Source organism: Hypanus sabinus, chromosome 14, assembly GCF_030144855.1.
Source record: "Hypanus sabinus isolate sHypSab1 chromosome 14, sHypSab1.hap1, whole genome shotgun sequence".
Lineage (NCBI taxonomy): Eukaryota > Metazoa > Chordata > Chondrichthyes > Myliobatiformes > Dasyatidae > Hypanus > Hypanus sabinus.
Genome location: NC_082719.1, coordinates 16,235,774 through 16,492,449, shown reverse-complemented (window position 1 = coordinate 16,492,449; position 256,676 = coordinate 16,235,774). Strand labels below are relative to the sequence as shown.

The window sequence follows — 256,676 nt, the reverse complement described above, 5'->3', positions numbered from 1 at the left end:
TGAAGTGTCTACTCTTTTCCATCGATGCTGCCTGCCCTGCTGAGTTCCTCCAGCATTCTGTGTGTGTTGCTTGCATGTACTCTATCTATACCCCTCAGAATTTTATCTGCATCAAATTTCCCCTTAATCTTCCATGATCTAAGGAATAAAATCATAACCAATTCAATATTTCCTTATAACTCAGGTCCTCCAATCATGGCAACATCCTTGTAAATTTTCTCTGTAAGCTTTCAACCTTATTTACCTTTTTCTAGGTAGGTGATCAAAACAGCACACAATACTCCAAATTAGGCCTCACCAACATCTGATGTAATCTTAATATCCCATCTCCTGTACTCAATACTTTGATTTATAAAGGCCAATGTGCCACAGGCGTTTTTGTGACCCTGTTTACCTCTGTTGCCACTTTCAATGAATTATGAACCTGTATTTCCAGATCCTTGTTCTACCACACTCTTCAAATCATTGGGTAAGAGCTACCCTATTTTGTTCTACTGAAGTGCAATACTTCACACTTGTCTGCATTAAATTCCATCTGCCATTTTTCTTGATAGTACATATCCCTTTGCAAGCTTTGATAGTCTTCCTTGCTGTCCACTACACCTCCAATCTTCGTGTCATTGATAAATTTGCTGATCCAGTTAACCACAGTATCATCTAGATCATTGAGGTAGATGACAAACAACAACAGACCCAGCACCAATCCCTGAGGTACTCCACTATTCACAGTCCTCCAGTCAGAGAGGCAATCATTTACTACCATTCTTTTGTTCATACTACAAAGCTAATATCTAATCCAATTTACTACTTCATCTTGAATGCCAAGGGAAAGAACTTTCTTGACCAACCTCCCATGTGGGACTTTGTCATGAGACTTGCTAAAGTCCATGAGACAACATTCTTTGTCACCTTTGTCAACTTTCCTGGGTACTTCCTTGACAAGCTCTATAAGATCCATTAGACATGACTTATGCACAAAGCCATGCTGACTATCCCTAATCAGTCTATGTCAATCTAAATACTAATTTTTTTGTCCTTTAGAATACCTTCCAGTAACTTTCCCACTCATGTCAGGCTCAGTGGCCTATAATTTCCAGGTTTACTTTAAGAGCCTTTCTTAAATACTGGAACAACATTGGCTATCCTCCAATCCTCCAGTACTTCATTTGTCACTAAGGATGATCTAAATACGTATCTCTGCTTGGGTCCCTGCACTTCCTGCACTTCCCTCCCACAGTCCAAGGGAACACCTTGTCAGGCCTTTATCCACCCTAATTTGCCTCAAGACAGCAAACACTCCCTCCTCTATAATTTGTATAGAATCCATGAAGTCAATTTTGCTTTGCCTCACTTCTATAGACTCTGTGTCCATTTCCTGAATAAATACAGATGCAAAAAAATCCATTTAAGATCTCTTTCATCTCTTTTGGCACTCTGATCTTCCAGGGGACCAATTTTGTCCCTTGCAATCCTTTTGCTTTTAACATATCTGTAGAAACCCTTAGGATTCTCCTTCACCTTATCTGCTGGGTCAAACTCATTTAGCACTCTTAACTTCTCTCTTCAGTGTTCTTTCCTGTAATTCCATTGTATTTTATCTTGTTAAGCAGCCTCATGAGAGGCACCTTATCAAATGCGCTTCTAAAAATCTAAGTAAATGACATCCACTGTCTCTGCTTTGTCCACTCTGCTTTGTCTTCCTCGAAGAATTATAACAGATTTGTCAGGCAAAATTTCCCTTCACTGAAACCATGCTAACTTTCACTTACTTTATCATTAGTCTCCAAGTACCTCGAAACCTCATCCTTAATAATAGACTTCAACACTTTCCCAACAGCTGAGGCAAGGCTAACTGGCCTATAATTTCCTCTCCTTTGTCTTCCAACCATCTTAAAGAATGAGTGACATTTGCAATCTTTCAGTACTCTGGGACCATGCCAGAATCAAATGATTCTTGAAATGCCAGTTATGCTTCTCCCTCTCAAGTTGCAGTTTGAATTCACTCATATTATGATTACTGTCTCCGAAGGATTCCTCTAGGTTAAGCTCCCTAATAAGATCTGGGTTATTACACAACACCCAATAGCCTCTAAAAAGCCATCTTGTAGGCATTCAACAAGTTCTCTCTCTTGCAATCCAAAACTAACCTGATTTTCCCAATCCCCTTGCGTATTGAAGTCCCTTATTACAATTGTGACATTACCCTTATTAAATGCCTTTTCCAGCACCCTTTGCAATATCAACCCCACATCTTGGCTACTATTTGGAGGCCTATATATGAATCCCATAATTTTTTTTAACCTTGCAGTTTCTAAACTTCACCTTCAAAGATTCAACATTCTCTAATCCTATGTCACCTCTTTCTAAAGATGTAATTCTATGTCTAACTAAAAGAACCATACCTTCACCTATGCCTTCCTACCTGTCCTTTTGACACAGTCTTTTCAGCCATGACTCAGTGATGCTGACATCATACCGACCAATCTCTAAGTGCACCACCAGTTTGTCTACCTTATTCTGAATGCTACGTGCATTTAAATACAGCACCTTCAGTCCTGCATTCTTCGCCCATGAATTTTGCCTCTGTGGTACAATTTAATTCTTTGCTTTTGTACCCAATCATTGGTTTGTCCTTCCTTTGTTACATCAAAGTGTTTGTTACATCAAACACTTGTAAACTCTAACATATTGGTTTCCATCCCCCTGTCAGACTAGTTTAAACTACTCCCAACAGAAGTGATGGGAAGTGTATTTGTCAGGTAGTTTGATAGATGGAATTAAAGCATAGACTGCTTTCTAAACAGAAAGAAAATTTTAAAATCTGAGGTGCAAAGAGACTTGGGAGTCCTTGTGCAGGATTCCTTATAGCTTAACTTGCATGTTCAATTAGTAGTGAGGAAGGCAAATGTAATGTTAGCATTCATTTTGAGAGGACAAGAATATATAAACAAGGATGTAATGTTAAGTCTTCATAAGGCATTTGTGAGCCCTCACTTGGAGTATTGTGAGCAATTTTGGGCTCCTTATCCAAGAACAGATGTGCTGACATTGAAGAGCATTGAAAGGAGGTTCATGAAAATTATTCTGGGAATGAAAGTCTTATCAAGTGAATTGATTCAATTCAATTCTAGTTTAATTGTTACTTCACCTTACCTGAATACTCATGAATACAGCCAAATGAGGTAGTGTTACTCCAGGGCAAAGATGCAAAACATAGTACGAACAGTTATAGTATAAATAGTAAGACTCTTGGCAGTGTGGCGGATCAGAGGGATCTTGGGGTCTGAGTCCATAGGGCACTCTAAGCTGCAGTGCAGGTTAACTCTGTGATTAAGAAAGCATACAGTGTATCGGCCTTCATCAATTGTGGGATTGAGTTTAAGAGCCGAGAGATAATGTTAAAGCTATATAAGGCCCTGGTCAGACCCCATTTGGAGTACTCTCAGTTCTGGACACCTCACTACCGGAAGGATATGCAAACCATAGAAAGAGGAGATTTACAAAGATGTTGCCTCGATTGGGGAGCATGTCTTATGAGAATAGTTTGAGTGAACTCTGCCTTTTTACCTTGGCGCAATGGAAGATGAGAGGTGACCTGATCGAGGTGTATAAGATGATGAGAGGCATTGATCATGTGGATAGGCAGAGGCTTTTTCCCAGGGCTGAAATGGCTAGCACTAGAGGGCACAGTTTTAAGGTCCTTGGATGTATTTACAGAGGAGATGTCAGGGGTAAGTTTTTTTTACTCAGAGAGTGGTGAGTATGTGGAATGAGCTGTCGGCGACAGTGGTGGAGGTGGATACGATAGGGTCTTTTAAGAGACTCCTGGATAGGTACATGCTGGCTGCTGTAAATAGGCAACACCATGGTTTGAGGCCTCAATCTCGCAGATATAAAATAACAAGCAGATATAGAATATCAATAAAATACAACCACACAGTATACACAGAATAAAAAGCTTTCACATCCCCTGAAAGTATTCACATCTCTCAGAAGTTTTCATGTTTCATTGTTTTACAACATTGAATCAATGGATTTAATTTGGCTTTTGTGACATTGATCAACAGAAAAGATTCTTTTGTCTAAGTGAAAATGAATTTCTATAAATTGATCTAAATTTCTTACTGATGCACCATCAATAACTCTCAGAGACATGAGTTAAGGTAGGCTTTTATTGACTGGAAGAAAGCACAAGCAGCAAGCAACCACCACACAACATCCTGGAGACTGAGGAAGGGGCAGTGCCTCCAATCGCCTTTATACCGGGGTCTGTGGGAGGAGCCACAGGAGCAGTCAGTGGGGGGGGGGCGTATCCAGACAGGTATATGTAGTTCACCACATTCACCCCCCCCCCTTTGTTTTAAAAGAGAATCCCCAAGGGGTGAAGTTTCTTACAAGTATATTTACAGGTTAAGTCTATCAGGTAGCACCGGCTGTGATTGCACAGGTGCCGGTGGTGATTGCACCGGAGACAGTGGTTGTGCTGGTTCCGGCCTGACTGGAGGTGTCAGCCCATTAGGCGTCAGTGATCCCTCATGCGTGTGCAAGGCGCCCGGTATGGGAGTGTCGTGAAGAGTCTGTGTAGGGCTTGGTGTGCGCGGTGTCAGTTGGGTATACACCTCGGTGGGTACAGGGTTCATAATTACCGTGGAGTGTTCGGGGTAGTGGTCTGCTGCTCCTGCAGGCGCCAGGTTGCGGACGGAGACCATGTCCTCCCTCCTATCAGGTTCGCATGTTGTAGGTGAATCCTCTCGACCAGCGGGGAGTATTTATTGCTCCTCGCATGTTTCTGGAGTAGCACTGGCCCTGGGGATGTCAGCCAAGCTGGTAGGGTGGTCCTAGTGGCAGACTTCCTGGGAAAAGAAAAGAGGTGCTCATGAGGGGTGGCATTGGTGGATGTACATAACAGAGAGCGGATGGAGTGGAGTGCCTCGGGGAGGACCTCCTGCCATCGAGTGGCCTTCCACACTGTGGCATTCTCCCTCTCCACTTGTCCATTTCCCCGGGGATTATTGCTCGTGGTCCTACTAGTAGCAATGCCCCTAGCCAGCAGGTACTGGCGCAGCTCGTCACTCATAAAGGAGGACCCTCAATCACTGTGGATATAGCAGGGATATCCGAAAAGAGTGAAGAGCTAGCGCAGGGCTTTTATGATGGATGTGGCAGTGGTGTCGGGGCATGGGATGGCAAAGGGGAACTGCGAGTACTCGTTGATAATGTTGAGTAAGTAGGCATTGCAGTTGGTGGAGGGAAGGGGGTCCTTAAAATCAACACTCAGTCGCTCAAAGGGGCGGGTGGCCTTGATAAGTTGCGCCTTTTCAGGATGGTAGAAGTGCGGTTTGCATTCAGCGCAGACTTGGTAGTCCCTGGTCATGGTCCTGATGTCCTCAAGGGACTAAGGCAGGTTCCGGGCTTTCACGAAATGGTAAAATCGGGTGATAGTGCCTCCAGTGCCTAATATGGCCTGGGCTTCTTTCTGCACCGTGGTGTGCCGAATTTCAGGGCCTTGAAGGGTACGAGAGAAGAATGCTACTGGTCTGCCTGCCTGATTGAGGGTGCGAAGTCCTGCCAGTGCGAAGTCGGAGGCGTCACTCACTACTTGGAAGGGAATGGTCTCATCTACCACATGCATCATTGCTTTGGCAATGTCCCCTTTAATGCAGCTGAAGGCCATGCAGGCCTCGGCAGAAAGGGGAAATGTGGTGGACTTGACCAGGTGGCGGGCCTTGTCTGCATAATGAGGGACCCATTGGGCGTAATAGGAAAAGAAGCCCAGGCACCGTCTGAGGTCTCTGAGGGTGGTGGGAAGAGGGAGTTCTAACAGGGGGTGCATACGGTCGGGATCAGGGCCAATGACCCCGTTCTCCATGACATACCCAAGGATAGCGAGTCAGGTGGTTCTGAACACACACTTGTCCCTGTTACAAGTAAGGTTCAGGGCTTTGGCCACTTGGAAAAATCGTTGGAGTTTGGTGTTGTGATCTGGCCAGTCATGACCACAGATGGTGATGTTATCCAGATAGGGAAATGTGGCCTTCATTTGGCACTGGTCCACCATCCGGTCCATTTCCCTCTGGAAGAGAGAGACACCATTCGCGACACTGAAGGGGATGTGCAGGAAGTGATAGAGCCTGCCACACACCTCGAAGGTGGTGTAGGGGCGGTCCTCCGGGCGGATGGGGAGCTGGTGGTAAACGGATTTCAGACCTATGGTCGAGTACACCTTGCACTGAGCTATCTGGTTGACCATATCTGCGATGCAGGGTAGGGGGTACGTGTCAAGCTGCGTGAACCTATTGATGGTCTGGCTATAGTCCACGACCATCCTATTTTCCTGCCCGGTCCAAACAACAACCACCTGGGCCCTCCAAGGACTTGTGCTTGGCTCAATGATCCCCTCCCTGAGCAGCCGCTGTACCTCCAACTGAATGAAGGCCCTGTCCCCTGCGCTGTACCTGCTTCTTTTAGTTGCCACAGGTTTACAGTCAGGGGTCAGGTTGGTGAACAGTGGTGGGGGAGGGATCTTGAGGGTGGAGAGGCTGCAAGTGGGGTCAGTAGCGCAGCTGTCAGCATGGTGCTGGGTGTGTGTGTGTGGGCAGTAGCGGGGTATATGACGAAGTCCCACAAAACTGAGGATTCCTGACAGTGCGTGGTGGGAGGGGCCCATCATATGCCATAGTCACACTTTTTAGGTGGCTCAGGAAGTCCAGCCCCAATAGCACAGGCACGCACAATTGAGGCATGACCAGTAGCGCAAAGTTCCGATATTCTGTGCCCTGCACCACCAATGTCGCTACACATCCCCCCCGGATGTCTGTGGAATGCGACCCAGAAAGTCATGGTGACCCTCTGGCTTACCGGCCGTGTCACAAGTCCGCAGCATTGCACCGTGTCTGGGTGAATAAAACTCTCAGTGCTGCCCGTGTCAAACAGGCAGCTAGTCCTGTGCCCCTCCACCAGGATGTCCATCATTGACCTTGCAAGCTGGTGTGGGGCACTTTGATTGAGGGTTACGGAGGCCAGATTTGAATCGCCGTCTTGGTGCCTGGTAAGCACCCATGGGTCAGAGGCGGGGCAAGGCGGCGCTGACAAAAATGGCCGCCCCCAGGTCTCGCACGAGGCAGGCAGGCAAGATGGTGGTGACCGAGATGGCGACCCCCATGCCTCGCACGCAGCGCTGCTCGACCCTGCTCGTGGTTTAGATTTACAGACCTTGGCGAAATGGCCCTTCTTTCCGCAGCTGGAGCAGGTAGCTTCTCAGGCCAGGCAGTGTTTTCGGGGGTTCTTTTCGAGTCTTCAGAAGTAACACTGCGTGGACTTGCGACTGGCAGCAGCTGTGGTCAGTTTTGGGGAGTTTGTGGACTCACGAGTGGCAGCAGCGGTGGTTGATTCGCTCGCAGGTGGCGCGGTCTGCAGCGTCCATGGAACTGGCAGGGGATCGCACGGCTGGACAGTGTCAGCGTTGTGCAGAGCAGCCTCCAGTGTGTCGTCCATCTCGATCGCCAAGCGTAAGGTAAGATCGGCGTTTTCCAGCAGCCGCTGGTGCACATACACTGACATGATCCCCGTACCAGGAGCTCCACATGCTGTTCCGCTGTCAGTCCCTTTCAGTCACAGGCCCGCATGAGTGTCTGTAGGGCCCAGACAAACTCCGCGCACGACTCTCCGGTCCACTGCCGCCACATCGCTAAGCAATGTCTTGTGTAGACGGTGTTCACCGGCCGCAGGTACTGTCTTTTGAAGGCGTCCAGTCGGCAGGTCCCTGATAAGGGAGTATACTTTCAGGCTGACCCTGGAAAAGAGGATTTTGTGCATGATAGCAGGCTCAGTCACACAAATTTCTTCCAAGTATGATTTGAAGCATGCAAGCCAGAGTTCAAAGGCAAGAGCTGCTTCTGAGTCTTGAGGAACAATGTCCAATTTTTCCAGACGTAAAATACTTTCCACACAGGAGCAGTCAGCAGGGGGTGGGGGGGCGTGTCCAGACAGGTATATGTAGTTCACCACACTTACAATTATTAAACACAGGTTAATTGATTGCACTTCCTTCAAGTCAGCATTCAGTAGATGCACCTTTGGCAGCTTGAGTCTGTGTGGATAGATCTCCAACAACTTTGCACATCAGGACACAGCAATTTTTCCCCATTCTTCTTTATAAAGCTGCTCAAGCTTTGTCAGATTGCAAGGGGATTGTGAGTGAACAGTCCTTTTCAAGTCCAGCCACAAATCCTCAATTGGAAACAAATGTTCTCCTGAGACACAATTTTATTGCAGACTGCATCTGGTTTTCCTCCAGTATTTCCCTGTATTTTGCTGCATTTATTTTACTCTCAAGCTTCACGAGCCTTCCAGGGCCTGCTGCAGTGAAGCATCCCCAGAGCATGATGTATACAAAGGGTGATTGATAAGTTCATGGCCTAAGGTAGAAGGAGTCAATTTTAGAAAAATTTATTTTTCAACATAGTCCCCTCCTACATTTAGACACAATCCAGCAGTTGTGGAGCATATGGATCCCTTCTTTGTAGAAGTCAGCGTCTTGGACCTTCAGAAGTGGCTGAAGAAGTCTTCAGTGTCCTTCCTCAATGACTACTGTCCCATTGCACTCACATCCATCATCATGAAGTGTTTCGAGAGGCTTGTCATGAGGCGCATAAAGACCCTGCTGAACCCCTCACTGGACTCCCTGCAGTTCGCGTATCGTCCCAACCTCTCAACAGATGATGCCATCGCCACCACCCTCCATCTGGCCCTCAACCACCTGGACAAAAAAGACACATATTTTCAAATGCTGTTCATAATCTTCAGTTCAGCATTCAACACAATCATTCCTCAGCACCTGATTGGAAAGCTGAAACTGCGGGGCCTGAACATCTCCCTCTGCAACTGGATCCTAGACTTCCTGACTGGGAGACCTCAGTCAGTCCGGATCGGGAGCAGCATCTCCAACACCATCACACTGAGCACGGGGCCCACCCTCCCACTCCCCCTCCCCCCAGGCTGTGTGCTCAGGCAACTGCTGTTCACTCTGCTGACCCACAACTGTGCAGCAATACACAGCTCAAATCACATCATCAAGTTTGCCGATGACAGGACCACGGTGGGTCTCATCAGCAAGAACGATGAGTCAGCATACAGAGAGGAGGTGCAGCGGCTAACGGACTAGTGCAGAGACACCAACCTGTCTCTGAATGTGAACAAAACAAAAGAGATGTTTGTTGACTTCAAGAGAGCACTGACGGCACATCCATTGAGATCATTGGGCACCAAATTTCACATAGAACATTGAACAATACAGCATAGTACAGGCTCTTCGGCCCAAAATGTTGTGCTGACCCTTAAACCCTGCCTCCCATATAAACCCCCCACCTTAAATTCCTCCATATATCTGTTCAGTAGTCTCTTAAATTTCACTGGCATATCTGCCTCCACCACTGACTCAGGCAGTGCATTCCATGAACCAACCACTCTCTGAGTGAAAAACCTTCCTCTAATATTCCCCTTGAACTTCCCTCCCCTTACCTTAAAGCCATGCCCTCTTGCATTGAGAAGTGGTGCCCTGGGGAAGAGGCGCTGGCTGTCCACTCTGTCTATTCCTCTTAATATCTTGTATACCTTTATCATGTCTCCTCTCATCCTCCTTCTCTCCAGAGAGTAAAGTCCTAGCTCCCTTAATCTCTGATCATAATCCATACTCTCTAAACCAGGCAGCATCCTGGTAAATCTCCTCTGTACCCTTTCCAATGCTTCCACATCCTTCCTATAGTGAGGCGACCAGAACTGGACACAGTACTCCAAGTGTGGCCTAACCAGAGTTTTATAGAGCTGCATCATTTACATCGTGACTCTTAAACTCTATCCCTTGACTTATGAAAGCTAACACTCCATAAGCTTTCTTAACTACCCTATCTACCTGTGAGGCAACTTTCAGGGATCTGTGGACATGTACCCCCAGATCCCTCTGCTCCTCCAAAGCATCCTGCCATTTACTTTGTACTCTGCCTTGGAGTTTGTCCTTCTAAAGTGTACCACCTCACACTTATCTGGGTTGAACGCCATCTGCCACTTCTCAGCCCACTTCTGCATCCTATCAATGTCTCTCTGCAACCTTCGACAATCTTCTACACTATCAACAACACCACCAACCTTTGTATCGTCTGCAAACTTGCCAACCCATCCTTCTACCCCACATCCAGGTTTTTAATAAAAATCACGAAAAGTAGAGGTCCCAGAACCGATCCTTGTGGGACACCACTAGTCACAACCCTCCAATCCGAATGTACTCCCTCCACCACGATCCTCTGCTTTCTGCAGGGAAGCCAATTCTGAATCCACCTGGCCAAACTTCCCTGGATCCCATGCCTTCTAACTTTCTGCATAAGCCTACTGTGTGGTACCTTGTCAAGTGCTTTACTAAAATCCATGTAGATCACGTACACTGCTACCCTCATCTATATGCCTGGTCATCTCCTCAAAGAACTCTATCAGGCTTGTTAGACACGATCTGCCCTTCACAAAGCCATGCTGACTGTCCCTGATCAGACCATGATTCTCTAAAAACCCATAGATTCTATCTCTAAGAATATTTTCCAACAGCTTTCCATCCAAAGATGTAAGGTTCACTGGTCTATGATTACCCGGACTATCCCTACTACCTTTTTTGAACAAGGGAACAACATTCGCCTCCCTCCGATCCTCTGGTACCATTCCCGTGGACAACAAGGACATAAAGATCCTTGCCAGAGGCTCAGCAATCTCTTCCCTTGCCTTGTGGAACAGACTAGGGAATTTCCCGTCAGGCCCCAGGGACTTATCTGTCCTAATATATTTTAACAACTCCAATACCTCTTCTCCCTTAATATCAGCCTCACTCATATTGTCCTCAACATCTTCAAGTTCCCTCTCATTGTTGAATACCAAGGAAAAGTATTCATTGAGGACCTCACTCAGTTCTACAGCTCCAGGCACAGCTTCCCACCTTTATCTCTAATCAGTCCTACCTTCACTCCTGTCAACCTTTCATTCTTTACATAATTGAAGAACGCCTTGGGGTTCTCCTTTACCCTACTCATCAAGGCCTTCTCATGCCCCCTTCTTGCTCTTCTCAACCCCTTAAGCTCCTTTCTTGCTACCCTATATTCCTCAATATACTCATCTGATCCTTGCTTCCTAAACTTCATGTATGCTGCCTTCTTCCACCTGACTAGATTTTCCACCTTACTTGCCACCCATGGTTCCTTCACTCTACCATTCTTTATCTTCCTCACCGGGAAGTTCTAGCCTTATAGCCTCAAAATTTGCCTCTCCCCAATTAAAAATTTTCCTGTCCTCTCTGATTCTGTCATTTTCCATGATAATGTTAAAGGCCAGGGAGCGGTGGTCACTGTCCCCCAGATGCTCACCCACTGAGATCTGTGACCTGACCCGGTTCGTTACCTCATACTAGATCTAGTATGGCATTCCCCCTAGTCAGCCTGTCAACATACTGTGACAGGAATCTGTCCTGGACATACTTAACAAACTCTGCCCTGTCTCAGCCATTGGAAATAATCAGGTGTCAATCAATTTTAGGGAAGTTAAAGTCACCCATGATAACAACCCCGTTATTTTTGCGCCTTTCAAAATCTGCCTCCCAATCTGTTCCTTGGTATCTCTGCTGCTACCAGGGGGCCAATAGAATACTCCCAGTAGAGTAACTGCTCCATTCCTGTTCCTGACTTCTACCCATACTGACTCAAAAGAGGATCTTGCTACATTACCCACCCTTTCTGTAGCTGTAATCATATCCCTGACCAGTAATGCCACCCCTCCTCCCCTTTCCCTCCCCTTTATCCCTTTTAAAGCATTGAAATCCAGGAATATTGAACATCCATTTCTGCCCTGTTGCCAGCCAAGTCTTTGTAATGGCCACTACATCATAATTCCATGTATGTATCCAAGCTCTCAGTTCATCACCTTTGTTCCTGATGCTTCTTGCATTGAAATACACACACTTTAGCCCTTCTACCTTACTACCTTTACACCCTTTATTCTGCTTCTCTTTCCTTTTCGCCTCTTTATATGTTAGATCTGGCTTTACTCCATGCACAATACTGGCAGTTCTCACATGACCTTTGTCCTCCTACACCTCACTGCCTGCTCTAATACTCTGTTTCCCCTCCCCCTACAAATCTAGTTTAAACTCCCCGGAGCAGCACTAGCAAACCTTCCCGTAAGGATGTTAGTGCCACTGCAGTTCAGGTGCAACCCTTCCCTGGAACAAGGCCCAATTGTCCAGAAACATGAACCCATCCTCCTGCACCAACTCCTTAGCCACATATTTAGCTGCATTATCTTCCTATTTCTAGCCTCACTAGCACGTGACACGGGTAGCAATCCTGAGATTGCAACCCCGGAGGTCCTGTCCTTCAACTTTGCACCTAACTCCCTAAACTTTTTTTGCTGGACCTCTTCCTTCTTCCTATCTACGTCATTGGTCCCAATATGGACCATGACATCTGGCTGCTCAACCTCCCTCTTAAGAATACTGAGAACTCGATCCGAGATATCGCAGACCCTGGCACCAGGGAGGCAACAGACTATCCGGGATTCTTGATCTCTCCCACAGAACCTCTTATCTGTCCCCCTAACTATCGAATCCCCTATCACTACTGCTCTCCTCTTTTCCCTCCTTCCCTTCAGAGCTGAAGGTCCAGTATCAGTGCCAGAGACAAGACCAGTGCAACTTCTCCCCGGTTGGTCGTCCCGACTAACAGTATCCAAAACAGTATACTTATTATTGATGGGAACGGCCATAGGGATGCTCTGCTCATTCTGTCTATTCCCCTTCCCTCATCTGACAGTCACCCAGCTACCTGCCTCCTGACTTTTAGGGGTGACTATCTCCCTGTGACTCCTGTTTATTTCTGCCTCTGCTTCACGAATGATCCGACGTTCATCCAGCTCCAGTTCCCTAACTCATTTTGTGAGAAGCTGCAGCTGGATGCACCTTTTACAGGTGTAGTCATCAGGGATAATTGTGCTCGCCTTGACTTCCCACATACTGCAAACGGAGCACTCGACTGCTCTAACTGCTGCCTCCATTACCTAATTCTAAGCTAATTAGATTAATTAAAGGAGTTTACCTGGCCTTAACTCACTAGGAGCAAGCTCGTCCTCAGCCTCTGGTTGCCGAAGCCTTCCTACTCTGTCTCCCACTACTCCGACACCCACTTTCTTGGTGTTCACCTGGCGGAGAATCTCACCTGGTCCTTCAACACCAGCTCCATAGTCAAGAAAGCCCAGCAGCATCTCTACTTTCTGTGAAGGCTGAGAAAAGTCTAACTCCCACCCCCCCCATCTTCACCACATTCTACAGAGGATGTATCGAGAGCATCCTGAGCAGCTGCATCACTGCCTGATTCGGGAATTGCACTGTCTCAGATCACAAGACCCTGCAGCTAATAGTGAGGTCAGCTGAGAAGATCATTGGGGTTTCTCTTCCTACTAATACAGACATTTACACTACATGCTGCACCCGCAAAGCTAACAGCATTGTGAAGGACCCCACGCACCCCTCACACAAACTCTTCTCCCTCCTGCCATCTGGCAAAAGGTACTAAAGCATTCGGGCTCTCACGACCAGACTGTGCAACAGTTTCTTCCCCCAAGCCATCAGACTCCTCAATACTCAAAGTCCAGACTGACATTGTAATTGCCTATTGTCTTGTTTATTAATTATTGTACTGCCCTGCACTGTTTTGTGCACTTTATGCAGTCCTGTACAGGTCTGTAGTCTATGTTGTTTTATGTTATTTTACGTAGTCTAGTGTAGCCTTGTGCTGTCTCACTTATAGTCTAGTGTAGTTTTGTGTTGTTTCACATAGCATCATGGTCCTGGAGGAACATTGTTTCATTTTTACTGTGTACCAGCAATCTATGGTCAAAATGACAATAAGAGCAACTTGACTTGAGCAGGGGTGATTGATAAGTTCGTGGCCTACGGTAGAAGGAGATAAGTTATTAACTTAAAACTTTCTGCATAATCACTCAAAGAGTTGAACTACATGTGCATGTAACGAGAGCTGTATAACTCATCTCCTTCATGCTTCATGGTAGGGATGGTGTGCTTTTGATGATGTGCGTTGTTTGGCTGATGGGCAAAAAGTTCAATTTTGTTTTCATCAGACCATAGAACCTTCTTCTAGCTAACTTCAGAGTCTCCCACATGCCCCCTGGCAAACTCTTGCCAAGATTTCATGTGAGTTTTTTTTTACAACAGTGGCTTTCTCCTGGCCACTCTCCCATAACACTGTGACCAGTGAAGCACCCGGACAACAGTGGTTGTATGTGCAGTTTCTTCCATCTCAGCTACTGTAACTTGTAACTCCTCCAGAGTTGTCACAGGTTTCTTGGTGGCCTCCCACATTTGTTTCTTTCTTGCGTGGTCGCTCAGTTTTTGAGGATGGCCTGCTCTAGATAGATTTACAGCTGTGCCATCTTTCCATTTCTTGATAATTGACCTGTCTCTATTCTGAGGGATATCCAGTGAATTGGAATTTTGTTGTATCCATCTCCCAACTTGTCCTTTTCAATAACCTTTTCGTGGAGTTGCTTAGAGTACTCTTCTGTCTTCAGAGTGTACCTTTTGCCAGGATACTGACTCACCAGCAGCTGGACCCACCAGATACAGGTGTATTTTTACAACAGTCAATTAAAACTCCTCAACTATACACAGATAATCTCCATTTAACTAATTATGTGACTACTAAAAGCAATTGGCAGTGATGAGTTGGTTGGTGATGTTAAAAGGTGTGAATATTTACGCAATCAATTATTTTGTGTTTTACTATATGTAATTAATTTAGATCACTTTGTAGAGAACTGTTTTCATTTTCATATGATCTGGGTCAAAAAACCCAAATTAAATCCACTGTGATTCAATGTGGTAAAACAATAAAACATGAAAACTTCCAAGGTGGGTGAGTATATTTTATAGGCACAATACCTTTAGTTCATACCTTTTAGGTATAGTATTAGGTATAGTCCATACCTTAGTTCATTCAATGCCCAGAAATCTGCAGTTGACCATAACAGAGCTTGTCTTCTGCCAAGCAAACGGGGGGGGGGGGGGGGGTACAGTACGAACTCCATCCTAGATGCCATGCTTCTCCACTCCCAGTGAAGCCTTTGTCCTGAGGCTGCAAGCTCTGTTGCTTGAGGCCTAGTGAATGTGAATGTTGAAAGACCTAGTCCGCACAGCTCTTCCACTTTCTGCCAACAAGTCAGTGAATCAAATTTGTGGCTATCCACATTAACAATATCCAAAGGGATCTTGTTATCACAAGAAAAGTGACCAAATGGTCACTTGCTGTTAGACTGCATTCAGGCAGCAACGAGATGCTCCTTCATTTCCTCCACCAATGAGCAAATTGCTGAGGATGTAGACCTGCAGTACTTTTATTTCTTAATATATAATGACCTTGTGATCATTAAAAATTGGTGTAAATAGGACCTTCTGTTGACCCTGCAGAAGCCACCAAGCATACTGCCTTTTTACTGAAGATGAATAACTGAATTCCCTCCTGCACTGATGAGTATTTGATGACGTTGGGTCTCTACTTGCTGCAATTTAGAAACCCATTGAATGTTGAAACTACTTTCAACATTCTACCGTGGAAGTGAAGAGAATGTTTTCTAGTGAGGGTGTCTATGACCAGTGGGCACAACCAAGTAATAGAGGGATATCTATTTAGAATAGAGATTAGAAATTTCTTTCACCATGAGGTGGTGGATTCTTCAGTACTATCTTGCTGACTATGCCAAGTTTTTGGATCTGGAGATGTATTGTCCAGAAGGTTGTGCAGAAGTAAAAAATGTGGTGTTTACAGCCATTTGATTAGGAGTTCATAGCAAGATAAAGCAGCAAACCAACTCACTCTACTATAAATAAGAAAGAATAAAGAAAGAACTGAAGAAAGATAAAAGTGGTATAGTGGCATCCACACCAGATTCGAGGCAATATCTCCTGGGTTCGAATCTGACCAGCTCCTTGCATGCTCCTTGCGTGCTGTGTTGAGCATTGAGCGTTGACCTGTAACCTGGCCTGGTAAAAAACAGACAAATGCTAAAGAGATGGCAAGGCTATTACCCAATGCACGGAAAGAACAATAAAGAGAGACAATGAAGAAAGACGATCAGATAGTCTTTATACTGGAAACTAGTTCAAGCTGAACAGAAAAGAAAACAAAATGGGTACAGAACATATGAAACTAAAGAACCTGAGGAAAAGACAAGGACAAATGGTGATTTTCACAGACACTGACAGTTTTATACTGAAATTAGCAAACAGCCATAGGCATAGCATGTTTAACTACTCTCAAGTAAAAATCCTAGAAACTCTAGACTGGCAAGTCTCGTGTCAGTTGTAGGGAAATTGCTGGAGAAAATTCCTTGGGATAGGACATATTTGCATTTAGAAACCCATTGCCTAATTAGGAAGATCCAGCATGGCTTTGTGTGGGGCAAATTGTGCCTTACCTACTTGATTCAGGTTTTTGATGAGGGGACAGGAGAGATTGATTAAGGTGGATGTTTTTTACATGGATTTAAGTAAGGTGTTTACTCATGGGAGGGCAGTTCATAAGATTAGGATGCATGGGGTCCATGGTGAACTGGCTGTCTGGATTCAAAAGTGGCTTGTGTATAGAAGATAAGTGTAATGGTCAAGCTATTTTAAACTGGAGGCCTGTAATTAGTGATCTGTGCTGGAACCTTTGATGTTTGTGCCGTATATAAGTTATTTTGATGAAAATGTAGATGGGTGGTCTAGCAAGTTTGAGAATGATATCAAGATTGATGGAGTTGTGGATAGTGCAGAAGACTGGCAAAGAATACAGCACAATATAAATCAGTTGTGGATATGGGCAGAGAAATGGCAGATGCAGTTTAACTCAGAAAGTGTGAAGTGTTGCACCTTGGTAGGGCAAATGCAAGAAGACAAGACACTGTTAAGGGCAAACCCCTCAAAGGTATTGCTGAGCAGAGAGACCTTAGGGTCCAAATTCATAGCTCCTTGTAAGTGGTTACACTAGGGTTTTATTAGTTAAGGCATTGAGTCAGGAGGTTAGGTTGCAACTTTATAAAACTCTGGTTAGGTCACATTATAGGAAGGATGTTGAGGCTTTGAAGAGGGTGTAGAAGAGGTTTACCAGAAAGCTGCCTGGTTTAGAGGACATGTGCTATGGCGAGAGGCTGGGGAAAATTAGGTTTTTTTCTCTGGAGTGGGAGAGGCTGAGGGGAGATCTGATAGATATTAATAAGAATATGAGAGATATAGATAGAGTGGACATGGAGCATCTTTTTCCCAGGGTAGAAATGTCTAATACTGTACCAGAGTGCATGCATTGAAGATGGTGGGGGGGGGGGGGCAGTGTAGGTTCAAGGGAGATGCAATGAGCAAGTTTTTTCATAGAAGCAGAATAACACAGCATAGAAACAGACCTTTCGCAACAACTCATCCAGTGCTGACTGTGTTGTCCAGTAAGCTAGTCCCATCTGCCAGAATAAATGAACAATAATACATAGGAGCAGAATTAGGCTATCTACTCCATTGAGGCTTTCCACCATTCCTTCACGGTTGATTTATTATCCATCTCAAACCCATTCTCCTGCCTTCTCCCTGTAACCTCTCATGCCCTAACTACTCAAGAACCTATCAACATCAGCTTTACATATTCCCAATGACTTGGTTACCATAGCAGTCTGTGGCAATGAATTCCAGATTTACTACCCTCTGGATAAAAAATTCCTCTTATCTCCATTCTAAATGGACATCCCTCTTTGAGCCTGTGCCCTTCTGTCCTAGACACCATAGGAAACATCCTCACCGCATCCACTCTATCTAGGCCTTCTAATGTTTGATAGGCTTCAATGAGATCCCCCTCATTCTTCTAACTCCAGCAAGTACAGACCAGAGCAAACAAACTCTCCTCATGTTAACCCTTACATTGTTGGAATAATTCTCATGAAACTCCGCTGCTTCCTCGCCAATACTAGCACACCTTTTCTTGGAGTATTGGGACCAGTCGTGGTCATTAGACCAATTTTATACCAATATTGTGACCAGTCATTATACCAATCTGTCTAAGTTGTTCTGCTTCCTCAACACTACCTGCACCACCACCTACGTTCATATTGTCTGCAAATTTGACCACAAAGCCATCAACTCTGTTAACTAAATCATTTACATATAACATGAAAAGTGGTCCCAACTCCAACCCCTGTGGAGCACCACTAGTCACAGGTCCCCTTTATTTCCATTCTTTCCCTCCTGTCAGTCAGAAAATCTTCTGTCCATGCTAGTATATTTCTTATAATACAATGTTCTCTTACCTTGTTAAGTCTCATGTGCAACACCTTGTCAAATCCAAATAAACAGCAACCACTTTGTCTATTCTGTCTTATTTCCCCCAAGATTTCCAACTGATTTGCCAGGCAAGATTTCCTCTTAAGGAAACCATGCTTATGAAACACCCTGGTTTCCTTGGCTGTGTAAGTCTAAGGAAGACAACCTTCAGCCCTTCTAAGCTTGTGAGATTGAGGTGCACTTGATCCCACCCCAGTTTGTGTGGATACTGTGTAATTTGCTACCCTGTTACAAAGCAATGTCACAAAATAACGGACAGTACACTCCATGCAATTAAAGGAATAATATTTATGAATCTTAACTAAAGGTTTAGTAAAGAATAACAAAAAGAAAAGGGCCCATTCTAATTAGAGTCAAATAAGCACATCTTGAACTTCTGTCACTCACACGCTGGGCCCTTGGTCAACATGAAAGCACACACCACCTTCTGAACGTCACTTGCAATCCATCTCGAACAAATGGGTCTCCCACCAGAATATAAGCTATAACCGGTTCTCCCCAGCATCTTCTCTTGAACAAAAGCCCCAAACCCAACCTTAAGGGTTCCTCACCAGAGAAACCTCCCCTTAATCCAACCATCCTAATTGGATGGTACACATTTCTCCTCAACTCTTATCTTCAACAGTAACCCAAACAAGCATGAAAACAGACTGCTCTTACAGAACTGCCAAAGTGAAATACTTACAGCTTGATGGAAAAACATGAACCAGGGCATTACACTTATTTTATCATGTGCTTCAAGTACCCCAAAACTTCATCCTTACTAATGGACTCCAGCATCTTACCAATCACTCTAGTCAGGCTAACTGGCCAACAATTTACTTTCTTCTGCCTTCCTCTCTTAGAGTGGAGTGACATTTGCAATTTTCCTGTCCTCCAGAACCATTCCAGATTCCAGTGATCTTGAAAGATCATTACCAATATCTCTGCAGTCTCTTCAGCTATCTTTTTTAGAACCTTGGGGCATAGTCCATCTGGTCCAGACGTATCTACCTTCAGACCTTTCAGCTTCCCAAGCACCCCCTTAGTAATGAAAGCTACACTCACTTCTGCCTCTGACAGTCCTGAATTTCTGGCATACTGCTAGTGTCTTCCATTGAGAAGACTGACACAAAATTTGAGGGAATCACAAAAGTGCTTGATGAGAGTTGAGGTAATTGCTAAACTTTGGTTCCATTATTGTTTGCTGATTTAGAAGATAAAGATACATGACAACCAGGACAAATTGCAAATTTGTATTTGAAACTGGCTTACCCATAGAAGGCAAGGAAGGGGGTGGAACAATTGTATTCTGGCTGGAGGCCCATGACCAGTCGTATTCCACAGGGATCAGTACTGTGACTGCCATTGATGATACACATCAATAACCTGAAGAAAAATGTAGTTGGATGGATTGGCAGGTTTACAGATGACACCAAGATTGGTTGAATTCTGAGCAGTGTAAAGGATGATCAAAGAATACAGCAAGATATAGGTCAGTTACAAATGGGGCAGAGAAGCCCTACAGTCTGTGGTCTGAGGTCAGTGATTAATGGTGTCTGGCAAAGCTCTATAGTCAATGATTAATGGTCTCCTGCAGAGCTCTACGGTGTATTCTCTACAGTCTGTAGACTGTGATCTCCGGCCAAGCTCTGTGGTATGTGCTGAATGGTCTGTGATGTACCGTCCCTGGCCTACACTCTATAAGTCAATGCTCTATAGTCTGTAGTCTGTGGTCTCCAGTAAAGCTCTCCCATCTGTGGACTATGGTCTACAGACAGGTGCTGAATGGTCTGTGGTCCATGGTCTCTGGCCTAAGCTGCATGGTCTATCCTTTATGGTCTGTAGTCTATGGTCACTGGCCTAAGCTCTACAGTATGTGCTTGCTGATCTCTTGCCTAACCTCTACGGTCTGTGGTCAATGGTCTCTGGCCTAAGCTCTATAGTTGGTGGTCTATGGTCTCTGGCCTCAGATCAACAGTAAGTGCTCTGCAGTCTGTGGTCCATTATCTCTGGCCTATGCTCTGTGGAATGTGGTCCATGATCTCTAGCTTAAGCTCTACAGTCTCTGCTCTATGGTCGGTGCCCTAAGCTCTACAGTCTTTGGTCTATGCTCTGTGGCCGAGGCTCTACGGTTTGTGCTAAATGCTCTGTGTTCAATGGTCTCTGGCCTAAGCAGTACGGTCTGTGGCTTCTGGACTAAGCTCTATGGCATGTACTCTGCGGTTTGTAGTATGGTCTCTGGCCTAAGCTCTACGGAATGTAGTCTACATTAGCAAAATAGAGTGCTATGGGTAACCCTAGGTAATTTCTAGGGTGTGTTTGGTGCAGCTTTGTGGGCCGAAGGGTCTGTATTGTGCTGTAGGCTTTCTATGTTTCTACAAATGGCTGATGAAGCTTAATCCGGGCAAGTATGAGTATTCTACTTTATGCGGTCAAATGGAAGGAGAAAGTAGAAAGATAATAGTTGCCTGCTTAATAGTATTAAAGTACGGAGGCATTTTGGGGTCCAGGTCCATACTTCGGTGAAGGTCACTATGCTAGTGGATATGGCTGTTAAAAAAGGCTTATGGCATACTTGCCTTCATTAGTAGGGGTGTTGAATTTAGGAGAAAGCAAGTCATACTGCAGCCATATAAAACCTTAATCAGACCAGTTTGGAGCAGTTTAAGAGGCTTTTTAATTGGTACATGAATATAAAGGAATACAGTACTACCTATGCCACACGCTAATGAGGCCAGAACTAATTAAACTGTATAATTTTCTACATGGCTGAGGAGTTGGTGTAAGAGGGAGGGCATAAAATTTTTGGATCATTTGGCTCTCTTCCAAGGAAGGTGGGACCTGTACAGAAAAGATGGTTTGCACTTGAACTGGAGGGGAACTTGCAATGCAAGAAGTATCATAGGAAAGGCGGATAATAGTATTGAAGATGAGGTAGCTTGTTTACAAACAGAGGCAATGTGTGGTGAGAAGAGGCTGTTGATATGTCAAAACTGCAGTCAATTGCAACACAAAAAGTGGACAAAATCAAAAAGGGTGAATATAGGACCGAAAGTGTTATTTTTGAATGCACACAGTGTCTGGAGTAAGATAGATGAACTTACAGTACAGTTGCAGATTGGCAGGTATGATGTTGTATCATCACTGAATCATGGCTGAAAAAAGATTATTGCTGGGAGCTTAGTGTTCAAGGATACACATTGTATCAAAAGGACAGGCAGGGTGGCAGAGGGGTTGGTGTTGCTTTGTTGGTAAAAATGATATTAAATCGTTAGAAAGAGGTGACATAGGGTCAAAAGGTGCTGAACTGTTGTGGATAGAGCTAAGGAACTACAAGGATAAAAAGACCCTGATAGAAGTTATATATAGAAGCCCAAACAGTAGTAAGAGGTGGCCTACAAATTACAACAGGAGAAAGAAAATGCATGCCAAAAGGGTAATGTTACAATAGTCCTGGGGGAATTCAATATGCAGGTAGATTGGGAAAATGAGGTTGGTGCTGGATTCCAGAAGAGGGAATTTCCAAAGTGCCTACAAGATGGCTTTCTAGAACAGCTAGAAAGCCCCCATTAGGGCTCGTTCTGGTTTGGGTATTGTACAATGAACCAGAATTGATTAGTAAGCTTAAGGTAAAAAGAACCTTTGGGGGAAAGTGATCATAATATGATCAAATTCATCCTGAAATTTGAGAAGGAGAAGCTAAAATTAAATGTATCAGTTATACAGTGGAATAAAGGGAATTACAAAGGCACGATAGAGGAGTTGGCCAGAATTAATTGGAAAATAACACTGGCAGAGATGATGGTAGAGAAGCAATGGCTGGAATTTCTGGAAGCAATTTGGAAAGGCACAGGATATGTAAATTCCAAAGGACGAGTATTCCAAAGTAAAGATGACACAACAGAATTCCTCTGCTGGGTTCCTCCAGCTTGTTGTACATGTTGCTTTGACCCCAGCATCTGCAGTGTACTTTGTGTTAAAGATGACACAACCACGGCTAACGAGAGAAGTCAAGGCCAACATAAAAGCCAAAGAGAGGGCATATAATAGAGCAAAAATTAGTTGGAATTTAGAGGATTGGAAGCTCTGAAAAAAAACTAACAGTGGGCAACTAAAGAAGTCATTAAGAATGTAAAGATGGAATACAAAAGTAAGCTAGCCAATAATATTAAGGAGGATACCAAAAGTTTCTTCAGATACATTAAGTGTAAAAGAGGGGTGAGAGTGGGTATCAGACAACTGGTAAACAATGCTGGAGAGGTAGTAATGGGGGACAACAAGATGGCGTGTAAACACAATATATTTTACAACAGGCTTCGCTGTGGAAGACACTAGCAATATGGTGGGAATTCCAGGTGTCAGGGGTCATGACATGTGTGAAGTTACTGTTCTTGGGAAACTGAAAGGACTGAGGATAGATGAGTCACCTGGGCCAGATGGTGTACACCCTAGGTTCTGAAAGAGGTGGCTGAAGAGATCATAGAGGCATTAGTAATGATCTTTCAAGAATCACTAGTTTCTGGAATGGTTCGGGAAGGCTGGAAAATTGCAAATGTCATTTCACTTTTCAAGAAGGGAGGGAGGCAGAAGAAAGGAAATTATAGGCCGGTTAGACTGACTTCAGTGGTTGGGAAGATGTTAGAGCTCATTAATAAGGATGAGGTCTCAAGGTACTAGGAGGTACATGATAAACTATACCATAGTCAGCAAGGTTTCCTCAAGGGAAAATATTGCTTTACAAACCTAATCTTTGAAGAAACAACAAGCAGGATAATCATTTTATATTGTGCACTTGTATTTTCAGAAGTCTTTGACAATGTGCCACACATGAGGCTACCTAACAAGCTACAGGAAAGATTCGTGCATGGATAAAGCAGTGGCTGATTGGCAGGAGGCAAAGAGTGGGAATAAAGGGAGCTTTAGCTGGTTGACTGCTGCTGTCTAGTGATGTTCTAAAAGGGTCTGTGTTGGGGCCAATTCTTTTTATTATGGTAATGATTTGGATGATGGAATTGATGGCTTTGTTGCAAAATTTACAGACATTATGAAAACAGGTGGTGGGGCAGGTAGTTTGAGCAAGTAGAAAGGTTACAGAATGACTTGAGACAGATTAGGAGAATGGGCAAAGAAATGGTAGAAGTAGAAATGGGAAATGTACTGTCATGCACTTTAGCAGAAGAAATAAAGTGGTTGACTATTTTCTAAATGGAGAGAGTTTTGTGAGCAGTTTTTGGCCCCTTCTCTTAGAAAGGATGTGCTGAAACTGGAGAGGGTTCAAAAGGGGTTCACAAAAATGATTCCAGGATTGAATGGCTTATCACATGAAGCGTGTTTAATGGCTCTGGGCCTGATCAAACTTTTTGGACCACTCTACCATGCAGTATATTGCCAAATACCTTGCTAGTTCATGTAAATAATGTAAAACATCCTTCACTCATCTCTCTTCTCAGTCACATATTCAAAAGCCTTAATGTGATTTGTGCGACACCTTTTCCCACCCACAAAAGCCCTGTTAATTATCCCTAATAAGTCATATACAAATGCATGACGATCCTGTCTTTCAGAATCTCCTCCAATAATTTACCTATCACTGACAGTAGGCTTACTGTTAAATACTTAGAGACTATTGGAGACTGTGACATGCAGTTTGGAGTTTGATCGAGTGATCTGGTGCTCTGCTGTCCCTGGAGAGGATCATGAGCATGGACTACCTCATGCAGAAGACAAGAAATGGGGTGCAGAGCCATGATCGACTCCATTTCAAAGCGTCAAGATTGAAGCATCAAAGCAAATGCAGAGGAGGTCAGCAGTCGCTCTCCATGGAGGCCATGGGTTGACGGCGGATGGTGACTGGTGATGGTGATGGTGGCGTGGCATTTGCTCTTCATGGAAGGACTGAGTTTGAGTGTATGTTCTCTTCAGTTCTAGGTGGAGGTTTTAGAAATTCTGAGATTGTTGTAATTATTGGACTGTGGTTTGCATTGCTCTCCTTCAGTTTTCTGTGTTTTCTTTCTTGTTTGGCGGGTTGTGGTTCCAGGCAGGCAATCTTTTGTTTTTTGTGTGAAGGAGGGGTTGAGGGGAGTTGGAATTTGAGAGTTTTGTTTCTTTTCCCATTTCGTGTGGGCAGGGGGTGATGTCTTTTATTCCAACGAATAAAAAAACATGGTTTTTCTGATTTTCATGGCTATCTGGAGAAGATGACTATGTGTTGTATTGTACCTGCATACTTTGACGATAAAATTAACCTATGAAATATTTGCTTAGGACCTAATCTATCCATTAACATATATAAAACTATGAGGGACTTAGATGGAGGAGACTTGCCCCCCCATATCAGAAGTAGCTAAAACTAGAGGACATTGACTTAGTTTGTAAGAAATTTAGTGGGAATCTGAGAGGCCATTTTTCCAAAGTACTGCTTCAGAGTGTATTTGAAGTAGAGTCACTGACAGAAATTAAAGTGGAGAGCGGCCAGTGAATGAGTGGGCCAGTGAAGGAATAGAGCTTTGAGGCTTTGGCTCAAGAGATTTTGGCAGTTTTGATAGTTGGATTGTGCAATCAAATCAATCAAGATTTGAATAGCTCAGACTCAGCAGCAAGCAGCTGATTGGAAATTGAAAATTGAAAAGCTCAAACAAATAAAAAAGGGGTAGCTCAAGCACAGTGGCCAGTGGAGAACAGCCAGTGAGTGAGTGGGCCAGTGAAGAAGTGGAGTTTTGAGGCTTTGCCTCGAGAGGTTTTGGCAAGAAATGGCAGAGGACAAGCTTGGTCCCAGTGAGGTAAGGCCGGGTAAGTTTCTTTAATTAACTTAGGAGTTGGTAATGAAGGCAGTAGATACGGGAGTATGATGCTCCAATTGTAGAATGTGGGAAGTCAGGAACAGCACAATTGTCCCTGATGACTACACCTGCAAAAGGTGCATCCAGCTGCAGCTCCTGTCAAAACGAGTTAGGGAACTGGAGCTGGAGCTGGATGAACTTCGGATGATTCTGAAGTCAGAGGCAGTAATAGATCAGAGTTTCAGGGAGACCGTCATCCCTAAAAGTCAGGAGACAGGTAACTGAGTGACTGTCAGGAGAGAGAATGGGAATAGACAGAAAGAGCAGAGCACCCCTGTGGCCATTCTGTTTTGGATACTATTGGTGGGGACAGCCTACCAGGGACAAGTTGTAGTGGCTGCGTCTCTGGCACCAAGACTGGACCCTCAGCTCAGAAAGGAAGGAGGGAAAAGAGGAGAGCAGTAGTGATAGGGGATTCGATAGTTAGGGGGACGGATAGAGATTCTGTGAGAGAGATCGAGAATCCCGGATGGTCTGTTGCCTCCCTGGAATCAGGGTCCGCGATAACTTGGATTGAGTTCTCGGTATTCTCAGGAGGGAAGGTGAGCAGCCAAATGTCCTGGTCCACATGGGGACCAATGACATAGGATTAGGGATGAGGTCCTGAAGAAGGAATATAGGGAGTTAGGAAAGAAGTTAAAAAGCAGGACCTCAAGGGTAGTAATCTCGGTGGCTGCCTGTGCCACGAGACAGAGAGGGTAGGAAAAGGAAGTAATGGCAGATGAATGCATGGCTGAAGAGTTGGTGCAAGGGGCAGGGGTTCAGATTTCTGGATCATTGGGGAAGGTCTGACCTGTACAAAAAGAACAGGCTGCACCTCAACTGGAAAGGGACCAATATCCTGCTGGGCAGGTTTTCTAGAGCTGTTGGGGAGGGTTTGGCAGGGGGATGGGAATCAGAATGTGAGTGCAGAGATGCTATATGTTCTGAGTTGGCAAAGAAAGACAGGCAGGGGACAAAACATGAAAGAAGCCAGTTAGAGGGGTTGAAATGTGTCTATTTCATTAGGAATAAAGGGGATGAGTATGTGGAACTACGATATTGTTTGTGGCTGAAACTGAAACTTGGCTGGAGGAAGGGCTAGATTGGCTGATGCAGGAACTGGGGTTTAGGTGTTTTAAAAGGAATAGGATGGGAGGTAGAAAAATGGGGGGGGTGGGTTTGGAATGGCATTACTGGTCAGGGATAGTATCACGGCTATAGAAAGGGAGGATGCTGCAGAGGGAGTGTCCACGGAGTCGGTGAGAGAGGAAGTCAGAAATAGGAAGGGATCAATCACTGTGCTGGGAGTAGTCTATAGGCCCCCAAATAGCCCTCGGGACACCGAGGAGCAGGTAAGCAGGCAGATTTTAGAATGATGCAGGAAATACAGTGTTGTAGTTATGGATGATTTCAACTTCCCTCATATTAACTGGCATCTCCTGACTGCAAGGGGGATAGATGGGGCTGAATTTGTCAGGTGTGTTTAAGAAGGATTCCTGACACAGTATGTCGACTGGCCGATGAGAGGAGAGGCCATTCTGGATCTAGTTCTGGGTAATGAACCTGGTCAGGTGACAGACCTATTGGTGGGGGAGCATTTTGGTGAGAGTGACCACAACTCACTTAGCTTCAGCATAGCTATGAAAAAGGATAAAAACAGACAAAATGGGAAGGTGCTTAACTGGGGAAGGGCTAACTATGAAGGGATGAGGCAGGAAATAGCGAGAGTAAATTGGAAACAGATGTTCAAGGGTGAAAGCACAGAAGTAATGTGGGAGAAGTTTAGGGATCACTTGTGCTGGGTTCAGGATGGGTTTGTCCCACTGAGACAAGGAAAAAATGGTAGGAAAAGGGAACCCTGGCTGATGAAACACATGAGGCAACTCGTCAAGAGGAAGAAGGGAGCATATGTTAGATATAAGAAGCAGGAGGGGCTCATGAGAAATATAGGGTAGCCAGGAAGGAGCTTACGAAAGGACTTAGGAGAGCTCAAAGGGGCATGAGAAGGCATTGGCGTGTAGGATTAAGGAGAACCCCAAGGCGTTCTATGTGTATGTGAAGAACAGAAGGATGACAAGCATAAAGGATAAAGAGGGCAACATGTGCCTAGAGGCAGAGGAAGTTGGGGAGGTCCTAAATGAATATTTTGTTTCAGTATTCACAAGTGAAAAGGACCTTGATCAGGGTGAGGTTGAAATAGAACAGGCCTGTGTGCTGGACAATGTGGAGATTAAGAAAGAAGAAGTGTTGGATCTTCTTAAAAACATCAAGATTGATAAGTCACCAGGGCTGGACCTGATATACCCCAAGTTGCTGTAGGATGTGACAGAAGAGATTGCTGGAGCAGTAGCTATGATCTTTGAATCTTCTTTGGCTGCAGGGCAGGTGCCGGAGGATTGGAAAATGGCAAATGTAGTTCCCTTGTTTAAAAAAGGTAATAGGGAGAATCCTGGGAACTATAGACCGGCAAGTCTTAGGTTGGTGGACTGCAAATTATTGTAAAGGATTCTTAAGGATAGGATCTATGTGCATTTGGAGAAGTACAGTCTACTCAAGGATAGTCAACATGGCTTTGTGTCTCATGACCCTAATTGAGTTTTTTGAAGAGGTAACACAAGAAATTGATGAGAGTAGGGTGGTAGATGTGGTCTACATGGATTTTAGCAAGGCATTTGACAAGCTCCCCCACGAGAGACTCATCCAGAAAGTCATGAGGCATGGGATCAGTGGAACCTTGGCTGTTTGGATCAAAAATTGGCTTACAGGAAGAAAGCAGAGGGTAGTAGTGGAAGGAAAGTATTCTGCCTGGAGGTCGATGACTAGTGGTGTGCCGCAAGGATCTGTCCTGGGACCCCTGCTCTTTGTGATTTTTATAAATGACCTGGATGAAGAGGCAGAAGGATGGGTGAGTAAGTTTGCAGATGACACTAAGATTGGAGGAGTTGTGGATGGAGTTGTAGGTTGTCGAAGGTTACAAGGGGATATAGACAGGATGCAGAGTTGAGCAGAAAAGTGGCAGATGGAGTTCAATCTGGATAAGTGCAAGGTAATGCATTTTGGAAGGACAAACCAGCAGGCTGAATACAGGGTTAGTAGTTGGTTACTGAAGAGTGTGGATGAACAGAGGGACCTTGGGGTTCAAATCCATACATCCCTTAAGGTCGCTGCACAGGTTGATAGGATAGTTAAGAAGGCCTATGGGATGCTAGATTTCATTAATAGGGGGATTGAGTTCAAGTGTAGAGAGGTCATGTTGCAACTCTACGAATCTCTGGTGAGACCACACAAGAGTATTGTGTTCAGTTTTGGTCACCTCATTATATGAAGGATGTGGGTGCAGAGGAGATTTACCAGGATGTTGCCTGGATTGGAAAACAATTTTTATGAGGCACGGTTAGCAAAGCTGGGACTTTTCTCTTTGAAGCGTAGAAGGATGACAGAGGACTTGACAGGGGTCTACAAGATAATGAGAGGCATAGATAGGGTGGACAGCCAGTACCTGTTCCCCAGGGCACGAATAGCAACACCAAAGGGCATATGTACAAAGTTAAGGGAGGGAAGTTTAGGGGAGACATCAGGGCTAAGTTTTTTATACAGAGGGTTGTGGGTGTCTGGAATGACCTGCCAGGGAGGCTAAAACATTAGGGGAATTTAAGAGCCTCTTGGACAGGCACATGGATGAAAGAAAAATAGAGGGTTACGAGGTAGTGTGGGTTTCGTACTTTTTTTAAAGGAATATATGGGTCAGCGCAACATCGAGGGCAGAAGGGCCTGTGGTATTTCCTGCTACATAATATTTTTGTTTGAATAATGTTGAAACTGCCCCGTTCTTTTTTTCAAACCATGTTTTTATAAAACATTGTTATATTGTAATAATTTATATTATTCTGAAATTCAAACTGCAAATCAAAATTTAATGCAAATCAAAATTTATTCAGAATTCAATTAAAAAGTACAGGCATGTTAGTTTTACACTGTGTTAAAGTGCTCATTTTCCAAATGGTATTGTTTTATTTGGTGGGCTCCAGGGAGGTAATGGGTCCCTGCACAAGACACTCTTCATTTGCTTTTGCTTCTTTTCATTCTTTCCTTTCTCTGCCTGTAAATAACATCATAATGAGAAATATATTTAATATAATTAAAATGAGATACATTAGAACATTCACTTGCAATGTTGAAAGGCTAAACTTTGCTTGGCTTCATGGAACATAGGGATTACAATTTGGGAAACAATTGCTATGAGCACATCATTAGTTTTTATTGTTATTTCTAAAATTGATTAATTTCCAAAATTCAGATGAATCACAGTCTGACAATCATATATTATAAGCAGACTTGTCAAAATTGAATTGCTGTATATACAATTCCAACCTGAACACTTAACAGACACCAGCATCTACAAAGAAACCGCAGGTATGCAATTATGTCAATATTTAGAATGTCAGGTGGTAAATTGGATTAGTAAGTATGCAGATGATACTGAGGTAGGTGGCGTGGTGGATTTTCAAAGCTTGCAGAGAGATTTAGGCCAGTTAGAAGAGTGGGCTGAACGATGGCAGATGGAGTTTAATGCTGATAAGTGTGAGGTGCTACATTTTGGTAGGAATAATCAAAATAGGACATACATGGTAAATGGTAAGGCATTGAAGAATGCAGCAGAACAGAGTGATCTAGAAATAATGGCGCATAGTTTCCTGAAGGTGGAATCTCATGTGGATAGGGTGGTAAAGAAAGTTTTTGGTATGCTGGCTTTTATAAATCAGAGCATTGAGTATAGGAGTTGGGATGTAATGTTAAAATTGTACAAGGCATTGGTAAGGCTGAATTCGGAGTATTGTGTACAGTTCTGGTCACCGAATTACAGGAAAGATGTCAACAAATTAGAGAGAGTACAGAGAAGATTTACTAGAATGTTACCTGTGTTTCAGCACCTGTTACAGGGAAAGATTGAACAAGTTATGTCTTTATTCTTTGGAGTATAGGAGGTTGAGGGGGGACTTGATACAGGTATTTAAAATTATGAGTTGGATAGATAGAGTGGATGTGGATAGGCTTTTTCCATTGACAGCAGGGGAGATTCAAACAAGAGGACATGAGTTGAGAGTTAGGGGGCAAAAGTTTAAGGGTAACACGAGGGGGAATTTCTTTACTCAGAGAGTGGTAGCTGTGTGGCACGGGCTTCAAGGAGAAGTGGTAGAGGCAGGTTCGGTATTGTGATTTAAAGTAAAATTTGATAGGTATAAGGACAGGAAAGGAATGGAGGGTTATGGGCTGAGTGCGGGCCAGTGGGACTAGGTGAGAGTAAGCGTTCGGCACGGACTAGAAGGACCGAGATGGCCTGTTTCCATTCTGTAATTGTTATATGGTTATATGGTCATAAAAAGTACAGCATAGAAACAGTCCCTACTGCCCATCTAATCCACCTACCTATTGCCATCAACCTGCACCCGGACCATAGCCCTCCATACCCTCCTTACTCCTACCATCCATGTACCAATCAAACATCTTTTAAACATTGAAATCCAGCCTGTGTACACAAATTGCACTGGCAGCTTGTTCTACATTCACAGCCCCTTGAGTGAAAAAGTTTTCCCTCATTCCCTTAAATATTTCACCTTTCACTTTTAACCAATGACCTCTAGTTGTAGTCTCAGCTAAGCTCTATGGGAAAAGCCTGCATGCATTTAGATACCCTATCAATACCCCCCATAATTTTGTATACCTCTATCAAATCTCATCATAGTCTTCTATGTTTCAGGGAATAAAGTCTTAACCTATTCAATCTTTCTTTCTAACTCAGGTCCTCCAGTACTGGCAACAAACTTGGTAGTTTTGTCTGTAATTTTTAAACCTTATTTATATCCTTGTAGGCAAGTGCCAAAACAGAATACTCCAGATTCTGCCTTATACAACGTCTTATACAACTTAAATATAACATCTCATCTCCTGTACTCAATACTTTGATTCATGAAGCCAGTGTGCCAAGTGTACTTTACCATCCTATCTTCAATGAATTATGGACTTGTGTTGCCGGATCCCTTTGTTCTAACAGACCCCTCAGTGCCCTGCAGTACACAGGGCAAGACCTACCCTGGTTGGTTCTACCAAAGTACAACACTTCTCAGTTGTCTGCATTAAATTCCATCTCCTTTTCTCAGCCCAATTTTTTTTCCAGCTGGTCCAGATTACCCTTTAAGCCCTGATAGTCTTTCTTGCTGTCCACTACATCCCCAATCTTGGTGACATCTGCAAATTTGCTAATCCAGTTAACCGCATTATCATCCAGATTATTGATATAGATGACAAACAACAACTGACCCAGCACTGACCCCTGCGGCACTCCACTAGTTACAGGCCTGCAGTCAGAGGTAACCATCTACTACCACTCTCTGGCTTCTACACAAACCCAATATGTATTCCAATTTGCAACTTCATCTTGTCTGCAGAGCGACTGAACCTTCTTGACCAACTTTCCACGTCGGACCTTGTCAAATATTCATGCAGACAAAATCCACTGCCTTGCCTTCATCAACTTTCCTGGTAACTTCCTTGAAAAACGAAGATCGATTAGACGGGACCTACCACACATAAAACCATGCTGAATATCCCTAATCAGATCATGTCTATCCAAATACTTATACAGCCAGTCTCCCAGACTACCTTCTAATAACTTTTCTACTGCTAGCGTCAAGCACACTGGCCTATTTTTACAGCCTATCATTAACAGTGGAACAACATTGGCCATCTTCTAATTGTCTCGAGCCTGTTGCTAAGGATCATTTAAAAATCCCACTCCAAGACCACCATAAGACCATAAGACAAAGGAGCAGAAGTCGGCCATTCGGCCCATTGAGTCTGCCCCGGCATTTCATCATGAGCTGATCCAATCTCCCCTTTAGTCCCATTCCCATTTAGCCTTCTCACCATAACCTTTGATGCCCTGACTACTCAGATACCCATCAATCTCTGCCTTAAATACACCCAATGATTTGGCCTCCATTGCCACCCGTGGCAACAAATTCCATAGATTCACCACCCTCTGGCTGAAAAAATGTTTTTGCATCTCTGTTCTAAAAGGGCGCCCTGCAATCCTCAAATCATGTCCTCTCGTACTAGACTCCCCCACGATGGGAAACAACTTTGCCACATCCACTCTGTCCATGCCTTTCAACATTCGAAATGCTTCTATGAGGTCCCCCCTCATTCTTCTAAACTCCAAGGAGTACAGTCCAAGAGCAGTCAAACAGTCCTCATATGTTAACCCTCTATTTCCCAGAATCATTCTAGTGAATCTTCTCTGAACCCTCTCCAATGTCAGTAAATAAGGAGCCCAAAACTGCACACAGTATTCCAAATAAGGTCTTACCAATGCCTTATAGAGCCTCAACATCACATCCCTGCTCCTATACTCTATTCCTCTAGAAATGAATGCCAACATTGCATTTGCCTTCTTCACCACCGACTCAACCTGGAGGTTAACCTTAAGGGTTCTGAAATCCCGTTGCATTTCAGAACTTTGAATTCTCTCCCCACTTCAATAATAGTCTGCATGTTTATTTCTTCTAACAAAGTGCATGACTGTACACTTTACGACATTGTAATTCATTTGTCATTTCTTTGACCATTTCCCCAATCTATCCAAGTCTCTCTGCAGACTCCCTGTTTCTTCAGCATTACTGGCCCCTCCACCTATCTTTGTATCATCAGCAAACTTAGCCACAAAGCCATCTATTCCATAATCCAAATCGTTGATATACAACGTAAAAGGAAGCGGCCCCAACACAGACCCCTGTGAAACATCACTGGTAACTGGCAGCCAACCAGTATGGGATCCCTTTATTCCCACTCTCTGTTTCCTGCCAATCAACCAATGCTCTATCCACGTATGCAACTTTCCTGTAATTCCATGGGCTCTTATCTTGTTTAGCAGCCTCATGTGTGGCACCTTGTCAAAGGCCTTCTGAAAATCCAAATACACAACATCCACTGCATCTCCCTTGTCTAGCCTACTTGTAATTTCCTCAAAAAATTGCACTAGGTTTGTCAGACAGGACTTTCCTTTAAGGAAACCATGCTGAGTTCTGCTTATCTTGTCATATGCGTCCAGGTACTCCATAACCTCATCCTTGACAATCTACTCCAACAACTTCCCAACCACCGATGTCAAGCTAACCGATCTATAATTTCCTTTTTGCTTCCTTGACCCTTCTTAAATAGCAGAATGACATTTGCAATCTTCCAGTCCTCCGGAACCAGGCCAGAATCTATCGACTTTTGAAAGATCATTGCTATTGCCTCCGCAATCTCCACTGCTACTTCCTTCAGAACACGAGGGTGTATTCCATCTGGTCCAGGAGATTTATCTTCCCTTAGACTATTCAGCTTCCTGAGTACTTTCTCTGTCGTAATTGTGACTGCGCATATATCTCTTGAATGTCCGGTACATTGCTGATGTCTTCCTCAGTGAGTGCTGATGCAAAATACTCATTCAGTTCCTCCGCCATCTCCTTATCTCCCATTACAATTTCTCCAGCATCATTTTCTATCAGTCCTATATCTACTCTCACCTGCCTTTTACTCTTTATACACTTGAAAAAGCTTTTAGTATCCTCTTTGATATTATTTGCTAGCTTCCTTTCATAGTTCATCTTTTCCCTCTTAATGACCTTTTTATTTTCCTTTTGTAAGCTTTTAAAATCTTCCCAATCCTCTGTCTTCTCACTAATTTTTGCTTCCTTGTATGTCTTCTGCTTTGCTTTTACTTTGGCTTTGACTTCTCTTGTCAGCCACAGTTGCATCCTTTTCCATTCGAAAATTTCTTCTTCTTTGGAATATATCTGTCTTGCACCTTCCTCACTTCTCGCATAAACTCCAGCCACTGCTGCTCTGCCGTCCTTCCCGCTAGTGTCCCTTTCCAGTCAACCTTGGCCAGTTCCTCTCTCATGCCACTGTAATTTCCTTTACTCCACTGAAATACCGACACGTCGGATTTCGGCTTCTCTTTCGTACATTTCACAGTGAACTCATTCATGTTGTGATCACTGCCTCCTAAGGGTTCCTTCAGTTCCATCTCTCTAATTACCTCTGGTTCATTACACAATACCCAATCCAGTACAGCCGATCCCCTAGTGGGCTCAACAACTAGTTGTTCTAAAAAGCCATCTTGTAGACATTCTACAAGTTCTCTCTCTTGAGATCCAGTGCCAACCTGATTTTCCCAATCCACTCACATGTTAAAATCCCCTACAATTATCGTAACACTACCCTTCTGGCAAGCCTTTTCTATTTCCTGTTGTAATTTGTTCCTTCCGATACACCATGTATCCTTGGACGTTCAGCTCCCAGAGACATGCATCCTTTAGTCATGTCTCAGTAATGGCCACAATATCATACCTGATAATCTGTAACTGTACAACAAGATCATCCACCTTACTCCTTATGCTGCGTGCATTTAAATATAACACCTTAAGTCCAGTATTTGGTACTTTTTGCATTGATTGCATTGCAACTTTATTGCACTTCAACTCATCCCAATGGCTGCAAGTTTGCTCCATCACCTGCCTGTCCTTCCTGACATCCTTACTGCTCACTACCTTAGATCTATTTCTGTTTTCCCTCTCCTCCGCTCTATCATTCCGGATCCCATCTCCCTGTCAAATTAGCTTAAACCCTCCATAACGGCTCTATTAAACCTTCCCACCAGGGTATTGGTACCCCTGAGTTTCGAGTGTAATCCGTCCTTTTTGTACAGGTTACACCTGCCCCAAAAGAGGTCCCAATGATCCAGAAGGGTCCCTGCAATTTCTACACTTGCCTTCACAAGGCCCAGTGGTACACGTTGTCAGGCCCTGGAGATTTGTTCACCCTAATTTGCCTCAAAACAGTAAACACCTCTTCCCCTGCACATAGTATAGGGTCCATAACCTCACTGTTGCTTTGTCTCACTCCTAAAGTGTCCTTCTCCCGAATAAATATAGATGCAAAGCTATATACAGCTATACAGCTTTAAGATTTCCTCTGTCTCATTTGGCTCCACGCATAGATTACCAAACTTCTGAGGATCAATTTTGTCCCTTGCAACTATTTTTTTCTTAATATATACAAGACCATAAGACATTGGTGCAGAATTAGGCCATTCAGTCCATTGCATCTGCTCCACCATTCCATCATGGCTGATCTTGGATCCCACTGAACCCCATGCACCTGCCTTCTTGCCATATCCTTTGATGTCTTGACCGATCAGGAAACAATCAACTTCAGCAATAAATATACCCATGGACTTGGCTTCCACTGCAGTCAGTAGCAGAACATTCTACAGATTCACTACTCTCTGGCTACAAAAATTCATCCTTACCTTTGTTCTAAAAGGTCGCTCCTCAAGTGTGCCTTTTAGTTCTGGATACGTCCACCATAGGAAATATCCTCTTCACATCCACCCTGTCTAGTCCTTTCAACATTCAGTAGGTTTCAATGAGATCCCCCCGCATTTTTCTAAATTCCTGTGAGTACAGGCCCAACGCTGCCAAACGCACCTCATATGTTAATCCCTTCATTCCTGGAATCACCCTTATGAACTTCCTCTGGACTCTCTCCAATGACAACACATCCTTTCTGAGATATGGGGCCCAAAACTGTTGACAATACTGTACCGAAAGTGTGGCCTGACTAGTCTGTAAATTAACCTTCTGGGAATCTTGCACAAGGATTCCCAAGTTTCTCTGCACCTCTGGTGTTTGAACCTTCTCCCCTTCTAGATAATAGTCTGCACTATTGTTCCTTTTACCAAAATGCATTATCATGCAATTCCCAACACAACACTCTATTCCATCTGCTACTTTTTTACCCATTCTTCTAGCTTGTCCAAGTCCTGCTGCAATCACATTGCTTCCCCAGCACTACCCACCCATCCACCTAACTTTGTATCATATACAAACTTTGCCACAAAGCCATCAATTCCATTATCCAAATCAACTTGTCTGCTAGGGCAACCTCATGCCTCCTTTGAGCCCTCCTGATTTCTTTCTCCAGTGTTTCCTTGCTTTTCTTATAATCCATAAGTACCTCATTTATTGTTGCCTGCCTATACCAGTGAAGCTCCTTAAACTCCTCAATAGCTCTTGAAAATCAAGGTTCTCTGAACCTGTTGTCTTTACCTTTTCTCTAATACCAGCTTTATTCTTTCAAAATTTCACTTTTGGAGGCCTCCTACATATGAAATCTTGCCAGATCATTTCTGATACCATCAAAATTTACATTCTCAACCCACAGTCCAGACCTATCTTTTTTCCATATTTACTTTGAAACTAAACTTTGATACTCAAAGCTGCTATGCAGGTTGATTGTGTTTTTAAGGCAGCATCAACCGTGGGATCCGTGGGATTGAGTTTAGAGGTAATGTTGCAGCTATATAGGACCCTGGTCAGACCCCACCTGGAGTACTGTGCTCAGTTCTGGTCGCCTAACTACAGGAAGGACGTGGAAACCATAGAGAGGGTGCAGAGGAGATATTCAAGGATGTTGCCTGGAATGGGGAGCATGCCTTATGAGAATAGGTTGAGTGAACTTGGCCTTTTCTCCTTGCAGCAGCAGAGGATGAGACGTAACCTGTTAGAGCTGTACAAGATGATGACAGGCATTGATTGTGTAGATAGTCAGAGGCATTTTCCCCAGGACTGAAATGGCTAGGACAAGGGGGCACAATTTTAAGGTGCTTAGAAGTAGGTACAGTGGAGATGTCAGGGGTAAGTGTTTTTTTTTAATATAAGCACAGAGTGGTGAGTGCATGGAATAGGATGCCAGTAAAGGTGGTGGAGGCGGATACAATAGGATCTTTTAAGAGACTCCCAGATAGGTACATGGAGCTTAGAAAAATAGAGGGCTATGGGTAACCCTGGGTAATTTCTAAACTACGTACATGTTCAGCACAGCATTGTGGGCTGAAGGGCCTGTATTGTGCTGCAGGCTTCCTATGTTTCTAATGGCCTTATGATCACTAGATACAAAGTGTTCCCCTACTCAAACTTTTGTTACTTGCCCGGTCTCATTCCCTAATAGGTGATCACATAAGACCGTAAGATATAGGAGCAGGAGTAGGCCATTCTGCACATTGAGTCTTCTCTGTCATTAAATCATGGGCTGATCCAATTCTTCCAGTCATCCCCACTCCCTGCTTTTACCCCATACCCTTTGAAGCCCTGGCTAATCAAGAACCTATCTCCGCCTTAAATACACCCAATGACTTGGCCTCTACGGCCGCTTATGGCAACAAATTCCACAGGTTTACCACCCTCTGACCAAGTAATTTCTCCGCAGCTCTGTTCTAAATGGACGTCCTTCAATCCTGAAGTCATGCCCTCTTGTCCTAGAATCCCCTACCATGGGAAATAACATAGCCATATCTAATCTGTTCAGGCCAGGGGTAGGCAACCTATGGCTTGCGAAGGTATTTTGACTGGCCTGTGAGCAAATATTGGGATACTATGCTTATCCCGCCCATGAGCAATTTTTCCCCATTCTGAGTGTTTCACACGACCACACTGATGGACATGCATGGTGTCTTGTTACACTGGCCCCAGGTTCCATTTTGTTACAAACCAAACACTGGTATATTCGAATGATAGGAAGGCAGTCTACCTTATTAATGTATTAGATACTCTCCATGCACGCACAGGTGTTCAGATGGGATCATTCAAATTTGTAAACAGAAACAGAGTCACTGTGTTTTAACAAGAAATCCATGCTAAATATCCTTTTTTTTTAATAATTTTTTATTGCATTTTTAAATGATTACAAAGTATGAAAAAACAATGTATATAACCCATACCCCCTCCCCTTAACCCCTCCCCCCTAACTGCCCTATAGAAAAAAAAAGAAAGAAAGAAAGAAAGAAAGAATGCCTGGTGGTTGGAAGATCTCCACATGCTCCATGGAATTCGTAATAATTTTAATATGTATATTTATTTCTTTCCCCTAATAACCAATTGTTTCATCTTCAAAGCATCTATATATTTAATCCTGTCTTTTGTAAATAAGGGCTCCAAATTTTCAAAAATGTTTCATATTTATCTCTTAAATTATAAGTAATTTTTTCTAATGGAATACAACCATAGATTTCTTTCTTCCAAGAATCTATACTTAAATGTGTATCCGATTTCCAAGTAACTGCAATAGCTTTTTTGGCTACTGCCAGTGCAATTTTTATAAATTCTTTCTGATACTTATTTAGTTTGAGTTTCGGTTTTATCCCTTCAATATCACCTAGTAAAAATAATATTGGATTATGAGGAAATTGTGTTCCTGTAATTTGTTCCAGTAAAAGTCTTAAATTTGTCCAAAAAGGTTGAATTTTAGAGCAAGACCATGTTGAATGTAAAAAAGTACCAGTTTCCTGGTTACATCGGAAACACTGATCCGATAAATTTGGATTAAATTTTTTTTATTTTTTGTGGTGTAATATATAATTGATGTAGAAAATTATACTGCACTAACCTTAACCGAACATTGACATTGAAAATTGACATGGAAATTTGATCTAGGAGGATTACAACTTCCAAATTTTAAGAATTATTATTAAATCAACTTAGATTTATTGCATCTTTTTTCGAGAAAGATAAACCGGCATGGATTAGAATAGAATTAGATAAAATAGGAGAAAATGTACCAGAAGATTTTATATACAAATGGGAATCTAAATGGATACGGGAAAAGAAAGAATCTCCTATATTAAAACATTTGATTGATTTATGGAATAAGATAAATGTTGATGATGAGATAAAAAATCTTTATTAGCAAAGAGATCTTTAATTCAAAATAGACTTATTCCTTTCACAATGGACAACCAACTTTTATATAATTGGATTCAAAATGGGATTAGATATATAGGGAATTGTTTTGAAGGAGCTAAATATCCTTATATTTAGATGTGCTACGATACTTGTTGAATAACTCGTGTTTCAAAATAAAATCGAAGAAAAAAATTCCAATAGCATTTAATGCAAAACGCAGGAAGATCGACACTGAGTGCCGAAATTTTCAAGACACTTGGACACTAGATTACTTCTTTATAGAGCAAGCTGGGAAACCAGTTTGTCTCATTTACCTAGAAAATGTTGCTGTATAGAAGGTGGCAAATATCAGGCGACATTTCGAGACCTGCCATAGAGGAAATATGGTCCAAGATTTGAGAAAAGAGTTTTCATCTTGTTTTGCTGATTTTCGCTTGCAAGCAAATGAGTTCAAGCTTTTTGCTACTCAACTGCATCAGAAATTTTTCAAATGGAATTGATTGAGATGCAGTGTGATGACATATTGAGATTGAAATTTCATTCTGAAGATGCGTCAGTTCTTGACTTCTATAGAAAATATATTGATTCAAGTGGGAAGTATCCTAACTTAGTGAACCATGCAAAAAAGATGGCATCAGCTCTTATCTGTGGGAGCAATTATTTTCAAAAATGAAGCACACCAAAAACCATTTGAGAACACGATTGACTGATGCCCATCTGGATAATGTCTTGCTCTTGGCATCAACAAGTCTGACACCCAATAGTGAGAAGCTTTCAAGCAACAAACAGCATCAAGTTTCACATTGATTTATTGAATGTTTGCATTAACATTTTCTTTTTTATTATACTTAATTTACCATTATTCAATGCATCATGTTCATGTTTAAAGATTCTTTGGATCCTTCTAATAGATTCAAAAGATGGCTTGGTTGAAATAAATTGTAACTAAACTGAGTTCTTTGATTACCAATTGGCATTCTTGGTTAAGCACAAATGATTTTCTAGCATGCTTTATTCATTAATTTGAGGCAAAACATAACTAGATGTATTTAAATGGATAATTCCCATATTTCAAGTTTATTATGGCATTTATTTGGCCCTCTGTCTGCTCATTAATACGCAATCTGGCCCATAGAAGCAAAAAGGTTGCCAACCCCTGGTTCAGACCTTTTAACATTTGGAATGTTTCTATGAGATCCCCCCTCATTCTCCTGAACTCCATAGAATACAGCCCAAGAGTTGCCAGACATTCCTCATATGGTAACCCTTTCATTCCTGGAATCATCCTTTTGAATTTTCTCTGAACCCTCTCCAATGTCAGTATATCCTTTCTAAAATAAGGAGCCCAAAACTGCACACAATACTCCAAGTGTGGTCTCACAAGTGCCTTACAGAGCCTCAACATCACAACCCTGCTCTGATATTCTACACCTTTAGGAATGAATGCCAACATTGTATTTGCCCTCTTCACAACCAGGTTAACCTGCAGGTTAACCTTTAGACACTAGACAACTACAGCATAGTACAGGCCCTTCAGCCCTCGATGTTGTGCCAACCCATATATTCCTTAAAAAAGTACTAAACCCACACTACCCCGTAATCCTCTATTTTTCTTTCATCCATGTGCCTGTCTAAGAGGCTCTTAAATACCCCTAATGTTTTAGCCTCCACCACCATCCCTGGCAAGTCATTCGAGGCACCCACACCCCACTGTGTAAAAAAACTTACCCCGATGTCTCCCCTAAACTTCTCTCCCTTAACTTTGTACATATGCCCTTCGTGCCCTTGGAAACAGATACTGGTTATCCACCCTATCTATGCCTCTCATAATCTTGTAGACCTCTATCAAGTCCCCTCTCAACCTTCTACGCTCCAAAGAGAAAAGTCCCAGCTCTGCAAACCTTGCCTCATAAGACTTGTTTTCCAATCCAGGCAACATCCTGGTAAATCTCCTCTGCACCCTGTCCATATCCGTCCACATCCATGAGGTGACCAAAACTGATCACAATACTCTTGTGTGGTCTCACCAGAGATTCGTAGAGTTGCAACATGACCTCTCTACTCTTGAACTCAATCCCCCTATTAATGAAGTCTAGCATCCCATAGGCCTTCTTAACTATCCTATCAACCTGTGCAGCAACCTTGAGGGATGTATGGATATGAACCCCAAGGTCCCTCTGTTCATCCACACTCTTAAATGACCAACCATTAACCCTGTACTCAGCCTTTTGGTTTCTCCTTCCAAAATGCATCACCTCACACTTGACTGAACTCCATCTGCCATTATTCTGCCCAACTCTGCATCCTGTCTATATCCCCTTGTAACCTTTGACAACCTACAGCTCCATCCACAACTCCTTCAATCTTCGTGTCATCCGCAAATTTACTCACCCATCCTTCCGCCACTTCATCCAGGTCATTTATAAAAATCACAAAGAGCAGGGGTCCCAGGACAGATCCTTGCGGCACTCCACTAGTCATCGACCTCCAGGCAGAATACTTTCCTCCCACTACTACCTTCTGCTTTCTTCCTGTAAGCCAATTTTTGATCCAAACAGACAAGGTTCCACTGATCCCATGCCTCATGACTTTCTGGATGAGTCTCTCGTGGGGGAGCTTGTCAAATGCCTTGCTAAGATCCATGTAGACCACATCTACCACCCTATCCTCATCAATTTCTTTTGTTACCTTTTCAAAAAACTCAATTAGGGTCATGAGACACGACCTTCCCTTCACAAAGCCATGTTGACTATCCTTGAGTAGACTGTACTTCTCCAAATGCTCATAGATCCTATCCTTAAGAATCCTTTACAATAGTTTGCAGACCACTGACGTAAGGCTCACTGGTCTATAGTCCCCAGGATTCTCCCTATTATCGTTTTTAAACAAGGGAACTACATTTGCCATTCTCCAATCCTCCGGCACCTCCCCTGCAGCCAAAGAGGATTCAAAGAGCATAGCTACTGCTCCAGCAATCTCTTCTCTCACTACCCACAGCAACCTGGGGTATATCAGGTCCAGTCCCTGGGGACTTATCAATCCTGATGTCTTTAAGAGGATCCAACACTTCCTCTTTAATCTCCCCATTGTCCAGCACACCTGCTTGTTCTATGTCGACCTCACCCTGATCAAGGTCCTTTTCACTTGTGAATACTGAAGCAAAGTATTCAGTTAGGACGTCCCGAACTTACTCCGCCTCCAGGCACATGTTGCCTTCTTTATCCTTTAGTGGCCCCAACCTTCATTCTTGTCATCCTTCTGTTCTTCACATACGTATAGAATGCCTTGGGGTTCTCCTTAATCCTACATGCCAAGGCCTTCTCATGCCCCCTTTGAGCTCTCCTAAGTCCTTTCTTAAGCTCCTTCCTGGCTAGCCTATATTTCTCATGAGCCCCTCTTGCTTCCTGTTTCTTATATTTAATATATAAGAAGCAGGAAGCAGGAGTCTTTAGTGAATCTTGCACAAGGACTCCCAAGTCCCTTTGCATCTCTGCATTTTGAATTCTCTCCCTGTCTAAATAATGGTCTGCCCATTTATTTCTTCCACCAAACTGCATGACCATACACTTTCCATCATTGTATTTCATTTGCCACTTCCTTGCCCATTCCCCTAAACTGTCTTAAGTCTCTCTGCAGGCTCTGTTTCCTCAACATACCCGCTCCTCCACTTATCTTTGTATCATCGGCAAATTTAGCCACAAATCCATTAATCCCATTGTCCAAATCATTGACATACATTGTAAAAAGCAGCAGTCCCAACACCAATCCCTGTAGAGCTTCACCGGTAACCTGCAGCCAGGCAGAATAGGATCCCCTTATTCCCATTCTCTGCTTTCTGCCGACCAACCAATGCCTCACCCATGCTAGTAACTTCCCTGTAATTATATGGGCTCTTATCTTGCTCAGCAGCCTCATGCACGGCACCTTGTCAAAAGCCTTCTGAAAATCCAAGTATACCATGTCTACTGCACCTCCTTTGTCTACCCTGCTTGTAATTTCCTTAAAAAACTGCAGTAGGTTTGTCAGGCAGGATTTTCCTTTCAGGAAACCATGCTGGCTTTGGTCTATCTTGTCAGGTGCTTTCAGGTTAATCCGTAATCTTATCCCTAACAATTGATTCCAACAACTTCTCAACTACTGTCAGGCTAACATGTTTATAGTTTCCTTTCTGCTGCCTCCCACCCTTCTTAAACACAGGAGTAACATTTGCAATTTTCCAGTCATCCGGTACAATGCCAGAATCTATCGGTTCTTGAAATATCGTCGTTCATGGCTCCGCAATCTCTCCAGCTACTTCCTTCAGAACCCAAGTGTGCATTTCTTCAGGTCCAGGAGATTTATCCACCCTCAGACCATTAAGCTTCCTGAACATTTTCTCAATCGTAATTTTCACTGCACAAACTTCACTTCCCTGACACTCTTGAATGTCTGGTATACTGCAGATGTCTTCCACTGATGCAAAATACGCATTCACTTCCTCTGCTATCTCTGCATCCCACATCACAATTTATTGAATGCCTATGAGATGTTATTTTACAGCAGCTTGAGCTTGAGCCTACTCGGGGAAAGGCCATCTTGGATTGGGTGTTGTGTAATAACCCAGATCTTATTAAGGAGCTTAACACATAGGAACCCTTCGGAGGCCGTGATCATAATATGATTGAATTCATACTGCAGTTTAGTGGGAGAAGCATAATTCACATGTATCAGTTTCGCAATGGAATAAAGGGAATTACAGAGGCTCGAGAGAGGAGCTTGTTCAGGTGGATTGGAGGAGGATACTGGTGGGGATGATGGCAGAGCAAAGATGGTTGAAGTTTCTGGGAATAGTTCACAAGGTGAAGGATAAATATGGCCCACAAGGAAGAAGTTCTCAAAAGGCAAGGGTAGGCAACCATGGCTGACAGAGGAAACCAAGGACTGCATAAAAGCCAAGGAAAGGGCATACAAGGTAACAAAAATGAGTGGGAAGTTGGATGACTGAGAAGCTTTTAAAATCCAATAAAAGGAAGCTAATTAAGCTATAAGAAGGGAGAAGATGAAATAAGGGCAGATATTGGCCACTGGAAAATAATGCTGGTGAGTTAGTAAAGGAAGACTTTACTAAGACAAAGAAATGACAGATGAACTTCACCCTACCCTCAAATTTCCCTGGTCCATTTCCGACACCTCCCACCCCTTTCTTGATTTTTCTGTCTCCATCTCTGGAGATGGCTTATCTACTGATATCTACTATAAGCCTACAGACTCTCACAGCTACCTGGACTATACCTCTTCCCACCCTGTCTCTTCTCACAATTCCTCCATCTCCGCCGCATCTACTCCCAGGATGAGGCTTTTCATTTCAGGACGAAGGAGATGTCTTCCTTTTTTAAACAAAGGGGCTTCCCTTCGTTCACCATCAACTCTGCTCTCAAACGCATCTCTCCCATTTCCTGCACATCTGCCCTCACCCCATCCACCCACCACCCCACTCGGGATAGGGTTCCCCTTGTCCTTACTTACCACCCCACCAGCCTCTAGGTCCAACATATAATTCTCCATAACTTCCGCCACCTCCAACGGGATCCCACTACCAAACACATTTTTCCCTCCCCCCCCTTTCTGCTTTTCGCAGGGATCGCTCCCTACGCGACTCCCTTGTCCACTCGTCCCCCCCATCCCTTCCCACCGATCTCCCTCCTGGGCACTTATCCTTGTAAACGGAACAAGTGCTACACCTGCCCTTACACTTCCTCCCTCACCACCATTCAGGGCCCCAGAATGTCCTTCCAGGTGAGGCGACACTTCACCTGTGAGTCGGCTGGTGTGGTATACTGCATCCGGAGCTCCCGATGTAGCCTTTCATATGGTGAGACCTGACGCAGACTGGGAGACCGTTTCGCTGAACACCTACACTTGGTCCGCCAGAAAAAGCAGTATCTCCCAGTGGCCACACATTTTAATTCCACGTCCCATTCCCATTCTGATATGTCTATCCATGGCCTCCTCTATTGCCAAAATGAATCCAAACTCAGGTTGGAGGAACAACACCTTATATACTGGCTGGGTAGCCTCCAACCTGATGGCATGAACATTGACTTCTCTAACTTCTGTTAATGCCCCTCCTCCCCTTCTTACGCCATCCCTGACATATTTAGTTGTTTGCCTGTTCTCCATCTCCCTCTGGTGCTCCCCCCCTTTCTTTCTTCTGAGGCTTCCTGTCCCATGATCCTTTCCCTTCTCCAGCTCTGTATCACTTTCACCAATCACCTTTCCAGCTCTTAGCTTCATCCCACCCCCTCCGGTCTTCTATCATTTCTCATTTCCCCTTCCCCCCACTACTTTCAAATCTCTTACTATCTTTCCTTTCGGTTAGTCCTGATGAAGGGTCTTGGCCCGAAACGTCAACAGCACTTCTCCCTACAGATGCTGTCTGGCCTGGTGTGCTCCACCAACATTTTGTGTGTGTCGTTTGAATTTCCAGCATCTGCAGATTTCCTCGTGTTGACAGATGAACTTGATGGGTACTTTGCAACTGTCTTCACTGTGGAAGACACTCACAGTGTGCCAGAGGTCCACGAGTGTCAGGGAGCAGGAGTGAATGCCATTGCTATTACAAAGGAAAACATGAAAGGCAAACTCAAAGGTCTAAGGTGGATATGTCACCTGGGACAGAAGGACTACATCCCAGAGTCCTGAGAGAGGTTGCTGAGGAGATAATGGATGCATTGGCCATGATCTTTCAAGAATCACTCGATTCTGGCATGGTCCCGGAGGATTGGAAGATTGCAAATGTAATTCCACTCTTTAAGAAGGGATGAAGGCTAAAGAAAGGAAATTATCCGGCAGTTAGACTACCTATAGGGTTGGAGTCTGTTATTAAGGATGAGGTGTCGAGGTACTTGGACACTAATGAAAAAGTATGTCAAAGTCAGCATGGTTTCTGTAAAGAAAATCTTGCCTGATAAATCTGTTAGAATTTTTCAAGGAAGTACAAGCAGGGTAGACAAAGGAGAGGCAGTGGACATCATTTACTTGGATTTTCAGAACGCATTTGATAAGGTGCTGCTTAGTCAGATGAAATCCTATGGTGTTACAGGAAGGTACTGGCATGGATAGAGGAACGGTTGACAGGCAGGAGGCAGTGAGTGGGAATAAAAGGGCCTTTTCTAGTTGGCTGCTGGTGTTCCTCAGGGGTCAGTATTGGGACCACTACTTTTCACATTGTTTGTCAGTGATTTGGATAATGCAATTGATGGCTTAGTAGCAAAGTTTGCAGATGATATGAAGATAGGTGGAGGGATACATAATGTTGAGGAAGTAATGCGATTGCAGCAGGACTTAGACAAAATGGAAGAATGGGCAAAACAGTGGCAGATGGAATACAGTGTTGGGAAATGTATGATAATGCATTTTGGTAAAAGGGGCAAAAGTGCGGACCTTTATCTAAATGGGCAGAAGGTTCAAATATCAGAAGTGTTGAGGGACTTAAGGGTCCTTGTGCAAGACTTCCAGTAGGTTAACTTACAGATCGAGTCTGTGTAAAAGAAGGCAAATGCAATGATGGCATTTATTTCAAGGGGAAGAGAATATAATAACAAGTAGATAATGCTGAGCCTTTATAAGACATTAATCAGGCTTGGAGTATTGTCAACAGTTTTGCACCCCATATCTCATAAAGGATGTTTTGTCATTGGAGACAATTCAGAGGAGGCGAATGATGGGGTTAACATATGAGGAGCATTTGGCAGCTTTGGGCTTGTACTACCTGGAATTCAGAAGAATGTGTGGGGATATCATTGAAACCTACCAAATGCTGAAAGGACTGCATAGGGTGGATGTGAGAGGATGTGGTGGGGGTATCCACAACTAGAGGGCACAGCCTGAAAGTTGAGAGGTGACCCTTTATGACAGAGGTAAGGAGGAATTTTTTTTAATCCAGAGAGTAGTAAATCTGCAGAATGCTCTGCTACAGACTGCAGTGGAGGCCGTTCACGCGGGTATTTAAGGTGGAAGTTGATCGTTTCCTGATTGATCAGGGCATTGATAAGGCAGAGTATTTGATTGAGTGGGATCTGCCATGATATACTCAATGGGCTGATTGCCCTAATTCTGCACCTATGTCTTATGGTCTCACTAATGCCTCCAGAATCTCTACCGCTACTTCTTTCAGAACCCTTGGATGCAGTTCATTTGGTCCAGGTGACTTTATACCCTTAGGTCTTTCAGTTATGATAAATACACAGCCAATATAAAGTAGAAATAATGTATGTACAGTGTAGGCAACACGAGTGAATCTGCAGATGCTGGAAATAAATAAAAACACAAAATGCTGGCAGAACTCAGCAGGCCAGACAGCATGTATGGGAGGAGGTAGTGATGATGTACAGTGTAGTTTCACTTATCAGAATCAGGAAGGTTTAGCCAAAACTGATACGTAGAAAAAAATCGGCATGTACACGCAAGCGCATACACCTATCTGCGCAAGGCTTCACGGTCATAGTAGTCTTTCTCAGGGTTAAACAAGGTTAAAGTGGGCACCTTTTTTCATAAAAGCGAAAATCCTCTTCGGATTTCTTTCATTTAGCGAAAACAGGTACTAATGTAGGTCTTTCGTAAAAGCGAAGTGGCATAAAGCGAACTTTCAAAAAGTGGGGGACACCTGTACTTGAAAAAGGTTTTACTATCCACTTTGATATTGTTTGCTTTCATATTTCATCTTTTCCTTCTTAATGATTCTTTTAGTTGTTCTTTGTACGGTTTTAAAAACTTCCTAATCCTCTGCCTTTCCATATTTTTACTTTGTTGTATGCCCCCTCTTTTGCTTTTACATTAGGTTTGACTTCCGTGTCAGCCACAGTTGTACTATTCTGCCATTTGAGTATTACTTTGTTTTTGGAATACCTCTATCCTGCATCTTCCTCATTTTTCCCAGAAACTCACACTGTTGCTGCTCTGCTGTCATCCCTGCCAGCATCTACCTTCCAATTCTTCTCTGAGACCACTGTAAATTACTTTAATCCATTGAAATATTGCTTTCTCCCCATCAAATTTCAGGTTGAACTCAATCGTATTGTGATCACTGCCTCCTAACTGTTCTTTTACCTTAAGCTCCCTAATTGCCTCCAGTTCATTACATAACATCCAATCCAGTAGCCTATTAGTGGATCCCCTAGTAGGCTCAATGACAAACTGTTCTGAAAAGCCATCTCATAGGCATTCAACAAACTCACTCTCTTGAGATCCATTTCCAACCTGATTTTCCCCAATCAACCTGCATGTTGAAATCTCCCATGACTATCATAATATTGCCCTTTTGACACGTCTTTTCTATTTACTGTTGTAATCTGCGGTCCACATCCCAACTGCTGTTGGGAGGCCTGTATATGACTGCCATCCTTGCAGTTTCTTAACTCAACCCACACGGATTCAACAGCTTCCAATCCCATGTCATATCTTTCTACTGATCTGATGCCATTCTTTACCAGCAGAGCCCCTCTACCTACCTTCCTATCCCTCTGATATAATGTGTAATCTCGGACATTCACGTTGCTTGAAGTGTTCTTTTGTCCTCATGTTGTAGTTTTTGCCAGGATACTGATTCACCAGCGGTTGGACCTTCCAGATATAGGTGCAATTTTACCACAATCAATTGAATCGCCCTGACTGCACACAGGTCTCCAAAAACAGATCTCCATTTAACTAATTATGTGACTTCAGGGGAGTTGGAAAATCTATTGCTGTGGGCCCAAAGAACCGAGATCTCTGTGATCTTCGGGCACAGAGCTCAGAAAAAGGGATGTAACGGACTTTTAACATTGTAAACCAACGAGTTGTTGTTACGTCTCCCCGCTCGCTGGGAAAATGGAGACACTTCCTTCTTTCTTAATAGGGAAAGAGAGAACCTGTGGTATGTCGAATGCCAGAGGAAACATGAAGTCTTTGTGGTAACTGCAAATCTGAGGCTTTGCTATTGTTTTGCTCATGCTTGAGTGCTCGGTGGCAGTAGCAATGCTTGCTTTTTTTTGGCCAGTGGGAGTGGGGGGGGGGAGGAGATTGTTGCTCACTGCCACTTACGTGCAGGAGTAGAGAGTTGGGGGGACTTTGGGGTTCTCACATTTTACTGTCGTTCATTCTTTGGGGCTCTTCTGTTTTCGTGGATGTTTGCGAAGAAAAAGCATTTCAGGATGTATACATTTCACTGACATTAAACTGAACCTTTGAACTTCTAAAAGCAATTGGCTGCACCAGTGATGATTTGGTATGTCATGAATACTCATGCAATCAATGTATCTTATCGCCAATATTAATCAACTTGGCTGCATTGACATTAGGCAAAAACTCACTGCAGCAAAGCACATAATTCACTGACAGGTGCTTGAGATGTTAAAGAGATCATGAAGGCAATATCAGTGGAAATGTTTCTTTACAATGTTCCTTGGCATTTTTTGCTGAATATTAGGATCATGATATTTGCCATGAATCAGCATTATAACATACACTGACAGCAATGTGGGTATTGATTATTAATAACAGATTTGAATTGATTCAGATCCACAAGCTTAATCTTAGTTTTCAATTATTTAAACAAATACACTGAATAGAAGTTTTAAAATATTAAAATTTTCCTCTAAGTTCTTTCTAAGTATACTCCAAAATCTTACCAGCCATTTCTTATACACAAGTGCTGCCATCTCTTCTCTCTCACATTTTGAATATTCTTCTTCCCTTTTCTTTTTCTGCTGAACCTTTGTAATTTCTATCATCCTTTGCTTCATTATCATTTCTTTCTCTTCATTCCTACATAAATATTAAAACAGTCATATTTGTCAGTAGCAAGTTATGCAAATATAAAAATCATATTTAAGTCATGTTAGATGTGCTAGAAAATCTGTGAACCCTGCAGAATTTTCTTTATTTCTGCATAAGTGACCTAAAATGTAATCAGATCTTCACACAAGTCCTAAAACTAGATAAAGAGAACCCAATTAAATAAATAACACAAATAATTATACTTGTTCACTTGTTTATTGAGAAAAATGATCCAATATGACATGTATTTGTTGGAAAAAGTATGTAAACCTTTGCTTTCAGTAACTGGTATGACCACCCTTGTACAGTAATAAATTTAACAAAATGTTTCTGGTAACTGTTGACCCAGAAGGATGAGAACTGCAGATATCTGGGACCACCACCATTTGGACATTTCCCTCCAAGTCAATCGCCATCCTGACTTGGAAACACACTTTTTGGAAAAAAATTGAGAACACAAAATTCCTTCATTGTCACTGGGTCAAAATCATGTAATTCCCTCCGAAACAGCACTTTGCTGCAGCAGTTCAAGAAGGAAGCCCATCACCCGCTTCTCAAGGGCAAGTAGGGTTGACCAATTAGCTAGCAATGCCCACATCCCGTAAATAAATACATTTTTAAAAAGTCCTGTACATCAGCTTGGAGAAATTTTAGATCACAAGACCATCAGATATGGAAGAAATGTTAGGCCATTTATACTCAAGGTGAGGCCTCATCAGTGCCTTATAAAGCCTCAGCATCACATCCCTGCTCTTGTATTCTACACCTTTTGAAATGAATGCTAACATGGCATTTGCCTTCCTGACCACTGACTCTACCTGCAAGTTAACCTTTAGGCTGTTCTGCACAAGGACTCCGAAGTGCCTTTGCATCTCAAATTTTTGATTCCCCCCCTCCTCCGTTTAGAAAATAGTCTGCATATTTAATTCTACTAACAAAGTGCAGGAACATGCATTTTCCAACATTGTATTTCATTGGCCACTCTCTTGCCCATTCTCCTAATCTGTCCAAGTCCTTCTGCAGCCTGTTTCCTCAACGTTACCTTGAGTTTTTAACTTCAAACTTTATGCATAATCAATCAAAGAGTTGAACTGCTTGTGCATGTAACAAGAGCTGTATAACTCATCTTCTTCTACCTTAAGCCACGAACTTATCAATCACCCCTGCGGTCACTTTCTGGAGGTCCAAGATCCGTACGCTCTACAACCGCTGGACTAAGTGTATAAGTGTAGGAGGGGACTATGTTGAAAAATACATGCGCTAGGTTTTCTCCTTCTACCTTAGGCCATGAACTTATCAATCACCCCTCTTATTATTTCTCCTGCCTCATTTTCTAGTGGTCCTATATCCACTCTCATCTCTTTTTTTTAATTTATGTACTTGAAAAAGCATTTACTATCCACTTTGATATTGTTTGCTGGCTTGCTTTCATATTTCATCTTTTCCTTCCTATTGATTCTTTTAGTTGCTCTTCCCTTGCCTTCCCACTAATTTTTGCTTTGTTGTATGTCCCCTTTTACTTTTACATTAGCTATGACTCCCCTTGGCAGCCACGGTTGCCAATTGATTATTTCTTCATTTTTGGAATACATGTCTTGCACCTTCCTCATTTTTCCCAGAAACACGCTATTGCTGCTCTGCTGTCATCCCTGCCAGCATCTCCTTCCAATTTACTTTCGTCAATTCCCTTCTCATACCACAGTAATTTCCTTTATTCTATTCCTTTGTGCCATTCTTCCCAACAAAACTGCTTCAACTCTTGGATGTTGGTGGGCTTCCTCGCATGAACTGCTTGCTTCAGGTCCTTCCACAACATTTCTATAGATTTAAGGTGAGGACTTTGACTCAGCCATATCAAAACATCATTTCTCTTCTTTTTACTCTTGTCTTTCAGATCAGTGTCTTGTTGCATCATCCAACTTCTATTAAGCTTCAGGTGACAGACTACCAACGGAGATTCTCCGTATAATGTCAATACAATTTTGAATTCATTGCTCCTCAACAATTGTAAGCTGTCCAGGCCCTGAGGCAGCAAAGCAGCCCAAATCATGAAGTTCCTTCCACCATGCTTCACAGTTGGGAAGAGGTTTGTGTTGTTATACACTGCCCTTTTTCCTCAAAACATAGCAATGTGCATTTCTGCCAAAAAGTTCAACTTTTGTCTCATCTGTCCACAGAAAATTGTCCCAGAAACATTGTAGAACATTCAAGTGGTCTTTGCAAACTTGAGACATGTAGCAATGTTTTTTTTTTGGAGAGCAGTAGTTTCCTCTGCGCTGTCCTTCCACGAACACCATTCTTTTTCAATATTTTTCTTATAGTGGACACATGAACAGAGACTTTAGCAAGTTCTGGAGATCTCTGCAGGTCTTTTGCTGTCATCCTTGGGTGATTTTTCACCTCCAGCATTGCACATTGTGTTCCTGGTGTGATCTTTGCATGATATCCACTCCTAGGGAGAGTAGCAACAGTACTGAGTTTCCTGTATTTGTAGACAATTTCTCTTACTATGGACTGATGAGCACTCAAGTCTATAGAGATGCTTTTGTAGCCTTTTCCAGCTTCATACATCTCTACAATTCTTCTTCTAAGGTCAAAAGTTGTTTTGGTGCACATAAACAAATCTTTCTTAAGAGCAGGCTTTGTCAGTAATCTCACTTCGTGTCTTTCATTGATCGGAACACTTGACTATAAATAACTTTTGTAGAAGGCATTATCCAAAAGGTTTACATGCTTTTTCCAACAAATACATGTAATATTGGATCATTTTTTCTCAATAAATAAATGAAAAAGTATAAAGTTCATAAACTTTCTAGCACCACTGTAGAACTGGCAGAGATATGATGGCACCAGATGGCACTTTGATCTCATCTGAAGAAACAGCTTAATTTATACCTCTCATATTTTCTTTCCTTTTTAAAGGTGGATGGGGTTAGATCCGTGCCCTTGACCTGAAGCTACACTCAAACCATCGCTCTTTATGGCAATGGTTCCCAATCCTGAGGTTTACTGACCACCCATTTTTTGATATCCCAACATGCCTCCGGGATGCTAAAACTTTGCGGTTTTGGATAGGCCAGATTTTGGCTGGTGTCACTAACTGAAGCATATGGGAGAAAATAGAATATCTTAAACAGTTTGTCAGAGGTCTTTGTACTCAGTGAATTGCTCTTTCTCTAGATGGTGGGAGAGGATTGAGTCAGAGTACTTGGAAAAAAAAGCGACATTGCAATCAGAGAGTTGTTTTTGTTCTGTTTGTCTCACCTTTCACTATGTTACACCTCCCTGCCCCTTTATTAGGGAGAGAGAAAGCCTGTGGCATGTCAAGTTGTCAGGTGAATGATTAGATCTTGACATACTGCAGTTTATGTTCTCTCTTAGGGTTTTTGCTATTGCTTGCTTGGTGGGTGGTGGTTGCTAATGATTTTTCTTGTAGTAAGTGGGGGAGAGGGAGAGGGATGGTTGATGCTGCTGATTGTGCGTGGGGCGGGTAGAGAGAGTTTTGGGCTTCTAACGTTTTTTTACTGTCACTCATTCTTTGGCGTACCCTTCTGTTTCCGTGGATATGTATGGAGTAAGAGTTTCAGTTTGTATATTGTATACATTCTTTGATATTAAATAGAAATATTGAACTATACAGAGCAAGATTGAGACTACATGAATACCTACCAAGGTTATAAACTGGAAAAAACCTTCAGAATATGTTTCAGTGACCATCCTGCATTTGATGCAGAAAATAGGAAAGGAAAAGACCTTCAAGAGAATAATCTGATTCTAACTGAATTTTACTACTACATTAGTTCATTTGGTTTTATTCTAGAAGAGATGTTCTAGTTTTATATATTCTTCCTACATCTTTTCTGCTATTGTAAAGAAACACATGTACTCTTTCCCAGTTCTGATAAAGGTAAAACATTAACTGTTTCTCTTTTCACACAAGTTCCTACAGTGTTTCTAGCATTTTCTGTTTTTGTGTAGAATTTCGAACATCTACAATTTACACTCTCTCCCAAGAATCCTTTCATGCATTTAGATGTATAGTTTGAATTGAGACTTAATTTACCTGCTGAAAAGCATGACTGAAGATACCATGTGTTGCACACTTGGACACAAAAGGGACTTCCAGGCGTGCAGAAGTTTAAAATAATGTCTTTATTTGCCTTTCAGGAAATACTGGAACACAAGCGCATCGGCTTACCATGCATGCTGTGGGACTGTTCCCGACTACTCCAACACATGCACACTGCCATCCCCCAGGACCCCTCAGCTGCCCCCAAGTGCCTGAATAAGCTTTGCTCCTCATAACCATCAATTAACCTACTAAAATATTACCGTTGCTAGTGCAACTGAACATTAATCAAATTGTGGATAAACAAAATAACAAACCAAAGCAATAAAAATAATATGACCATCATATAAGAAAATTAGTGGGGTATCCAGTGTCCATTAATATGCTCCACATTACTATAGGTCCCACACTGTCCCCTTCAAAATGAATGTTGTCCCGACATGATAGATTTCCCAGGGTACTCATGTCTTCAACTGGTGAGTTATAGTGGTAGGTTATAAAGGAATCAGTCTTTTGAGATACTCTCTGTACAGCAACAGTCTTTGACATGATATGCATCTCCCTCTTTATGTCACGTATCAGCAACCGATATCTCAAGTGCTACTCTGCTACTTGTGCGGGCTATGTATCTCGGACTGAAGGTTTTGGCCCTATTTCTACCCCATAACCCATTACACAGACCCACATGTGCTACTGTATGCCTCACACCTGTTCCAGTGTCCTTCTATATATCAGTGGTCTGTGTTCGACTGATGGTTGGCCTAACGTGTTATATGTGAGTATCTTGGGTGGGTTTCTTTGTTGGAAAGGATACTTTCTTTGACCGCTGCTCAAAATCCATCTCGTCTGCTTCATCAAATGATGCCTCTCGCTCAGCCCCTACAGTTTCTCCACTCTCCATCTCTAGTTCCATCCTACCTTCCTCACCCTCATCTGGACACTCATCTTCCTCGCCGCCTCGCTCCAGTTCCTTGTCAGCTGCTTGTGGTTGGAGCTCCTCTTTTTCCACTCTCAGCTGGCTTCTGAGTGGGTCAAATAACTCTGCTGGTTGTGTGGTGAGGAATCTCCAGTTACTCTCATCCTCTGAACTACTGTCCGGGTCTCTCTCCTGCTTTTCCTGCCTTTCACTCGTCTTATCTGTATTTGGCTTTTTCTTTCGCATTTTCTTTTTCCCCTGCTCATCTTCTTCCATGGGCAGAAAATCACAGGGCATCAGCAGGTTCCTGTGTAGGACTCTAGTCTTTCCTGCATGGGCAGAAAATCACAGGGCATCAGCAGGTTCCTGTGTAGGACTCTAGTCTTTCCTACACGGGCAGAAGGTCACAGGGCATCAGCAGGTTCCTGTGTAGGACTCTAGTCTTTCCTACACGGGCAGAAAGTCACAGGGCAGCAGCAGGTTCCTGTGTAGGACTCTAGTCTTTCCTGCACGGGCAGAAAGTCACAGGGTAGCAGCAGATTCCTGTGTAGGACTCTATTCTTTCCTGCACGGGCAGAAAGTCACAGGGCAGCAGCAGGTTCCTGTGTAGGACTCTATTCTTTCCTACACATGCAGAAAGTCACAGGGCAGCAGCAGGTTCCTGTGTAGGACTCTTAGTCTTTCCTGCATGGGCAGAAAGTCACAGGGCAGCAGCAGGTTCCTGTGTAGGACTCTAGTCTTTCCTGCACGGGCAGAAAGTCACAGGGCAGCAGCAGGTTCCTGTGTAGGACTCTTAGTCTTTCCTGCATGGGCAGAAAGTCACAGGGCAGCAGCAGGTTCCTGTGTAGGACTCTAGTCTTTCCTGCACAGGCAGAAAGTCACAAGGCAGCAGCAGGTTCCTGTGTAGGGCTCTAGTCTTTCCTACACAGGCAGAAAGTCACAGGGCAGCAGCAGGTTCCTGTGTAGGACTCTAGTCTTTCCTGGGCCTCTCTCAGGTCGTACGAAGTAGACTGGATTGTCCTTGTGCTTCCTCTCGGTTACAATGTAGACTTGCTCCTCCCAATAAGACCTGAGCTTCCCGGGTCCTCCTCTGTCCCTGAAGTTCCGCAATAATACTCTACACCCTGGCTGTAGTTCCACTCCATAAGTCTTCCAGTCATACTGCTTCTTTGCTCTATTTTGCTCCCTCTGAGCTGTCTGTGATGCCAGCCTGTATGCCTCGTGCATCCGCCTTCTCCATTTACTGGCATATTCGCTGTGAGAGGTGCTCTGGTCACTTGGTGTCAGGCCAGACATAATGTCCACAGGTAGCCAGGGGCTTCTACCATAGAGGAGGTAGTATGGGGCATATCCCGTTGCTTCACTGGGCGTACAGTTAAATGCATGTATGACCTTGGCTCTTCCAATCTGGCTTGGCTTCCTCTGTCAAGTTTCTCAGCATGGAAAGGAGTGTTCGATTAAATCTCTCAACTTGACAGTCCCCAGTCGGATGGTAAGGCGTTGTGCATGAGCCTTGGATGCCACAGTATTTTTCCAGCTTGGAAAACAGCTTATTCTCAAATTCCTTGCCCTGATCATGATGCAACTTGGCCAGAAATCCAAATTTGAGCCCAATGTCTCCAAAGATCTTTTCAGCGGCAGTTTTTGCTGACTTGTTGGTACATGCGTATGCCTGGGCAAAGCGCGTAAAGTGATCAATGACAACCGGGATATACTCATAACCTCCTTTACAGCTTTCCAGATGCAGGTAATCTATTGAAACCATCTCAAAAGGATATGTGGTTACTACATTAACCAGTGGTGCTCTAGTTGGCTTGTTCGGACTCTTCCACTTCAGGCAGCTACACACCTTGGTCACATAATGGTCCACATTTCTTTGCACATGAGGCCAATAGAATCGATCATGGATCAGGCTGCGTGTCTGCTCCACTCCGAGCGGTCCCATCTCCTCATGCAGCTCCTTGTATATCAGCTGATGGAATGTTTTAGGTAACACTAGTTGATCTTGAGCCACTAACTTTCTGTACAGAATGCCGTCTTTATTGAGATACAACTTGTTTCTCACCCTTACCAGAACAGAGGTGAGGCCACTGTCCTGTCATGACATACTCTCGCACCTTGCCAATGACTGGATCATCCTTTTGTGCTTTCTTTAGGTCCTCGGTGGAGATTTCTGACACTGTGGAAGTTAGTCTTTCATGCTCTACATCAGTGCATGCTGCAGTGATGGTGGCTGGACACAACCAGGGCTCATGTTCATGTGATTTGAGTTGGAGTGCCTGTGTGACAGTTGTTATTGTCTCTGGCTCCATTTCCTGTGAGCATGTGCGGATGTATTGCTCCATGTCAAGTGGCATCTGTGACAAGCCATCTGCATCTCCATTAACTCTCCCAGGCCGATACTTGATTGAGAAATTAAGGTCCGCTAACTCCGCAATCCACTGGTGTGTTGTGGCATTCAGCTTCGCTGTGGTCAACACATAGGTTAAGGGATTATTATCAGTGTAGACAGTGAATGAGGGCGCATAATATAGATACTCATGAAATCTTCCACAAATAGCCCACTTCATTGCTAAAAACTCTAACTTTCCCGAATGGAGGTGGTAATTCCTTTCTGGTGCAATTAGTGTTCTTGACCCATAACCTATGATGACCAGCTTGCCTTGTTGTCTCTGGTACCGTACTGCACCCAGCCCCTCCTAAGAGGCAACACAATGCAACACAAATGGCTTCTTGAAGTCGGGATAGCCTAGCCTAGTGGACACAGCAAGTACTCTAACAGCTGGCAGAGCACTTCCTGGTGTTTTTCGGTCCAAGTGATTGGTTGGCTTGAGGGTAGCTGGTCTGACTCCTTGTGTTTCCCCCTACTCTTACTTACACTTGATCCTTGGACCTTACTTCCTGGAGTCTTCTCGGTGGATAACAGACTGTACAGTGGCTTGGCAATGCGTGAAAAGTTTGGGATATATGGGCGGTAGTACGAAAGGAACCCCAGCATTTTCCTCAGGTCTCCCACAGGTTCAGGTTTGCAGTCTTTGAGTGCCTGTACTGGTGCTATCTCAGCAGGATCCATGCAATAGCCATCTTTGGATACAATCTTCCTCAGGAATTTCACTTTGTCTTTAACCCTTCACACCTTATAGCTGTCAGTTTTACCCCAAGTGCTTGATAGCGACGTAACACCTCTCTCATATCCCGCAGATGGTCTTCAACAGACTGGCTGTGGACCAGATTGTTATCCAAATACAGCTGACATGTTTCATCCCTCAAACCCACGAGGCACTCCTTCATACAGCACTGGAACTCTGCTGGGGCCGAGGACAGGCCGAAGGGGATCCTTACCCACTCGCATAAGCTCCAAGGTGTTATAAAGGCTGTAAGTGGTCTACTACTCTCCTCAAGGAAACCCTGATGGTACACCTTGCCCTGATCCAGTACCGAGAACCAGACATCCCCACTCAGGCTGTTCAACATATCTTGCATTCGAGGGATGGGGTGACGGTCAGGGATGGATTTTCGGTTCAGCTCATGGTAATCCACACATAGACGTAAACTCCCATCCTTCTTACGAACGCAGACTATTGGTGTTGAGTTTGGGGACCGGGATTTTTGAATCCATCCTCTGTTCAGTAGGTCCTCCACATACTCCTTCACCTCCTTGTGGAGTGGTTTGGGTACAGAAGTGTAGGTGCGCCTTACAGGAGTTGTGTCGCTCAGTCTGATTTTTAACTGCAGAGATGGAATGCATCCCACATCACTCTCATCTTTTGAAAATGCAGCACACTCTTCTCGCAACATCTGTCTCACCTGTTCCTGCTGGTCTGGAGTCAGGTGATCAACAGACACTGGAGGGTCCCATGTCTCATGTTTGCATGTGTCCAGCTGTCTGTGTTTCTCTTTGTGATTCTTAGGAGTGCTGACTGTGCTGGCTGTTTTTGCTGTGTTTACACTGGCATTGACTGGCCTTACATCTACTGGGTAAATAGCCTTAATTTGTTGTAGCTGTCCTAACACTATGTGAGGGGTAAAAGTAATGTCGTGGTTGCTGTCATTAGTGACAGGGATAGCCACCCTAGACCAATTTCCCCTCTGCAGACAGATAACAGTGCCAGTAATGTTCAATCCCTCTGGCCACTTTGGGATCTCATTCATTCACCATATCTGTTCTTATAACTTTTAATTCATTGATTATAAATATCAGGATATCTTTTATGTCTCTTCCAATCTCTTCCTTCTTTTCTTCTTTTTCTTCTGGTTTTCCCAAAGAGTCTGTTTCAACTTCTGACTCACTTTCAATTTCACTTCCAACCATAGTTAAAGCTTGTATTTTTGTTAACATCTGTTCATGTTCGTGCATGTGTTGTTCTTGCCGTTTCTTCTTAGAGACCGCCGACATTGCTGCAACTTCTTTTCCCGCAACATCAGAAGTGCCTTGCATTTTGTCGGGAGAAGATCCAACTTGAGTCCGAGGCTTCGCCAAGACGGCTAGGCCTTTTTCCCAGCCGATTTGCGCAGTCTTTGAAGTAGTAGCTTTCTTCTGTTTCAGTTTAGGAGCCATATCAAAAGATAATCCTGAGTTGCTTATAAGTAGTTTCTAATAGATATTTGTTAATTCTTCTCCATTTAAACCTTATTTCATTACTTTTTGCGAGGGAGCTGGAATCCCAACGTCTCGACCCTACGTCATCACGTGACGTCCCCGGGAAGTGGAATTAAAATGGGTGACCACCAGGAGATCCTGCTTGTTTCGGCGGACAGAGCGCAAATGCTCAGTGAAGCAGTCTCTCAATCTACGTCGGGTCTCACTGATATACAGGAGGCCACACTGGGAGCACCAAACACAGTATATGACCTCAACAGACTCACAGGTGAAGTGTCACGTCACTTGGAAGGACTATTTGGGACACTGAATGGTAGTGAGGGCAGGTGTAGCACTTATCCTTGCAAGCGGAACAAGTGCCAGGAGTGAGACCAGTGGTGGGGGGTGCCAAATAGACAAGGGAGTCACGTAGGGAGCGATTCCTGTGGAAAGCAAAAAGTGGGGGGGGGGGGAAGGGAAAGATGTGCTTGGTGGTGGGATCCAGTTGGAGGTGGCAGAAATTTGGGAGAATTATGTGCTGGATGCAGAGGATGGTGGGATGGTAAGTGAGGTCAAGAGGAACCCTATCCAGTAGTGGGGAGGATGGGGTTCAAATCTACTTCTCAGCTTCAGCTCCTCGGCCCGAAATGTTGACTGTATTCCATAGTTGCTGCCTGGCCTGCTGAGTTCCTCCAGCATTTTGTGTGTTTTGCTCAGTATCTCTTGCTCCACACTTGGGTCATATCCAAACGTAATGACAGACAGTCTTGACCACACAAAGATGGACACAACAGGGAGAGAGAGCAGTTGACTTTGGCCCTGAGATTCACTGGACAGGTAGGCGACAGGCAATGTAATCTATTCTCAGTGAATTTAAGGAAGCAATGAGGCAGATAATCTCATGCCAATAAGCCCAGTCTCATCTGGAAGAACAGGTATCATCCCTAGCTGCAACAGTTAAATAGCTCACCGCAAGCAATCTGAGTCAGATGTCTGTGATTTCCGCTCTCACGGCCGCCATCCACGAACTTACTGTAGACAGCCAGTGTCAGCTGACAGCCGTTAACATTCTTGCTAATGCAATTCAGCAGCCTCTGGCCGCCTCAGTCCCAATCCCTGCATCTCGCAGGTCCTCCTTTTCTGCTGCTGCGACAAACTCTGTGACTAACGCTCCCGCTCCTGCGCCCGGACCAGAACTGACTCCCGCCCTCAGACACCCACATCCTTACAGGAACTGAGTATTCCACCACCAGGCAGATATTCTGGTGATCCCGATGGCTGCAGGAATTTTATTATCCAATGCAAGCTGACATTCCAAGCCCAGCCTGGTCATTCTGGTAATACAACATAGAAAACAGAACTCTACAGCACGTAACAGGCCCTTTGGCCCAAAATGTTGTACCGACCATGTAACCTACTCTAGAAACTGCATAGAATTTCCCTACTGCATAGCCCTCTATTTTTCTAAGCTTCATATACCGATCTAAGAGGCTCTTAAAAGATCCTATTGTATCCACTTCCACCACCACTGCCAGCAATGCATTCCATGCACCCACCACTCTCTGTGTAAAAAATTACCCCTGACATTCCCTCGATACCTACTTCCAAGCACCTTAAAACTATGTCACCTTGTGTTAGCCATTTCAGCTCTGACAAAAGCTTTTGGCTATCCACACGATCAATGCCCCTCATCATCTTATACACCTCTATCCAGGTCACCTCTCATCCTCCGTCACTGCAAAGGGAAAAGGGCAAGTTCATCAAACCTATTCTCGTAAGACATGCCCTCTAAGCCAGGCAACATCCTTATAAATCTCCTCTGCACTCTCTCTATAGTGACTATTGTTACATACCCTGTGGGTATCTTGTGACTGTCTTATGACCATGATGTAATTGAGTATCTGGTGAACATGATGTAATGGCCTTGTGATGGTGGGGTGATGTAATTTCGTGCCAGAGTGAGGTCACATGATGTAATTTTCCCAACAGTGAGAGGTCATGTGATGGCCTCTTCCAACAGGTATAAAAGGGGGAAGCCTTGCTGTGACGCAGGTCAAGTTCATTGTTTAATTCAGCAGTGACTCCATTATGCTTCATATTTATCTCATGGTGCAGTTTTGTTTTAAGTGAAGTTTTAATTTCTATCTTAAGTCTCAAAGGTTATTGGCGGCAGCTTCACCTCGCCACGACACTGCCAGTTTAGTCCAGTCGGAGAATGAAGAATTTATTGAAATACAGGAACCCGAAGGATCGAGTACAGTTGGTGTTGTTGGCAGTAATACAGGATCGACCTTATTTAATCTTTGTTCAAGGAGGTAGTAACCTGCATCCGAGATAGCCCCTGCATTGTAAAAGCAGAAAGGGCTGGGCACAGTGTTATTCGCCAAGGAAGGTCAGTTCCTTTAAGCTATTTTTATTTCCTCCGTTATAAATCCTTCGGGCAAGGCATATTTTGGCTGGGTTCAGCAGTAATGTCATGTCGTTGAGGAATTCATTAATTCAGGAAAGTCTCTCCTAATTGACTATGTAAATCATTTGGACTTTTGCATTTACCACTTTTAAGAACTGTGTTTGCATTTATCGTTTTAAGAACTGTTCGAGTTGCTGTACAGCCATTAACTTCCGGTTAAGTTAGTCATTCATTTGCTTTTCATTTGTTGTTGAGCTGAGTTTAAATAAATGCTTTATTTGTTTATAAATTCATTGTTGCCGTATTGTAACACTATATAGTGATAATGTGCAAACACTGGTGTAAGTTGTCAATTTTCAAGATGGGCCTCCACTCAGCCTGTTCAACACTTTACAGGAGCAAGGATACCCCACAGCCTAGTCGTTCTGACATTTTGTGGTGGAGTTAAGGAGGGTTTTTGACCCTCCAGTACAGGGTCAAGAGGCCTCCCAACAACTCTTGGATCTGCACCAAGGCAGAAGAACGGCGAATTTATTAATTTATTGTCACGAATTCTGTGACAAGTTGAAAAGTACCAGCAGAAATGAAACACACCTGGAGTCTGGTTTACTATAAATTAAGACCATATTTATTACTATTACAAATTAATATCATTAAAACCGGATAATATGATACAAGTTATATATATATATACATATCTTCGTAAATGTGTGTGTGGATACAAAGATAATAGTCCCGGAGGTAGATATCAATCTTACAGTGTCAGGTAGTTTAAGCAGTTCAGTTCACTTTGTGTTGCGTAGAGTTGAATTGATGGAGAGAGAGAGAGTTAATTGAGTTGATGTATACATTGGCAGCTTTAGTTGTTCTTGCTTCTGAAGTCTTTAGAGTCACTTCGTGTGAACCCCCACACAGATACAAATGAGCAGAGCCCTTTCTAGGGAATGTTCTACTAACCAACGGCATGGGCTTACCACCAGCAGACCCCCACAGGCAAGCTCTTACCCACACTAGTAATCACGGGCTGAAATTAATCAGTCCGTGGCCTCCAACCTCATGGTGGTCTTAAACTCTACCAGTGGTTTCTCGGGTAGCTTCCGCAATTCTCCTGTGTCGTGTCTCCTCTGCCCTTATCAGACCAAAAGCCTCAACTTTTTATAATCCATTCGTAATTCCAGCCGTCCGTTAGCTCAACCGCTCTGAGCTGTTACCATGGTGATTTCCCAGCTCGTGTCTCAGCTGGCGCCGTACTCTCTCTCTCAAGGTCACAATTAAAAGTGTTATCAAAACCAAGTCAGAGTCCTCTCTCTCTTTTAATTGCCTCCTTGTTCACTAGACTGCTGAATTTTCTAGCAGTTTCTCACCTGCGTGACACTATGCAGTCAAATTCCACACACTAGCAGTAGAGGTGGGTTGGAATGAGAGATCTCTCATCACTGACTTTCAGTGTGGATTGAACATAGGGGTCCACATGAGGTCGCTGTGCGGGATGAGCAGGGTAGTCTGATTGACCTGATTAATCTGGCTATTTGAGTTGATGGCTGGTTAACTGAATGGCACAGGGAAAGAATGTTTTAAGCTACCTACCATCTTTCCTCGGCCTCTCTCCCTCTGTCACCACCCAGCACCCAGTGCACGGAGGAGCCTATGCAAGTCGGGTATATGCACCTGTCTCAGGAGGAATGACAGCAATGCAAAACAGGTTCCTTTCTCTATTGTGGCGATTCAGGACATTTCCAGGTGGCATGTTCCAAGTGTCCAGTAAAAGAGGATACCCATCAACAGGGAGGGGAGTCCTGACAGGTCAGTTTTCTCTTCAGTCAGCTTCCACTAATTGTGTAATGCTCTCAGCTTCCTTGTCACAAAAGTCTCAGACCCATGAACTTAAGGCATTTATTGACTCCGGTGCAGCTGGGAATCTCATGGACATCTCTCTGCTCAAAGATGGGGAGTTCTGATTCAAGAATTAAGAGAACAGATCAATGTCAAGGCACTGGACAGGTGACCTCTGGGCACCAGCCATATTCACCTTTCCACCTAACCCCTCCAATGTGCTTGAAGGCAACCATCATGAAGAACTCTCTTTCTGTCTGGTTGATTCGCCTGAACTGCCATTGGTACTTGGTGTCCCATGGTTATCCCGACATAACCCACAGTATCGATTGTTCTCTGAGAGTACTCCAAGAGTGGAGACTGACATGCCCGTCTACCTGTCTTGGTCCAGCTCAAGCCCTGTTCAATGAATCCCCTCCCGTATCAGCTAAGGATGTGAACATGTCTGGGATTCCAATTGAGTATGTGGATCTCCTTGAGGTCTTCAGTAGAAGAAAGGCCACCACTCTGCCCCACACCGGCCATACGACTGTGCCAAAGACCTCTTAGCTAACACTATCCTCCCCGGGGTCGGCTCTTTTCCCTTTCTCGTCCTGAAATGGTGGCCATGGAAGAATACATCAAGGAGGCATTAAGCATGGGGTTTATCCATCCAACAACCTCGCCGGCAGGAGCGGGCTTCTCTTCTGTGAGCAAGAAAGATGGCAAACACTGTCCCTGCATCGATTATCGGCCCCTGAACAACATCACTGTGAAGAACCGCTACCCTCTCCCCCGCTGGTGTCTGTGTTTGAACTTCTCCAGGGAGCAACAATATTTTCCAAAATTGATCTGTGTAATGCTTAAAATATGGTTCACGTACGAGAAGGGGATGAGTGGAAGACAGCTTTCAATACCTCTAACGGCCACTATGAGTACCTTTTGGTCTGGCCAACTGTATTCCAGGCCTTGTTTAACAATGTGCTCAGGGACATGTTGAATCAGTTTGTGTTTGTGTATTTAGATGACATCCTTATCTATTCCTGCTCTCATCAGGAGCACGTCCAGCATGTCCAGAGAGTTCTCAGAAGGCTTCTTAAAAATAACCTGTACACCAAGCCTGAAAAATGTGAATTCCATAAATACCAGGTGTTGTTTTTGGGTATATACTTGCCACATCTAGTGTTCAAATAGACCCTAGCAAAGTTCAGGCAGTTTCAGAGTGGCCCTAACCATCAACAGTCAAACAGGTGCAGCACTTCAATGGGTGTGCGAACTTTTATTACCACTTCATCTGGAATTTCAGCTCTACTGCGGCTCCGAAAAAAACACTCACCAAGAAGACCTCAGCAGGATTCCATTGGACAGATGATGCTGAGCAAGCATTTCGAAGCTAAAGCCACATTTCACCACTGTCCCAGTGCTGCAACAGCCTGACCCATTACAGCCATTCAGTGTTGAGGTGGATGTATCTGATGTAGGCATTGAAGCTGTCCTCTCTCAGCACTCATCTGCAGATAGCCAGCTGCACCCTTGTGCTTTTCTTTCCCACTGCTTGACTCCAGCCAAGAAGAATCACAATGTTGGGAACTGGGAACTTCTGGCTATAAAGGAGGCCGTGGAGGAATGGCGACACTGGTTGAAGGGGGCAGAGCATCCATTCTTGGCCTGAACAGATCAAAAGTATCCTACATTCAGGATGCAAAGAGTCTCAACTCTCATCAAGCTCGTTGGGCTCTCTTCTTCACACAGTTCAATTTCATCCTCACTCCTATCATTCCGGCAGCAAGAATACTAAGGCTGAAGCTTTTGTGGCAGTTTGACAGATCTGAGAACAATGCCGATCCACAGCCCATTCTTCCTCACTTATGTATTGCTGCTGCAGTGATCTGGGGAATTGAGGCAGAGGTGAGGGCCGCCAAACAGTCGGACCCAGGCCCAGATGGGGGACCTTCCAACTGGTTGTTTGTCCCTGCTGCGGTGCACTCCAAAGTGTTGGAATGGGGTCACTCCTCCTGTCTGGCTGGACATTCGGAAATTCAACGGACCCAGGAGTTTATAAAAAGACAATTTTGGTGGCCATCTATGTCCTAGGATGTCCCACCTGCGCTCAGAACAAGACATCACGCCAGCAACCTGCGGGGCTGTGCCCTCCACTACCTGTGCCCCACCACCCATGGTCTCACCTCTCAGTAGATTTCATCACTGGGCTGAGAAATTGGACTGTTGAGTCAACGGACTCTGAAGACCAGTGGTATTTGTTTTATATTTAGTCATTCCTTTCAGCTGCAGTGTTGGCTTTGTTTTCCATTTGAGAGTTTTAGCTAATGGCCCTGTTTCAGATTCAGATTCAGTTTGTTGTCATTTAGAAACCACAAATGCAATGCAGTTAAAAAATGAGACAACGTTCCCCTAGAATGATATCAGAAAAGCATATGACAAAACAGACTACTCCAGAAAATCCACGTAACGTTTGGCAATCCCCAGTCCAGAGTCCGGAGAGGCTGCTGCGTATTAATATCATGCTACCGTCTAGCGCATTCCCCGGAAAGGAGCTCCAAATCCACCAGACAAAAATAAGACCAAAAACTAAAGCTACAATACCTGCACAAAATAGTTACAACAGTGCAAACAACAGCATAATTGATTAAAAAAAACAGACTATGGGCACAGTAAAAATAGTCCAAGATGTTAAAGGACTGTAAGTTCAAAAGAAATCACCACAGTTTCCACAAGTCCTCAGGGTCCCGACAGACTCGCCATCCCACGCTGGCAGCAGAAGGGAGTACCCCCACTATGGACTTCCAACCTTGCAGGCGCAGCACACACCCAAAGTGACCTGAGTAGGTCGAAATGACTCCGAGTCCGTCGAACCTCCGAGCCGACGACCATCCCCTCCAGCACAGCTTCTCCGAGCACCATCCTCTGCCGAACGTATTAAGACGGCCTCGCCAACGGCCATCGACATCGCAACCCCGAGGACTGGGGCCCTGTTCTTCCCAGCAGAGTCCCGGACCTCACAGCAGAAGAAGGTCTAGCATTTATTGCTTTATTTTCCCTCTAACTCTGTTTGCATTAAAGTCTGTGAACTATCGACCAGTGTGTCTCGCTCCACACTTGGGCCATATCTGAATGTAGCGACACAAAATCCTAGGAGTGCACATCTCACACAATCTCTCATAGTCCCAGATCACATGCTACATAATCAGGAAAGCTCAGCAACACCTCTATTTTCTGAGGAGGCTGAAGAGAGCTGGACTATACACATCTATACTCATGACTTTTTCCAGATGTGTCACAGAGAGCATCCTAACAAGTTGCATCATTGCATGATATGTAAACTGTACTGAGGTGGACACAAAGGCTCTACAACAGGTAGTCAAAACTGCTCAATACATCATTGGCCTACCCGCCATCAAGGACATAGATACAGAAAAGTGCCAGTAACATCATGAAGGATCCCACCCACCCTGCCGCCGCATGAACTGTTTCTCCATTACCATCAGAGAGGAAGTTACATAGGATGCACACCAGGGCCACCAGATTCTAAACTGTTACTTTCCCATGCAGTAAGGCTGATCAACATCTCCACCCACTATCCCACCCCTCCACACCACCAACCAGCACTACTTTATCATTTCTTCTCAGTCACCATATGTACTTTTGCATTCAGTTTGGGTGAATCTAGGACTAGAGGGCCTGGATTGAGGGAAAAGATAATATGTTCAAGGAGCTGAGGAGGTATGTATTCTCTCAAAGGGTGGTGAGAGTCTGGAATGAGCTGTTAGCAGAATGATTTAACATTTAAATTCAAACTTAAAAGTAAATTAATTACTATATACTACCCTGAGATTCATTTTCTTGCAGCATTCACATTAGAACAAAGAAATACAACAGAATTGATAAAAAAAAACTACACACAAATAATGACAAATATTCAATATGCAAAGAAGACAAACAGTGGAAATACAGTACATTAAGAAAGAGTACATTCTGGAAAGCATCAAATTGGATAAGTATTCAGAACTGGACGAGATGCACCCCAGGCTACTGTGGGAGGCGAGGGAGGAGATTGCTGAGACTCTGGTGATGATCTTTGCATCATCATTGGGGAGAGGTTCCGACGGATTAGAGGGTTGCAGATGTTGTTCCCTTAGGAACAAGGGAGTAGGGGTAGCCCAGGAAATTATAGACCAGTGAGTCTTACTTCAGTGGTTGGTAAATTGATGGAAAAGATCCTGAGAGGCAGGATTTATGAATGACCTGGATGAGGAAGTGGAGGATGGGTTAGTAAATTTGCTGCTGACACAAAGATTGGGGGTGTTGTGGATAGTGTGGAGGGCTGTTAGAGGTTACAGCGGGACATCAATAGGATGCAAAACTGGGCTGAGAAGCGGCAGATGGAGTTCAACCCAGATAAGTGTGAGGTGGTTCATTTTGGTAGGTCAAATATGATGGCAAAATATAATATTAATGGTAAGACTCTTGGCAGTGTGGAGGATCAGAGGGATCTTGAGGTCCAAGTCCATAGGACACTTGAAACTGCTGCGCAGGTTTACTGTTTGGTTAAGAAGACATACGGTGCATTTACCTTCATCAATCGTGGGATTCAGTTTAAGAGCCGAGAGGTAATGTTGCAGCTATACAGGACCTTGGTCAGACCCCACTTGGAATACTGCGCTCATTTCTGGTCACCTCACTACAGGAAGGGTGTGGAAGCCATAGAAAGGGTGCAGAGGAGATTTGCAAGGATGCTACCTGGATTGGGGAGCATGACTTATGAGAATAGGTTGAGTGAACTCAGCCTTTTTACTTGGAGCGACGGAGTATGAGAGGTGACCTGACAGAGGCCTATAAGGTGATGAGAGGCATTGATCATGTGAATAGTCAGAGGCTTTTTCCCAGGGCTGAAATGGCTAGCAGAACAGGGCACAGTTTAAAGGTGCTTGGGAGTAGGTACAGAGGAGATGTCAGGGGTAAGTTTTTTACAGAGAATGGTGAGTGTGTGGAATGGGCTGTCAGCAACGGTGGTGGGGGCGGATACGATAGGTCTTTTAAGAGATTCCTGGATGGGTTCATGGAGCTTAGACAAACAGAGGGCTATGGGTAACCCTAGGTAATTTCTAAAGTACATGTTCGGCATAGCATTGTGGGCCGAAGGGCTTGAATTGTGCTGTAGGCTTTCTATGTTTCAAATAATAAATAAACAAGCAAAAAAATTAACAAATAAATAAGTAAATACATGCATATATACTACTGAGAAAATAAGTTCAAAACAAGTACATAGATTGTGCAATAAGTTCGGTGATGAGGTGAATTAAGTAATGCATGCTGGTTCAGAAGCCTGATGGTTGATGGGTACTAACTCTTCCTGAACCTGGTGCTGGACCTATGAATGCAAAAAGGAGGGAATCTGCAGATGCTAGAAATCCGAGCAATGCACACAAAATGCTAGTGGAACGCAGCAGGCCAGGCAGCATCTATAGGAAGAAGTACAGTCAACGTTTCGGGCTGAGACCCTTCATCAGGACTGAGACCTGAGATGTGGACCTCAGACTCCAGTATCTCCTTCCCAATGGCAGCAGAAAGAAGAAAGCACGACCTGTATGTGGTTGAGGGGTGAGGGGTGGGAGATGGTCTTGATAATGGATGCTGCTTTCTTGTGGCAGTATTCTTAGAAGATTGTTGGGAAGGCTTTCCTGTAAGGGATTGGGCTGTATCCATTACTTTTGTAGCACTGCTTTTTGAGCCTTTTCCAAGATTGGACATTCCAGGCCATGATGCTCTCCAGTGTAGATGTAGGAGTTCGTGAAGGTACCTCCATGTTCTATTGGTCGAAGCAAGCATAAGTAAATGGGTAGGAGGGATATGAAGAGCTATGGTCTAGGTGCAGGTTAATTGGACTAGGCAGAATAATAGTTGGCGTTGGCTAGGCCTGTTTCTAAACCGCAGTACTCTATGACCCTAATATTAATATCTAATATTTTTGTCTGATTATAGTATACAGAAGTACAAAGTTGATATTACAATTGGTCTTCAACCACCTGGCTTATCAAAACGTAAGCTATCTTTGCTTTAAGGATATTCGAAGGTTATTTCTCTATTACTCTCTGAGGAACTGAGTTGCAAAGACTCATAACTCGCCGAGAGAGAATAAAAACTCATGGCTGTCTTAAATAAGCATTCATTTATTTTTAAACAACAATTCTTTGTTTGAGGTTCTTCCACACAGGAAATATTCATTCCACATCACTCTGTAAAGACCTCTCAGGATATTTTACTTATCAGTCAAATCCTCATTCTTTAAAACTGTATCATATACTGTACCAGCTTGGTCTGTCTAACTTTTTAAGACAACGAATGATCTCTGGCATAGTTCAAATAAAGTTACTTCGGACTATTTCCAGTAAATAAATAAAATAATATAAAATAAATAAAATATAAGTGAATATCCTTCCTTAAAAAATGAGACTAAAATTGTGCACATCACTTCACATGTGCTCTCTATAACCACGCCATGTTTTTAATCAATTCCCTTGGTAAGTCTAATGATGAATCTTTTAACTTCCATACTAATTTTGGGTGCCTTCATGCAAGCTGTAGGTTTGAAAGCATACCTTAATTCTTTATCCAGATAGAGAGGGAAACAAACCAAGTTCCAGATTGTAGCTAGGTTTCGGTTAGCACATCCTGTGCTACAGTAAACTCTTTATAGTGTGGCGAGCATTTGGTCCATAATGACAGATAAGGAAGCTCATTGAACTCAACAACCGTTTCACTGTGATAAACACAAAACAGATGGGCACCATGACCCGGAGAGTGAACCCCACCAGTCTCATACAGACAGGGGAGGTGACCATCACACACCCCGGTTACAGTCAGGGTGACCCACAAATACACATGAGAATAATTGTATAACCCAAGCTAAATTGTAACAATAAATAAAATAAAACTTCCCACCATAATCCTACAAAAGCAGTTTTGCGCAAGTCATTAGAAATGTGAGGGTGGGCTATCGACCACACCTTCCCCAGCATGTCACACTGCCCCCCACCCGAGGGGTCAGCCATCTCGCCAACCTCAGAGTCCATATCAAAGTCCAAAAGTCCCGGTGAATGTCGACACAGCAAGAGGCAAGAGTCAGGGCATCCGGAGTGTCACTTCCTGTCTTCAGCCTCGCTGGGTCAGTGGTGGCGAAGGGCTGACACAGTGCCAGCCGGTCTGGTGCAGCACCACTACCTTCCACCGCTCAGGCAACCGCACCTGATATACCACATCGGAGATGCGGTTGAGCACATCTCTCGGCCCCTTCCAGTGGCTTCCCAGTCTGGGAGTAGTCTCTTCTTCCAGGAGGGGCAGTAGACCCACACTGGGGGCCCCACCACGTACTGTGGCATTGGCACCCCAGACTGGGAGCCCAGCCCCTTTCGGGACGTGCAGGTGTCCCAGCAGTGCACAAACAGCTTCATGTCCTGCCTGTACCCAAGCCAGTAGAAGTGTTTACGCAGCCTGCCCAACATCTTTGCAACTCCAAAATGGCCGGCCCCCACTAACCCATGCACCGACTGAAATGAAATGAAATATCTTTATTGTCATTGCATAGTACAATTTGTCATGCACTAATACAGCAAAAATGAGTTTGCAACTCTCGTACTCAATGCTATAAAACAATAAATAAATAAACAATAAATAAAATCAAGTAACCAGCCGGTACAGGCAACGTCCAGCAGTACAAAAGCGCAACTCAGATGCATGACAGCCATAAAACCAGTATTAAAAGTAACAATATAACAAATTTATGGATGATGCTTGATCGATTGGTAGTTCTGGGGAAAAATGCTATTTTTCAGTCTCGAAGTGCGGGCATGGAAACTCTTATAATGTCTGCCCGATGGAAGAATTTCAAACAGATGATTGCATGGGTGTGTACTGTCCTTACAGAAGCTTGTAGCTTTCCTTAGGCAGCATAAGCTGTAGGTGTCCTCCAGGGCTGGGAGCTGTGACCCGATGATCTTGTGTGTGCTAGAGACGACCCGCTGAAGTGCTTTCCTATCAGCTGCTGTACAACTGAGATACCACACAGAGATGCAGTATGTTACGATGCTCTCTAGGGTGCAGCGGTAAAAGGTCACCAGCATCTGTTCAGGTAGACCAGCTTTCTTCAGTGTCCTGAGGAAAAACAAGCGTTGCTGTGTTTTCTTAACTATTGTTGTGGTGTTAGAAGACCATGTAAGGTTTTCTGAGATGTGTATTCCCAGACACTCTCTCCTCTATGTCTCCGTTAATGTAGACTGGAGCGTACTCGTCAACCCGTGACTTTCCAAAGTTGATAATTAGCTCCTTAGTCTTTGATGAATTAAGAGACAGGTTGTTCTCTGAGCACCAACACACTAAGTTCTGTACCTCTGCTCTGTACGCTGATTCGTCTCTGTTGGAGATCAACCCGATCACTGTTGTGTCGTCTGCAAATTTGACGATGGTACTGGTGTCAAATGCAGGTACACAGTCGTAAGTGAAGAGTAAGTAGAGTACGGGACTCAATACACAACCTTGTGGTGTACCAGTGTTCAGGATAGTAGTGGAGGACAGGTGAGGGCCCAGTCACACTGCCTGTGAATGCTCTGACAAGAAATTCAGGATCCAGTTGCAGAGTGGTGAGCTGAGGCCTAGCTGATGGAGTTTGGAGATGAGCTTGCTGGGAATGACAGTATTAAAAGCAGAGCTATAATCAACAAATAACATCCTCACGTATGTGCCCTTTCCCTCCAGATGTGTCAGGACAGTTAAGAACTAATGAGATGGCATCCTCCACGGACCTGTTAGCTTTATAGGCAAACTTGTGTGAGTCCAGTGTAGCAGGGATAGTGGGAGAGGACCAATCTCTCATAGCACTTCATTATTGTTGGTGTGAAGGCAACCGAACACCAATAATAACGATCATTCAAATCGTTTAAGTTTGTTTTCTTCGGGACAGGCACTATGATGGCTGACTTCAGGCACTTGGGGACTGTTGCCTGAGATAGAGACCGACTGAAAATTTGTGTAAATATATCAGACAGTTGTTCAGCACAGTCTTTAAGTACCTGTCCTGGGATTCCATCCGGGCCTGCAGCTTTTCATGGATTGACCCTCTACAGTGTGCGCTGTACATCGTGTGTGCTCAGTGTAAGGGACTGTTCATCCTCTATGGCTGGGTTTCTTGCACTCCTCACATTGTTGTTAATTTCAAACCGGCCAAAGATGGTGTTGAGTTCATTGGCCAGTATGACATCACTGTGGGGGCAGACAGGGTTAGGATGTCAGTAATAGCCCTGATGCCTTGCCACATGGTCCGATTGTTAGCACTGTTGAAGTGGTCCTCTACCCGTTGCCTGTGGATGTCTTTGGCCTTTTTTATGCCTTTTTTCGGGTTTGACCTGGCAACACTGTATGCTGAGGCATCACCAGATTTAAAAGCATTATTGCGTGCTTTTAAAAGGGTAGCACCATAGTGGAGCCCCTGAAGGACTACCAGCCACAAGAGATGTCTGTCACCATTGGACAACTGCCACTGCCAAAATAGTAACCCGTCGCTCACCTCTAGCATTCCCCACTGCAAGTATAGGGCTTTGGTCTCTGGGTCCAGGTCACAGACCCTGCCCAATCCAGCTGTCATCCCACACTCAGCCATCCCCTTACCCTTCCCAGCATGGGATCATTTACCTGCTTGCTGCTCAGCTGCTGGTCCATGGTGGGGAGGTTGCCACTGGCTGTCATCTGAAGGGCCCTCACCGTAGCTTGCTCCCGGTTCAGCTGTGTCGCGTTGAGCCTCTGCCGGGGGCTGCTGTGAAACCAGCGGTGGTTGCTGCCCCCGCTGGGACTGCTTCCTGGAGCTGCCCGGCCAGAGAGCCACGGCTTCGGCACCGAGGTAGAGTGTTGCCCCCGACACATCCACATGGCCTCCCAACAGGACAGCAGGTCCAGGCCAAGGATGCAGGACTCACGGATGTTGGCGAGCCTCACCTCATGTTCCACTGTTTCCCCACTGCGATGCGCAGCCTCCTTTTCCCTCGCATCACCGCACAGTCACTAGTGACTGTTGCCAGCTGGACTGCGGTCATTGTCCACCCAAGTGGGGATGGGTGGTCCGTGTTGAGGAGAACACCAGGATGGAAGATAGTGATGGGTGCCCCTGTGTCCACCAACGCCCGGCATCTGATGCCCCCCACCACAAAGTCCACATATAAGCCCTGCTCTTCACCCAAACGGCCCACCTGGAGAGGCGACAATAGAGGGATTCTGCTGGGGTATTCAGGCAGCTCTGCCCACTTGGCGTTTCTCAATGGCTGCACTGAGCTGTGGTGTGGTGCCAGTGCGGGGAAGTACCGGGCCAACTGACCTGCCTCACCGCACTGGTAGCAGTTTCCTCCTCCGCCTTGGTTGTGTTCACTGCGTGTGTGGTGATGCTGGAACACTGAGGGCTAAAATTACTTCTGCCCTCTCAGCCTCGGCCAGCGCCTCATGCAGCGATGATGGTGATGTCAGCCGAACTTGCTGCTAAAGGCACTGTTGCATCAGCACGTTTACAAAGCCATGGAGGGCAAGCTCTTCTTGGGCCGTGGGAGGGAACTGGCTGCAGCTATGCCAAGCACAGTGGTGGAGACCTAACACCAGCGGAGCAGTGTGATTACGGGGCCATCATAGTGGCGCTGGAGCAGCATTTTGAGCAGAGGCATTGAGGGAACAACTGTGCAGCAGATGGCACCTTATGGGAGTGACCATAACCAGCTGGACCGCTGTTGTTGTCCACCCAGGCGGGGATGTCTGATCCATATTGGGGAGAACACCTGGACGGATGATAGTGATGGTTGACCCTGTGTCCACCAACGCACAGTAACTGATGCCCTCCACCTGTAAGCCTTGCTCTTCACCCAAGTGGTCTTCCCTGTTGTAAAGCTAAGGTTCTGTGCAATTGTAATTTTTCTTCAGGGAACCACTGAACCCAATGATGTTGACAGATGACCTTCACGACAATTCAGACTTTGGCCACAGGTGAGTCAAAGTCTGAGACTTCCTGTGGGTTGAATAGCTAATGGACAGTTTACTACCTGGTATGAACTAGCCCAATGTATACACCTTAGAATACTGGTAACTATAGGGAATAAAAATTGCTACTTGCTGTCACTTACACATGGGAGGGAGGGGAGCTGGGGGGGGGGGGGCTTTGGGGTTCTAACATTTAACTGTCGTTCATTCTTTGGGGGCACTCCTCTGTTTTCATGGATGGTTGCGAAGAAAAAGCATTTCAGGATGTATATAATATACATTTCTCTGATATTAAATTGGACTTTTGAACCTTTGAGATTTGCTTACCATTTCATAAATGCAGAAGCATTTCCTTCCTTCCGTTCATTGACTTGCTCCTTTTCCTTTTCCCTGTTCTCTTTTTTAATCTGTTTTTGCTTTTGTAAGTTTTCTTGTAAATATCTGTCTTTGCCTTCTTTCCATTTTTCAAATACCTATCAAAGAGAAGAAGTATTATTCCACTACTATTTCAGAATGAATGTATTAAATTATGTATATCTCTAGACTAGATAAATATGGTTTAGGAGAAAAGATGAACAACCCTATCATATTGCATATTTCTGATCAAAAAAGTTCAGGCAGTCTCTTACAAACCATGAACAATATTAATTCTATTGCATGCAGCAATCACAACATTTGAATTTAAATAAAAGCCATAAGAAATATGTGCTTCTGTGCCATTCAACAAGGTCATAGCTAATCTGATCTCCTCTACTTTCCAGTTTGGTTCACCTACATGACCGATTTTGATAACATTCTAGTGCGGACAATTATGGTGAGTCCTCTGAGAGATAAAATTCCTAAGTTCCTGAATGTTTCAGTGTAAAATAGCTGATACCTTATCCTCAAATTCTGTCATTAATTAGACCCAATCACCAGAGTACACAGATTCACCATGTAAGTATACCTTTCAAATTCCCTTCCAACCACATTCTACTTAATTGGACATATGTGTTCTATTTTCTGATAAGAAATCAATGAAATGAAACATTGTTACACTATCTTTAATGAAAGTAAATTATTTCTTTCACAGGCTAAAATGAGCATGAGAAGTCATTTGTTAGTGGCACAACATGACATTTAAAAAGAGCTCAGGTGTTTTCAGCTTTCTTTGGGCGAGCTGAAATCAGTGCAGTCACAACAAAAAAGGTGTTACTGTTGTCGGAGTATAACAGCGTTAGAGTGGTCTGGCTTTGGCTCAACAGGTTAGGCAACAATAGGCTTTGCAAGCATTGGCAGAGGTTTTCAGTAAGTAAGAAAGAAAGTTTAGAACGTAGTAGATTGGGAGGAGATTTTATAAAGCTATACAAAATTATGAGGGAAATAGATAGGGTAAATGCAAGCAGGCCTTTTCCACTGAGGTTGGGTGGGAGGACAACCAGAGGTCATGGGTTAAGGGTGAAAGGTGAGAAGTTTAGGAAAACATGAGAAGAAACTTCTTCACTCATAGAGGGTTGTGATAGTGTGGAATGAGCTGCCAGCACAAGTGATGCATGCAACATCAATTTTAATGTTTAAGAAAAGTTTGGATAGGTACATGGATAACAGGGGTATAGAGGACTAAAGTCCTGGTGCAGGTCAATGGGAGTAGGCAATTTTCAACAGGAACTAAATGGGCCAAAGTGCCTGTTTCAGTGCTTCTCTACGACTCTATTACTGTGGAGTAAAGGGAATTACAGAGGCCTGAGAGAGGAGCCAGCCAAAGTTGATTGGAAGGGGACACTAGCAGGGATGATGGCAAAACAGCAATGGCTAGAGTTTACTGGGGAAATTTGAAAGGCGCAGGATAGATTCATCCCAAAGCTGAAGAAGTAGCCTAAAGGGAGGATGAGGTAAATGTGTCTGACAATGGAAGTCAAAGACAACATAAAAGCATAACAAGGCATATAAAATAGCAAAATTTAATGGGAAGATAGAGGTTTTAAAAACCAACAGAAGAAAACAAAAAAAAAAGCCATGAAGAGAGAAAAGATGAAATATGGTGTTAACCTAGCCAATAATATAAAGGAGGATACAAAAAGTTTTTGTCAGATATATACAGAGAGACAGGACTGGAGACCAGACCACTGAAAAATAACTCTGGAGAGAAAGTAATAAGGGATAAATAAAAGGCAGAGGAAGTTAAAAAGTATTTTGCATCAGTCTTCACTGTGGAAGACTCTAGCAGAATGCCAGGAATACGAATGTTGGGGGCAGAAAAGTGTTGTTGCGATTATTAAGGAAGAAGTGCTTGGGAAGCTGAAAAGCCTGAAGTTAGATAAGATACCTGGACCAGAGGGACTACAACCCAGGGTTCTGAAGGAAGTAGCTACAGAGATTCTGAAGGCATTAGTAATGATCTTTCAAGTATCACTGGATTCTGAAATGGTTCCAGAGGACTGGAAAATTGGAAATGTCACTTACCTCTTTAAGGAGGCAGGGATGCAGGAGAAAGGAAAACATTGGCCAGTTAGCATGGAACCAAGTCAGCATGGTGTCCTTAACGGAAAACTGTGTGACAAATCTGTTGGAATTATTTGAGGAAATAACAGGCAGAATAGACAAAGGAGAATCAGTCGATGCTGTTTATTTGGATTTTCCAAAGGTCCTTTTCAAGGTATCACACATGAGGTTGTTTAACAAGGTAAGAGCTCTTGATATTACAGGAAAGGTAGTAGCGTGGACAGAAGATTGTCAGGAGTCAAAGCATGGGGAAAAACGGGCCTTTTCTGATTGGCTGTGACTCACTAGAGGTGAGTTGGTGCAGGAGTTGGTGTTGGGACTCCTTTGTTTCACGTTGTATGTGAATGACTTGGATGAAGGAACTGATAGCTTTGTGGCCAAGTTTTTTGTACTAGCGGTAGACCAATCGATTCGAAGCGAGAAAGAGCTTCGCACACGTCCGGGGAAGAGTTTCAAAAAGGACTGATTTTAAGGGATCCGCACATTAGCAGTGGAACAATCAATTCGTGATTCATTAGCAGGGCAAATAAAAATAAAGCAGGGTCAAAGCAGAGTGGCCATTGTGTGAGCGGACCAGTGTAGGAGTGGGAACTTGAGGCTTTGGCAAGGAAGTATAGGTAAGTAGCAAGTAAGGCTTTTGTGGTGGTTGAATAAAATGTCACTAAATTACGTCATCATTTGGTCGCACCTGGAATTTCCAGTTGGCAGATGATTTTCCTCCACATTACTCTGTCCCAACACTTGTTGTTAACGTTGTTTTGATCCTTTATTGAGAGTGACATATTAGAAAATCGTGTACTTGGCAGTTTACAGCAGTGATTTGCCTTCTTCCAGGTGAGTTTAAAGATAAACTACAGCTAATTAAATAAAGGGATAAAGCTGGATCAGGTGATGTTCTGCAGCTGCATGAGCTGGTAGACCCCAATGTGGTTCCTGGTGACCACATCTGCAATGGGGAGGGGGGGAGCTACTGCACAGGACAGAAAGAAGCTCCAGAGGGTTGTAAATCTAGTCAGCTCCATATTGGGTTCCAGCCTACAAAGTACCCAGGACATCTTCAGGGAGTGGTGTCTCAGAAAGGTAGCATCCATTATTAAGGACCTCTAGCTGTTACCATCAAGTAGGAGGTACAGAAGCCTGAAGGCACACACTCAATGTTTCAGGAACAGCTTCTTCCCTTCTGCCATCCGATTCCTAAATGGACATTGAATTCTTGGACACTATCTCACTTTTTTAAATATACACTATTTCCTTGCTTGTAACTTTTTTAATCTAGTCATATACGTATACTGAAATTGAGTTACTTGTTTATTTATTATTTTTTTAAATTTTATTAATTTTTTTTTCTCTTCTAGATTATGTATTTCATTGAACTGCTGCTGCTAAGTTAGCAAATTTTATCATGCCGGTGATAATAAACCTGATTCTGAAGTGTTGGCTGCTCGAGGAATTCAGGCTCAAACCTGGAATCTGAGCTTCAAACACTATGGCTCATCAGGTAGGGAGAGAGTTACCGGGATTCTCTATTTCAGGAGGTAGTCTCACCCATTAGATTAGCTGCCTCAAATTCGGTCTGTGGTCAGTTTCAAGAGGGTGTGACTGTGAGTGAGGTGGGTAGCGGGAGCCAAGAGACAGTGCTGGAGGAGCCTCAGCCAGGGAGCTTGTCCAATAGATCTGAAATTTTTGCTCCCTGTGTAGATAACAGTGGGGGCTGTAAAAAAGATGAGCAACCTAACTGTGACACTGTAGTTCAGGGAGCTATTCAAGAAGGGGGAAAGAAGATAAATATAATGGTAATTGGGGATAGTATAGTTAGGGGGAAAGACAGAATTCTCTGTCACAAGGATAGTGTCCTGAAGGCTGTGTTGCCTGCCTGGTGCCCAGGTTTGGGACATCTTATCTGACCTGCAGAGGAATTTGCAGTGGAAGGGGAAAGATCCAGTTGTTGTGGTCCATGTGGGTACCAACGACATAAGTAGAATGAGGAAAGAGGTTCTACTGAGGGAATTTGAGCAGCCAAGGACAAAATTAAAGAGCAGAACCAAAAAGGTGAGGTAGTAACCTCTGGATTACTACCTGAGCCACGTACAAATTGACAGATTTGATATTAGAAGAGTTAAGAAGATTAGAGAGTTAAATGTGTAGCTCAGGGATTGGTGTGGGAGAAGTGGTTTGAATTCATGGGAAATTAGCACCAGTATTGGGGAAGGAGAGAGCTGTACCATTGGGATGGGCTCCAACTGAAATGTGATGGGACCTAGATCCTAATGAACCGCATAACTAGGGCTGTGGATAGGGCTTTAAGCTAAGTATGTTCAACAGACTGCAGAAATATGGATAAAGTGAAAAAGGAAAGTGTGGATAAAGATAAAGAAAATGTAAAAGTTAAAAAAGAAAAAGTAAGAGTGGAGTGAAGAAAAGTCAAGTGCAAGAGTAAGAGATTACAAGATTTTAAAAGCACAATGAGTATAAGGGCACTTTTTTGAATGCCCGTACGATTCAAAACAAGGTCAGTGAACTTGTGGCTCAAATAGCAAGGTGGCGAGGAATGGAATTTAAATATCCAAGGACATCGGGTAATACGGAAAGTTAGGCAGGAAGATAAGGGAGGTGGAGTAGTGCTCTTACTTAAAGAGGATGATCTAAGGAGCAGTATGTTGAATCCATCTGGGTAGAGATTAGGAATAGTAAAGGGAAAAAAAAATCACTGGTAGTTGTCTATCAACCACCAAATAATAACATCACAGTGGTACAGGCAATAAACAGAGAAATATCTGAAGCATGTAAGAATGGAGCAGCAGTTATCATGGGGGACTTTAACTTGCACATAGATTGGGTGAATCAAGTTGGTCAAAGCGGTCTTGAGGAGGACTTCATAGAATGCATCCACGATGGATTTCTTGTACAGCATGTTACTGAACCTACAAGGGAATGTGCTATCTTAGATCTGGTCCTGTGCAATGAGACAGGTAAAATTAGTTATCTTGTGTTAGGGATCCTCTTGGTCACAGTATGATAGAATTTCTCATACAAATGAAAGCTGCAATAGTTCGATCTAAAACCATTGTATTATGCCTAAACAATGGAAATGAGGGAGGATTTGGCTAATGTAGACTGGAAACAGAGGCCATATGGTGGGGCAGTTGAGGAACAAAGGAAGAGATTTTTCACAGTGCTTAACAAAATTATATTCCATTTAAAAGCAAGGACGGTAAGGGTGGGTAGAGCCAGCTTTGGATAACTAAGGAAGTAAAAAAAAGGCATCAAACTAAATGGTCTTATAATAATAAGTATACTGCTTTGGATACTGTTGAAGGCATACGACCGAACAGTGGAAAACAGCAGCAATCGGTTCTCTGGCACTGAATCTCGTGCTGTGGTTCATAAGGGAAGGTGGGGGGGGGGGGGATAGATAAGAACTGCAGTAGTGGTGCAGGATTCCATAGTTAGAGGAGTAGTCACCAGACATAAAAGAAACACTCTGGATGGTATGCTGCCTCCCAGATGCCACGGTCTCTGATCCACAGGTTAGGGTGAGCAGCCAGAGGTCTTGGTACCTATTGTCACCAATGACATAGGTAGGAAGAGGGAGGAGGCCTGAAAGAGAGAATTTAGAGATCTGGTAGAAAGATTAAATGCAGAACAGCCAGAGTTGTCATCTCTGGATTGCTGCATGTGACATGTGCTACTGAGGTTAAGAATAGGATGATCAGGCAAATGAATGTGTGGCTGGGGAACTGGTGCAGGGGACAGGGGTTCAGATTTCTGGATTTTGGGATCACTTCTGGGGAACGTGTAATCTTCACAAAGGGTGGGTACGCCTGAATCCAAGAGGCACCAATATCATAGCAGGTAGGTTTTCTATAACTGTTGGGAGAGTTTGAACTTATTTGGCAGGGGGATGGAAAACTGAATGATAAGGCTGAGGATGGAGCAGTAAGCATACAAGCAGAGGCAGTGTGTAATGAGACTGTCATAAAGGACAAGTTGATGATAGGGCAAAATTGCAATCAGTGGAATAAGTTGCAGTGTAATGAGAATAAATTCTATAAGAGTGACAAATACAAGACTAAAGTTATTATATTTGAATGCATACAGTATACGAAATAATGTAGATAGTCTTGTACCACAATTTGAGATTGGCAGGTATGAGGTTGTGGGCATCACTGATTCGTGGCTGAACAAAGATTATTGTTGTAAGTTTAATATACAAGGATACACTTTGTATTGAAAGGGCAGGCAGGTAGGCAGAGGGAATGGCATGGATCTGTTGGTAAAAATTAAATCAAATTCTTAGAAAGTGGTGACATAGAATCAGAAGATGCAGAATCATTGTTGTTTGTGTTAAGGAACTGCAAGGGTAAAAGGACCCTGGGATGTCTTTTTAGAGCAGCTTGTGGTTGAGCCCACTAGGGGATCAGCTATTCCGGATCGGGTGTTGTGTAATGAACCGGATTTGAATAGGCAGCTTGAGGTAAAGGAGTCCTGAGAAAGAAGTGATAGAATATGATAGAATTCACCCTGCGATCTGAGAAGGAGAAGCTAAAGTCAGATGTGTCAGTATTACAGTGGAGTAAAACGAATTTCAGAGGCATGAGGGAGGAGCTAGCCAAGTTGATTAGCAGGAAGGACAGTAGAGCAGCAATGGCTGGAGTTTCTGGGAGTAATTTGCAAGGCACAGGATAGCTATCCCCCCTCCCCAAAGAGGTATTCTGAAGGCAGGATCACACATGTGTGCTGACAAGGGAAGTCAAAGCCAACATAAAAGCAAAAGAAAGGGCATATAATAGAGCAAAAATTATCGGGAAGTTAGAGGATTGAGAAGTTTTTAAAAACCAACAAAATACTAAAAAAGCTATAAGGAGTAAAATAAAGGTAAGCTAGCCAATAATATCAAAGAGGGTACCAATATATATATATATAAATAAAGAATAAAAGAGAGGCAACAGTAGATATTAGACCACTGGAAAAATGTTGCTGGAGTAGTAATGGGGGTGCAGGGAACAAGGAAATGGTGGATGAAAGAATAAGTCCTTTGCAACAGTCTTCACCGTGGAAGACACTAGCATTCTGCCGGAAATTCAAGAGTATCAGGGGGACAGAAGTGAGTGCAGTTGCGATTACAGAGGAAAAGGTGCTTGAGAAACTAAAAGGTCTGAGGTTTGCTAAGTCACCTGAACCAGATAGATTATACCTGAGGGTTCTGAAAGAGGTAGCTGAAGAAATTGTAGAGGCATTTGTAATGATCTTATTTGATTCTGGCATGGTTCTGTGGACTAGAAAATTCAAATATCACTCCACGCTTCAAGAAGAGAGGGAGGCATAAGAAAATAAATTATAGGCCAGTTAGCCTGATCTCACTGATTGGGAAAATGTTGGAGTTGATTGTTAAGAAGGAAGTTTTGGGGTACTTGGAGGCACATGATAAAATGGAAAATCTTGTCTGACAAATCTGTTGGAATTTTTTGAGGCAATAACTGAATCAGAAAATTTGTGGCTGACACCAATATGGGGAATGTAGTGGACAATGAGGAAGACTGCCATGGCTTGCAGCAGGATCTGGACCAGCTGGAAAAATAGGCTGAAAAATGGCAGATGAAGTTCAATGCAGACATATGCAAGGTCTTACACTTTGGAAGGACTAACATGGGTAGCTCTTACACAGTGAATGATAGGATACTGAGGAATGTGGGAGAACAAAGGGATCTGGAAAAATAGGTCTATAGTTCACTGGAAGTGGTCACAGATAGGGTCATAAAGAAAGCTTTTGGCACATTGGTCTTCATAAATCAATGCATTGAGTACAGGAAATGGGATGTTATGTTGAAGTATAAGACCTTGGTGAAGCCTATTTTGAAGTATTGTGAGTCACCAACCTACTGTTGGCCAGAAGAAACTTCAGTCTGATCAAGGATAGAGGAAGCAGACAAGCCAGTAGTCTTTGTTCACCCCCCCACCCCCATTTTGTGGACTCTGAAGTTTCTTGCTCTTGGATAATCTAATCAGAGCAACTGAATGTGGACCACTGGAGGCTTCAGGTAATGATCTGCTAAACCTGAGACCATTCTCAGAGGAGTAGCTATTTGTTATGTAAAATGCCAGTCCTACAATTGGTAATCTCATTAGACTCTGCCTGGGTTGCCTCATTTAACTGGTTTGGACCAGTCAGAGTGTAAAGACACAAATACACAAGGCTGGGGTGGGTAGAGCCATGAAACAATGTTGGCTGTAGCCCTGTACAATGACCAGTAAGAAGGTGTCCCAGGTAGGTCAGGGATGGAGATCCAATGGTTCAATTGATGAGGAACAGTATAAGACTCAGGAGCTCCAAATACGCAGGGGCGATAACTCTCCAGCAGCCAGAGACCAACCATCGCAGAAAAGGAGGATCCCACGGACACATGGAGATCAGGACCATGAGGAACGCCTGGCCAATGTAGATTCTTTTCCTGGGTAATATCTTTTCTCTTCATCAACTGTTCATGGAGGGTCAGGGAACTCTGGTAGGGTACACACCAGAGACAGTTTGTGAATCCACATGCTTTTAGTTGAAACAATAGAAGTTACTTGTCGGTAACTACAGATTCTCTGTGCCTCACTGATCATTATTACAAGAGGTGATTCTTCTAACTCTACAGAAAAGATGTAAATAAGGTTGAAAGAATATAGAGAAAATTTACAAGGATGTTGCTGGGTCTGGAGAACTCGAGCTATGTAGGTTAGGACTTTATTCCTTGGAACATAGAAGATTGAGAAGAGTTTTGATGGGTATACAAAATTATCTGAGAGAAGATCTGGTAATTGAGAGGGTCTAAAGGATTTTCTCAAGAATGTTAGGGTTAACATATGAGCTCTGGATCTCTACTTGCTAGAGTTTGGACGAATACAACAGGAATTTCATTGCAACCTATCTAGCAACTATTGCAAGTTCTGGATAAAGTGCATGTGGAGAGAATGTTTCCTACAGAATCTAGCACCAGCGACCCAGAATTGAGGGATGTTCATTTCAAACAGAGATGAGGAAAAAAATTCTTTAACCATAGCCACTGACAGCTGTGCAGGACAAGTCTATTTTTAAGGCAGGAGTCAATAAATTCTTGATTAATCGAGGAGTCAAAGGTTACAGGAAGAAGGTAGGAGAGTGGGAATAATAAAAATAAACATGAGGGAATGGCAGAGGATACTCGATGGGTGGAATTGCCTCATTCTGCTCCTATTTCTTTTGATCTTTTGATCTAAACCCTTTGGTAAAATAGACCTTTCAACCTTTTAGACCTTTTAATTTAATCAAAAAGCTGTGATTGCCTTTTTTGCTTCTTCCTTCCTCACTTCTTTCTCTGCCTCTGCTTGTTGCTTTATTTTCTCCTCTTCTTTCTTCTTCTGATAGGTTTCTTGAAATGCATTCTTCTTTCTTGTCTTCCAGGCCTCAAATGATGCCTTTGCTTCTTTTTTGTTTGCAATATTATTCTTTAATAGAAACAGAGCAATTAGCTAAAACATTCATATTCATTGTTGCAATAACTTCAGAAAGAAATAATAAAATCAAAGAATCAAATCAAGCTATTTGATATATAATGGATTCCAGTTAATTGAGCATATTGGGACCAATACATTATGACCCAATTAAGTGTCAGCCCCAATTAGCAGAAGTTACGGATTTCATTGAACAAGTTACAACTACTGCTAGTTGAAAGTAGTTCATCCTCATCCTCAATGTTGAAAGAAATTCATACACATCTAATGCCCTCAAATCTTTTTGCTCCCTGGATCTGGAGTACCTTGTAGACTGTTCTGGCTGCCTAGGGAGTACATGGCTATTATTATCACAGCCGTGTATATTCCGCCCCAGGCTGATATTGACCTGGCTCTCAAGGAACTGTACGAGATCTTCAGCACCCAGAGGCTGTACACCCGGAGGCTGCTTTCATCATTGTCAGAGACTTTAATTGAGCATCACTGACTTCAGTCAGAGAAGCTCGATTAAAATCTCTCCAAAGTTCTGTCAACACATCCAGGTGAGCACACAGGGAGATAACAGACTCGACCACTGCTACTCACCCCTCCACAATGCTTACAAAGCACTCCTCCATCCACCATTTCTCTCCTTAGTGCATTTTAGTTGACTTACTTTGTTTTTAAAAGCTCCCCGTCCTTTAATTTCCTACTAATTCCTACTCTATTATACACCCTCCCTTTTTAAGTTTTATGCTACATTTCACTTTCCTTGTCAACCACAGTTGCCTGTAGAATACCGCTTCTTCTTTGAAACGTTTCAGTCCTGCACCTTCCAAAATGCTCCCAGAATCTTCAGTCATTGCTACTCTGCCATCATCCCTACTAGTTTCCCCTTCTAATCAACTTTGACCAGCTCCTCTCCCATATTTTTGTAATTCCTTTTATTCCACTGTGATACTGATAAATCTCACATTACCTTCTCCCTCTCAATCACTACCTCCTAAGGGTTTATTTCCCTTCAGCTCGCTAATCAAATCTGGCTCAATACACATCCCCCAATCTAGAATTGCCTTTCTTCTAACCACAAGCTGCTCTAAAAACCCAACTTGGAGGCATTCTGCAAATTCCTTCTCTTGGGATACAACACCAGCCTAGTTTTCAATTTACCTGCATTTTGAAATCCCTCATGATGACCATAACAAGTGTCTTTTTAAATGCCTTTCCTATCTCTTGTATCCCATGTCTTTTTTACACTAACAGTTTCTTAACTCTAAACACAAGAATTCTACATCTTCTGATCCTTTGGCACCTCTTTCTTAGGATTTTATTTATTTTTTAACCAACAAAGCCAACTCCACCCCTCTTCCTGTCCTTTCTAATACAATGTGCATCCCTGGATAATATATATTCATTTGCGATGTTCTTTCAGCCATGACATCATACCAATCAATCTCTAACTGATCATCTTCCTTGTTCCATAAACTGCGATCATTTACATATATTATTTTTGTTCAGAGATACAATGCAATATCAATCTGCACTGCCCAGCAACCCCTGACAATCCCAATTTAACCATAACCTAATCACAGGACAATTTAGAATGACTAATTAACCTCTTTGATATGTCTTTGGACTGTGGGAGGAAACTGCAGCAAATGGAAAAAATCCACAGATTCCACGACGAAGATATACAGAGATTCCTTAGAGGCCACCAAAGCTGAAAGCTGAGTGTCAAGCTGTAATAGCTGTGCTAACTGTCATGCCTCAGAATCTAATAAGTATTACACCTGTATTCATCAGTCTTTTCAGTTTTGCCCCATGATACCAGAAGTAAAATTTCTAAACACTTTGTCTTTTCATTTATTCTGGAGACTTCATTAAGCTCTCTCACATTCTCTTTCCTTTTTACTTTATCCTCACTTTTCCAAACTGTTGAAACTACTATTTAGTTTAAAGATATTTTTCAATCCATTCCACTGACTACGATTTTGCCCTATCATCTGGCTACCCTTCCATACATTACACACTGCATCTAATTGTATACCAACTGCCCTATTACTCCAGTTCCCATCCCCATGTCAAATTAGTTTAAACCCTCCTGATTAGATCAAGCAAGCCTGTTCACAAGGATACTGGTCCACCTTGAGTTCATGTGCTAACAATTTATCTTCTATATTTGAAACAGAAATTGCTCATAAGAGGGGCATACCTTTAAGGTGTTGGGAGGAAAGTATAAGGGTAAGTATGCTGGGAGCATTTAAGAGGTTCTTAGCTAGGTAAATTAATGTGCTGAGGATATGGATATCGGTCAATCCTTGCTGACTTGATTTGACATAAACAATGCATTTCATTGTATTTTTACTGTACACGTGACAAATAAAGTCAATCTAATCCATGATATGAAAGACAAGCTGAGGGGTAAGATAGATCGATGATGGAAAGGGCCAATAAATGGTATGAAGGACAATGAATCAGCCATGAAGGAACAGACTCAATGGGCGAAATAGCATAATTATGCTTCCATGTTTTAATGTCTTATGATGTAAGAAGCTGGGAGGTGAGAGGCTGAAGAGGGAAAGTGCTGAAGAAGAAGGAATCTGATAGTCTTCTCAAAAGTTGCTCATGGAATAAAGGAAAAGAGGTAGGTAACCAGAGGGACGTGGTGGGCAGGTGAGGAGTTGAGAGGGTGATTAGAATAGGGGGAAACATCAAAGGAGGAGGGGTGGGAAGCAAAGCAGAGTGGTTTCCTGGAAGTTAGATAAATCAATGTTCATGCCATCAGGTTGGAGTCCAGATGGAATATGAGGTGCTGTTCCTCCAACTTGGATTTGGCTCCAGTAGAGGAGGTCACAAACAGACATGTCAGTGTGAGAATGGGAAGCTGAATTGAAATGGGTGCCCTTCCGGAGATCCTGCTTGTTGTAGTGGACCTACAGGTGCTCAATGAAGCAGTTCACCAATCTGCATCAGGTCTCACCACAGTTGAGGATGCAAGATACAATAAATGACCCCGAAAGATCTATAGGTGAAGTGTCACTTCACTTGGAAGGACTCTGCTGTCCATCTGTCCCAACCCACAGACCTTTATCCTAGCATTCATCCCTGCAACTGTGACAAGTGGTATACCTGTCTACACCTCCTCCCTAACAACAGTTATAACACTTTCCACTGTCCAACTCTTTTAGCTTCAGCTCTTCACCTCTCACCTTCAAGCTTCACACATCATTCATCCACCTTTCCTTTAACCTGATCTCACTTACCTCCTGTCACCATGTGTCTTTCCCCATCTGCTTATTCCAGCATCTGTCCTCTTCTCTTCCAGTCCTTTTGAAGGGCCTCAGCCTGAAACATCAACTGGTACTTCCCTGCATAGAACACCTGCAGTATTTTTTGTGTTACCTGCATGGATTCTATTTTGTGTTTTCTGTCAGTTTTGTCTCCATTTTCTCTATTTTCTCTTTAACTTCCCTTCTGAACTTAGAGAACTCAACTAGGTCCTCACTTTGTGAAGCAGAAGTAGAAGTGATATTTTCTATTTGACTATTTATAGCATGTGATTTTAATGCATATATTAAGGATCAGTGTAGGGAGAACTTTTGAGGTGCATCTACGAAAACATTTTGACATGATATGTAGGCATATTAACCAAAGCAAGAACTTTGCTTGGAGAAACACACACAAAATGCTGGCGGAACACAGCAGGCCAGGCAGCATCTATAAGGAGAAGAACTGTCAATGTTTCGGTCCGAGACCCTTCGTCAGGACTAACTGAAAGGAAAGATAGTAAGAGATTTGAAAGTAGAAGGGGGAGGGGAAAATGCAAAATGATAGGAGAAGACTGGAGGGGGTGGGATGAGGCTGAGAGCCGGAAAGGTGATTGGCAAAAGTTATACAGAGCTGGAGAAGGGAAAGGATCAAGAGACAGGAAGCCGAGGGAGAAAGAAAGGGGGAGGGGAGCACCAGAGGGAGATGGAAAACAGGCAGAGTGATGTGCAGAAACAGAGAGGAAACAAAAGGAGGGGGGGAAACTAAATATATCAGGGATGGGGTAAGAAGGGGAGGAGGGGCATTAACGGAAGTTAGAGAAGTCAATGTTCATGCCATCAGGTTGGAGGCTACCCAACTGGTATATAAGGTGTTGTTCCTCCAACCTGAGTGTGGCTTCATCTTGACAGTAGTGGAGGTCATGGATAGACATATCAGAATGGGAATGGGACATGGAATTAAAATGTGTGGCCACTGGGAGATCCTGCTCATATCAGAATGAGAATGGGACGAGGAATTAACATTGACTTCTCTAACTTCTAGCTTCACACCAACCCCTCCGGTCTTCTCCTATCATTTTGCACTTCCCCCTCCCCCTCCTACTTTCAAATCTCTTACTATCTTTCCTTTCAGTTAGTCCTGACGAAGGGTCTCGGCCCAAAACGTCAACAGTGTTTCTCCTTATAGATGCTGCTTGGCCTGCTGCGTTCCACCAGCATTTTGTGTGTGTTGCTTGAATTTCCAGCATCTGCAGATTTCCTCATGTTGAATTTGACAATAGACAATAGGTGCAGAAGTAGACCATTCGGCCCCTCGAGTCTGCACCGCCATTCTGAGATCATGGCTGATCATTCACTATCAATACCCAGTCCCTGCCTTGTCCCCATATCCCTTGATTCCCCTATCCATCAGATATCTATCTAGCTCCTTCTTGAAAGCATCCAGAGAATTGGCCTCCACCGTCTTTCAAGGCAGTGCATTCCACACCTCCACAACTCTCTGGGAGAAGAAGTTTTTCCTCAACTCTGTTTTAAATAACTGACCTCTTATTCTCAATCCATGCCCTCTGGTACTGGACTCTCCCAACATCTGGAACATATTTCCTGCCTCAATCCTATCAAATCCTTTAGTTATCTTAAACGTTTCAATCAGATCCCCTCTCAATCTCCTCAGTTCCAGTGTGTACAAGCCCATTCTCTCCAATCTCTCTGCGTAAGACAGCCCTGCCATCCCAGGAATCAACCTAGTGAATCTACGCTGCACTTCCTCAATGCCAGAATGTCCTTCCTTAAACCTGGAGACCAAAACTGTACACAATATTCCAGGTGTGGTCTCACCAGGGCCCTGTACAAATGCAAAAGGACATCCTTGCTCTTGTACTCAATTCCCCTTGTAATAAAGGCCAACATTCCATTTGCCCTCTTCACTGCCTGTTGCACTTGCTCATTCACCTTCATTGACTGATGAACTAGGACTCCTAGGTCTCTTTGCATTTCTCCCTTACCTAACTCTACACCGTTCAGACAATACTCTGCCCTCTTGTTCCTGCTTCCAAAGTGGATAACTTCACATTTATTCACATTGAATGACATCTGCCAAGTATCTGCCCACTCACCCAGCTTATCCAAGTCTCCCTGTATTCTCCTAACGTCCTCTTCGCATGTCACACTGCCACCCAGTTTAGTATCGTCAGCAAACTTGCTGATATAGTTTTCAATGCCCTCATCTAATTCGTTGACATAAATCGTAAAGAGCTGTGGTCCCAATACAGAGCCCTGTGGTACCCCACTAGTCACCTCCAGCCAGTCTGAGAAACACCCATTCACTGCTACCCTTTGCTTTCTATCTGCCAACCAGCTTTCTATCCATGTTGAAACCCTGCCCCCAATGCCATGAGCTCTGATTTTACTCACCAATCTCCTATGTGGCACATTATGGAATACCTTCTGAAAATCTAGGTACACAACAAATCTGGCTTACCCTCATCTAACATCCTTGTTACACCCTCAAAAAACTCCAACAGATTAGTCAAGCATGATTTGCCCTTGGTAAATCCATGCTGGCTCGGCCTAATCCTATTACTGCCATCAAGATATGCCATTATTTCGTCCTTAATAATGGACTCAAGCATCTTCCCCACGACTGACGTTAGGCTAACAGGGTGATAGTTCTCCGTTTTCTCCTTCCCTCCCTTCTTGAAAAGTGGGATAATATTAGCCACTCTCCAATCTTCAGGAACTGATCCTGAATCTAAGGAACATTGGAAAATGATTACCAATGCATCCGCATTGCTTGGAGATGTAGTATTTTTTCCAGTGTTAGGCATTTCTATCCTGGAGCCATGATCGCCTATGCCATATGACACAGCAGATACAGTAATAATGATGATCGTGATCACCCTGCGGAAATGATGTTGCCTTTGTGGCCTAGGTTTTCCTCTCATTAGTAAATAAACCTCCATCATATATCCCCTCAGACTCTGACACTCTAGGGAAAACATTCCAAGTTTGTCTAACCTTTCTTTATCATTCATACGTTCTAGGAAGTTTTCCACATTTGGCAGAAGGAGCATTCCATCGCCGTAACTACAATTCCACTACACAAATCAGAAAAATAATAAAAACAGCTGCTTAGCCTCCTCACTTATAGTGAAACATGGCACTTACAGCTTAAACACAGCCACTCCTAAAAATAGCCACTGCACTCCGTTCTGTCTTCCAAGTTATAGGCTGATGTACCTCAAATGAGCCAGTCTTGCTGCAATACACTGCTCTGTTTCCCAGCTTGGAAATGTTTATTTGTTTTGGTCCATATCCTTCTCTAACTTTCCTATCCATGTACATGTCCTAATGTTCTTTATATGGTTGGCATGGACATGGTGGGCAAAATGTCTATATTTAAATATTTTTTGGAAATATAGAGTAAAATATTGCAATGAATTTTTTGTATATTTCTTAAAATTGAACAATCCCTTTACTTTCCTGATAAATTTCAAAATTAATGTTTTAATGTTGAAAGTAGCAGTTTTATGTAATAGAACATTGAACCATTGGGAATAAATCAATAAACCTGTTCTCTCTTCACATTTTCCTGTTGTACTTTCAGCTTTCGATGTCTCTTATTTTCAGAAAGAACTTGTCTTTTCCTTTCCAGCCACTCCTGTATGATATTAATAAATACATGTAAATTATTGGGAGCTAAGCACAGATAAAATATTCCCAAGGTTTACTGAATTAAAGTCATTATAAAAATCTTAGCATTAATAAAAAGATAAAAAAGAAAATGCATTATAAACTAGATTATCATGCAGATCATTGACAGCACTGTTTCCTGTGGCACACTATTAGCACAGGCCTCCAGTGAGAGAGGCAACAATCTACTTCCACTCTCCAAAGTCAATGCTGAATCCATTTTGCTACTTCATCCTGAATGCCAAGCAATGAAGCCTTTTTGACCAGCCACTCCTGTGGGAGGCTGTCAACACCTTGCTAAAGTTCACATGGACAATGACATCTCTTTCGCTCCAGACCTGCTGAAGGGTCTTGGCCCAAAACATTGACTGTACTTTTTCCCACAGATGCTGCCTGGACTGTTCTTCCAGCAATCTGTCTGTATTGCCTGGATTTCCAGCATCTGCAAATTTTCTCTTGTTTGTGACAATGTCCATGCCTTTCTTCGTCAGGTTACCTGGTAATCTGCTTGAAAAACTATATATTTGCTTAGACAAGACCTATCATGCATAAAGCCACGTTGATTATCCCTAACTAGACCCTGTATATCCAAATACTTAAATATCTCTTAAAATGCCTTTCAAGAATTTACGCATTACTGATGTCCAACTCACCAGCTTAAAATTTCCCAGCATATTCTTAGGTACTCTGTTGTACAACAGAACAACATTAGCTATCCACCAGTATTCCGGCATCTCACTTGTGGCTAACTTTGTGAAAGTCCCATGCAATTTCTGCACTAGCTTCCCACAAGGTGCTGGGAACACCTAGCAGGCCAAACAGCATCTATGGAGCAAGTTTCATAGAGTCAATGTTTTGGACCGAGTCCCTTCATCAGTTGATTGGACTTCTAGGATCTGCAAATTTTCTCGTGTCAGGGAACACCTTGTTAGGTCCTGAGATCTTAACCACCCTAATTTCGCTCAAGGCAGCTAGCACTTCCTCTTCTATAATCTGTATATGGTCCATAAACTCACTGCTGATTTGACTCATTTTTATATGGAGCTGGCTGAGTTGACACTGCTCTGCAGATTTTTCCAGTCCTGTGCAATGGGCCCTCAATACCTGACTAAAGTCTCCCATGACAGCATCAGGGTACACCATATCGTGCTTTTAATCATGGTGCACTTTGTACAAGGTATGACTATAACCACTGGAATTTTTCCCCTCAATGCTCATTGGCTTCCATTTTACTGGGGCTCCTTGATCTATGCTCAGCCAAGTGGTCCTTGAGGTCAAAGCTAATCACAATTACAGTATCTAATTCCAGAATTAAGATCTTTGGTACATGTTTGGACCAAAGATGAATTTGACTGGTCCTGGTGAAATGAAACCTGAGCATGTGTAAATAAGTTACTGTGTTTTATTAGCTTTGTTTATGAAAGGTAGAGCATTAAGCTGATATTGTGAAGAAGCCAGATGAAGTGGATTTGTCCTGCTTTCTGTGCACAGGAATGTGGCAGTCTCAGAATGTGAGTGTAACTCTCACTTCAGCTAGCGGCTTAATAAAGGGGGTGATAACCCCTGGCCCAGCCAAATTTAAGAAATCTCATTTGGGTGGATGCTGCATGATATGTCTCAAACATAACACAATATACAATTAAACGATTGAGCTTTATAATTCTTACCTTGACTATAAGTAAAGTAAACAAAAAAAAGAAAAAAAAAGTTTCTCATGAAACTGTCTATTGTGCAATGTCGGAGCTCACTGATAAGCCGGTTGTCCACCTTCAACTATCGCTGACCTTCAGACCCTCGCTCCAAGTCCACTCCATACGGCAGTCTACCAACTCTCCCCATTCACGTCTTCTCCCCTCATCTCTCCCTGGCAAAAGACCGCAAAAATCTCTCTTCCAGATTCACAAGAAACAACAACATTTCCCCGCATTCTAAAACCCCGTTATCTCTAGTCATAACCCAAACATTGCTGCTACAGAAGAACCATTACCTCAGTAGTGAAGCCTTACAGCGTGTTACACTCTCCCCCCACCAAATTTAGTCATGTCCTCATGACGTTGAGATAATTCACCAACCCGTCCTGCAAAACACAAAGCCTAATCCAGATGTAAAAGGCAGTGACATAGCTCCCCAGCACAGCAGGGGTCACACCCTGTTGCCCTGGTGTTATATAAGCCAACCTATCTGGTGCTCTCCTAATTCTGTGAGACCCATCATCTACCTCTTCTGGTTCCGACACTACTGGGGATACCTACGGTCTACCTGGTGAGGCCTCTCCCGATCTATCACTCGTGCCCACCTGTAACTCGGAGCCCTCTGTCCCGTGGCCAAACCCCACTTCCTCCCCTGCAGAGTCCTGTTGTAATCTAGGCTGCCCACAGATAGCCCCCCCCCCACATCACCTGTCTCAATAGGAGAAGGGCTGGAGTCTCTTCCTCAATCAATGGGGAGTTAGCAAAAGGCAGCATATAACACACATCCAAGACCTCATCCTCCAAATCAGTATCCCTCTCAGAGGTGGGGGCCGGCCTAACCTCCATGGTCCACAGTCCTCTCCCACTGGATTCCTCCTTCTTCATCCCATTACTTTTCCATCCATCACCTCCCAACTTGTCACTTCACTCTCTCCCCCACTTTTCCCATCAAATGCTTCACCTATCACCTTCAAGGTTGTACTCCTCCCCCACCTTCTTTATCTAGCTTCTTCCCCCTTGCTTTTGTGTCCTTATGAAGTGTCTTGGCCCAAAACTTCAACAGTTTATTCTTTTCCATTGATGCTGCCTGACTTGCTGTGTTCCTGTAGCACTTTGTGAGTGTTAATCTGGATTACCAGCATATGCAAAATCTCTTTTCTTCCCATTTACTAGCAGCAGGACAATACTTTTTTATATCTTGGTGATATAAATCCTCATCCAGGTTAAGTATATCTGGCTCTGCCACCTTCTCAGGCACTGCATATCAAATTGCAAGCATCTTCTGGGTGAAAATAAGATCCTCAAATCCCCTCTAAACCTCTTACTCTCCACCTTAAATCTATGCCACCTGGGCTTCGACACCTCTACGTGGGGAAAAGGCTTGTTACTATCAATCCTATCTTTTCCCTATCATAATTTTGTATACTGCTATCATCACTTTGGCCCCATCAGCTCAAAAGCAAACAAACCAAGCCAATCCAGTCTCTTGTAACTTAAACAATCCTTTCTCTGAAACATACTGATGAAACTCCCTGCACTACGTCTAGTGCATTCATGTCTTTCCCCATTACAACAATAATATATAAAATTGTATCTGTGCTCTAACCAATGAGTTTTAAGATTGCAACACGATATTGGTTTGAATCCTATCAAAAATGTCCAGGGGCATATTGAACATAGAACATTACAGCATACTGAACACAGCGCATTACAGGCCCTTTGGCCCACAATGTTGAGCCAAGCAAAACTTTGCTTGAGAAATTTGATCCAATTTGGCATCCACAAAGACCAGCATAGACAATACTGTATATTTGAATTTTAGGGTAGTCCCATTGTTGAAAAAGCTATACAGAATATACAAAGAAATTATAATGGTAAAATCTACTCTTACATGTTTAGTTGTAATGCTGTAGTGTCTCCCCATCTATAGATCATATCAGTAAAAATAGACCTATGAATTGCAAACACACAAAAACATTCGTAATTCCAAATTCATCACCTGATAAATAGATGCTCTGATTGTATCTGTAGCTTCAAGGTTAGAAGTTTCATTTGCCTTTCTGTCCAAGATTTTTAAAGTTCCCAAATACCGAGGCTCAGTTGTTTTTGATTGTGGGCTTTTTCCAATTGAAGAACATTCCAGACTCTCCACTGATGAATTCAGAGACCTGTGAAAATTGCAAACTTTTTCTTGATTTCTTGATCCCAATGTTAAACAAATGAAGATGTGAAAATGGCAAGGTGAAGTCAAATATGATAGGAAAATCAATGTCACACACAAACATGACTCTGTGGACATAAACAACCCTCAAGTATGTTCCTTCCCTGATGCTAAGGTTAACAATGTTACCAATGATTCAGAATATTCTCAAGTACAAGACATGTACACGATAGTATAAATGTGATGTGATAGGTTGAGTAAGGGAAGAGTGAAGGTAGGGAGATTAAAAAAGTAAGACTCAAGGACTATAAACCACATGTTACTGAAGGTAGGAACAGCAAAGAAATACATGACTGAAAAGCTAGTGCAGGAGGGAGAGATCAAGTTCTTGGGCAAATGGGATCTCTTCGGACTGCAGATGGCTGTACAAAAGGGATGGATTACACTTGAACTGGAGATGAACCAAGCAAAACACACAAAATGCTGGAGGAACTCAGAGGACCAGACAGCAGCTATGGAGAAGAGTAAACAGTCAAAACCCTTCATCATGACTTCATGTCACTTCTTCGGCAGTTTGAACGGGGCAAAACTGCGCAAGCATGTGAAGGTCAGCCTGTGAGACAGCAGGAGAGTTTAAAAAGTGAGATTAACAGAGTGAGCGACGGAGTAGTGGCAGAGTAGGAAGGCTTTGGCTCGAGAGGCTTCGGCGAGCAGAGGCTGAGGACGAGCTTCCTTCCAGTGAGGTAAGGCCAGGTAAAATCCTTTAACTGAACTAATTAACTTAGAAGTTGGTAATGGAGGCAGCAGTTAGGGCAGTTGAGTGCTCCGTTTGCAGGATATGGGAAGTCAGGGGGAGCACAATTGTCCCTGATGACTACACCTGCAAAAGGAGCATCCAGCTGCAGCTCTTCACAAAACGAGTTAGGGAACTGGAGCTGGAGCTGGATGAACTTCGGATCATTCGTGAGGCAGAGGCAGAAATAGACAGGAGTTTCAGGGAGGTAGTCACCCCTAAAATTCAGGAGACAGGTAGCTGGTAAGTATACCATTTTGGATACTGTTGGTGGGGACGACCTACCAGGGACAAGTTGCACTGGTCTTGTCTCTGGCACCGAGACTGCACCCTCAGCTCAGAAGGGCAGGAGGGAAAAGAGACCAGTAGTAATTGGGGATTCGATAGTTAGGGGGACAGATAAGAGGTTCTGTGGGAGAAATCAAGAATCCCGGAAGATCTGTTGCCTCCCTGGTGCCAGGATCCGCGATATCTTATATCTTATATTGAGTTCTCAGTATTCTCAAGAGGAAGGGTGAGCAGCCAGATGTTGTCGTCCTTGTAGGGACCAATGACCTGGTTAGGAAGAAGGGGGAGGTCCTGCAAAGAGAGTTTAGGGAGTTAGGTGCAAAGTTGAAGGACAGGACCTCCGGGGTTGCAATCTCAGGATTGCTACCCATGCCACGTGCTAGTGAGGTTAGAAATAGGAAGATAATGCAGCTAAATAAGGAGTTGGTGCAGGACAGAGGGCTTCCTGTTTCTGGACAATTGGGCCTTGTTCCAGGGAAGGTGGGACCTGTTCTGACAGGAGGCGTTGCATCTGAACTGGAGGGGGACTAACGTCCTTGTGGGAAGGTTTGCTAGTGCTGCTCCGGGGGGGGTTAAACTAGATTTGCAGGGATAGGGGAGCCAGAGTGTTAGAGCAGACAGTGAGGTGGAGCAGGATAAAGGTCATGCGAGAACTGCAAATATAGTGCATGGAGTAAAGCCAGATCTAACATATAAAGAGGCTTTGAGGAAAGAGAAGCAGAATAAAGGCTGTAAAGGTAGTAAGGTGGAAGGGCCAAGGTATGTGTACCAGGGCAGGAATGGATGCTCAATATTCCTGGATTTCACTGGTTTAAAAGGGATAGAGAGGGCGGAAAAAGAGGAGGAGGGGTGGCGTTACTGGTCAGGGATACTATTACAGCTACAGAAAGGGTGGGTAATGTAGCAGGATCCTCTTTTGAGTCAGTATGGGTGGAAGTCAGGATCAGGAAGGGAGCAGTTACTCTACTGGGAGTATTCTATAGGCCCCCTGGTAGCAGAGATATCAAAGAGCAGATTGGGAAGCAAATTTTGGAAAGGTGTAAAAATAACAGGGTAGTTATCATGGGTGATTTTAACTTCCCTAATATTGATTAGCACCTGATTAGTTCCAATGGTTTAGATGGGACAGAGTTTGTTAAATATGTCCACGATGGATTCCTGTCACAGTATGTTGACAGGCTGACTAGGGGAATGGCATACTAGATCTAGTATTAGGTAACAAACCTGGTCACGTCACAGATCTCTCAGTGAGTGAGCATCTGGGGGACAGTGACCACCGCTCCCTGGCCTTTAGCATTATCACAGAAAAGTACAGAATCAGAGAGGACAGGAAAATTTTTAATTGGGGAAGGGCAAATTATGAGGCTATAAGGCTAGAACTTGCAGGTGTGAATTGGGATGATGTTTTTGCAGGGAAATGTACTATGGACATGTGGTCGATGTTTAAGGATCTCTTGCAGGATGTTAGGGATAAATTTGTCCCGGTGAGGAAGATAAAGAATGGTAGGGTGAAGGAACCATGGGTGACAAGTGAGGTGGAAAATCTAGTCATGTGGAAGAAGGCAGCATACATGAGGTTTAGGAAGCAAGGATCAGGTGGGTCTATTGAGGAATATAGAGTAGCAAGAAAAGAGCTTAAGAACGGGCTGAGTAGAGCAAGAAGGGGGCATGAGAAGGGTAAAGTAGGGTAAAGGAAAACCCCAAGGCATTCTTAAATTATGTGAAGAACAAAAGGATAGCAGGAGTGAAGGTAGGACCAATTAGAGATCAAGGTGGGAAGATGTGCCTGGAGGCTGTGAAGGTGAGCGAGGTCCTCAATGAATACTTCTCTTTGGTATTCACCAATGAGAGGGAACATAATAATGGTGAGGACAATCTGAGTGAGGTTGCTGTTCTGGAGCATGTTGATGTTAAGGGAGAGGAGGTGTTGGAGTGGCCTGACGGAATATTCCCTAGGCTGCTCCACGAGGTGAGGGAAGAGATTGCTGAGCCTCTGGCTAGGATCTTTATGTCCATGTTGTCCATGGGAATGGTACTAGAGGTTTGGCGGGAGGTGAACGTTGTCCCCTTGTTCAAAAAAGGTAGTAGGTATAGTCCAGGTAATTGTAGACCAGTGAGCCTTACATCTGTGGTGGGAAAGCTGTTGGAAATTATTCTTGAGGTTCCGGTGACGTCATCGTCGAGAATGGCAGCTTAAGTCACTAGCTCCTCTGGAAAAACGCGTATTAAGCCCCGTTATCCCATCAAGTATAATACTTTTTGAAAAATATTTGAACTGCAAACAAAAGGCTTTAAAAATGTTTCTGAATATGAAGAACACTATTGGGCAATTTGGATCAGCTACTCAGGAGTTCAAAGAATAACTGAAGATAATATAGAAAAATCCACATATAGCCCTCTCAAGTCAACCTTCATAGATGGCTTTAAACCAGGTGTTGTCAAAATGGTGAAGCTAACAAAAGCAAATTGGAATGTAATTGTTGTTTCCTACATTGAGGTAGTAAAAACTGCCAAACAAGGGAAGCAAGATATTGAAGTCTGAGTAAGATCAGTACAGATGAAGCAACTGTCTACAATGGTTAACCAATGTTAATTTACTATTTGGAAATGAATGCAATGCACTTTATGTGCTCAATTATTTAGCCTTCAAGGAATACAAAGCAAATTTGGACAAGGCATGATGGCAACAAGAGAAAGTGATTTACCTGGGAAAGGAAATTTCCCAAGGCAAACAAAAAATCACTGAAGATTGCACAAAGGCAACAGTCCAGCAACGTTTTTGTGCAACTTCAAAAGAGCATGGTACAAAAGAGCAAGCTTTGATTTGGATGCTGACATTGCTCAACCCCTCACTAGCCTGCTGAAAGGCAGCAAGTGCTCTGATTACCTTGTGACTCAAGTGATTCACTGTTCTTGGGGCACTTAATATATCATTCAACAAGCAAGTCCAGCAAATTCAGCTGCAGAGTTGCTATGGATATGGAAGATTATGATGACTGTGACTGTGGAAGAATATTAACATGTGAAGAAGATGCAAATTACCATAAGGAAGTGCCTTGATTAAACCCAGATGTGATTCTGTACACTGATGGCTCCTCAACCATTGTGGGAAGAATTTTGAATGACTGGTAAGGCTGTTGTCAGAGAAAACTAAGTGATGACCTGAGGAAGCATGACTCCTGGTACTGCAGCACGACAGGTAGAACAGGTAGCTTTGACTGAAGCCTGTGAGCTAGCAGAAGGAACATCACATCTTCACATCTACACTGACTCTCGATACCTTTTTGGAGATGTTAAACACATTGGAAACTTATGGAGACAAAGAGGATTTCTTACAGCTGTGGAAACCCCAATCAGAATAACCAACTATTACGAGAACTTCTGAAAGCCATACAACTACCATCAGAATTTGTTGCCTTAAAATGTAAAGGTCACTCCAAAATTACCACAGAATGCATTCGCAGACGAAACTGCACAAAGAGCAGCAAGAGGAGGAATAAAGAAAATAGACAAAAGAGAAGGAAACTTGCTAACTATAACTGTGGAAACAAAGTTGAATTCTGTATTACATAGGACATAGAACATAGAATAGTACAGCACATTGCAGGCACAATGTTGTGCTGACCCTCAAACCCTGCCTCCCATACAACTCCCCCCCCCCACCTTAGATTCCTCCATATACCTGTCAAGTAGTCTCTTAAACTTCACTAGTGTATCTGCCTCCGCCACTGACTCAGGCAATGCATTCCACACACCAACCACTCTCTGAGTGAAAAACCTTCCTCGAATATCCCCCTTGAACTTCCCTCCCCTTACAGATGAACAAGAAGATATTTGAGAAATGCAAAATCAATACTCAATCCAAGAGAAGTAATTCTGGATGGAAATGGTGGGTTGTTAAACTATGATAGAGTATGCAGATATGGCATGAGTCATAAACAAATGGCATCAACTGAACTGCTTCCTCTTCTGGCATAGCAGAAACACTTCCTTGGACACATTGGAGTGCAAGAGGTGACCGACAGATCCTCCCAACAGTGGTGGAATACAAAGTGTTATGATCCCAGCCCCCTCCTTTGTGAGAATCGCAAGAGCACCCGTTGGGGGGGGGGGGGGGTCAGTAGACCCAGGAAGTGAGAGAGAGAGAAACGTGAAAAATTGCACGTCCCACCAGGGATACAGAATAAGATGCCAGCAACTATTGTCTCATGGAGACCACGTGAAAAGCCCTCGGGCAAGGTGGGCTGGTTGAGAGAGAGATTGCATCATCCCAACCTGATTGACACCTGCGACCCCGTGAGGAAGTATAAAGGAGAGTCTCAGGGGGACAACCCCTCAGACGCACCCAGAAGACACGAGAGAGCGATCCCGCAGCAGCGCGATGCCATTCTGAAGGAAGCCACGTGCGTTAGATTCCGGGATTGGAATTTGTGGCTGGAATCACAGGAAACCGCTTTTAACTAACATCGGGGAGAGGGAACCAACGCTTCCCCGATTTCACGGAAGATTCATCAAGACTCGGCAAGTTCTTTCTCTTCTCCCCCCAATCTCTCTCTCTCGGTCACCCCACGCAAAACACAGCGATTTTCAAAGGGCTGAGGCCCGCAGACTTTCAGAGTGACTTTTATATTTCCAACGGACAATCTATTAACCCCTAGACACCAGCAGAGCTCACTTCTTAATGATGATGATTACTATACCCGCGCTTTAGATTGAATGTTGACAATGTGCACTATCTGAATGTATGTATTAACCCTACTTTTGTGTCCCTTTACGAATAAAACGTTTGAAAATAGTGACATCAGACTTCAATGGACCTCTCTATCTTTGCTGGTAAGTTCTCCAGTTACGGGATTCTTAACAGTTGGGGTTCTCGTCTCGGGATTTGACACCAAATTGGGAGGCCAGTGAATCGGGCTTGTAAATTAAAAACTTGAATCTGGTTACGCGGGTAGCCAGACGGGAAACCAGCAAAGATGGACGTGGGGGAATTTATGGAAAACCCGACGGTGGGGCGCTAGAGGCGGCCACCAAATCAGACTTGTTAAATTTGGCGAAGGGGTTGAACCTCACAGAAGTGAGGTCGTCCATGAAAAAGCGGGAGGTACGAAGGGCCATAACCCAGTATTACATTGGGAAGAAGGTGTTTGAAGCTGAGGTATTGGGAGATATCCCTGAAGAGATACCATCAAGTGGGACGGTTCAGTTAGAGGTGGAGAAATTGAAGTTGGAACATGAAATTAAGTTAAAAGAGCTGGAAGCGGCTGAGAGAGAGAGAGAGCGAGAGAGAGAGAGAGGGAAAGGCAAGAGAGAGAAAGGGAAAGGCAAAGGCAGCATGAAATTAACCTAAAGAAGCTAGAAGCAGAAGAGAAAGAGAGGGAACGGGCCAAGAAAGAGAAGGAACGGGCCGAGAAAGAGAAGGAACAGGCCGAGAAAGAGAAACAGAGGCAACATGACCGGGAAATTGAGAAGATGAAGAACGAAGAGATCAAGGGTTAGACCAAGTAGAGCGGTTTAATGTTAGTAGGGAGTTGAGATTGGTGCCCCCGTTCGAGGAGACAGATGTCGATAGCTATTTCTTGCTTTTTGAAAAGGTGGCAGTAAATCAGAAGTGGCCAAAAGAGCAGTGGGTGGTGTTGTTACAAAGTGTGTTAAAGGGGAAGGCCCAACGAGCATATGCAGCCTTGTCCCTGGAGGAGGGAGTAGCAGAGAATTATGATGAGGTAAAAAAAGTAATTCTCCGGACTTACGAATTGGTACCTGAGGCCTATAGACAAAGGTTTAGAAATTTAAGGAAAGGGTGGAATCAAATGTATACCGAGCTAGCCCATGAGAAGGGGGTGCTCTTGGACCGTTGGTGCACCGCGAAAAGAGTGGGCGAGGATTATGGGCGTCTCAGGGAGTTATTTTTGATTGAGGAATTCAAAAGTTGTGTTCCGGAGGAGATTTATTTGAATGAGAAGCCGGATAAGTCCATTTCAGAATGTGCCAGGTTGGCGGACGAATATGCCCTAACCCACAAGACAAAGACTCCCTCGAATAAAGGTCCCCAGAGAGAGCGTGGGAACGATCGAGAAAGTCCGACGAGTGAGGCAGAGGTCCCACCGGGAGCGAGCGGGGGAAAGGCAAGACGGCCAGAGGGCTCCGGGTTTGACCTGTTTTAATTGTGGAAAGGAGGGGCACATTGCATCTCGATGCTTTGCTCTGAGGAAGGAGATAGGAAGAGGGAAAACCACAGTCCCTATCGGGTGTGCCATGGTAATCAGCAAATCGACCAGAGAGCTGAGGGTAGACAAAGTACAAGAGGGTTCTGGGAGTTGTCTGTCACACGGAACCGTGTCTGTGACGGAGGGAGACACACCAGTTTCGTACGAATCTGGAGGGATACGGGCTCTGAATTATCCCTGGTTAGCCGTAAGGTACTAGAATTTGGTCGGGAAACGGGTATGGTAAAGGTGGAAGGAATAAATAAACGGATAGAAATGGTGCCCTTATATAAGGTCATTCTGGATTGTGAGCTGGTGTATGGATCAGTTGAAATAGGGGTGCCCTCAGAATTCCCGAGAGATGACGTGGACATCCTGCTGGGAAATGACTTAGCAGGGGGTAAGGTTTGGTCAGCCATGCTGCCGACCTGCCGACCGGAGAGTGTGGTAGCCCCGTCCCTAGCGCCCAAGGACCATCTCGCCGGCGGGGTCACTCGCAACCTGTCGAGAGAGAGAGCTGTGAACGAGAGCAGTTTAAATCTGGCCAAGTTTGATTTGGCCGAGACGTCTTTGCCGACCCTGTGCCATGAGGGTTTCGAGGGTGGTAAGACGAAGAGTAGTAAAGTGAAAGGGGGTAAGGGAGAAGAGATAGATCTGCCTTTAGCGAAGAGAAAGGTCCTAAAGGTAGGAAATAAAGATGAGAAACAGATAAAGCTGTCAAAAGGTCCAGAGTTGGACATGGATGATCTGTCTGATTTGGCAGAATTGTTTGAAGAACTTGAGAGTTCTAAAGGTGTTCCCGATAATGAGAAGAGGGCACTCCTAGATGGAAAGGATACCCTTGCCTCGAAGGAGTCTGCTCGCAGGGTTGCACCTTCCCCGGGTGGGAGCTGCCCAGAGAGTAACTGGGAGGATCGGGGGAAGTTAGAATGTGGAAAAGGTACGGGTGTTGAAAGCCTGGAAGAGGCCAATGTCCTGTTTGAGTGTGTCCGAGATGGGGATGCACGAGGTGCTGAACCTGGTAACGGAGCTCAGAAGATGTCTGAGGTATCTGATTCAGTGGAACAGGACAGTGGCCGTCCTTGTGGGTCAGATGGACTCGGTTCAGTGGGAAAAGGGTTAACCTTGGTAACCGGGGAAAGTGTGAGTTCCCCGGCGTCTGTACTCGAAGGAGTGTTCAAAGTTAATGCAGAATTTAAGAATGGGGGGGTGAGGATTGTTGGCAAAGGAAACTAAAAGTCTGTAGTTTCCAAATCGAAGGAAGAAATCTTAAACCTGGCAGATCGCTCACAGAGTGAGCCGGGGAATAGCGGGGCCCCCCACTCTATTGTTATGCCAGGATGGGGCGTGAAAAGGCTGCCTTCGACATGCTACTTGAGCGAAGAGTTCGAATCAAACACCAATACCCTGAAGGGGACTGATAAAAGGGCCAGCCACCTGGGTAAAATCAAAGAGTTGGGTGGAAATGGTCTAAGTCTGGGGCATGGTGTTGCTAAAGTGACCCCGATGAGCGGGGCGGGCGGGAGTTCACCACGCAAAACTACTCAAGTTCCCCACGGGGGGGCTCGCCGGAAAAGAGGCGACGGTTAATGGAGGTGCCATTGTTAGACAGCCAGGCAGGTTGAACGGGTTTGCGCCAAAGCCTGTGAATAATAAAGACAGCCCTTTGGAGACCTGCCGGTTAAGTTAAACGACTGAAACGATTAGTATTCGCGTAAACTTTTGTAAACGCACCTAAGCTAAGGTCACACCTCCTTAGTTTTGTTGCTTAGAAAAAAAAATTAAATAGGTGGTTATTGAATTGAAATCTGATGTACGGTTCGCAATGTTAAGATATGAAAGAAAGGGACACTGTAATCGTTAACTATTTAGATACTGACTTGAATGTATAATGGTAGTATTTTGTGAAAAGTAAAACTTGTGTATTGTGTTAGATCCAAAACTCCTGCAAGACGGTGGACCACTCCGTTTTAACTGCTGGTAAAACGTCTTTTTAAGAGGGGAGATGTTATGATCCCAGCCCCCTCCTTTGTGAGAATCACAAGAGCACCCGTTGGGGGGGGGGGGGCGGTCAGTAGATCCAGGAAGTGAGAGAGAGAGAAACGTGAAAAATTGCACGTCCCACCAGGGATACAGAATAAGATGCCAGCAACTATTGTCTCATGGAGACCACGTGAAAAGCCCTCGGGCAAGGTGGGCTGGTTGAGAGAGAGATTGCATCATCCCAACCTGATTGACACCTGCGACCCCGTGAGGAAGTATAAAGGAGAGTCTCAGGGGGACAACCCCTCAGACGCACCCAGAAGACACGAGAGAGCGATCCTGCAGCAGCGCGATGCCATTCTGAAGGAAGCCACGTGCGTTAGATTCCGGGATTGGAATTTGTGGCTGGAATCACAGGAAACCGCTTTTAACTAACATCAGGGAGAGGGAACCAACGCTTCCCCGATTTCACGGAAGATTCATCAAGACTCGGCAAGTTCTTTCTCTTCTCCCCCCAATCTCTCTCTCTCGGTCGCCCCACGCAAAACGCAGCGATTTTCAAAGGGCTGAGGCCCGCAGACTTTCAGAGTGACTTTTATATTTCCAACGGATAATCTATTAACCCCTAGACACCAGCAGAGCTCACTTCTTAATGATTACTATACCCGGGCTTTAGATTGAATGTTGACAATGTGCACTATCTGAATGTATGTATTAACCCTACTTTTGTGTCCCTTTACGAATAAAACGTTTGAAAATAGTGACATCAGACTTCAACGGACCTCTCTATCTTTGCTGGCAAGTTCTCCAGTTACGGGATTCATAACAAAAGTTTGTGATGCAAGCATGAAAAACAGCTGAGAGATGTACAACATGCCAGAAAACAAATCCTGGATCAGCAGAAAAGCTACAGTGCCTACAAAGAGCATTCACCCCATACACCTGGAAGTTTTCACGTTTTATTGAATTACAGTGGATTTGATTTTTTTTACACAGATCAACAGTAAAAGACTCTTATGTCAAAGTCAAAACAGATCTCTACAAAGTGATCTACATTAATTACAAATAAAAAACACAAAATAATTGATTGCGTAAGTTATCACCCCCTTTAACATGATACACCAAATCATCACTGGTGCAAATACCAAATTGCCTTTGGGAGTCACATAATTAGTTAAGTGGTGATTTGTTTTTGGAGACCTGTGTGCAGTCAAGATATTTCAACTGATTGTAGTAAAAATACACCTGCATCTTGAAGGTCTAACTGCTGGTGAGTCAGTATCCTGGCAAAAACTACACTACGAAGACAAGAGAACACTCCAAGCAACTCTGCAGAAGAGGTTAATGAAAAGCACAAGTCAGGAGATGGATATAACAAAATTTCCAAGTCAGTTAAGACAATCATTAAGAAATGGAAAAAATGGCACAGCTATAAATTTCCTTAAAGCAGGCCATCCTCAAAAACTGAATGACCATGCAAGAAGATGTTTTCATCAGACCATAGAACCTTGAAACTAGGCATAAAAATGTTTCAGCACAGCCAAGAAGGGGCAAAAGGCTTGTTTCTGTGCTGTAATGTGTAATGTGTGCTGTGTTCTAAGGGGACTAGTGAGGGAGACAACTCTGGAGGAGTTACAAGGTTCAGTGGCTGACATGGGAGGGACTGTGCAAACAACAACTGTTGCCCAGGTGCTTCACCAGTTGCAGCTTTATGGGAGAGAGGCAAAGAGAAAGCCACTGCTAAAAAAAACTCAAATAAAATTACGGCTGGAGTTGCCAGAAAGTATGTGGGAGACTCTGAAGTCAGCTGGAAGAAGGTTCTATGGTCTGATGAAAACAAAATTGAACTTTTTGGCCATCAGACTAAACATGTTTGGTGTAAGTCATCAAATCATCAAAATCATCCCTACTATGAAACATGGTGATGGCTGCAACATGCTGTGGGGATGCTTCACTGCAGCTGGCTTGGGAAGGCTTGTGGAGGTAGAAGGTAAAATGAATGCAGCAAAATATAGGGAAATCCTGGAGGAAAACCAGGAAAACTGTGACTTGGGAGAAGATTTGTTTTCCCCAGGTATAAAGCCAAAACTACACAGGAATGGCTTAAAAATAACAAAGTTAACACCCTGGAGTGGCCAAGTCAGAGTCCAAACCTCAATCTAATTGAGAATTTGTGGTTCGACTTGAAAAGGGCTGTTCATTCATGATTCCCATACAATCTGACAAAGCTTGAGCAGCTTTGTAAAAAAGAATGGAAAAAAATTGTAGTGTCCAGATGTGCAGGGCTGATAGAGACCTATCTGCACAGACTCAAGGTTGTAAATGCTACTGAAGATGCAGCTTCTAAATACTGACCTGAAGGGGGTGAATACTTATGCAAGTAATTACTTTGTTTTACATTTGTAATTAATTTCCATCACTTTGTTGGAGATCTGTTTTTACTTTGACACAGAAGTGTCTTTTACCGTTGATCAGTGTCAAAAAAGGGGGTTCCGGTGACATCGTCGTCAAGAACAGCAGCTTAAGTCACTAGCAGCTCCAGAAAAACGCATATTAAGCCCCATTAACCCATCAAATATAGTATTCTTCTAAAGTATTTTAACTGATAAGAGGGGCAAGAATGGGGAAAAAGAATGGAAATAAAAAAGCAACACTGCGGAGCCTGCAGCCAAGAGGAGTGCAGCGAGCGGCTCTCCTACACGACAGCATGCTAGCGAGGCGGACGCTGGGCCTCGTTCAGGAAAAGCAGCAAATATGATCGAAATTTTGAAAGAAATAAGGGAGTTCCAGAAAGATATAAAACAGCAGCTACATGATATTAAGACAGAGCTCACCAACGTCAATCAAAAAGTAGTGGTGGCAGAGACTCCAATTGAGAAAGTGGAAGATCGCGTTCAAAATGTGACACGGATACTAAGTAAGACGATAAAAATATTAAATCAACAAGAAGGTAATCTGCTTGACCTGGAGAGAAGATCACTGTGGAAAAATATCAGAATATACAATGTTCCCGAAGGAGCAGAGGGCTTGTCTATCACGGAGCTTGTCAGAAAGTTGCTGCGGGACGCGCTGGAGCTTTCCTCGACTATGGAGCTGGAAATTGAGAGAGCGCATCGTGCGCTCATCCTGAAGCCTACCCAAGATAGAGCAGATAAGCCACGCTCAATAATAATAAAATTCCTTCAATACAGTATCAAGGTGGAGATTCTACAAAGGGTCTGGGGTAAGAAGACAGTGTTTTTAGATGATAAATTAATATATTACAACCAAGATTACCCCCCCCCCCCGAGGTCCTGCAGAAACGTAAAGAATACTCTGAAGCGAATACTAAAGCAAGAAAGGATTAGATTTCAAACTCCATACCCTGCTAAACTTTGAATGTTTTATCAAGATGGAATCCAAATGTATCAGACAGTGGAAGAGGCGACTACAAACATGAAGGCCAGAGGGTTGCCCGTCAGCGTGATCAAACCGAGGGAAAGCCTGGCAGAGGAATTATCCCACTCTGCTTAGGAAATAGAGCAAGAATTGAAAAGGCAGGAGATGGAAGGAGGCCGAGAGAAGTACATCAGGAAGAGACTGGGAGTTTTCCAAAGACAACCTTCATCCCCTCCAGAAGAGCCATAAGGTTTGGCTAACTTTAAAAATGTTGAGAAGCTAAACAGAAGCAAAAATAGACGGTGATATACCTATCTCGAGAAATACTTATTATTACGTGGATTTTATATTACTTAGTTGTTATTCTTTATTCACTCACTTACTCCTTTTTCCCCACCAAAATGAAAAAATATATGTGTGCATATATGTGGATGCATGTGTATATATATATATATATGTATGTATATGTGTGTGTGTGTGTGTGTGTGTGTGTGTGTGTGTGTGTATATGAGTACACAGGGAAATCTTTTCTGTGTAATGGATTTGTTCACTGACTTTTATGAATACTGCAATGGGGGCCCTCAACTCACAAGTAGGAGGGGTTATCCCCCACAGCTAGACATTTCCTCTAGCTCAATGCAGGGTCATCTACCAGAGAGCTCAGCCTTGGAATTACACATTCATTGCTATTTTTGTTATTATTTGCATTTCTTGGTTCTTATTTGTTCAGGGAGTAGATCAATTAAGCTTCATTCTGCTAATTTCAATGATACATTGGCAGATAAATAAAGATGGCTAAGGATAAAGTAAAATTCATTTCTTTTAATGTCAATGGACTATTAAATCCAATCAAACGTAATAAAATTTTATCCAAAATGAAAAAAGAACAAGCCCATGTAGTATAGGAATACTGTACTGTACTGTATAGTACAGGAAACTCATTTAAGTGATAATGAGCATAAAAAACTAAAGAGAATGGGCTTCACTAATTTGTTTTTCTCCTCATATAAATCAGGACATAGGAGAGGAGTTGCTATTCTTATCTCAAGTAAGGTAAATTTTGAAAAAGTATTTGAAATGGGAGATAAGGAGGGCAGATATATTCTAGTAAGGGGGAATATAGATGGAAATTCAGTTACTCTGTTGAATATATACACACCCCCGGGAAGTGATATTGGTTTCTTTCAGAAAATTACTGATATTATGGTAGCGGAAACAGAAGGTCTCCTGATATGTGGGGGAGATTTAAATTTACAATTACAACCAAACTTACTCTTCCAATAGAAAAACCTATGAAACAAAATCCTTACATAAGAAAGTTAATATACTTTTTGAGAATGTTGGTTTAATTGATATATGGAGGGACCTTTTCCTCAACAGAAGGGATTAGACTCATTATTCTGCTCCCCATTCTGTATATACAAGAATAGACTATTTCATAACATTTGGAAAAGACAAAGACAAAATAAACACCTGTGGAACTGGGACAATAGATGTAAGTGACCATGCACCTATATATTTATCTGTTGATTTTCACCTACAATCAAATAATACTATTTACTTATTCAAGTCTACTCAATGATCCGTACTTTATGGAACAAATTAAAAATGAAATTGGTCTCTACTTAGAATGTAATGATAATGGAGAGGTTTCACCTCCCATTTTATGGGATACTCTGAAGGCAGTCTTAAAGGGGAAAATTATAGTGATATCTTCATATAAGAAAATTATAAGGAATAAAACATTAGAGGAATTACAAAACAGGCTGAAGGAACTAGAGAAAAAACACAAATTGAACTTGGCTCAGGATACATTAGGGGAAATTAAAAAAAATTAGGAATGAAATTAATAGTTTGGCTATGCAAGAAATCAGGAAAAATGTAATGTTTCTTAAACAGAGACATTATGAAAGTGGATCAAAGTCTATGAAAATACTGGTGTGGAAACGGGAAAAAAAGATAGCAGAAAATACAATTCATAGAATTAGGGACCCAAGAACGAAAATGATAAAAATTAAACTAAGTGAAATTCAAGAAGCATTTGAAGTGTTTTACAAAACGCTATATTCCAAAGTTCCAGGGGGAAGCATAACCCAAATTGCCACCTTCTTGAATTCTCTAGAATTACCCATTTTAAGAGAAGAATGATGACTGCTAACATAACTGAAGTTGAAATAAAAGCTGCAATTAGTAGGCTTAACTTAAGCAAGTCACCAGGATCAAATGGGTATATGGCAGAGTGGTACAAAAAATTTAAAAATGAGTTAATTCCTGTTTTACTCCCCACACTGAACTGGGCTCTAAAAAAGGCACAAATGCCACCTAGTTGGAAGGAAGTGATAATCTCAGCTATACCAAAAGAAGGCAAGGATAAAATGAAATGCGGGTCATTTAGACCAATATCCGTTCTTAATGTAGATTATAGATTATTTACGTCCATCATGGTCAAACAATTAGAGGAGTTTCTACCCATACTGATACGTAACGATCTGACAGCTTTTATACGACAATGCCAAACACAAGATAATATACAAAGGACACTTCACATTATGGATCATATACAAAAAAATAAAATCGAAGCAATAGTGATAAGCGTGGACAATGAAAAGGCATTTGATTCCGTTAATTGGAATTTTCTTTACAGAGTTTTACATAGTTTTGGTTTCCAAGACACAATTATTAAAACTATACAGACATTATATGACAACCCTACTGCTAGGATTAAAATCAATGGATATTTATCAAATAGTCTTACCCTAGAAAGGGGCACGAGACAAGGTTGTGCATCATCACCGCTACTCTTCACATTATATCTTGAGCCATTAGCTCAATACATCAGACAAAATGAAGATATCAGGGGAATTATTATTAAAGGGATAGAGCATAAATTGGCTTATTACGCAGATGACATTTTGATCTACCTAGGGCAACCAACATACTCTTTACCTAAATTGATGCATTCCTTTGAACAATATGGTCAATTATCAGGATACAAGATCAACATAATTACCCAATTACTTACATATTACTATAGCCCACCAAGAGAAATTGCAAGTAGATATCCCTGGGCATGGCAAACAGGGTCTTTCAAATATTTGGGCATCATTATGCCAAAAGATTTGGCAAAATTATCAGAATGTAATTATCAGCCTTTATATAAAAAAATTAAGGAAGATAATGCAAGATGGAACCTGATTCTTTTTTTCAGTCTCAGTTCAAGGATTGAGTCTATTAAAATGAATATACTGCCCAGGCTGTTATATCTCTTTCAGACCCTACCAATAGAGATTAATCAAAATCAATTCAATGAATGGAACAAGATGTTATCAAGGTATATTTGGCAGGGTAAAAGGCCTAGAGTTCTTCTCAAAACTTTGCAATTAACAAAGGAAAAGGAGGGATGGGGCCTACCTTCTCTTAGAGATTATTATTTTGCAGCACAGTTGAGAGCTGTGATATGTTGGTGCAACCCATCATATCACACTTAATGGAAAAACTCAGATTTTACACCAAATAAATTGGATGCTAGATTTAAGGACTGGACAGCTAAAGGAATAACAGTTCTTTGCAACATAATGAAAGAAGGAACACTGTTCAGTTTTGAAATGCTTAAAGAGAAACACTTATTAGAAAAACAAGATTTTTATCGGTATTTACAGATGTGACAATATGTTAATAAGACGTTTAAAAATGTAACCAAGGCAAGTACATGCTTGATAGAGCTATTTAGAAAACCATATAATTCAGATAACTGTAGTAGAGTCATTTCAAGCATGTATAAGGGGTTGTCAAATCTTAAAACACATTCGACTTCATACATTAAAACAAAATGGGAAAAGGAAGGAGGGATAATTATATCTGAGGAAGAATGGAAAATAATATGGAGGTATCAATGGAAGTGTACCAGTTCACAGAAATGGAGGGAGTTTGGATGGAAAAACTTGATAAGGTATTTTATTACACCCTCTCAGAAATCCCATTATGATAGTAACCTCCCTGTTTGCTGGAGAAATTGTGGAAATCAAAATGCAAATAATTATCCTATTTTTTGGGACTGCCCTGGTATCAAAGACTATCGGAGGGGGATACACAATGCCCTACAAGACATCTTTAAATGTGAAATACCCTTAGAGAGTAAGACCATATATTTTGGAAATATACCTCAAGAATGGCTGAAAAGAGATAAATATTTAATTAATATACTGTTGGTGGCTGGTAAAAAGACTCTTACTAGGAAATGGTTATCACAGGAGAGCCCAACTTTAAATGCATGGACGGAAATTACAATGGACATTTACAAAATGGAGAAGACAACAGCATCTGTTAATCATAAGCTGGAACAATTTGATTCATACTGGGAAAGATGGTTTAACTACATAATGCCTCATAGGCCTGATTTTATCCTCACAAATCAATGACTATGTTGTAAAAAAGATCACTCCCTACTTGTACATAGTTTTTTCTTTCCACTCTTTTCTATAAGTGTACACCTCAGAGAAATACTATGTGGAGATTTGTAACATATGATTATATGATACATATGTACAATGTCTGAAATACATCTTATGGAAATGTTTGTTTGATGATGAACTTCAATAAAAAAATGAATTACAAAAAAAAGATCAGTGTCAAAAAAGCCAAATTAAATCCACTGTGACTCAGCATTGTATTGAATTGACTTTATTTCTTACATACTTCACATACACGAGGAGTAAAAATCTTTACATTACGTCTCCTTCTGAATGTGCAATCATAGTCTGATGACCTGGTGGAAGAAGCTGTCCTGGAGCCTGTTGGTTCCAGGTTTAATGCTGTGGTACTGTTTCCCAGATGGTAGCAGCTGGAATAGTTTGTGGTTGGGGTGACTCAGGTCCCCAATGATTCTTCAGGACCTTTTTGCGCAACTATCACTGTAAATCACAGTAATTATAGAGAAGGACCCAGGGTTGAGATTTTTGATCGGAAAAAGGCTAACTTTGAGGAGATGCGAAAGGACTTAGAAGGAGTGGATTGGGACAATTTGTTTTATGGGAAGGATCTACAAACGTAATAGAGAAATGGAGGTCATTTAAAGGTGAAATTTTGAGGGTACAGAATCTTTATGTTCCTGTTTGGTTGAAAGGAAAGTTTAAAAGTTTGAGAGAGCCATGGTTTTCAAGGGGTACTGGAAACTTGGTTCAGAAAAAGAGAGAGATCTACAATAAATATAGGCAGCTTGGAGTAAATGAGGTGCTCGAGGACTATAAAGGATGTAAAAAGAATCTTAAGAAAGAAATTAGAAAATCTAAAAGAAGATATGAGGTTGCTTTGGCAAGTAAGGTGAAAATAAATCCAAAGGGTTTCTACAGTTATATTAATAGCAAAAGGATAGTGAGGCATAAAATTGGTCCCATAGAGAATCAGAGTGGACAGCTATGTGTGGAGCCAAAAGAGATGGGGAAGATTTTGAACAACTTCTTTTCTTCGATATTCACTAAGGAGAAGGATATTGAATTGTCTGAGGTAAGGGAAACAAGTAGAGTAGTTATGGAAACTATGATGATTAAAGAAAAGGAAGTACTGGCATTTTTAAAGAATATAAAAGTGGATAAATCTCCAGGTCCTGACATGATATTCCCTAGAACCTTGAGGGAAGTTAGTGTAGAAATAGCAGGGGCTCTGACAGAATTATTTCAGATGTCATTAGAAACGAGGATGGTGCTGGAGGATTGGCGTATTGCTCATGTGGTTCCACTGTTTAAAAAGGGTTCTAAGAGTAAACCTGGCAATTATAGGCCTGTAAGTTTGATGTCAGTGGTGGGTAAATTAATGGAAAGTATTCTTAGAGATGGTATATATAATTATCTGGATAGACAGGGTCTGATTAGTAACAGTCAACATGGATTTGTGCGTTAAAGGTCATGCTTGACAAATTTTATTGAATTTTTTGAAGTGGTTACTAGGAAAGTTGACGAGGGTAAAGCAGTTGATGTCGTCTATATGGACTTCAGTAAGGCCTTTGACAAGGTTCCACACAGAAGGTTAGTTAGGAAGGTTCAATCATTAGGTATTAATATTGAAGTAGTAAAATGGATTCAACAGTGGCTGGATGGGAGATGCCAGAGAGTAGTAGTGGATAACTGTTTGTCAGGTTGGAGGCCGATGACTAGTGGTGTGCCTCAGGGATCTGTACTGGGTCCAGTGTTGTTTGTCATATACATTAATGATCTGGATGATGGGGTGGTAAATTGGATCAGTAAGTATGCAGATGATACTAAGATAGGTGGCGTTGTGGATAATGAAGTAAGTTTTCAAAGCTTGCAGAGAGATTTAGGCCAGTTAGAAGAGTGGGCTGAAAGATGGCAGATGGAGTTTAATGCTGATAAGTGTGAGGTGCTACATTTTGGTAGGACTAATCAAAATAGGACATACATGGTAAATGGTAGGGCATTGAGGAATGCAGTAGAACAGAGTGATCTAGGAATAATGGTGCATAGTTCCCTGAAGGTGGAATCTCATTTGGATAGGGTGGAGAAGAAAGCTTTTGGTATGCTGGCCTTTATAAATCAGAACATTGAGTATAGGAGTTGGGATGTATTGTTGAAATCGTACAAGGCATTGGTAAGGCCAAATTGGGAGTATTGTGTACAGTTCTGGTCACCAAATTATAGGAAAGATGTCAACAAAATAGAGAGAGTACAGAGGAGATTTACAAGAATGTTACCTGGGTTTCAGCACCTAAGTTACAGAGAAAGGTTGAACAAGTTAGGTCTTTATTCTTTGGAGCATAGAAGGTTGAGGGAGGACTTGATAGAGGTATTTAAAATTCTGAGGGGGATAGATAGAGTTGATGTGGACAGGCTTTTTCCATTGAGAGTAGGGGAGATTCAAACAAGAGGACATGAGTTGAGAGTTGAGAGGCAAAAGTTTAGGGGTAACACGAGGGGAGACTCCTTTACTCAGAGAGAGGTAGCTCTGTGGAACGAGCTTCCAGTAGAATTGGTAGAGGCAGGTTCGATATTGTCACTAAAAGAAAATGGATAGGTATATGGACAGGAAAGGAATGCAGGGTTATGGGCTGAGTGCAGGTTGGTGGGACGAGGTGAGAGTAAGCGTTTGGCACGTACTAGAAGGGCCGAGATGGCCTGTTTATGTGTTGTAATTGTTATATAGTTATATAAATGCCCTGAATAGTGGGAAGATCACATCCACAGATGTGCTGGGCTGTCTGCATCACTCTCTGCAGAGTCCTGCATTTGAGGGAAGTACAGTTCTCATACCAGGCAGTGATGCAGCCAGTCAGGATGCTCTCAATTGTGCCCCTGTAGAAAATCCTTAAGGATTTGGGGACTTGTGCCGAATTTCTTCAACTGTCTGAGGTGAGAGAGGTGCTGTTATGCCTTTTTCACAACAGAGCTGATTTGTACACACTAACTGAGGTCCTTGGTGATGTGGATGCTGAGGAACGTGAAGCTGTTCACCTTCTCAATCCCAAATCCTTTGATGTCAATATGGGTTAGCCTATCTCCATTCCTACTATAGTCCAAAAACAGCTCCTTTGTTTTTGTGACATTGAGGGAGAGCTTGACACCTGTGTGTCAGAGAGATGATCTCCTCTGTGTAGGCTGCCTCTTTATTATTTGAGATAAGGCCAAAAAATGTAGTATCATAAGCAAATTTAATTAGCAGAGGGAGTCAGCTGGAGACGCTCATGGAGTGAGTACTGTTTTGGATTCGCTCCATAACCTTTACTTTTTTTTAACCTTTCATCACCCTTATTCAGTTTATTTTTACCTATACCGAAAGTTTCTTTGTTAATTTTTTTTTGAACTTACTGCCAAGAGTTTGTTGTGAACTTTTGAAGATATGCAAACAGAAATGTCTCTCAGGTCTAAGGGACGGGATCCCGGACGCAATCCGAACGGTAACGGAAAGAAGCAGGCTCCGCCACAACAAACTCAATTAACTTATGAATTGTTTATGGAGGTTTTGGGTAAAAAATTTGATGAACTACAACGATTTTTTAAAGAAGATATAAAGGCTTTTCAAGAGTACATGGTTAAGACGGATTCAGTAATTAAACAGCAACAAGCTCTTATTGCGTCTCTGCAAGAAGATGCTCGGAAGCGAGATTTGACTATTGAAAAACTGCAACAGGATTTAATTTCGACCGTTAAGCTGATGGAAGCCCTTAAAGCCAAGAGTGACGATTTTGAGAATCGGTCCAGAAGACAGAACTTACGTATGCTTGGTCTTCCAGACGGCATAGAAAAAGATGACCCTTCGAAATATTTTGCTCAACTTTTAAAAGAAGCGTTTCCGACGATTTTCCCGAATAACCCTCCTTTATTGGATCGGGCACATAGAATTCGGCGTCGATCACCGAGTGCTACAGACAAACCTTCGGTGGTAATTGTCCGGTTCCATTATGTACATGACAAAGAACAACTTATACGGGCAGCTCGTCGAGCAGGAATGATTAAATTCAAAGAATTCTGCTTCCGCCTGGTCGAAGACTTTAGCCCTGACCTTTTAAAAAGAAGGCTTCTTTTTAAACCGTTGATGGCTGTATGTTATGAGAAAAATCTGAAACCTGCGCTCCTATACCCTGCGAAGCTACGAATATCTCCGTCGAATGCTCCACGACAGGTTTTTCTTTCAACTTCAGAAGCCAGAAAATATCTGGAGGAGAACTTCCCTACTGCTACAGACAGCGGTCTCTAATAAATGAACGATTCTGATCGTGTAAAATGGTTCTCAATCTCTTAAACCAGAATTAAAATCTGGTTATTGGTGTAGGTTCATCCTATACTTTATACTTAAGTTAAAGCGTGTTTTCGTCATATTAATTGTTCTGCCTTATACATTTTAACCAGTATACTACATTCTTGTCCATTAACTTTGCTCCTTCGAAGGTATATTTTTAATTTTTTGAAGGTGAATTTTTTTTTGATTAAGATGGTTTTTTGAAAAAGATTTTTGGTTTTGCTTAAGATGGTTTTACTTTTTTCTTTCTTTCGTCTTTTTCCTACAATGCATCGCTTATCATAGCTTAAATATTTTTTGTTTTGTCTGGGCTAGAGCCCGATTTATAATTTTTTTAGTGACTATATTCTTATTTTTTTTACAACTAACTATACTTAGAAATATGGTTATTATTATAGCGATTTTAATTTTTAAAGTTGGGGTGATTCTTTTATATATATCCTTTATATATGGAGTGCTTTTCAGCTGACATGGGGGTAGAATTAGTCTTACTTTTTCCTTTTTTGTCATATTTTGGCTTTTTCTATGTTTCTTGGGGGGTGGGGGGGATGGTCTGTTTTCTAATTCTATTTTTTTTTTGCATCAGTTTGTGTTAGTTTTTTTATTTGGGCTGTTTTTGAACTTCAAATATGTCTGTGTTGTCGTCACTTCCGGGTCTTCTCTTTACTTTTGTTCCTCTTCCGGGTGCATGAGTTTATAAGTTGGTTAACCCTTTCTATACCAAAGGGTTGATTTTAGAATTATGGCTCAGACCATTAATTTTGTGTCTTGGAATACTAATAGTTTAAATCATCCAATTAAACAAAAGAAGATTTTCAAAGTATTCCAAAGACTTAATGCTCATATCATTTTTGTACAAGAAACTCATGTGAGGAAGGAGGACAAATTTCGTTTTTTTAGACTTTGGCGGGGTCAACAGTATCACGCAAATTCGAATGCTAAAGTAAAAGGAGTTTCAATTTTTATTGACTCCTCTGTTCCATTTGTTCAACATGATATTTTTTCGGATCCGAATGGTAGATTTTTGTTAATTATGGGTTTACTTTGTAATAAAAAGGTTGGTTTGGTTAATGTTTATGCTCCAAATGTGGATTGTCCTGACTTTTTTAAGTCCTTATTTACCTCTTTACCCAATCTAAATGAATATAAGTTAATAATGGGTGGTGATTTTAATTGCTGTTTAAATCCTCTGATGGATAAATCTTTATCTATTCAGACTTTATCTAATAAGTCGGCCACTTGTACTAACTCTTTTTTGACTGACAATGGAGTTTTTGATATTTGGAGATTTCGGCATTCTAAAGACAAAGAGTTTTCTTTTTTCTCACATGTTTATCACTCTTATTCGAGAATTGATTATTTTTTTGTAGACTCCTGTTTTATTCCATTGGTAATCGGTTGTAACTATGATATTATAGCTATCTCTGATCATGCTCCATTATTACTTTCTATGAAATTTACGGATACAGCTTGCAAGACTCTGACTTTATAAAATTTATGGAGGAGCAGATTAACTTCTTCTTTTCAACTAATTCTACAAATGATATCTCCTGCGGAACACTTTGGGACACTTTTAAAGCGTATATACGTGGACAGATTATTTCTTATTCTGTTGGTTTGAGGAAACGTACTAAGATGGAAACTCTTTTATTGGTTGATAAAATTAAAGAGATTGATAAGAAATATTCGATTGCTCCTAGTCAGTAGCTTTACAAACAAAGGGTTGAACTTCAAATGGAACATAGTTTATTACTTACATCCTCGATTGAAAATCAATTAATGAAAACCAGATCTGATTTTTATATACCTAGTGATAAATTGGGTAAACTGTTAGCTAGTCAATTGAAGAATGCTTTGGTTAAACGTCAAATTGCTAAGATTTGTCAGCAGAATGGGGATCTGACAGTTAACCATGATGAGATAAATAAATCATTTCAAGATTTTTATACCTCCCTGTATCATTCCGAATTCCCTCATGATCATAATACCATGTGTGATTTTCTTGGGAAATTGAATTTTCCAAAATTATCATCAGATGATCTTTCAATATTAGAAACTCCTATTACGGATGCAGAAATTAAAGGGTTTATTTCCTTTATGAATTCTGGGAAAGCACCAGGTCCAGGTGGGTATACAGTAGAGTTTTTAAAATGTTTTTCCACTACTCTTTCTCCTTGGTTATGCAGGGTTTTTGAAGAAGCAATTAGATTGGGTAATCTGCCACAATCTTTTTAGAGCTTCCATTTCTTTAATATTGAAGAAAGATAAAGACCCTACTGACTGTGCATCCTATAGACCAATATCTTTAATGAATGTAGATTCCAAGATCTTTTCCAAGTTACTGGCATCCAGGCTGGAGAAGGTATTACCCCAAATTATTTCGGAAGATCAAAATGGTTTTATTAAAAATCACTATTTTTTTTCAATGTTATGAGACTATTAAATATCGTTTATACTCCTTCACATAGCACTTCAGAATGTGTCATTTCATTAGATGCTGAGAAAGCATTTGATAGAGTTGAATGGCCATACTTATTTACTGTGCTTGAGAAGTTTAATTTTAGTCTGACATTCATTTCCTGGATTAAACTGATATATCATACTCCAGTAGCCTCGGTGCTTACTAACAATCAAAGATCTCCCTTTTTTCGTTTATTTTGGGGTACTAGACAAGGCTGTCCTCTTAGTCCATTATTATTTGATATTGCTTTAGAACCCTTGGCAATTGCTATCAGAGAATCACAGAACATTTTTGGCATTAATCGTGGGACAGATATACATAAGCTATCATTATATGCAGATGATTTATTATTATTTATTTCTGATCCTGAGAAATCCATTCCTGCAGTTATATCATTGTTGGCTCAATTTAGTAATTTTTCCGGGTATAAATTAAATCTTAATAAGAGTGAATTGTTTCCTTTAAATAGACAGGTTCCAATTTATGGAAATTTACCTTATAAATTAGTTAATGACTCTTTTATTTACTTAGGGATTAAATCACAAAAAAACTATAAGGACATTTAGGATAAATATTTTACCCCTAATCGATCAGATTAAATGTTTGTTTACTAAATGGTCACCAGTATCTTTATCTCTGATAGGTCGGATTAATGCTATTAAGATGGTTATTTACTCAAGTTTTTATATATATTTCAAGCGGTACCAATTTTTATTCTGAAATCTTTTTTTGCTGATGTTGATTCAAAAATTTCCTCATATATATGGCAGAATAAAAATCCTAGATTAGGTAAAAAATATTTACAGAAGGCAAGGAAGGAAGGTGGATTGGCATTGCCTAATTTTAGATTTTATTATTGGGCAATTAATATCCGATATTTGATATGTTGGTTAAAGGATTGGGATATATCTTTTAGCCCTCATTGGGTGAACCTGGAAATTAAACCTGTACAAGGATTTTCATTGGGTTCTATTTTAGGGACTTCTCTTCCCTTTGCTCTTTCTAAATTGCCGAAACAAATTGACAACCCGATAGTTAAACATACTTTACGTATATGGTTGCAATTTTGGAAATTTTTTGGGTTGACTCAGTTTGTTTTAAATATTCCTATTGTATCCAATTGCTTTTTTTATCCTTCTATTATAGACCAAGCTTATTCAGCTTGGAAGACTAAAGGATTACTACGATTTTCTGATTTATTTTTGGATAATTGTTTTATGTCTTTTGAGCAATTATCTAATAAATATAATTTGCCTAGATTTCATTTTTTTAGTTATTTACAGATTAGGAATTTCTTAAATACTGTACTTCCTACTTTTCCAAATTTTGTGTCTTCAGGTATTTTGGAGAATTTATTTGAACTAAATCCTTCTCAGAAAGGGCTAATATCAAAACTTTACAATATAATTATGAAGATACATTCAGAGCCCTTCTATTCCTGAATATTCCTGAATTCAGTTCCTGAAGATGGAGAGTGGCTAATGTTGTCCCACTTTTCAAGAAGGGAGGGAAGGAGAAAACGGAGAACTATGTCAGTCGTGGGGAAGATGCTTGAGTCCATTATTAAGGACGAAATAGTGGCACATCTAGATGGCAGAAATAGGATTAGACCGAGCCAGCATGGATTTACCAAGGGCAAATCATGCTTGACTAATCTGTTGGAGTTTTTTGAGGGTGTAACAAGGATGTTAGATGAGGGTAAGCCAGATTTGTTGTGTACCTAGATTTTCAGAAGGTATTCGATAATGTGCCACATAGGAGATTGGTGAGTAAAATCAGAGCTCATGGCATTGGGGGCAGGGTTTCAACATGGATAGAAAGCTGGTTGGCAGATAGAAAGCAAAGGGTAGCAGTGAATAGGTGTTTCTCAGACTGGCTGGAGGTGACTAGTGGGGTACCACAGGGCTCTGTATTGGGACCACAGCTCTTTACGATTTATGTCAATGATTTAGATGAGGGCATTGAAAACTATATCAGCAAGTTTGCTGACGATACTAAACTGGGTGGCAGTGTGACATGCGAAGAGGACGTTAGGAGAATACAGGGAGACTTGGATAGGCTGAGTGAGTGGGCAGATACTTGGCAGATGTCATTCAATGTGAATAAATGTGAAGTTATCCACTTTGGAAGCTGGAACAAGAGGGCAGAGTATTGTCTGAACGGTGTCGAGTTAGGTAAGGGAGAAATGCAAAGAGACCTAGGAGTCCTAGTTCACCAGTCAATGAAGGTGAATGAGCAAGTGAAGAGGGCAAATTAATGGCAGTGAAGAGGGCAAATGGAATGTTGGCCTTTGTTACAAGGGGAATTGAATACAAGAGCAAGGATGTTCTTTTGCATTTGTACAGGGCCCTGGTGAGACCACACCTGGAATATTGTGTACAGTTTTGGTCTCCAGGTTTAAGGAAGGACATTCTGGCAATTGAGGAAGTGGAGCGTAGATTCACTAGGTTGATTCCTGGGATGGCAGGGCTGTCTTACGCAGAGAGATTGGAGAGATTGGGCTTGTACATGCTGGAATTGAGGAGATTGAGAGGGGATCTGATTGAAACGTTTAAGATAATTAAAGGATTTGATAGGATTGAGGCAGGAAATATGTTCCAGATGTTGGGAGAGTCCAGTACCAGAGGGCATGGATTGAGAATAAGTTATTTAAAACAGAGTTGAGGAAGAGCTTCTTCTCCCAGAGAGTTGTGGAGGTGTGGAATGCACTGCCTCGGAAGACGGTGGAGGCCAATTCTCTGGATGCTTTCAAGAAGGAGCTGGATAGATATCTGATGGATAGGGGAATCAAGGGATATGGGGACAAGGCAGGGACTGGGTATTGATAGTGAATGATCAGCCATGATCTCAGAATGGCGGTGCAGACTCGAGGGGCCGAATGGTCTACTTCTGCGCCTATTGTCTATAAGATTAAAAATGATTGGGAAAGAGAACTTAACCTTACTATCCCTATTGAGAATTGGGATAAAATTCTTCAATTAGTTAATACATCATCTATATGTGCTAAACATTCATTAATACAGTTTAAGGTTGTGCATAGGGCTCATATGTCCAAGGATAAATTGGCTCATTTTTATTCCTATATAAATCCTATTTGTGACAGATGTCATTCTGAGATAGTGTCTTTAGCTCATATGTTCTGGTTGTGTCCGCTTTTGAAAAAATATTGGAAAGACATTTTTGATATTATTTCTATGGTATCGAACATTGATTTACAACCTCATCCTATTACTGCAATTTTTGGTTTACCAATGATGGACTCACTCCATTTATCCTCTTCTGCTTGTCGAATGATTGTATTTCTTACATTAATGGCTAGAAGATCTATTTTGTTGAATTAGAAAGAAATTAATCCTCCTACCGTATTTCATTGGTTTTCTCAAACTATGTTATGTCTAAATTTAGAAAAAAATAGAAGTGTTGTATTTGATACTTCTATTAAATTTGGAAAGATATTTATTCAATATTTATTCATTTATTCAATATTTTCATATGATGTAATATGACCCTGTTCCAAGCCTATTTGTTTTTCCAGTTTCGATTTTATATATGTTGAAAGGATCGGAGTTGACGACACTGACGATTTTGTATTTTTGTGAGATATTATAAACAGCCCTTTTTTCCCATTTTTTCTTTTTCTCTTTTTTCTTTTTTTGTTTTTTTCCTTATTAGTTATTAGATTATTAGATTAGTTTTTTTTGCAAATTTCTTTTTCTTTTTCTTTTTTCTGTTTTTTTTAATATATATTATGATATACCTAGGTTTGCCTTGTTTATTTGTTACTTGTATCGTCCATGATTTGGGAATACTCATTTATACTGTAACCATTGCTTATGTATTCTTTCATGTTCAGTTGAAATGTGTATGTTTGTAATCCCATTATCTATGTATCAATTTTATTTTGTTGATATTAATAATAATAATAAAAAGATTGAAAAAGAAAAAAAAAGAAATAAATCTAAGATAGTGAGCAGTAAAGATGTCAGGAAGGATAGGCAGGTGATGGGGCAAATTTGTAGCCATTGGGATGAGTTGCAGTGCAATCAATGCAAAAAGTACCAAATACTGGACTTAAGGTGTTGTACTTAAATGCACGCAGCATAAGGAATAAGGTGGATGATCTTGTTGTACAGTTACAGATTAGCAGGTATGAAATTGTGGCCACCACTGAGATGTGGCTAAAGGATGCATGTCTCTGGGAGCTGAATGTCCAAGGATACACGGTGTATTGGAAGGATAGGCAGGTAGGCAGAGGGGGTAGTGTGGCTTTATTGGTAAGAAATGATATTAAATCATTAGAAAGAGTTGACATTGGATCAGAAGGTACAGAATCTTTATGGGTTGAGCTAAGAAATCACAGGGGTAAAAGGAACCTGATAGCAGTTATCTACAGGCCTCCTAACAGCTGCAGTGATGTGGACTACACATTACAACAGGAAATAGGCTTGCCAGAAGGGCAATGTTATGATAATTGTAGGGGATTTTCACATGTGAGTGGATTGGGAAAATCAGCTTGGCACTGGATCTCAAGAGAGAGAATTTGTAGAATGTCTATGAGATAGCTTTTTAGAACAGCTTGTTGTTGAGCCCACAAGGGGATTGGCTGTACTGGATTGGGTATTGTGTAATGAACCAGAGGTGAATAGAGAGATTGAGGTCAAGGAGCCCTTAGGAGAGAGTGATCATAACATGATTGAGTTCACTGTGAAATTTGAGAAAGAGAAGCCAAAATCCGATGTGTCGGTATTTCAGTGGAATAAAGGAAATTACAGTGGCATGAGAGAGGAACTGGGCAAAGTTGACTGCAAAGGAACACTAGCAGGAAGGAAGGCAGAGCAGCAGTGGCTGGAGTTTATGCGAGAAGTGAGGAAAGTGCAAGACAGATATATTCCAAAGAAGAAGAAATTTTCGAATGGAAAAGGATGCAACTGTGGCTGACAAGAGAAGTCAAAGCCAAAGTAAAAGCAAAAGGGAGGGCATATGAGGAAGCAAAAGTTAATGGGAAGACAGAGGATTGGGAAGATTTTAAAAACTTACAAAAGGAAACTAAGAAGGTCATTAAGAGGGAAAAGATGAACTATGAAAGGAAGCTAGCAAATAATATCAAAGAGGATACTAAAAGCTTTTTCAAGTATATAAAGATTAAAAGACAGAGAGCCTGTGACTAGTGGCATGCCACAGGAATCAGTGCTGGGTCCATTGTTATTCGTCATCTACATCAATGATCTGGATGATAATGTGGTAAATTGGATCAGCAAATTTGCTGATGATACAAAGATTGGAGGTGTAGTGGACAGTGAAGAAGGTTTTCAAAGCTTGCAGAGGGATTTGGACCAGCTGGAAAAATGGGCTGAAAAATGGAAGATGGAGTTTAATACAGACAAGTGTGAAGTATTGCACTTTGGAAGGAAAAAAAACAAGGTAAATGGTAGGGCACTGAAGAGTGCAGTAGAACAGAGGGATCTGGGAAGACAGATACAAAATTCCCTAAAAGTGGCGTCACTCATAGGGTAGTAAAGAGAGATTTTGCTACATTGGCCTTTATAAATCAAAGTATTGAGTATAAGAATTGGAATGTTGTGGTGTGGTTGTATAAGGCATTGGTGAAGCTGAATTTGGAGTATTGCGTGCAGTTATGGTCTCGGAATTACAGGAAGGATATTAATAAGGTTGAAAGAGTGCAGAGAAAGTTTACAAGGATGTTGCCGGGACTTAGGAAACTGAGTTAAAGAGAAAGATTGAATAGGTTAGGATTTTATTCCCAGGAGTGTAGAAGAATGAAGGGATATTTGATAGAGGTATATAAAATTATGATGGGTATAGGTATAGTGAATGCAAGCAGGCTTTTTCCACTGAGGTTAGGGGAGAAAAAAAACCAGAGGACATGAGTTAAGAGTGAAGGAGGAAAAGTTTAAAGGGAATATTGAGGGGGGGGGAGGTTTCACACAGAGTTGTGGGAGAGTGGAATGAGCTTCCAGATGAAGTGCTAAATGCGGGCTCACTTTTAACACTTAAGAAAAACCTGGACAGGTACGTGAATGAGAGGTGTATGGCGGGATATGGTCCATGTGCAGGTCAGTGGGAATAGGCAGAAAAATGGTTTGGCACAGCCAAGAAGGGTCAAAAGGCCGGTTTCTGTGCTGTAATATTCTATGGTTCTATGGTTCGAGGTGAGAGTAGATATAGGACCAATAGAAAATGATGCTGGAGAAATTGTAATGGGAGATAAGGGGATGACAGAGGAACTGAATGAGTATTTTGCATCAGTCTTCACCAAGGAAGACATCAGCAATATACCGGACACTCAGGGTGTCAGGGAAGAGAAGTGTGCACAGTCACAATTACGACAGAGAAAGTGCTCAGGAAGCTGAATAGTCTAAGGGTAGATAAATCTCCCGGACCAGATGGAATGCACCCTCGTGTTCTGAAGGAAGTAGCTGTGGAGACAGTGGAGGCATTAACAATGATCTTTCAAAAGTCAATAGGTTCTGGCATGGTTCCGGAGGACTGAAAGATTGCAAATGTCACTACGCTATTTAAAAAGGAGGCAAGGAAGCAAAATGGAAATTATAGACCTGTTAGCTTGACATTGGTGATTGGGAAGTTGTTGGAGTCAATTGGCAAGGATGAGGTTATGGAGTACCTGGAGACATATGACAAGAAAGGCAGAACTCCACATGATTTCCTTAAAGGAAAATACTGCCTGACAAACCTATTGCAATTTTTTGAGGAAATTACAAGTAGGTTAGACAAGGGAGATGCAGTGGATGTTGTGTATTTGGATTGTCAGGCCTTTGACAAGGTGCCGCACATGAGGCTCCTGAACAAGATAAGAGCCTGTGGAATTACAGGTAAGTTATATACATGGATAGAGCATTGGCTGATTGACAGGAAACAAAAGTGGGAATAAAGGGACCCATTCTGGTTGGCTGCTGGTTACCAGTGGTGTTCCACAGGGGTCCGTGTTCATGCTGCTCCTTTTTACGTTGTATGTCAACGATTTAGATTATGGAATAGATGGCTTTGTGGCTAAGTTTTCTGATGATACAAAGATAGGTGGCGGGGCCAGTAGTGCTGAGGAAACAGAGAATCTGCAGAGAGACTTGGATAGATTGGGAGAATGGGCAAAGAAGTGGCAAATGAAATACAATGTTGGAAAGTGTATGGTCATGCATTTTGGTAGAAGAAATAAGCCGGCAGACTATTATTTAAATGGGGAGAGAATTCAAAGTTCTGAAATGCAACGGGACTTGGGAGTCCTCATGCAGGATACCCTTAAGGTTAACCTCCAGGTTGAGTCAGTAGTGAAGAAGGCAAATGCAATGTTGGCATTCATTTCTAGAGGAATAGAGTATAGGAGCAGGGATGTGATGTTGAGGCTCTATAAGGCACTGGTAAGAGCTCACTTGGAATACTGTGTGCAGTTTTGGGCTCCTTATTTAAGAAAGGATGTACTGGCATTGGAGAGGGTTCAGAGAAGATTCACTAGAATGATTCTGGGAATGAGAGGATTGACATACAAAGAATGTTTGTCCACTCTTGGACTGTACTATGAGGTCCCCCCTCATAGAAACATTTCAAAATTTGAAAGGCATGGACAGAGTGGATGTGGCAAAGGTGTTTCCCATGGTGGGGGAGTCTAGTACGAGAGGGAATGACTTAAGGATTGAAGGGTGCCCATTCAGAACAGAGATGCAAAGAATTTTTTTTAGTCAGAGGGTGGTGAATCTATGGAATCTGTTGCCATTGGCAGCAGTGGAGGCCAAATCATTGGGTATATTTAAGGCAGAGATTGATAGGTATCTAAGTAGTCTGGGCATCAAAGGTAATGGTGAGAAGGAAGGGGAGTGGGACTAAATGGGAGAATGGATCAGTTCATGATAAAATAGCAGAGTAGACTCAATGGGCCAAATGGCCGGATTCTGCTCGTTTGTCTTATGGTCTTAAATGCTTTGAAGAACATGTACTCTTTGATATTACACAACTGAAGTATTTTGATTACTCTGTAACATAGATATCCCAAGTTTTCTGCCTCTGAATTTTCAGATTTAATAATTCTAAATGTGTGCTTTAGAATCAAAGGGGAGGATTGTTGGAATCAGTTGTTTTTCATGTCTTAACAAGGTTTTTAGCAAGACTACTTTAACGATATAACAATTACAGCACAGAAACAGGCTATCTTGACCCTACTAGTCTGTGCTGAACGCTTACGCTCTCCTAGTCCCACCGACCTGCACTCAGCCCACAACCCTCCATTCCTTTCCAGTCCATATACTTATCCAATTTTACTTTAAATGACAATATTGAACCTGCTGGAAGCTCATTCCACACAGCTATCACTCTCTGAGTGAAGAAGTCTCCCCTCGTGTTACCCCTAAAGTTTTGCCCCCTAAATCTCAACTTGTGTCCTCTTGTTTGAATCTCCCCCACTCTCAATGGAAAAAGCCTATCCATGTCCACTCCATCTATCTTTGCAAGGGGGGTCATAGGATCAGGAGAAGTAGAGTCTGTGTGGATAGAACTGAGGAACAGTAAGGGCAAAAAGACCCTAATGGGTGTTGTCTACAGGCCACAAAACAGTAGCATGGATATCGGGTGCAAGTTGAATAGGGAGTTAACATTGGCATGTGGCAAAGGTAATGCCGCAGTAGTTATGGGGGATTTCAACATACAGGTGAACTGGGAGAATCAGGTTGGTGCTGGACCCCAGGATAGGGAGTTTGTAGAGTGCCTACGGGATGCATTCTTGGAACAGCTGGTACGAGAGCCGACCAGGGACAAGGCTATTCTGGATTTAGTCTTGTGTAATGAACAGGATGTGATAAACGATCTTGAAGTAAAGGAGTCATTAGGAGGTAGTGACCATAATATGATAAGTTTTTATCTGCAATTTGAGATGGATAAGGGCAGATCAGAGGTGTCAGTGTTGCAGTTGAACAGGGGAAACTATGGAGCCATGAGGGAGGAGCTGGCCAAAGTTAACTAGACAGATATCCTACCAGAAAAGACAGTGGAACAGTAATGGCAGGTATTCTTGGGAATAATGCACAAGGTGCAAAATCAGTTCATCCCCCGGAGAAGGAAGGATTCAAAGGGGGGAAAGGGGCCACAGTGGTTGACAAAGGAAGTCAGAGATTGCATAGGATTTAAAAAAAAAAGGAAGTATGACAGAGCTAAGGTGAGTGGAAGGACAGATGATTGGTAAGTTCTTAAGGAACAACAGAACTTAACTAAAAAGGCAATACGGGGAGAAAAAATGAGGTATGAACGCAAGCTAGCCAGGAATATAAAGGAGGATAGCAAAAGCTTTTTTTAGGTATGTTAAGAGAAAGAAGATAGTTAAGAACAATGTTGAAACCTTAAAGAATGAATTGGGTGAAATTGTTATGGGAAACAGAGAAATGGCAGAAGAATTTAATAAGTACTTTAGATCTGTCTTCACAAGGGAAGACACAAGCAAACTCCCAGATGTATGGATGGGCCAAGGACATAGGGTAACAGAGGAAATGAAACAGATTGGCATTAGGAAGGAAATGGTGATGAGTAGACTGATGGGACTGAAGGTTGACAAATCCCCAAGTCCAGATGGTCTGTATCTTGAGAAGGTGGCCCCGGAAATTGCGGATGCATTGGTAATCATTTTCCAATGTTCTTTAGATTCAGGATCAGTTCCTGCAGATTGGAGATTGGCTAATGTTATCCCACTTTTTAAGAAAGGGGGGGGGGAGAAAACAGAGAACTATCATCCTGTCAGCCTAACATCAGTAGTGGGGAAGATGCTAGAGTCCATTATTAAAGATGAAATAGTGGCATATCTAGATAGCAGTGATAGGATTGGGCCGAGCCAGCATGGATTTATCAAGGGCAAATCATGCTTGACTGATATATTGGAGTTTTTCGAGGATGTAATCAGGAAGTTGGACAAGGGAGATCCAGTGGATGTAGTGTACCTCGATTTTCAGAAGGCATTTGATAAGGTCCCACATAGGAGATTGGTGGGTAAAATCAGAGCTCATGGCATTGGGGGGAAGATATTGACATGCATAGAAAACTGGTTGGCAGATAGAAAGCAAAGGGTAATGGTGAATGGGTGTTTCTCGGAATGGCAGGTGGTGACAAGTGGGGTGCCACAGGGCTCGGTATTGGGACCACAGCTGTTTACAATTTACATCAACGATTTAGATGAAGGCATTGAGAGTAACATCAGCAAGTTTGCTGATGATACTAAGCTGGGTGGCAGTGTGACATGTGATGAGGATGTTAGGAGAATTCAGTGTGACTTGGATAGGCTGAGTGAGTGGGCAGATACTTGGCAGATGATGTTTGATGTGAATAAGTGTGAGGATATCCACTTTGGGAGTAAGAACAGGAAGGCAGATTATTATCTGAATGGTGTAGAGTTAGGTAAGGGAGAAATACAAAGAGATCTAGGAGTCCTTGTTCATCAGTCACTGAAGGTGAATGAGCAAGTGCAGCAGGCAGTGAAGAAGGCTAATGGAATGTTGGCCTTTATTAAAAAGGGAATTGAGTACAAGAGCTAGGAAATCCTTCTGCATTTGTACAGGGCCCTGGTGAGACCACACCTGGAGTATTGTGTACAGTTTTGGTCTCCAGGGTTAAGGAAGGACATCCTGGCTATAGAGGAAGTGCAGCGTAGATTCACGGGGTTAATTCCTGGGATGTCCGGACTGTCTTACGCAGAGAGGTTAGAGAGACTGATCTTGTACACGCTGGAATTAAGGAGATTGAGAAGGGATCTGATTGCAACTTATAAGATTATTAAGGGATTGGACAAGGTAGAGGCAGGAAATATGTTCCAGATGCTGGGAGAGTCCAGTACCAGAGGGCATGGTTTGAAAATAAGGGGTAGGTCATTTAGGACAGAGTTAAGGAAAAACTTCTTCTCCCAGAGAGTTGTGGGGGTCTGGAATACACTGCCTCGGAAGGCAGTGGAGGCTAATTCTCTGGATGCTTTCAAGAAGGAGCTAGATAGGTATCTTATGGATAGGGGAATCAAGGGATATGGGGACAAGGCAGGAACCGGGTATTGATCGTAGATGATCGGCCATGATCTCAGAATGGCGGTGCAGGCTCGAAGGGCCGAATAGTCTACTTCTGCACCTATTGTCTATCCTCTTACAGAGAGAGGAGGGCGGAGCAGGTTGATGGACAGCTGTTGTCCAACATGGGGAGATAAATACCAGGTCAGCTGCTGGACCCAGACACACACGGTTTTGGAGACTGGCTGAGCTTATTGTGCCCACAGGAAGGTGGGATTTTGGAGGATCATTCAGGAGAATCAATCAGTGGCTCTCACAGTGCAAAAAAGGTGTGACCAGTGGGGAGTTATTTGTGTGTCCAAATAACCCTGGCCTGGGTTGATAATTCCACCACGGAAGAACGGTCGCCTTGTTTTGTGGTCACATTTGGTGACTTTAAAGGAAGAGGGTAGAGGAAAGTTTGAAACAGAAGAAACCTAGTGAAAAAGAGGTCACTGTTTGGACTCTCTCCTCTGTAGCCCGTAAGGGTGAGTTTGAGTTCCATTTGAATACAAAGGTGTGACTGTCATGTAGCTAATCCACAGGAGTGGGTTCTCTGGTGAGGGGGAAACCTTTGTGATTACCACTTGTGTGTTACCCTTGTTTGGGTGTGGTAGTTCACTGAAGAAAGGCACCCCTGTGGCAAATAACTGTTGGAGTTATTTCGTATGTCGTGGAACTGGATAAGTGGCTATCATAGTTGAGAGTGTGGGGTAACCTTGTGTGGAAACTACCTGTGTGTGATAATCCTTGCCTGGGTTGGTAGTTTTACCACTTGAAGATGGTACCTCAGTGATAAGCTACTGTTGGTGATAATCCATACGTGGACTCTGTTTGAGTATCCTGTGGCCACCACTTTGGGATGACCCATAACTGAATTCGGGTGTGGTACCACTTGTGTTGAAAAGGATATTCATTGAAGATCACTGTCGGTGATACTTCATGTACTGAGTGGAACAACTCCAGAGATAAAACCTACTGCTATTGTTATTTTGGAATATCAATATACTTGCCTTCTCACAAAATATGCCATTGGATTACAAATCTCTCTCTCTTTACCAACAACAGTAACCTTGTGCATTGAACTGACCTTTCTTACATATCAGCATTAGACTGTACCCATCCACCCCTAGGTTTGAAAGAGCCTAGTTTTGTTCCTATTTCCACACTTATGTACATATATATCATTGCTAACCTGTTGGATATATTTGCGATTATAGTGCTGTATTGCGTAGTTTACTAATAAACACTATTAGTTTATAGCAATACCAGACTCCAATGCGTTTCCCATTTCTGCTGGTTCTTTAACCCATCACAGGGTACGTGACAGTGATGTACTTGCCATTTTATACACTGAGTGAGTTCACAACAATTATGTTAGTAGCTGTATGTACCCCCTCCACCTCTGCTAATTGCATTGCATGAGCTCTACAGCACCATCAGTGCCATTCTAACCAAATAAACAGTCCTGCCTAAATTCCACCAGTATGTTATTTTGCTACAAGAAGTGAAAATATACTAGACTGGTTTATACTAACATACCAGATGCATACAAAGCAGTTTCCCGGCCTGGGCTCTTAGATCACTTATCTGTTACATTAATTCCAGCATACAAACCACTGATGAAATGGGCCAAACCAGTTCTAAAGGTTCCTAGACCAACTCCTTAGTCACACATTAAACTGCATTATCTTGCTAGTTTTGGCCTCATTAGCACGTGGCACGGTTAACAATCCTGAGATTACAACCATGGAAGTTGTAATCTAGCACCTAACTTTAATTTAGCAGCTAACTCCCTGAAATCCCAATGCAGAACCTCAATCAAGTTCAACATAAGCTTCAGAACAAATGTATAATTTTTAACAAGGCCGATACCAGGCTTAAGAATTTAAGGCTGAACTCTGAAATTTCAGACAATATTCAGCTCAAAATTTTATCTCACATTTACACCATTTTCTCTGTTTCCTCTTCTGGAAATGTCAGATTCAATCCAGTTCTTATTTTGATCATTGTCTGATCAAAATTATTATCTCACAGAATAGTTATATATGGAATGAGAACGTTCAGCCTGTTGAGCCCATATGAGAAATCCAACTCGGCTTACTGCCCCATGCTCTCTGGGTAGCCTTACAATTTATTTCCCTTCATATCCTTACCCGTAATGAATGCTCTAATTGAATTTGTCACCACCACTCCCTTAGGCAGTACATTCTGGATCCTAACATCGCTCACCATAAGAAAGCTTTCTCCGTTGTCACATTACTTGTGATTGTTTGCACCTGAATGTCCAATCACGTTCAATGGTCTTTGTTCCTTTCTCTGCGCTTTCTGATTTTACATATTTGAATAGATCCTTTCATCACCTTCCAAGAACAATTTCAGCCTCTCAAATCAGTACATCTAACGAGAGGAAATTTCCAGTTTCTGGGCCCTGAGTGCTTAGAAGATTATGACTGGCTTCTCAGCAATTTCCTTCTTTACTGCCCTTAGTAAACTAGGGTTTATTCCTTTGAGGCCAGATAATTCAAGCAGGTGTTTTCCAGTCTAACCCAATCCCAGTTACCATTTTCATTTTGAATAGAGATGTAAAAATATGATTCAACAGCTTTCCTGACATGGATAAAACAACAGTCTTAAGAGAATATGGAAATGAAGCTCATGTGAATTAGCAAGTAGTATCAAAGAATGGCCATAAAGAATAAAGGTCCTGCAGAGCTATGAGTATGATATTTTTGAATCACCTTCTACTTTTTGATTTTCCATTTGTTTCTGGATTTTGACTCTCAATTCCCATCAACTTCATCTCTGTTTGGGGTTTTTCCTGTCAAGTACAAGTAAACATTTTCATTTGTAAATGTTTATGACAAAAACAAAAAGTGCAGATGATAGAAAATATAACATCAAATGTATTTCTGACTGAACCACTTAAATCTGTAAAGTGACAGGGATCATTTCTGTTCACTCTTTCCAAGCCTAATTATTTCTCTCCACCTCAAGAAACCTTCCCACAGTTACCGTTGTTCTGTGCCAGAGACAGTCACTCTCATACCCATAATTCTACAAACTTGTTATGCAGTTTTGGCATGACATTGCATTCAATGCCAATACAGTGCAATTGCCAAGTATCTTTTTGATTAGTTTATCTGCTCTTTCTCTAACTTTGGATGTTTTGGGGCATTCATCCCAAGTACTTTTGTCCTTAAATATGAATAGAAAATGCTTGAAATACTCAGTAAGTTAGGAAGTATCTGTGGAGACAAAAAGAAAACCAATGTTTCAGAATGATAAAAGGTAAAAATAACAAATGCAGAGAATCCTGGTTTTCAAGAGATATTGAGGCCCTGGTTAAGAGAAAAAAGGAGGTGCTTAAAGGATATAGGCAAGTAGGAAAAAGATTAGCTGTCTTGCAATAAATGCAAGAGAATACTTAAGAAATTAGGAAGACTAAAAGAAGGCATGAAGTCACTCTAGCAGACAAGCTGAAGGAGATTACAAAGGATTGCTAGTGACAAAATTGGATCTCTGGTAGACCAGAATGGTAATCCATGTGTGGAGCCAAAACAGATGGGGAAGATCTTAAATGTATTCTTTGCATCTGTATTTACTCAGGAAATGGACACAGAGTCTATAGAAGTGAGCCAAAGCAAAATCAACTTCATGGTCCCTATACAGATTACAGAGGAGGAAGTGTTTGCTGTCTTGAGGCAAATTAGGGGCAAATTGAGGCAAGCCCTGACAAGGTGTTCCCTCGGACTCTGTGGGAGGGAAGTGCAGGAAGTGCAGGGACCCAAGCAGAGATACATATTTAGATCATCCTTAGTGACAAATGAAGTACTGGAGGATTGGAGGATAGCCAATGTTGTTCCAGTATTTAAGAAAGGCTCTTAAAGTAAACCTGGAAATTATAGGCCACTGAGCCTGACATGAGTGGGAAAGTTACTGGAAGGTATGCTAAAGGACAAAAAAATTATTATTTAGATTGACACGGACTGATTATAAGTGACTAAGTCATGTCTAACTGATCTTACATGGACTATCTAGAAAAATGGCAGATGGAATTTAATGCAGACAAGTGTGAAGTATCGCACTTCAGTCCATAATCAGAGGTAAACAGGGTCACAAAAACGCCTGTGGCACATTGGCCTTTATAAATCAAAGTATTGAGTACAGGAGATGGGATATTAAGATTACATCAGATGTTGGTGAGGCCTAATTTGGAGTATTGTGTGCTGTTTTGATCACCTACCTAGAAAAAGATGTAAATAAGGTTGAAAGCTTACAGAGAAAATTTACAAGGATGTTGCCAGGATTGGAGGACCTGAGTTATAAGGAAATATTGAATTGGTTATGATTTTATTCCTTAGATCATGGAAGATTAAGGGGAAATTTGATGCATATAAAATTCTGAGGGGTATAGATAGGGTACATGCAAGCAACACACACAGAATGCTGGAGGAACTCAGCAGGGCAGGCAGCATCGATGGAAAAGAGTAGACACTTCAACGTTTCGGTCCAAGACCCTTCATCAGGACTGGAAAAAAGATAAGGAGTCAGGAGTAAGAAAGTGAGGGGAGGGGAGGAAGAACCACAAAGTGATAGGTCATACAGGTGGGGTGGGGGAGGTAGGGGTGAAGTAAAGAGCTGGGAAATTGATGGGTGAAAGAAATACCTGGCTGGAGAAGGAGGAATCTGATAGGAGGACAGAAGACCATGGAAGAAAGAAAAGTGGGAGGAGCACCAGAGGGAAGTGACAGGCAGATAAGGAGATAAAGTGAGAGAGAGGAATGGGGAATGGTGAAGGGGTTGGGGGCATTACTAGAAGATCAAGAAATCAATGTTCATGCCACCAGGTTAAAGGCTACTCAGACAGAATGCTGTATAAGGTATTGCTCCTCCAACCTGAGTGTGGCCTCTCATCGTGACAGTAGAGGAGGCCGTGGACTGACATGTCGGAATGGGAATGGGAAGTGGAAGATCCCACTTTTTCTGGCGGACGGAGCCTCGGTGCTCAGTGAAGCAGTTTCCCAATCTGTGTGGGGTCTCACTGATATAGAGGCTACACTGGGAGCATCAGATACAATAGATGACCCCAATAGACTCACAGATGACGTGTCGCTTCACTTGGAAGGAATGTTTGGGGCCTAATAGTAGTGAGAGAGGATTGTGAGAGTGTGGAATGAGCTGTCAGCGCAAGTAAAACATGCAAATTTGATTTCAACATTTAAGTTTGTTTAGGTACATGGATGTAGTGGTACAGAGGGCTATGGTCCTGGTCCAGGTCAATGGGAGTAGGTAGTTTAAATGGTTCAGTAAGGGCTAGATGGGCTGAAGAGCCTGTTTCTGTACTTTACCTTTCTATGACTGGAAAATTGCAAATGTTACTATACTCATTCGGAAGACATGGAAGTAAAAGACAAGAAATTATTTGTTGGCTGCGAAGCTGTCGGTATCCACTATTAAGGATGAAATTTTGGGATACTTGAAGGCACGTGATAAACTCGGCCAAAGTCAGCATTGTTTCCTCAAAAAGAAATATTCCCTAATAATCTCTTATAAATAATGTCTTCCAACATGTATGGAGACAGGCAGAACTGGTCGATGATAACCATGCATTAAAATTAACTACACACACAAAATGCTGGAGGAATTCAGCATGCCAGGGATCATCTATGGTGTGTTATTTGTATTTCCAGCATCTGCAGATTTTCTCCTATTTATGATTGAAAATTGGCCGACTGGCAGGAGACAGAAGGTGTAAATTAAGGGGTCTTTTCTGTTTGATTGCTGTTCTGCAGGGGTCAGTGCTGTGACGGCTTTTCACACTATATGTCAATTACTTCAGATGATGGAACTGATGGGTCATTGACCAAGTTTTCAGTCAATTCAAAGATAGACGGAGGAGCATATGGTGTTGAGGAAGTACAATGTCAGCAGAATGACTTAGAAAGATTTGGAGAATGTGCAAATAAATGGCAGATGGAATATAATGTAGGCAAGTGCATGCTCATGTACTTTGATAGAAGGAATAACAATGTCAACTATTTTCCAAATGGAGGGCAAATTCAGAAATCAGAGATACATAAGCAATTGGGAGTGCTCATGCAGGATGACACATAGCGCAATTAGAGATTGTTCATACGATGTTGTGGGCATCACTGAGCCATGGCTGAAAGAAAGTCATAGTTAGAAGTTCAACATCAAAGGATATACTTTGTATAGAAAGGACAGACAGGAAGGCATTGGTGGTGGTGTGGCTCTGTTGGTAAGAGATAGAATTATGTATTTAGAAAGAGCTGACATAATGCTAGAGAATATTGTACCTTTGTGGATGGAGTTAAGAAACTGCAAACCATTACGGGAATCATATACAGGCCTCTTTTTCATATACGCTGCATGGCCTCCTGAGTTTCTCCAGCATTTTGTGAGTGTTGCTTTGTTTTTCCAGCATCTGCAGATTTTCTCGTGTTTGTGAAAAACAAAAGACCATCCAAACACCCAGTGTGAGGAAGAGGGAGAAAAAAAAATCAAATCGTGCAAACAATAAAAGCAGGCAAACAGCATTCAGAACTGAAGTTGACAATGCCAGGAATCACTGCAGTCATTCCAGCAGACCACAGCCTCAGTCCAGCTTATAAACAAGCAAACCCCGTGGAACTGCGAACCGAATCGTATCCACCTTGACCGACCATTTCAATCTGCCCAGCGCTTAAATCATCCAAACCTCAGGTCATTCCTTGCCTATGGGCTCAGGCTCCACAGCCTTGATATGGCCAGTACCCATCCTTACCAATTCGGCTCAGCTCTTAAATCAAACAAACCTTGGAATTTTCCTTGCCTTGCCTTGTCTCTGCTGCATCAAATTTCCCAACCCTTCCCAATTTGGCTTGGCTCTTAGATTGATCAAACTTTGCACCTTTCCTCACCTTGTTTCACCTCACCTCAGCTCTATCTGAATTGACTCAGACTCCTTCCTGGAACTGCTGCAATCATCCTGCGCAAGAAAAACTCCAGTCACACTGCAAAAATGCCTTATCGTACAGGCAATTCAGTTCAGCTTGAAAAGGGAAGCCACAGGCTACTGTTTGCAATGATCAGTGTGAAGAATGAAGTATTTAGTTGCTTTCTTTGTTTCACTGGCCATCAGCACATTGTCATTTTAACCGGTTAGCAGTGCCATCTTAAACCAATGCTTATGGAGTATAGAAAATCGAAGAGAACACTGAAGAGAGAAGTTAAGAGGGCTAAAAGGTGTCATGAGTTTGACCTAGGGGACAAGGTGAAGAAGAATCCTAAAGGGATTCTACAGGTACGTTAAAAGCAAAAGGATTGCAAAGGACAAAATTGGTCCTCTGGAAGATCAGAATGTCAATCCATGCACTGTGCCAGAAGAGATGAAAGAGATCTTAAATGAATTTTTTTTGCATCTGCATTTACTCAGGAAATGGACACAGAGTCTATAGAAGTACTGTATATGCCATGGTATTTATTTAGTTATCGAAAGACAGCACGGAATAGGACATATCAGACTTTTGACCCGTGCTGCCCAGCAATCCCCCAATTTAAACCAAGCTTAATCAAGGGACAACTTAATCACAACCAATTAGCAAGAAAAGAGCATGACCTGAATAGTGGGGGTCCTTGATGATAAATGCTGCTTTCCTGCGACAACGCTCCATGTAGATGTGATCAATGGTGTGGAGGGGCTTTGCCTGTGATAGACTGGGCTGTATCCACAGCTTTTTTTTGGATTTTCAGTTCAAGGGCATTGGCATTTCCATACCAGGCTGTGATGCAGCCATTCAATATACTCTCCACCACATATCTATAGAGGTTAGTCAAAGTTACAGATGCCATGCCGAATTTTCGCAAACTCCTTGGAAATAGAGACACTGCCATGCTTTCTTTAAAGGGTTTAAACTAATTTAGCAGTAGTCTTACCCTAGAAAGGGGCACGAGACAGGGTTGTGCATGGTCACCGCCTCTTCGCATTATATCTGGAACCATTAGATCAATACATCAGACAAAATTAAGATATCAGGGGAATTACTATTAAAGGGACAGAGCATAAATTGGCTTGTTACGCGGATGACATTTTTATCTATCTAGGGCAACCAACATACTCTTTACCTAAATTGATGCAATCCTTTGAACAATATGGTCAATTATCAGGATACAAGATCAACATAGATAAAACCCAATTACTTTCATATTACTATAGCCCACCAAGAGAAATTGAAAGTAGATATCCCTGGGCATGGCACACAGAGTCTTTCAAATATTTGGGCATCATTATGCCAAAAGATTTGGCAAAATTATCAGAATGTAATTATTAGCCTTTATATAAAAAAAATTAAGGAAGATGGAACCTGATTCCTTTTTTCAGTCTCAGTTCAAGGGTATATTAAAATGAATATACTGCCCAGACTGTTATATCTCTTTCAGACCCTACCAATAGAGATTAATCAAAATCAATTCAATGAATGGAACAAGATGTATATGGGTCAATGATTATGTTGTAAAATAAGATCACTCCCTATTGTACATAGTTTTTTCCTTTTGCTTGTTTTTTCTCTCCACTTTTTTCTTTAAGTTTATACCTCAGATAAATACTATGTGGAGATTTGTGACATACATGTTTATATGATATATATGTACAATGTCTGAAGTACATCTTATGGAAATGTTTGTTTGATGATGAACTTCAATAAAAAAAAAATAAATTACAAAAAATAAACTAATTTGGCAGGAGGATGAGAACCAGAGTGACAGCACTGAGGATGACGTAGTTGGTTTACAAACACAGGCAGTGTGCAGCGATACTGCTAGCAAGGAGAGGCTGATGTTTGGAAAAAATTGCAATGTGTTGCAATGCAAGTATGAATACAGGACTGAGGGTGTTAGATTTGAATGTACACAGTATACAAAATAAGGTAGATGAATTTGTAGCACAGTTACAGATTGGCATGTATGACATTGTGAGTATCATGAAATCATGGCTGAAAAAAGATGATAGCTTAGGAGCTTAACATCCAAGGATACACATTATTTCAAAAGGACAGGCAGCTAGGCAATGGAATGGCATGGCTCTGTTGGTTAACAATGAAATAAAATTATTTGAAAGAGGCGTCATATGATTGGAAGGTGTTGATTCATTGTGGATAGAGCTAAGGAAATGCAAGGGGAAAAAGACCCTGATGGGAGTTATAGACAGACCCCAAAACAGTAGTAAAGATGTGGTCTACAAATTATAATGTGAGATAGAAAATACACGTGCAACCCTCTCACTGGGCTTGTATAGAAACTTGGCTCATTAGCTAACTCTGCTTACAGCCATGTGACACAGCAGCAAGAACACCACCTTTCATAAGCAATATATACTTAGAGTCAGTATGATTTGGTGTTCAACTAAACAGGAAAGTTGTGATTTTCTAGAGAAAGACATTGATTGTAGTGACTGCTGTTATGTGCAAAGTTAACACTCGAAAAAAAATAAGATACTACTGGCATAAAATTACAAAAGAAATATATTTACCGAATTCTGAACTTTAATAAAGTTACTGAAAAAGAAAAGAAAAATAAAAAGAGCCCATTACAGTTAAAACAATCCAATGTGCACATTAACGTTGGAGCTCATATCTGTAGTGGTCGAGTATAACATGTGTTTGTGAGTGGCCCGACTGGATTTGAACTCAGGAACTTTCGCTCCAGAGTCCGGCGCTGATGTCACTGCGTCACCAGCCGGCCCAATGGGTAACCCTAGGTACTTTCTAAAGGAAGTACAGGTTTGGCACAGCATTGTGGACTGAAGGGCCTGTATTGTGCTGTCGGTTTTCTATGTTTCTATATCCCACATTCTGGCTACTGTCAAAGGCCTGTACATAACTCCTATTTAGGATCTTTCTACCCTTAGTTTCTTAACTCTACCCACGAGGATTCTACATCGTCTAATTGTATGTCACCAAAGGATTTGATTTCATTTTTTACCATCAGAGCCACCCCTTCCCCTTTCTCACAGTGTCACTATACACTGCACTGACTTGTAGGTATACCACATGACCCACCTTCAGCTTTATCACTCCAGTTCCGATCTGCCTTCAAAAATACTTCAAACCCCTTCGTAAACCTTCCCACAAGCATATTGGTCCCCCTCATATTCAGATGAAACCTGTCCTTTTTTGTACAGGACATAACTTCCCCATAAGAGATCCCAATGATCCAGAAATCTGAAATCTGAGCCACTTCCTCAACCTGACTAGTATGTGGTGCACAGTATGCATTCTGTCCATAAGTAGCTTAGAAAACCATGTTGGACAATGATTAATTTGCACTGCAATTTGGCAATACTTTCCAATAACACTGTGAACTAGCAGGATTACCCACTCCCTAAACTTCAAAAAGAAATTATAATTCTGTACTATTAAGTAAACAGAGTGTAGAACAGAGTGACACACACAAAATGCTGGTGGAACGCAGCAGGCCAGGTAGCATCTATAGGGAGAAGCGCTGTCGACATTTTGGGCCGAGACCCTTCGTCAGATAGAACAGAGTGATCTAGGAACAATGGTACATAGTTCCCTGAAGGTGGAATCTCATGTGGATAGGGTGGTGAAGAAAGCTTTTGGTATGCTGGCCTTTATAAATCAGAGCATTGAGTATAGGAGTTGGGATGTAATGTTAAAATTGTACAAGGCAATTTTGTACGAGGCATTAGTAAGGCCGAATTTGAAGTATTGTGTACGGTTCTGGTCACCGAATTATAGGAAAGATGTCAACAAAATAGAGAGAGTACAGAGAAGATTTACTAGAATATTACCTGGGTTTCAGCACCTAAGTTACAGGGAAAGGTTGAACAGGTTAGGTCTTTATTCTTTGGAGCGTAGAAGGTTGAGGGGGGACTTGATAGAGGTATTTAAAATTATGAGGGGCAGAGATAGAGTTGACATGAATAGGCTTTTTCCATTGAGAGTAGGGGAGATTCAAACAAGAGGACATGAGTTGAGAGTTGGGGCAAAAATTTAAGGGTAACACGAGGGAGAATTTCTTTACTTAGAGAGTGGTAGCTGTGTGGAACGAATTTCCAGTAGAAGTGGTAGAGGCAGGTTCTGTATTGTCATTTAAAGTGAAATTGGATAGGTACATGGACAGGAAAGGAATGGAGGGTTATGGGTTGAGTGCGGGTCAGTGGGACCAGGTGAGAGTAAGCATTCGGCACAGACTAGAAGGGCCGAGATGGCCTGTTTCTGTGATGTAATTGTAATATGGTTATAAACAACCTAAATTTTGCTTGCCTTACCTCAGGACAAAAGATGCTGGAGTCCAATTTGTATACATTGACTGTTCTGGAAAGCTTTGAATCTGAAGTTGAACAATGGGTATTTAAAAGGTTGCCATCCTGCTTCTCCAATTCATTACTCCTTCCATGGTTACTTTCCCTTTTTAGAAAACTGTAACGTGGTTTTGGTTTGGGAGATTCATCTCTAGTAGAATTCTTCACTTCCTTTTCTTCACAAAAGCAGAAACAGAAAAGGGAAAAGGTACAATTAGTGGCTTTTCTTCTTGTGATACAGACATGTTAGCAATATACAATATTAAGGACTTGCACAGCCAATGGGAAGGGTGGTAGAGACTAAGGTAAAGTCCATTGGTAATTCCATCAATTCAAGCTGTTTCACATGTTAAATCAAGAAGTACATCACCAACCAGAGTTACTGTATATGATGCAATGCACTGAGCATGACATCTTTGAAAATGGCGTAAAAACACAATTTACTGTGATTGCGATTGAATGATTCAGTTCTACTTAAGTACTGTACATGGTATTAATTGACTTCAAAAAACTATAGTATGGGAAATCATTCTCGATACTTCATCACAAACAAGAGAAAATCTGCAGATGCTGGAAATCCAAGCAACACACAAAAATGCTGGAGGTACTCAGCAGGCCAGGCAGCATCTATGGAAAAGAGTACAGTTGGTATTTCAGGCTGTGACCCTTCCGCAGGACAAAAGAGTCCTGTCAGATACCTTGTCAGCCAGGAGTGGATTACATAGGACATCTAGTTAAATCTCCATGTTGGCACTTGTGTTCCATTTAAGCTTCTACCCATTAATCCTCTTCATAGGCTTGTCCAGTCTTTTCTGTTCAGTTTCTTCAATCCCTCCCTGTGCCAGACCACTCTTTGAATTTTACATAGAAACATATGTAGCATCTGTGTCCCTAATTTACCCCCATTCGCCTAGGGTGAACCGCTGTCACCCTGCCAACAGTGCAATACTTCGGTGTAAATACGGTGTAATGCCCCCATACACGCTCGCAACACAAATATCAGACAATACACCAAAGGTGAGTAAATAATTTCAACTTTATAGTTATTTCTTAGTGATGGGTTGGGAGAAACAGATAACCTAAAGATGCCAAATCAGTAAGTTTATCAGTTTGTGCACTTAATATTTTAATACGTTGGAGCTCATGCCTCCGGTTCCATCCACAATGACCTTCCGAGCCTTCAGCCACCGTCTGAGGTGCCGACATCCAGTATCCGCCACCCTGGAACCGCTGTCTGCTCCTCACACATCCGTTCTCTTCACTCGCCTCCCGAAAAAGACCGCAAACTCCCGCTCAACTCACAGATACAAGACAGCATAACAATTCTCCATTGGTTAGTTCCCTCCTTATCTGCAGTTATAATCCAAACATTCCAGCTACAGAAACCCATTACAGCAGTAAGTAACATTACAGAGAAGCCATTTCATTATAACAATACAGAGAAGCCATTTTGTTAACCTGAACAGTAAATACCACAGTTACTGAGAGCCCTACACATAAAAAACCTACAGCACAATACAGGCAACTTCGGCCCACAAAGTTGTGTCGAACATGTCCCTACCTTAGAAATTACTAGGCTTACCCATAGCCCTCTATTTTACTAAGTTCCATGTACCTATCTAAAAGTTTCTTAAAAGACCTTATCATATCCGCCTCCACCACTGTTGCCAGCAATTCATTTCACGCACTCACCACTCTGTCAGGGGTAAGTAAAAAACACCCCTGACATCTCCCCAGCACCTTAAACCTGTAAATCTTGTATTGGAATTTGTAATGACTATCTTATACAGTATTGTTACATTATCAAACATAGTTATATTTTTCCTCACAGGTGGAAACTGTCTCCTTATGTCTACATCAAGAAAACTTCTCATAATTTTAAAGACGTCTATTATGTCAGGGGAGCAGCATCGGTGCTGATGATGCAAAAAGACTCAATTAACTCATCAAAGAGGCTGGATCCATCCTTGGCTACAACTTGGTCTCTTTTGAGTTGGTGGTGGAGAGGTCACTAAACCAACTGTTATCCATTATGGAGAGCCTGGCACATCCTCTCCATGACCTACTGAATAAGCAGCGGAGCCCCCTTTCCAACAGACTCATTCAACTCTGCTGTCACAAGAATCGTTACAGAAAATCTTTCCTTACATATTCAATATGCACATACAACAGTTCATTAGTGGCAGATCAATCGATTCGTGGAGTGATAGAGCTTCGCACAGTTCGGGGAGAAGAGTTTTAACAAAGTAGCGTCTCGTGGGGCTTGACAAATGAGAATGGTGGGTATGACTGCGAGGCCAGTTTTCTGTTCTGTGTGTCAGATGTGGGATATCCAGGAGATATTTGGCCTCTCTGATGGCCACAACTGTTCCAGGTGCATTGAGCTGCAGCTCCTTAGAGAACAAGTTAGGGAACTGGAGCTGTAGCTCGATAACCGTTCGCTTGTTAGGGAGAGGGTGGAGGTGACAGACAAGAGTTATAGGCAGGCCCTATAGGTCCACAGGTCCTATAGGGCCACAGGACACAGATAAGTGAGTGACCATCAGGAGAGGGAAGGGAGGGTGTCAGGTAGTGGAGAGCACCAGTGGCTGTACCCCTTAACAATAAGTACTCCATTTTGAGTGCTGTTGGGTGGGGGACAACCCACCTGGGGGAAGCAACAGTGGTCATGGCTCTGGCACTGAGTCTGGCCCTATGGCTCAGAAGGGTAGGGAATGAAAGGGGATGGCAGAGGTAATAATGGACTTTATAGAGGGACAGACAGGCAATTCTGTGGATGTGAAAAAGAAACAAAGATGGTTGTTTACCTCCCAAGTGTCAGGGTTCATGATGTTTCTGAGTACATCCACAATATCCTGAATTGGGAGGGTGATCAGCCAGAGGTTGTGGTACATATTGGTACTAACGACTTGGGTAGAAAAAGGGAGGAGGTCCTGAAAGCAGATTACAGGGAGTTAGGCAGGAAGCTGAGAAGCAGTACCTCAAGGGTAGTAATCTCAGGATTGCTGCCTGTGCATGTAACAGTGAGTATAGGAATAGAACAAAATGGAGGATAAATGCGTGGCTGAAGGATTGAAGCAGGGGCAGAGTTTCAGATTTTTGGATCATTGGGACATCTTCTGGGACAGGTGTGACCTGTACAAAAAAAGGACGGGTTGCACTTGAATCTGAGAGGGACCAATATCCTGGCAGGGAGGTTTTGTTACTGCTGTTGGGGAGGGTTTAAACTAGATTTGCAAGGGAGTGGGAACCAAAGTGAAGAGGCAGAGGATGGGGAGGTTGGAGCACAAGGAGACAGCTTGTAGGGAGCTTGTGAGGAAGGATAGACAGATGTTAGAGCAAAGATGCACTCAGCCTGATGGTTTGAGATGCGTCCATTTTAATGCAAGGAGTATCATAAACAAGGTGGATGAATTTTGAGTGTGGATCAATGTGATGTTGTGACCATTACAGAGGCTTGGATGTCTCAGGAGCAGAAATGGCTGCTGAGTGTGCCAGGCTTTAAATGTTTTGAAAAGAACAGAGAAAGAGACAAAAGAAGTGGGGGTGTGACATTGTTAATTAATGATAATGGCATGGCTGCAGAAAAGGAGGAAGTCCTGGAGGGGTTGTCTACTGAGTCATTGTGGGTGGAAGACAGAAACCAGAAAGCAGCAATAACTCTACTGGGTGTTTTTATAGACCCTCCCCCCAATAGTAACGGGGATATGGAGGAGCAGATAGCAGGCAGATTCTGGAACAGTGCAATAATAATAGGGTTGTTGCAATGGGAGATTTTAACTTTCCTAATATTGATTGGCATTTCCTTAGCACAAGGGGTTAGATGGAGTGGAATTTGTTAGATGTGTTCAGGAAGGTTTCCTGATGCAGTATAAAGCTAACGAGATGAGAGGCTGTACTTGATCTGATATTGAGAAATGAACCTGGTCAGGTGTCAAATCTCTCGGTGGGAGAGCATTTTGGAGGTAGTGACCACAACTCTAACTGCTTTACCATAGCGCTGGAGGGGGTTGGAGCAGACAATTTGGGAAAATATTTAATTGGGGTAGGGGGAAATATGATGCTATCGGGAAGAAACTTGGGAGCAGATATCCTCAGGGAAATATACAGCAGAAATGTGGCTAATGTTCAAGGGATATTTCCGTGGCATTCTGCAGTTATGTTCCACTGAGGCAAGGAAAGGATGTAAAGTTAAAGAACCATGGTGTACAAAGTATGTAGAAAATCTAGTCAAGAAGAAAAGAAAAGCTTATGAAAGGTTCAAGAAATTAGATATTGTTAGAGCTCTAAAAAATCTTTTCTTTTCTTCTTAACAAGATTGCTAGGAAGCATCTTAAGAATGGAATTAGGAGTGCCAGAAGGGGCCATGAGAAGGCCTTGATAAGCAGGATTAAGGAAAACCCCCAAGACATGAGAAGAGCAAGAGGATAAGTCATGTAAGAATAGGACAAATCAGGTATGATAGTTGCAACTTGTGCATGGAGTCGGAGGAGGCAGCCGAGGTATTTAGTGAATACTTTGCTTCAGTATTCACCAGGGAAAAAGACATTGGCATTTGTGGGGATAACTCACAGAGGACTGAAACCCTTGAGCATATAGACATTAAAAAAGAGGATGTGCTGGAGCTTCTGAAAAGTGTTAAGTTAGATAATTCACCAGGACTGGATGATATGTACCCCGGGCTACTGTGGGAAGTGAAGCAGGAGATTACTGAGCTTCTTGCGATGATCTTTGCATCATCAGAAGGGACAGAAGAAGTACCGGAGGATTGGAGGATTGTAAATGTTGTTCCCTTGTTCAAGAAAGAGAGTAGAGATAACCCAAGAAATTATAGACCAGTGAGTCTGACTTCAATGATGGGCAAGTTGTTGATGATCCTGAGAGGCAGGATTTATGAGCATTTGGAGAGACATAATCTGATTAGAGATAGTCATCTTGGCTTACTCAAGGGCAGATTGTGCCTTACAAGCCTGATTGAATTCTTTGAGGATGTAACAAAACACATTGATGAAGATAGAGCAGTGGATATAGTGCATATGGATTTCAGTAAGGCATTTGGTAAGAATCCCCATGCAAGGCTCCTTCAGAAAGTAAGGAGGTATGGGATCAAAGGAGACTTTGCTTTGTGAATCCTGAATTGTATTGCCCACAGAAGGCAAAGCGTGGTAATAGATGGGTCATATTCTGCATAGAGATCAGTGACCAGTGGTATTCCTTAGGGATCTGTTCTGAGACCCCTCCTCTTTGTGATTTTTATAAATGACCTGGATCAGGAAGTAGAAGCAACACACACAAAATGTTGGTGGAATGCAGTAGGCCAGGCAGCATCTATAAGAAGAAGTACAGTCGATGTTTTGGGCCAAAACCCTTCATCAGGACTAACTGAAAGAAGAGCTAGTAAGAGATTTGAAAGTGGGAGGGTGAGGGGGAGATCCAAAATGATAGGAGAAGACAGAAGGGGGAGGGATGAAGCTAAAAGCTGGAAAGTTGATTGGCAAAAGGGATACAAGGCTAGAGAAGGGAGAGGATCACGGGATGGAAGGTCTAGGGAGGAAGAAAGTGGGAGGGGAGCACCAGAGGGAGATGGAGAGCAGGCAAGGAGTGATTGTGAGAGGAACAGAGAGAGAAAAAATAGAGAAAAGAAATAAAAGGGGAAATAACTAACTAAATAAATAAGGGATGGGGTAAGAAGGGAATGGGGGGGAGGGGGCAATAATGGAAGCTAGAGAAATCAACGTTCATGCCATTAGGAATGCCCAGATAAGTAGTTCCTCCAACCTGAGTGTGGCTTCATCTTGACAGTAGAGGTGACCATGGATAGACATCAAAATGGGAAAGGGATGTGGAATTAAAATGTGTGGCCAGGGGGACTTCCGGTAAGATGGCGATTGCTTAGCTGCTCCGAACTTTTGTTCCGTTACTGTTGCTATCTTTGCACTAAATGTCTCCATTTTTTAAACCTTAGTCGGGAACTTTTTCGGTACCTCTTACTTGCCTGTGAACACATCTAACTTACAATGTCTAGCAAGAGCTCTAAATCCGGGAGAAAGGAAGCTACGGCTCTCTCAGACGAGACCCTGGCTGCGCTCGGTCAGCTCCGAGACGAAATTTTAAAGGAATTTAAAACCACTTTCAAACAGTTGGAAGACAAGCTTGATCAAATCAACGACAAGGTGGGCAAGTATGCCCAACACTTAGCTCGCATCGATTCGACTTCTGAAGATTTAGAAAGTCGTGTTCGATACTTGGAGACTCTCTGTTCCAGCCTGGAGGAAAAGTGTAACAAACTCCTTTTCAAAACGGTGGATCTCGAAAATCGCAGCAGACGCTGCAATCTTAGAATTCTTGGATTGCCAGAGGCCACCAAACAGGGATCAACAGTGAAGTTTTTCGCCGAGTTTCTCTGTGAGATATTCAGGAAAGATTTGCTTCCGAACTAGCCTGAGCTCAAACGGGCACACCGGGTCCATGTTCCCGCAGGAATTCTGGGCAACCGCCTGCGACCAGTAATCTTGTGCTTCCATCAATACCAGGTAAAACACCGTCTGATCGTAGAGGCACGTCGCAGAGGTTCTTTTATTTTCCAGGATACAACTATTCACTTTGTGGAAGATTTTGCACCCCAGACCTTAAAGATGCGCGCTGAGTTTAAAGGCGCAATGAAAGTGCTTTTTGATCGTGGTTTTAAACCCTGTCTTCGTTCCCCTGCTGATCTACGAATCAAACTTAACACTGGGAAATACAAATGGATTAAGTCAGCCAAGGAAGCTGAAATATTTGTGGCAAGTCTTCCGGCTATCCAGCCATCTTCGGAACCCGATCAGACCTCCTAAAATGGTGGATAAGTACTTCTCGTAGTAAAATTACTTTTTCTGGACTCAGACTTTACTTGAATCATTCAGACATTATTCATCAAAACTCTAAGGGCTGTTGACAATCTCTCCCTGGATTTGGTGTGTGTGTAATCTATCTTTTATTGTTGTACAACTTTATCTACAGAGTTCTACAACTGACTTTAACTTGTTTTGGAGGTTTGAAGTCTTCAGTGAAGGCCTTCCTGTTTGTTGGTTCACAGTTTAATTGCCGATCTATTTTTCCTTCTTTTTATATTTATTTATTTTATTATACTTTTTTCTTTTCTTCACCCCCTTTTTTCTAATTTCTGAATTTTTTTCTCTCTTCTCTGTAAATGGTTGATAAATACTCGTCTTGAATTTATAATTTTCCCCTTCCTCTCCTTTTTTTTATCCTTTTTTTTCCTTTCTCTTACTTTATTCTTCTATAACTTTTTCGCTGGCAGGTTAGTTTTGGTCCTCTTCCGATTTTCTCTGTATTAAGTTTTATATTCCTGCAGAAGGTGTTCTAATCTGTAGTTATGTTTTTTTAGTGCATAAACTAGTTACTATTTGTTATAGTATTTACACGGAACTGCTGTTAATAACACAGATCTGGAAGTCGTATTTGGGTTAATTTTTTTGGTAGAGCTAGCTACTTGTTTTGGTAGCCGTCTAGTTTTGGGTTGTGTGGGTGGGGTGGATTTTCTAGTTCCAACATCACTCACTGTATATATTATATCTCTTTATTGCTCAGGACATGTATATGTTTTGATTTTACGAATCTATGTTTACATCTCTGTTCCTAGACTGTTATTGTACTGCTTGACTTTTTATATGCCTTCTGCCTTTTATGCATTAGTAATCGATAATGGCTAGTGCACTTAAATTCGTGAGCTGGAATGTAAAGGGATTGAATCACCCTGTTAAAAGGAGGAAGGTATTCTCACATATCAAACAACTCAAAGCTGACATTGCTTTCCTTCAAGAAACTCATATTCGGTGTTCTGATAACTCCCGGCTTTTGTCAAAGTGGGCGGGTCAGCATTTTCATTCATCCTTTACCGCTAAAGCTAGGGGAATCTCCATTCTTATTAACTCAAATATTCCTTTTGAACTCCATAATAAAATATCTGATATAAATGGCCGTTTTATTATTGTTTCTGGCAAACTATATAACACTAAAGTTGCACTAGCAAACCTGTATGCCCCCAACTTTGATGATGTTAATTTTTTTGAACGGTTTTTTTCCTCACTACCAGACTTAAACTCATACTCTCTTATACTGGGTGGTGACTTTAATTGTTGGTTAGATCCTAATTTGGATCGATTGTCCTCTGTTACTAGACCACCTACAAAATCTGCCTTAGATATCCAATCGTTTCTCTCTAATTATGGTATCTCTGATATATGGTGTTTCCTCCATCCTACGGAGAGAGATTATTCTTTTTTCTCACATGTTCACCATACTTTCAGTAGAATTGATTATTTCTTAATCGATAACCAACTTATTCCATTTGCCCACTCTTGTGACTATCAGAGTATACTGATCTCTGACCATGCCCCAATTACTCTCTCTCTGAATTTGCCTGGTCGCCCTCAGAGGAATAAACACTGGCAGTTTGATTCAACTTTACTATCGGATGATGATTTTTAAAAATTTATTAAGGATCAGATAACCTTTTATTTTAACACTAATACATCACCTGAAGTGCCATCCCAGATTGTCTGGGATGCCATGAAAGCATATCTGAGGGGTCAAATAATCTCTTACACAGCAAATCTCAACAGAAGATCCTGTGCAGATCGATTAGACCTCATTAACCAGATTAAAGAATTGGATCAAATATATGCCCAAACTAAGAACCCTGAAGTATACAAGAAGCGTGTTGAACTCCAAACTAAATTTAACCTTCTGTCCACTCAACCTGTCGAACACCAACTTCTCGAAAGCAAGAGTCGCTTTTACATTCATGGGGATAAGTCTGGTAAATTCCTAGCCAATCAACTGAGGCGTTCCAAAGCCAAACAACACATTACAAAGATCCGGAAGGAGAACAGAGACTTTACATCGGATCATTTAGAAATTAATGACGCTTTTAAAAATTTTTATTCTCGGCTTTATTCCTCTGAACCTCTGAATGACAATATCTCTGTTGATCAATTTTTACAGAATCTGGCTATCCCCTCACTTTCATCTGATTTCAAAGCCAAACTCAATGCGCCTATGTCATTAGAAGAAATATCTACTGCAATTTCTGCACTGTCCTCAGGGAAATCTCCTGGACCTGATGGGTTCCCTGTAGAATTTTATAAATCATTCTCTTCTCTTCTTTCTCCACAGTTACTTTCAGTATTATCTGACTTGTTTAATTACGGCAAATTGCCACCCTCTTTCAGTGAGGCATCTATTATTCTTCTTTTAAAAAAGGGCAAAGACCCAACAGAGTGTTCCTCGTATAGGCCGATCTCTCTGCTCAATGTTGATGTAAAGATCTTAGCTAAAGTTTTGGCTCATAGATTAGAAACCGTCATTCCCTCCATTATCTCTGATGACCAAACAGGCTTTATTAAAAACCGTTTCCCTTTTTTTAACATTCGGTGTTTATTTAATATCTTATACTTACCTCCAACTGGGATTCCTGAATGTGTTATTTCCCTCGATGCGGAGAAAGCATTTGATCGTATAGAGTGGAACTACCTTTTTGCAGTTTTAGAAAAATTTGACCTTGGCCAAAGTTTCATCTCTTGGATCCAATTGCTGTACCTGTGTCCTACTGCCTCCGTTTTAACCAATTTTCAGAAATCCCAAGTATTTCATCTCAAACGTGGCACCCACCAGTGATGCCCCTTAAGTCCCTTTCTCTTTGATTTGGCTATGAAACCTCTGGCGATAGCATTTCGAAACTGCCCTGAATTGACTGGGATTTGGAGAGGGGGTGTTGAGCATAAAGTTTCTCTCTATGCTGATGACTTATTACTCTTTCTCTCAAATCCGTCTACATCCTTACCTCTAATGTTTTCACTCCTTGACCTGTTTAGCCAGATCTCTGGCTATAAACTTAATTTACATAAGAGTGAACTTCTCCCAATTAATAAAGAAGCACAAGAACTAACATTTCATGATCTCCCTTTTAAAGTAGTCCATAATCAATTTACTTATCTTGGAATTACAGTCACAAGGAAGTTTAAAGATCTCTTTCATGAAAACTTTGCCAATCTTTCATATGTTATAAAACAGAGTCTGGTACAATGGTCACCTCTATCTATGTCTTTGGTAGGTCGTATTAATGTTGTTAAAATGTATGTTCTCCCCAAATTTTTATACCTATTTCAATCTATCCCAATTTTTATTCCTAAATCTTTTTTTGATTCCTTAGACTCTATTATTTTGTCATATCTGTGGCAGAATAAGCGCTCTAGAATTAATAAAATCCATCTCCAAAAATCTAAAAAAAGAGGGTGGCATGGCTTTACCTAACTTTCGTTTATATTATTGGGCAGCTAATATACGTTGTGCTACCTTCTGGTCTTCCTTCCATGGCCAACCCGAGTGCCCTAACTGGGTGGCGATGGAGCTGTGCTCCACTAAAGAATTATCTATCTCTGCACTTCTTGGCTCTGCACTCCCTAGTAGTCTGCCCAGATCAATAGCTAATCCTCTTGTTAGACACACTTTGTGTATATGGGCTCAGATCAGGAAATGCTATGGTTTCCAGGGGTTTTCCGTTTCCAGCCCTGTTGCTCATAATCACCTTTTTTTACCTACTACATACGATTCAGCATTCCAGGTTTGGTATAGGAAGGGCATTAGACATTTTGAAGATCTTTTCATTGATAATCGCTTCGCTTCTTTTCAGCAGCTCTCTGTTAAGTTCAATCTGTCCAATGCTCATTTTTTCAGATATATCCAAATCCGACAATTTATTGCTCCTTTAATTCCTAACTTCCCTGAAACGCCTACAAAAAATGCTATGGACCTATTTCTTTCCATGAATCCACTAGGTAAAGGCTTAATATCAATCATCCGAGATAAACTAGCAGCCTTACGACGGGCCCCCATGGATAAAATCAAAATGGCCTGGGAGCAGGATTTAAATATCTCCTTATCTGAGGAGAGCTGGGATTCAGTTCTCAAATCGGTTAACTCAACCTTTCTTTGTGCTCGCCACTGCCTTTTACAGTTTAAGATTGTTCATAGAGCCCATATGTCTAAATCTAAACTATCTCAATTCTACCCTAGCGTTAGTCCACTCTGTGATAAATGCAAGAGGGGCGTGGCCTCTCTCATCCATATGTACTGGTTCTGTCCTAGCTTGGAGAAATTCTGGAAAGATGTCTTCACTATGTTATCGTATATTCTGAATCAGCACCTAGAACCAAACCCCTTAATTGCTCTGTTCAGTTTTTGGGGCGAGACAGATTTATGTCTGGTTCCGACCAAATGCCGAATATTATCCTTTGCCTCACTCCTGGCTAGACGCTTGATCCTCCTCAGATGGAGAGATGGTCCCCCGCCCACTCATGCTCAATGGCTTAATGACATCATGGCCTGTTTGGACCTCGAAAAAATTCATTATTCAGTTCTCAATTCGGATCTAAAGTTCCATAAGGTCTGGGGACCTTTTATCGAGTACTTTCATAACCTTCCTCTTGACTAGGGTGTTTTTTTTTCTTTTCGGTCCCTTGCTTTCAGCTCCTTTTTTTTTCTGGTAGAAGGCATTATTATCCTCTGTTGATGAGTGTATTCACAGTCTGGGAGTTTGGCTGTCCTGACTTATACTCTCCATATTGTGTTGTGTTTGGTCTGGAGTTGCTGTTGTTTTTTCTTGTGTTGTGGGGCTTGGGGAGGACACTAAGTTTACTTGTCTTTAATTTAGGTGCTTTTTTTTTGCTAAATTCTCTTCCTTTGTAGCATATTGTTATTGTATGCTTAATTTTGCACTGTTTTAATGTTCCTCATTTGGGATTTGGGGTTTTTAATTTGTAAAATGTTTTGAAAAACTAATAAAAAAAAATGTGTGGCCACTGGGAGATCCTGCTTTCTGTGGCGGACAGACTGTACAAACTGGTCGACTGTACTTCTTCCCATAGATGCTGCCTGGCCTGCTGCGTTCCACCAGCATTTTGTGTGTGTTGCTTAAATTTCCAGCATCTGGAGATTTCCTCGTGTTTGAGTCTATAAGTAGAAGGGCGTATAGTAAGTTTCCCGATGACACAAAGGTTGGGGGCATTGCGGATAGTGTGGAGGGCTGTCAGAGGTTACAGTGGAACATTGATAGGATACAAAGCTGGGCTGAGAAGTGGCAGATGGACTTCAATCCAGTTAAGTGTGAGGTGGTTCATTTTAGTAGGTCAAATATGATGGCAGAATATAATATACAGGTCCGACTTACGGACAACTCGTACTTACAAACCGAAGAAGGAGAACGCTGTCCGCCATTTTAAGTCATTGCCGTTGACACTGTGTTGAGTGTTTAACTGTGTATTTGGCTTAAATTTTTCTTAGTAAGATTCACCCTGACCCCGCATCTGCCCCCCCCCACCCGTTCCAGTCGGCTGGTGGGGCAGTCAGATCAGCACCAAGCTTGAGAATGGAGGTTCCCAAGTTTGATTTAGTGACAGACCGCTCCCGTGCTGGGTTGATGTCGATCCAGTGATTCCTGTACCATCCGTGCCAGGTTGATGTCGAGCTCACAACTTGACCTTGTGAAAAAAAACATTGCCACCTCCAGTTTAAATTCCCACACGGAATATTGTGGAAGATCAAATGCCCAAACCCAGCACAGCCCCCACTTGTCCCATTTAGTCTGCCTCAGTGCGGTGGTCCTTAGGACCCAGTGGACCTCGGGAGCTGGTGGAACGCAGGACCCGCTGCCCGCTGTGTTTCTGTTCTATTAACGGGAAGCGATCGTGATTGAAAATAAAGTGGAAATAATAAAGCTTTTGGAAAGAGGTGAAACGCCATCGGTCATTGGAAAAGCGTTAGGCGACAGTCTGTCAACGATCAGAACAATTTTAAAGGATAACGGATAAAGTGAGAATAATAGAGCATGTGAAAGGCCCTGCCCCGATGAAAGCTACAATTATTACTAAGCAACGCAGTAGCTTAATTATTGGAATACATACTTTTCTAAAGTGTTTTATATGCATAGGTAAAATATATACTATATACTAAGACAAATATTTGACTAACTGATGCTAAATAATACCAGATGTACTTGTTTCGACTTACATACAAATCCGACTTAAAGACAGACTCAGGAACGGAACTCGTATGTAACCCAGGGACTACCTGTAAATAGTAAGACTCTTGGCAGTGTGGAGGATTTGAGAGACCTTGGGGTCTATGTCAATAGGACACTTAAACCTGCTGTGCAGGTTGACAGTGTTGTTAAGAAGGCGAAAGGTGTGTTGGCATTCATCAAACATGGGACCGAGTTCAAGAGCCGTGAGGTAACATTGTGGCTATATAAGACCTTGGTTAGACTCCGCTTGGAGTACTGTATTCATTTCTGGTCACCTCACTACAGGAAGAATGTGGATACTATAGAGAGAGTGCAGAGGAGATTTACAAGGATGTTGCCTGGATTGCAGGGCATACTTTATGAGAATAGGTTGACTGTACTTAACCATTTCTCCTTGGAGCGTTGGAGGGTGAGAGGTGACCTGATAGAGGTGTATAAGATGATGAGGGGCATTGATCATGTGGATAACCAGAGGCTTTTTTCCAGGGCTGAAATGGTTAACACAAGAGGGCATAGTTTAAAGGTGCTTGGAAATAGGTACTGAGGGGTGTCAGGGGTTAGTTCTTTTACACAGAGAGTGGTGGGTGCGTGGAATGCACTGCCGGTGGTGGTGGTGGAAGCGAATACAATAGTGTCTTTTAAGAGCCTCTTAGATCGGTACATGGAACTTAGGAAATTATTGGGCTATGTGCTAGGGAAATTCTGGGCTGTTTCTAAAGTAGGCTGCATGGTCAGCACAACATTGTGGGCCAAAGGGCCTATTATGTGCTGTAAATTTCTATTTTCTAAATTATATCTATCTGCAAACAAACATCATAGTACAATAGTCTCTGGTTTATTATTTCGTACATTATTATTACACCTTGGTAAATTATTGTGCAGATTATTAATTTATACTTTATGCACACTGCTAAATGTGTTTTTAAGTGTTGCTGCTATAACGAAAAGAATTTCCCACTTGGGGTCAATGAAGTACTTATTATTAAATCACCTCTCAGCTGATAAGGAGAAATAAGGAGAGGTTTGCCGGGAGAAACACAGCTGTTCAGGAGCCAAAAGGATATCTAATTATAAAGCGCAAACACAAGGAAATCTGCAGATGCTGGAAATTCAAACAACACACACAAAATGCTGGTGGAACACAGCAGGCCAGGCAGCACCTGTAAGGAAAAACACTGTCGACGTTTCGGGCCGAGACCCTTCGTCAGGACTAACTAAGGAAAGATAGTAAGAGATTTGAAAGTAGTAGTGGGAGGAGGGGGAAATGTGAAATAATTATAATTTTAATTATAAAACTTTTTTTACCAGGGAAACAATATACAGCTGCAGCCTCAATGAAAAAAAGTGTTGCTCAAAAATGTGAATAAGAGAAGGCACTAGAAGTGCCTAAGGTGGAGATATAGATTAGCACTTAAGGTTTTTCCATATGTCAACACTCCTAACACTCCTGCCATAAGCAAAATTTGATCCTCCACATGTCTGGATTAAATTTCAACTTGCAATATTCCACCCAACTTTCCTGCTAACCTACGTCACACTACATCCTTAAACAGCCTTCTTCACATTCTAGAATGGCAGAATTTTGTATGATTTGCAAATTTACTAATCAGATTACCTACATTCTCAACCAAAGTACTATAGGAGCATTAGCAGTTACATGCATTGCAAAGAACTATGGCCCCAGCACCAATCCTTCCAATAAAGCACACAGAACAGGCTTGCAGACAGAAAAACAGTGCTCCACGACTATCATCAGCCTCCCTTCACCAAGAGAATATTGGATCCAAATGACCATTGTTCCTGAGATCCACTGTACCACCTTCATTGAAGCTGAACTACGATGTCTGCCATCTGGCTGAACCAATGAAGGTAACCAAGTGAAGTATTTTTTGCACTGGTTTTCTACCTTGTAAGAGGCTACAGAAAATACTTCAGAGGCTCCCGTGCAAATATTTGCTTCAGCATTAGCCATTAGTGAAGTTCCTAACACTGTCAGATGGCTAATCTTATTCCATTGTTTACAAAAGGTAGGAAGGACAAACCAGGGAACTACAGGCCAATCAGGCTGACATTAGCAGTGGGAAGTTACTGGAGGCAATTCTGAGAGGCAGGATCTGCCAACATTTCGATAGATAGAGTCTGATTAGGAAGAGTCAGCATGGATTTGTACGTGGTGTCACGTACCCCGTGACGGGTTAAAGAACCAGCAGAAATGGAAAACACATTGGAGTCTGGTATTGAACCATAGAACATTACAGCACAGAAACAGGCCCTTTAGCCCTTCTTGGCTGTGCCAAACCATTTTTCTGCCTAGTCCTACTGATCTGCACCTGGACCATATCCCTCCAAACCCCTTTCATCCATATATCTGTCCAAGTTTTTCTTAAATGTCAAAAGTGCGCCCGCATTCACCACTTCATCTGGCAGCTCATTCCACACTCCAACCACTCTCTGCGTGAAGAAGCCCCCCCAATATTCCCTTTAAACTTTTCCAGCTTCACCCTTAACCCATGACCTCTGGTTTTTTACTCCTCTAGCCTCAGTGGAAAAAGCCTGCTTGCATTCACTCTATCTATACCCATCATAATTTTATACACCTCCATCAAGTCACCCCTCATTCTCCTACGCTCCAGGGAATAAAGTCCTAACCTATTCAAACTTTCTCTGTAACTCAGTTTCTCAAGTCCCAGTAATATCCTTGTAAACCTTCTCTGCACTCTTTCAACCTTATTAATATCCTTCCTGTAATTAGGCGACCAAAACTGCACACAATACTCCAAATTCAGTCTCACCAATGTCTTATACAACCTCACCATTACATTCCAACTCTTATACTCAGTACTTTGATTTATAAAGGCCAATGTACGAAAAGCTCTCTTTACGTCCCTATCCACCTGTGTCGCCACTTTTAGGGAATTATGTATCTGTACTCCCAGATCCCTCTGTTCTACTGCACTCCTCAGTGTCCTACCATTTACCTTGTATGTTCTACCTTGGTTTGACCTTCCGAAGTGCAATACCTCACACTTGACCGCATTAAACTCCATCTGCCATTTTTCAGCCCATTTCTCCAACTGGTCCAAATCCCTCTGCAAGCTTTGGAAATTCTCCTCGCTGTCCACTACACCTCCAATCTTTGTATCATCAGCAAATTTGCTGATCCAATTTACCACATTATCATCCAATCATTAATATAGATGACAAATAACAATGGCACACCACTAGTCACAGGCCTCCACTCAGAGTAGCAATCCTCCACTACCACTCTCAGACTTCTTCCACTGAGCCAATGTCTAATCCAATTTACTACCTCTCCATGTATACCTAGAAACTGAATCTTCCTAACTAATCTCCCATGCGGGACCTTGTCAAAGGCCTTACTGAAGTCCATGTATACAACATCCACTGCCTCCCCTTCATCCACTTTCCTGGTAACTCTAATAGATTGGTTAAACATGATCTACCATGCACAAAGCCATGCTGACTTTTTCTAATAAGTCCCTGTCTATACAAATACTTGTAGATCCTATCTCTTAGTATTCCTTTCTATAATTTACCTACTACCGATGTCAAACTTACCGGCCTATAATTTCCTGGCTTACTTTTTGAGCCTTTTTTAAACAACGGAGCTACATGAGCTATCCTCTGGCACCTGACCTGGTGATATCGACATTTTAAATATTTCTGCCAGGGTCCCTGCAATTTCAACACTAGTCTCCTTCAAGGTCCAAGGGAATACCCTGTCAGGTGTTGGGGATTTATCTACTCTGATTTGTCTCAAGACAGCAAGCACCTCCTCCTCTTTAATCTGTATAAGTTCCATGACCTCTCTATTTGTTTGCCTTGTTTCCATAGACTCCATTCCAGTTTCCTTAGTAAATACAGATGCAAAAAACCCATTTAATATCTCTCCCATTTCTTCTGGCTCCATACATAGCTGACCACTCAGATCTTCAAGAGGACCAATTTTATCCCTTACTATCCTTTTGCTCTTAACATATCTGTAGAAGCTCTTAGGATTATCCTTCACCCTTACTGCCAAAGCAACCTCATGTCTTCTTTTAGTTTTCCTGATTTATTTCTTGAGTATTTTCTTACTCCTTTTATACTCCTCAAGCATCTTATTTCCTCCCTGTTGCATGTTATACATCTCTCTCTTCTTCTTCATCAGAGTTTCAATATGCCGAGAACCAAGGTTCCTTATTCTTATTCATTTTGCCTTTAACCCTGACAGGAACATAAAAACTTTGCACTCTCAAAATTTCTCCTTAGAAGGCCTCCCACTTCCAATCACTTCCTTGCCGGAGAACAACCTGTCCCAATCTACGTTTTTTAGATCCTTTCTCATTGCTTCAAATTTGGCCTTTTTCCAGTTTAGTACTTCAACCCGAGGACCAGATCTATCTTTATCCATGATCAAGTTAAAAACTAATGATGTTATGATCACTGGAACCAAAGTGTTCCCCTACACACACTTCCATCGCCAGCCCTAACTCATTTCCTAATAGACAGACAGACAGACAGACAGACATACTTTATTGATCCCGAAGGAAATTGGGTTTCGTTACAGCCGTGCCAACCAAGAATAGTGAAGAAATATAGCAACATAAAACCATAAATAATTAAATAATAATAAGTTAATCATGCCAAGTGGAAATAAGTCCAGGACCAGCCTATTGGCTCAGGATGTCTGACACTCCAAGGGAGGAGTTGTAAAGTTTGATGGGCACAGGCAGGAATAACTTCCTATGACACTCAGTGTTCCATCTCAGTGGAATGAGTCTCTGGCTGAATGTACTCCTGTGCCTAACCAGTACATTATGGAGTGGATGGGAGTCATTGTCCAAGATGGCATGCAACTTGGACAGCATCCTCTTTTCAGACACCACCGTCAGAGAGTCCAGTTCCACTCCCACAACATCACTGGCCTTACGAATGAGTTTGTTGATTCTGTTGGTGTCTGCTACCCTCAGCCTGCTGCCCCAGCACACAACAGCAAACATGATGGCACTGGCCACCACAGACTCGTAGAACATCCTCAGCATCGTCCGGCAGATGTTAAAGGACCTCAGTCTCCTCAGGAAATAGAGACAGCTCTGTCCCTTCTTGTAGACAGCCTCAGTGTTCTTTGACCAGTCCAGTTTATTGTCAATTCATATCCCCATGTATTTGTAATCCTCCACCATGTCCACACTGACCCCTTGGATGGAAACAGGGGTCACCAGTGCCTTAGCCCTCCTCAGGTCCACCACCAGCTCCTTAATCTTTTTCACATTAAGCTGCAGATGATTCTGCTCGCACCATGTGACAAAGTTTCCCGCCGTAGCCCTGTACTCAGCCTCGTCTCGCTTACTGATGCATCCTAATATTGCAAATATTGGAGATCTAATACTGCATCCTCCCTAGTTGGTACATCGATATATTGATTTAGAAAACTTTCCTGAACACATTTCACAAACTCTAACCCATCTAGACCTTTAACAGTATGGGAGTCCCAATCAATGTGTGGAAAATTAAAATCCCCTACAATCACAACTTTCTGTCTCCTGCGGTTACCTGTTATCTCTCTGCAGATTTGCTCCTCCAATTCTCGCTGACTATTGGGTGGTCTATAATACAACTCTATTAATGTGGTCATATCTTTCCAGTTTCTCAGCTCCACCCATATGGCTTCAGTAGCCAAACCCTCTAATCTATCCTGCCGAAGCACTGCTGTAATATTTTCCCTGACTAGCAAAGCCACCCCCCACCCTTCATCCCTCTGCCTCTATCACGTCTGAAACATCGGAACCCTGGAACATTGAGCTGCCAGTCCTGCCCCTCCTGTAGCCAAGTTTCAGTAATGGCTATGATGTCATAATTCCATGTGTCAATCCAGGACCTCAGCTCATCTGCCATTATCACAATACTCCTTGCATTGAAATATACACACCTCAGAAGATTATTACCACCACACACAACCTTACTATTTGTGACTTTGCATGAACTACTAACATCATTTATTTTTACCCCCATTCCTCTATCTACTCTGGCACTCTGGTTCCCATCCCCCTGCATATCTAGTTTAAACCCTCCCCAATAACACGAGCAAACCTCCCTGCAAGTATATTGGTCCCCCTGTAGTTCAGGTGCAACCTGTCTCTCTTATACAGGTCCCACCTGCCCCAGAAGAGGTCCCAATGATCCTGAAATCTGAAACCCTTCCCCCTACACCAGTTTCTCAGTTACATCAGTTCATCTGCCAGAGCATCCTATTCTTATCCTCACTGGCACGTGGCACAGGCAGCAATCTGGAGATTACTACCCTCGAGGTCCTGTTTTTCAACTTCCTACCAAGCTCTCTGTACTCACTCTTCAGGACCTCCTGACTCTTTCTACCTATGTCATTGGTACCGATGCGTACCACGACATCTGGCTGATCTCTCTCCCACTTCAGAATACTGTGCACGCGATCAGAGACATCCCTGACCCTGGCACCCGGGAGGCAACAAACCATCCGGGAGTCTCTGTCACGACCACAGAATCTCCTGTCTGTACCCTGACTACGGAGTACTCTATCACTACCGCTCGCCTCTTCTTCCTCCCTCCCTTCTGCACTGCAGAAATAGACTTAGTGCCAGAGATCTGGCTGCCGCAACTTGTCCCAGGTAAGCCATCTCCCCCAACAGTATCCAAATCGGTACACCTGTTTTGGAGGGGAATGGCCACAGGGGAACCCTGCACTACCTGCTCTTTCCTCTTCCCTCGCCTGATGGTAACCCAATTACCTGTGCCCTGTTCCTTAGGTGTAACTACCTCCCGGAAGCTACAATCTATAAACTGCTCATTCTCCCGAATGATCCAGAGGTCATCCAGCTCCTGCTCCAGCTCCCTATTGCTATAAGCTAATAGTGTTTATTAGAAAACTACGCAATACAGTACTATAAATGCAGATATCTTAAACAGGTTAGCAATGATATATATATATAAGTCTGGAAATAGGAAAACCAAGCTTCTTCAAGTCTAGGGGTAAATGAATCCAGTCTTACGATGATATGTAAGAAACGTCAGTTCAATGCACGAGGTTGCTGTTGTTGGTAAGAGACAGAGATTTATAATCCAATGGCATATGTTGTGAGAAGGCAATTATGTCAATATTCCAAAATAACAATAGCAGTAGGTTTTATCTCCAAAGTTGTTCCACTCCACACACGAAGTATCACCGACAGTGATCTTCAAACGAATATCCTTTTCAACACAAGTGGTACCACACCCGAATGCAGTTATGGGTCATCCCAAAGTGGTGGCCACAGGATACTCAAACAGAATCCACGTATGGATTATCACCAACAGTAGCTTATCACTGAGGTACCATCTTCAAGTGGTAAAACTACCAACCCAGGCAAGGATTATCACACACAGGTAGTTTCCACACAAGGTTACCCCACACTCTCAACTATGATAGCCACTTATCCAGTTCCACGACATACGAAATAACTCCCACAGTGATTTGCCACAGGGTTGCCTTTCTTCAGTGAACTACCACACCCAAACAAGGGTAACACACAAGTGGTAATCACAAATGTTTCCTCCTCACCAGAGAACCCATGCCTGTGGATTAACTACGTGACTGTCACACCTTTGTATTTGAATGGAACTCAAATGCACACTTACGGGCTACTTAGGAGACAGACCAAACAGTGACCTCTTTGTCACTAGGTTTGTTCTGTTTCAAACTTTCCTCTCCTCTCTTCTCTTCCTTTAAAGTCACCAAATGTGACCACAAAACAAAGGTGACTGTTCTTATCAACACAGACCAGGGTTGGACACACAAATAACTCCCCACCGGTCACACCTTTTCTGCACTGCAAGAGCCACTGATCGATTTCCCCGAATTGATCCTCCAAAAACCCCACCTTCCTGTGGGTGCAACAAAGCTCGTCCAGTGTCCAAAACTTTGTGTGTGTGTGTGGGTCCAGCAGCTGACCTGGTATTTTTTTCAGCATGCTGAACACCAGCTGTCCATCAAACTGCTCCACCCTGCTCTCTCTGTAAGGACTTGCAAGCAGGCAGTGTCCTTGTGGAAATGTGAACAAACTGCCGAGAAACCATAACATCAATCTTTCGAGCAGTCTCTCTCTCTCTCTCTCTCTCATTGCATTGGACACCTCCCCCCCTCTCTCTCTCTCTCTGTAACAGCTCAAAGTGTCCAAAAGCCAGTCTCATTCTCCCAACATTTTAAAGTGATTGTCCACAGAAAATATGAACCCTAGGGGTACATAACTGGGGAAGACGTTTGATGAATCTGTTTGAATACTTTGAAGAGATAATGGAAAAGGAAGATAAGGGTAGGGCAGTAAATATTGTCATTTTGATCTTTAGCAAGGCCTTCGCCTGGTCCTGCATGGTAAACTACTCTAGAAAGTTAGGTACCGTGAAACTTAGGGAGAACTAGTTGGATAGATTCAAAATCCATTCAAAAGTAGAAAGTACAGGATGCTGCTTGATGGTTGTTTTTCCATGAACCCCTTTTGAACCTTCTCCAATGTCAGCACATAGTTTTTTAAATACTGGGACCAAAACTGCTCACAGTACTCTATGAGGCCTCACTAGTGCATTATATCCTTTCTTTTATATTGCACTCCTCTCGAAATGAATGCGAGTACCGCAAACGTGGGAGTCCTACACAAGGACTCCCAAGTCCCTTTGCACATCAGATTCTTGAATTTTCTCCTCATTTACTAAATGGTCTACATTTTTATTCCAACTAACAAAGTACATAACCATACACTTCCCATTATCCAAATCATTGACACAGAACATAAAAAGAAGAGAGCCCAATACAGACCCCTCTGAAGGACAACACTAGCCACCAGCAGCCAATCAGAAAAGACTCCCTTTATTCCCTCTATTTGTCTCTGGCCAATCAAACATCTATACTAGTATTTTACCTGTAATACCAATGATCCTTATATTGCTAAGCAGCATCATGTGCTGCACCTGAGTCCGGCAGCGCCGTGGAAGTCCATAGTGGGGGTATTTCCTTCTGCCGCCTGCGTGGGATGACGAGTCTATCGGGACCCTGAAGACTTGTGGAAACTGTGTGGTGGTTTCTTTAAAACTTACAGTCTTTTAACATCTTTGGACTATTTTTACTGTGGTCATGGTCTGTTTTTTTTAATCAATTATGCTATTGTTTGCACTATATACAACTATATGTTGTAACTATGTGGTTTTGTGCAGGTCTTGTAGCTTTAGTTTTTGGTTTGCTAGGTGCTAGAGTTGGTCTCCTGACTTGGTGTGTCTGGGTAGTCTTGTTTTGTCTGGAGGATTTGGAGCTCCTCTCCGGGGAACGCGCTAAGATGGTAGCGCGATATTAATACGCAGCAGCCTCTCCAGACTCTGGATTGGGAATTGCCAAATATTATGTGGATTTTCTGGTGTAGTCTGTTTTGTCATGTGCTTTTGTGATACCATTCTGGAGGAAACTTGTCTCATTTTTTAACTGCATTGCATTTGTGGTTTCTAAATAACAATAAACCAAAACTGAACTGAACTGAAAAGCCTTTTGAAATTCTGAGTACACAGCGTCCACCAGTTCTCCTTTATCTAAACTGGTTGCTATTTCCTCACAGAATTACAAGAGATGCGTCAGGCAAGATTTTCCCTTAAAGAAACCATTGACTTTGGTCCATATTATAATATGCTCCAAGTACCATTTAAAAAAAAATTGGATAGGTATATGGACAGGAAAGGAATGGAGGGTTATGGGCTGAGTGCAGGTCGGTGGGACTAGATAAGAATAAGCTTTCGGCACGGACTAGAAAGGCCGAGATGGCCTGTTTCCATGCTGTAATTGTTATATGGTTACCCTGAAATCCCATTCTTAATAAGGGGGAATTATGAGGCTATCAGGCAGGAAATTGGAAGCTTAAATTGGAAACACAGGTTCTCAGGGAAAAGTACGGAAGAAATGTGGCAATGTTCAGGGGATATTTGTGTGAAGTTCTGCATAGGTACATTCCAATGAGACAGGTAAGTTATTGTAGGGTAGAGGAACCATGGTGTACAAAAGCTGTAATAAATCTGATCAAGAAGAAAAGCTTACAAAAAGTTCAGAGCTAGGTAATGTTAGAGATCTAGAAGATTATAAGACTAATAGGAAGGAGCTTAAGAAGGAAATTAGGAGAGACAGAAGGGGCCATGAGAAGGCCTTAGTGGGCAGAATTAAGGAAAACCCCAAGGCTTTCTACAAGTATGTGACGAACAAGAGGATAAGACGTGAAAGAATAGGATCTATCAGGTGTGACAGTGGGAAAGTGTGTATGGAACCAGAGGTACTTAATGAATACTTTACTTCAGTATTCATTATGGCAAAGGATCTTAGTGATTGCAGTGATGACTTGCAGCAGACTGAAAAGCTTGAGCGCGTAGATATTAAGAAAGAGGATGTGCTGGAGCTTTTGGAAAGCATCAAGTTGGATAAGTCACTGGGCCCAGACGAAATGTACAGGCTAATACAGGAGGCGAGGGAGGAGATTGCTGAACCTCTGGCGATGATCTTTGCATCATCAATGGGGACAGGAGAGGTTCCAGAGGATTGGAGGGTTGCGGATGTTGTTCCTTTATTCAAGAAAGGGAGTTGAGATAGCCCAGAAAATTATAGACCAGCGAATCTTACTTCAGTGGTTGATAAGTTGATGGAGAAGATCCTGAGAGGCAGGATATATGAACATTTGGAGAGGTATAATATGATTAGGAGTAGTCAGTCAAGGTGTGAAAGAAAAGGTAGTAAGACATTGTGACGAACGTTAAGGGGTTAATGACCTTCTAGTATGTGAATTCAAAGTCTCTAATCACTTATCTGCGAATAATGTACACTGTGTAACTGAAATGCGCTTTGTAGATGGGATGGGAAAATAACTATGTCTGTTCTTCCTTGTTCTAAGAATCATCACATGTCTGTGCTTGGGAAAGCCTGATATACTGTCCTAAGAACTAACACTTAAGAAAATGTATTTCCGCTCAAGGACATTTTATCCTTGACATGTGACCTCGCTATTCTAACAAGTTGTAACTGAAGTTCCCTCCTTTTTTCAGATTTAAGTGCTTCTTGTCACGTATGCCTGGGGTATAAATAAGAGTGTAATCCATTGTTGAGCAGAGTCTCAGAACTCTGCTTTGTGGGCTGGGCTCTCCATGATAGCATGTAATAAAACCCTTTAGTCTGAAACAATTCTCTGGTTGGCCTGATCCATTCTGTCTGCTGCTCCTGAGATTTTTTTTCCACAACAGTTTGGCAATGAGGATAGGATCCTCAATCTAGTCTCCCAGCCGAAAGGGGGAGGCTAGAAGAGCAGGATCGAAAGAAAGAACCCTCGGCAGAAAAGGAGAAGTGAGACAGAAAGGCGCCCTCCAAGTTCGGAAGGAAAAGGTGCCTTCAAATTGGGAAAGAGAATCAGTCTCCTAGCTGAAAGGAGGAGACAGGTGTCATGCATCTTAGCTGAAAGGGAGATGGCAGGGAATGCTCGTGGGAGTACCAAGGTAGCTACCAATTTATTCCATGACCAAACTCAGAGATTGTGGAAAGACAGAGGAAACACAACAGTGAGTGCTCATTGTGTACATAGTGTGAATAAAGACACTTCGTGCTGTCTTAAATGAAATTGAAATCCTAAACAGGAAAAGCGGGAAGTGAGAGCAGTTGATTGGCTAGTGCTGATCCTGCTAATAAACCAAAGAGTTCCGGAAATAAGATGAAGGCTTTGAACACTCAACTACAGGTAGGAAAAAAGACCGCAAAAAAAAAGATTGTAAAGATAAAATGGCACCACCAGGCCCCTTAGTCCTGCCAGGATCCCCAGCGGGTATGGTAAGCAGAGAGACTGGAGATGATCCTTATGCGGTAACATTTTGTAGTGATTTGCATGAGTGGTCATATGGGGATTGGGGGGAGTTTTAATTTGGGACTAATCCATAACTGGGAGGACGCCACCCAAAATGAGGATGGTGACTCAAATTGGGAGGCTGATTACATGTAAAGACGTTTTAAATGATGTAAGGAGGTGGCTATAAGACACCAACCTCCAAAGAAAAAGGAGATTAAGCAGGCTGAAACAGAGAAGGCTGGGGTTGAAACGAAACCTGCCACAGGACTTTATCCACAACTCCCTGTACCGGCCAGTGCCCCATTGGCACCCAATAGTGAAATAAACAATTTAATAATGACGACAACTGCCTTGGAACAATCCGCAACCACTCCTTACAACCCCCCCCATGCCAGAGGTTGAAGCATCTGACACCCCCAGCGGAGCAGACATCACTGTGACGAGAGAAGGGACTCAGGAAAGAGGAATTGAAGCTGAGGGAGCTGAAGGAAGTGTTAGCAGTACTACAGATGATTAATAAAAAATACGCCCAAAAAGGAAAAAAAAGAGGCAGGAAAACAGAAAAAGAGAATGGAGGATAAGCTTTTAACAGACACCTTCATTATACCTAAAGCAGCCCCACTTCCCCTGTAAATTAGGGGCACTGTACAGCTGAAGGTATATACATGGAGCTTCCTCAAATTAATGCCCTTCAAATGCTAAAATTAATGAATGGGCGAGAAAAGGACAGTTCAGAACCCATACTCTACTGTTGGCAGCTGGATAGTAATCGCTATGCTTGGCAGGTTCAGAGACTGTACGACACATGGATAGGACGAGCCAACCTCTACATGCAAAATTTGCAATAGCTAATAATAACAGCTGAGTAAAGAAGCAGCTTCATTGCACGGTCTATTACACTTGACAAACTGACCCACACTATGATCAGCCTGTACACCCTTAGTTAAACAGTAATGCTGAAAGCAACACTGTATGTATATTTTGGTCCCGAGGGATTAGGGCTCATGGTGGACTTAGTGAAAGATCAGGAAAAAAGATTACAACCTCAATGCTTCATTTGACAGTGGCCATAAGACCACCAGCAAAGCCTAAAGATATCGGGATGATGATAAAATGATTGGCGAAAGATACCGAGGTTGTCTGTACAACCGGCTCTGCCGGTATTAGGACAAGAAGCCAGAATAGAATTCTTTAACGAAAAGGAGGGGAGAAATATGTTAAAGTCCGAGAGATGGGAAACATTCTTTGAAAAGCAACAACCACCATGAGAAGAGCCTCTACTTCGCCCAAGAGCCTTAGAGTGGATACAGGGAACCTATGGACCCAACATAATAATCTTGTGGGAAAGGCCCAAACATGGTGGGTGGGGCACTGTCGACAGTGGATTCCCGAATACCAGGAGAGGGACGCAGTAATGCGTTCTGCTACATTGAAAACGGAGCCCCTCTTCGTTGAATAAACACCCGAAAGGGAGAAAGCCTTCCATGACCTAAATATAATGGTAGAAAAATCTATTTCTATTTTATTGGATCACCCACGTACTGTGATAGTACCCCATGCCATAATGCTACTATTGAATTCAACTGCTACTCAGCATTTTACCACGACTAGAAGGACAGGTTATGAGGTGATTCTTTTCTCTCGATCCAACTGTACATACAAAAGATCTCCAGATATTAATCCAGCTACTTTTGTTCCGTTCTGTCTGCTCGCAGTGGAAGCCACTACTACTTCCTCACCAAATCTGAGAAGCGAACCTATTGATAACCCTGATTTAATTCTTTCCACAGATGGCTCTTTGCACTGCCCAAGAGATGGTCTGTTGCTGGTAGAGTATGCTATAGTAACTCCCCATGAGGTAGTAGAAGCTTACGCCTTGACAATAGGAACATCAGTGTAGGTGGCAGAACTTTATGTCATTACCCGAGCCTGCTTGCATTTTGGCCTAAGGAAAAGCTGCTAACTTTTATTCTGACTCATGTTATGCATTTGGGATAGCCCATGACTTTGGGCAATTGTGGTAAAATAGAGGATTTATCACCTCCTCGGGGAAAGCAATTAAACACACCCCCTTTGGACTGAACCTTTTAGAAGCTATTCAGTTGCCACAGACTTTAGTAATAATTAAGTGTGAGGTACACACCTCAGCTGAGAATGAGGTCTCCAAGGGGAATCGGTTTGGTGGCCCTTCAGTGACAAGCTGTGCCACAGACGCCTTGGGTTGAATCGGGAGAGAAGGAGCTCCCTGTGTGTACTGATGTCCAACAGTTGCAGGAAGCCCAAAATCTTGCCTCACAGCAAGACAAATGTGGCTGGAGCAAATCTGCATGTTACCAGAATACCGGGCTATGGCGTCACCCAGACGGCAGAGTATTGTGCCCGCACAGTTTATTTTTGCCCCCAGCTCACATGTCTCACATGGGCAAAGGAGGGATGCAGCATGCCATCACTCAACAATGGTACGCCTCTGCAAATTGACTTTGTACATATGCCTGCTGAAAGAAGGTTTAAGTATATATTGGTAATAGTAGACATGTCTTCCAGAGGGGCGGCCTATCCAGCTAGGAGGAAGGATGCAGAAACTGTGGTGAACGTATTGACGAAAGAAATTATACCTAGGTTTGGAATTCCTCTAGGGATAAATAGCGACAGGGGAACCCATTTTACAAATAAATTAGTACAGGGACTGAAGGAAGCCTTGGGGTTCCAGTAGAAATTGCATATCCCCTACCAGCCTCAGTCCTCAGGTATGGTGGAAAAAGCAAATGGGTAAATAAGAACAACACACACAAAATGCTGGTGGAACACAGCAGGCCAGGCAGCATCTATAGGAAGAAGCACTGTCGACATTTCGGGCCGAGACCCTTCGTCAGGACTAACCGAAAGGAAAGATAGTAAGAGATTTGAAAGTAGTGGGGGGAAGGGGGAAATGCAGCCCGAAACGTCGACAGCACTTCTCCCTATAGATGCTGCCTGGCCTGCTGTGTTCCACCAGCATCTCGTGTGTGTTGTTGTTTGAATTTCCAGCATCTGCAGACTTCCTCGTGTTTGCTGGGGAAAATAAGAGTGGCTCTGACAAAAGTTTATCAGCAAAATGGTCTCGGACGGCCAAAGGCACTGTCCTTAGTAATGTACACTCTGCAAAATCAGAAGAATAGAAATACAGGACTTACCCCTCATGAAATTTTGATGGGGTGGCCTATGACAACAGGAAATTAACCTCCAATGACCCCAGAAAAGGTAGCACTAATATGATGCGATGAGAGGACACTGAAATACGCACAAGTGTTGTGTCAGGAGGCAGGGAAATTGTACGAGGGTCCAGCAAGCCCAGGCACCTTTAACTGAAGGTAACGTGCATCCATTTAAGTTGGCAGATAGAATATATGTGAGATCAATGAATAAAGATTCTTTCTCTTCCAGGTGGAAAGGCCCCTACCTCGTGCTACTGATGACCCATACAGCCGTTAAGGTGAAGGAGAAACCTGACTGAATACATCCCAGCAGGTGCAAGTTGCACCACGACGAGGACGAAATAAAACACTGAACAAGTGATATCTTCCCTGAGAGAGAGGAACAGCCGATGGAGGTCTGTCGCCCAAGCCATCCAGGTGCAGTAAACGGGCAGCCCGCTCGCGCCGTGAGAGTCCGAAAGTCCTGAGGAGCAGGGCTTTGAATTCCGTGTACTTGCCGTCTGCCGGGGGCGACTGTACGAACTCCGCGACCTGGGCCGCTGTGTCCTGGTCGAGGGAGCTCACCACGTAGTAGTAGCGGGTGTCTTCTGAGGTGATCTGGCGAACGTGGAATTGGGCTTCGGCTTGCTGGAACCATAGGTCCGGGCGCTGTGTCCAGAAACCTGGCAGTTTCAACGAAACCGCATGAACAGAGGCGGCGTCGGTCATTTCTGGTCCAAAAATCGTTTGGACCGTCGGGGTCACCAATTGTAGCGGTGTGCTACACGCAGCGCTAAAATTACGACACGGAGTTGGTAACTGCAGTCGAAGGAAAAAACTTTATTTGAAAACTTCAGCCTCACTTTTAAGCCTCTGTCAACCGGCCCCCCATGGCGCAGAGGCTCCAAAGCTCTGTGCTCGCAAACCCCCGTAGGCTATCTAATTGTGAGTCGGTTCGGATACGCTAGGAAATGGGTCGCCACAATATCTTCCCTGAGAGAGAGGAACAGCGCTGAGAACCAAGATCCAAGTGTTATTGAGAGACAGGAAAAATATCTATTCAAACCTGCACCTCATGTTATATACATAGTGGCTGAGTATTAACAAAATAAATACTCAATAGAGGACCAATATGAAGAAAGTAGAGGTAGTAATCATATTGGGGGTGGGATTGAAGGAATATTTTCCTGGCTACAGCCCCTCTTTTACAGCCTCATTGCCCTGGTCTGCTTAGCAGTGGTAGTTCATTCTGTCATACAACTATGCATTCATTAGATCTACACCCATACAAAGTCAAAGTCAGGGGAGATGGTAGCATTACTCTATGTGCAATCACACATCACCTGAGACAGAAAAAAAAAGAGGTTACGTTGAAGAGGAATGTTGTACTTATATTCCTGATGTCACATTATGGAGAAGGTTGAGGAGATTAGGAAGGTGGGAGAACAGCTTGAAAACTTTTGTAACAGTGGAGGATCTTGGTGGGAAGGAATATGGGGATGGTTTTCTGGCTGGGTAAGCTGGAAACACATGGAATAATTGTAGTGGTAAAGATATGTGTTTTAGGGTGCTGTGTATGTGGAACACTGAGGTTGTGCTGGTATCAGTTGATAAAGAGGACTTTGTCCAGCCCCAAGGGTGTCCTGATGATATCCCTGATGGTAAAAGATCAGCAACACACACAAAATGCTGGTGCAACACAGCAGGCCAGGCAGCATCTATAAGGAGAAGCACTGTTGACATTTCGGGCCGAGACCCTTCATCAGGACTAACAGGAAGTTGGATCAGCCAAAGAAGAAATTATTGAGAGTAAGAACTAATTCCGCTAGAGGGAGGAGAGTGGTGGTAGAGGGAAATTGGTTAGGTCTGGAATCCAAAAAGAAGCGGAGAGCTTTGAGACCTTCCTGGTGGGGGATGGAGGTATATAGGGACTGGACATCTATGTTGAAATAAGGCGGTGGGGGCCAGGGAACTTAAAATCATTGAAAAAATTCAAGGCGTGAGAAGTGTCACAAACATAAGTGGGAAGGGATTGACAAAGGGGGATAAAAAAGTGTCAAGTTATGCAAAAATGAGTTTGGTGGGGCAGGAGCAAGCTGAGACAATGAGTCTACCTGGACAGGCAGGTTTGTGGATCTTGGGTAGGAGCTAGAAATGGAAACTGCAGGGTGTGGGAACTATGAGGTTGGTAGCAGTGGATGGGAGATCCCCGGAGTTGATAAGGTTGCTGATGGTATAGGAGACAGTGGCCTGGTGCTCCTTAGTGAGGTCATGATCAAGGGGTAAATAAGAAGAAGTATCAGAGAGTTGTCACTGTGCCTCGGCCAGGTAGAGGTCAGTACGCCAGACTACAACAGCTTCCCCCTTATCAGCGGGTTTTATAGTGAGGTTGGGATTGGTGCGGAGGGAGCAGAGAGCAGAGCGTTCAGAAGGAGTTAGGTTGGAATTGGAACATGGTGTGGTGAAGTCAAGACGGTTGATGTCCCGTCAGCAATTAGCAATAAAGAGATCCAGAGCAGGCAGAAGACCAGAGCGGGGTGTCCATGAAGAGGAGGAGGGTTGAAGATGGGAGAAAGAGTCATCAATGGGGGTAGGAGAGTCCTTGTCAAAGAAGTAAGCTCAGAGACGGAGCAGGCAGAAGAAGAGTTCAGCGTCATGGCGTACGCGGAACTTGCTGAGGTGTGGGCGAAGGGGGACAAAGTTGAGGCCCTTACGAAGGACAGAGCGCTCTGCCTCAGAGAGTTGAAGGTCGGAGGGAATGGTAAAGACCCGGCACGGATGAGAGATGGGATCAGAGGGAGGAGGGAGGCTGGTAGTGTCAGTGGAGAGGGAAGGGTTGGGGTGAGAGGAAGATGGAGCCTCTGAGGGCCCAGGAGCTGAAGGTGGGATCTGAGGGAGAGGGGATTGCAGAGTGGTGGTGGGGAAGGGGAGACAGGAGACACAATCGCAGCATGTGAAGACCTGGCCTGGAGTTCAAGGCTGAACTCGCAGTTGGTGGTTGCGCAATCGCTTTGAAGCTGAATTCAAGGCTGGAGTTGCAGTCGGTAAAAGATAAAGCTAGCAAGGAGCACTGGTGGACCACAGTAAGAAATGTTAATCTAGAAGATTAACAAGGAGGGAACTGTGGAAGAAAAATAGTAAGACATTGTGATGAACATTAAGGGGTTAATGACCACCTTCTAGTATGTGAATTCAAAATCTCTAATTACTTACCTGCAACTAATGTACATTGTGTAACTGAAATGCGCTTTGTAGATGGGATGGGAAAATAACTATGTCTGTGCTTCCTTGTTCTAAGAATCATCACGTCTGTGCTTGGGAAAGCCTAATATACTGTCTTGAGAACTAACACTTAAGAAAATGTATTTCCGCTCAAGGACATATAGTGTGACCTCACTATTCTAATGAGTTGTAGTTGAAATTCCCTCCTTTTTCAGATTTAAGTGCTTCTTGTCACGTATGCCTGGGGTATAAATAAGAGTGTAATCCATTGCTGAGCAGAGTCTGAGAACTCTGCTTTAGGTGTCTGGGCTCTCCATGATATCATGTAATAAAGCTCTTTAGTCTGAAACAATTCTCTGAGTCAGCCTGATCTATTCTGTCTGCTGCTCCTGAGATTTTTTTTCCACAACACAAGGGCAGGTCCTGCCTTACGAGCCAGATTGAATTTTTTGAGGATGTGACTAAACACATTGATGAAGCAAGAGCAGTAGGTCAGCAAGGCATTTGATAAGGTACCCCATGCAAGGCTTATTAAGAAAATAAGGAGGCCTGGGATCCAAAGGGACATTGCTTTGTGGATCCAGAACTGGCTTGCCCACAGAAGGCAAAGAGTGGTTGTAGACAGGTCAGATTTTGCATGGAGGTCGGTCACCAGTGGTGTGCCTCAGGGATCTGTTCTGGGACCCCTATTCTTCGTGATTTTTATAAATGACCTGGATGAAGAACTGAAGGGATGGGTTAGTAAATTTGCTGATGACACAAAAGTTTTGTAAAGTTTGTGAACACTGTAGAATTTTCCCTATTTCTGCATATGACATAATATGCGATCAGATCTTCACAAAAATCCTAAAACTAGACAAAGAGAGCACAATTAAATAAATAACACAGAAAACATTATACTTGTTCATTTACATTGAGAAAAATGATCCAGTATTACATGTATTTGTTGGAAAAAGTATGTGAACCTCTGGGGTAATGCCTTCTACAAAAGCTATTTGGAGTCAGGTGCTTCAATCATTGAGATCAGATTGGAGGTGTGGGTTGTAGAGGTATTGTGCCCTATAAAAAAGAGATTAAGTACCTGTTCTTCTCAGGAAAGATCTGTATATGTGCATCATGCCTCAATCTAAACAACTTTCATGACCTTACAAAAAGAATTGTACATATGTATGAAGCCGGAAAGGCTACAAAAGTATTTCTAAAGACCTGACTGTTCATCAGTCACAGTAAGAGAAATTGTCTATAAATGAAGAAACTTAGTACTGTTGCTGTTTACTTGGCAGTGAGCAATCTGCAAAGGTCACACAAACAGCACAACAGGCAATGCTGAAAACAAAGAAAAAGAACACAAAGGTAACAGCAAAAGACCTGCAGAGATCTCTAGAGCTTGCTAAAGTCTCTATTCATGTGGCCACTTTTAGTAAAATACTGAACAAGAATGGGAGTCATGGAACCATCGCTCTCCAAAAAAAACATTACTGCATGTCTCGAGTTTGCAAAAGACCATCTGGATAATCTACAATTCTTCTAAGACAATGTTCTGTGGACAGATGAGACAAATTTGATCTTTTTTTTACAGAAATGCACATTGTTATGTTAGGAGTATTAAGGGCACTGCACTCCAACACCAAAACCTTATCACAACTATGAAACATTCTTCACATCTGCAGATCTCAATTCATGAATGAATGAATTAAATTGCAGCTGATATAGGTTAGTGATTATTCTACAATTCACAACAACTTGTACTGTAAGACTGTCATTTTATGACATAATTGTCATTTTAATGTTAATAGCATTATATACTCTATGCTACAATATTGTATTTATTAATTTAGAAAACATACTCAATGTAACAATGATAACACAAACATAAGGAACATAAGCAATAAGAGCATCAGTAGGCAATCTGGCCCGTCAAGCCTGCTCTGCCATTCAATAAGATCATGGCTGATCTGACCAAGGACTCATCTCTACCTAACTGCCTTTTCCCCATAAAGAAATGTGGCAGATATTCAGGGGATATTTGCATGTAGTTCTGCATAGGTATATTCCAATGAGACAGGGAAAGGATGGTAGGATACAGGAACCGTGGTGTACAAAGGCTGTTGTAAATCTAGTCAAGAAGAAATGAAGAGCACACATTGAGGAAGGTTCAGCAGGAGATGTAGTGTATATGGATTTCAGCAAAGCATTTGACAAGGTATCCCATGCAAGGCTTATTGAGAAAGCAAGGAGGCATGGGATCCAAAGGGACATTGCTTTGTGGATCCAGAACTGGCTTGCCCACAGAAGATGAAGAGTGGTTGTAGAAAAGTCAAATTTTGCATGGAGGTCAGTCACCAGTGGTGTGCTTCAGGGATCTGTTCTGGGACCCCTAATCTTAGTGATTTTTATATATGACTTGGATGAGGAAGTGGAGGGATGGGTTAGTAAATCTGCTGATGACACAAAGGTTCGGGGTGTTGTTGACAGTGTGGAGGGCTGTCAAAGGTTACAGCGGGACACTGATGGGATGCAAAACTGGGCCAAGAAGTGGCAGATGGAGTTCAACCCAGATAAGTGTGAGATGGTTCATTTTAGTAGGTCAAATATTAATGGTAAGACTCTTGGCAGTGTGGAGGATCAGAGGGATCAAAGGGATCTTGGGGTCCAAGTCCACAGGACACTCAAAGCTGCTGCACAGGTTGACTCTGTGGTTAAGAAAGCATACGGTGCATTGGCTTTCATCAATCATAGGATTAAGTTTAGGAGCCAAGAGGTAACGTTGCAGCTATATAGGATCCTGGTCAGACCCCACTTGGAGGACTGTACTCAGTTCTGGTCGCCTCACTACAGGAAGGATGTGGAAACTACAGAAAGAGTACAGAGGAGATTTACAAGGATATTGCCTGGAATGGGGAGCATGCCTTATGAGAATAGGTTGAGTGAACTCAGCTTTTCTCCTTGGAGCAACGGAGGATGTGAGGTCACCTGATAGAGATGATGAGAGGCACTGATTGTGTGGATAGTCAGAGGCTTTTTCCCAAGGGCTGAAATGGCTAGCATGAGAGGATAGTTTTAAGGTACTGAGAAGTAGGTACGCAGAGAGTAACGAGTGCATAGAATGGGCTGCCGGTGACGGTGCTAGAGGTGGATACGGTCGGGTCTTTTAAGAGACTCCTGGCCAGATACATGGAGCTCAGAAAAATAGAGGTCTATTGGTAAACCCAGGTAATTTCTAAGGTAAGGACATGTTCGGTACAGTTTTGGGGCCAAAGGGTCTGTATTGTGCTATAGGTTTTCTATGTTTCTATAAGCCTTAATTCCCCTACTATGCAAAAATCTAAACAATCTTGTCTTAAATATAGTTACCAAGGTAGCCTCCACTGCTTCATTGGGCAGAGAATTCCATGGATTCATCAGACTTTGGGGAATCAATCTGGTGAACCTCCTCCACATCACTTCCAAATCTGAGCATCCATAACTTTTAGATAAATCTTTTATGTGGCAACTTATTGAACTCCTTTTGGAAATTCAAGTCAATAACGTCCATCTGTTCCTCTCTATCCACTGTGCTTGTTCTATCCTCAAAGAACTCCAGTAAGTTAATCAAACAGGACCTGCCTTTGCTGAATCCATACTGCATCTGTCTGATGGATCCACTTCTTTCCAGATACCTCATTATTTATTTGTTAATGACAGCTTCAAGCATTTTTCCAGCTACAGATGTTAAACTAACTGGCCTATTGCCTACATCCTTTTTTGAATAGTGGCATGACATTCGCCTTCTTCCAATCCGCTGGGACCCAGAGTCCAGGGAATTTTGGTAAATTACCACCAATGCCTCTACTATAACCTGCCATTTCCTTCAGTACCTTGGGATATACTCCATCAGGACCAGGGGACTTTAGGCCCACAAGTTAACTCAGCACTACCTCTTTAGTGATAGCTAGTGTATTGAGATCCTCACCTCCCATCGCATCCATATCATCTCCCTTCAGAACAAAACATATTACTAATTCAAGTACCAAGATAATTATAAATCATGATCGCACATCTTGGAACAGAAGCATGTGTGCCCCACCTAATCCTTGAGTGTGGGAGCAGATCTACGACAGATCAGAATGCTTCTCAGTCCAGCATTCTGTACTGTACGTAATCAAATCAGCGTGTTGTGGGGCATTGACGCTGGCTCCTAACCGTCACTAAAACTGAGTTGAGTCAGAGCTTGAGTCGGCAGAGAGTGCTGCAGTCACCCGGGAAAACGGACACACTCGTTTTGGCAGCACTACATAGGTCAGAGAACCTTGGATATTAAGGCAGGTGAGGAACTTAGTAAAGAACTTAGTCCAGAGTTGGAGACTGAGAGATCAAGAAAGGGGAGAGAAGTGTCCGAGATGGACCAACTGAATTTGAAGGCTGGGTAAAAGGTAGAGGCAAAGTCAATGAAATTGACTCCATCTCCATCTCTGGAGACAGACTATCCACTGACATCTTCTATAAACCCACTGACTCCTATAACTATCTTGATTATACCTCTTCCCACCCTGCCAAATGTAAAAATGCTATTCCCTATTCCTCCGTCTCCGCTGCATCTGCTCCCAGGATGAGGCTTTCCATTCCAGGACATCTCAAATGTCCTCTTTCTTTAAGAATCGTGGTTTCCCTTCTGCCGTCATCAATGATGCCCTCACCTGCATCTCCTCCATTTCCCAACCTTCGGCCCTCACCCCATCCTCCCGTCGCCACAACAGAGACTCGTGTTCCCCTTGTCCTCACCTACCACCCCACCAGCCTCCGGATCCAGCATATTATCTTCCGCAACTTCCGCCACCTTCAACAGGACTAAGCACATCTTTCCCTCTCTGTTTTTCACAGGGATCGTTCCCTCCGCGACTGCCTGGTCCACACGTCCCTCCCCACAGATCTCCCACCTGGTACTTACCCCTGAAAGCGTAAGTGCTACAAGTGTCTCTATACCTCCTCTCTTACCACCATTCAGAACCCCAAACAGTCCTTCCAGGTGAGGCAACACTTCACTTGTGAGTCTGTTGGGGTAATCTATTGCATCCTGTGCTCCCGGTGCGGCCTCCTCTACATGGGCGAGACCCGATGCAGATTGGGGGACCACTTCATCGAGCACCTCTGCTCCGTCCACCACAACAGACAGGATCTCCCACTTCAACTCTGCTCCCCATTCCCATTCAGGTATGTCCATACATGGCCTCTTCTACTGCCATGATGAGGCCAAATTCAAGTTGGAGGAGTAACACCTCATATACCATCTGGGTAGCCTCCAGCCCCTTGGTATGAACATCAAATTCAACTTCCAGTAACTCCCTCCCTCTCCCTTCCACCACCTCACTTTCACTCTGCCTTCTCTTCTAGCTGCCTATCACCTCTCTCATGATTCTGTCTTTTTCTACTACCCATAGTGCTTTCCCCTTTCATTCATTCTTCACCTCTCTGGCCTATCCCCTCCCTCACCCCTTCATCTTTCCTTTGATTGGTTTTTCACCTGGCACCTTCCACCCTCCCCCTACCTTCTTTATAGGGCCCCTGCCCCCTGCTTCTTCAGTCCTGATGAAGGGTCTCGGCCTGAAACGTTGACTGCTCATTTCAACAGATGCTGCCCGACCTGCTGAGTTCATCCAGCTTGTTTGTACATCTTGATTTGACCACAACATCTGCAGTGTACTTTGTGTTGACTGAAGAGAGTGCTGGGGCTTTGACCAATATCTTTCTGTCTTCTCCAGCCTCAGGTGAGGTCCTTACACTGTACGATTGTTCAAAGGAATGGGATAACCTGGTAATTGAGTCTCATGTCATTGGTAGATAGGTTACTGGAGAGAATTCTTAGGGATAGAATTCATAAGCATTTGGAAAACAACAGCTTTATGTGAGGCATGTCATGTCTTGGTAGGTCAAATGTAAAGAGAGAGTACACTGTTAAGAGCAATACCATAGGGTGGTTAAGAAGGCATATGTCAGGTTTCCCTTTATTAGTCAAGGTACTGAGTTCAAGGTTCAGGAAGTTATGTTTCAACTTTATAATACACTAATTAGGCCACATATGGACTGCTGCATATCATTCTGATCGCCCCATTAGAGGCAAAATGTTGAGGTTTTGGAGAGGGTGCAGAAAAGGTTTAATTGGACGTTGCCTGGATTAGAAGGCATGTGCCAGAACAAGAAGGTGCAAAAACATGGGTTGTTCTCTCTGGAGTGGCAGGCAGAGAGAGGATCCAACAGAGGTTTGTAAGAATATGAGAGGCATAGATAGAGTAGAGAGATAGTACTTTTTCCTTGGGTTAAAATGTCTAATATTAGAGGGCATGCATTTAAAGTGAGGGGGATAATTTTAAAGGAGATGTGAGTCAAGTTTTTTTTTTGCACAGAAAATGGTGGGTGCCTGAAATACATAGCCTGGAATGGTGGTAGAAGCAGATCCATCAGGGACCTTTCAAGAGTTGCTTAGATATGCACATAAATTTGAAGAAATAACAGAGATATGGACATTGTCTTAAGTTTCTGGTGTTATCACCTGGACTTTTCCAGGTCCATAAGTGTCTTGAATGGTTTTTAAAGTAAGTATTCAAAATCCTAAGTTCATAATGCATAAGATAAAGAAAGGAAAGGCAGCAGGTCCTGATGAATTAGTAATAGAACAAATTATTGCCCTTGAAAATTATGGAATTGAAATACTCATTTAATCAATGACATTTATGAGACTGAAATAATATCAGATGAAAAAATCAGTATTTATCACTCTTCCTAAAAAACCTGGAGTAATAAAATGTGAATTACATAGGACCATAAGTAAAATGAGTCATATCATCAAGATACTTCAAAGAATTTTGATGACAAGAACTAAAAGTAAGATACAAGCTGAAATAGATAAAGAACTATGTGGTTTTGTGAAAGGCAAAGGTTCAAGATACGCAATATTGATGTTAAGGATACTCTCAGAACGAGCTATTCAAGTGTAAAAGGATTTGTTTGTTTTATCGACTACACAAAAGCATTTGATAAAATGAAGCACAATGAGTTATTTGAAATATTCCAGGAGAAAATCAAGAGAGGCATTAGACAAGGGTGTGTTTTCTTTCCTGATTTGTTTAATGTGTATAGTGAAACAATATTACAACAAATAAGAGACATCTTGGGAATCAAAGTTGGCGGTGAAAACATCAATAATTTCAGATATGCGGATGACACTGTGTTAATTGCAAGTATGGAGGAAGAACTACAAAACTTAATTGATATAGTTGTTGAAGAAAGTGCAAAAATGGGTCTATCTATCAATTGCAAAAAGACAGAATGTATGGTGATAGCCAAAAGTTAGGGAAATCCTATCTGCAGACTGAGAATAAACGGGCAAGACATAAAACAAGTACACAACTTTTGCTATTTAGGAAGCTGGGTGACATCAGATGGCAGGTGCGACATGGACATCAAGAGAAGAATAGGACACCTTTACGAGAATGAAGAGTATACTGGTCAACACTAACCTAGGAATGACAACCCGCCTCAGAGCACTGAAATGTTCCGTTTATCCGGTTATGTTATATGGCTCAGAATGTTCAACAATACGTAACATGAGGAAACGAATTGAAGCAGCAGAGATGTGGTTTTTGAGGAGGATGCAAAGAATATCATGGACAAAACGAATATCTAATGAGGATGTCATGAACAGAGCAAGCTCAAAAAGAGAAATAATGTATGAGATCATGAAAAAGCAATGTGACTTTGTTGGACATGTGATTAGGAAACAGGAGTTAGAATGTACAGCAATTATAAGAAAGATTGAAGGGAAGAAAGCAAGACAAAGGCAAAGACAAATGATGATGCAGACAGCAGCCAGAGAACTTGAAATGAATACCAATGAATTGATCCACTTGACCCGAAACAGGAGTGTGTGGGCCATGGCAGTCAAAGCTCAAACTGGGCATGGCAGCTGATGATGATGACAATGGACATTGTGTGGGCATTTAGTATCAGTTTAGCCGGATATTTATATGTTCAGCACAACATTGTGGGCCTAAGGCCCTGTTCCGCTGCTGTACTGCTCCATGTTCCATGTTCCATAGAGTGTAGTCAGCAAGGGCAATAAAGGTATTTAAAGAGCATAGCTTCTTAGCAAATGCACAGCATATCTGGCATTTGGCATTCAGAGACAAGATAAGGATGTAACAGAAGGATTTAAGGAAGACACACCAATTAAGAGACAATTACTTTTACTAACTACAAAGTATCATCATTGTTCACTTGTAGTTTCTATGAATTTTTAACATGTGTATTTTGAATGGCAATTGATCTTACAAATAAGGAATTTGAGCAAATAAAGTTTACCAAAACGTCAACATCCATAACAGCTAGTCAATTCTGCACAAAAATGCAACATCAGAGCAGTGTGGTGACAGGAGCTATGCTGTTCTCCATGAGCATAAGCAAATAAAGTGTGATTGAGAAATGAGTCCAGAGAACTGGTGATGGCACTATCAGCAGCCTCTCGAAGCACTTTCAGATGGTGGATGTATATGAGATGTATAGAGAAGACAGATAATTAGATTTGTTTCCCCCAGGGCAGGGAATTCCATACAAGATAAATAACAGGGTTGTGTTATGAGTGACTTCAACTTCTTTACCATTGATGGCACCTCTGGAGCAGAATTTGTTCAGTATGTCCATGAAGAATTCCTGACATAATATGTAGACAGGCTGCTTACAGCAGATACCAGACCGCATGTGATAAAGGTTTCCCCCACGATTCAAAGGTAGAGCGTTCCAATGAAATGGTTCGTAAGCCGGAATTTCGTAAAGTGAAGAAGCAATTACCATTTATTTATATGGGAAAAATTGTTGAGCGTTTGCAGACCCAAAGAATAACCTACCAAATCATGCCAAATAACACATAAAATCTAAAATAAGTTACATATAGTAAAAGCAGAAATGTTATGATAAATGCACAGCCTATATAAAGCAGAAATACTTTTCTGTAGTCATTGAAGGACAGTTCTGTCCACCGTAGCGAAAGTCTCACACAAGCGCTCTGGGCAGGACTCTCCGCAGAAGCATTCAGCGCAAGCGCTCTCAGCAGGAGCACTCTACAGTAAACTTTAATCTATGAAGCTGCCAAATGAAACCAAATAAGAAATCATACCAAATAACACATAAAAATACACAGCCTATATAAAGTAGAAGTAAGTGGAAATAAGTGTAGTTTCACTTACTGGAATCCGGAAGACAGTGAGCACACTGACGATGGTGTTTGGCTGAGTCGTCGGAGGTTCGGGTGGTGAGGGGTAGAGGAGACTGGGGTGTCAAGAGGTTATTGTGGAACTACTCGGGCAGATTTTCGGTCCCCTCCTACAGGCTGGTTCATCACCACCTATGACAGTGGTATCATCAGCAAACTTGAATACGGCATTGGAGCAGTGCTTAGCCACACAGTCATAAGTGTAAAGCAATTAGAGTTGAGGGTGAAACACACAGCCTTGGGGTGTACCTGTGTTGATGGAGATAGTGAGAAGATGTCATTACCAATCCAAACTGACTAGTGTCTGCAAGTGAGGAAATTGACGGAGGTAATGAAGTTCGGATCTTGAAGCATATTGATTAGTTTTGAGGGGACGCTGGCATTGAATACTGAGCTGTAGTCAAAAAAGAACATCCTGATGTGTGCATCTTTGCTGTGCAGACGTTCCAGGGCTGAGTGAGGAACCAATGAGATGGCATTGCCTGTGGATCTATTGTGCTGGTAGGCAAATTGGAGCAGATCCAAGTCACTTTTCAGACAGGAGTAGATAACCACTTCATCACTTAGTGCTATTGGACACTAATCATTGAGGCAGGTTACCACGCTGTTCTTCGACACCGGTATAAGTGAAGCCTGCTTTAAGAAGGTGGGTACCTCAGACTGCTGAAGCAATGGGGTAAAATATCTCAGTAAACACTCCAGCCAGTTGATCAGCACAGGTATTTAGCACTTGGCCAGCTAGCCCACTTCGGCTGGATGCTTTTCATCAGTTCACCCTCCTGAAGGCTATTCTCAAAGACTGAAATCAAAGGATCAGCAGCAACTGTGGAAGTTCATGATGGTTCCTCCATGTTTTGAAGCTCAAAGTAAACATAGAAGGCATTGATCTCACCTGGAAGCAAAGACTGTTGTTGCCTATGTTGCTTGATTTTACTTTATATGATAGTTTTCAAGCCCTGGCACAAATGGTGAGTATCCTTTGTTGATTCAAGTTTAGTCTGGGAGTCTGGAATTGCCACTTCACTCTTGAGATGGATTTCCAGAGATTGTAACTGGGCCTCTAATAACTATTTTGTCACCAGACCTGAATGCCTCTGATCTGGTCCTCAGCAGATCTCACGGTTTATCCATGGTTGGGGACCAGTATGATTTTGTGGGGACACACTCTTTTATGACTGTTTTTATAAAGTCTGTGACAACTATAGTGTATTCATTCAGATCCACAGATGAGTCCTTGAACATGGCCCAGTCCACTGGCTTGAATCAATCTCTCGCCACCGCTCTGCCTCCCACAACCACCTCTTTCTGTCCTAATCTCTGGAGCTTTGCTCTTTAGCCTCTGCCTGTGTGCAGGCAGGTGAAGGACAGTCTACGGATTAGATTTACCAAAATTCAGTCTGGGCATGGAACTATAGGCAATCCTTATTTTAGGGTAACAGTGGTCTAGTGTGCTGGGACCTCTGGTGCTACAGGTTATATGCAGATCGTATTTCTTGAAACAACAAACAAGAGAAAATCTACAGATGCTGGAAATCCAGGCAACACGCACAAAATGCTGGAGGAACTCAGCGAGCCAGGCAGCATCTATGGAAAAGTGTACAGTCGATGTTTCAGGTTGAAACCCTTCAGCACGACAGGCCTTCAGTCCTGCTGAAGGGTTTCAGTCCAAAACACAGAAAACATACAGCACAATTCAAGCCCTTCGGCCCACAATGCTGTGCCGAGTATGTACTTACTTTAGAAATTACCTCGGGTTCCCCATAGCCCTCTATTTTTGTAAGCTCCATGTACCTATCCAGGAGTCTCTTAAAAGACCCTATCGTATCAACCTCCACAACCGTCACTGACAGCCCATTCCATGCACTCACCACTCTCTGCGTAAAAAACTTACTCCCAACATCTTCTCTGTACCTGCTTCCAAGCACCTTAAAACTGTGCCCTCTCATGCTAACCATTTCAGCCCTGGGAAAAGGTCTCTGACTATCCACACGATCAATGCCTCTTGTCATCTTAGGTACCTCTATCAGGTCACCTCTCATCCTCTGTCACTCCAAGGAGAAAAGGCCAAGTTACCTCAACTTATTCTCATAAGGCATGCTCCCCAATCTAGGCAACATCCTTGTAAATCTCCTCTGCACGCTTTCTATAGTTTCAACATCCTTCCTGTAGTGCAGCGACTAGAACTGAGCACAGTACTCCAAGAGGGGTCTGACCAGGGTCCTATATAGCTGCAACATTACCTCTCGGCTCCTAAACTCAATCCCACGGTTGATGAGTGTCCTATGGACTTGGGCCCCAAAATCCCTCTGATTCTCCACACTGCCAACAGTCTTACCATTAATACTATATTCTGCCATCATATTTTATCTACCAAAATGAACCACTTCACACTTATCTAGGTTGAACTCCATCTGCCACTTCTCAGGCCAGTTTTACATCCTATGAATGTCCCGCTGTAACCTCGGACAGCCCTCCGCACTATCCACAACACCTCCAACCTTTGTGTCATCAACAAATTTACTAACCCAATACCTCTACTTTCTTTTCCAGGTCATTTATAAAAATCCCAAAGAGAAGGGGTACAAGAACAGATCCCTGAGGCACACCACTGGTGACCGAAATGTCGACTGTAGTTTTTCCATAGATGCTGCCTGGCCTGCTGAGTTCCTCCAGCATTTTGTGTGTGTTTCTTGAAACAAGCCTGGTTGAATACTTGAAAATGATTTGAAATGCACCGGGATGGATTGTTTCTTTTTTGGAGATGGCATTATGCAGTATCTAAGCGCTTGATTACAGTTGTCCACTGGTGACCAACTAACTGCTGGTATGCACTTCGATAATATATTTACTTCGAATTTTGAAGAGGAAATATGCCTGGAGTTGGAGGAGGTAGATGAAATCCTTAGTGAATACTTTATTTCAGTATTCACCAGAAAGAGGGTCTATGACTTCTACAAAGTTAAGAAAGACATTTATACCACACGCTGCATCTGCAAACAGCATTATGAAGGACCCCACGCACCCCTCATACAAACACTTCTCCATCTGGGAAAAGGCACTGAAACATTCAGGCTCTCACAACCAGACTATGTAACAGTTTCTTCCCCCAAGCCATCAGACTCCTCAATACCCAGAATCTGGACTGACACCAACTTACTGCCCTCTACTGTGCCTATTGTCTTATTTATTATTTATTGTAATGCCTGTACTGCTTTCTGTACTTTATGCAATCCTGGCTAGGTCTGTAGTCTAATGTAGTTTTTCTTGTGTTGTTTTACATAGTTCAGTGTAGTTTTTGTATTATTTCATGTAGCACCATGGTCCTGAAAAACGTTGTCTTGTTTTTACTGTGTACTGTACCATCAGTCATGGTCAAAATGACAATAAAAAGTAACTTGACTTGAAAGAGGATGAGACAGAACTTTTGAATAGCATGAATGGCAGCGATGCTTCACTATCAGATGAACTTAATGTTTTCTATGCACGCTTTGAAAGTGAGAATATAACTACAGCTGTGAAGATCCCTGCTGCACTTGATAACCCTGTGATCTCTGTCTCAGAGGCCGACGTTAGGCTGTCTTTAAAGAGAGTAAACCCTTGCGAGGCAGAAGGTCCCGATGGAGTACCTGGTAAGGCTCTGAAAACCTGTGTCAACCAACTGGTGGGAGTATTCAAGGGCATTTTTAACCTCTCACTGCTATGGGCAGAAGTTCCCACTTGCTTCAAAAAGGCAACAATGATACAAGTGTCTAAGGAGAATAATGTGAACTGCCTTAATGACTATCATCCAGTAGTACTCACATCAACAGTAATGAAATGCTTTGAGAGGTTGGTTATGACTAGACTGAACTCCTGCCTCAGCAAGGGCCTGGACCCATTGCAATTTACCTATCGCCACCATAGGTCAATGGCAGATGTAATCTCAATGGCCCTTCACATAGCTTTAGTCCACCTGGACAACACAAACACCAATGTCAGGATGCTGTTCCTCGACTATAGCTCAGCATTTAATATCATCATTCCCACAATCCTGAATGAGAAGTTGTAGAATCTGGGCCTCTGTACCTCCCTCTGCAAACAGATCCTCAACTTCCTAACTGGAAGACTACAATCTGTGCGGATTGGTGATAATATCTCCACCTCACTGACGATCAACATTGGCGCACCTCAGGGGTGTGTGCTTTGCCCACTGCTCTACTCTCTATATACCCATGACTGAGTGGCTAGGCATAGCTCAAATACCATCCATAAATTTGCTGATGATACAACCATTGTTGAAAGAACCCCAGATGGGGATGAGCGGGTGTACGGGAGCGAGATATGACAACTACTGGAGTGGTGTCACAGCAACAACCTGGCACTCAACGTCAGTAAGACGTGTTATGAATGAAGGGAGCAAAGTCGCACCCTCCTTTTTTGAGAATCACAAGATCGCTATTATTTCGGGTCTGAGACCCAGGAAATGAGAGAGATACACAGCATGTCAGGAAATGAGAGAGACAGAGACACAGGATCACAGCAAAGGCAGTTATTATAGACAACGCAGAATACACAACAAGGTGGAATGTCTCCTAACAGAAGCGGAACGGAACCACTGATTACTGCTATTGTCTCTTGGAGAAGGAATTGTGTATTGAGTACTGTACTATTCATTGAAACCCCTCAAGGGACAACCAGAGTGGTCTGGTTGGGGGATTTCATCATCCCAACATGATTGACATCTGAGACCCCGTGAGTGAGGATAAAAGAGGGGTCTGGGGAACACCCCTCAGACACACCAGGAGATACGTACGAGACCAGTGGGGGGCTTGTGTGTGTGTCCATCCTTGCCTGGGTGGCGAGTCCTCCACGAAACAGTCTAGCTAAAGCACAGATACGGATCAAGATCGTATCAAGGAAAGTCGGCAAGTTATTTTTCTATTTCTCTCTCTCTCTCCAACAATTGCAACACAGCGACAAACAAACAATGACTGCAGCCTGTATCAGACAATTCATTATCCCCTAGACAACGATAGAGCTTATTTCTTATTGATTATTATTATACCCGCACTTTTAGGTTTAGTATTGACGACGTATATTATCTGTATATTTGCATTGATATTATTTTTATGTATTTTTGTTAAAAATACTGTTAAAAATAGTATCACCAGACTCCAATGGACGTCTCTATCTTTGCTGGTAAGTAACCCAGTTATGGGGTTCATAACAGACGAAAGAGCTGATTGTAGACTTCAAGAAGGGTAAGATGAAGGAACACACAACAATCCTCATAGAGAATCAGAAGTGGAGAGAGTGAATAGTTTCAAGTTCCTGAGTGTCAAGACCCCTAAGATTCTAACCTGGTCCCAACATATCACTGCAGTTATAAAGAAGACAAATCAACAGCTATACTTCATTGAGAGTTTGAAGAGATTTGGTATGACAACAAATACTCTCAAAAACTTCTATAGACATACCATGGAGAGCATTCTGACAGGCTGCATTACTATCTGGTATGGAAGGGCTACTACACAGGACCGAAAGAAGCTGCAGAGGGTTGTAAATCTAGTCAGCTCTACCTTGGGTACTAGACTACAAACCACCCGCGACATCTTCAAGAAAGACAGCGTCCATTACTAAGGACCCTGAGCACCCACAGCATCACACACAAAATGCTGGTGGAACACAGCAGGCCAGGCAGCATCTATAGGAAAAAAAAAACACTGTCTACGTTTCGGGCCGAGACCCTTCGTCAGGACTAACTGAAAGAAAAGATAGTAAGAGATTTGAAAGTAGGAGGGGGAGGGGGAAATCAGAAATGATAGGAGAAGACCGGAGGGGGTGGGGTGAAGTTAAGAGCTGGAAAGATGACTGGCAAAAGGGATACAGAACTAGAGATGGGAAAGGATCATGGGACAAGAGGCCTAGGGAGAAAGAAAGGGGGAGGGGAGCACCAGAGGGAGATGGAGAACGGGCACAGAGAGAGAAAAAAAGGAGGGGATGGGGTAAGAAGGGGAGGAGTGGCATTAACAGAAGTTAGAGAAGTCAATATTCATGCCATCAGGTTCAAGGCTACCCAGATGGAATATAACCTCCAACCTGAGTGTGGCTTCATCTTGACAGTAGAGGAGGCCATGGATAGACATATCAGAATGGGAATGGGATGTGGCATGTCCACCAGAAAAAGCAGGATCTCCCAGTGGCCACACATTTTAATTCCACGTCCCATTCCCATTCTGATATGTCTATCCACAGCTTCCTCTATGAATGTCCGACTTACGAACAACTTGTACTTACGAACCGAGGAAGGAGAACGCTGTCCGCCATTTTAAGTTGGATCACGATGCTGCCCACCATTTTAAGTTGGATAACAACGCCATCCACCGTTTTAAGTCGTTGTCGTTGACACTGTGTTGAGTCTGCAACTTTGTATTTGGCTTAAATTTTTCTTAGCAAGATTCACCCTGACCACCTTGTCCAGTCAGCACTTGTCCCATTTAACCTGTCTCAGTGTGGACTTTAGGACCCAGGGAATTCAGTGCAGTGGACTTTAGGACCCGGCGGAGCTCAGGACCCACTGCCTGCAGTGTTTCTATTCCGTTGATGGAAAACAACTACGATTGAAAATAAAATGGAAATAAAAAAACGATCGGAAAGAGGTGAAACGCCGTTGGTCACTGGAAAAGTGTTAGGCTACAGTCGGTCAACAATCGGAATAATTTTAAAGGATAAAATTAGAATAATGGAGCATGTGAAAGGCCCTGCCCCAATGAAAGCTACAATTATTACTAAGCAACACAGTGGTTTAATTATTGAAATACATACATTTCTTTAGTGTTTTATATGCATAGAAAAGTGAAATATATACTATATACTAAGACAAACATTTGACTAACTGACTCTAAATAATACCAGATGTACCTGTTCCAACTTAGGTACAAATCCAACTTAAAGACAGACTCAGGAACGGAACGAGTTTGTAACCCGAGGACTGCCTGTATCATCATTATTATTATATTTTGTTTACTTTTTCTTTATTATGTATTACATTGAACTGCTGCTGCTAAGTAAACTAATTTCACAACACATGCCACTGATAATAAATTTGATCCTGATTCTGGATGTTATTCCTTTGTTCAAGAAAGGGAGTAGGGATAACCCTGGGATATACAGGATTTTCAAACATATGGAGAAGAATAAACTGATTAGTGATTGTCATCAGAGCTTTGTGAGGGGTAAAGTCATGCCTCATGAGCCTTATTAAACTCTTTGAGGATGTGACGGAGCACACTGACAAAGGTAGAAGGATGAAGTGTATATGGATTTTAGTAATTGCTTTGATAATGTTCCCCATGGTAGTGTTACGTATTCAGGCAACAATAAATATATGAGTTCAGCATGGGTTTATATAACAAATAACACATTTATTAAACGCTGTAAATAAACCCCCCCAAAAGTAAACAAACACTAATGTAACTGGAAATCAGCTGCTGTGCGGCAGCTTGAACAGTTCTAAAAGCGATGTTGCAAAAACAGTTCTTTAAAGTAGTATTGCCAAAAGTTCAAAAATGCTCACAGTCCATTTAAAAGGAGAGACTTTATAAGACGATTTAAATTCTCTTTCACGTTGTTTTGCTTCAATCCCCGGCGTCGAACTTCCCACGAAGAATTTACGAAATGAAACAAAATGGCTTAAAGGCACTGACCTTTCCTTTATCACACTGTCCTCAATCTTCTGCTATCCCGCAGAGATTAACATGAGAACAGTCAACAAATTCCTTCCAAATAAGGATTAAACAAGGTCGAACCCGTTTCACTGTCGAAATAGATTCTCCTCAATCTTTAACTCCGGAACTCCGATCTTCACTCTCCACTGATCCTCAACTAGCAGTATTGTAAAGAAACTGTTGGCAATGACCTTTTAAACTTTAGGCATTAGATAAAAACTTCATCCTTCAACTAAACTGCGTCATCACATTAAATCACGCAGTGGCATGAAGTCAACATGGTAAATCCAGCCACGAACTGCCCCTCCTCACAGTGTGGGGTCTTCCTTTTATAACCTGTTAAAAAAACCTGTCATATGATCTCTACTGGTGGGAAAATGACATCACTCCACCATCACAAGATGGTGATCCTCCACCTCCAGTATAGCTTCAACCCCAGTCACGTGACAAGGGTACCACTGTCATGAGTCATGAGTACGTAACAGTAGGCTCTTTCAGAAAGTCAGGATGCATGGGATCCAGGGAAACTTGGCTGCATTTGTTAAGAGTTCCTTAAATGCATCTACCTCTACCACCACCTCTGGTAGGGTGTTCCAAACATTCAACACTTACTTTGTTAAATAAACTGACTTCTGACATTCTATACTTTTCACCAATCACCTTAAAATTAGGCCATTTTGTATTAGCTAATTCTACCCTGGGGAAATGTCTCTGGCTATTCACTCAATCTATACCTGCAGAACTGGGCAGGAAAATGGCAGATGGAGATCAACCTGAAACAGTGACAGGCCAATCAGACTAAAAGGTTAAATTTGAAAGCAGAATACATGGCTAATGACAGGATTCTTAGCAACATAAAGGAACAGAGGGATGCTCAGATCTACATCCATTGTTAAACTTAAAGTTGCCTTGCAAGTTTATAGGGCTGTTAAGAAGGCATGTTGTATATTGATTAATCAGGTGATTGAGTTCAATAGTCGCGAGGTAATGTTGTAGCTCAAAAAGCCCTGGTTAGACCACACTTGGAATACTGAGTCAACTGAATCCCCTACTGTCAACATCCTGGGGTTTACCATTGACAGAAAAATGAACTGGTCTAGCCATATAAACACCATGGTTACCAGAACAAGTCAAAGGCTAGGAATCCTGCGACATGTAACTCACCTCCTGACTCCCCAAAGCCAGTCCACCATCTGCAAGGCTCAGGTCAGGAGTGTAATGGAATACTTGCCACACTCCTGGATGAATGCAGCTCCATCAACACTCAAGAAGCTTGACACCATCCAGTACAGAGATGCCCACTTGATTGGTACCCTCCACCATCAACAAGCAGTTGCAGCAGTGTGTACTATGCCTGATAACCTTTTGATGCAAAAGCAAATTTTACCCCTAGAGCGCATATGTGAGTCATATGTAATAACTTCTACTTTGAAAAAGGACCACTCAACAACTTCATGTCCAAAGGAACAACTTTATCTGGGATGGCAAAACCAATATTTAACATATAGAGGTTTTCCTTGAACTGCGCTACACAGCAGAGGGGCTATACATACATGTGCATCGGACAGAAAGAACAGAAGTAAAACCTCGCAACCCCAGAAACAACCTCTCTTTACAAACAGCTTTCTGTAGTGGGAGTATTGCTATATTACCATTATTCTAATTGGTATTAACTTATCTTTACAGTGCTCACATTACAACACTTCTCCCCCTTTAAATTCCAAATTCCCCAAATTCACAAGAACTGGGAAATGAAAAACAGTGGTGTCATTAGCTTGCATACCTCTGAAACTTATACTAGAGTCTCAGTAACAGTTTACCAATACAAAACACCTGAAAAACGCGTCAGGTTCAACATTCAGTCTGACAAAGGAAACTGTTCAAATATTCAATCTATCAGGAGGTTTGTGAGGGTGCTGTGCTGCATCAATTTTTTGACTTGCTGCCTGAGATAAAGAAACGAGGAACTGTCAGATGGTGCGTGGCTACTGGATTTAGGGTTTCTGATTGACCTAATGGCTAAATTAAACACACTTAACAATGAGCTCATGGGAAAAGACCAACATCTGCCCAACATGATAATTGCAGTAAATGCATGTAAGGCCAATTTGGATTTCAAATTTAAAGAACGGAAGGCTGACACACTTTACCAACTTGGAGAAAATGTTACAGGCCATCAAGGAAAAATAATGCTTTTCACCCTGAGCAGTACTGTGCTTACTTAGACAAACTGGCAATACAGTTCGATCGGCATTTTGGGGAGTTAAACGTCATGAAAGATATTGCTGCATTTATTTCAAACCCATTTCTGCCAATCGATACAGAACAGATAGAAGCCAAATTCCAGCAAGTATTTGGTGTGCCAAGTGATATTGAAATGGAAATAATTGATTTGCAAAATGACATCGAGCTTAAAGCAAGATCACGGGACGGTGACTTTTGGGGGCTTGTCAGCAGGGAGAAGTTTCATCTCACCACATGTGCACTAAAAGTCAGTGCCTACTTTGGGTCAACTTATCTGTGTGAAATTACATATTCACAGATGAAAATTATTAAATTTAAGTACAGGAGCTGTCTTACTGATAGACACCTCACAGACTGTTTCAGACTGGCTGTCTGTAGTTATGAGCTAAATTTCAGAGAACTAGCAGAAAGTATTCAGCCTCGGTCATTTTTATTCATTTATTTTTCCTGTTGAAATAAAATTAAATAATGAAACTTAGAATTAAAGGTGTTGTAATGTAAGCATTATAAAAATAAGTAATACTAATTAGGATAATGGCAATATAACAATACTCCCACTATGGAAAGCTGTTTGTAAAGAGAGGTTGTTTCCAGGGTTTTACTTCCGTTCTTTCTGCCCAGTGCACATGTGCGTATAGCCCCTCCACCATGCAACGTGGTTCAGTGAAAACCTCTGTATGTTAAATATTGGTTTTGCCGTCCCAGATAAAGTTGTTCCTTTGGACATGAAGTTGTCAAGTGGTCCTTTTTCAAAGTAGAAGTTACTACAAAAGGTATGAAGTATTGTAATATTCTTAAAGAAATACAGCTATGGCCTGTTTGATATGCTAGTTACAGTGTTTTCTTGGTTGAATTAATTTGAAAGTTTGACAAAAGCATTTTATGTAATTCAAATACAACCAGCCCAAATAAAAGGCCTCAAGTTGGAAGTACAATCTGAGCTGTTTTTCGTCTAACAGATTTAGTAGGTCAATCTTGCCTTTCACTAAGGCCAAGGCAGGGGATCTTGGGCTTAAAAAGGATGGCGACCACTAATCTAGAAGGACAAGAATAGCAAATACTTGGGAACACCACCACTTGGAAATCCCCCTCCAAATCATCCTGACTTGGAAACATATCGCCTTTTCATTGTCGCCAGGTCAAAATCACAGAATTCCTTCCCCAAGAGCACTGTGGGTATACCTACACCTCAAAGACAGCAGTGGTTCAAGAAGGCAGCTCATCACCACCTTCTCAAGGGGAACAAGGGATGGGCAATAAATGCTGGCTTAGCTGGTGAAGCCCACATCCCGTAAATGAAGAAATAAAATTCTTGTCACCTCATTCTAGGAAGGATATGGAAGCTTTGCTTACTTATTTAATAACATAGCATTGAGTAGACCCCTTTGAGCCATGCCACCCCAGCAACTCTGACAAACCTGATAACTCTAACCTAATCATGGGCTAATTTACAATAACCAATTAACCTAACTGATAAGTCTTTGGACTCTGATGGACTCAGAGAAAATCCATGCATTCCACAGGGAGGACATACAGAGATTTCTTGCAGAACTCCAAACTCCAGATCGCCCCCGAGCTGTCAGAGTGTCACACTAACCAGATTTGGTACATAGTGAAGGTACAGTGATATATGCTAGTGTGCTGGAGCATTTTGAGATTCTGAAGGAGGTAGTGCTATGTCTTCCGAAAAACATCAATGTGGATAAATTCTCATGGCTTGATGGCATTCTGAACATCCCAGAATATTAATAAATGTAAATGAGAATAATTGTTAAGGATTTGAAAAAGATCTTTGTGTCCTCAGTAGTAGTAGTAGGTGAGATCCCAGTGGAAAATAGCAAATGTTGTGCCTTTGTTCGAGAAAGGGAATTAGGATTATCCCGTAATGGTATTAATGTACAAAGGGATCTTGAGGACCAGGTCCAAAGTTCACCGAAAGTGGCTGCACAAGTGGTAAAGGAGGCATGTGGAATACTTGCCTTAATTGATGGGAGTACTAAGAGCAATAAAGTCATGCTGCAGCTATATAAAACTTAAATTTGACTGCACTTGGAATATTGCATGCAGTTCTGGTTGGCCCATTATACAAAGAATGTGGATACTGTGAAGAGGGTACAGAGGATGTTGCCTAGATTATAGGGTACGAGCTATAAGGGAAACTTGGACAAACTTGGGCCCTTCAACCTCGAGGCCTTCAGCTGGAGGCTGAGCGGAGACCTGATAGAAGTTTTAAAAGTTATGCGAGACAAGGATTGGCTGACAGTCAGAATCTCTCTCCCAGGGTAGAAATGTCAAGCACAAGCTTTTAAGGTTAAATTAAAGGTGATGCGAGTGGCAAGTTGTTTTGAAACACAGAGAGTAGTAGTTGCCTGGAATATGTTACCGGGGCAGTTTGGTGGCATTTCAGGGGCTTCTGTACAGGCATATGAATATGAAGGGAATGGAAAGGTATGGATGATGTGCAAGAGGTCATTTAGTATAAATTGGCATGAAGATCAGCACAGCACCCCATAGGCTGAATGTCCTGTCTAATGCTGTACTGTTCTAGAATCTGGCTTATGTTCTACTACGTACTGGATTTCTATTTTCATAAATAGCTACTCCTTCCAAAACTTGGCAATGGCTACTCCAAAGTTTATTGAAGCAAAAGGGTTGAGTTAATAGAGATTTTGAGTACTAATTAATTTCCATCTGGCTACTTGACAAGATTATGATGCTGCTGCAAGTTCTTATATGTACTTATGCATAGGACAATAAATAGCTTTGGCTTTAAATTATTATAAGTTAATACTACATAGTAGCAAGTTCTCACCAAAATCAAAATCACTGCAGGCATTTTCTTCAACTGAGGACAGCTTCATCACTCCAGCAACAACTGTCTTATGTAATTCATCCTGAATTGAAAAGAATAAATAAAAGTTTCATTGTCTCTGCACAGGATTATGTAGAGTAATTAATTTATCGCAGAAAAATACTGGGTGTGCATTTGTGGTATAGTTCACTATCCTCAATGGAAATCAATGTACAAATGTGGGATCTGAAATTACAATTCTTAATCTAGTACATTGCTATGCTGTTTATTTGTTATAGTGTTCTCATTCTTCCAAGCCACAGAGCAAGTAATAGAATAGTTGCAATCTGAAATGATTTAGAAGATGATTTGGTGAATTCCTGTAAAAGTGATTCCTATGTTGGGGGAAAACATGCAGACTGCTGAAGGCAGAAGGAGTCTAGCTGCAGCAGTCAAAACAGCTGAGGGGAGGAGCCAGCACCTTTGACTAAGTTGTTTTTAATTGGCAGAGTTGCCACACACTTTACCAATAAAAACATAGAATCAACTGAAGTGCCCCATTTAGAAGTAGTGATTGTGGTGTGTCAGTGCTGGTGGAGAGGAGAGGTTTTGGTGAGATGGCACACGTTCAAAGTTAATTTATTATCAAAGTGCAAACAGTTGCAAAAAGAAGTTTGTGAACCCTTTGCAATTATCTGCTTTTCTGCATTCATTACTCATAAAATATGGTCTGATCTTCATCTAAGACACAATAATAGTCTGCATAAGCTTATATCACACAAACAACTAAACTACTTCTTGTCAATATTGAGTAAACCATTTAAATAATCGCAGCCTCAGATTAAAAAAGCATGTGAACCTCTGGAGTAATGCTTTCTACAAAAGCTAATTGGAGTCAGGTGTTTCAATCAATGAGATGAGATTGGAGGTGAGAGTTGTAGAGGTGTCCTGCCCTATAAAAAAGACACACATTCAGGTGACTGACAGAGCCTGCTCTTCACAAGAAAGATCTGTTTACGTGTCCCATGCGTTTCGACTTTCAGAGGACTTTACAAGAATTGTGGAGACGCATTAAATTGGAAAAGGCTACAAAAGCATTTGTAAAGAATCAGAATCACAATCAGGTTTATTATCACCAGCATGTGTTGTGAAATTTGTTAAATTACAGCAGCAGCGGTTCAATGCAATACACATTATAGAAGAAGAAAAAAATTAAATGAAATAATAAATAAATAATTACAGTATACATATATACTGATTAAAAATCGTGCAAAACACATAAATAATTTATATTTAAAAAGTGAAGTAGTCTTCATGGGTTCAATGTCCATTTAAGAATCGGATGGCAGAGGGGAAGAAGCTGTTCTTGAATTGCTGAGTGTGTGTCTTCAGGCTTCTGTACCTCTTATCTGATGGTAACATTGAACAAAGGGCATGCGCTGAGTGCTGGAGGTCCTTAATAATGGACGCTGCCTTTCTGAGACACCGCTCCCTGAAGCCCTCTGCAGCTTCTTTCGGTCCTGTACAGTAGCCAGCCCCCCACCCCCCAAACCAGACAACCTTGCACTCAACATTAGTAAGACGAAAGAGCTGATTGTGGATTTCAGGAAGGTAAGACGAAGAACACACACTCATAGAGGGATCATAAGAGGAGAGAGTGAGCAGTTTCAAGCAGTTTCAGTTTCAAGCAGCCTGTCAGAATGCTTTCCATGGTACATCTATAGAAGTTTCTGAGTGTATTTGTTGTAGTACCAAATCTCTTCAAACTCCTAATGAAGTCTAGTCGCTGTCTTGCCTTCTTCATAACAGCAGGTTAGGTCGTCAGAGACCTCGACATCCAGGAACTTGAAACTGCTCACTCTCTCCTCCTGTGTAGGTCTGCAGTCTTTCTCTGTGTTGTTTTTTTTTACGTAGTTCAGTCTAGTTTTTGTACTGTGTCATGTAACATCATGGTCCTGAAAAAGTTCTCATTTTTACTACGTACTGTACCAGCAGTTATGGTCAAAATGACAATAAAAGTGACTTGACTTGACTTGAAACAGCAAAAGACCTGTAGAAATCTCTAGAACTTGCTGAAGTCTCTGTTCATGTGTCCACTATAAGAAAAACACTAAACATGAATGGTGTTCATGGAAGGACAACATGGAGGAAAGCACTGCTCTCCAAAGAAAATGCTGCACATCTCAAGTTTGCAAAAGACCACCTAGATGATCCACAACACTTCTGGGACAATATTCTGTGGACAGATGAGACAAAAGGTGAACCTTTTGGCAGAAATGCACACCACTATATGATTAAACAATGTGTTCAATAAAGACATGAAAAGTACAATTGTTTCTGTGTTATTAGTTTAGGTAAATTGTGTTTGTCTATTATTATAACTTCGATTAAGATCAAACCACATTTTATGAGTAATTAATGCAGAAAGCCAGGTAATTGCAAAGGGTTCACAAACTTTTTCTTGCAATTGAATATGAAACACTCTGATTTCCTCAGCTGTGTAAGTCTAGGGAAGACAATCTCCAGCCCCACCAAACATGTGAGATTGAGGTGCAAGCCCCTCCTCCACAAACACCCTGTTTGTGGATGCTGTGTAATTCACTACACTGTTACAACTTAATGCCACAAAATAAAGGATTAAAGGAATTATATTTATGAATCTTAACTTAAGGGTTATTAAAGAATAACAAAAAAAGGTCCATTCTGATTAAACAGTCAAATGTGCACAAATCGGAGCTCATCTTGAACTTCTCTGTCACTTACATGCTGGGCCCTCCATCAATGTGAAAGCACACACCACCTTCTGAACTTTGCTCGTAATCCATCTCGAACAAATGGGTCTCTCACCAGATTTAACGCTAAGACTGGTTCTCCCCAGTGGTTCTCTCTTTATCTCCTCTCGAAGAAAAGCTAAGACCAACCGTATTATCCCTCACCAAGAAAACCTCCCACTAATTGGATGACACACATTCTGCATCATCCCTTACCTTCAACAATAACCTAAACAGGCTGAAAGCAGAACAAACAGCTCTTACAGTGCTGCTAAATGAAATACCGACAGCATAACAGTAAAGATGTGAACCAGAACACTACATATATGTCTCAAAACACAACCATGAGATACATTTCCTTGTGGGCATACTCAATAAATCCATAATAGAATCGATGGAAGGCCACGCCCACTTGGGCATTCAACCAGTTGGCAAAAGATAACAAACACAAATACAAACAGGAAGAAATAATAATAATAAATATGCAAAAAATATTGAGAACATGAGACGAAGAGTCCTTGAAAGTGAGTCCATAAGGCCATAAGATATAGGAGCAGAAAGAAGTATTTGCTCCTGCTCTATTGAGTCTGCTGCACCATTTCATCCCTCCACCTATCTTTGTACCGTTCTGCAAACCTGGCAACAAAGTCATCAATTTCATCATCCAGATCATTCACATATAACAGAAAGTGGCAGTCCCAACACAGATCCCTGTGGAACACAACTAGTCATCATCAGCCAACCAGAAAAAGCACCCTTTATTCCCACTCTTTGCCTCCTGCCAATCTCTATTCCTGTAATATCGTGGGCTCTTCACTTGTGAAGTAGCCTCGTGTGTGGGACTTTGTTAAAGGCCTTCTGAAAATCCAAGTAAACAACATCCACCGATTCTCCTTTGTCTATCTTGTTTTGTTTTGTCTTCAAAAACTTCCAGCAGATTTGTCAGACAAGATTTTCCCTTAAGTTGACTTTGCCTATTTTATCATGTGCCTCCAAGTACCCCAAAACATTATTAACAATTGACTCCAACATCTTTTCAACCACTAAGATCAGATTACTTGGTCTATGGTTTCCTTTCTTCTGCCTCTCTCACTTTTGAAGAGTGGAGTGACATTCGCTATTCTCCAGTCATCCAGAACCAGGTCAATATCGATTGTTTCTTGAAAGATCTTTATTAATACTTCCACAATCTCTTCAGCCACCTCCTTCAGAAGCCTGGTGTGTCGACTATCTGGTTCAGTTGACTTATCTGCCTTCAGATTGTTCAGCTTCCAAATCACTTTCTGACTAGTAATGACAACTCACTCATTTCTGTCCCCCGGATACTCTCAAACTTCTGGAGTACTGCTGGTGTCTTCCACAGTGAAAACTGATACAAAATACTTAATTCAGTTCATCCAAGATTTCCTTGTATACTATCCCTACCGCTCCAACATCATTTTCCAGTGGTGCGATATCTACCCTCTTTCCCTTTTACACATTATATATCTGAAGATCCTCTACCTTTCTTTTAATTTTTGTTCTATCCCTTACACTTTTATGTTGGCTTTGAATTTTCTTGTCAGCTATGGTTGCATCATCCTGTCTTCTTCTTCCACAAAACCATAAAGCAAAGGAGCAGAATTAGGCCATTTGGCCCATCGAGTCTGCTCCACTATTCAATCATGGCTGGTCCTTTTTATCCCCTCCTCAGCCCTAGTCTCTGGCCTTTTCCCTGTAACCTTGAATACTGTGTCCTATCAAGAACCTATCAAGCTCTGCCTTAAATACACCCAACCATCTGGCCTCCACAGCTTCATGTTCCACAATTCACCACCCTCTAGCTTAAGAAATTTCACCACATCTCTGTTTTCAATGGACGCCATTCTATCCTGAGACTGTGCTCTCTTGTCCTAGACTCCCCCACCATGGAAAACATCCTTTCCACATCTACTCTGTCTTGTCCTTTCAACATTCGAAAGGTTTCAATGAACTCCCTTCCTTATCCTTCTAAATTACAGCGAATAAAGACTCAGAGCTATCAAATGTTCCTTGACCCTTTCATTCCCAGAATCATCCTTGTGAACCTCCTCTGAACCCTTTCCAATGCCAACACATCTTTTCTTAGATGTGAACCCCAAACTGTTCACAATGCTTGAGGTGAGGCCTCACCAGTGCCTTATAAAACCTCAGCATCACATCCCTGCTCTTGTATTCTAGACTTCTTGAAATGAATTGTGATTCTTCATTGGAATATTTCTATCCTGTGCCTTCCGAATTACTCCCAGAAACTCCAGCTATTGCTGCCCTGCCATCATCCCTGCTGGTGTTTCCTTCCAGTCAATTTTGGCTGGCTCCTCTCTCATGCCTTTTACTCCATTGTAATAGCATACCATCTGACTTCAGCTTCTCCTTTTCAAATTGCAGAGTGAATTCTATCATATTACAATCACTGTCCCCTAAGCGTTCTATCTTAAGTTTTCTTGTCAATTCCGGTTCATTGTACAACACCCAATTCAGAATAGCAGATCCCCTTCTGGGACCTACCATGAGCTGCTCTAAAATACCATTACGCTGGCATTCTGTGAATTCCCCCTCTTACGATCCAGTAGAAACCTGATTTTCCCAATCTTCCTGCATGTTGAAATCCGCCATAACTATCGTGCATTGTCCTTTTCACTTGCATTTTCCATCTCCGGTCATTTATTGACCACACCTTTGCTGCTGTTTCGAGGTTTGCATATAACTCCGAACACTATCTATTTACCCTTTCAGTTTCTTCCCACAACAATTCTGCACCTCTCAACCTATGTCATCTCTTTTTACTGTTTTGATTTCATTTTTTACCAACTAAGCCACCCACCCCATTGGCCTACCTGCCTGCCCATTCAATACAATGTGTAAAGATCCCAGCTGTAATGTTCTTTTAACCATGATTCAATATGTCATACAAGCCAGTCTGTAACTGTTACTAGTTCATCTACCTTATTCCATATATTGTGGACATTCAAATATAACACCTTTAGTCCTGTATTCATCACCCTATTTGAATTTGGAATTCTTTCACATTGCAACACATCCCATTGATTGCAATTTTGCCTTATCATCAGCTTCTCCTTGCTCACAGTCTCACTACACACTATGCCTGTTCATAAACCAACTACCCCATCTTCAGCCTGATCCCTCTGACTCCTATCCCCCTGCCAAATTAGTTTAAGCCCTCCCAAACAGGTCTAGCAAACCTGCCTGCAAGGATATTGCCCCTTTGGGTTCAGGTGTAACCCATCCATAGGTTGTGGAAACATTTCAATAATGGGGCAAGTGAAGTTCAGTGAAGTTATCCCATTTAGTTCAAGAACCTAACAGTTGAGGAGTAATAACTGTTTCTAAATCTGGAGGTGAGAGTCCTGAGGGTCCTCTACCTTATAACCATATAACAATTACAGCACGGAAACAGGCTCTCTCAGCCCTTCTAGTTCATGCCGAATGCTTATTCTCACCTAGTCCCACCGACCTGCACTCAGTCCATAACGCTCCTCTCCATATACCTATCCAATTTAACTTTAAATGACAATACCGAACCTGCCTCTACCACTTCTACTGGAAGCTCATTCCACACAGCTACCACTCTCTGAGTAAAGAAATTCCCCCTCGTGTTACCCCTAAACTTTTGCCCCCTAACTCTCAACTCATGTCCTCTTGTTTGAATCTCTCCCCTACTCTCAATGGAAAAAGCCTATCAACGTCAACTCTATCTATCCCCCTCATAATTTTAAATATCTCTATCAAGTTCCCCCTCAACCTTCTACGCTCCAAAGAATAAAGACCTAACTTGTTCAACCTTTCTCTGTAACTTAGGTGCTGAAACCCAGGTAACATTCTAGTAAAAGATGTATCAAACATCTGGCTTCTAATTTTCTCTAAGATCAAACATGACATAATGGAGGAGAGCCAATAGAAAACAGTAGGCGGATTAGATTCTTTCCAGTATAACAAGATAGCTCTCCTAGCCAGTAAAGTTGAAAAGGCTATCACATGTTGAGCGGAAGCAGATACTCTACCTACTTCCTCTGGAATAATCCCAAACATTGCCATAATTGAATTGGGTTAAACATCCACATCTATAACTTTAGATAGTATTCGAAACAAATCTCTCCAAAAATTATTTAGGCTTACACAGGACCAAAACATATGAGTTAGAGTAGCCACCTCTACGTTACATCTGTCACAAGTAGGGCTTATATTAGGAAATATATGTGTCAATTTATCTTTAGACATATGGGCCCTATGTACTATCTTAAACTGAATTAAGGAATGGCATGCACAGATAGATGAATTATTAACTAGATAATAAATTTTACTCCATTGATCATCTGAAAGTGAATGTTGAAGTTCTATTTCCCAAGTGCGTTGAACCTTATCATTAGGCGGCATGCGAGCATTCATTAACTGTTTATAAATGATAGCTATTAATCATTTTTGAAAGGGTTTAAGCTGAAAAATAGCATAAGCCAAATTTGAAGAATAGGCTAAGGGATAATTCGGTAAAAGATCACGGAAAAAATTCCTAACCTGTAAGTGTCTAAAACAATGTGTTAGAGATATCATATTTATCCATTAACAGCGAAAAAGACATTAAACAATCCTGTAAGAACAAATCTAAAAAAGTTTTTACTCCCTTAGTTTTCCATATTAAAAAAGCTTTATCCAGAGTTGATGGTCACCAGAGAGTAAAAAATTATTTAATTCAAAAAATCTATGAAACTGAAACCAGATTTTAAAGTATTTTTAACAATAGGGTTGAGAGCTTGTCTACCTATTCTGGAGAACGAAAAAGGAAGGGGAGCTCCTAATAAAGAAGCTAGAGAATACCCCGTTACCGAATTTTCCTCCAGACGTAACCATGGTTACATTTTACCATGATGTTACCATGATCCTGGTTATCTATATCATAAATCCAAGAAGTAATATAATGAATATTAATTGCCTAATAATAAAATCTAAAGGTTGGTAGGAACAGTCCTCCATCTTTTTTAGATTTTTGCAATAAAAGTTTATTCACTCTAGAGCTTTTGTTATTCCAAACATAAGACAAAATCTATTTTATCAAAAAATGTTTTTGGAACAAAAGGGGGAACTGCTTGAAATATATATAAAAATTTCGGTAAAATAACCATTATTATAGCATTAATTCAACCTATTAATGACATTGACATAGGCAACCATTTAGAAAGCGCTTGTTGAGCATATTCAATTAGAGGGGAGAAATTATACTTATATAGGTCCTTAAAATGTTTAGTAATTTTGATACCGAGGTAAGTGAAATGGTTTTTAGCAATATTAAAAGGTATTTGATCTTAATAATCAGAATAATTATTAATAGGAAATAATTCACTTTTATGTAAATTAAGTTTATATCCAGAGAAAATACTAAATTCCGTAAATATAGGTAGCATAAAAGGAATAGATTTCCTAGGGTTTGAAACGTAAACTAGTAAATCATCCGCATATAATGAAACCTTATGTAGTTTATCTCTTCTCCTAATACCCTGCACAGAATTAGAATCCCTAAGAGCGATAGCAAGTGGTTCTAAAACCAAATTAAATAATAAAGGACTAAGAGGACATCCCTGGCGGGTTCCTCTATATAATCTAAAATAAGGAGACTTTTGATTATTAGTTATAACCGCAGCCACCGGGGTATGGTAAATCAATTTAATCCAGGAAATAAATCCCTGGCCAAAATTAAACCTCTTCAAAACCTGAAATAAATAAGGCCACTCCACCCTATCAAAGGCTTTCTCTGCATCCAGAGATACAATATATTCAGATTCTTTGACTGAAGGGGAATAAATGATATTTAACAATCTTCGACTATCAAAATGTGAGTACCTATTTTTAATAAAACCTGTTTGATCATTTGAGATAACATTAGGCAAAAGATTCTCAAGTCTATTAGCTAGAATCTTGGAGAAAATTTTAAAATCTACATTCAATAAAGAAATAGGTCTATAGGATACACATTCCAGTGGGTCTTTTCCTTTATTAAGAATCAATGAAATTAATGCCTCATAAAAAGTTTTTGGGAGGTTCCCAGAGGATATAGAATGAAAAGTCTTGTAAAATTCTACCGTATAACCATCAGATCCCGGAGCTTTCCCTAGTTGCATAGAGGATATAGCCTTGGCTATTTCCTCTTGTTTAATAGGTGCATCTAATATATCAACATCTTGAGTCAAAATTTGAGGTATATTTAACTTTTGCAAAAATCTATTCATAGTAACAGTATTATCAGAGAATTCAGATTTATAAAGATTAGAAGTCCATAAATATCTTATTAATTTCATAAGGATCTAAAGGTTCAATTCTATCTGGGCTACGAATTTTTAAAATCTGTCTTCTGACCATCCCAGTCTTTAACTGACCCACCAAAGCTTAGCAGATTCCTTAGTTTGTTCTGTTTGTTCCGTTTCAGGAAAACTCTTGCCACTTCTCAGTTCAATACCAAAACGACTTTTGTCAGCCATTGTAATTAGATCGTAAATCTTTCAGTAAAAGTAATAAATCCTTCAGTAGAAGTAATAAATCATCAAAGCTAAAAAGAATCTGTCAGTGGGATATAAAGTATATAAAAAAAAGGTGCCGCTAAGAATGCGACTACTCCATGCACTGCAAAATGGCGAATCCCTCAACCTTCTACGCTCCAAAGAATAAAGACCTAACTTGTTCAACCTTTCTCTGCAAATTAGGTGCTGAAAACCAGGTAACATTCTAGTAAATCTTCTCTGTACTCTCTCTATTTTGTTGACATCTTTCCTATAATTCGGTGACCAGAACTGTACACAATACCTTCTCCCTGATGGCAGCAGTGAATAGAGAGCACATCCTGCATGGCGGGTGTCCTTGATGATGGATGCTGCTTTCCTGCAAACAGCATTCCATATCGATGTAGTCAATGGTAGGAAGGGCTTTAACCATGATGAACTGGGTAAATCCTACTATGTTTTGTAGGATTTTCCATTCAAGGGCATTAGTGTTTACATACCAGGCTGTGATACAGCCAGTTAATACACCCTCTATCACATATCTATCAAAGTTTGTCTCGTGAGTAGCATGTAATGTTTTTATTTTCCTTTTCACACTGCAGACAAAATGGCAGTCAGGGCAATGGTATGCTCCTCCTACATGACGTGTAAAGTCAGGGAAACTCATGGTTTCTCTGATGACCAGCTTCATCAGACTGGGTGTAGGAATTGGAGCTGGAATTGATTAATTTGGGATTCTGAGGATACCACAGGTGAGTTTGGACCATATTGCACCAATGACATAGGCAGGGCTAGGGACAAAGTCCTGACAAATGACTTCAGGGAACTAGGTAGAACATTAAGAAGCTGTAATCTCAGGATCATATCTGTGCCAATTGAAATTGAGATGAGTTCAATATGTGGTTAAGGAGCTGGAGCAGGAGGGTGGTTTTCAGAATTATGGATTATTGGGCTCTCTTCCAGGGCAGGTACAGCATGATCCATACAAACCAATATCCTCCCTGGGAGGTTTGCTCATGTTACTTGGAGGGTAGATTTATGGGAACTGCAGTAGCAGAGCAACAGGTGATAGGGTTGACAGTAATAAAGATGGTATGAAAAGTAAGATGAAAAGAAAGGACAGCATGGGGCAGGTTAATAAACATCAAGAGACTAATAGACTGAGATAATTATTTCAACAGACGGACTATAGTGGAAACGGAAGATGAACTTACAGCCTGGATCAGTTAATGGATTGTGATGCATTTGATTCCTTGCTGCCTGAGAGACAGGAACATTAGAACATAAGAAATAGGAGCAGGAGTAAGCCATCTGGCCCATTGAGCCTGCTCTGCCATTCAATAAGATCATGGTTGATCTAATAAGATCATCTCCACCTACCTGCCTTTTCCCCATAACCCTTATTTCTCCTACTGTGCAAAAAAAGGGGGCTGGTAGCTCAACATTCTTAGGTTTTGATGTTTTAGATGTGATAGAGAGGGGCACAATAGATGGAGGGTTTGCACTATTGATAAAGGAGAATGTCACACCAACAATTAAGAGGATACACTGAGGCAATTACGGGTGGAGCTATAAAATAAGAAAAGTGCAATCACAATGATGGGATTATATAATGGACCACCCAACAGCTAGTGAGGCATGCTTGAACAAATATGTAAACAGATTATAGAAAAGCACAAAAACAACAGGTTTATCATGGTGGGGGACTTCTACCTCCTCAGTATTGATTGGAATTTCCTTTAAAAAAGGTTTAGATGGGGTGAGGGCTTCTTCAGTAAAGCCAAGAGAAATTCTGGCAACAACATATGGTGATAACATACTGGAATTGATTTTAGGAAATGAGGCAGGCCAGGTGACAGACTTGATGGTGGGTGAACATTTTGGGAATGGTAACCACAATTCATTATACTTTAAGATAGTTATGAGTAAGGGCAATATGTGGGAAAGTACTAAATTTGCAGAGGCCAAATGGGTAAGATAGGAGCTAAGGGATGTTGGAGGAGCTTGGAGCAGCTGCAGTCAGACAAGTCCATATCTAAGTTATTTAAAGACCAACTGATCAGAATTCAAATTAAGCATCTCCTGGAAAAGAGTGGGACAAGGATGAAAGAACCTTGGATAACCCAAGAGATCCAAAATTTATTCTGAAAAGAAAATGAAGCATATGGAAGGTTTAGGAAGATAAAATCAAACTAAACACTTGTAGACTACAGTAGATTCCAATTAATTAGGCCATCAGTTAATCAGGCCACTTATTTGGACTAAAAAATAAAGAACAAAACCTAATCAAGAAAATAGACGGATTTCCTTTATTTAATTGGGACACTATTACCACTTAAATGGGGGCAGGATACTTGCTGAAAAGTTTCTATCTAGCATCAATCACGTATACTTGCATAGCTGTTAGATGCTACATCATGCTTCCAGCAAATAGTTCTTAAATAGCATCAGTTAGAAGCAACAAAGAATGTAAAGGTATTGTAACCCTCACGTGTTAGGCTCGTAATTAGTTAGCTATTACTGTGAATGCAAACTAATAGCAACATAATCCTACCATGCATGGGGATAAAGATGAAAAGGCCATTTCTAATAAACGACCAGACAAGGTTACATTTGATTTGAGTAAACACAAAAACATAGAAATTTGAATGTTCCTTTCAGGAAAAATAACACTATTACTTGTAAGAATACTGACACACACATGCAAATTTACCATTCGCCAGGAAGCAGTAGTTTAGCTCACACCAGTATAAACATGGATTAAAATTGTATTGACAAAATATTTTAAATTATAAGAAACAAAATAAAGAAATGGGCCAATCATATACATACATATGCACACACATTTTTGTGTGTATATATTTTATATTTATGTATATATGTGTGTATATTATACATATACAAATATGTATGTATTTCCATATATATACATACACATATGCATATAGAGGGTTGTCAAGCCGAGGAGTGGTAGTGGGGACAAGCTCCCACTACCTAAAAGTGCTCCTCACGGTATGCGCCTCAAATAACCTCTGACAACCATGTCCACCTTCTCGTGTGGCTTAGCCTCTAAACCCAGCGGAACTGTGTCCCAGTGGGGAAGGACCACAGTCTAGGGTTCTTGTCCCGCAGGAGTTGAGGTGTAGTGGGGTTGGGGGTATACCCCCGAATGTAAGTATGAGGAATAATCACTCTGGGCTGACCCCGGGAGTGTTTGATGGTACCGTGTAGAGGAATAATCACTCTGTGTCTGACCCCGGGAGTGTTTGATGGGACCGTGTAGAGGAATAATCACTCTGTGTCTGACCCAGGGAGTGTTTGATGGGACCGTGTAGAAGAATAATCTCTCTATGTCTGACCCTGGGATTGTGTGATGGGTGACGAAAATTTTGAAAATGTAAAGACAGTAATGGAAACAACTGTAAAGAATTGAAAGTCATTGAATGGTTTATTGTATATAATTCTATTTTTGAATAAAGTACATTTTGTTTAATTTTTAAAAAAACTGTGTCTACAGACAGGAGAAGGGGCAAAGGTGGGTCCTGGCACCTTAAAAACCAGTGCTTCGGGTAGATGGAGCTCATCAGCCTGGAAAGGCAGTCCATCTAAGAGAGGGAAAACTCTGATTTCAAACCTCCGCTGCCTTGCAGCCATACGCATTTATGGGAAAGGCTTCGGGAGTAAAACCTGAGGACAAACCAGGAGCTGGAGTCCCTAAGGCAGTCTGACATTGCTTTCAACCTTGCTCTGGCAACTCCTGCGATGACACTAGTGACAAGCTACATCGGCCCTTACCCTTCCCTTGGACAACATCAGTGGCGTAGAGAGGGGAGTCTTGCTGCTTGGGCAACTGCCGGTCTTCCGTACAACCCTGCCCAGACCTGCGCCTGGAGAGACTTTCCAGGCACAGATCCATGGTCTCACCAGACTAATGGATGCCATCCATACAGTGGCTATAAAAAATATTCACCCCTTGGAAGTTTTCATGTTTTATTGTTTTACAACATTGAATCACAGTGGATTTCATTTGGCTTTTTTGACACTGATCAACGGGAAAGACTCAAAGGTAAAGTGCAAACAAGTTTCTACAAATTCATCTAAAATTATGTCAATTATTAAACACAAAATAATTGATTGCATAATTACTCACCCCATCCCTTTCAAGTCATTAGTCAGTAGATGGACCTTTGGCAGCAATTACTGCCTTGAGTCTGTGTGGATAGGTCTCTATCAGCTTTGCACATCTGAACACTGCAATTTTTCCCCATTCTTCCTTACAAAACTGCTCAAGCTCTGTCAGATTGCATGGGGACTGTGAGTGAATAGTACTTTTCAAGTCCAGTCACAAATTCTCAATTGGATTGAGGTCTGTACTATGACTTGGCCACTCCAGGACATTAACTTTGTTCTTTTAAAATCATCCCTGTATAGTTTTGGCTTTATGCTTGGGGAAAACAAACCTTGCTGGAAAAATACCTTCCCCCAATTCACAGTTCTCTTGCAGACTGCATCAGGTTTTCCTCCATGATTTTATTGTAAAACAATAAAACATGAAAATTTCATGTGAATTGTTTTTTATACGCACTGTAGTTACACATTAGGATCCTCCAACAGGACCACAATCTTGTCGTAGTTTGGAGGCTTGCGTGCCTCAATGACCCAGGTAGCTATGTTGGCTGGGTTTTGTGCTTTGGCTCTTGGTAGGGTCACTCACATCAAACAGGTCAAAGGGTAGAGGCCAAACTAAGAGTGGTTCACTGGTCCTCCGGGTTTAGGGTTCAGCTCAAGGCTAACAACCCTGACTGGTAAAACAAAACTGTGACAGAAATAGCAATAAAAGATCTCCATTTAACTAATTATGTGACTTCGAAACTAATTGGCTGCATCAATGTCGATTTGGTGTGTCGTATTAAAGGGGGTAAATACTCATGCTATCAATGACTTTGTGTTTTATTTGTAATTAATTTAGATCACTTTGTAGAGATCTGTTTTCACTTTGACAAGTCTTTTTCTGTTGATCAGTGTCAAAAAGTCCAAATTAAATCCACTTTGATTCAATGTTGTAAGACAATGAAACAAGAAAACTTCTAAAGTGGGTGAATACTTTTTATAGGCATTATCTCTCTATTGCTATCCATTTCATACATACACACACACACACACACACACACACACGTGTCTACAGCATGCACACTGGAGCTCATGATCCTGTAATCAATCCAGTTTGTTTCACTTCATTTACTCATGGTATTGAAACAGTTTTGTGCTGAAAAACCAATCCAAGCGAAACATAAATACCTATCCCCGCAACATCCAAAGAGAAAGGCACCAATCTTTCTCCAATATCATCTGCTAGCTAACTAACTGAGTTACTTGCACATTCTCTGAGAGACCACAGTATGCACGAAAGTTTCCTGACATCAATATCCGTCCTTCCAAATGGGTTCTGTGAGCACTTCACCATGTTCTTTCTCTGTGTTCATTCTCACGTTCTTTGATGCCAGGCTCTCTGTAGAAAATGGCTTCCCATTATTTTCCCCACACTCTCTCTAGAATATTCCAAAGACAAATCCTATTGGCTAATTCAGTTAACTTATTAATCAACCCGATTGCATAATGTAATTAAAGGAACACACTGCATTTTGAGAAAATCTGCAACAAATATCCATAGCATCACTGTATTAGTAAAATAAAGAATGGTCTTAAACCAGGCATTACAGTATCAACAGTTAAAATGAAGATTTGGAGAATACAATCATCAAAAGGACTGTACAAAGGCAGTCATTATCTACTCTAGGTGATTTTGTCCATTTAAAGTCAATCCAACAGCTGCACTGGATTTATTAGCAACTATTAGTGAATAATAGTTTTATAATACTGTAGAGTTTTATTATACTGTATAATACTGTTGATAGAGTTCTAATTTGTTCTGTTTTTCATTTCATTATGTAACTTGTTATTCAGTTAAATGGTAGCTTTTTTAAACCTTTTTAACTATTTTCATGAAATATCGGCTAATTGGAACAGCCACTTAATTGGGCCAAAATGTACTGGTCTTGATGTGTCCCAATTAATCAGATTCCACCATATCCACTGTAGCAAGAAAATGCTCAAGTGTGATTAGGAAGGCCAAAGTAAGCTATGATATGTCTTTGGTGAGCAGAATTAGGAAAAAATCATAAGGCATTTTACACTTGCATTAAAGAGAGAATAGGTCCGCTCAAAGGAGGGAATTTGTGTTGGGAATCAGAGCAAACAGCTGGGATACTAAATGTGTACTTCATATATGTTCACTAAGAAGGATTAGAAAGTTAGTGAAGCAATGTAGGACACACTAATGTGCACAGACCCATTGCTTAATGATACCATAAAAAAATGTGGGAACCTCTGAAGTAGAAGGTATTGCTGGGTTTTCTGAAAAGCATTTAAGTGGATAGATCCCCCGGGCCTAATGACATGTATCTTAGAACATTTAAAGATGTAAGCAAGGAAATAGCTGTGGCTTTGACAAGGATCTGTGTGGCCTCCTCAGCAACAGGTGAGGCTCCAGGGACTGGACAGTAGCAAGTGTTTTGAAGAAAAGTCCAGGTAATTTTAGGTCAATGACCCTCACATCAGTGCTACTGGGAAGGTAGAAATTGAGGGACAGGATTTATGCATATTTGAAAAGGCAAACAACAGTCAGCATTACTTTGTGTCTGACAAACAGACCAAAGGTGAACCAGTGGATGTTATTGATATTGACTTCATTAAGACAGCTGATAAAGTCCTTTATGTTAGGTTTATTCAGAAAATAAAGGTACATGGGCTCCGGGTTGAATTGCAAATTTGGATTCAGAAATGGCTTGCCATTGAAGACAGTGGGGATGGAATGCTGTATTTTGGCTGAAAGCTTGAGACAATAGTATTCCTCAAGGATTTGTGCTGGAACCTCTGATAGATATGCTATGGATACAAATTAAATAGGTGGATTAGCAAGTCTGTGGATGACACCAACATTGAAGTTGTGAACAGTGTAAAGAACTAGCAGAAAATACAGTAGGATCCAGATCAGATGCAGATAATGAGCAAAGAAATGGCAAATGATGTTTAAACTAGGCAAGTGTGAGGTGTTGCACTTTGGAAGGTAAAATGAAAGGAGAAAGTTTACAGTTGATGGTAGAACCTTTAATAGCATTAAGGTACAAAGGAACCTTGAGGCCAAGACCATAGTTCACAGAAAGTGACTACGCAATTGGATAAGGTAGCTTGCCTTCATGAGCAAGGGTGCTTAAGAGCAAGAAGATCATGCTACAGCTAAATAAAACATCAGTCACTCCATATTTGGGAATATTGTGTGTAGCTCTAGTTACCCCATAATGGGAAGAGCTCAGAGACTGTGGAGGGGTGTAGAAGAGTTTTATCAGGATGCTGCTTGTATTAGAGGATATGAGCATAAAAAAAAGTTGGACAAATGTGAGTTGTTTTCTCTAACATGCTGGAGGCTGAGAGGAGACAGCATATAGGCAAGGCTTTTAAAATTGAGAGGCATGGATAGGAATTACAGTCAGAATTTTTTTTGAAGGGAGAAATGTCAAACACCAGAGGGCGTGCATTTAACATTAGGAGGGGACAAGTTTATAGACTATGTGAAGGGCAAATTGTTTTTTTTACAGTGGTAGGTACCTGGAATAAGTTACCTGTGGTACTGGTGGAAGCAGGGAGTTTGGTGGAGTTTAAGAGGCTTTTAGATAGACAAGTGAATGTAGAGGGACTGGAGGGATATGGATGATACACAGGATCACAACATTTAGCATAATACAAAAACATATTGTTTAGCATAAATTGTCATCAAACTCAGCAGAGCATCATCGGTTACTCAGTACTATAATGTTCATATTCGATTGATTGAAGATTTGAAATAAAATGAACCAGATAATTTTGCATTGAAACCATGAATAAGCCCCCTATTGCTTGATTTTACTTAATAAGAGGTGATAGCATTCAAACCAAGCCACAGTTTTGGAGCATCCTTCACTGATTTAAGTTTAGTCTAGAATTGCCACTTTACCCATGAGACCCATTAGATCGTACCTGGACCTTTTGTATCTTTCTTGGTTGTCAAATTTGAATGCCTCTGATCTGACCCTCAGCAGATTGTGGATCTTACCATTCATCCAGGGTATCTGGTTTGGAGAAGACTGAATGATTTTGTGAGGCCATGCTCATCCACAATTGCTCTTATAAACAATCCATCCAAGTGAGGCAACACTACACCTGCAAGTCTGTCAGGGTCATCTCTTTGTTCAGTGTTCCTGGTTCGGTCTCCTATCCACTGGAGACAATTTCATTGAACATCTTTACTCTATATCATAAGACAATAAAGGGAGGATACTCATTTCAATTTGGCTTCTCATTTCCATTCTGATATATTGGACCATGCCACAAAGAGTCCACACTCAATTTGGAGGAAAACACACCATAATCTGTCTGGGTAGCCTCTGACCTAATGACATGAACATCCATTTCTCTAACTTCTAATAACTTAACTCCCTCTCTTTCTCTTCCATTCCCAATTCTGGTTATCATTTCACCTCTTTTCTTCTCCTCACTTGCCATCACCTACCTCTGATGCCTCTCCTTCTCCCATGTTCCATCGTCCTCTCATATCCATAAGACCATAAGCCATAGGAGCAGAATATGGCTATCTGGCCCATTGAGTCTGCTTCGCCATTCAATCATGGCTGATCTTTTATTTTATCTCCTCCTCAACCCCAGTTCCCAGCCTTCCCCCTGTAATCTTTGATGCCATGTCCAATCAAGAACCTATCAATCTCCGCTTTAAATGCGCCCAACGACCTGGCCTCCACAGCTGCACGTGGTGACAAATTCCACAAATTCACCACCCTTTAGATAAAGAAATTTCTCTGCATCTCTGTTGTGAAAGGGCGCCCCTATATCCTGGGCTGTGCCCTCTTGTCCTAGACTCTCCCACAATGGGAAACACCCTTTCTACATCTACTCTGTCTAATCCTTTCAACATTTGAAAGGTTTCAATGAGATCCCCCTCATCCTTCTGAATTCCAGCAAGTACAGACGCAGAGCCATCAAACATTCCTAGTATGATAACCCTTTCATTTGAGGAATCATCCTTGTGGACCTCCTCTGGACCCTCTCCAATGCCAGCACATCTTTTTAAAGATGAGGGGCCCAAAACTGTTCACAATACTCAAGATGAGGCCTCATCAGTGCCTTATAAAGCCTCAGCATCACATCCTTGCTCTTGAATTCTGGACCTCTTGAAATGAATGCTAACATAGCATTTGCCTTCCTCACCAGCAACTCAACCTGTAAGCTAACCTTCAGGGTGTGCTGCACAAAAACTCCCAAGTCCCTCTGCATAAACTCAGTCCAACGATTGTTGAAGGCCAATGCACCGTATGCTTTCTTAACCACAGCGTCAACCTGCGAAGCAGCCTTGAGTGTCCTATGGACCTCAAGATCCCTCTGATCCTCCACACTGCCAACAGTCTTACCAATAATACTAAATTCTGTCATCATATTTGACCTTCCAAAGTGAACCACCTTACACTTATCTGGGTTGAACTCCATCTGCCACTTCTCAGCCCAGTTTAGCATCCTATCAATGTCCTGCTGTAAACTCCACACTATCCACAACACTTCCAACCTTGTGTCATCAGCAAATTTACTAAATGATCCCTCCACTTCTCCATCCAGGTCATTTATAAAAATCACAAAGAGTAGGATTCCCAGAACAGATCCCTGAGGCACACCACCGGTGACTGATCTCCATGAAGAATATGACCCATCTACAACCACTCTTTGTCTTCTGTGGGAAAGCCAGTTCTGGATTCACTAATCCATTTCCCCTTGGATCCCATGCCTGTTTAGTCACATCCTCAAAAAATTCAATCAGGCTTGTAAGGCATGCTGACTATTCCTAATCATATTATGCCTCTCCAAATGTTCATAAATCCTGCCTCTCAAGATCTTCTCCATCAACTTACCAACCACTGAAGTAAGACTCACTGGTCTATAATTTCCTAGGCTATCTTTACTCCCTTTCTTAAATAAGGGAACAGCATCCACAACCCTCCAATCCTCTGGAACCTCGCCCGTCCTCATTGACAATGCAAAGATCATCGCCAGAGGCTCAGCAATCTCCTCCCATTCCTCCCACAGTAGCCTAGGGTACATCTCGTCCGGTCCCAGTGACTTATTCAACTTGATGCTTTCCAGAAGCTCCTGCACATCCTCTTTCTTAATATCTACATGCTCAAGCTTTTCAATCTGCTGTAAGTCATCCCTACAATCACCAAGATCTTTTTCCGTAATGAATACTGAAGCAAAGTACACATTAAGTACTTCTGTTATCTCCTCCGGTTCCATACACACTTCTCCACTGTCACACTTGATTGGTTGTATTCTCTCACATTTTATCCTCTTGCTCTTCACATACTTGTAGAATGTCTTGGGGATTTCCTTTATCCTGTCTGCCAAGGCCTTCTCATGGCTCCTTATAATCCTTATCATCTTATAATCTTCTAGTCTCTATCACTAACTAGCTTTTTGATCCTTTTGTAAGCTCTTCTTTTCTTCTTGACTAGATTTACAACAGCCTTTGTACACCATGGTGCCTGTACCCTATCATCCTTTCCCTGTCTTATAGGAACGTACCTATGCAGAACACCACACAAATATCCCCTGAACATTTGCCGCATTTCTTCCATACAATTCCTGAGAACATCTGTTTCCAATTTATGCTTCCAAGTTCCTGCCTTACTCCCATTAAATGCTTTCCTAACTCGTCTGTTCCTATCCCTCTCCAATGCTATGGTAGAGCAGACAGAATTGTGATCACTATCTCCAAAATGTTCTCTCACTGAGAGATCTGACACTTGATCAGGTTCATTTCCCAATAACAGATAAAGTGTAGCCTCTCCTCTTATAGGGTTATCTACAAACCTTCTTAAACACACCTAACAAACTCCACCCCATCTAAACCCCTCACTCTAGGGCAGTGGTTCCCAACCTCTTCTATGCCACACACACCTAGGAAATGTTTGATTAATGTTCACACCCCCTACAAAGGTAATATCACATTTGAAGATGAAGAAGTCTAATTTCTAATTTTTGAACCACAAATTGAACCACATACATTACTGCAGGTGAACAAATTGAACTTTAAAAAAAAGCTTTCAACTCAATGATTAATTGCAAATATAAATTGAGCAATTATTATTCAGAAAAAATTGTAAACAGTAAAATCAATCCCAATTGTGAACATAAAATTCAATGACTTCTTTGCTCCTGCTTCTCATTCATGATTTTGTCAAAATGTGGAACTTTCTTGCTGACTGCGATCCGCAGGTCTGCCTGTGGATTCAGGCGATTCCTAGATTTTGTCTTGATTGACAAAAGAGAACTGAATCCAGATTCACACAAGTATGTTGTTGCAAATGGAATGAGGACATGGAGTGCTTTTCCACCAAGTCTTGGGAACATATCCAGTGCTGCACACCAAAACTCCTCCAAAGTCTTGCTTTTAAATTGCATTTCAAGAGCTTGATTTGTCTGCAGATCAATGATCTTCCTTCAGCTCTTCATCATCTGACATTTTCTCCAAATTGTAGGATTATGCATTCATGATCCATTCTTCTGAAATCTTCAGGTCTCCAGCAGCAAAATATCCATCAGACGATTCTGACAGCATCTCCAAATGAGCCACAATTTATTCACGCACTGTAGGAGTTATGGATCCAGCATCATCAACCATCTCTTCTAGTGAAGGAAAATTTGAGACTGCCTCTTTCCATCCTTCGACACCAAAGTCGTACCTTTTCTTTGAAGGCATTCAACTTTTCACAAGCCTTCAATATGTTTATCCCATTTCCTTGAAGAGAAACACTCAGGTCATTCATACGAGTGAAAATGTCAACTAAGTAAGTCAGCATTTGGGCAAATTCCTGTGATTCCATTGCCCCAACCAGATCACATTCACGCTCCTCCAGAAAAACTTTGATTTCTTCCCACAGTTCAAAGAAGCGGGTTAAAGCTCGTCTTCGTGACAACCAATGGACTTCTGTGTGGAAAAGCAAAACTGAATGCTCACTTCCCAGATCCTCACAAAATGATTTGAAGATGTGATGGTTCAAAGCACGCCCCCTGATCCAGTTGATGATCTTCACACAAGTATCAAGGACTTTCTTCAAATTTGGAGGCAATGTTTTTGATGCCAAAGCATGCTGATGAAGAAAACAATAGGTAACTTGCAAGTCTGGAATCTCCTTTTTCATCAATGCTGAAAAGCCAGATTTATTTCCAAGCATTGCAGATGCCTCGTCAGTGCACACAGAACCGATGACTTTGATATCTAAATCATGTTTGGCAAAGAAGTCTTTCACCAGCTGCATCACATCCTTTGCAGTTGTGTTTGTTTTCAGATCTTTACAAAACAGGAAATCTTCCTTCACAGCACCATTATTGACATACCTCATTAATGTGATGAGTTGACTCCAACTGGAAACATCAGTTGACTGATCCAACTGAATAGAGATTTTAAGAGGACTAGCTCTGACATCTGAGATGACTTGGTCCAAAATATCTTCACCCAAAACTCTGATTCGGTTGTGAATGACACTATTTGATAGGGGCACCTGTTCAAATTTTTTTCTTGCTTCTTTGCCCAGGATAATTGTTGCCATTTCCAGTGCACATGGCTTGATGAGATCTTCTGCAACTGCATGGGGCTTCTTGGATTTGGCCACTTTATATGCCACTTGGTATGAAGTAAGAAGTCGTGATTTTTCAACAGAAATGAAACCTAATTTTGGAAGAGTTCCTTGTGAATCAAAATGAACTCTTTTCATTTTCAATGACCCAACATCATGTCCTTCAACATCAACTCCTTCATGCACGTTCTTGAAGTGCTCTTGAAGCTTGGATGGCTTCAGATTTGAGTTGGAAAACAACGCTACAAAGAATGCACTGGGGTTTTTGCAAGCCATCATTTCCTGTCGTGCAAGTGAAACCAAAGCATACATAGTCATCATTCCATTTCCTTCTTTTTGACATGATGAAGGGTTAAGGGTAAAGAGAAAAATATGAGCTAATATGAGAAAAACTATCTGAGTAAGTCAGGGATGACCGCTTTACTCAACCAGACACGCCTATAGCAAATTATCACGAAAAATACACTTTCGAATATTAAATTATGATATTATCTGCGGCTATGCCAAGATAAATCGTCAGGTGGAAATGCTACGGGGACGCGACACAACTTATTAGGCTACTCTCTACTGAATTTACACACCTATTTCCGATGATTACCGAGATATGAACTCCCATCACACGATTCAAAGTCCTTGATGCTAACCATGATACTGCTTCAACTAACACAATTCAAAATTATCAACGATTCAAGAATAAAACCTTTTAAGAGAAAAAAAACCTTTGAAATTCAAAAACTTCTTTAATGCATTGAGACAAATATGAATGAATGACTTCGGCTGCTTTTTATCAAAATGCGGCTTTTTAAAATTTTATAATTGAATAATTTACCTACTGTCTGCGGGTTTGCTTTTAACGCTAAGTCATTACTCAATGGTTGATTTGGGATGCATAAAGATTTTGGCATTATGAGATGATTTTTAACTCTGAGATGTAATCTTCTATCTAACATTGATGAGACTCCTCAACTCTAAGGTGTAACTTCCCAGTTAACACTGAGGAGAATCCTCAATGCTGACTCGGGCAGCGGGAGACTGGAGTGTGCTTGGGACAAACGTTACTACCACTTCTCAAGGCACACTGGCAGCTGGCTGAGTGATGACTCGAGTCTCGTCACTCAAGAACACAAGCCACACTTTGTCACACCCCATGGGAACCCCTGCTCTAGGGGTACGCCGATCGATATTTGGGAAATTAAAATCTCCCACCACGACAACCCTGTTATTCTCACACCTGTCCAGAATGTGTTTTCCTATCTGCTCCTCGATGTCCCTGTTACTATCGGGTGATCTAGAAAAAGCACCCAGTAGAGCTATTGACCCCTTCCTGTTCCTAACCTCCACCCACAGAAACTCCATAGACAATCCCTCCATGGAAACCACCTCCGTCTGTTGATGGAATAGCATTAACTCTGTGCTGCTCTTAGTTTTCTCTCCCTCCCCCCTGCTTAAATTTTGAATTTAAAATTTTTAATTGCTGATTCTTGAAGGGGAGTAATATGTCTATGTCTACAAGAAGTGGGAAGAATCCGCATGAACCTACTGACAAAGACAATGGAAAAGGGAAGATGCCAAAGAAAAGATCTGATGAAATGCCAGCATGGGCTGAAGATATCGTTCATACACTGAAATCAATTCAAGATCAGAATAAGGCAATTAAAGATCAACTGGAAAAGAATAATAATGAAATGAAGTTATTTCTGGGAAAACTTAAAGATGTGGAAACTCAAGTTACTAAACATGAAGAGGAATTGAAGTCAACTAAGCAAAAACTGTCTGAAACTACAACCCGTTTGGAAAAATATCAGAATAAGATTATTGATCTGGAAACTAGGTCTCGCCGAAACAAATCGTTGGATTGTAAGAAGGAGCTGAAAATGGAGACTTAACGGTTTACTTTGGTAAGCTCTTTCATGATCTATTTCCGACTATTTTATCACAGCCACCTGGTATTGAAAGAGTGCACAGGCTGTCCACTTCGTAATCTAAAGACCCAACCAGACCAAGATTTATTTTGGTTTGTTTTCATCACTTTAAAATTAAAGATCAAATAATGCGACAGGCAAGAAAATAAAAAGTTTTCAGATTCAATGAGTCTGAGCTCTGTTTTTATGAAGATTATCCAAAAGAAATAACGGAACAAAGAGTAAGATTTGTTTTGGTAATGAAACAAGCAACTATAAGAAACTATTTCCCTCTTTGAGTTACCCAAAAGAATGAAAGTTTTTCCTCCTAATTCTTCCCCATGTACTTTCTTTGACTCAAAAGTCACACTGGATTTTGTCCAGGCTATACCTGTCACCACCATTGACATTACTCCCGAATGATCTATCTGAAAAGCTGTTTGATTATCTGTATATTACTCACATTTCAAAAAGATATATGAAGGCTATTTGGATATTTCATTGACAGATTAATAAAGGAAGATAAGAAAACATGCTTATCATTACATCCTATTGGATTTTTTTTGGAAAGATTTACGGTTCAAGTTTGACTGTTTAAATGATTAATTACATATTTGACTGAGAAAAGAGGATAAAAGGATTTGTTCCTTTTATCTAATATTTGGTTTGATTTTTTTTTTGTTGTTTCTTAACTTACTAACTGGTAGGTTTTTTTCCTACCAATAGGGTTTCTTTTTATATATATCTGGGAGGGTTTAGTTACTACGATATTACTAAATAATGTTTTCATAAATTTAGTTCAGTTACATATACTATTAACGTTTTTTAAATGTTTTATTATAGCACCCTATAAACGAATTTAAAGTTCTTGTAGGGAATCAAAGCTAAACTTAAGATGGCGCTGGTTTTTCTCTCTAAGAGATTAAATTATTTTAGTTCTTTTTCCGTTTAATACATGATGGAATGTAAACACTCACCTTTGTTGAGACGTTACCATCTTTCTTGCAAGGTCATTTTATTTTTTTTATGTACTGGCTGGGGGGGACGGAGAGATGAGACTGACAAAGCAGCCCATGGCTTTGCATCTAAGTTTGCTTGCCTTTTTTTTGGGCTTTTGTGAGGGTGGATGGGTTTAGAGTTAGTTTTTTCCCACTGGGTGGATCTGGCGCATGCGTGTTTTCTATATGGCTGTATTCTTCATCACCGTCATCTTTGATAATCCCGTATTGGTATGCATTCTGCACATGTATAAAGTAAATTGGAATAAAATTATAGTATGGCAATTGAATGGATTAATGTAATAAGTTGGAATGTATGTGGTTCAAATCATCCTATTAAACGAAAAAAGACTTTTAAAATTATTAATCGATTCCAACCTGATATAATTTTTGCTCAGGAGATGCACATCAGGGCAGGAGATCAAAATAGATTATTTCGCTGGTGGAATGGAATACAGCTCCATGCTACTTCTCAGAGCAAAACTAAGGGCGTGTCTATCTTAATTAAATCAAATATATTTACTCAAGGGGATACTGAATCAGATTCTAATGTTAGATTTCTAATTGTTAAAGGAGTGATTTGTAATAGAAAGGTTGTTTTGGTTCATTTGTATGGTCCTAATTTAGATGATCCTTTTTAAAAAAAAAATATTTGCTTTACTGCCAGATTTAAATGAGTATATGTTGATAATGGGTGGAGATTTTAACTGTTGTTTAAATCCTATGATTGACAAGAGCTCAACTAATCAGCGACTTCCAAATCGTTCTGCGTCAGTTATTAACTCCTTTTTGACCAATTTTGGGTTGATCAAATTATGGAGGCATTTACACCCTGATAAGAGAATATTCCTTTTTTTCACGTTTACAAAAAATATAACCATATAACAATTACAGCATGGAAACAGGCCATCTTGGCCCTCCTAGTCCATGCCGAACGCTTATCTCACCTAGTCCCACTGACCTGAACTCAGCTCATAACCCTCCATTCCTTTCCTGTCCATATACCTATCCAATTTTACTTTAAATGACAATACCGAACCTGCCTCTACCATTTCTACTGGAAGCTTGTTCCACACAGCTACCACTCTCTGAGTAAAGAAATTCCCCCTCGTGTTACCCTTAAACTTTTGCCCGCTCTCAACTCATGTCCTCTTGTTTGAATCTCCCCTTCTCTCAATGGCAAAAGCCTATCCACATCAACTTTATCTATCCTCCTCAAAATTTTAAATACCTCTGTCAAGTCCCCACTCAACCTTCTATGCTCCAAACAATAAAGACATAACTTGTTCAATGTAACTGTAACTTAGGTGCTGAAACCCAGGTAACATTCTAGTAAATCTTCTCTGTACTCTCTCTATTTTGTTGACATCTTTCCCATAAGTCGGTGACCAGAACTGTACAAAATATTCCAAATTTAGCCTTACCAATGCCTTGTACAATTTTAACATTACATCCCAACTCCTATACTCAATGCTCTGATTTATAAAGGCCAACATACCAAAAGCTTTCTTCACCACCCTATCCACATGAGATTCCACCTTCAGGGAACTATGCACCATTGTTCCTAGATCACTCTGTTCTACTGCATTCCTCAATGCCCTACCATTTACCATGTATGTCCTATTTTGATTAGTCCTACCAAAATGTAGCACCTCACACTTATCAGCATTAAACTCCATCTGCCATCTTTCAGCCCACTCTTCTAACTGGCCTAAATCTCTCTGCAAGCTTTGAAAACTTACTTCATTATCCACAACGCCACCTACCTTAGTATCATCTGCATACTTACTAATCCAATTTACCACCCCATCATCCAGATCATTAATGTATATTACAAACAACATTGGACCCAGTACACCACTAGTCACCAGCCTCCAACCTAACAAACAGTTATCCACCACTACTCAAGGCATCTCTCATCCAGCCACTGTTGAATCCATTTTACTACTTCAATATTAATACTTAATTAATAATTAATAAAGTATTAATATTAATACTTCAATATTAAAGACTGAACCTTCCTAACTAACCTTCCATGCAGAACTTTGTCAAAGGCCTTACTGAAGTCCATGTAGACATCAACTGCTTTACCCTCATCAGCTTTCCTCGTAACCCCTTCAAAAATTCAATAAGATTTGTCAAACATGACCTTCTACGCACAAATCCATGTTGACTGTTCCTAATCTGACCCTGTCCATCCAGATAATTATATATACCATCTCTAAGAATACTTTCCATTAATTTACCCACCACTGACATCAAATTGACAGGCCTATAATTGCTAGGTTTACTCTTAGAACCCTTTTTAAACAATGGAACCACGTGAGCAATACGCCAATCCTCCGGCACCATCCCCGTTTCTAATGACATTTGAAATATTTCTGTCAGAGCCCCTGCTATTTCTATACTAACATCCCTCATGGTCCTAGGGAATATCCTGTCAGGATCCGGAGATGTATCCACTTTTATATTCCTTAAAAGCGCCAGTACTTCCTCCTCTTTAATCGTCATAGTTTTCATAACTTCCCTACTTGTTTCCCTTACCTTACACAATGCAATATCCTTCTCCTTAGTGAATACCGAAGAAAAGAAATTGTTCAAAATCTTCCCCATCTCTTTCGGCTCCACACATAGCTGTCCACTCTGATTCTCTAAGGGACTAATCTTATCCCTCACTATCCTTTTGCTATTAATATAACTGTAGAAACCCTTCGGATTTATTTTCACCTTACTTGCCAAAGCAACCTCGTATCTTCTTTTAACTTTTCTAATTTCTTTCTTAAGATTCTTCTTACATTCTTTAAATTTCTTGAGCATCTCACTTACTCCATGCTGCCTATATTTATTGTAGATATCTCTCTTCTTCCTAACCAAGTTTCCAATATCCCTTGAAAACCATGGCACTCTCAAACTTTTAACCTTTCCTTTCAAGCTCACAGGAACATAAAGCTTCTGTATCCTCAAAATTTCACCTTTAAATGACTGCCATTTCTCTATTACATCCTTCCCATAAAACAGATTGTCCCAATCCACTCCTTCTAAATCCTTTCACATCTCCTCAAAGTTAGCCTTTCTCCAATCAACCCTGGGTCCAGTCCTATCCTTCTCCATAATTACATTGAAACTAATGGCATTGTGATCACTGGACCAGAAGTGCTCCCCAACACATACCTCCGTCACCTGACCTATTTCATTCCCTAACAGAAGATCCAACACTGCCCCTTCTCTAGTTGGTACCTCTATGTATTGTTGCAAAAAACTATCCTGCACACATTTTACAAACTCCAAACCATCCCTTTTGCAGTATGGGCTTCCCAGTCTATGTGTGGAAAATTAAAATCTCCCACAATCACAACCCTATGCTGACTACAAATATCTGCTATCTCTTTGCAAATTTGCTCCTCCAATTCTTGCTCCCCATTCAGTGGTCTATAATACACCCCTATAAGTGTTACTACACCTTTCCCATTCCTCAATTCCACCCAAATAGTCTCCCTAGACCAGGGGTCGGCAACCCGCAGCTCCGGAGCCGCATGCAGCTCTTTGATCTCTGTGCTGCAGCACAGCACGTGGTTTGTTAGTTTTTGAAATGTAATTCGAAATTTGAAGATTATGGTGATCTTGTACAATCTAAATAAAACGTTGTGGAGACCCCATTTCCTGGCACATCCGAACCGGCTCACAATTAGCCACCATTCCGGCTAAGGGAGATAGTCTACGGGGGTTTGTGAGTACGTGTCTTTTGGAGCATCTGCGCCCACGGGGACAGGTTGAGGGAGGCTTTAAAGCAAGACTGTTTAGTTTGAATAAAGTTATCTTTGACTGCAGTGTTATTATTTTAGCGCTGCGTGTAGCACACCGCTACGTTTTTTTATCGCTATTAATATACATCACCACTGCCAATGCCTGACACCCACCAGTGCGCGCTTTCTTTTAATTCTTCGATTCAAGGTAGGCTAACTATGGAGTAACCTTCAACCCAACATCTTTTTTTCAGAGTTCAAAATGTTTTTGTTGCATGCAGAAATGTAATTTTGTTTTCTCTGCAGAAGTTCATCAATTTCATAAATGCAACACATTATAGTTTGTTTATACATAGCCTAAAGTCAAAAAAAAACTGTTGTATGCAGTGTTATTTCATTTTAAATGTCAAACGGGTTTTGTGGCTCCCAGTGTTTTCTTTTCTGTGGGAAATGGGTCCATATTGGCTCTTTCAGTGGTAAACGTTGCCGACCCCTGCCCTAGACGAACCCTCTAATCTATCCTGCCAGAGCACCGCTGTAATATTTTCTCTGACAAGTAACACAACACCTCCCCCTCTTGTCCCTCCGATTCTATCACACCTGAAGCAACGAAATCCAGGAATATTTAGCTGCCAATCAAACCCCTCCTGCAACCATGTTTCACTAATAGCTACAACATCATATCTCCAAGTATCAATCCATGCTCTAAGCTTATCCACCTTTCTTACAATGCTCCTATCATTAAAATAAATGCTTTAAAGAAATTCTCCACCTCTTCCTCTCTGTTTATCTCTAACAGTACAAAGAACTTTACTGTCTTCTTTTGCTTCCTTCTCCCATACATCCGTTCCTAAACTCTGGTTCCCCTCCCCCCTCATGTCTAGTTTAAATCCACTGGGGCCTCTCTAGCAAGCCTACCTGCAAGAATACTTGTCCCCTTCCAGTTCAGATGTAAACTGTCCTGCCGGAACAGGTCGCAGCTTCCCTGGAAAACTGTCCAATTATCTATAAATCTGAAGCCCTCCCTCCTGATCCATGTCTTCAGCCACGTGTTGATCTGCACTATCTTACTATTTCTAAACCCACCTACATGTGGCAATGGTAGCAATCCTGAGATTGCTATCCTGGAGATCCTGTCCTTTAACTTGGCGCCTAACTCCCTAAATTCCCTTTCAGGACCTCCTCACTCTTCCTACCCACATCATTGATCCCAACATGGATCACGACATCCAGCTGCTCACCCTCCCTCTTGAGAATACTGAGAACTCGATCCGAGATATCGCAGACCCTGGCACCAGAGAGGCAACAGACCATCCAGGATTCTCAATCTCTTGCACAGAACCTCCTATCTGTCCCCCTAACTATTGAATCCCTTATCACTACTGCTCTCCCCTTTTCCCTCCTTCCCTTCTGAGCTGAGGGTCCAGTCTCGGTGCCAGAGACGCAACCATTGCAACTTGCCCCTGGTAGGTTGTCCCCACCAACAGTATCCAAAACGGTATACTTACTGATGATGGGAATGGCCACGGGGTGCTCTGCTCTTCCTATTCCCCTTCCTTTTCTTGACAGTCACCCAACTACCTGCCACCTGGGGGTAACTATCTCCCTGAAACTCCTGTTTATTTCTGCCTCTGCCTCCCAAAAGATCCAAAGTTCATCCAGCTCCAGCTCCAGCTCCAGTTCCCTAACACTGTTTCCCAGGAGCTGCATCTAGATTCACCTTTTGCAGGTGTAGTCATCAGGGACAATGGTGTTCGCCCTGACTTCCCACATACTGCAAACGGAGCACTCAACTGCCCTAACTGCTGCCTCCATTACCTACTCCTAATGTAACTAATTAAAGGACCTTACCCGACCTTACCACATCTGAAGTGAAGCTCGTACTCAGCCTCTGCTCGCTATTTAAATTCTCTCGCTGCCTCACGGGCTGACTTTCACGTGCTTGCGCATTTGTGCCCCGTTCAAACCTCACCTCTGCCTGTTCTCGCTGAAGCCTGATTGAGCCAAAGCCGACTCACTCTGCCTCAGTCCACTCCAACAATGGCCGCTGTATATGGCAGTCTTCCTTTTTAAACCTTTGGCACGTTACATCACGCGCCTGTGCAGTCTAGCCTCTTTGCCATAATCAGTTAAAAAGAAACAGCTTCTCTCCGAGCTTCTTTTACCTCTTTCCTCCCCACCTTTTGCTGCAATTTAAATTTTAAAAAATTCAAGGATTGATTATATTATAGTTGATCCCTGTCTTTTGCCTAATGTTAAAAACTGTGAATATGTCTCTATTGTTATATCTGATCATGCACCTTTGAGCTTGTCCTTTGAATTTGACGATGTCATTTTTGGCCGTCCACCATGGCGCATGTCTCAGACTTTATTGCAAAACTCTGACTTTATCAGTTTTATCGAAAGCCAGATAAAAGATTTTTTTCTTTTTAATGATATAGAAGGTATGTCTAAATTAATTATATGGGATACATTCAAAGCATTTTTACGTGGTCAGATTATTTCTTATTCAGCTGAACTTAAAAAACAGACTAAAGCATATTTAGATAAAATTTCAAAACAGATTAAAGATTTAGATAATATCTATGCAACTTCCTCTAATAGTGACTTATTTTAAAAAAGGGTGGAACTTCAATCACAATATAACCTATTATTAACTCATCCAATTGGAGGTTATCTACTTAAGTTAAAGAGCCAATTTTATATGTTTGGAGATAAAAATAATAAACTACTTGCATCTCAATTAAAATTGACTGGAGCCAAGAGGCAAATTTTGAAAATTCGTAGAAAAGATGGTACCCTGGCTCAGGATTATGAAGAAATTAATAAGATTTTTCAAGATTTTTATACTGAACTTTATAAATCTCAATGTCCAGTAGACTCTTCTGAAATGAATGCTTTTTTTTTACAAAAGATTGCTTTTCCTAAAATTTCTGCTGAGGATCAAAAAATTCTTGATGCCCAAATTACTGAATCCAAAATTCATAAAGCCATTTTTTTTTTCAATGCAGTCTGGTAAGGCCCCAGGACTTGATGGTTATCCTGTAGAATTTTATTAAAAAATTTCGAAAATTGCTTTCTTCATATATGTTGGAGATGTTTAAAGATTCTTTTGGGAAAAGAGATTTACCCTCTACTTTTTATGAAGCTTCTATTTCTTTAATTCTCAAAAAGGATAAAGATCCTACTGATTGAGCCTCATACAGACCTATTTCATTATTGAATGTTGATGCTGAGATTCTCAAAGATAATGGACAATCGGTTGGAGAGTATTTTGAATAAAATCAGTTTTTAAAATTTGTTTATTATATTGAAGTTCATCATCAAACAAACATTTCCATAAGATATATTTCAGACATTGCACATATACATCATATAATTATATATATCACAAATCTCCACAAAATATTTACCTGAGGTATACACTTATAGAAAAGAGTCTAAAGAAAAAACAAGCAAAAGGAAAGAACTATGTACAAGTAGGGAGTGATTTTTTTTTACAACATATTCATTGATTTGTGAGAATAAAATCAGGCCTATGAGGCATTATGTAGTTAAAACATTTTTCCCAGTAGGAATCAAATTGTTCCAGCTTATGATTAACAGATGCTATTATCTTCTCCATTTTGTAAATGTCCATTGTAATTTCCATCCATGTATTTAAAGTTGGGCTCTCCTGTGATAACCATTTCCTAGTAAGAGTCTTTTTACCAGCCACCAACAGTATATTCATTAAATATTTCAACCATTCTTGAGGTATATATCCAAAATATATGGTCTTACTCTCTAAGGGTATTTCACATTTAAAGATGTCTTGTAGGGCATTGTGTATCCCCCTCCAATAGTCTTTGATAACAGGGCAGTCCCAAAAAATAATGATTTGCATTTTGATTTCCACAATTCCTCCAGCAAACAGGGAGGTTACTATCATAATGGGATTTCTGAGAGGGTGTAATAAAATATCTTATCAAGTTTTTCCATCCAAACTCCCTCCATTTCTGTGAACTGGTACACTTCTAGTGATATCTCCATATCGTTCTCCATTCTTCCTCAGATATAATTATCCCTCCTTCCTTCTCCCATTTTGTTTTAATGTATAAAGTCAAATGAGTTCTAAGATTTGACAAGATTCGACATTTGACATGTTTTAAGATACATGCTTGAAATGACTCTACTACCATTATCTGAATTATATGCTTTTCTAAATAGCTCTATCAAGTATGTACTTGCCTTGGTTACATTTTTAAGCATCTTATTAACATATTGTCGCATCTGTAAATACCGATAAAGATCTTGTTTTTCTAATAAGTGTTTCTCTTTAAGCATTTCAAAACTGATCAGTGTTCCTTCTTTCATTATGTTGCAAAGAACTGTTATTCCTTTAGCTGTCCAGTCCTTAAATCTGGCATCCAATTTATTTGGTGTAAAATCCGAGTCACATGCTCACCATTTAAGAATTGCAGTATCTCCCTCTAGATTATATTCTTTTATAGTAGTTTTCTATAGTTTAAGAGTCAACTTCACCCATGTGTTATCAATAGTATTTATGTACCTTTGCAAGTTGTTATCAGCCAAAATTGCTTTTATGGGGATGGGAAGTACCCGCTCCTCAATGTTTTTCCATTGAGCGTCATATGATGGGTTGCACCAACATATTACAGCTCTCAACTGTGCTGCAAAATAATAATCTCTAAGAGAAGGTAGGCCCCATCCCCCCTTTTCCTTTGCTAATTGCAAAGTTTTGAGAAGAACTCTAGGCCTTTTACCCTGCCAAATATACCTTGATAAAATCTTGTTCCATTCATTGAATTGATTTTGATTAATCTCTATTGGTAGGGTCTGAAAGAGATATAACAGCCTGGGCAGTATATTCATTTTAATAGACTCAATCCTTGAACTGAGACTGAAAAAAGGAATCAGGTTCCATCTTGCCACATCTTCCTTAATTTTTTATATAAAGGCTGATAATTAAAATCTGATAATTTTGCCATAATGATGCCCAAATATTTGAAAGACTCTGTGTGCCATGCCCAGGGGTATCTACTTTCAATTTCTCTTGGTGAGCTATAGTAATATGAAAGTAATTGGGTTTTTTCTATGTTGATCTTGTATCCTGATAATTGATCATATTGTTCAAAGGATTGCATCAATTTAGGTAAAGAGTATGTTGGTTGCCCTAGATAGATCAAAATGTCATCCACATAACAAGCCAATTTATGCTCTGTCCCTTTAATAGTAATTCCCCTTACATCTTCATTTTGTCTGATGTATTGAGTTAATGGTTCCAGATATAACGCAAACAGTAGTGGTGACCATGCACAACCCTGTCTCGTGCCCCTTTCTAGGGTAATACTATTTGATAAATACCCATTGATTATAATACTAGCAGTAGGATTGTCATATAGTGTCTGTATAGTTTTAATAATTGTGTCTTCTATGTAAAATCTATGTAAAACTCTGTAAAGAAAATTCCAATTAACCAAATCAAATGCTTTTTCAGCGTCCAAGCTTATCACTATTGCGTTTGATTGAATTTAATAGCCCATTGACATTAAAAGAAATGAATTTTATCTTGTCCTTAGCCATCTGTATTTATCTGTCAATGTATCATTGAAATTAGCAGAATAAAACTTAATCCATCTACTCCCTGAACAAATAAGTACCAAGAAACACAAATAATAACACAAATGGCAACGAACGTGTGATTCCAAGGCTGAGGTCTCTAGTAGATGACCCTGCGTTGAGCTAGAGGAAATGTCTAGCTGTGAGGGCTAACCCCTCCTACTTGTGAGTTGAGAGCCCCCATTGCAGTATTCATAAAAGCCAGTGAACAAATCCATTACACAGAAAAGATTTCCTAGTGTACTCCTCATATATATATATATACACACACACACACACACACACGCATACACATATATGCACACATATTCTCATTTTGGTGGGGTAAAAGGAGTAAGTAAGCGAATAAAGGATAACAACTAAGTGATATAAAATTCACATTATAATAAGTATTTCTCAAGATAGGTACATCACCGTCTACTTTTGCTTCCATTTAGTTTCTCAACATTTTTAAAGTTAGCCAAACCTTATGGCTCTTCTGAAGGGGGTGAGGACTGTCTTTGGGAAACTCCTGATATGCTTCTCTCAGCCCCCTCCCGTCTCCTGCCTTCTCAATTCTCGCACTATTTGCCAAGTGGAGCAGGATAATTCCTCTGCCAGGCTTTCCCTCGGTTTGGTCACGCTGACGGGCAACCCTCTGGCCTTCATGTCTGTAGTCGCCTCTTCCACTGTCTGGTACAACCGCATCCTGTTGTCATAAAACACTTGAAGTTTAGCAGGGTACGGAGTTTGAAATCTAATCTTTTTTTTGCTTTAGTACTCTTTACTTCAGAGTATTCTTTACTTTCTGCAGGACCACAGAGGGGTAATCTTGGTCGAAATATATTACTTTATCATCTAAAAACGCTCTCTTCTTACCCCAGGACCTTCGTAGAATCTCCGCCTTGGTGCTGTACCGAAGGAATTTAATTATTCCTTCTCTCAATTTCCAGCTCCATAGTTGAGGGAAGCTCCAGCTCGTCCCACAGCAACTTTCCAACAAACTCCATCATAGACGAGCCCTCTACTCCGTCGGGAACGTTGTAGATTCTGATATTTTTCCGCTGTGATCTTCCTTCTGGGTCAAGCAGTTTACCTTCTTAGTGATTTAATATTTTTATCGTCTTTCTCGGTAATCATTCAACATTTTGAATGTGATCTTCCACCTTCTCAATTCCGAGTCTCTGCTACCACTATTTTTTGATTGATGTTGGCAAGTTCTGACTTAATATCATGTAGCTGCTGCTTTATTTCTTTCTGGAACTCCCTTATCTCTTTCAGGATTTCGATCATATTCACCGCTTCGACTGAACGAAGCCCAGCATCCGCCTCACTAGCACGTGGTTGGGTAGGAGAGCCGCTCGCTGCACTCCTCTCGGCCGCAGGTTCCACAGTGTCGCTTTTTTAATTTCCATTCTTTTTCCCCATTTTTGCCCCTCTTTTCAGTTCAAATATTTTTTGAAAAATACTATACTTGATGGGTTAACGGGGCTTAATACACGTTTTTCCAGAGCAGCTAGAGACTTAAGCTGCCATTCTCGACAATGACATCACCGGAAACTGGGTAAAATCATTTTTAAAGATTAAACAGGCTTTATAAAGGGTTGTTATTCTTTCTCAAATGTTCTGAGATTATTTAACATTATATATTTGCCCTCTAACCTCTGACTCCTGCCCTTCCCTCTCCTATCTATCACCTCCTCACTTTCCCTGATGTGACGAAGGTCATCGAGCTACATCTCCAGTTCCCTAACACAGTCCCTAAGGAGCTGCAGCTCGATGCACCTGGACCTCCCACATCTGACACTGAGCACAGAAATCTGGCCCCACACACATACTTCCTGTCTGTACTCTATTCAGGCAATGTACCTTGCCTCGATCCGTTACCATCTAAGCCCCATTGAGCCAAAGCCTTCCTACTCTGTCTCTTTCTACTCCACCGCTCACTCCTCTGCGCCCACTCCATAAGGCTGTCTCCTCTTCTTGTTGTTCTCACTGGCTGACATGCATGTGCTTGCACAGTCATGCCCCAATTAAACTAATGAAGAAATAACAAGGATACTGTTACTGGGTACACTTGACCTCTTGCTCAGTCTGCAAGGATCATACAGCTTAACTGGAGTCCAGTGCTTCCACTGGCTGCCTTGCCAGGACTGTACACCAACACAGATGCCATTTGTCTGGATCGCCACTTGTGGTTCCATCCACCTGGGAATGACATATGTCCTTTCAACCAGCTCCCTTACTATGACTTGGTCACCTGGCTGTGGGAGGACTATCTTCTTTCCCTCTGGCTCTCTCTGATCTGCAATATATCACTGCTGCTTTGTTCGACCCCTCATTGTGTTACCATGGTTACAGTGGTCCTTCACATTTCCATGTAATCTAACTAGATTGGCAGTTGTAGTTTCTTCCTGTACACATGTAATTTCTATTGCTTCTTGTTTTTCCACTGACCTGCTCACACCGATGTAAGCGCACTCATTCCTTTTCTGCTCCTTTTGTGGTGAGCCTTACTTTATTCTACTACCTCCTTAAGCAGCTGCACTACCTCTGATTGTGCCTGCTCCCTCCCATAGGGACCTCCTGACATGATTCCCACACATCACCCTGTCTCTCCTCCTGGCTTGGGGATGCTGTCTCTCTGTGGGCGATGACAGTTGCTTTAGTCACTCTCCCTATCTTATCCATGTCATTTCTCATTTTCCTGAGTCTATGACCTGCCTTACTCAGTGTGTGTATTCTCAGAATAGTACCTTCATTGTTTGGGCACACTCAGAAATCTACAGGAAACTCAATCTCAAGTAGCTGGACTGTGTTCCCACTTCCGTCATTGTTTCACCTCCTGCTCTGGTAATGTAAATCACCTCTCTAGTTGTGGACAAGTGTAGACCAGTTATTGATATTGACAATCCCCTATTCACTAATATTTCACTTCCTAGTAAACATCTTGTGTGCATTTGTAGATGACCACCACTGGCCATAGAGATGGCCATCTGACTTCACCAGCTTTATAATCTGGTCAGCAACTAAGTCGGAAAGAATGGGCCCTGTTGTGGATTCCGTCTAGTTTGGCGAGTGAGTGATTTTCACGCTTTCCTCTTTTTTCAAGGCTCTGCCTCCAACCATGGATGGGAGCTATAGCTGTAACAAATCATCTCCTTTACCCTCTCTCATCTATTCCAGCAGTTCCCTGCTACATGCCCCAGCAGCTGGCACACAAAGAAAGTTTTCTGTGACATCACAGCAGCTACATTCATTACAGCCATTTTATGACTTCTCTTCCCCTCTTCTAGTCTATCTCACCAACCCACGACCCTATCACAGAGTAGGTCAATCCCACTGCAGTCCCCAAATCTAAAACTTCCCATGAGCTGAGCTCAGGCCTTCCTTCATCATTTTCAGGAAGACTGAGTCACATTAAGCAGATACGCATTTAAAATGGCCTCAAGAAAACAGCATTCATCAAAAAGGAATAAGTGATGTAACTAATGTTCATAGACCATTCAAAAATCTGATGGCTGAGGGGAGGAAATTTTAAATTCCTGGCCACTTCCATATCAAAGGAACTGTCCTGTAGCCAGCACATAACTTCCATTTCAAAGAAAGCATGGCAGCACCTCTACTTACTTAAAAGTTTGCAGATTCAGTATGTCATCTAAAACACTGAGAAACTTCCAGTCTAAGATGGTGCTGATGAACTTCAGCAACCTCTGGCTGGTGACAAACAAAACAAGTAAAACAACTAAATACTTTGTAAATCACATTTTTTCTGGCAAACAATAATCGCAAGTAACAGACTGTAACTTCACTTTGGACTTGAAGGCAATCTGATGTGACAGAACCGAGGTGAGGCGAGACAGTGGACCCGTCGCCAAGAGCAAGGTGGACCCTAGGTTCAATCAATTTTAGCACTGTGCCAAAGGCCAAATTGAGGCAACGAGGTTCAGACACCAGAGCGTACCAATTTGATTGAACTCGATGTTTAGTTGGAGACTTAAGCACAATGCCAAATCAGAAAGGTTTTTTTCTATATGGGTTCTTTTTTTATGGCCATGATGAGTTTCTTTTTGGCCTTTTTTTTTTGTACATGGCTATTGGTTCTTTGTTTCAGGGCTGCCTGTTAGGAGACAAATCTCAGGTTGAATAATGTATACATACTTTGATAATAAATGTACTTAGAACTTTGAATTATAGATGCACAGTGGAGAGTAGTCTGACTGGTTGCCTCAAGGCTTAGTTTGGAAGCTCAGTGCCCAAGAACAGAAAGACCTACAAAAAGATAGTGGACACAGCCCAATTCACCACAGGAAAAGACCTCCCCACCACTGAGCACATCTACAAAGAGCACTACCATAAGAAAGCAGCATCCATCATCAAGGACCCTCACCATCCAGGCCATGCTATTTTCTCATAGCTACCATCAGGAAGGCACACAGGAGCTTTAGATCACCAGGTTCAGGAACAGTTATTACCCTTCAATCATCAGGCTCCTGAACAATCATGGACATCTTCATTCACCACAGCACTGAACACAACCTATGGACTCACTTTCAAGGACTCTATAAATCATGTTCTCAGCACTATTTACTTATTTATTAGTAGTAACAGTAACATAGTAGTATTTACAGTTTTCTTTTGTACAGTGGTTACGTGTCAATCTTTGTGTGTAGATTTTTTGTTCTACTGTGAACACCTGCAAGAAAACAAATCTCAGCACTGTATTTGGTGACATATACTACTTTAATAATAAATTTACTGTGAACATTCAAAATGATAAATAAAATTCTATAGCTGAATCACTGAATATACTCACAGCCAATGCAGATTTCTTGCCTTCTGGGAAGTATAAGGACGTGAGAAATAGACAGGCTACTGAAGCCAAGACCAAAACCAGATCAAATTGGCACAACAGACTCTACTTGCCTTATTTTTAATAATATTTCTTACATTCTTTTGGTCTCCTGAGCTCTCCAGATTACATCATGGAAATAAGCTCAAAATAGAAGCTCAAACTAGGCAAGATGTCTCCCTTTAGGACAGAAGATTAAGGAAAGATTAAACCGTAATCAACAAAATGTGTCTATTTTCCACCTACCCAGTACCCTTACCTGAAACATATTTTGTTTAGATCTTTTGCTCAAGCTGAAGTGATCCTGAGATCATCCTCTTCAGATATTTTGATTCTTCAAATGTTTTGTATTTCCAAAACCTGCAGGAAATACAGTAAATGCAAAATACAAGTTTGATGCCTTAAATACCGAAGAATGGTAGACGTGGGTAAAACATAGAAACATGGAAGTCTACAGCACATTAAAGGCCCTTCGTCTCATAATGTTGAGCCGGCCATGTAACTTACTCTAGAAACTGCCTAGAATTTCCCTAACACACAGCCCTCTATTTTTTTCACAATCTTGAAAACGGCAATTAGACTGCTATATGGACACCCAGCTCATGGACTCACTCCCATCAGGGAGAAGGCTCTGTAGCTGCCACACCAGGGCCATCAGACCTGAAAACAGTTACTTGTCCCAAGTAAGGCTGATCAACACCTCCACTCACAAACTCCATTTCCTGTCAACACAAAGTACAGTGCAGATGCTGTGGTCAAATCAACACATGCAAAAGCTGGATGAACTCAGCAGGTCGGGCAGCTTCCGTTGAAATGAGCAGTCAACGTTTCGGGCCGAGACCCTTCGTCAGGACTGAAGGAGGAGGGGGCAGGGGCCCTATAAAGAAGATGGGGGGAGGGTGGACGGTGCCAGGTGAAAAACCAATCAGAGGAAAGATCAAGGGGTGGGGGAGGGGAAGCAGGGAGGGGATAGGCAGGAGAGGTGAAGAAGGAATGTAAGGGGAAAGCACTATGGGTAGTAGAAGAAGACAGAATCATGAGAGAGGTGATAGGCAGCTGGAAGATGAGGCAGTGAAGGTGGGATGGTGGAAGGGAGAGGGAGGGAATTACCAGAAGTTGGAGAATTCGATGTTCATACCAAGGGGCTGGAGACTACCCATACAGTATATGAGGTGTTGCTCCTCCAACCTGAGTTTGGCCTTATCATGGCAGTACAAGAGGCCATGTATGGATATATCCAAATGGGAATGTGGAGCAGAGTTGAAGTGTGTGGCAACCGGGAGATCCTGTCTGTTGTGGCGGACGGAGCAGCGGTGCTCGATGAAGCACCATTCCCTCCCTCTCCCTTCCACCATCCCACTTTCACTTTGCCTCCTCTTCTAGCTGCCTATCACCTCTCTCAGGATTCTGCCTTCTTCTGCTACCCATGGTGCTTTCCCCTTACATTCCTTCTTCACCTCTCCTGCCTATCCCCTCCCCCACCCCTTGATCTTTCCTCTGATTAGTTTTTCACCCGCAACTTCCACCCTCCCCCCACCTTCTTTATACGGCCTCTGCCTCCTCCCTCTTCAGTCCTGACGAAGGGTCTCGGCCCAAAACATTGGCTGCTCATTTCAACAGATGCTGCCCGACCTATTGAGTTCATCCAGCTTTTGTACGAGTCCATTTCCTGTCAGTCACCTTATGCCCAATGAATCTACGTCTATAAGCTAACTAACATGCTTATATTTATTGTGTTTTTTTATTACTATTGTGCTTTTTATCTTTTGTGTTTTTTTTTGTGCTGCATTGGATCCAGAGTAACAATTATTTTGTTCTCCTTACACATGAACAGGAAATGTTACAGATTATGTGCCAAATGCAAGTTAGAAGGTCTATTTCAGGAATACAGTTTGACCAGCATGCTTAAGTTGGGCTGGATTGCCTGTTTCATCCTGTACAACTGATTCTGTTGCTAAAGTTTTCCCCATCCTTAAATCAAAGTTGCTCAGTTTCCCCCTAAATTCCCATAAATTGATACCTTTTTTAAAAATCACTCACTGTTATGCATGCATCTGTATGTATTAAATATGGATTCAATGATGTCTCCACAGCACCGCCCAGCCCAATTTTGTGCCAACCCATATAAACCAACTCCACGATCGATCTAACCCTTCCCTCCTGCACAACCCATAACTCTCTTCAATGCCCCTGCTGTATGCTCTACCATTGTCCCTGGCAATGTGTTAAAAAAGAAACTACCTTTGACATCTCATATACGAGAAACTGGATGCTGAAAATCCAAAGTAACAAAATGCTGGAGGAGCTCAGCAGGTCACGCAGCATCTAATAGAAAAGAGTAAACAGTCAACATTTTAAACTGAGATTCTTCTTCAGGATTGTGATGGAAATGGGAGGTGCCTGAATTAAAAGGTGGGGAGAGGAGAAAGAGACTAGCAGTAAAGTGATAGGTGAAGCCAAGTGCGTGGGAAAAATCAAGGCTTGGAGAAGAAAGAATCAGAGAGGAGAGTGGACAATAGGAGAAAGGGAAGGATGAGAAAACCCAGGGGGAAGTAACAGGCAAATGAGAATTAATAAAAAGTCAGAGTGAGGAATAGAGGAAGTGTGGGGGGAAATTTTGTTCACCAGAAAGAGAACAAAAGAAAGCCTGATCTGCTGAGTGACTCCAGCATTTTGTGTGTGTTACTGTATCTTTGACACCTCCCCTAAACTTTCATCCATTCACTTTAAACAGATGTACTCTGGCATTGGCCATTGCTGCCCTGGGATAACACGGCTGGCTTTCTACTCTGTCTATGACTCTAATGTTATACACCCCTATCCTCCTCTCTTCCTCCTTCACTCCTAGCTCACTCAACCTTTCCTCATGAGACAGATTTTCAAATCCAAGCAGCATCCAGGTAAATCTGCACCCTTGCTAAAACCTCCATATCCTTTCAGTAATGAGGTGACCAGAATAGAACACAATACTCCAAGTGTGGTCCAACCACAGTTTTAGAGATTTGTTAGGCTTTGTTAACCACCCTGTCACCAAGAGATTGGGGCTGAGAGGGAAATGGATTAGACATTGTGATTGTAGGGGAGATTCAATGGGCCAAATAGCCTAATTCTGCTCGTATATCTTATGGTGTTATGGTCCATCAACTTGCATTGCGACCTCAAGGGATCTATGGACTTTGGACCCAAGATGTCCTTGATTCTCCACACTGCTAAGAATCCTAGCATTAACCTTGTGCTCCATCTTCAAGTTTGTTCTTCCAAAAATCATCTCTTCACATTTTTCCAAACTGAACTCCATCTGCCCAGCTCTGCATCGTGTCTATTAGTCTAACATAACCTGCGACAACCTTCCACCCTTCTACATTTTCCACAGTACCCCCAATCCTCGAGTCATCTGCAAACTTACCAACCAACCCTTCCATTTCCTCAGCAAACTCATTTAAAAATCAAAGAACAAGAGTCCTAATCAGATCCCTGGAGAACACCATTAGTCACCGAACTCTTGACAGAATATGCTCCACCTACTATCACCCTCTTCTTTCTATGGGCAAGCCAATTCTGAATCCATACAAACACAAGGAAATCTGCAGATGCTGGAAATTCAACCAACACACACAAAATGCTGGTAGAATACAACAGGCTAGGCAGCATCTATAAGGAGAAGCGCTGTCGACGTTCAAAGGGTCTCGGCCCAAAACATCGACAGCGCTTCTCTGAATCCATACAGCAAAGTTTCCATGGATACCATGTCTAAAGACTTTCTGGCTGAGCCTACCGCAGGGAACTATGTCAAACACCTTACTACAATACATACACACACATTCTGTTCTAACTTTGTCAATTTAATTTGCCACATCCTTGTGAAGCACAACCTGTTCCTTACAACGCCATGCTGATTATCCCAAATGTTGTTCCAAATGCTTGTGAAAGCTGTCCCTAAGCATCCTCTTCATTAGTTTGCCAACAACTGAAATAACACTCACTGGTCTATAATTCCCAGGATTATTCCTATTACCTTTCCTTAACAACAGAATAGCTTATACCATCCTCCAATCCTCTATCCTTCTGCAACTTGGGAGGACAGAAGATCATTGTCAATACCCCAGCAAGTTCTGCCCTTGTAACTCGGGGTATATCCTGTCTAGCCCTGGGCACTTGAGCAGGTAAGCTGTTGCAGTTCTAATTGAAGTGCTGCTATGTGAGAGTTGCAACCCTGTATGAACCTTTGATTCCACCAACCTCAAGGGATTGTGGAACATCTCATCCAGTTTGTCGTCAACTTGCATTGGCTTCATAATGAATCTAAAACAAAACCATTCTTTATGAAGGCCAATAACAAATATTGCCCCAACACTCTCTTCCGTCTTTCATGTTGCATTTCTCCACCTCAACTCCAACAAATGCTGGTCATGCACTTTGGTAGATGATAGGAAAGGGTTGACTATTTTCTAAATAGAGAGAAAGGGACCTGAAAATCCTTGTAAAGATTCCCTAAAGGATAATTTGCAGGTTGAGTCTGTGGTGAGGAAGGCAAATGTGACATTAGCATTCATTTCAAGAATACTAGAATGTTAAAACAAGTATGTAAAGTTGAGACCTCACTTGGAGTACTGTGAGCAGGTTTGGGCCCCTTATCTTAGAAAGGATGTGCTGAAACTGGAGAGGGTTCAAAGGAGGTTCATGGTAATGATTCCAGGATTGAATGGCTTGTGATATGAAATTAATTGGATTGAATTGCATTGAGTTTATACTTACATCCTCCATACACATGAGTAAAATCTTTACACTACATCTCCATCTAAATGTGCAATATGCAATTTATAGCAGTTTATAATAAATAGTACATCCTTCATATACATGAGTAAAATCTTTACATTACATCTCCATCTAAATGAGCAATGTGCAATTTATAGCAGTTTATAATAAATAGTACATACAACAGGACAGTCAATATAACATAGAAATACAATTGTATCAGCATGAATTAATCAATCTGATGGCTTGGTGGAAGAAGCTGTCCCAGAGCCTGTTGGTGCTGGCCTTTACGCTGCAGTACCATTTTCCGGATGGTAACAGCTGGAGCAATTTGTGTCTGGGGTGACTCGGGTCCCCAATGATCCTTTGGGCCTTTTTTTTTAAACACGCCTATCTTTGTAAATGTCCTCAGTAGTGGGAAGTTCACATCTTCAGATACACTGGGCTGTCCGCACCACCCTCTGCAGAGTCCTGCCACTAAGAGAAGTACAGTTCCCATACCAGGCAGAGATGCAGCCAGTCAGGATGCTCTCAATTGTGCCCCTATAGAAAGTTCTTAGGATTTAGGGGCCTATACCAATCTGTCTGAGGTGAAAAAGGAGGTGTTGTGCCTTTTCCACCACACAGCCGGTATATGTGTAGGCCTCTGTTAGTCTCGATAGACCATGGATTTGCGCCTTGGAAAGTTTCCAGGGTGCAAGCCTGGGCAGGTTGTATGGAAGACCAGCAGTTACCCATGCTGCAAGTCTCTCCTCTCCATGCCAACGACATAGTCCAAGGGAAGGGCATACAGCTTGGTGTGTACAGACCATGTGAGATCCTCGATAGGATAGATGAGAAAAGGATGTTTCCTATGATGATAGAGTCAAAGACCAGAGGACACAGCCTCAGAATACAGGGGCGCCCTTTTAGAACAGAAGTGAGAAGAAATTTTGTTAGCCAGAGACTAGTGAATCTGCGGAATTCTTTGCCACAGGCAGCTGCGGAGAAAGCAGGAGACGAGGGCTGAAAGGAAAATTAGATCAGCCATGAAGAAATGGCGAAGCAGATTCGATGGGCCAAATTGTCTAATTCTGTTCCTATATCTTATGGTCTAAATATTTGCCAAGACAAGAGCTATTCAAATATTTAGTAGTTAAACTGAAATATGCTGATGGTTCTTGCAATTATACACATTTGAAGGTGGAGCTCCAAACTTCCTTGAAGGAGATTTGAGTATAGGAGCAAAATAGGGCTTAGGTGAAATTCACTTTGAAGATTTGCATACAGTTTGGGTCTCCTTATCTAATGAGGTATATTCTTCCCATGAAGAGAATGCTTTGAAGGGTTACTAGAAAAATTACTTACAGAGCAGATCAGGCTTTTGGCAAATAAGGACTTTATTTACAGGAGTTTGGAAAATGAGAAAGAATTTCATAGAGACCAATAATAAAAAAAACAATAACTAGACTGAGGATGCAGTCCTCTGTCTGGTTTCTGGCGGCTGAAAAATTCAGAATCAAAAGTCGCTGACTCAGGATATGGAACATTTAATGTAGTACTGAAATCAGAACATTTTTTATTGGCAAACCTGAGGAATTCTCAACCACAGAGCACAGAGGAGACCAAGTGATCAAATATATTCAAGGGGAAGTAGGCAGATATGAAGAGAAGGCAGAAAGAAGAGACCAAGCTCTCGGTTACCTGCCAAGAGATTTATCTCCTAATTTTCTGTCCAATTGACACTCTGACCTACCAACAGCTTCTACATTGTTCCAACACTGCCCTATACAAGCTTGAAGAACAACACTTCATTTTTCATCTGGGTTTGGAGAATCAACCTGGTCTTCATATTGAATTTAATAATTATTGGTAAGTCATCCCACTCCTTCCATTTCTCTCCACAAATGTAGCTGTATCTTTCCGTTTCATTTTTTTTCTCTTCCATCTCCAACTGCCAGTTCTAAAGTATATTTAACCATGGCAACTTTGGTTTACATTCATATAAATTCCATCTTCTTTCACCCTCCAATCTACCGTAATTAAAACACGCTTGCTTTCACAGCTTCCCAATTCTGATGACGACCCTTCTTATTCTTTACCCAAAGCATCAACTGCTTTTGTCTGTACGGTGCTGCTTCAACTGCCAAAAGTACTACCAGCATTTCCTGATTTTAGAATGTACAGTGCCTATCAAAAGTATTCAACCCCCTTGGAAGTTTTCATTTTTATTATTTTACAACATTGAGTCACAGTGGATTTAATTCGGCTTTTTGACACTGATCAGCAGACAAAGACTCTTTTGTGTCAAAGTGAAAATTAACCTCCACAACAGTGGTCGCCAACCTGTCAATCACGATCTACTGGTCGATCTTTGAGACTTCCCCAGTAGATCCTGGAAAAAATATAAATACACAAATACTGTTGAGAGATTGTTTCCGGGTTGCAGGGTTTCAGTTCCGTTCTTTCTGCTCAGTGCGCATGCGTGTAGCTCCCCGCACTACACAGTATAAATCAACATGTACAAACAAGCTGGATGAACTCAGCAGGTCGGGCAGCATCCATTGAAATGAGCAGTCAACCTGCTGACTGCTGAGTTCATCCAGCTTGTTTGTACGTGTCGATTTGACCACAGCATCTGCAGTGTACTTTGCGTTTACACAGTGTACTTCAGTGGTCCCCAACCAAGGAAACAATTCAGATTCAGTTTATTGTCATTTAGAAACCACAAATGCAATGCAGTTAAAAAATGAGACAACGTTCCCTCAGAATGATATCACAAAAGCATATGACAAAACAGACTACACCAGAAAATCCACGTAACGTTTGGCAAACCCCAATCCAGAGTCCGGAGAGGCTGCTGCGTATTAATATCACGCTACCGTCTAGTGTTCCCCGGAAAGGAGCTCCAAATCCACCAGACAAAAACAAGATCAAAAACAAGACCTGCACAAAACCACATAATTACGATATATAGTTACAACAGTGCAAACAATAGCATAATTGATTTAAAAAAAGATTATGGGCACAGTAAAAATAGTCCAAGATGTTAAAGGACTGTAAGTTTAACAGAAATCACCACAGTTTCCACAAGTCCTCAGGGTCCCAACAGACTCGCCATACCATGCTGGCGGCAGAAGTGAGTGCCCCCGCTATGGACTTCCAAGGCGCTGCCCGACTCAGCCTCGCAGACGCAGCACACAACGGAAGCTCTGTCGAAACCAGCCTCGCAGACGCAGCACACACCGAAAGCGACCCGAGTCCGTCGAAAGGACTCCGAGTCCGTCGAACCTCCCATGACCATCCCCTCTGGCACAGCTTCTCCTAGCACCACCCTCTGCCGAGCGTATTAAGACAGCCCTGCCAGCGGCCATCAGCATCACGACCCCGAAGACTGGGGGCCTGTTCTTCCCAGCAGAGTCCCGGACCTCACAGCAGCAGCATCAACGAAGAAAGACTTCCTGGAATTTCCCGATGTTTCTCCGTACTCCCATCTCCGTTTGCAATCGACTATGATTGCGCACGGCACCCCACTTCACAAATAACAGATAATCAGTTCCGGAGTGGCCGCTGCAAGCTGCGTCATGCTGCCATCTTGGATGAAGTCCAATATGAGTCAGCTGCACCTTCCCTTATTCCATGTCTCGCCCACTGTTGAACTTGAACCCACGCGAGATCATCAGTCACCCAAATGCAGTGATACTCTCGCGCCAGGGATCACTGGTTCACCTCCGGCGGCTGGCAAGAACTGCCGATGCTACTGGCCCGGAGCGCGGCTGGCGGGAAGTGCCGTTGCTACTGGCCCGGGGCATGGACAGATGGCACCACCTCTAAACCTGTTCACCATACTGAATGTTCGTGGGGTACCCAGTGCTAAAATATTCGCTGACCATCTAATTCCAGCTCAGGGTTCCTTAAATATCAGAGCAGCTACCACGCTGCGATCTACTGAAACAAACTTCTTTTGGCCGATAGACCCTACAAGGGGGGGTGGCCCTGTCACACTCCTCGCTCGGTAGCTCTCTCCGGACTGGAACCACCGTGGCCTCGGTACGGAGACCTCCGGCCCTGACCTTGTCCTCTCACCCCACCCATGACCAGCCACACCTGACTAAGGTGTCTGGTGGCGGGCAGAGGCTGTCTAATGAGGCAATGAAGCCCTCAAAACTGCTTTGGTACCCTGAGTCTAAGCACCCCGCACTTAAAGACAAACCCACTGAGTTTTTTGAGCAAAAAAACGTAGGCAAGCAGGACAGAAGCTAAGTGCCAAGAGCCACTAAAACTACATTGCAGAATAGACTGGGCATAAGGAACCTGCTTCGAGTATCGCTGTACTGTATTCCCGTCATGTTTAACACTACCCCACCCCCCCAATCGGCCAGTCGGCAAGGATATTGTCAATATTAAACTAGTCCGCGGTGCAAAAAAGGGTGTGTACCCCTGGTGTTTATACATTATTTCTGCTTCCGGGTTGTGGACTTTTACTTTCGGTCTCTTCTGCCCCATTGCACATGCATGTAACTAATCAATCTGGGGGTCAATCTCGCCTTTGATCATGGCCGAGGTAAAGGATCTTGGGCTTAAAAAGGTTGGTGAACACTACTCTACAAAGTGATCAAAATTAATTATATACATATAATTATTTGTCATATACATTACTGATCTGGACGATGGGGTGGTAAATTGGATCAGTAAGTATGCAGATGATACTAAGGTAGGTGGCGTGGTGGATAATGAAGTAGGTTTTCAAAGTTTGCAGAGAGATTTAGGCCAGTTAGAAGAGTGGGCTGAACGATGGCAGATGGAGTTTAATGCTGATAAGTGCGAGGTGCTACATTTTGGTAGGAATAATCCAAATAGGACATACATGGTAAATGGTAGGGCATTGAGGAATGCATTAGAACAGAGTAATCTAGGAATAATGGTGCATAGTTCCCTGAAGGTGGAATCTCATGTGGATAGGGTGGTGAAGAAAGCTTTTGGTATGTTGGCCTTTATAAATCAGAGCATTGAGTATAGGAGTTGGGATGTAATGTTAAAATTGTACAAGGCATTGGTAAAGCCGAATTTGGAGTATTGTGTACAGTTCTGGTCACAAAATTATAGGAAAGATGCCAACAAATTAGAGAGAGTACAGAGAAGATTTACTAGAATGTTACCTGTGTTTCAGCACCCAAGTTACAGGGAAAAATTGAACAAGTTAGGTCTTTGTTCTTTGGAGCATAGAAGGTTGAAGGGGGACTTGATAGAGGTATTTAAAATTATGAGGGGGATAGATAGAGTTGACATGGATAGGCTTTTTCCTTTGAGAATAGAGGAGATTCTCAAGTGTAGGGATGTTTAATTGATCTAAGAAATTATTCATAACAGTATTATCTCTTTAGGAGAATCAGAACTATAAAGTTTAGAGTAAAATTCTCTAAAGGTATCATTTATTTCTAAATGGTCAGTTCTGAATGGCCATTAGCTTTACAGATTTCATTAATTTGCCATTTAACTATAAAGGTTTTTAACTGGTTAGCCAATAATTTACCCGTTTTGTCTCCATGAATATAAAATTGACTTCTAAACACAAAGTACACTGCAGATGCTGTGGTCAAATCAAGACGTACAAACAAACTGGATAAACTTAGCAGGTCAGGCAGCATCCGTTGAAAAGAGCAGTCAACGTTTCGGGTCGTGACCCTTCGTCAGGACTAAAGAAGGAGGGGGCAGGGGCCCTATAAAGAAGGTGGGGGAGAGGGTGGAAAACCAATCAGAGGAAAGATCAAGGGGTGGGGGAGGGGAAGCAGGGAGGGGATAGGCAGGAGAGGTGAAGAAGGAATCTAAGGGGAAAGCACTATGGGACTATTTTTGCATTTGGCAGGGTGGGAAGAGGTATAATCAAGGTAGTTATGGGAGTCAGTGGGTTTATAGAAGATGTCAGTAGACAGTCTATCTCCAGAGATGGAGGCCAAGAGATCGAGAAAAAGGGAGAGAAGTGTCCGAGATGGACCAAGTGAATTTGAGGGCTGGGTGAAAGTTAGAGGCAAAGTCAATGAAATTGACGAGCTCAGCATGGGTGCAGGAAGCAGCACCAATGTAGTCATCAATGTATCGAAGGAAATGTTGGGGGGCAGTACCAGTATGGATTTGGATTTGGACTGTTCCACATAACCCAAGAAGAGGCAGGCATAGCTGGGGCCCATGCGAGTACCCATAGCTACACCCTTTGTCTGGAGAAAGTGGGAAGAGCTGAAAGAGAAATTATTAAGTGTGAGTACCAGTTCTGCCAACCGGAGGAGTGTGGTGGTGTTGGGGAACTGGTTAGGTCTATTGTCCAGAAAGTAGCGGAGGGTTTTGAGGCCGGCAGGCCGAAGACCCATCCGCCGCAGACTCTAACCCCGACTGGAACCACAGCCTCCCGGACACGGGCAGGCGGGAGAGCTTGTGATCCTTCTTGGATGCGAGGAAGGAGAAGTAACGGCGGTTGGAGGCATGAATCCAGCGGAGAATGAAGTTTAGGAGAGGTCCATGGCAGACGGTGGAGAGCAAGGCCCGCAATGGTGGCAGAGAGAGAGAGAGACAGGATCTGTAGGTATCTCCACATGGAAGTGAGCGTGGCTCAGAGAATCTGGCGTGAGCAGCGGGGGGGAGAAACAGTCAATAAAACGGCGTTACCAGGGATCCTCGCCGAGCTCGAACTGGGAGGCCTGGAATCGGAGCTGAAATCCCTGCGGTACGAGACGGCTGCAGAGACACGTTCCTAAAAACGAGACGTGGCTGTGATACCACGTCTGCGTCAAGACATGATCAAAGAGTCAAAGAAAGGTGGAGATCACAGAGGGTGATCAGTGAGAAAGGGTCTCACTGAACTCCCATCGAAGAGAAGATTTAAACTTCTTCAAGGTAGGCATACCTTGAAGCGACTTCGCAGTGGAGTAATGAATAGTAAACACAAAGTACACTGCAGATGAGCACATGGGCATCAGCCCCCAGCACGCCAAGGACTCACCCGCTTCTGATTCGGACCTCAGTTCTGGCGCCCTGCAGGCCATAGACTCCAACACCCATAACTCTAGATCCAGCTCGGACTGAGATCCTGACCCTATCCAGACCGGGACTGCTCTTACTGCCGCTGGATCCTACTGCTCATCTTATTCCTCTACTACCCCCATCCTCCCCACGACTCCCAACCTTCCCTCCATTCCTCTGATTCCCCAACCTCTCCTCAGCCCGCTCTCCATGAACATCCCAACCCCCCCTTCCTCCTGAGACCTCCCACTCTTTACCCTCCTCTGACCCCAGCCCCAACCCTTGCCATGTTTTCACCATCCCCTCTGACCTTCCCCTCTCTGAAGCAGAGCGTTCTGTGCTTAGCAAGGGCCTCACTTTTGTCTCCCTCCATCCACACCTCAGTGAGATCCTTGCCCAGCATGACGCTGAACTCTTCTTCTGTCACCTACATCTCCGAGCCTACTACTTTAACAAGGATTCCCCTCCCCCTATTGATGACCCACCTTCTTCCATCTTCAGCCCTCCTCCTCCTCCTGGACACCCCCACCGGGCCTTCTACCTGGACTCGATCGTTTCATCTCCAACTATCACCGAGACATCAACCGTCTCAACTTCACCACTCCTCTCTCCTGTTCCAACCTCACTCCCTCTGAACTCACTGCCCTCCACTCTCTCCACACTAATCCTAACCTCACCATCAAACCTGCAGACAAAGGTGGTGCCCTAGCCGTCATGTGGACGGACTTCTACCTCAGTGAGGCCAAACGGCAGCTCTCTTACACCTCCTCTTACTTACCCCTGGAACAGGACCCAACCAAAAAACATCAAACCATTGTCTCCTGTACCATCACTGCCCTTATCAACTCCGGAGACCTTCCATCCTCAGCCAAAAAACTCATAATTCCCACACCGCTCGCTTTTACCTCCTCCCCAAGATCCATAAGCCTGACTGTCCCAGTAGGTCTATAGTTTCGGCCTGCTCCTGTCCCACCGAACTTGTATCTGACTATCTCGACTCCATTTTGTCACCCATAGTTCAGACCCTCCCCATCTACATCCGGGATATATCCCATGCCCTCCACCTCTTCAAATAACTTCCAGTTCCCCGGTGGTCCCGACCGCTTCATTTTCACAATGGATGTCCAATCCTTATACACTTCAATTCCCCATCCAGAAGGCCTCAAAGCCCTCCGTTACTTTCTGGACAATAGACCTAACCAGTTCCCCAACACTACCACACTCCTCTGGTTGGCGGGACTGGTACTCACTCTTAATAACTTCTCTTTCAGTTCTTCCCACTTTCTCCAGACAAAGGGTGTAGCTATGGGTACTCGCATGGGCCCTAGCTATGCCTGCCTCTTCGTGGGTTATGTGGAACAGTCCAAATCCAAATCCATACTGGTACTGCTCCCCAACTTTTCCTTCGATACATTGATGACTACATTGGTGCTGCTTCCTGCACCCATGCTGAGCTCGTCAATTTCATTGACTTTGCCTCTAACTTTCACCCAGCCCTCAAATTCACTTGGTCCATCTTGGACACTTCTCTCTCTTTTTCTCGATCTCACTGTCTCCATCTCTGGAGATAGACTGTCCACTGACATCTTCTATAAACCCACTGACTCCCATAACTACCTTGATTATACCTCTTCCCACCCTGCCAAATGCAAAAATTCTATTCACTATTCCCAGTTCCTCCATCTCCACCGCATCTGCTCCAAGGATGAGACTTTCCATTCCAGGACATCCCAGATGTCCTCTTTTTTTTTTAAGAATCATGGTTTCCCTTCCGCCGTCATCAATGATGTCCTCACCCGCATCTCCTCCACTTCCTGCACTTCAGCCCTCACCCCATCCTCCCATCACCACAACAGGGACCGTGTCCCCCTTGTCCTCACCTTTCACCCCACCAGCCTCCGGATCCAGCATATTATCCTCCCCAAATTCCGCCACCTTCAACAGGACCCCACCGCTAAGGACATCCTTCCCTCTTTACCCCTCTCTGCTTTTCGCAGGGATTGTTCCCTCCGTGACTGCCTGGTCCACACGTCCCTCCCCACAGATCTCCCACCTGGTACTTATCCCTGCAAGGGTAAGTGCTACACCTGTCCCTATACCTCATCTCTTACCACCATTCAGGGCCCCAAACAGTCCTTCCAAGTGAGTCAATACTTCACTTGTGAGTCTGTTGGGGTAATCTATTGCATTCGGTGCTCCCGGTACGGCCTCCTCTACATCGGCGAAACCCGACGCAGATTGGGGAACCGCTTCATCGAACACCTACGCTCCATCTGCCACAACAGACAGGATCTCCCGGTTGCCACTCAATTCAACTCTCCTTCACATTCCCATTCAGATATGTCCATACATGGCCTCCTCTACTGCCATGATGAGGCTAAACTTCAGTTGGAGGAACAACATCTCATATACCGTCTGGGTAGTCTCCAGCCCCTTGGTATGAACATCGAATTCTCCAACTTCCGGCAATTCCCTCCATTTCCCTTCCCCCATCCCACCTTCACTCTGTCTCCTCTTCTAGCTGCCTATCACCTCTCATGACTCTGCCTTCTTCTACTACCCATAGTGCTTTCCCCTTAGATTCCTTCTTCACCTCTCCTGCCTATCCCCTCCCTGCTTCCCCTCCCCCACCCCTTGATCTTTCCTCTGATTGGTTTTCCATCCTCCCCCCCACCTTTTTTATAGGGCCCCTGCCCCCTCCTTTAGTCCTGATGAAGGGTCTCGACCCGAAATGTTGACTGCTCGTTTCAACGGATTCTACCCGACCTACTGAGTTCATCCAGCTTGTTTGTATGTCTAAAATTAACTTTGATCTTTAAGGAGTTCAGTTTCAATTGGATATGTTAAAAGAAGATCATATATGGTTTTAATTTCAACACGTCTTTTATATAAAGCAGGTTCTGGAGTCATGGCATACTTTTTATCTAATTGTTTCAACTGATTAGCTGGTTCAATTCTCTGTTAGCTTTTTTCTTAATATTTGCAGTATAAGAAATAGTTTGACCTCTAATATAAGCCTTAAAGGCATCCCATATAATGACTAGAAGTCTCTTCCCACATATTCTCCTCAAAAATAATTTGTCTCTCCAAAAGTTTAAAAAAATCCTTACCTGATAGCAAAGTTGGGTTAAAACACCAAAATCTGTTTATTTGGAAACAGGAATATTTAAAGATAAAAACACAGGAGCATGATCTGAAACAGCGATCTCTTTATATTCACAGGATCGAACTAATGGAATTAATTGGCTGTCAATAAAAAAAATAATCAATCCTGGAATACGTATGACGGATGTAGGAAAAAAATGAATACTCCTTATCTATTGGATGTAAGAAACACCAGACATCAACAATATCATATTTCATTAGAAAAGATTAATTAAACTAGGCTGATTTATTAGAAGATGATCGATCTAAAACTGGGTCAAGTTAACAATTAAAATCTCCACCCAAGGCCAAGAGTAAAGACTTAAATCAGATAGAAGCAAAAAAAAATTGCTCAAAAAACCCTGGATCATCTATATTCAGGGCATACAAATTTTCCTGATACTATAACAAAATGCCCATTGGTATCAGACACTACCTTATGTTGAACAAAAGAAACTGTATTATCCATAAAAATCGAAACACCCCTAGACTTAGCCTGAAAGGAGGAATGGGTCCTCCTTTCCAACGACTAATAGGCATCCGTTAGTCTTGTGAGACCATGGATTTACACCTTGGAAGATTTTCCAGGGCGCATGCCTGGACAGGGCTGTATGGGAGACCAGCAGTTGCCCAAGCTGCAAGCCTTCCCCTCTCCACGCCACCGATGTTGTCCAAGGGAAGGGCACTAAGACCCAAGCAGCTTGGCACCGGTGTCGTCGCAGAGCAGTTTCCTTGCTCAAGGACACAAACATGCTACTTCAGCTGAGGCTCGAACCAGTGACCTTCAGATCACTAGACCGATGGTTTATCCACTTGGCCACGCGCGCCAACACTGAAGAGGCGTAAATTATCACATTTACGAATGTGAGTTTCTTGTAAAAAAAAATTGGGACCTTAAGTTTTTTAATATAGTAAGATATTTTATAAAATATCTTACTCCGATTCACGGGGCGGTTTAATCCTTTACCATTAAAACTAAATAAATTAATAGTATGATCCATTTTTAATACTACTTAAAAGAAAGGTTAGAATACTAACCACTGAAATGTATATTAAATCCAAACAATTACCTTTGAGATAAAGTAACCAGGCAACAGATGTGGCTAAGAGACCAAACTAGCTCCCAGAAAAGAAAACATAAATGATCTGGATGATGGGGTGGTAAATTGGATTAGTAAGTATGCCAATGATACTAAGGTAGGAGGTGTTGTGGATAATGAGGTGGGTTTTCAAAGCTTGCAGGGAGATTTATGCCAGTTAGAAGAATGGGCTGAACGTTGGCAGATGGAGTTTAATGCTGAGAAGTGTGAGGTTCTACATTTTGGCAGGAATAATCCAAATAGAACATACAGGGTAAATGGTAGGGCATTGAGGAATGCAGAGGAACAGGGAGATCTAGGAATAACAGTGCATAGTTCCCTGAAGGTGGAGTCTCATGTAGATAGGGTGGTGAAGAAGGCTTTTGGAATGCTGGCCTTTATAAATCAAAGCATTGAGTACAGAAGTTGGAATGTAATGTTAAAATTGTACAAGGCATTGGTAAGGCCAAATTTAGAATATTGTGTGCAGTTCTGGTCACTGAATTATAGGAAAGATATCAATAAATTAGAGAGAGTGCAGAGACGATTTACTAGGATGTTACCTGGGTTTCAGCACTTAAGTTACAGAGAAAGGTTGCACAAGTTAGGTTTCTATTCATTGGAGTGTAGAAGGTTGAGGGGGGATTTGATCGAGGTATTTAAAATTTTGAGAGGGATAGATAGAGTTGACGTGAATAGGCTGTTTCCATTGAGAGCAGGGGAGATTCAAACGAGAGGACATGATTTGAGAGTTAGGGGGCAGAAGTTTAAGGGAAACACGAGGGAGTATTTCTTTACTCAGAGAGTGATAGCTGTGTGGAATGAGCTTCCTGTAGAAGTAGTAGAGGCCAGTTCAGTTGTGTCATTTAAGGTAAAATTGGATAGGTATATGGACAGGAAAGGAGTGGAGGGTTATGGGCTGAGTGCGGGTAGGTGGGACAACGTGAGATTAAGAGTTCGGCACGGACTAGGAGGGCCGAGATGGCCTGTTTCCGTGCTGTGATTGTTATATGGTTATATGTTATATGGTTAAAACACCCAACCCCCACCCACCTCCCAAAGTCAGAAAGTCGACCAATAGACAGTCGACAGCTAAACTGATTGACACTACTCTCCCAAAAAAACCCTACTGGTTTAGCTCCAAATAAATTTTCAAGGTTAGCGCCGTTCCAACTAGATTAAATAAAAGAAAAAGCCTAACTAGACCCTATTGAAAGGAAAAAAACCTCCAAAAAAGTATAATATATTTTTTTAAAACATATCAAAATTCAAAACATATTAACACACAAGGTATTAACACATTAAAATCTTATTTTCTAAGTAAAGCATTAAAGAGTTCAAGAAGAGAGTTAGCTACAAAAGCAATTCATATCAAAATATATCAAAAGTAAAAAAAGCAATTATTCATGTAGAAAGATATTAAACAGTCAGACTTCTGCACCTAAAATTCTTGGGCTTCCTGAGTCAAACAAAGCCATTTCCGAGAACCATCCCTCAAGATAATTCTGAGCCCAGCAGGGTAATGGAAAGATGGCTTAGAAACCTTTGTTATACAGTTCCGACATAACCTTTTTAAACTTGAAGCGCTCATTCATCACCTCAGGTGAATAATCATCGACAATTCTGACCGTCTGACCGTTGTAATCAATCATACCCCTTCGGCAGGATTCACAAATTAAAAGTTATTTTGTTTGAAAATCATAAAAACAGACTATCACCCTCTCTCCTACAGCAAGTTGGGCATGGGAGCTCGGTCAATCTTAGGTGGAGCTTTTAAAATCTTAGGGAATAATTTAGGCAATTAGTTTGCAAAGAGTTCCGTAGGCTGATTACCTTCCATTAACTCTTCAAGACCCAGAATTCATAGATTATTTCTTCTACTTCTTTTTTCTAAGTCAATAATCTTCTATCTTAATTTTTCATTAGATTTTGACTGTTTTTCACAAAGTGTTTGCAGGTCTTCAATTTTTGCGTCCAAAATCGTCAGAGTATCTTCATTCTCCTGTAATCGTTTATCATGTTCACTTAAGGTTTTTTGAATAGAGTCAAATTTTACATTAATTTGTTTAATTTCAGAGCTGAGTTGCTGGAACTTCTGCTGGAATTCCTCAGAGAATTCTTTTTTGTGTTTCCGAAGCAACTTCATAATAGATTCCAACGTTACAGGGGGGTCCTCTTCTTTCTTAGTACTTTTGGCAGCCCTCATATTAAAACAGTTTTACGTTTAAAAGCAAAATTTAAAAACAGGTTGAAAACAGCAAAGCAGCAGCTACAAAAAGCTGTTATTCTATCAACAACCAGTAGGCATCTTCTGTAGGCCTTTTCAACATTCAAAAAGTTTCAACGTGATTTCCACCCCCCCCCCCATCATCCTTCTAAATTCTAAATTCCAGTGACCCAGTGCCATCAAACATTCCTCGTACAATAACCCTTTCATTCCTGGAATCATCCTTGTGAGCCTCCTCTGAACCCTCTCCAATGCCAGCATATCTTTTCTTAGATGAGGAGCCCGAAACTGTTCACAATACTCAAGGTGAGGCCTCACCCATGCTTTATATAGCCTCAGCATCACATCCCAGCACTTGTATTCTAGGCCACCCGAAATACAACTAACATTGTATCTGACTTCCTCACCACCAACTCTATCCGAATAAGGCCTCCCAAATCCCTTTCCATCTCAGATGTTTGGATTGTCTCCCTGTTAAGAAATAGTCTGTACATTAATTTCTACTGCCAAAGTGCATAACTATGCATTTTCCAACAATGTATTTCATTCGCCACTTTCTTGCCCATTCTCCTAATCTAAGTCCTTCTGCATCCTACCTATTTCCTCAACAGCATCTGCCCCTCCACCTATCTTCATATCATCTGCAAACCTGACAACAAAGCCATTATCTAAGTCATTGATATATAGCATAAAAAGAAGCAGTCCCAACACCAACCCCTGTGGTTATCATGCACTGAGGTCAGACTGTAGGAAATTGAGCAATTAATTACATATGTGCATCTCAGATGGATTTGAGGTTTTCTACTAAAGTCACCTCATCTTCTTTGTCAATTGACTGACTTCCATATCTCACTCAGATTGTGCAGAACTTCCTCAGATGATTGATAAATATAGGAATATTTTTATATGCCTTCAACATTCATTAGATTCAGGTTTGTTGGGTTTTTCTAGCTCTTGTCTCCGTACTGCATAACTCAATAAATCTATGGCCATCTACAGAGGTAATAGAAAATGACTTCAACCCAATTTGTTCATGCTAACCAAATTATCAAATAGAGCCCTTTGGTCCATATCCCTAAAAACCTTCTCTATCCATGTAGAGAACATGGTGATTATACACACCTCCACCACTTCTATGTATCTGGAAAAAGCAGCCTCTCAAATCCTTTTAGACCCTCTTACCATGGGAGAAAAACTATAAACACCTATAAATCTCTGTAAGGCCAGCCCTCAGCTTCCTACATCCCAGGGCAAAAACCCCAGCTCATCTACTTTCTCCTTAAAACTTAAGCCCTCCAATCCCGGTAACTTTTTATATCTTTTCTGCACCCTTTTCAGCTGTGAGTTTCTTCCCAGTGCTCTGGTTCCCTCCCACTTTCCAAAGACATTTGGGTTGGGTTAGGGTTAGTGAGTTGTGGATATGCTATGTTGGCACCAGAAGCATGGAGACAATCCTCACTGATTTGATTAAAATGTCACATTTCACTGTATGTTTTGATTAACAAGTGACAATTAAAGCTAATCTAAACAACATTATGGACAAACTCAGCAAATCTACATAAGAGTAACTATAAAAGGATGAATGAAAGATCAACTACAGTGCAAAAGACAAGAAACTGTGCAAATGAAAATATAAATAAATTGTAATGAATAACGAGAACATGAAACATGATAAAGTTCAAAGTGAGATCATTGGTTGTGGGCCAAAAACAAATAAGAGAAAATCTGCAGTTGCTGGAAATCTGAGCCACACAAAATGTTGGAGGAACTCAGCAGGCCAGGCAGCATCTATGGAAAAGAGTACAGTCAACATTTCCAGCAGAAAGATGGGGTGACAGCAGATGTGCGTGAAATGGAAAAGATGCAGTTGAAGTCAGTGTTGTTGGTGGAGGAAGAAAAACCCCTTTCTTTCAAGGAGGACACCTCCTTCATTCTGGAATGAAAAGCGTCATCCTGTGAGCAGATGAGGTGGAGGTGGAGGAATTGAGAGAAGGCGATGGTGTTTTTACAAGTGACAGGGTGGGAAGAGGTATAGTCCAGGTAGCTGTGAGTGCATGTGTTTATAATAGACATCAGTAGATAAGCTGTCTCCAGAAAGATCGAGAATGGGAAGGAGGTGTTGGAAATGGACCAGATAAATTTGAGGGCACAGTGGAAGTTGGAGGTAAAGAGGATGAAGTTGATGAGTTCTGCATGGGTGTTGTCGATGTAGCATAGGAAAAGAGGCCAATAGCCACTCGGGTTGGAGGAACACCTTACATTCCAACCTGATGGCATGAACATCAATTTCTCAAACTTCCAGTAATGCCCCCCCCCCACCTTCACCATTCTCCAACCCCTTTTTCCCTCTCTCACCTTACCTTTTTACCTGCCTGTCGCCTCCCTCTGGTGTTCGTCCCCCCTTTTCTATCTTCCATGGCCTTCAGACCCCTTCTCCAGCCCTGTATCGTTCACCAATCAACTTTCCAGCTTGTTACTTCACCTCCCCCTCCCACTTTTACTTCTCACCCTGTGCTTCTACCTCCCCTCCCCCACCTTTTAACTCTACTCCTCATCATTTTTCTCCAGTCCTGCTGAAGGGCCTCAGCCTCAAATGTCGTCTGTACTCTTTACCAGTGATGCTGCCTGGCCTGCTGAGTTCCTCCAGCATTTTGTGTGTGTTCATTGGTTGTGGGAACGTCTGGATGGGCAAGAGAATATAATTATCTTTTTTGTCCAAGAGCATGATGGTTGTGGAGAAGTTACTGTTCTTGAACCTGGTGTTGTGAGTCCCGAGGCTCTTGTACCTTCTACCTGTTGGGAGCAGCGAGACCAGAGCATGACCTCGGTGGTGGGGATCTAACGATGGATGCTGTTTTCATGCGCTGTGAGTGTATTACTTGTGATGTAACGGGCCGAATCCACTACCTTTTTTACGATTTTCCGTTCAAGAACATTGGTGTTCCCACACGAGACTGTGATGCAGCCATTAGACATTTAGAGATATTTGTCAAAGTTTTAGATGTCATGCCGAATCTCCGCAGACTCCTACGGAGGTGAGGCACGATCCCAGCCAAACATATTACTTTATGAAGCCAGCGTTTTCTTTCTTTAAAATAGTATCCTAATAGCACGTACTTACCTCTGGTGTGCTTACATTCGAACAATAAGCCACAATGGCCTGTTTTTCCTTTAGAATTATATGGAGAATCTAAGGGTCTACCGGCAGGCAGCAGTAATCCACGGCGAAACGTTATTCCCTCATATCAACACACAGGATTAATGAATCAACCTGCACAACACATTAATTTCACCAACACCAATCGGGTCGCGCCTCTTGGGTAACTAGGGAACGAGAAACGAAACAAAAGCCGGTGCTGTGAAAGAGCTGCAGTTGGTCTCACGATGTACTCCATCTGCAGCGCCCTCGTCTTCCCATTCCCCGCACCCAGCTTTCTCACTCCCAAATACCGGACAAAAGGTGGCGTTCCGCGGCAGTGGGTATGGTGTAGGCCCGGGATGAAGTGACTGAGGGAGCTGGCAGCTAGCAGATGGTAACAGGGATCTTTTTCAAAAGAGAGAAAAAAACAACCCTGAAGAGGTGAACAAATCCAATATATGAACCATATATACATACCTTCAGTGTTATATGTGAAATGTAACACCAAATAATAACAAAGCATAATACAGAGCATAATCTGTCTACCAGTCAGACATGAAATAACACCAATAACCCTTATTGAAGGTGCTTATAGAGTAGACATTTAATCACTGCAAAAGAGGAAGGGGGGGGGGGAACTCACCAAGTCTACTTTTTCCATGGATGTTTCTTGCTGCTCTTGACTGATTCAAGCAGTCCTTTGTCCTTTTGCACAGCTAGAGAGAAGTCCTTACATGGACAAGTCACAGTTCACAGATATTTGAAGTTCGTTTTTGATCAGCTCTGTGCTGCATCTGTTTCTTGAGTCTGACCATTTAATGGTCATCAGAGAGAAGATCCTCTTCTACTAAGGCATTTGAGCCTGGCACACTGAGGACAAATGAGACAATCCTGAACATGTTGATCAAGTTGGCTTTCCCTATGTTTTGGAAAACTGCCACCCACTTTTCACTGGTGGATTTTGCGGTATCCTGTCTGGCTTTCTGTATTTCCTCTCGGCTAGCACAAAACTCTTCATAGAGTTTGTCCATATTGACTGTCTCTGTCATTTTGAAGGCAGCCACCACCTGCTCCAGGTCAGTGAAGGAGAGCTTCTCATAGAGGCCAATCAGTTTCAGTTTCATCATTACATTTTCTGGAGAGAAATCAAACCACTTGTCAATATATGTAATGACAGAGTCATAAAACTTCACAAAGTCCTGTTGCTGCTTGGACCTTTGTGCTGGCACTTGTTTGTCCATTAGCTACCTGGTCTAGTATCCAAAAAAGCTCTCCTGTTTCCACTGAAGCATCTTTATTTTGATCTTTCGGACTTCCTCGTAAACATCTGTGATG

At 42.2% G+C, this 256,676-nt stretch overlaps 1 protein-coding gene across 7 annotated transcripts; it reads right to left on the bottom strand.

Moving 5' to 3' along the window:
- Positions 1 to 29,124: 29,124 nt before the first annotated feature.
- Positions 29,125 to 255,513, bottom strand: LOC132404568 (microtubule-associated protein 9-like). Of its 7 annotated transcripts, XM_059988794.1 has the most exons (12): positions 255,324 to 255,510; positions 236,246 to 236,329; positions 234,264 to 234,364; positions 194,905 to 194,986; positions 141,526 to 141,734; positions 132,974 to 133,053; positions 95,178 to 95,346; positions 91,366 to 91,455; positions 84,382 to 84,543; positions 74,923 to 75,068; positions 49,637 to 49,772; positions 29,125 to 29,305 (listed from the first exon to the last, which is right to left on the bottom strand). In XM_059988794.1, the coding sequence occupies exons 3-12, from the start codon at positions 234,270 to 234,272 to the stop codon at positions 29,195 to 29,197; spliced, it is 1,194 nt and encodes a 397-aa protein (XP_059844777.1). In that variant the 5' UTR covers positions 234,273 to 234,364; positions 236,246 to 236,329; positions 255,324 to 255,510; the 3' UTR covers positions 29,125 to 29,194. The 7 variants fall into 7 exon arrangements, with proteins under 7 accessions (XP_059844777.1, XP_059844778.1, XP_059844776.1 ...); XM_059988795.1 differs by lacking the exon at positions 236,246 to 236,329 and having other exon boundaries at positions 84,406 to 84,543; positions 255,324 to 255,513; XM_059988793.1 differs by lacking the exon at positions 236,246 to 236,329.
- Positions 255,514 to 256,676: the final 1,163 nt, after the last annotated feature.

Excerpts from the sequence above, each read along its gene's own strand:
- LOC132404568 (XM_059988794.1), bottom strand. Across the intron at positions 133,054-141,525 it reads CCAGCATCTTTTGTCCTGAG|GAAAAACCCCAAACAGAGAT; the intron begins GTAAGGCAAGCA and ends TGTACTTGACAG. Across the intron at positions 75,069-84,381 it reads GGAAGGAAGAAGCAAAAAAG|GTATTTGAAAAATGGAAAGA; the intron begins GCAATCACAGCT and ends TCTCTTTGATAG.